The sequence below is a fragment of the Macaca thibetana genome, chromosome 8 (assembly GCF_024542745.1).
Source record: "Macaca thibetana thibetana isolate TM-01 chromosome 8, ASM2454274v1, whole genome shotgun sequence".
Taxonomy (NCBI): Eukaryota; Metazoa; Chordata; class Mammalia; order Primates; family Cercopithecidae; genus Macaca; species Macaca thibetana.
In genome coordinates, this window is record NC_065585.1 from 127,919,941 (window position 1) to 128,204,294 (window position 284,354).

At 36.7% G+C, this 284,354-nt stretch overlaps 1 protein-coding gene and 1 pseudogene across 9 annotated transcripts; one reads left to right on the plus strand and one right to left on the minus strand.

Annotated features, from left to right (window-relative positions):
- Positions 1-8,818: 8,818 nt before the first annotated feature.
- Positions 8,819-240,291, minus strand: TUSC3 (tumor suppressor candidate 3). Of its 9 annotated transcripts, XM_050802175.1 has the most exons (12): positions 218,376-218,854; positions 217,751-217,938; positions 158,965-159,134; positions 137,292-137,409; positions 128,139-128,279; positions 124,047-124,187; positions 110,398-110,487; positions 51,900-51,963; positions 39,087-39,161; positions 34,319-34,409; positions 25,622-25,686; positions 8,819-19,250 (listed from the first exon to the last, which is right to left on the minus strand). In XM_050802175.1, exons 3-11 carry the CDS (start codon positions 159,102-159,104, stop codon positions 25,668-25,670), a joined length of 879 nt encoding a protein of 292 aa, XP_050658132.1. In that variant the 5' UTR covers positions 159,105-159,134; positions 217,751-217,938; positions 218,376-218,854; the 3' UTR covers positions 8,819-19,250; positions 25,622-25,667. The 9 variants fall into 9 exon arrangements, 8 of the variants coding, with proteins under 8 accessions (XP_050658132.1, XP_050658133.1, XP_050658128.1 ...); XM_050802176.1 differs by lacking the exons at positions 217,751-217,938; positions 218,376-218,854 and adding an exon at positions 240,139-240,291; XM_050802171.1 differs by lacking the exons at positions 217,751-217,938; positions 218,376-218,854 and adding an exon at positions 230,986-231,673.
- On the plus strand, positions 98,782-99,442 carry LOC126961631 (clathrin light chain A-like; annotated as a pseudogene).
- Positions 240,292-284,354: the final 44,063 nt, after the last annotated feature.

Consider the following 284,354-nt stretch of genomic DNA (forward strand, 5'->3'; position numbering starts at 1 on the left):
GTTGGATTCCTAGGTATTTTATTCTCTTTGAAGCTATTGTGAATGGGAGTTCATTCATGATTTGGCTCTCTGTTTTGTTACTGGATGCTTGTGAGTTTTGCACATTGATTTTGTATCCTGAGACTTGGCTGAAGTTGCTTATCAGCTTAAGGAGATTTTGGGCTGAGACAATGGGGTTTTCTAAATATACAGTCATGTCATCTGCAAACAGGGACATTTTGACTTCCTCGTTTCCTAATTGAATACCCTTTATTTCTTTCTCTGCCTGATTGCCCTGGCCAGCACTTCCAACACTATGTTGAATAGGAGTGGTGAGGGAGGGCATCCCTGTCTTGTGCCAGTTTTCAAAGGGAATGCTTCCAGTTTTTGCCCATTCAGTATGATATTGGCTGTGGCTTTGTCATAAATAGCGCTTATTATTTTAAGATACGCCCATCAATACCGAATTTATTGAGAGTTTTCAGCATGAAGGGCTGTTGAATTTTGTCAAAGGCCTTTTCTGCATCTATTGAGATAATCATGTGGTTTCTGTCTTTAGTTCTGTTTATATGCTGGATTAGGTTCATTTATTTGCATATGTTGACAGGGGGGGGGGGGGGGGGGGGGGGGGGGGGGGGGGGGGGGGGGGGGGGGGGGGGGGGGGGGGGGGGGGGGGGGGGGGGGGGGGGGGGGGGGGGGGGGGGGGGGGGGGGGGGGGTCAACCTTGCTTCCCAGGGATGAAGCCCACTTGATCATGGTGGATAAGCTTTTTGATGTGCAGCTGGATTCGGTTTGCCAGTATTTTACTGAGAATTTTTGCATTGATGTTCATCAGGGATATTGGTCTAAAATTCTCTTTTTCTTGTTGTCTCTCTGCCAGGCTTTGGTATCAGGATAATGTTGGCCTCATAAAATGAGTTAGGGAGGATTCCCTCTTTTTGTATTGATTAGAGCAGTTTCAGAAGGAATGGTACCATCTCCTTCTTGTACCTCTGGTAGAATTCGGCTGTGAATCCGTCTGGTCCTGGACTTTTTTTGGTTGGTAGGCTATTAATTATTGCCTCAATTTCAGAGCCTGCTATTGGTCTATTCAGAGACTCAACTTCTTCCTGGTTTAGTCTTGGGAGAGTGTATGTGTCCAGGAATTTATCCATTTCTTCTAGGTTTTCTAGTTTATTTGCATGTAGGTGTTTATAGTATTCTCTGATGGTAGTTTGTATTTCTGTGGGGTCGGTGTTGACATTCCCCTTATTATTTTTTATTGCATCTATTCTTCTCTCTTTTCTTCTTTATTAGTCTTGCTAGCGGTCTATGAATTTTGTTGATCTTTTCAAAAAACCAGCTCCTGGATTGATTTTTTGGAGGGTTTTTGTGTCTCTAGCTACTTCAGTTATTTCTTGCTCTGATCTTAGTTATTTCTTGCCTTCTGCTAGCTTTTGAATGTATTTGTTCTCGCTTCTCTAGTCCTTTTAATTGTGATGTTAGGGTGTCAATTTGAGATCTTTCCAGCTTTCTCTTGTGGGCATTTAGTGCTATAAATTTCCCTCTACACACTGCTTTAAATATGTCCGAGAGATTCTGGTATGTTGTATCTTTGTTCTCATTGGTTTCAAAGAACATCTTTATTTCTGCCTTCATTTTGTTATGTATCCAGTAGTCATTCAGGAGCAGGTTGTTCGGTTTCCATGTAGTTGACTGGTTTTAAGTGAGTTTCTTAATCCTGAGTTCTAGTTTGATTGCACTGTGGTCTGAGAGACAGTTTGTTATAATTTCTTTTCTTTTACATTTGCTGAGGAGTGCTTTACTTCCAACTATGTGGTCAATTTTGGAATACGTGGGATGTGGTGCTGAGAAGAATATATATTCTGTTGATTTGGGGTGGAAAGTTCTGTAGATGTCTATTAGGTCTACTTGGTGCAGAGTTGAGTTCAATTCCTGGATATCCTTGTTAACTTTTGTCTCGTTGATGTGTCTAATGTTGACAGTGGGGTGTTAAAGTCTCCCATTATTACTGTGTGGGAGTCTAAGTCTCTTTGTATGTCTCTAATGACTTGCTTTATGAATCTGGGTGTTCCTCTGCTGGGTGTATACATATTTAGGATTGTTAGTTCTTCTTGTTCAATTGATCCCTTTACCATTATGTAGTGGCCTTCTTTGTCTCTCTTGATCTTTGTTGGTTTAAAGTCTGTTTTATCAGAGACTAGGATTGCAACCCCTGCCTTTTTTTGTTTTCCATTTGCTTGGTAGATCTTCCTCCATCTCTTTATCTTGAGCCTATGTGTGCCTCTGCACATGATATGGGTCTCCTGAAAACAGTACATGGATGAGTCTTGACTCTTTATCCAATTTGCCAGTTTGTGTCTTGTAATTGGAGCATTTAGCCCATTTATACTTAAGGTTAATATTGTTATGTTTATTTGATCCTATGAATTTGATCCTGTCATTATGATGTTAGCTGGTTATTTTGCTCATTAGTTTATGCAATTTCTTCCTAGCATCAATGGTCTTTACCATTTAGCATGTTTTTGCAGTGGCTGGTACTGGTTGTTCGTTTCTCTCTTTAGCGCTTCCATCAGGAGCTCTTGTAGGGCAGACCTGGTGGTGACAAAATATCTAAGAATTTGCTTGTGTGTAAAGGATTTTATTTCTCCTTCACTTATGAAACTTAGTTTGGCTGGATATGAAATTTTGGTTTGAAAATTCTTTTAAGAATGTTGAATATTGGCCCCCATTCTCTTCTGGCTTGTGGAGATTCTGCCAAGAGATCCACCGTTAGTCTAATGGGCTTCCCTTTGTGGGTAACCCGACCTTTCTCTCTGGCCACCCTTAATATTTTTTCCTTCATTTCAACTTTGGTAAATCTGACAATTATGTGTCTTGAAGTTGCTCTTCTCGAGGAGTATCTTTGTGGTGCTCTCTGTATTTCCTGAATTTGAATGTTGGCCTGCCTTGCTAGGTTGGGGAAGTTTTCCTGGATAATATCCTGCAGAGTGTTTTCTGACTTGATTGCATTCTCCCCGTCACTTTCAGGCACAGCAGTCAGACGTAGATGTGGTCTTTTCACATAATCCCATATTTCTTGGAAGCTTTGTTCATTTCTTTTTCATCTTTTTTCTCTAGACTTCTCTTCTCGCTTCATTTCATTCATTTGATCTTCAGTCACTGATACCCTTTCTTCCAATTGATCAAATTGGTTACTGAGGCTTGTGCGTTTGTCACGTATTTCTGGTGCCATGGTTTTCAGCTCCATCAGGTCATTTAAGGACTTCTCTACATTGATTATTTTAGTTAACCATTGGTCTAATCTTTTTTCAAGGTTTTTAGGTTCTTTGTGATGGGTTTGAACTTCCTCCTCTAGCTCAGAGAAGTTTGATTGTCTGAAGCCTTCTTCTCTGAACTCGTCAAAGTCATTCTGTGTCCAACTTTGTTCTGTTGCTGGCGAGGAGCTGCCCTCTTTGGAGGGGGAGAGGCGCTCTGATTTTTAGAATTTTCAACTTTTCTGCTGTTTTTTTTTTTTTTTTTTTTTTTTTTTTGCCATCTTTGTGGTTTTATCTACCTTTGTTCTTTGATGATGGTGACATACAGATGGGGTTTTGGTGCGGAGGTCCTTTCTGTTAGTTTTGTTTCTAACAGTCAGGACCCTCAGCTGCAGGTCTGTTGGAGTTTGCTGGAGGTCCACTCCAGACCTTGTTTGCCTGGGTATCAGCAGCAGAGGCTGTAGAAGAGTGAATATTGCTGAACAGCAAATGTTGCTGCCTGATCGTTCCTCTGGAAGCTTCATCTCAGAGGGGTACCTGACCGTGTGAGGTGTCAGTCGTGCCTCTCAGGCTGCTCGGGGGTCAGGGACCTACTTGAGGAGGCAGTCTCCTGTTCTCAGATCTCAAACTCCATGCTGGGAGAACCACTACTCTCTTCAAAGCTGTCAGACAGGTACATTTACATATGCAGATGTTTCTGCTGCCTTTTGTTTGGCTATGCCCTGTCCCCAGAGGTGGAGTCTACAGAGGCAGGCCGGCCTCCTTGAGCTGCGGTGGGTTCCACCCAGTTCAAGCTTCTAGGCCACTTTACCTACTCAAGTCTCAGCAAGGGCAGGTGCCCCTCCCCCAGCCTTGCTGCCACCTTGCAGTTAGATCTCAGACTGCTGTGCTAGCAATGAGGGAGGCTCTGTGAGCGTGGGACCCTCTGAGCCAGGTGTGGGATATAATCTCCTGATGCTCCGTTTTCTAAGACCCTTGGAAATGCGCAATATTAGGGTGGGAGTGACCCATTGTTCCAGGTGCTGTGTGTCACGGTTTCCCTTGTCTAGGAAAGGGAATTCCCTTCCCCCTTGTGCTTCCCAGGTGACGCGATGCCTTGCCCTGCTTCAGCTCTTGATCGGTGGGCTGCACTCACTGTCCTGCAACCATTGTTCAGCACACCCCAATGATATGAACCCGGTACCTCAGTTGGTAATGCAGAAATCACCCTCCTCTGCATTGCTTATGCTGGGAGCTGTAGCCTGAAGCTGTTCCTATTCGGCCGTATTGGAACCGCCCCCCAATCATATAGTTTCTATCCAAGGTCCTGGTTTCCCTTGTTGTAGATACATGGGGTTTCCCCCTGATACTACTGGCCACAGTATTTCTCTCTGGATAACCTAAACTTGTATACAGTTACTCTGTTACTAGAAGTAATGTGAAAAAAAAAATCAGTGGGTGGCCTGCTTCTGGTACTTAGCCAGGATGAATGTGAACGTAACTGAAATAGAGTATTCCAACTGTAGTCCTAGCACTGAGGAATTTCTAAAGCTTATGTAGAGGTGATATTATTGTGAACTAAATAGCCTTTTGGGTTTCATATTCAAATATAATTAATGTAAACTCAGAAGGACAGAAAAGTATAAGTGTCTCATCTGTATTCATTGTTTTGTATCTAACTCAAGTCTGAATGATTTGCATGAAGAGTTTCTTGATGTTTCATTCCCAGATAGTCACAGTAGCCTAACCATGTTAATTTTGGAGGAAATTCCTTTTGTGGCCAGTTATATGGCCCTTTCTCTAAGGAAAAGGTATGTTTTGGGAAAAGCAGATTTGGAAATTTACACTTTCCCTATTTAGCGTAAAATCTAGGTAAATAAGGATTCTAAATGATATATAAAGAATCATGAATTATGGCCCTGTCAACTACTTGGAACAGAAAGGGGTGAGACAAGTTATTCTTTTAGCTAATAATAGTGGCTCCTTTTATATTATGTTCACACGATGGTGATGAAAGTGGGAAGCAGGTAAAAGAGGAAGGATGCTTGTATTTAAAAAAAAAAAATCACTAACTTTTCTTCCGTGGGTCAGGCTTGATTTTAGTCCGTCCCCCCACCCGCCCCAATTAGCAGATGCTGATTAGTCAATAACATCTAATACGAGAGCCCAGACATTTCTGCTTTGTCTCCTCATCTGTTTTTCCAGGACCCTAAAAGTAAACTGTAATTGGGAAAATGTTTTCCAGTACTGGTAACACTCTCACCTCATCAGGTCAGATTACCTTTAGTAATGAATTACAGTTTTCAGAATAAGTGTAGTAAATCAGGTCTTGATGGAAATCAGGTGGGAGAGGCAGCTTTGGTACTTAGGAAGTAATTCCTAATTAGTTGGAAACAGGGGTGGTATTAGCCAGTGTTTTTTTTTTTTTTTTTTTTTTTCCGCCTTAAAGTGTGGGCTCTGAGTCTGATGTCACGCAGAATGAAAGCACAGTCTCGGATTGAAAGCACAGTCCTACTAGGATTGGCAGGGGGCAAGAAGAGGGAAATCAAGATGTTTTTCAATGCTCTTTTTATTTAAAAAATTTAGGAATAGATTTTTTGTTGATCATTTCTAATCTGGTCCAGTTACAATGAAATTATACCAATTCCTCCAAGGGACTGACAAACTTCTCATTGATAGCCTTAATTTTTAAGAATGTTTATGAATATATACTTTATGTGTGTGTCTGTATATATCTGTATATAATATTTTAAAAGAGAATTCCTGAAAAGGAGATAATTCAAGAAGTTAGCTAATTGCCATTGTAGTCTTCAGTTAACCTTTAAGCATTTACCTTGGTCTGTCTGTGTCTTAGACATTTATAAAGCTTATACTTGTCTTACCAAGTATGTAAAGTTGTCAGGATCAAATAAAATTACTTATGTGCAAAAATTTCAAAAAGTACAGGCACTATATAAAAAGGAAGTACTATCATTTATATACTTCCTATCTGCTTCAATTCAGGGATTCTGACTTTCCAGTTTTACCTACTTAAATATAGCACAGTGAAAACCTGAATTATATTTTCATGTGTATATTTAAGCAGCATACATGGGGATGTATATATTTTACCCAGTAATTTTTGAGCTTTGGCACCAAGATATGATAAATCCCCTTTTATGGGTAATAGAAACTGCATTCAAGGAAATATGGAGCTCAGGAAATCTGCTGAGGCACACTATGCCTTCCTTTCCTTCAACTTTGGGTACAGCTTGGAAACCCCTCCCAGCCCCCGAAAGGGGGGTGAAAGTTACACAATACCTTGAATTTTCATTAGTATGCTTTCTTTGAAATATTATTCTTGATATGATTGGAAGCAGGAAATTTTAAGAAGTAGTTGACTTATCTTTTAGTTACCCAATTCCAGACTCTAAGATGAGGCCAGGAAAAGTCTTCTCTGTTTCCTGTTCTTCAAAGAAGATTCTAGCTGGAAAAGAACTTTGTAAGACTTAAAAAACCAAGAACATGTAAAATATATTTTTTGGATTTCACAACCTGTCTACATTAGATATGGTACCACTACTATATTTTAAAGGCAGAGATAGCAACACACAGAAGTTAAATGATTTCTTTTTCAATAAACATGTGACAGTGTTACACTTAAAATTTCAGTCTCAATTTTTTTTTGTCCATCACGTTACCCTGTTTTTTTCACATAACAGTAAAAGGCTCATCTTACAGAGTTTCATAGAATCATTCTGGAAGACACCAATTAAAATGATAGTATCTGAAGAGTGCCTTAAAAGAATATTTTGTGATGGTAGAATACAGCACAATTGGTAATAAAGTTACTTAAGTCATGATATAGCTCACTGCCAATTGAGTATAGGGATGAGGCAAAAATATTACTATAAGTTACAAAAGAATGTAAAAATTGATTTGAGGATCTAGCACAGAAATGCTGGATTTTAAAACGTAAATATCAGTAACACAATGAAGCCTTTAAAAGATGGCTGTGTTGAAACTTGCCAATATGAATAGATACACATGGGCAGATGAGAAACTTGTGCAGGCTAACAACTGAAAACATAACTGACATGTCAAGTACTGCAAAGGTGTTTAAAAAATAGTATTCCCTAGTTATCAAGCAACAGCCTTCTCTCCCAAGACGAGTGGTAAGACGTGTGTTCCTTTTTTAAGGATATTTGCCCATTCATAAAATAAATAAAAACGTGTTAAAGATAGAATTATTTCTTCCCTGAGAGGCCACAGGAAAAAAAAAAAGCACCTTTACATTATATGTTTGTAGGTAAAACTGAGGCCTCAGGTAACTTTAATTTTAGTTTTAAAATTAGGCTGAATGTTGTTCATAATCAACTGAAAAGTGTTTGATACAGAAGCAATCACCAGTTAAAACGTCATTCAAGGCTACTACCCTCTCTGCAGTGATAAAGTACCAGTGCTTTACCACAGAGAAACTATTCTGTATTTGGGGAATAGTGAATTAGATGAACACATCTTTTCTATAGTCAAACTATACAGTAAAATTTAAGAATTGAGAAATCATTAACCTCATCCCATTATTTAAATATTATATATTTCATTTTTCTGCATCTGTTTGACTATCTTGTTCTCTGTCCATTTTCTCTTGCTTTCCACAAATAAACATCTTACTCCTACATAAAGGCACAAATACAACAGGAAAAGGAATCCATTCAGGTACAATGACTCCTTCCCTTAAAAGAATTAAATGGTGCTTTTTCATTATTATGGAAGATATATATAGATATAGATATGTATATATAGTGTAATATATAGTTATATGTGTGTATATATATGTACATATATGTAAATCTTTTTGGTTATGACAAGGCTAACTGGGACACTGAAGTTCGGATAAGAGAACCATGTCTTCTTGAACAGCATCAGCAGGATGTTAAAAACCTTTATATAGCTATATGCATAATTTGTGTTGCGATGGTGGTAAAATGCATGTAACACAAAAGTAATCATTTTAAACTTTTTAATACGTATAAATGACTAGCATGAAATACATTTACAATATTATGCAATCATCACCTCTCTCCAGAATATTTTCATCACCCCCTAAAAAAACCCTCAAACTACTAAATAGTCACTCCCCATCCTACCCCTCATCCAACCCCTGGCAACCATGCATCTGCTTTTTGTGTATGAATTTCTCTGTTCTGGACATTTCATATAAAAGGAATGATATACTGTGTGGCTTTTTGTGTCTGGCATCTTTCACTTGTTTTCAAAGTTCACTCATGCTGCAGGATGTATCAGTACTTTGTAACTTTTTAATGGCTAAATAACATTCTAATGCATGGATTTATCAATTTTGTTCATCCATTCCTCAGCTGATGAACATTTGGGTTGTTCTCCCTGTTGGCAATTGTGAATAGTGCTATGAACAGTTGTGCAAGTTTTGTTTAAACACCTACTTTCAATTCTTTTGGATATATACCTAAGTGGAATTGCTGTGTCATATGGTAAGTCTGTTTCATTCATAAAAGAACTAATAATTTGTTTCCAAAGTGGCCAATTCATTTTAAATTCCCACAATGTATGAGAGCTTCATTTTCTTCACATCTGCACCAATATTTTCCTTTTTTTTTTTTTAACAGACATTCTGGTGGGTGTGAAGTGATATCTCATTTTGATTTTGATTTGCATTTCTGGAGTAACTAATGACACTGAGTGCCTCATGTGATTGTTAACATTTGTATATGTTACTCTAATGTTTACTCAAGACCTTTGCTCACTGTATTAGTTTCCTAGAGCTGCTGTTAACAAAGTACCACAAAATGGATGGGTTAAAAGAAAAGAAATTTACGGTCTTAATGTTCTGGAGACTAAAAGTGAAAAATCAAGGTGTTGGCAAAGCCAGGCTAACTCTGAGACCTTCATGGGAATCCTTCCTTGCCTCTTCCTAGCTACTGGTTTGCTGGCAATCTGTGGCATTTACTGGCTTGTAGATGCATCAGGCCAATCATCCATCTTTGTATGGTTTTCTCCCTGTGTCTATCCATGCATGGTTTCCTTCTTACAAGGGCACCAGTAATACTGGATTAGGAGCCTTATTCCAGTATGAGCTCATCTTAAGTAATTGCATTTGTAGTGACTCGATTTCCAAGTAAAGATGTACTCTGAAGTACTCGGATCAGGACTTCAACTTATCTTTTTTGAGGAGACAAAATTTGACCCTTAAACTCCATTTTTAATTGAGATTTTGTCTTTTGGCTATTGATTTGTAAGAATTATTTATATATTTTGGATACTAAATCCTTATCAGATACATGATTTGCAAATATTCTATTACCATGGGTTGAATTTTCACTCTCCATAGTGTTTTTAATGTGCAAAAGTTTTTAATTTTGAGGTCTAATTTATATTTTTATTTATTGCTTGTGCTTTTGATGTCATATCCGAGAAACTATTGCCAAACCCTAGGTCAAAAAAGTTCACACCTATGTTTCTAAAAGTGTTACCGTTTTAGCTCTTAAATTTACATTGTTGATCCATTTTGAGTTACTTTTATGTATACAGTGTGAGGTAAGGGTCCAACTTGATCCTACTTTTGCACGTGGAAATTCAGCTGATGGTTTTGGCACTCTTGTTGAAAATCAGTAGAGAGGTTATGGGTATATTTTTGGATTCCCACTTCCATTCTATTGATCTATTATGTTTATCCTTATATTAGTGCCTATGTTTGGTACCTGGTAGTTGTGTTTCTACTATTGTAGAATTGTATTAAGTTTTGAAAGTGTGAGTCTTTCAACTTGGTTCTTTTTCAATATTTGGCTATTCATGACCCCATGCATCTCCATACGAATCAGTTTTCTTATTTTTGCAAAAAGGCCAGGCCATTAGATTATAATAGGAAATTGAATTTGTAGATCATTTTGAGGAGTATTTCCATCTTAACAGTATTAGGTTTTTCAATGTATGAACTTGATGTATTTATTTAGGTCTTCTTTTAACTTCTTTCAGCAATGTTTTGTATTTTTAGTTCCTTGGTTAAATCTGCCCCAAAGTATTTTATTATTTGGTTCTGCTATAAATGAGATTCTTAATTTCCTTTTTCAGACTGTTCTTTGCTAGTATATAGAAATTCAATTGTATTTTGCATGTTAACCATGTATCCTGCAAGTCTGGTGAATTTATTTTTAATCATTTAAAAAATTCTTCGTTTTACTTTATATATATCATGCCATCTGTGAAAGGAAATAAGTATTATGTCTTCCTTTCCAATTTGGTTGTCTTTTTGTGTCCTTACCTAATTGTCCTGCCTAGAACATACAATATCATGCTGAATAGAGGTGGTGAATGTGGGCATTCTTGCCATGTCCCTGATTTCAGGTGTAAAGTTTTGTTTTTAGCCATTCAATGTTATGTTAGCTGCTGGTTTTTCACAAATCTCAACCTGATAATATTGAGAAAGTCCTCTTTTTATTCCTATTTTGTTCAGTGTTTGTGTTCACTTTTAAATGATAGATGGGTATTAGATCTGGTTAAATGCTTTTTCTGCATCAACTATATGATTAGGTAGCTTTCCCCCTTCATTCTGTTAATGTGGTGTGTTACACTGATTTTCTTTTTCATATGTTGAACCACCTTTGCATTTCTGGAATAATTCCCACTTGGTCATGCTGTATAAAACTTTTAATATCCTGCTGGATTGTTTGCTAGTATTTTGTTGGATTTTTACATGTACTGTCGTAAGAGATACTTAATTACATAGGAGATGGTTTTCTTAGTTTATTTGGTTTGGTGTCAAGGTAATAGTTGCCTCAGAATTAGGAAGTGTTACTTTCTCTTCTATTTTTTGAAATAGTTGAGAATGATTGTGTTTATTCTTTAAATATTTGGTGTAACTCACCAGTGAAGTCATCTGGTCTTGGGTTTTCCTTTATTGGGAGGTTTTTTATAACCAGTTCAATCTCTTGTTAAGAAGTCTGTCCAGATTTTCTGTTTTTGTTGAGTACATTTTTGTAGTTTGGTTGTTTCTAGGAATATATCCATATCATTTAGGTTGTTTAACTTTTGGTATACAATTGTTCTCTTATAATCATTTTTACTTCTGCAAGGTGGGTATTAATCTTCCCACTTCCATTTCTGATATTAGTAATTTGAATCTTCTTAGCATAGCTTAAGGTTGGCCAATTTTGTTTGCATTTCAAAGAACCAACTTTTGGTTTCATTGACTTTATGGTTTTTCTATTTTCTATTTTGTTTAGCTCTGCTCTGATCTTTATTTCTATACATCTGCTTGTTTTGGGTTTTTCTTTTTCCAGTTCTTTAAGGTGTAGTTCAAATATTAATTCAAGATCTTTCTTCTTTTTATTTTTTGAGACGGAGTCTTGCTCTGTGGCCCAGGCTAGAGTGCAGTGGTGCAATTTCGGCTCATTGTAAGCTCTGCCTCCTGGATTCATGCCATTCTCCTGTCTCAGCCTCCCAAGTAGCTGGGACTACAGGGACCTGCCACCACGCCTGGCTGATTTTTAAAAAAATTTTTTTAGTAGAGACAAGGTTTCCCTGTGTTAGCCAGTCTCCATCTCCTGACCTCATGATCTGCCTGCACTGACCTCCCAAAGTGCCAGGATTACAGGTGTGAGCCACTGCACCTGGCCTTTCTTCTTCTTTTTTTAATACAGACATTTCCAGCTACAAATCCCCCTCTGATCATTGCTTTTTCTGCATCTCATACATTTTGGTATGTAGAATTTTTGTTTTCATTTGTCTTAAAGTGTTTTCTAATTTCTTTTGTGACTTCTGTGATCCACTGGTTGTTTTACATTATTTATTTTCCACATATTTGTTAGTTTTTCAGTTCATTTATATATTGTAGAGTTTTTAATTTATGGGTTCACAAGATTTACAGTTACTGTATTATGCAATCATCTTTTAAATTACATGAAACAAAGTTACAAACCAAAAATAATGCTGTCTTTTATATTCCATGCACTTATTTCTTTTAATAATATTTTTCATTTCTTTGTATGGCTCTTGAGTTGTCCTTTCAGCTTGAAGGACTCTCTTTAGCATGTTTTATAGGGTGCGTCTACGTAGAAGAGACCCCTTTGCCTGGGAAGGTACTATTATATTCTTCATTTTAAAAGGATAACTTTGCCAGGTACAGAATTCTTGGCCGGTGGTTTCTTTTAGCACTGTAAAATGCCTTTCTGCCTCAATGGCCTCTAAAAAGCAACTGGCTATTAATCTTGCTGAGGATTTCTTCTACATGTTGAGTCACGTCTCTCTTGCTGCTTTCAAGATTCTTTCTTGATCTCTTGACAGTTTGATTTTAATGTGTCTTGGTATAAATCTCTTTCAGTTTGTATACTACGTGGAATTTGTTGAAGTTCTTGGATATTGGCTTCATGTCTTTTTTCAGATTTGGTAAGTTTGAACATTATTTCTTCAAATACTCTTTTCTGTCCTTTCTGCTCTCTTCTGGGACTCCTGTTCATACTTAATATGCTTGATGGTGTTTAACAGGTCTTTTAGTCTGTGTTCATTTTTCTTCATTTGTCTCCTCAGACTGGATCATTTCAACAACTAACCTAGCTTCAAGTTCACTGATTCTTTTTTCTGCCTGTTCTCCTGTCAAGCCTCTGTAGTGACTTTTCCAATTATTATTATATTATTATAATTTCAATGGATTCATTTTAAGATCATTATATTTTTCAACATCAAAATTTATATTTGACTCCATTTCATAATTTTTTAAAGTTATACTTTAAGTTGTGGCATACATGTGCAAAACGTGCAGGTTTGGTACAGAGGTATACATGTGCCATGGTGGTTTGCTGCATCCATCAACCCGTCATCTACACTGGGTATTTTTCCTAACGCTATCCCTCCCTTAGTCTCTCATCCCGACAGGCCCCGGTGTGTGATGTTCCCCTCCCTGTGTCCATGGGTTCTCATTGTCCAGCTCCCAGTTATGAGAGAGAAAATACGGTGTTTGGTTTTCTGTTCCTGTGTTAGTTAGCTGAGAATGATGGTTTCCAGCTTCATCCATGTCCCTGCAAAGGACATGAACTCATCCTTTTTTATGGCTGCATAGCATTCCATGGTGTATGTGTCACATTTCCTTTATCCAGTCTATCATTGATGGGCATTTGGGTTGGTTCCAAGTCTTTGCTATTATGAACAGTGCTGCAATAAACATACCTGTGCATGTGTCTTTATAGTAGATTGATTTATAATCCTTTGGGTATATACCCAGTAATGGGATTGGTGGGTCAAATGGTATTTCTGATTCTAGATCCTTGAGGAATCACCACACTGTCTTCCACAGTGGTTGAACTAATTTACACTCCCACCAACAGTGTAAAAGCATTCCTATTTCTCCACATCCTCTCTAGCATCTGTTTCCTTTTCAATGATTGCCATTCTAACTGGCGAGAGATGGTATCTCATTGTGGTTTTAATTTGCATCTCTCTAATGCCCAGTGATGATGAGCTTTCTTGAATGTTTACTGGCCGCATAAATGTCTTCTTTTGAAATGTCTGTTCATTTCTTTTGCCCACTTTTTGATGGGGTTTTCTCTTGTAAATTTAAGTTCTTTGTAGATTCTGGATTATTAGCCCTTTGTCAGATGGATAGATTGCACATATTTTTTTTCCCATTCTGTAGGTTGCCTTTTCACTCTGAGGATAGTTTCTTTTGCTGTGCAGAAGCTCTTTAGTTTAGATCCCCTTTGTCAATTTTGGCATTGGTTGCCATTGATTTTGGTGTTTTAGTCATGAAGGTTTTGCCCATGCCTGTGTCCTGAATGGTACTGCCTAGGTTTTCTTCTAGGGTTTTTATGGTTTCAGGTCTTACATTTAAGTCTTTAATCCACCTTCAGGTAATTTTTGTGTAAGGTGTAAGGAAGGGGCCCAGTTTCAGTCTTCTGCATATAGCTAGCCAGTTTTCCCAACACCATTTATTAAATAGGGAATCCTTTCCCCATTGTTTTTGTCAAGTTTGTCAAAGATCAGATGGTTGCTGACATGTGGCATTATTTTTGAGGTCTCTGTTCTGTTCCATTGGTCTGTATATCTGTTTTAGTACCAGTACCATGCTGTTTTTGGTTACTGTAGCTTTGTAGTATAGTTTGAAGTCAGGTAGAGTGATGCCTCCAGCTTTGTTCTTTTTTGCTTAAGATTGTCTTGGCTATGCAGGCTCCTTTTTGGTTCCACATAAAATTTAAAGTAGTTTCTTTCTAATTCTGTAAAGAAAGTCAGTGGTAGTATGATGGGGATAGCACTGAATCTATAAGTTACTTTAGGCAGTATGGCCATTTTCACAATACTAATTCATCCTATCCATGAGCATGGAATGTTTTTCCATTTGTGTCCTCTTATTTCCTTGAGCAGTGGTTTGTAGTTCTCCTTGAAGAGGTCCTTTACATCCCTTGTTAAGTTGTACTCCTAGGTATTTTATTCTCTTTGTGGCAATTGTGAATGGGAGTTCACTCATGATTTGGCTGTTTGTCACTGGTGTATACAAATGCTTGTGATTTTTGCACATTGAATTTGTATCCTGAGACTTTGAAGTTGCTTATCAGCTTAAGGGGATTTGAGGCTGAGACGGTGGGGTATTCTAAATATACAACCATGTCATCTGCAAACAGACAATGTGACTTCCTCTGTTCCTATCCTTTTTATAATTTTTATCTCTTTATTGATATTCTTTAATGATATATCATTGTTTCCTTTAGTTGTTTGTCCATGGTTTCTGTTAGCTCTTTGAATATGCTGAAGACATTAATGTCCTTGTCTAGCAAGTCCAGTGCCAGTGCTGCCTCAGGGTCAGTTTCTATTAATTTCTTTATTGTGAATAAGATGACTTTCTTGTATCTTTATATGCCTCAGTTTTTAAATTTTTATAAACTGGATAGCCTGAACATTATAATGTGGCAACTCTGGAAACTAGATTCTGCCCTCTCCCCAAGTTTTGCCATCATGGCTTGTTGTGAATTGCAGTTTGTGCAGTAGTGATTTGTTTAGTGACTTTTCTAAACTGTCACGTGTTGTCTGTGTAGTATCTATTCCATTAGCTTAGTGGTCAGCCAGTAGTTTGACAGAACTTTCCTTAAATACCTGGAGACAAAAGAAAAAAAAAGGATAAAAAGAAAACATACTCTCCCCACCTTTACAGACAGGTTCTCTATTGAGGAACTCCTTCAACACTTATCCAGGCTGTTTACAACTCTGTTTTAGTCTTCACTTCCTGTTTGGTCTGGGTGTAAATACTCGTATCAGCAAGAGGTGAAAGCTTAGAATCTTCTCAGGACTTTTCTGAACATGGATCCTGCCCTGGGTATGGGTACATCCTTCCAGAGTCCCTGTTATATGTAGGATTGTTTCCAAGTCCTTATTTTCCAAATTATTTCACTACCCAGCTTCTCTTTTCCAGGCTTTCAGTGTGTGGCTATTTGTCCCAACTGCAATCTCTTCTCCAGGCAGCAGTGGCTTGTTCATTTACTTTCAAGAAATCATTCTCAGCACAGTCAGTTTTTCACCTGGAGAGACTTCTGAGTTACAGGAACCAAAGGCAAGCCCCTAGATAGGTCAAAGCGAACACCATTTCTTAAGAATGGGGTCTATTCTCGTCCCTCCAAAACCAGGAGCCCACATAAGGAATGCAGGCTGCACTCTTCAAGACCATTCCTGACTGGGGAGGAAAGAGGGCAAATCAAGATAAAATGCCATTAAGCTATCCAGCTGAGTTTCAGCTGCCTTTTTAATTTAAGCAGTTGTTTGGTAAATTTTTTTTTTTTTAACCAAATTTCCAATAAGTTGGAGTCTGACAGGTTTTTTTCCCAGTTTTTCTAAGGATGGGTATGCACCTGGAGTTCCTTGTTGTCATTTTTCCTCACATCTATGCATAATATTTAATGGAAATAGATAGACGTTATCAACATTTGGGTAAATGTGACATGATTTTCCTATTAGGGCCAGAAGGTGAGATGCTTTGTTAAAACTTTATATAGTACTTGGGCCCTTGGTATGTGATATAAATATATGCATGTATTTCAGACATAGAGGAATATGGAAAATTCATCAATGGCAGATGCTCATGAATTATATCAGGGAATTTAGGAGCTAATGAATGCATACTTGTACCCTTTGAGTGTGAGTAGCTACAATGTTCATCCTCTACAATGTTCATAATGAGAGAAAACATTATTACATATATTGGTCTGATCCAATATAGTATATTGCTGGAGTATGAAGAAGACCTTGTTTTACTATTTTAAACTTAATGAGCTTTGTGGACTCTGAGAACATTGAGTCTTCAAGCGTCAATTCAAATATTTTGTCCCTAGATACTCCAGCTAATGTGTTTGCCCCAGTGACCAGTCCTTTTTAAAACACAATTTTTAATGTCATTGGTTGAAAAATATGTCATGCCTTATTTAGAATAACCACTCCCTTCATGTACCCTTAGGGAGGTTCTTGTGATAGCAAGAAAGGGAATACTTGTCAAACTCTATGGTTACAGCAACATCTAATCTCCCCAAATCACCATGCTTACTGAATTGTAATTGACAAGGGATGTTACTTCATGTGTAAAAGAAAACCGCAGTAAGCACAAAATGCTACTGGGCTTACTCATGTGAATATCTAATGCCAGGAACAGTATATTGAGCAAAACGCAACAAGTTATTAATCAGATGTTATTATAAAATGAAACTCCTTTAGGTGGAATTTTATAATTAGGATTTTTCTCTCCACTGTAGTAGAAAAATAATTGTTAAACATATAATCAATTTTTATGACAGCCTGGAACACACAGTGAGTCTGGTTAAAAAATGACACTGGAGGATATAACATACCAGGTACAAATCAATTATTCAATTCTCATTGTTTAGCAAAGGTAAACACATCATAGGTATGTAATTTTGTGCATGTTACATTCTGTAAGCAAACTATGTGTTTGAGCCACTCTTCGCAATTCTGCCTAGAGCATTTTCCATTCAGTAATGACTTATACTGAGGCAGTATATTTTGCTCTAGAATCACTTCCCTAATGTAACAGTTGTCTATAGAGAAGCCACAGCTTTTTAAACCATGAAATTTTAATTTTAATTGCTCAATTAATTTTAAATGCTCAGAGGAAATTTTAAATGCTCATAGGAAATTACAAAACAGGAGCTAGAAAACGTTTACTAATATGGTATAGGAAAGTACTACTTATCTTAGTTATAGTGTCTGAGAATGACCTGACTTTGATATGATTAAAAGATTTACAGTGAGATTAGAGATAATTTGTAGTATCATTTAATCAGCTGCATATTAACTGCAAGATAATTCTGAGATTTAAGGATACAAACAAAAGTGATTATAATTAACACATGTTTAATACTTGTAAAATTTGACCTGAGATTCTCTGTGTAATCTCCAAAGTTTTGAGTAAAATGTAAAAAATCTGCAATGAATTAAGAATTACAGGTCAAGTTTTGGCTAGGGATAGGCAGTGAACAAATGACTAAGGTCATCTATTGCTTTTGCATAAATGTTATTCCAAAACTAAATTTATTCATCTTAGTACAAGAACTGGGAAAATTAATGTTATTTTTAGTAACAGATTTGGGATTATGACTATAAACTTAAAATTATGTGATTTTCACTGAATATTATGTTTTGAAAAGATGATACCATTCATCCTGCTAACATACTCACTGCCCTGGGATATAACTTGATAAACATGCCCCAGTAGGCCTCTGTATTTTCCATTCTTCATTGAAATTCATAGATTTAAATAAGTAAACTCAGTGGTTGTATACCTGTTTCTTGTTTGAGGCTATACAGCTGGAACTTGCAATGAAAACAATCCTCCATGGTCTATTATTCAAATGTTAATGAAAATTAGATAACAAACCTTAAAAAGAGAAAGCAAACACTGAACTGACTGAAGAACTGCTTTCTTAAAACCATAATTTGGGTAACTCCACAGAATATAAAAATCCCTATTTGAGAGTTCTAAGGCCTGGCTATAAACTTTATTTTCGGCTTTCAGCTTCCATCACTTCTATAAGTCAGACAAAATTTACATTTCCTGACTAATTTACAAGGTTATTGTGAGGAAGAAATACCATAATTATGTGTAAGTGCTTTATAAACTAAAACAGGATGCAAACATAATAGTACGTTACACTCCTACATTTGTTTTCAAGAAAACTTCACTGAATCATTCACTAATCCTAGGATAATTCACCTTTTGTCTGGATTCGAGGATTGAGGCTTTGATGGAAAGCTGGTTCCATAAAACACATGAGGAAAATGGACATAGTGGGTTGTGACCTCGAAAATGGACATAGCGTGTTAAGTTTGCTCTTACTTGTAAGTCTGTATTCCCAGATGACATCTAAAGTTTGAGAATTAACTCCTAGTTGTGGTATGTTGCTTTTGTTGTCTGATGCCTTTGAAGCACACTGATCTAATGCATACTTACTTTAGATTCAGATCTCAAGAAGAAGCTCTAGGCCTTGGTTAGGCATCCAAATTATAGGTACCACTCATCCAGTTCCCTGTCCTATATACCTTTATCTAGTTAATAATAACAAAAGACTATTTATAACAGTGCACGTCCTTTATAACTGAAACTGCAGTAAGTTTAATTTTCAGTACATATTTTCATGCATTTGCTTTATCCCTGTACAATACTAAGAATCTTTAACATACATGCCATAGGTTTTCTTTACTAACATTGCAGTCCTTTACTAATGAGTAAACAGTTCTAAAACATGAATTCATAATTACATTGTCATTTATTTCAATCCTGTGGCACACACTGAATATAATAGGCTTGAAAAACACTTTGATATTTCCTTTGTAGAACACTAAATGCTACCATTGATTTCTATAAATTAAATTTACTAGGAAAACCCACAGTTTTAAAAAAGTACACAAGAATAAGCTAGCTGATCACAATCAAATGAATGAATTCAAAATAGTATAAAGTCAGGAACAGTTTATCTTCATGGTAAACATTCACTTTATGCAAATCCCACTTGGCTTCATTTAATTAAAAAGCTGAAAAAGAAAGAAAATTATTATGTGCTGAACATAAGGAAAATACAGTATGCTTTTTATTCCATTCTAAATTAGCACATGTAAATATAACATTAAAATGTCATAATTGTATTAATTCAGCTAATTGTAATTTTTACATCAGGGCAATTTTTCTGAACTCTAGTGCCTTTAACCAGATCGGGCTTAGGGTGGGAACAGGGTCAGGTGAGAGACGATGCTGAAAACTTTAATTTGTGGTTTAAATTTACATAAACATTCTTCTCACTGCTGGCTGGAGCAATAGTTAAATCAGCATTTTAAATGGTAATGTAGAAGAAATACAAGGGAATGGAGTGAAACAAACATGTGAAGTGGGTCATTTGAATGTCCTAAAAATATTTTTTCTCTAAATGTATAATTTAATCACTTGGTCTTTTGTTAATATAATTTACAATTTCATCATATTGAACAACCAAAAAGAGTATACATAAATCATAAAACTTCTGATGAAATATCAGCAGAGATACTTGTACATATAAAAGATAACTATTTTTTTTTAAACTTCCCTAAGCAAAGCTTTATGAAACAAAATTTAATTTTGTAAGATGGTAAATCAATTTAAGTAACATTTATGAAGTTTTTGTTTATATCTGTATCTTTCTGCTACCATGTGGCATGTTCTTTTTGAGTCTTGACAACACAGGACAACTTTGCAAGGCAACCAGAGACAAACCAATTTTTAATTAAATATGAAAGCAAAAATGAAATCAATAGTTCCTGTAGTTAAAAACAAAAAACAAAAAACAACAACAATAACAAAAAACATGTAGCTGGAAAAATGTCCAAAGTTGGTAAGTTTTATTATCTGGATGTTTAAATCATAATATCCTAGGCATAAATTGTTTTGTCTTTCTGAACCTCGGTTTCCTCATTAGTGAAAAGAACGTTTGTTTTGGATGATTCCCAAAGTTCTTTTCGGTGCTAATATTTTAGGATTCTGGTGATACTATGTGCAAAAATAAATACATATTTTAAAATACAACACTTTAGTATAAAACAAATATATATAATATATATTTAAATTATATAATATACAGTGTATATTATATAGCATCAATTAAAATGTAAATAACGTCATAGCACAGTACAAACCAGAAAAATTACTCTTCTTAGCTGTTTCTGAGAAATTGTTAAATTAGAAGATAAAAATGATATGATGCTATCAGGACGCAATGAGACATCACCTCTACTTTCAAGATAAGAAGTAATGAATAAAGCGTACTATAAGGGTGACCATCTCCATGAAGAAGAATGTCAGCAGTAAACCTCGTCAGGGTCTTAAGCTGTAGTTGCTGTTCAATACACATGATCCTTAAAAACACTGCTGGTAAAGCAGATAGATGTGCCAGCTGTAGATTAATTGTGGCATTATGTTTTGAAAAGATAGCATTCATCCTGCTAGCGCACGCAAGCTATCATCAGCTTGCTCTGAAGATGAAGCTAACTGAATAATGAGGGTTAATGAAAAAAGAAACCTTAATCATAAAATAAACTGATACTTAAAAGTAAGGATTTGTAGCTTTTTGTTGTTTAGTTTTTAAAGGATCTGCAATTTTCGAGTTATGGAGCACTAAAGATAATATTTATTATTGCTAACGATATTACCCCTGTGAAAGCAAAAATACTAATTTGATCCGTAATGGTAATTTTATACCTTTTAACTTTTTAGGAGTTTTATGATACTTAAGTATAATCAGAGTAAAAGGATCTCTGTGAGTACTTTATTAATATAATCTTTAGTTATGCTGTTTTTTTCATTTTATGGTTTTCAAAACTGAAATAGTAATTTTAAGCTGTTATAACAATCAGTTGTTTATATCATGAAATGACAAGTATATATTTAATCTGAAACTGATTAATTGTCCTACAATAGAGGATATATCTAACAAGTAGAGTACTTTCTATGGTTTTATTTTCAAAGCTATCATTTTCATTTTAAAATGTTATAAAAATGTCTTTATTTGTTCAAGACACTGGAAACACTTGAAGCACAAAAATGTCAAAAATGTTTGGCTGGTTCAAACGTTTCTGAGAAAAGTATGGACTGCTGTTCTCTAATCAGTATTTTAGGTTTCATTTTATTTTCATTATATAAACAATGTCCAAGGTATGTTCCAGTATGAATGTTTTATATTGATTATTATCACTCGAGAAATTAGTCTCTCATTTCTAATCAAGATCGGACGTGTATTTTTTCCCTTTTCACATTTATCTGTCTAATAATTTTGCTGCATAATCTAACAGTGTAATAGTTCTTACAGATTTATGGTTCAATAGTGCTTGGATATTGTTTTTTCTAATAATGCTTATCACAAAAATGTATAAATGCCTTTGTATCATACTTTTTAAAAAAAACTGTCAAGAATACTGAAAACAATGTATTCCCCTTATGTGTGCTTTTCAGTTTTGCGGTCTGCTTCCAGAGTGAGTGAGAAGCAGCCTTGGGTACCACCATTAACTTCTGTATGGAGTCCGCTCCACTCTCAGTCATGAATGAATCGCACTGTAGTTATTCACAGTAGTAGTCAGCATGTGCATAGCACTGATTGCTGTGACTGGCTTATTTGCTTATTCTGAAGTGAATATATGCATGGTCAACTGTAACTCAGGTGGTAACAGATAATGGAAGCTAGTTGGCAAGAGTAGCAAGTTGCACACAAGGGATAAGATAGAAGGCTAGGACTAGCACAAATGTGACCTCAGAAGCTCCCACTTCCCCTAGCCTAAGGGAAGCAACCATTCCTTTCTAGTCTGTGTCACTTTATTGTTGCTTAAAGTCCATCAGGGATGCAGAGAGAGACTGTCTACACAAAGAAGGAATGGGATGACAACTTCAAACCATTTCTCTCTTTGAGGCTGGCTCTCTCCTCAACACTCCCTCATGGTAGAAAACCACGATTTAGATGAAAATATTGTCTTTGATGTGCTGAGGAGTCATATTCCATAGGTTTATTAGCAAGTTTATTACTTGAAATTCAAAATATTTTTCTAGAGAAACATGCAAGTGTTAAACTCGGGGCCCCCAGAAGTCTGTTTCAGTCAGCATTTAACAAGTATTGTGTACTAGAATTCTGTGCATAGAAGCGTGTTGCAGAAAATGAAATGATTGAAAGTCGTGGCCCTTATGTTTCTTTTAGCTAAAGGAGAGAAAGACCTGGGTATGATTAAGTATGATACAGTGACATGTTTGATATGATGATGATGTTACAAGAATTGAAAAAGCAAAACTCTGAGAACAAGTAAGATAAAGGGACAGCAGCGTAGACCAAAGAAGCTGGATGGAGACAGGTATCAAAGTATGAGAACATACTCAGTGTTGTGTTCAGCATGGCTAGGCTAGGAGTTAGCACATTTTCTGTAAAGAGCCAGAAGGTCAATATTTTAAACTTTGGTGGGCAACGGGTCTTTGCTGAAACCACTGAACTGAGCTGTTGTACAAAAGCAGCCACAGACAACACATAAAACAAACCTGGCTGCGTTTCCATGGAACTTTATTCATAGGCACTGAAATTTGTATTTCATAATTTTCATGTCACAAAATATTCTTTGTTGACTTCCCACCCCCCGATGATTTAAAACTGTAGAAGCCATTCTTAGTTTGTAGGATAAACGAACACAGACAGCAGTTACTGAGTCTTGTATTAAACCAGAGGGTGTACTGAAGGATATACCATAAAAAGCTGAATGGCATGAAAGTTAAAATAGTTGTGGCAATTCATACAATGGTATTACTATATAGCTAGTAAAATCATATATACTGTAGAATGTAGTTAACTGCATTGGAATATGCTCATGATGTATAAAAGAAAAATAAGCAGCTTACAAAATATGTACAGGCTAAACTGATGATAGTTGATGACCTGAGTGTTGGGATTTATGAATATATTTTCTTCATTTTGCTTATCTATCTGTATCTTCTAGAAGGAACATGTATTAGCTTTCCCCTCCTCCTTTTTATTAGGTATTAAGGAATTTTAATGAAGCAACATAATCAGTGCGTATCTTAAAACAATTCTGACACTACCGTACAATAACTGATGGATTATGGGGGATAATGACTAGACATTGGGAGACAATTTAGGAGGTTCGGTGATAGTCAGAAAAAGATACAACGTACTTAAGACAGCAACTGTGGGAAGAGAAAAGTAATGTAGACCAAATAACACAAAGCAGGATGAGGATGTGGGATGAGGACAAAATGACTCCAAGATTTCCGTCTTGCATGACTGTGAGAATGACAGTGTCAGGGAAAATGGGGAAAAGGAACAGAGAAACAGATTTGGAGGCAGATAATGATTTTTGAACATATTGAGGTGAACTGTTAATGTGATATTCAGGTCTGGTTCTGGATCTCAGGACAAAGGTCAGGAATTGATAATGTATATTTAGGACTGAGAAATAATCTCAAAGAAAAAAGGAAGGTGTAAGAAAGTCATGTTACAAAATCTAGGGTATAAACTTTCCAAGAGGGGCTTGTCAACTAAAATGCTAGAAAGGTCACATGAAGAGAACTTTGGATTTGGTCACTGGTGGTTACTGGAGACTGAGGATATATCAAAAGCTTGTTTGTTGCTTTTCCCTTTCTGTGAAATATCTGAACAGGTAGCAAATAATGGCTTGCTGTTGGGTTTTTTTTTTTTTTTTATGTTGAATTAATGACTCCATCTGTTTCTCATATTTGGAAAAACCAGAATGTACACAGTGTTCCGGAACAAATGTACTGTGTCCAAGCGGGAGTTGGTTAGATTCTAATATCTTCAGCTCAACAGAATTTTTCGGGGCACTGCTCTTCCTGTTCTCAAACTGGGGAGGAAGTCAGGGAGACCCAGTGGTTACACAGTGTCATCTGTCTCACAGAAATCACTTATGTGGGTAAGGGGCAGTTGCTCAGATTTCATTTGGGATCCAAAAAAGTGCAAAGGGGAAAAAAGGTTTGGGTTGTACACCAAACAGACAAGCCAGTGGCTGAATTTTCATTCCTATCCATTGACCTTGTGGATATTGCAACTCACTGACTTATTCCTTTTAATCTTTACATTCACATGTGTTCTATGAGAATGCTAGAGAGAAGGACATTGTAGCCCTTAGCTAGAATTCTTTAGCTGAAAGTCCTGGGGCTCTCTTCTCTGTAACACAAGATTACTAAACCCAGAAAAGTCTTCGAGTCTGAAACAAGTTGTCTTCCAAAAAGGCCTGAAGAAATCTAGGCCTGTCCGGGCGTGGTGGCTCACGCCTGTAATCCTCCTGCCCTGCTTTCAGTGGGTTGCTGAATGGTATGGAGTTTCTGCCAGAGTAAGAAAGTTGTATTACCACAATGGAACTAAGTCTCTAGAGCTGCTTTTGATGTGTGTGTTAGCCTAGACCCTTGGTTTTCTGGGCTTGAGGGGGTGGGATGTGTAGTGTGGGATCCAAAAACTGGACTGTGAATTTTCTGCAAAAAATTACCGTAAATTTATATTTTACATATATATATATATGTGTGTGTGTGTGTGTGTGTGTGTGTGTGTGTGTGTATATATATATGAACCTACTATCTGTTTCTGAATTTAGCAAATGTTGATTTTAAAGTATTCAGCAAGTTAACTGTTTGGAACACTTGTATTTTTTTTTTTTTTTTTTTTTTTTTTGAGACGGAGTCTTGCTCTGCCACCCAGGCTGGAGTGCAGTGGCCGGATCTCAGCTCACTGCAAGCTCCGCCTCCCGGGTTCACGCCATTCTCCTGCCTCAGCCTCCCAAGTAGCTGGGACTACAGGCGCCCGCCACCTCGCCCGGCTAGTTTTTTGTATTTTTTAGTAGAGACGGGGTTTCACCGTGTCAGCCAGGATGGTCTCGATCTCCTGACCTCGTGATCCGCCCGTCTCGGCCTCCCAAAGTGCTGGGATTACAGGCTTGAGCCACCGCGCCCGGCCTGGAACACTTGTATTTTTTATTAACCTTGGATATTAAGACTTACATTATTTGTTAATGGGAAAAAAGATTTGGCTACATTTTTCTTAGGCAGAATTAAACATATTTGTTGACTGCCTTTTTCCCCTAAGTGATAACAAACATAAGTTAAGAAAGTATATTTGTTGGGAGTGGAAGGATTGCATCTGTCAAATGATTAACTTCACGTGTCAGTCTTTTGGTAGAAATTTTTATCTGAGGACTTTTTCCTAGAGCAGATAAACATAATAATGTAAGACTGGAATATGGAATCTCACAGTTAAAAGTTAAGTTACCTTACATTTGTAAAACAGTAATTTACTAAACTTGTCTTATGAGATAAATGTTATAGTCTCTATATTTGAAAATGAGGAAAACTGAGGCTCAGAGAAGATTAAAAGACTTGCCTGAGGTTATAGAGTTTTTAAGTGCCATGGTCCAAATCACATCTTCTCACTCAAAGTCCAGATCACTTTCCAATACACCACAATGAAATACAACAATATGGAAAAAATAATCCTTAAGATTGAATTTCCATTTGTACAATATTATTACAAGATTTAGCACTACATTCTTTATCTAGATAAGACAGGGGATAGACAATGGTGCCTTTACAGAATGCCAGCTTATCTCTTAATCATCTCTAAATCCTTGGACCTTTATAAGTCATTCTACAAAGCTAGGACTCAGTATGAGAAAGGTTAATACCAGTGAAATTCTCATCAATGATGTGTACTATGGGCTGATCACACCATTTAGATATTATTGTTCTATTTGTACAGCTTAAGGTTGTTAAGATGTACAAATGAATGCAGTATTGCTATACACTCTACATTCTGGAATTTTTGTCTTGCTGTGCTTGTTCATTATCATACTTTCTTCAAAATTGTTATGAATGCCTTTCATTTTTAGCTGTTATTCTGTACATTTCCTTACTGAGTACCATTCCATTTTTGTTCATCTCAAGGTAACCAAGGACATTAGGAACTATCAGTTTTGTTTTAATACAATGGAAGGCACTTTGTGTCCACTATAAGCTTAATTTATATATTCTGTTTTTCACTTGATATCACCCAGCTCAGAACTGGAACGGCAATACCTCTTTTTTAAAAAGATTTTTTAGAGACAGGGTCTCACTCTGTGGCACAGGCTGGAGTGTAGTGGCACACTCATAGCTCACTTGCAGCCTCAAACTCCTGGGGTCGAGCGATCTTTCCACCTCAGTTTACCCAGCAGCTGGGACTACAAGCATGTGCCACCATGCCAGGCTAATTTTTAAAATTATTTTGTAGAGACTCATCTTGCTGTGTTGCTCAGACTGGTCTCAAATTCTTGGCCTCAGGCAATCCTCCTGCCTCAGCCTCCCAAAGTGCTAGGCATGAGGCCTGAGGTTACCACTCCCAGCCACGATAGTTATCTTTAGAGCTCAAGTTTGGGGAAAAACTAATTTTTCCACACACCTTCAGCTATGAAGAACAACCTGACAACTCCAGGGGGTGTCATCTGATATGAACTGCATCTTCTGGAGCTGAGGCAAGCCAGTAATCTTCACTATATTTCTATTTTAATGGTTCCGATTGCATTTAATGGAAGTAGACAAGGAATAAAGTTTTCAAGTAAACAGATTCAACTAACAAGTATATGATGAGCACCTACTATGTGCATAGCACTTTGGAGATATATAAAAGGTATTTATCAAAGACACAAATACCTTATAATCTAGAAGAAAAAAAGACAAACACATGAAACAACTGTAAATGAATACTTAATGAAAAACATAATGCAATAAAGTACGACTGAATAGTCAATTGCTGACGTGGCTAGTACAGTTGAAGAGGAGGTAGGTGAAAGTGAGCACTTTTTATTGAGAACCCATTACATTTCAGGGACTACAAATTGATTATATAATTTATCCCCATAAAATTGAGGTAGGTTTTATCATACCAAGTTTCCAGATCCAGAAACAGGCTTAACCAAGTTCAATATAGATAGATAGAGAAGTAACTAGAGCTGCAGAAAAATGAGACTTGGAAGTTAAGTAACTAACTTTAAGCCCCAAAGTTAAGAGGAACCAAAATTCAAACCTAGATTTGTCTAAATGCAGAGCTAGAGCTCTAGCTAATACACAGAATGAAACCCCAACCTTGAACTCGGGACCTCTCCTAATTACTGTTATTTTTCTGTTAGATTATACTACCTGTCTAAGACAGAGTCTAATGAACAGTTAGGAAGCAAAGTGACAGAATTACTAGAAATGTCTCATGTTATTTTCCTAACAGAGAAAACAGACTTGATGTACCTTAGATGTTACTACAGACATCTTCTAAAGGAAACTTTTGTGAACACAGAGTGCCAGTGAAAAATATTGATAAGGTAGTTAACCATATGTGAAGAATATGATGTCCTTGCTAGCACTTTGCTCTTCTTAGAAAATGGGGCAAGCACCAAAGTTCATGTAATATATAAAATGAATTCCGTGCTACTACTGAAGTAGTATTTCCTCCTTTCTGAACTATGGCTCAGATGGTAATTAGATCAAATTCATAGTAACCCTCCTATTTCACTGACAGCTTCAAGAGACTCAGGAGCCCGATTACATTCATCAAAAATAAGACAAAACTACTTAATCTTTAGCATAAAGGAAAACTTTATAGCAAAAGATTAAATAAAAATGAATTTAAATAATTAGTACTGTGTACCAGGCAATGTGCTAAGTGATTTGCAAGCATTCTCTCATGGAATCTTTGTAATAGTTGAACGACATATGACAAATCATCTCCATTTATAAATGAGAACTTAGGTTGACAAAAGTTAACCTGCCCAAGGTCACACAGTCAGTAACCAGCACACTGGGGATTCCAATCGGGAAAGTTTGCGTATTAAATTTAGAAGACAATCTGAGAGAATTTAGTGATGGCATGAAACAGATTCATGCTGTAAAGTGTTAATGGTAAACTTTAGGGAAGATTTAAGAATATAGGATAAATATTTAAAAAAGTAGATATTTATCCCTTTAGCAGGTACATGTATCAGCAAAGAAAACAGCAATTTTGAAAGTACTATGAAGTACTGAAAAAATATGAAGGGCATAGATGTTTAAGGTTTTATAAGGCTTAAGATTAAAATAAAAATGAATAAACAGAACAGGATCACTTCATACAGAAGAAATTAAGGACTGTATTTTAAATAAAATTAAAAATTGTGAGGACAGAATGTAAAAAAATTAGTTCAAAGACAATTATGATCATGGTTCTGTACATAAAGATAATTATGGATATAGTCCTGTGTATCAGTGCCACAACAGTTTATAATTTAGAAAAATTCAAAATGAAGACATTGAGGGCTAAAAGGCGGATGCATAACACCCAAGCAACTACTTTGGCATTGGAGGCTAAAGGCCATTAAGAAAGGTGAGTTTCTTAAAAAAAAAAAAAAAAAAAAGTAGAAGGTGTTATGTTCAAATGTGCATTTTCACTGAAGGGTAACTCAAGTGTCTTATCCCAAGTACAGGTATGATCTAAAGTAGAAGTAGGAAGCTTCCCAAGAGTTACTGTGAAGAACAACGTGCATCTGTATTAGTAATTGATCTCTGCAACATGTATTCTTGTTAAAACTGGGAAAGCCAAGGATACAGTCTTGGTTGAGAAACTATTTTTCTCCTCTTGTCAGCCTACTTCAATGTATTTCTGTCTTGGATGGCTGGAGTGGTTCAGGTCTGGGTTCCTAGGGTTTACGATTTACTATTTTACAGTCTAATGCTCTTAGAAAATGGACATCTACAAATGTCTTTGCAGAAGTACCAAAGGCCAGGAAATACCTTCTGGAATATGTGTTGTGGATTTTCCTCTTCCTAGAATACTTCTTTTCTGCATCTCATTCTCTCATTTTCTACAAACTGCCTTTATCTGATGTGAGCAGTTTTTAAAACATATAATGCTGGTGCCACAGGTAAATGCTTCCAGGAATACAAAAATATTTTTGAACAATGTGGTACTATGTTCATCACAGGATAATTCTATGGGAAAAGGTCTTTCTGTTCTTTATCAGCATGTCACCTTTCAACTAGTATCAGAATTATTTCTTCTTCTCCTTCATTTGTTCCCTCTTTGACACTTGCTTTTGCCATCACCTTTGCTCTTTCTTTAGTTAACTAATTGAATAGATATATATTTGCTTTCCCTGTACTGTCACCTTTTTGTAATTTGGCTCAGGGTGTACCCAAATGTCTGGTATATACTCTCTGCAGTCTTTTAGTAACATTTGTTTTTGCTGTTTGTCAGGGAATTATCATAATCATTCACAAGAGAATGGATAAAACAACTGAGAAGGAAACGAAAGCTTATTTAAAAGGAAAATAATGCCATGGAATAAAAAGATGACTCAAAGTAAAATATATTATTACTAAGTTGACTTTAGCATATATACATGTGCTAGACTAACAAAAGGGATTAAAACTTTTTAAATGGAAAACTTGTTTTTGTTCATAATTCTCCCCTGTCCACTGTATTTTGTTGGTTTGGAAGGATACTGTAAATGTCATGAAGGGAAAAATTATACTATGTAAACCTGAGAGCAAAATAATTCAAATATGAATGATCATAAGAAGGGTTATCTATGAGCACCATAAGGATTTATGGAAGTTAGCTAAACAATTTCCCAGTATATCAATAGAATGTAGGAAAATAGATAAATGACAGTTTTCAAAAGAGCTGAAGGGACATATTAGAAGGCTTTAATGTGCTCTGGGAAGCTATAATTACAGGGATTATTTAAATTGGACAGTACAATAGCTCGATAACAAAGTCATGAAATTCATAAGAACAATCTCAGATATGATCTGAGGATACATGAAGAGAGAGTATTATAAAGATTAAAAAATATAAAAAGGGCATCACATCTATGTAAACTATAGCAGCTTTCACTAGTAAATAATGAGATATAAAAATTACTTAAATTTGTTTAATAAGTAGATTTTGTCAGTGTCCCTTAGTTTTTCTGTAGAATTCCTTTTGAGTAAAATCGTCATCTCTCGAACTAATTCCAGAGGCCAAAGTAAGTTATTATCTTGGTGCTGAACATTTATCTAATTGTCAACATTTTTCTTAGAGGCTTTGGCTATCACATTATTTTCAACTTTGATTCTGGGATAATTTTCCACTTATATGAATATACAAATCATATTTTTCTACACAAAATATGGCATAGGAGAGACAAGTGAGCTAAGAGTCAGATTTTCTGCTTCTGTCTTTAAATAGAGACACTCTCTTTGTCGCATCTGTAAAATGAATAACGATATGATCTCTATGATCCTGTGCAGTACTAAAATCCCAGAACACTATGATGTTCCAGAAAAAAAAAATCCCAAAAACTCACCTGGAAAAATAATTATTAGTTTTGCAAATTTCTAGAATCTGAATTAGAGAACTGTCGTAAAATTCACCCAAATTGCTTAGGAATATTTCCTTTTGTGTATATATCTATCTTCCTTTTCATATACTTCTTTATCTAATTAATGCATTTTAAGCCAGAAACATGTTCACTATTTAGTATACTCATAATCCTCAGAAGATACCATGAACATATTTCTCTTCCCATTCCTCTGTATACAAATTATGACTTTCTGTCCATGAAATATCTTGAGCCCCTCTTCTTTGTCTAAATGCTTTGTTGAATTTTAGCCTAATTCAAGCCTTTTTCTGGAGCCTTCCTTTCTCAAACCCACAGTGATCTTTCTCAATTATTTCCATACAACAGATCTGCCACTTAGCTTTTGACACTTTACACTGTTATTCCCTGGTTCACGGTTGTATGTACTTTCTCCAAACAAATGACTTCACAGTAAACATCATGGCATGTCTATAAAGCATTTGTTTAACAACTCAAATTTAAAACTGAGAGGCAATTGGGAAATCCTTTATCACTTAGTTCCCTAAGACAGGCTCATAAAATGGTTATATGATTCACCTGGGTAACTATTCACCTGATTCTTAAAACCCACACTTGCAGATTCTGACTCAGTTGCACATGGTGTAGGAATAAGAAGCCACAGAGTTTTGAGAACCATCTCTTAGGATCAAAGATCTATCTTGACCACCTTCTTCCCAAATACATGAGCTGAATTAAATACTACTCTGTTCACATATTTGGTGTTTTTCTTTCATAGGTGTTTGTCATTGTATTTGGCTTCTGTTGGATGTGCTTAGAAAACAGAAAATTAATGTAATTCATTGGGCTCTTTGAATAGCTCCAACAAAAGGTGGTAAAGGAGACACCTTCAAGGACTCCAGAGGATAGACTATGGCATAGGAGGTAGACTGGGGTGAAAGTTCTACTTACATCAGATGCCCAATACTGGGGAGTGAAAAACTTAGCCAATCATTCCCTTCCTCTTAGAAAAGAAAATGCACAAAATCATGTTGAGAGAATGAGAACCGGTAGCATAGGTGGGAGTCTAAGGGACAGAGAAGGCTCTAATCAGCTGAAGAGAATGGTATACAGACATTACTCAGTAATAATAGTGGAAGAATTGGAGCAAGAGATTAGTCACTGAGTTACTTCTGAAGCAATGGATTTCTGTTGTTGAATGACCTATTTTCTGAACCTTTTCCAACATCTGTGAGATCTAGCTATGTGGCAACTACGTTTTTAATTGTCTTCCTTGCTTCTCCGTATCTCTCTCCGATAAACCTCCCATTATCTAACATACTCCGATTGCCTTTTGGCTTCTTGAATCTAAAATTGCCTAACAGAGTAACCAAACTCTATTTAGCTTGTCTAGGTCAATCTGGTAAATCCACACAATAGCACAGCAAATGATGGAGCACTCTGAAGAGCTGTTACAGCAGTCAGAGGCCTGCCTGCCATTTCTCCACACAGCATGGCACACTGTTTAGCACACCTGGTGTCCCAAGCTTCTTTGATAGGCTCTCTTCTGATTCTGTTTCTTGGCAGCTCCTTGTTAGGGTTTTCATCTAAACTATGTCAAATTTCACATTCACAAACCACTGTAAGGCATAATTTCCATCTCTGACTTCTTACAAGAGTTTCATCTATATTTCTAGCATTATGAGGCCTGCTGAAGGCAAATCCATCTCCTGTTAGGTTGGTGGGGAGCTGACAGGAGTGTGGGATTGGTTACATAAGAAGAATGTTCAAATGACACATTTACACAGAAATAATGTAAGTGGCATATATGCTGGTTCAGATGTGCTTACTATTCCTATCTATGGAGAGGCCAAGGATATGTATTTTGAAAAGCTCCCCAGGTAATTTCTATGTCCAACCTCAGTTAAAAAACAGCCACAAAACCCCAGAGCACTGGAGAGTTATTACACTAAATGACAACTACTACTTGAAAAAAAAGTACAAACTTAAACTCTTCATATCGTAACAAAAATAGTACTGTCAAATGCAACATTATTAAAAAATGAGTAAAATATTTTTTTTCTGCACTTTTCCTAATTATATTGCTGTGTCAGATAATAATCTAGATAGGGAATGATATTTTGGTATCATTACATGCTCTGATATATGAGGAAAGTTAGAATTTGCCCTTTACCCTTCCCTACTTCCTGTCAACTAATTAGGGCTTAAGAATCTCACAGTATCACTTACTGTATAGTTTATCTTTTCACAAAAAGGTATGTATTTCCTTTGAAACTAAGTACTAGAGATGAAAATGGATTAATTTTCAAGTGTTTTTGGCATCATAGATAAAATAGAGTATTTCTATTTTTGTTACTTTACATCTTCCATTATAGAACACATGTCAAACTAAGTACCAATCATACAGAAACATGATTCTCAATCCTAGAGCAGGGTGAAAGAAAAAAGAAAACTTCATCTTTCTTGGGTATTACTTAATCTTAGATTTGATTATTTCACATTATCAACACCAAAATTGGCTGGCTATCTAAAGTCAAGAATAAAATGAAAAACCTGAAGACTCTGCTTGCCTCTCTCATAACTCTTGCTGTCCTCAGAACTGGTATTTTTAAAAATTTACATGGCAAGCAGGGTGTCAGGAAATCTGATACCCATATTTCCTTCCATTCCCTTAGTATATTTATTTTTAATGGCTATGGGAAGAAGAGAACTGGAAATGTACCTCTGGCCATCTATGAAAATAGAGGGGGTGGGGCTGAAGACTCATATTCTTGTGTTATAATCCCATGGTTAGATCTCCCTTTTATGGGATTAGTTTTCTCCCTGATAAGGCTATATATTGTTACTATGATCTGTGTAGAAATGTTCTAAAAATGTCCACTGTTCACAGGCAGGAGAAATGTAGGCTTTGAGAGGCTTTTATTTTCTATCAACATATCACTGGTTCTATTACCTAAACAGAATCTTCAAAATCTCTGAAAAAGGAAATACTGAGCTTTTACTCATTTAGAGAGATGAGCTAAACTAAAAGAAGGACTGCCTAGAGAAAATGAAAGTTATTTAAGAAAACTTGGAGGAAAAAGCTCAAGAATGAATACAGGCCTAATTCATAAAGTGAACAACTGTAATCTGGCACATCTACTACAGTGTGCTTTAGTGAAAGTATAGTTTGCTAATAATAATGTGGTCTTTGAATTTTCAATATCTTTCCATCTCCAATTATGACAATTTGTAGAAAATTTTACGAGATACTCATTATGATTTATAATGACCAGAGATTATTTTATCACTTAATTTTTCCCTTTCATGTTGGCTCTTATTTTGAAAAGTGAAAATTTTGTAGAATTCCAAAGATAATACAAAGTTTATTAGACAATGAACAGTGAATTATATGAGAAAACCATCTTGCGAATGAAGTCAAAATCATGACAAACTAAGGGAAGATAAAATTTTGAAGTCATCAAAATGAGCTTCAACCTCATTTGTTATATAAAAATATGTATGTCTAAAAATAAACTATATGCTGTCAGGGAACAAGAAGTATGTCGTATATCTCCTTTGTGTACTTTACTATGCTGAACACATGGCAGGTGCTCAAACACTTGCTTAACTGAATTTAAAAATTACACAGCAACTTTATATTCATCCTTAATTATATATTAACCACTGAAATTCTGTTCTATTAGTTAAAAACATTCATGTTAGTATAAAGATATTACCTATAAGGATAGCCGTGGTACTTGGAACGAAATATTGAAAGTAGAAAACTGAAGAAGAAGACCACCAGGCCCAATCCCACTAGGCAAATTACTAGAAATAGACAGAAAATACCATTAGTGTCTAAAAATATGCAAATGAAACCCCAATTGTTTATATTTTTAAATGCATTCAATTACAGTATACTTACATTTAATAGTTCATGGCACATACAGGTACAACAAACCAGATTATCCACAATACAATGTGTTCAATATTTTCCACATTCTTCTCAATGAAAATGTACTATTTGGGGTATGAAAACAACAAGATTGACTGATCTAAGTCTTCTGGAGGTTTTCTTCTCGTATAGAGTTCTTACAAGTACTAACATGCCCCAGAGTGATCAAAACAAACCATGTTATAAACCACAAACAAGATTATTGGCTCTTGCATTATTAAGCATTGGCTATATTAGCAGGAACATTTGCATTGTTAAAATGCTTAATATAATTTTAATCTTTTCAGATGCTAAGCAGTAACTTTAGGTATTCGTTAGTATCGCCTCAGTGAGAGCATGTTATAGAAAGCAAGGAATAAAAGCTCGGAGAGAGAAAATACGGTCTAAGTGAGAACCAGAGGGGAGGAAACTCCCTCCATGGCAGGTAATAGTGTCAAAATGTTGTCTGTCTTACAAACAAACTGAGGGCACATGTTAAAGTCAAATGTGCTGTGGTCTAGGTTTGCAATATTCCTCTGTCCCAGGAAAGCTAACAATAGGAAAAGTACTTTATTTTCTCATTTCCTTTTTATTATGATTGAGAAGATTTTACTCTAAAGCAGATGAATAATAAAATGTTTCTTTTGCACATATATTTTGGATATTTAATTAAACAAGATTCATTGCAGTTATTAGTACAATCTAAACATGTTTATAAAATTTAAATACTTAAATATGTTCTGTAAGTAGAAATTAGTGTTAATCTCAAGAAATATCTGAACATCTTTTAAGAACAAATATTTGCACAATACACCTTTTATTTCAGAGAATTCTAAACAAATATTTGAAATTATTTGTAAAATAAAAAAGATTTAAAAAGATTAAAAACACTAAAGCAGAATAAGGAAAATCAAACAGATCTATATGATTCTATAAGGAACTATGATTTTTAAAATTTTTTCCAATATATAAATGAAACCAAGTTTAACTGCAATTCTGGCAATCATGGAGTACACAAGGTACAGCTTTGTCAAAATATGGTCTGCAAATGTGTCCGTTTTTATGCAACTCTGCAGGAATATCTTCTAAGTTTTCAATATGAATTGTGAAACATCACAAGCATTTAATAGCATCCAAGTGTAGCCTCTGACATTTCATTTCAGACAACACTCATGCAGCTGAACTTCAAATGAATATTAGGAGAAAATAAACCAAAAAATGAGTTTGTGAATATCATAAAATAAGTTTTTGAAAATTATAGAATATCCCCATATGACAGACACCAGGACCCAGATACAGCATAACAACTTTGCGAAGAACAATCTTACTAAACCCATCATGAATTACAAAATGATTTACTCTATACTTTCCCAAATCTGGCATTTTATCTAACACTTCTTTCTTTTCCTTCCATCTCCTTTTTTATTTTTCAAAAGAAGAATAAAGCACTCTTTTCATTCCCTTTGCTCTTTTTAGTAGCTCCCCTGGGTTGTGCTCTATGGGAAATGAGGCTCGAAATATGTGATCAAGTAAGACAGAAGAAAATTACTTGATCCTCTGCAGTGGAACAAAATAATGCTACTCAAGTACTTGTATATGGGAAGGGAGAGGAACTGAGGGTAGTGAGGGGTTAGTAACTATTAAAGGAACCATGGTAGTCACATGAGATACTCCACCTTTTGAAAGAAAATGCTGTGGTGAGGCAGATGCATTCTGACCTGGGAAACACTAATCATAGTAGTTGTGCCACATCAAAAACAAAAATCACATCAAAAAGGAGTAATTTAAAAGTTTTAAAATGTTTTCCAGCTCACGCTCATACACACACATAACATGAATAAACAATTTAGGTGTGGGTGGGAGCTGGAGTTAAAGAAACATCTACAAAGAGGGAAGCTGGAAATGGTGATTTAATAAATTCAGTATCATATTATAATAAATGTTCTAAGATTTAAAAATTTACTACACATTTCTTACTATTATTTACCTTAAGACAGGATATACAACAAACACATAATTAAGAGGATGTCCTCCACATAGACCCATGGAACAGAATAGAAAACCCAGAAATAAAGCTGCACATTCACAACCATCCAATCTTCAACAAAGCTGACAAAAACAAGCAATGGGGAAAGGACTCCCTATTCAAAAAATGTTGCTGCGATAACTGGCTAGCCATATGCACAAGAATGAAACTTGGCCCCTACCATTCACCATATATGTGAAAATTAACTCAAATGTAAGACCTAAAACTTTAAAAATCCTAGAATAAAACCTAGGAAATGCCCTTCTCAACATTGGCTCGAGCAAAGAATTTTTTTTTACTAAGTCTCCAAAAGCAGTTGCAAATAAAAGTTGGCAAGTGGGACTGATTAATGAGCCTCAGCAAAACAACAAGACAGAGTAAACAGACAACCTACAGAATGGGAGAAAATTTTTGGTAGCGACGCATCTGACAAACATCTAGTATCCAGAATCTACAGGGAACTTAAATCCATGAGCAAAAACCCACCCCATCCTTTTTTTTCTATTAAAAAGCAGAAAAAGGACATGAACAGGTATTTCTTAAAAGACATACAAGTGGCCAGTAACCATATGAAAAAATGTTCATTATCACTACTCAGCAGAGAAATGCAAATCAAAACCACAATGAGATACCATCTCACACCAGTCAGAACGACTATGATTAAAAAGTCAAAAAGCAGATACTGGTGAGGTTGTAGGGAAAAGGGAATGCTTACGTACCGTTGGCGGGAATATAAATTAGAGCAGCTACTGTGGAAAGCAGTTTCGAGATTTTTCAAAAAACTTAATGTAGTGCTACCATTCGCCCAGCAATCCCCTTACGGGGTATACACCGAAAGGAAAATAAATCATTCCACCACAAAGGCACATGAACTCTTATGTTTACTGCAGCCCTATGCACAATAGCAAAAAAAAAAAAAAAAAAAAAAAATCAACCCACGTCGATTCCATGGTGCCTATATACCACATCCATGATGGACTAGATAAAGAAGATGTGGTATATATGCACCACGGAATACTATGCAGCTATAAAGAACAAAATCATGTCCTTTACATCAACATGAATGCAACTGGAGGCTATTATCCTAAGTAAATTTACACAGAAACAGAAAACCAAATACCACATGTTCTCACTTGAAAGTGGGAGCTAAACATTGCATACATATGAACATAAAGATGAGAACAGACACGACTAGAGTGGGGATGGAGGGAGGCGCGTGTAGGATGAAAAATCACCTGTTGCATTCTACGCTCATTATTGGGTGATGGGATCCGTACTTAAACTTCAGTATCAACCAAAATACCCATGGAACAAACCTGTACATATACTCCCAAATCTAAAATAAAAGTTGAAATTATTAAAAAAAAAATAGTATGTCCTCATAGGGATAATGTCAATCCTCAGGACATGATGTTTATTCAAAAGATACATAAATAAAATTATATTCAACCTGATAATGTGCTCATTTCTTTTGTAGTTTCTTTAATAGATGATACCATAGGAAAAGAGGGCAGTCTAAACTGTGTATTACATCAAAAACATTTCAACCCCTAAGACTTTTAAGTATTTAGAAAGCACTATGATTTGTTTATACACATGTCACCCTAGCTAAAAACCCACGAAGTCCGGATTTCTATTTTAAATTTCCTAATAAATACTCTTTCAGATACCTATGCTGCTCATACACAAATTTTGGTTTTTAAAGAGTTCAGAAATGCAAAGAATAATAGAAAAACTGATAGGTTTGTGGACATATCAAATCATATAGGGACTTGATATTAATTATAAAAAGGTCTGTGGCAGGAAACACGCGACTGTCCTTTGCTCCTCAGAGCACATTTTCCCTGTGTGTTCTTCTCTTTTTGCTAGAAAATTCTTCACTTCTCAATAACCTCATATTTTTTCTACAACTCAGAGAGAAATGGTCCCATCAAAGAAAAACCACAGAATTAACTTGCTTAAAAACATAATGCTGGAAAACTTGATGGAGCTGTAAATCTTGGTGTATCAATGGAAAAGGCAAAGACCCTGGAAGAGACAGTATCAACAGATGCCCTTTAAAAAATGTTAAAGGAAGCTTTGGAACGAATGGAAAGGTAATATATGTCAGTGTACAATACCTATGCAGAAGTTTCATCTAAGTCAGGCTTTGAGTGCACCCCTGATTCTTGTAGCAGAGAGAGTATGTTATATGACAATAAAATATCTGAAGACTCTGTCCCCAGAATTTTCCATCTCTCTCTGCCGCGTGGAATTACAACAAACTCTATGGCTTCGCAGGGATGGATTAGAGCACCCTGACAAGGGTGAAGGACAGCTCCACTTTATATGCAATTCCACAGAAAACTACCCCGTCCGCTTTTGGAAGAAATATATTTGCAAGTATACAAACACATCCCAGAAACAGAAAAAAGTTAAAATCTTCTTCAAACCAGAACATTTCTTTAGAAGTTTGTTTACAAAGGGCTTTTATGTATTTCCCATTTGACTTAAATGAATCTTAAGACTAAAACGAAATTACAAAAATGGCAACACAGAGACTTACTCCGTCTTTTTCCAACATCTCCTTTCGAAGTTGCTGCTTCATTTAGAAGAACCATCCCCATGGTGATAGCGGCATCTGCAGTAGTTGTCAAGGAAGCCATAGACAATAGATGTGAATAAAATCTGTTAATTTTTCTGGCTCTGAACACAATGTTCCAGAATGGTTAAATTATAAGTGCACAAAGAGGTAAATAAAATCAATTATCTTTATAATAAAGATAAAATTACCATTCTTTGCGTGAGCAAATATGCCATAATTTAAAAAAAATTTATAACATGAAAGTTCAATTTGTGATATATTGAGAAGCTAATGCTAAAGGTTCTTAAATTCCAGGGTTTTCATAGCACATATAAACTATATGGACTCTCAAAACCAGTTACAACATTTCACATTATACATAAAGATATGTACTGCTTATAGACATGATGACTCATGTCATTGACACATTTCATTTTCATTGTGTGCACACAGCTTTTTCTTCTCAATGTGTTTTTTCATAGATTTTGTTTAGCTGAAATCTTTATGAAGCTCAGGTGTCATGTTACTTGAAAATCTGGGGCTATAAAATTAAAAATCTTACAAAAGCAAATGAGCACATTATAATAAAACAATTTAATGACTCTAGCAGGACCCTGAGGCTAGTCAGCTAACTGATACCTTAAGAATGAGATCACAAAATTACTTTTGTATTTAATACCTGCTTCCAACAGGATGGATATATTCATGCTATGTTGAATAATGCCAGAATTAAGAAAATGATGGGAAATTTTCACCTTCATAAAAACATTCTTTGCCATGTTATTACAACATTTTTGACATCATCGACTCTTAAGTTTTTAGAACTCATCAATTCTGAAAATATATTTATTACGTATTTTGCCCAAGCGATTAATGGATTAAAAATTGAAGAGAAAAATAAAACAATTCAGGCCAGAACTTCCTCAATTTGCTTAATTTCATTATGATTCCATTGTATTTGTTTCTACTGCTATTTGTGTATAAACAGCATCAATAAATCTCCTGTGCTGGATCTATCAACAAAAGCTCAAAGGATAATATTGGGCAATATACGATCAAGTGGAGGAGGTGTGAGAAAATTCTGCAGAGAACATTTCCTCTGAGTCTTTGAAATTCTGATTATTTATAATGCTCATATTTGAGTCCGTCTTCATGACCGTATTATCCAACTTCTGGATAATGATAAATGCCTGACTTCTCTATTAAGGCATTTATGCTTCCATGACCTCTCTATACAAATGGTTTTCAAACTATTGTATTTGTTTTATCATTGGAACTCTTTCTAGGAAAAAGGAAAATGAAAACCTGTTTGGAAGCCTAACATATACAAGCGAAAAAGCCCCTGCCACCCCTGCACAGTGTCACCCTCCCCACCACACACATACATACCATAGACTAGCACTAAACTTCTAGAGATCCCTGCTACACAGCTTGAAAAACACGGAAACTTTTATGAAATTCCTGCCTTTCAATCATGTAGCAGTAGCCTGAAAAGAATATTTTAAGAGAATGACTGTTTTGTATTCTTGAAGTATTTTGGACCATCTACTTGTATACATTACCCTGAATCCATAGACATTGGACATTATTAACAACATGATAAAAATTAAAAACTTGTTTCACTAAAACTGTTCATATCAGTTTTCTGGAACAGATAGATGTGACTGATATGGATCCTTAACAAGGAGTTATTGAGTTTCCCCTTTAATCATTTTTTCTGTAATACCTTTTATATTCATGCATAAATTTTTATCTACACATTTAAATACACATATTTAATAATTCAAATAGAACTGCAGATTATTTTACTATGACTTTTTAAATTTTTAAAAAAATTTTTAGAGACAGAGTTTCACTTTGTAGCCCAGGCTGCAGTGCAGTGGCAGGATCTTGACTCACTGCAATCTCTGCCTCCCAGGTTCAAGCAGTTCTCATGCCTCAGCGTCCCAAGTGGCTGGGATCACAGGAGTGCACCACCATGCCTGGATAGATTTACTACTTTAGTAGAGATGGGGTTTCACCATGTTGGCCAGGCTGGTCTTGAACTCCTGGCCTCAAATGATCTGCCTGCCTCGGTCTCACAAAGTGCTAGGATTATAGTTGTGGGCCACCGTGCCCAGCTGCTATGACATTTTTAACTATTCAAAACATAAATGGCATTTAAGGTGAATTTATGTAGACATTAAAAGGAAAACATACATTCATCTTATGATTCCATTTGCTAAGCAGCTTCCTCTATTCCATTAATGAATCATGGGGGAAATGGCAGTATTTCTATTACTGGGGAAAATAAAGCCTACAAAATAAAATGCATGACAATTTTAATGGGAGTAAAGCCATATGTTAACATGTTCTTACGGTCCAATTTTATACACACAAATGCACATGTACACAAATATATGTATCGGTTCATACACAAAGACATGAACTCAGGGAAAAGTATATTTTACTGGGCATTAACTATGGTCACCCAAGTATAACATGTCCCTATAAATGTATCTTCCTAACATTTTTACTACTCTCTCTCCGTATTATTACAATGTTGAAAACTATCAGTAACATGTTTCTCATTTCAATCGCTTACATTAAATCAATGTGGTAACAGAAAATTATGTATATTTTCGTAAGAGTATAGCATATTTTATTGCTTTATCTTACTGATGGCATTTGTTTCCAAATGCTTGCTACTACAAATATTCCTGCAAAGAATATATTTTCACAGGTCTCCTAGTGTATATGCGCGATATATTCTCTATGGTCCACAACCAGAAGTGGAATTTTTCAGAGGTTCAGTAAGTGTATTTTCAAATTTGTTAGGTATAATCATACTGTTCTCTAAAAAGAGCAATGTTCAGGTTTTCTTACATTTCACTAACACAATACTACCCAATTATTGGTTTTATCAAACTGGTAAGGAAAGAGTTGTATCAATAGCTTCTGACTTGGTTCTGAGCATTTTTTGATATGTTCATTCCTCTTTTTTTGGTTTAGTCTTTGGTACACTGCTTTTTTTTTTTTTTGCCCATTTTTCCAAAAGCATAGTTGCTTTTTCTTATTAACTTGGAGGACAATATTTTTTTTTTCTAGATAGCAATTGACTGAAGTATTGCATTCCGATTCTCCTTTATAGTTTGTATTTTAAATTAATTTGTCATGTAGGAAGCTTTAATTTTAATGTGGCCAAATTTATTCATCTTTTCCTTTATGAGTTTTGGTGCTTGTTTCCTGCTTTAGAAATTAAATCTTCCTCCTAGGTTTCTAGCCTTTTTTCCTCATACCTTCAAAGCAAGTCAGGTAATAAGGAGATCTTTGAACCTGTTATTCCCACTGCCTGAGGTACTTTTCCCTGGGATGGCCATGTAATTTACTCCCTCACTTCCACCGGGTCTCTGTTCAAATGCAGTCTTGTTAGAGAAGCCTCTTCTCACCTTTATTCTGATTTTTTTTCTTTAACACTGTTTTTTAAAGAAATTTCAGATTGTATACATTTTACAGTTCACTGTCTTTGTTCTAGCACTACAATTTTAGCTCCAAAAGGGCAAGAACTTTGTTTCATCCACTGTCCTACCCAGTACCAACAATTCTTTGATGTAGATATTATCATCTGTTTACAAATAAGGAAACTGAAGCCCAGAGAAGTTTAAACAACTTGCTCAAAGTCACAAAACTAAAGAGTGAAAGATGCAAAGCAAAAAAGCACAAAAGTAATGAAGTAAGATGTCAGGATTAAATGAAAATGATAACAAGCATTAGGCAAAGAACAGAATTGCTAGCCCAGTTTCAGCATGAAACATCTTTATGCTGAGCATAAAAATCTTTTTCATAAAGCACAGAGCATTCAAATACATTTTACTACTCCATAAATATATTCTAGATTTTACAAATAAGTTTGCAATAACTTACAAAATTGCCATTTCAAACATGTCTATGATTTTACCTTTATATCACTTATGTTTCACACTGCTTTAAATCACATTTTTATAATTTACTATTTTTGTTGGGAGCAAATGCAGTAACAATATAGTATTTTTCAAATTATACAACTTAAAAAAATACGCAAACTCCCTATCAACAGGGCAGAAAGGGACCAGAAACACCAAGTCTAACATCAAAATTTTAAGATTTCAGCATGTCAAAAACCTCAGCAAATCATCATTTATCATTAATTATATGTGCCAGAAGTATGCCCATGAACTCCACTCCTATAAAGCTATTCCCAAATAAGACAAAATACAAAATACTAAAAAACTTAATATACATACAAAAATCTATTTTAGAACAATTTACATAGTAAAAAATTAAAATGTAAATGTCTATAACATATGGGACATTTTTGTAATAGGTTAACTAGCCATATAAAAAATTCACAAAAATTCTTAATAACAAAGCAAGATATATTAATAGTAATTTTGTCACCATACCAAATGAAAAGATGTATATGTATGTATAATACGTAGAAAACTATGTATAAAACCTTGACTCCTTTGAAACAAATACAAAGAAATGATTGCAGGGAATGAAAGATAAAAACAGTAACTGTTCATGGGTGAGTTAATAAAATTGTGGATTTTTGTTTTCTTTATTGACCACAGCCTACAGAGCAGAAACTGGCAAACTTTTTCAGTAAAGGGTCACAAAGTAAATATTTTCCAGCTATGCAAGTCATATGGAGTTTGTTGCTATTACTCAACTCTGTTGTTGTAGTGCAAAAGTAGTCACAGGCAATATATAAATGAATGGCTGTTTCTGTGTCCCAATAAAACTTTATTTACAAAAATAGCAGGCAGGATGGATTGGGCCTGAACTGGTCCTAGTTTGCCAACCCCTGCTGTAAAGGTTTTAAGGTGGTATCAAAAACACTGTATACCATTATGTCTCACTGGAATTTAGCTTTCTTCTTACTTCACAATTTTTAAAAATGCAAGAATTTAGTAAACATTTGTGCACACAACCTTAAAGTGGGAATTTTAAAGCAAAGGGATTACCAGACATAGGTTATATACAACCTCAAGGTAAAATGTTTTGTTAGAAATCAGCAGGGTCAGTAAATAACTATGATCTCTTCCTCATAATGTTTCTTGCAAAAGTGAGTTTTCTAAGCTTTAACAAGAAAAGAGCAGTGAGCCGTTTAAAAACCTGATGGCTGAAATTAAGACATATGAATTATACTAAAATGGCTTTAAGCTTGCTAACCCTCCCTCTCTATTACTTAAAGATGTATGTTTTAACTCAAGGCCTTTAAGAGTTGAGAATCATTTGGCTTAAATTTCATTGTATTAACTCAAACATTTTCGGCTGAAAAAGAGACTGCATAATACTTACCATTTGGGGAAAATTACATTTGTAATGTAAAAATCTTCCTTTTTATACAGAGGAAGAAGCTAGATGATCATCTCTCAGTGTTCTTACGTGGCATTGAGTGGAAGGCCGAATGATTAATGAAAGACCCTCCAAATCTGACAAGATTCTACTTCTGACGAAAAAGAATGTTATTCTTTTTGGTCATTAAATTGATGGGTGTAGCCATCTAGCTGTGCCTCAGTGAAATATCCCAACATTAAAAGAATATAACAGACGGACCTCTACCCTTTATCCTATACACACATACTTTGGCCTAGTTTTTGTATTACTTTGCACATTTTTATTAATATCATAGCAATATATATTTAAACTACTGTGCACACTAGTTTCTTTGCTGATCCTGTTGATCATTTTCCTACGCTTAGTCAAAATATTGACATGATTCCACATAAAAAAGCTGCTATTTGTGGAAATTACATACAATACCCAGAGGCACTAAGCATTCTACGGAGATAGTAACAAATACATTTACAAAACATTATAATCCCTTCTCAAATGCATATGATAAGTTTTCTGTTGCTCCTAGGAATGGACTCAAGATGTTTTCAATTTAAAGATAAATGTAAATAGACGTTGAAAAAACTGTTAGCACATTATAGAAGACTTAAAGGAATCTAAATCTAAAATTTTCAACTTGCATCTATCATTAATTTTTTTCTATAGTATGTTTCTCCTTGGATATAACATATTAAAAGCAATGTTTTCACTATATGATAGACTAGAAACATGCCAAATGAAATCATATTATTTCATAATAAATGGAAAAAATGTTTTGCTCATAGAAAATGCAATGTGATCTTTATAAGAATAAACATTTTAAATTGCTGGTATAACGTTTTATATAAATAATTTTACTTCCAACTAATATTTATTTCATGTCATTTTCTTGAGATCCTCTAACTTAAAAAACATGTGGAGAATTAAGGGGCAGTGGCAGGTCAGAGATTAGGTAGTTGACACTAAAGCTGATCCTAGAACTCAGGTGTTCTGGATCCACTCATACAGACAGACCATATCTTGGTGAATTCAGTGGGAACATTACTGTCTATGGAAACTAATTTGATCTGATTGAAATTTTAAATAAATTTTTAAATGACATTAGTTCTGCCCCTCCAGGACTGCCTACTGATAGAAAAAAAAGGCAGATTAGTTAGGACAATAAAATCATACATTTCTGCAAACGTTTCTCTAAATATGAAACGAAGGTGCCTTTTTATTTTGGAAAACTACTACTTGTAATTACAGGTCTGCTTTATTGTGCCATATTTATAGGTGTAGTAAGAAAAGCAGATTTCAGGTTATCTCATTAAAATCATACCTGAGGTTTTGAATTTTAAGAACATTCTATAATCAAAACCATATCCGACCTTAATTTTATCACTGGATCACCACAGCAGAAACTCTCTACTCTGGGAAATTATATAAAGAGTTTTAGGCCGGGCACGGTGGCTCACGCTTGTAATCCCAGCACTTTGGGAGGCCAAGGCAGGTGGATCACAAGATCAGGAGATCGAGACCATCCTGGCTAACATGGTGAAACCCTGTCTCTATTTAAAAAATAAATTAGCTGGGCATGGTGGCGGGCGCTTATAGTCCCAGCTATCCAGGAGGCTGAGGCAGGAGAATGGCGTGAACCCGGGAGGTGGAGCTTGCAGTAAGCCAAGATCACGCCACTGCACTCCAGCCTGGGCGACAGAGACTCCGTCTAAAAAAAAAAAAAAAAAAAAAAAAAGTTTTAAACATAATTTCATATACATACTAATTCTTCCAACTATGGTTTCAAAAACTGCATATTTGCACTTCATGATATTCCACTTAAGATCCATGTGCCTCAAGCCTGAGTCTTACTGAATTGTGGACATTTGAAAACTTTTAAGAACATAATTGTAACTTAAGAATTACTGGCACTTTCATTTGTTGTGTGTCTTCCTCTACCTTTAGACTGTAAATGCCACACCATCAGACATCTTGTGGGGTTTTGTGACTTTTGTACCTCAGCACCTGGCACATATGCCTCCGTGTATGTGTGTATTTATATTTACATATGCCCCACACATATTTGTTTTTACACTGCTAGACGATGTTTTATTCTATACAAAAATATGATAGAGTAACTCAAGGAATATGGGCGGGCGCGGTGGCTCACGCCTGTAATCCTAGCGGATCACGAGGTCAGGAGATCGAGACCATCCTGGCTAACATGGTGAAACCCCGTCTCTACTAAAAACCCAACAACAACAACAAAAAATTAGCCGGGCGTGGTGGCGGGTGCCTGTAGTCCCAGCAACTTGGGGGGCTGAGGCAGGAGAATGGAGTGAACCCGGGAGGTGGAGCTTACAGTGAGCCCAGATCGCTGCCACCGCACTCCAACCTGGGAGACAGCGAGACTTCATCTCAAAAAATAAAAATAAAAATAAAAAATAAAATCAACATAGCCACTGTATCTTTATTAAAATGATCTTTTCAGATGTATACAACAAATACACACAATATACAGTTTGGTTAGAATATTATTGGTCTAGTCACAGAGGTTTTGATTTATTGGCAAAGTATTACTAAGTAGAAAAACAATGCATTTACAGTTTTAAGCTCTTGACTCTTCAACTGATTGGCTTTATCATCTTAAGCAATTTAAACAAACTAATCTCTTTCTCATCAACCAATAATGAGGCCTAATCAATCTTAGGAACTTTTCTGGGCTAAACATTCCCCTCCAAACCTTGTCTTCCTCCATATTTCTATCCTACAACACATAGCTGAACTTCAGAATCATCTCTGATTTCTGTTCTTGAATCTTACTTGTGACATTTATTATCAATTTTGATTCTTCTTCCTCTCAAACAGCAGCTGAGTCACTCATCCATTCCTTTACTTAGGTTCATCCTTGAGGATAAACCATTGCCAGCAGCCAGAACGACTGCCAGCGATTCCTGCTTCCTTTGCTCTGCCTTCTCTACCCTATCCTTAATATTGTTACTGGAGCAAACCTCCATTGGCTTTCTGTTCCCTAAACAGGCATGACGCCACTATTTCCCTTTCCACAGCCAAATTTATCAAGAAGACATGTGGGGCTCAACCTCGTAATACTTCAGAAAGAATTCATAGGTTACCCAATGCCAAATATGTAAAATTGGCATATTAATTGCACTGCATCTACCACCTGTAGCTAAGATTCAAATTTCTCAGCAAGGTTTTCATTGTTCAGCCTAATCAAATTTTCACCAATCTCTTCAAAATGTGTATTCCAGCTTTGATGTATTTATCTTCCTGAAATAAAGAGTATTCACTCTCATTTTATGATTGTGTACCTGCTGTATCTTCTACCAAAATAGCTTCCTCACTCATTTCTCTGTCTCTGAAACTCCTTTTTTTACTTCCACATCCAGCTGAAAAGTCAGTGCCAATTCTCTAGATAAGGAGTTAGCTACTCTCTTGCTACTTCCTTTGCATATTTGTCTCACTGTATTTTAAGTATTTTTCTGTCATCCTACCTTTCTGTAAACAGCAAATATCTCATTCACATTTGCATTAGGTGGTGAAAATATTAAAAAAGGAAAAATAAGTGAAATAAAAATGAATTTACTTGCAAAAACATAAAGTCCTATGTAAGTTACTTTTAGATGATTTACATATATTCCATATGAAAATATAATGTTTCTTATTTTTTCATATAGTTTTCTCTCAAAGACGACTTAAGATTGTTCTTTATTTAAATAAGGTACTGAAAAAATAAAACACTACTGATATGGAGACAATTTTATTCTTAGTAAATATCAATCTGTAACCTATGATACAAAATAACTCCATCTGTTTTCTCCTAGGTTTTTTCAGCAAATCTTTCTATATAGCAACTGCATCTAATAATCTGACTTACTAAATTAGGACGAGAAATCCAAAAGATAGAAATGTTCTCCCTACAGATAAATGAAAAGTAATCATCTGGTATTTGTAACTTTTTGCTTGAAGAAAAAAAAATACACAAATGACAAAAAAAAAAAAAATAGATTGTTCAAAAAGCAGCAGTAGACTGTCAAATGAAACTAGAATCAGAAATTTTTTTTTTTTTTTTTTTTTTTTTTTTTTTGAGACCAGGTCTCACTCTGTCACCCAGATTGGAGTGTAGTGTGTGATCACAGCTCACTAAAGCCTTGATCTCCCGGGTTCAAGTGATCCTCCTGCCTCCGCCTCCCAAGTATCTAGAACCATAGGTGTATGCCATCACATCTGGCTAATTTTGTAATTTTTTGTAGAGACAGCATTCCCCCTAATGTTGCCCAGGCTGGTCTCAAACTCCTCAGCTACAGTGACTGGCCAGCGAAAGTGCTGGGATTGCAGGCATGAACCACTGTGCCTGGACTTCTTTTAATGTTTTACTGATAATGAGTCCAGCATTTTAAAAGAATTTTTCTCTTTCTTAGTACCAGATATGTCTAAAATAAAAAAACACAGGAAAAATGAAGCAACAAATAATGACTATTAGCAAAAAGAGAATGGGGCTTTTCTTTTATGTATCACTGTTAAGATCTATATGAAAAAATTCATACTGCTTGTGAAATTTCTTTGAATCCTAAATCTCGGCTTGATGCCAATGATCCATGAAATGAAACCTTGGAGAATTCCTGCCATACAATAAAATTATGATCTCAACACAGCTTTTCATCCTTCCGTTCAGTATTCCTGATGTGTTTCAATAAACTCATCACTTTATCTAGATAAAGTATACTGCTGAAATGCTACATCATGGATTGAAACAAGTTAGGAAAAAAAAAAAAAAAACTACAATAATTCAATAAATGAGAGTTAAAAACTTACCTACAACAAATGCTTTATGTTTCTATCAATTTGCTTTAATGTTAACATATTTTGCTTCCTGAATATCTTTAAATAATAAGTTGAGAGTAAATACAGCTTTGCCCTTATTTTTTAATAGGGAGGAGTGGGTATGTCTACAAACATATACAGATACTTCCTTTTCTCACCGAAGGCCCCTCTGATGTGCAGAAAGCATTACTCTCTTACCGTATTAAAGCTGGTGTGCAGAAATTCGGTATTTGTTGAAAAATATAGCAAAATTTGTATTTCCGATTCCAGTCTGTGAGACAAACTAGAGCCAAACAAGTACTCCTCATAGTAGTTTCTTAATTTTGAAACCATAAAGCATACAGGCAAGTAAACAAATGTAAGCAAGAAATGGGCTGCAGATATGCCCAATTTCATGTATGTATCCAAACATGCATAATCAAGGGTGGAAGAAATAAAAATGTTGAGAATTGAGACATAGGAAGAAGACGGTCAGTGTTGTTCAGTGAGTTTTAGAAAGGTATCTTTTAGTTCTCCTGCAATATAAAGGAGATTTATAATCATTTTCTTCTCAACTTCATGTCCTTCATTTTCATTAAACCTTGAAAAACTGCATTTTTATTACAAGTTATATGATTTAATGGGTTCAAAAATTTTGCTCTAGAAAAATTAAGTCATTTCACTGTTTACAGTTCAAGTTTTAGAATTTTGATAAGTTTTATTAGAAGATGATTTTTTTTTTCGGTCATCTACACCTTTGTCAAAAGCTAGGTGTATTCGTTCTCATGCTGCTAATACATACATACATGAGCCTGGGTAATTTATAAGGAAACAAAGGGTTAATGGACTCACAGTTCCACATGGCTGCGGAGGCCTCACAATCATGGTGAAAGGCCCATTGTACATGGCAGCAGGCAAGAGAGAGCACGTGCAGGGGAACGACCCTTTATGATACCATCAGATCTCATGAGACTTACTATCATGAGAACAGCATGGGAAAACCCACCCCCATAATTCAGTTACCTCCCAATGGGTCCCTTCCATGACATGTGGGTATTATTACAATTCAAGGTCAGATTTAGGTGGGGACACACAGCCAAACAATATCACTAGGAATCAACCCACATATATATATGTGTTTATGCATATTATCTGTGGCCACCAAAGTTCCGAGTAAGAAAGAAGGAAAAACAGAGAGAGGAATAAACCAACTAGCCTTTTGTGATTATTGGATGCTTAATGTGTGCTAGCTCATTTTCTTCACACAAAAATGCCGTGTGGTTAGTATTGCTAATCCTGATTTTACAAACAAGGAAGACTTTCAGTTTCTCGAGAATTCCAAGCGCTTTAAACATTTTCCATCCCTCTTTCCCCACCATACAGTAATCACTGTATACCACCACTTCATGCAGTGCCTAAAACACAGTAAGCAAATAAAACAGGTTGCTTGAATAAACTGAAGTGGTCAGTCTTTGCTGGTAGATTTTTAAAAATGGATTGTTATGACACAACAAAGTAATAAAATCCAAAAACTTCAGTGTTGTTAAAAAGATTTTTCATCCAGATTAAAAAGAGTAGGCATGACTAACATTCATTCATGAAATTATACATCACACACCATAATAAAGTATTGTACATAAAACTTAAGTACTTGCACAACCAATAGACCATGAAAAAGAAAACTGAATTCTAATTCTAGCTCACGTAGGCTTCCCTAACACAAGCCCTTTGTGGGCTCTAGTTCTCCTACATATAAAATGAGGTTTGGCCTGGACAAATTCTAAGATACTTAAAAGTTTACAGCTTTAGTTATATATAGTACTGGAGAATTTGGTCTAGACTACTTCATTTGAATATGAATCTTAGTAACCAGGATATTAGTAATCAAATTTTATAAAGGATACTAGAGGCACACGTTAAATTCTCATAATGGCTCAATATGTTCAAGCAACACTATGAATTTAAATTTCAAACATTTTCATAAGACTCACACAAACATCAATGTTCCCCCAAAACAGTGTCCAAACTAATTTTATTTCATTCTAAGAATATTCAGATTAGATGCTTAACCTTACCTTTTTCTTATCCTGCTACTATTTCTTATCGTGCTACATTCTTTACCCTTCTAAATCTAAATCATAAATTACATTGTATGATCTGATTCACAACACTTAGTCTGACTCAGTCTGGTATGTTCCAAAAAGGCATGTTGAACCACTCAAAATCTCCTTCTTCTGACATACCATATATTTAAGGGAAGCAGTATGATGATAATCCCTTTTTTAAGCTGCTATTTATACCATAAGGCACTTTTTTTCTCACCATTAAGATGCCATAGGGAAAAGCCATATAAATTTCACAAAAAAAATCTAGCCAGAGATCATCAATGCAGAGTAATACTTTGAAATTCAACAGTCAGTAAAAAATAAATTATGATCTGTTAATGATACTGAATAGTAACAAATTACTCTGTAGTAGGAAATAATTAACAAAAAAATAAAATTACTCATACAGAACAGCTTAAAATTTAATGTATTTTAAAAATCTTGATATTTACTGCCAGGAAAAATGTCAATTTAATAACATGTAGCTCTGGTTTGCCCTTTTCAATTCATCAATATTTTAAAAGGATACTCAGTACCAGAATAATGTGTGATTCTGCCACAAACTGAGCCTGACTGCTCCCATGAATGTAGCTCTATAAAAGAAGACAAAGAAACAGAAATTACAGTTTGAGAAAGCCTCATAATTATTTTGTAGTTTTAAGTCATGAAAATAAACAATGGAAAAATCCAATTAGATTTTTACTAATTAAATTTTTATTACTTCCTACTAGGTTCCACTTATTTTAAATAATTATTAGTTAAATGCAATTAGATGACAATGTTGGTTGATGATACTACTGTAAACTGTAGGTGGCATCTTAGTATCAAAAGCAAACAATATAACGTGTTAAGGGATTTATCACAAACATACACACATTAAATATAATTCCTGTAGAATTACTGCAAAAGTACAAAGTAGAACAAAACATTTTTATGATTTTTCATCCTTTAAAATAAGTTAGAAGTGACCAAATGTCTAATCACTACTTCCCACATTATCAAAGTTTTTAAAATAAGGAGTCAGCTTTATAAATGCACATAATTCATTATAGCATTTACATTTTTTCAAAACAAAATTATTAAAATTATTTTACCCTATTGAGTAGCATACAGTTGATTATAGAAAATCCAACACAAATCTCCATCTAGATTATCTGGTTTCTAAATTGATTCCCATGATTATTTCTGTTGTTAATCTCTCTTATATCAGTTGCTATGCAGTTGTTTTAAATAAACGTCCTTGTCTAGGTATTCTATTTATATTAAAAAATACTGGAGAAAAAATATAGCAGCTTACAGTACAAATCAATGACTCAACTTTTACATCATTTATGATGTATAATTGTATCATATGCTTCAGATAGTATGCTCACAGTATCTTGTTTTTTCTTCTTTTTCAAACTTTTTCGGGGGTACATGTGCAGATTTGTTACATGGGTAAATGGCATGTTGCCAGGATTTGATGTACAAATGATTTTGTCTCCCAAGTAGTGAGCAAAGTACCTGATAGGTAGTGTTTCAATCCTCACTTTCCTCCCACCCTCCAACCTTAAGTAAACCCCAGGGTCTACTGTTCCGCTCTCTGTCCATGTGTACTCAATGTTTAGCTACTACTTGCAAGTGAGAAGATGTGGTAGTTGGTTTTCTGTTACTGCATTAATTTGCTTAAGATAATGCCTTCCAAGTGCATTCATGTTGCTACAAAGGACATAATTTCATTTGCATGGCTGTGTAGTATTCCATGGTGTATATGTACCACTTTTTTTAAATCCAGTCCACTGTTAATTGACAGTCATATAAAGTAGTTATTACCTGTCAACTTCCAAATGAGGAAACTGAGACTTAGAAAAATTTACCTAACTTGTTCAAGACTGCACAACTACTAATCGGTGAAGTTTGGACTGAAACCCAGGACTGTTTGTATAGGTATGTATGCCCTTCCCACCATATAGTAACTTACCAAAACACAGGAGGAACCTCAAGTAAAACTTTGTAAAAACTTTAATTAAATGTTGACAGTTAAAGTAATTAAAATCAGTATTTAAATAACTGACGAACATATCTGAGTTTAACAGTACAGGATAATATGACCAAATTTACATAACAACTGCAAAGTAGTTTGCCTCTATGAGGATCGCAAACTTAAGGAATAACTTCAGACGTCTTCTAGGTGAGTGGTTTATAATCCTTTCTGTTTATTTTCAGTAACAGAATCTTCTTTGATCAATCTTTTGTCAAGGTCATCAATGGACTCCCCCATTACTAAATCCTATGGTCATATCTAAGTCTTACTGGACTTAATCTACCTGAAAACTCTGCTGCATCTAACCACTTGTTCTCTTTAATATTTTCTTCATTTGACTTCCAGAACCCCAGTCTTGCAGATGATTCTGCCTCACTGGCTCTTCCTCCTCCGGAAGGAGGAGGCTCTTCCCTTCCTACATTCTAGACTCTGGAGTATCTCAGAGCTCAAAAGGCTTAGGCCTCTTCTCTCTACTCAGCCTTCCCAGGTGTTCTCATCCAATTTCATGGCTTTAATTATGTCTATATTGATGATTCTCACATTGGTGTCTAGTCTGATATACTGAAAGTCTGAAAACAGCTAAAATGCAACTCCTGATCTGCCTCTCTTTCTGTCCCAGCATCTTGCTTCTCTCCCATTCTCCCCTAACTCAGGAGAATAACTTAATTTTTCCAGTTGTTTAGGTAAAAATCCTGGAATCACCTTTGTGTCTCTGTCCTTACCTTTCTTTCACTCTTTTCCTTGACTTTATTCCCTCCTTCCTCCTCCCTCCCTCCCTCTCCACATATCCAGTCATTCAAAAAATACTGTTGGCTCTACTTTCAAAATTCATTCCAAATTCAACCACTTTTCACCCCTCCCAGGAAGAACTAGCAAAGGAGGCTAAAAAATAAGGCCCCAAGATCTGTCTGATCCAACCAGTCATCATCTCTTGCCTAGACAATTGCAACAGCCTCCTTTATTCTCTCTGCCTCTACCCTGGAGTTGATTTGTCATTAAGATGAATACTGCTGAAACTATCCTATCATTACTTTGCTCAAAACACTTCAATGCTTTCTCAAATGTGTGAGAAAAGCATCATATCATGCAATGCATTTTGTGCTTCCAGTCACAATAACCAGAAACCTATGTATTTCTTTTCAATTTAAAAATGCAGCTAGGTTAAAATAAATCACACTTTGTCCTTAGAGACTTGGTTCATGAAACTGATCTATAACCGTTGTAGCTTATTTCTTGTATACATAAGGCAGGAGAGAGGAACGGCTTTGGAGACAGTCCGGAATTTGCCACCTACTAACTGTTATTGTGAACAAACTACTTAGCCTCAATTATCTTTAAAATAGGATTAAGAGGATATTCCTCAAGATACTTTCCTAAAAATCATATAAGATAGTATGATATACAATAGTGTAATTGATCAAATAGAAATCATTTCATAGTCTCCACTTCAACAAACTTTGTATCTTTTTCACTTGATCTTAGCCAAAAGGCCGAAAAGCTGTTTTTATCTTCTCAACAAACAGCATTCAGAAATTCATTTCCTTTTAGTAAGTGAATTTAGTGTGTTGAACTGATAGTTTTAAAAGATAATATTCAGGAATGTATACTAACATTCTATAAAATACATTCAGGAATGTATACTAACATACTATAAAAACATTGATTTTTGTACATCTTTTTATTTTTGTCTTCAAAATCATATCAAAAGTAGATACCCTAAGAGCCTTCAGGATTTACTTAGCTTGAATTTGTTTGCAAATTTTTAATTCATCAATTAGTATGTATCAGGCACCACCTCAGGCAACAGAAATCCAGCAGTTATAGGAAAAAATACCTATGTTCTCAAGCAGCTTACACACACAAATTACAAGATTACATTTTATCTACTAATGTGCAACAAAGAGATTACTGGCATACACCAAAAGCTATAAGAGTAAGCACAAGAATAAGAATGAGTAAGTATTGCAAAAGTCTTAAATATTGAACTTAGATAGTTAGCTTTCATTTATGGGGCCCTTAAAGCAATGATTTAATTCACTTAAAATTAACCTTAGGTCTGCGATTTTAACCTGGTCTTAAAAATTTGTCTCTAACAGATGTATATACTTTCAAAATCCTTTGAAAGAGGGAATATTGAATAATGAATTCCCTGAAAGCTAAAGCATGGTGTTCATTTATTTATTTTCCTCTCTGATTTTTTACTAATTCTCATGAGTGAGGGAAATAGCAGTAACTCAGGATAATTTATTCCAAAATATATATTTAACTTGTATTAATAAGGGCAATGCATTTTCAGATCAGGTGAATAGTCAAGAAAAAAATGTGTGCAGGCTTTGATAATGAATACATATCAATTCTTCCACAGGAACAAATGTTTCAACAAACCATTAATATCAATGTTTTTTATTTGTGTAGGCCATTGAATATTTCTCTTCTTTTTCTTTTGTTTTTGAGACAGTTTCACACTTTTTGCCCAGGCTGGATTGCAGTGGCGTGATCTCGGCTCACTGCAACCTCCGCCTCCTGGGTTCAAGCGATTCTCCTGCTTCGGCCTCCTGAGTAGCTGGGATTACAGGTATACACCACCATGCCTGGCTAATTTTTTTATTTTTAGTAGAGATAGGGTTTCACCCTGTTGGCCAGGCTGGCCTCAAACTCCTGACCTCAAGTGATCCGCCCACTTTGGCCTCCCAAAGTGTTGGGATTATAGGCGTGAGTCACCGCACCTGGCCTCATTGAATATTTCATAGAGCATATGAACCAACATAAAATAAAAAGTGGTTCAATAAAAAAAATGGTTCATAAAAATAAGGTTGTAAGAAAATTCATTGCCATGACTCATGACTTAAAGCCCAATTTTATGTAGAAGAAAAACAGTATAGCATAATATGAGAAAACAATATATATAAATGATATGTTCTTAATTTCAACTAACATACTTGAAAATAAAAAATTGTATATTTTGTTTAATATAGTTTCTATACCTCTTATATGGCAATATCAAGAATGAGTAAACATAAAATGGAAATGAAGCTAAATATACTCTATATCAGTATGTGAAATAAACCTGATTCCACTTATTACTAAATTCTTGGGAACATGACACCAGTCAGCATGTTCTGCTTTTTCAACATTTTTAAATTCTGCTGGTAGAATTTAAACACATGTTCTGAAAATAAGAATGGCTACGGTGGACCAATAGGTTGTTACTTGAGAAGGTAGCTATGGCAACAAAAAGCAAACTGAACTTAGAAGTCAGTTTCCAGTGCTAATAATGGCCATTCAATTTAAAGAAGTAGTGGTTACTTAATGAGTTCAGTAGTTTGGGCCTCAGTTTCCTAATCTGCAAATTGGAAACTGACAGCACGAAGGAAACAGTGCAGTGCAGTAGTTTATAAAATAGATTTTAGTCAAATTCCCTGAAGTCAAGTTTCACAAGAAAGACCTTGAGCAAATTACTCTAAACTTCAAATTGTTAAGCTCTTTGACCGAAATAGTAAAGTGTGACAAGTGAATTGATAATACATGTAAAATAGCCTAATGCCTGAAACACAGTAAGAAGTCAATAAATATAATCTATCACCACCACCACCACCACCACCACCATCATCACCAATCATCTAAGATTCAAATGAGATTCCAAATTTTAATGTCTTAGGACATATGATTCATAGATAAAATTAGTCTCCACTGGTTTATGCCCATTGTTAATTCAGTAATAGCAAACTATATCTGAGTTAATTCTCTTGCCAGTGAGTAATTTGTTTTTGTAAATTTATGCAAATCCCTTATATACCAACCTGATATTATTAGCCTTGAGAGTAAAACATATTAACAACCAGCCTGTTTAACCCTAACAATGACTGCTTTAGTTAAATGGGCTTTGGATCAAAACCAAATTCTAATATAAGCAGAGTGCAAAAAGTTGTTCAGTAATACATATTTGCCAGAAAATAGCTATTTTGAAGACAATAATACACAGTGTTAAAATTAATTATTTCTCTTATTCACTGATAAAGCAGTGCTGGTATCGCTTTGCTTTGGCGTATAATCCCTACTAAAAAAAAAAAATTAAAATGCTTAAATCAATCCCATGAAATTTCCGAATTTTGATCATTTTTTAAATTATAACTTATTTTTAAAAGGCCCATTTATAACATTAAGTAAATGACAAATGAAACTAAGATTTGACAGTGTTGGATGATACCCAAATGGTGATTTGTCTCAGTTTGGGTCAAATCCACAAAAACACTTTTTGGTCCTTTCTTCTTGCATTTTAAAATAATACATGATTGCAAAATAAACCAAGAGCTTGTCCGCAGCTAGAGGAAACAAGGCTGATTATCTCTGACTAACTATATGAATTCTTTCAGTCCAATCTTGTCATGCAGTTTTACGCAAATCAGTATGAAATGATATGCAAATTTTTTTCCATCTATTTTCTTTCATCCTCCTTGAAAACATCATGAAAAAGTACTAGTGTAAATCCTTTCCGTCTGTTTCAGTCCTTTATTCACTACCTGCCAGAACAAGGGCAATGGACACGCAAAATCTGAGAAAATCTTCTAAGTGATAATCTCTCAATTGTTTAGCATCTGATTCAGTAATCTTTATGAATACAGAAATTATTGCAATAGCAAAAAAAAGGAAGAAAATATGATAATTTACTGTCAACCTAAAAACAAGAGGGAAAAAACCTTGTATTATCCTTGACAACACTTCTCAGAAGTCAGAGGGTTGCCTTACTGTTTTTAAATGAACCTAACTATCCCTGAAATTCATCTTAACTACTTAAGATTTTCCAGTAGAAAAGTCCTAGTTTTCCTGATCAATGTCTATATAAAATGAGAGATCTGCTTTTCTGTGCATGACAGAATCAGTTTATTTTTGCTGAGTGTCTTAGTCTGCTTGGTTGCCCTAACAAAATACCATAGACTGGATGGCTTAAACAACAGAAATAATTTTCTCACAGTTCAAGAGATTCAGAGTCCAAGATGAAGGTGCCAATGGGATTGGTGTCTGGTGAGGACTCCCCCTGGGCAGAAGAGAGCCAGCTCCTCACTGTGTGCTCACATGACCTCTTCTTTGTGAGGGATAGAGACAGGTAGGCGTCTCGATACTTTCCTCTACTTCTAAGGCCAACAATCCAATCAGATTAGGGACCTTCTCTCATGACCGTATTTAAACTTAATTGCCTCCTAAACGCCCATGTCCAAACAGTCACATCTGGGGAGTTAAGACTTCGACATCTGAATTTTAGAGGAACAAAATTCAGTTCATACCTCTCAGTAATTCTAAGTGAATAAGATAGCATTTCAAAACCTATCAACTAGTGGGAATGTAGTCATGATACTAGTCCCAAGTCTCCTTTGTGTGCTAAAATACTATGAATTATTTTCTTTTCAGTTTCGTTTTTAGGATACTAATGTCCAGGAAAGGATACTTTTGAACTCTTAAGACAGGAAGTATCTTGGTTCATCACTGTAACTGCACAAAGTAAGCTTAAATCCCACTCTAACATTCTAATAAAAGATTCCTGTTTCTTACTAGTTACATGTTTGTAGTCCTATCCTTGGGGTCTTCTTTGAGGCAGCATTAGTTCTTACTAGGCTCTACACCAAATGGCAGATGTGATATAGATGATAAAATACTCAGGCCAAGTCCTTCTGGATTTGCTGGAAAGAAGAGATATAAATGGGTATCATCTCCATCCAGGTGACAAAGAATGCCACTTGTTTGATTTCCCAGACGCTGCACGTAACTTCTGCTGGAAATTCCTAAGCACTTCATTAAATATTTGGCTTCCACTAAAAAATGATTACAACAGAGAAATAAAACAGTTCTTCATGAAAACAGTGACAAATCTTGATTACTTGTCACTCAAAGAATTTTTTTTCTGTGAGGTGTCAGCAATAAGCCACCATTCTCTTTTCATCTGAAGCTGCAGGACATTGTTTAGCAATGTCTCAGCTGAATTTACTGCAACTCTGTTATAGAATACGAAATCCTTACCTGGCCCAACCATACTCCAAAAAGTCATCTTGGAATTTTATTTTCCTATTTGAGGATCAAAAGGGTTGATACTTAACCTAAGTTAGTGGTTCTCAAAAGAATTTCAAAATAATGTGTGCATGAAATTGACCAGAGATATTTGTTTAAGAAACAGATTTTCAGGCTCTATATATGGAAATTCCAATGTATCAGGTCTGTGGTAGGACGAGAAATATGTACTACTTAAGAGCTATAAGCCATGACTAAATAACACTAAATAACTACATTTTGTGGGAGGCTGTATGGGAAGGTGCAATGTATAATACTGTAAAAGCTTTCAGAAAGGCTATATATTCAGGGAAGACTTCTCACTAGTAAGAAGAAGAAGAAACTTCTCACTAGTATTTTAAAAGTTTTTTAAAATAATAAATGAACTGCTACACATCCAGATAAAATATCTTAATAGTGTAAGATGATTTGTTTTTTAATAAAAAAATTTCCACTGGAACAGTGGGAGTTGAGAGCTCTACAGACAGAAGCCATATAGAGAGCTTGTGGCAAATTGCGCCTAAGCAATAGAAGATTCTACATACATGAAGTTAATCAGGCAGGTAAGCAACACCACATAACAACTAACATATTTCTGAAAATTCAGATTGCAGTCATCCTGTCTAGTATTTTCAGAGCATCTCTAGAATACTATAAGAGGCATGGTAAATATTACAGGAAGAGAGAAACTGAGCCTTTTGGAGATGGAAGAACCAAATGGTGGGTTAGTAGCTTCTAACCAGAGACTGGATTAAGTCCACGGATTTTTGGTTAACTGTGGCCCCATGCTTGGTCTTATTCAGTCCCTTCTTCATAAAAAGTTATCTGTCCTGATAGTAAAATGGAGAAATAGCTCTCTTGGTGAGCTTTACCTTTATTACACTGTCAGTAAGACTGGTAGTCTAGGTGTTAAAGATAAAAGAAAAAAAAAAGAGAGACAAAACAAAACCCATCAATAGTAAGGAAACCCTAAGCAGAATATACTGAAATAATTAACGATAACTGGCCCTCCGTAGAAAGTCAGTCAACAAAAACACAGACTGCAAGTATGGAAAACTCCTAGGATCCTAGGATAACACAAAACAACCCTAAGCCCCAGACACTAGTGAGACAGCTAATGGGAATCAACTGTGTTTCAGGAAACACTTTATACTGTTTGATCAAAACTGTTAATAGGACCAATTAGAGAGCTTCTCATTCTACTGTATTTTCCAAATAAATGTTGAGAGAACAAAAATACAACAACACAATAAGATGAAGTTTCTTCTAAATACAAACTTTAAAAGTCTGTCCCATGAACTGCTTAAGTAATTTTAGTAATTTGTGTTTTGTTGATAATACATTTCTAGACTTATGGATTTCATTTTGTTCACTAACAAAGAAAAATGGAAATATATAATTGCATAGAATTTTCTTGTGCAAGTAAATGAAATTAAAAGTTCAAAATGAAAAAGTATTACATCCTTCAGCATTTTAAAATTCAACTGAATAGCTTTTAATGTAAGATACAGAAAATATGTATATCTATGCTAGAATTGCTTTTGTAGCTGTCACATTGGGTATACATGAAAAGTATAATATAATCTCTGTGTATGTGTGTGTGTGTATTTTACTTTTTATCCTGGGGGGGAAAAAAGCAACTATATCAAGGAACATTAATATTCTCATATCATTATTATAAATGTAAATACAAAATACAAAACCAAAAAAAACTTAAATAACTTAAAATTTTCATAATTCTGCATTAAGGATGAAGTTACTCGTTTCATATCACCAAATATTTTGTACTGTGATTGTCTAAGAAATGAATTAGGAACAGGTTCTCTGTGCCCTAATCTAGATTTGCCAATAAATTGAATGATTTCCCCCAGGAAAGCTATGTAACCACTGTGTAATTCATTTTCTAAGTACAAAACATTTTTTCTTACTTAGGGGTGATTAGGAGATAAAAAAAGATGTTATTAGCAAGCAAAGTCTATAAAATGTGTTTAAACAAAAAATAAGAATCATTGTCTTCTTTAAAGCAGTCTGTCTCTTACATTTTCCTTTGATGTACCTATGAATATGAATGTCCATAATACTCTCAGTATTCACATGAAAATGCTTTGACAATTCTATAAGCACATGAACATGGATGACAAGAACCCTGGGTGGCCAGGGAATTACTCTTTAATAACGAACCTTTTCACATGTCTGTTATATTGCCCTTTGATCATTATCTGGATTTGTATTTATTTGTGGTCACTGCCTCAATTGCAATATAATCAAAATCTCTCTCTCAGTGCCATTATATCATCCTAAACTACTATGTCCAGTACTTCAGATAGCTTTACTTTACATTCTTGAAACTTCTCTTATATGGTCTCAAGAATGACATTTCCCCTAAAGCTCACCTAATGCCAGCAGCTTTGGAACTCTAATGTCATCCATTTGCTCTGTATGTCCAGGACCACTGCATTGTGATGAGCAAATCTAGAAAGTCACTGCTTCTAAATCTTTGACATCAGAGACTTTATCTTGACATCTGATATGAAATACAGTACAACAGTATGATAAATGAAACGTGTCTAAGAAATAAAAATGGCCCTAAGGATTCAGATATTAGGCCTATATAACATGGTTGACAGTACCATGGCTTTGCAGGCCTTCAGACTGAGTTTAATAATGAGTGTTACTTGTTGAGGCTGCCTAATGAGACTTAAATTTAGAGGTAATTTTATATTTCTTTAAGCTTGCTATTTGAAGGCTACAGATGAACAAAATTCATTTTTATATTTAATCAGTAAACTATCAGTGTGAATCAAGGTATATAAGAAATGTTCTGTGTATATATATACCATATTTAACAATGATATATCACTTCTGCTTCTGCTACAAATACTTTATAGCACTCAGCCTGGGCAACACTGTGAGACACTATCTCTACAAAAAATAATTAGCTGAGTGTGGTGGCAAGTGCCTCTAGTCCCAGCTACTCAGGATGCTGAAGCAGGAGGATCACTTGAGCCCAGGAGTTTGATGTTACAGTGAGCGATGATCATGCCATTGCATTCCAGCTTGGGCAACAGAGTAAGAGCTTGTCTGTACAGAAACAAACACACACAAAACTTTATAGCACTAAACACAATAATCACGTTTAACAGAAATCCCATACTCTAATGGTTTGGATCTCTGGTTCCATGCGAGACTTCTAGGCTTGAATTCTGTGTGCAATTGAGCATTTTATTTAGCCAACATATGGTGCAGTTTCCTGGCATGTGAAATGGGGATAAAAGGATCTGTACTTCATTAAGGTCGTTATAGTAAGTTAAAGTTTTTAGAAAAGTGTGATGTAAGCTTTCAGTGTTAGCTATTGTGGTTGTATGTTATCATGTTTATTTATTCTACAAATATGTATTGAGTGTCTAATACATGACAGGTTACATTCCTAGGCATGTGAGATAAAATAGTGAACAAAGCAATTATCTCCGGCCTCATGGGGCTGTGTGTGTATGTGTTTGGGAGATGACAGACAAAAAACAGTGATTCTAAAAATATGTATGTGTACAATATAAAACGAACTGTACACTGTAAGTGCAAAGTGCTGTAAGAAAAGGAAAACCAGAAAAAAGTAAGGGAGTCAGAAGTATTGACAATGGGGAGCAGGTTGCAATTTAAATGGGAAGAGAGTCAGGATAAACACCACAGAGACTGTCTTTGGCATCTGAACACAGTTGTGAACAAGGGAAGGCAGTTCGTCATATGGATTCTGGGGGAAGCACATACAAGAAAGATGGAATAATGGTCAGCACGAAGGCCTTAAGATAGACATATGTTCAAGGAACAGTAAGAGGGTTAATGTGCTGGTGAAGACTTAGATGTTATGCTGAATTATATGGTGAGTCATAAAAGGAAGACTGTGAGAAGAGTGACATGAACTATGTCAAGAACAGACTATAATGAAGCAAGAATAGAAGCATGGAGACTAGGGAACGTTTACTACAGTAATCCAGACCAAAGATGCTGATGACGTAAGGCAGTTCGACAGCAGGTAGTAAGAAGTGATCTGATCCTGCAGCAGGTGGTAAGAAGTGATCTGATCCTGGATATATTTTAAAAGAAAAAATACATACATATATATATATGTATATATTTGAAGGAAGAATGACAAGATTTGTTTACTGTGTGTTTTTATACAAAAAGCAACAACATTATAACTGATAGGATGTAAAGATTTAGTTATTTTAACGTCCAAATTCACAGTAAACACATATTTGAGTATTTGTAATATAAATATAGACCATTTAATATTTAAGTTCAATTGAGGATATATGAATTTCAAATAAAATCAACATAAGTTATATATTTAAGTTTATGAAAATTAAAGAGGTCACCAAAATGGTAAATTGTACTTTAATTACAAGAGAGATACATTATTTGTCCATGAAGTTCTATTCTCTTTTTATATTTCTCTCCTTTGGAAGATGTGTATCCTTAAATTCAACAGCTCTTTTACATGAAAGACTCCATCCCAGACAGGTCTATATTTTCACAATTTATGAAGTAAGTACCGGTTTCTGACTTGATATCCCACTTGAATGTCCTAACACTCTAAAATCAAAACCGTACAAATAAATGTCAATATTCTCCACACAAACAAATTTATCTTCCCAGCACGCCAAGAACCTATCAGTATTACAACCATTCTTCTAATGACCTAAGCTTCAACTCTGACATCTCTGCCCTACAATCAATCACAAAGCTAATGGGCATTTCCTATTTTCTACTGCCACTTTTCTATTACTTTGACCCAAATGATTCTGTCTGAATGTTTAACGTATCATGCTTGGATTATCACTCATCTTTACTTTCCAATTCCTCACTTCTAGTTAAATTTTCCAAAATCACTACTTTCATCAATCTATTACTCACAAACATTTGAAAACTTAAAATTGATTAGAGGTAATTCAAATCCCTTGGCAATCTATGCCAAACATCTTTGAATCAATCAATAAATAAATATTCAGTATTTAGATATTGTTTCATAAAATACAAAATGCAAGTAAATATAAAACATAGTGTCTTGGCTCAAAAGGAAATATAGTATATATACTTAAAAATGTCTAATCATGCAAGGCAAAATAGAATCTTCATTCTCTTTTAAGTATTTTGTTTAACACTCAAGATTTAGTAGAGTAAGATGTAAATCTGTGCTTGAGTTAACCTCCTTCGTAACTGGGGATAAAAGTGTTTCTCTTCTTGAGAGCTGCTATAGGACTCAGCAGATCACAAATTAATAAAATTGGCAATTAAGTTGTATGGTACAAAATGAAGAATAGAATTTTGGTGGTCAATTTAACTATATGTCCAAATGAGTGCTAGAGAAACACAAAAGTTGAAATTACAGTAGGCTGACATGGAAAGACTCCAGATATGGTTAACTATAAACAGAATATTTTAATGTAGATTATACTGAGGTAAGTAAGGAATATTGAGACAGGATTTCAAACAGGTACAATGTGACAAGGAAATTAATAGAGGATGGAAAGCAAAATTGTTTCTCTGGTCTTACTGGGAAGGAGTTTGGAGGCAGACATGATTGGGATACCAGATTATGTACAATTTTCTTCACATCTCTATAAACAAAATCACATATTTCAGTAAAAGCAGTCTCTTCATTATTCTCAAACACTCCTATCCCCATTTTGACCTCTATACAGGTTCTTAAGGCTGTTCCATCTCTTTTCCTGATTCATCTCAAAAAATGATGTTTCCTCTTATTGACAGACCAAAATTCACATTGATTTTAAGGCTAATTCAAATTCCACCTCCTTTAATGAAGATTTTTTCCTAAAATTTTGCCTCAGGATAATATTTATTGCTATTAAACTATTCCAATACTTACTATCTATAACATTTGACCTGTATTTTAAACATATATGGATTTATAATGTCATAGTGTTGTTTTCAAGCCGTAAATCCAGAATTCTGTCTATTGCAGGGAAAATGATATTATTTACAGAAGACAATAAAGGAGAACAGGCTTCAAATACATCCTTCAATATATTTTAAAACAATTAAATAATACAATACATTTAAACCTTACAGTAAAATATTCAGGGATTTTTAAAATTCAGAGCATCTAATTATAATTCTCTATTTTTTTGATTTCTCAAATGAAGCTATTATTAAAGTCTTCAAAAGGGTATGAAGAACAGTTAAACTCAAAAAATCGCATAAACAGTAGAGAAAAAGAGTGATGATTTAAATAATTATGTAGTAAATGTTCTTCAAAATTAATAAAACCAGAGTTACTCATTTCATATTTACACTGAGCTCATTAAATAATTATTTTCATTTTTGGTAAGGAGTTTTTTGCCAGTGAAGTTTCTTAACAAATAAATATTGATATTTGATACTTAGTATATACTATTAGTATATAATTAAAATATTTCTCCAGAGATTTCAAAGTCTATTTCATCATTAGTAATTAATGTATCACAAGTCTATCAGTGTATTACAACACAGCACTTATACACACTTATTCAATTTTTTACCCATAAATTGGTTGTATCAAATATACTTCTATTTTTGACAACTTTTTCTTTATAGATTTCAAAAAGGTTACATTGACTTGCAAATATCAAAATCATACTTACTTATAAGAGTGTGTGACACTGTAAATATGCTTAATTTAAAAATGAAGAACAACTTTTCCTTAAACTGGTCTTTTTTTAAGCTGGTTAATTTATATGAAATCCCTCAGATTCGTCCTTAATGAGAAATACGTATTAATGAAAACAAGAACATTCACAAAACTTCAATTAGAATTTTTGTTTTTTTCTTCTGGAGACAGAGTCTCGCTCTGTCACCCAGGTTGGAGTGTAGTAGCACAATCTTGGCTTGCTGCAACCTCTACCTCCTGGGCTCAAGTGATTCTCCCGCCTTAGCCTCCCGAGTAACTGGGACTACAGATGTGTACCATCACATCAAGCTAATTTTTGTATTTTTAGTAGAGACGGGGTTTCACCATATTGGCCAGGCTGGTCTTGAACTCCTGACCTCAAGTGAACTGCCTGCCTTGGCCTCCAAAAGTGCTGGGATACAGGCGTGTGCCACCACGCCCACCCCTTCCATTAGAATATTTAAGCACAGTCAACACTCATTTTACATTGCATATTTAAGATCTTTGCTTTTTTTTTGTATATAAATCATACCTCAATACTAAAAAGAGATACGTTTTCATGGAAATATTATTTGGAAAACGTTAGGAGAACCAAATGAGAATTGTTTCATCATATCCACAGAAAAGTATGCCCATGGGTTTTACATTTATAATCTGGAAGCATTTTTTTTTTTTCTAAAACAGACTACTGCTAGAAAAATGTGAAATAATTTTTTATTTTTTACATCAGGAAATGTACAGTAGTCCCTCCTTATCTTTGGTTTTACTTTCTGTGGTATCAGCTACCTGCTGTCAACTACAGTCCGAAAATATTCTGTGGAAAATTCCAGAAGCAAACAATTCATATGCTTTAAGTTGCAGGCTGTTCTCAGTAGTGTGATGAAATCTCACACCATCCTGTTGTGTCCTCCCTGGGGTGTGAATCGTGCCTTTGTACAGCATATCCACACTGTACATGCTACCCTCCCATTAGTCACTTAGTGGGCCACTCAGTTATCAGGTTGACAGATCACAGGAAGAAGAAGAATGGGTATAGTACAATTAGGTATTTTAAAGGAGAGACAGACCACAGACCACATCCACATAACATAATTTATTACAGAATATTGTTATAATTGTTCTATTTTACTATTAATTATTGCTGTTCATCTCTTACTGTCCCTAATTTATAAATTAAACTTCATCCTGGTATGCATGTTTAGGAAAAAACACAATATATATAGAGTTTGCTACTATCTGAGATTTCAAGCACTCAGGGATTGTCCTGGATTAGGGTGGACTGTATAAAGATTATTTAATTTAATAATCAAAACAGAAAAAAAAGAAACCTTGAGGTGTACAGGTTCTTCCATTTTACAGAAAAGGTTAAGTAACTTGCTTAATCAAGAAGTGTCAAGGGGCACCTGCATTCAAATGCAGAGTTGTATAATGTGCAATTCCATGCTCTTATTGTTGTATCATAGTTTCCAAAATAATCCAGTTTAAAATTATAAAGAGGTACAAAGAGGAAGAAATCCTACCAAGAGAGCTATTAACAATAAAATGCAAAATTCAGTTCTGAGTATCTGAAAATAGAAAACCAGTATCTACTAGAATTGGTTATATAGCTCTCACTTTAGACATTCTCTGGGTTTAATATACATCTTTCTTTTGAACATTCATCTTCTCAATTAAGTTTACTGATTCTTTATCAAACTGAACAAACTGAAAGAAACCTTAAACTAGCAGAGAGAGGACAAGAAATTATATATTTAGCATTCCTACTAAGAAAAAAGTATAACCTTGGAAATTATGTAGTACTGAAACATCTGGATTAATACCAGATGTTTTAAGATAGCTCACAATTCTTCATTAGTACAATTATTTCAGAACCATGTTAGTATTACCTCTAAAGTTTCTCTTTAATAACCACTTCCAGCAGTTACAAACTACCAAATATAACTACTATATAAAATGTAGTGCCTGTATTGTAATGTAGAAATTTCTGATAATTAAAACACTTTCTGGCTGGAAATAGCGATGAGATGTCATTTTTTACAACCCTCTATCTTTAGATGATGGCATAATAACTTCAATAAAATTGGGGTTCAAAAATCAAAATTTAAAAACAACAAATATACTGGTACACTTGTTATTTACACAAATTTACTTTATGGATTAATCATTCAAATCCTTTATAAGTGTGTTTGAGGTAAAGAACTACACAATTCTATCCTCATATTCCAATAATAGAGCATTTTAAGTTGTACAATGCAATTTATACAGGCTGTCTTCAAAATGCTCTGTACCACCAATAACGTATCTCATGCTGAGTACATGAAGTAGACGTTACTGAAAGTTGTTCTTAATTGTGTAAGACGTCTGTAGCTTCAATGAAGAGGTAATATCCTTCAAGGTGCACTTTCACTAAAATAAAACTTAAATCAGTAAGCCATTAACATGCAACTGGTATTTGCTTAAGTACTTTTCAAACGAGACCAAGGGTGTGAATAAGTGACCAATTATTTTCATGAGAAATATGTTGAACAAGTGTCAACTGAATATTAATGCTCTGTTAGAGGCTGATTGAGTCCCTCCCAAAAATTCTTAAGTCCTAAACCCCCAGTACCTCAGGATATGACTATTTGGTGAGAGAGTCTTTAAAAAGGTAGAGTCTTTAAAGAGGTCATTAAATGAGGTCACTAGGATGGGCCCTAATCCGATATGACTGGTAAAAAGATATCAAGACACAGACGTGCAGTGAGTAAAGACCATGGGAAGAAGCAGGGAGGAGAAGGCAGCCATCTACAATCCAAGAAGAAAGACCACAGAACAAACTCGCCCTGTTGACTCGTGGGTCCTGTAGGCTTCATAATCTTGAGCAAATACATTTTCTGTTGTTGGAACCATCCAGTCAGTGGTACTTGTTACGGCAGCTCTAACAAACTAATACATCTATTACAACTGACAAAATTATGCTAGTTTTCTTAAAATCTTTTAATCGATGCCACTAATGCCTTATGTTTATTGTCAGCATTCTTTTGAACAATAATAGCAACAGTATGCTTAGATTTTACTTTTAAAAATGTTAATTTTAACTGGAAATGCTTACACGCATGTAAATTAAACACATGTATTATATATACTTGCAAGTGTAAATATGTGTGGAAAAGCATAGAAAAGAAATGAGAAGAGACCACATTAAACTGTAAACCAGTGTTACCTTTGGAATGAGTATGATAAATTGGGAAGAGAACAACGAAAGGGAGGCTTTTATGTTTTCTTTTATATAGTTGCGTATTCTTTGAATCTTCTACGACTTTTACAAAAAAGCATTTGTGGATTATTTGGGATCAACATGTTCTTTAAAGAAAAGCAAAAATATTTACTGTTGCCATCAAGTTTGCAATATACTAGAAAAATAAGAATTACTTATAAATGCTGTGGACATCCATCTGATTTAATGACATGGAAATACCTGGTGACCTTAGAGAGTGTAATTATCAATGGAGCTACAAATAAAGGAGCCAGACTGAACTGTGCTGTGGAGTGAACCAGAAATGAAGAAACTTAATGGACACAGATAACTCTTCTAGCAGTTCACACAGGAAACAAGGTCATCTAAAGTGATCTTTACTGTGACCTGTGAAGACGAGAATAAAGGTGTGCAGTTGAGAAACTTTAGGAACAAATACTGTGGAATGTATTAAATCAAAACGTTATTTCTGACTTTCTACAGTATTTTACAAGTAGCAACAAAGCAGACAGTAAAGCTTAAAAGGATTGGGGATTGGCAAGGAAGATACGGTTGAAAAGAAAGAGGATTGAGATTCTGGAGCAGGAAATCTTAGTGTCCTTTGGAGACCACGTAAATCCTTTTAAAAGGCGTGATGGAAATGGGAACATAAAAGAGATCTAAGAAAACGGCTAAGGAATAAAGATCAAAATAAGCAGGAATAAGAGAAGGTGAGAAACTGAAGTTAAACTCAATGATGTGAATTTCAAGTTGAAGATCTTGGTTTTGGAACTGTTACATGTTTTTATGAGGTTTCAAATGGTTCTGAAAAGAGCAGGTTAAGTGGAATGAACAGGTAGTGACAGAAGTTAAAGAGAAAAACGATAATACAAAGATAGTTTGCTAAAAGAATCAACAGCATGAGTACTCTGAACAAAAGCATTAAAACAAGGATTATGTCTGAAGATGAGGAATGAATTACATAACCTTTAAAAGTCCCTTAAGAGCCTCTAATCTTATTTTTCAAATAAGCTATTATTTGAAATATTTTTCAATATTTGTAAAGTAAGACTGTATTTTCTAAAAATACTATTAATAAGATATATTCAATCCTAGAAAATAAAAATTATGTGAAGAAACTGTGCACAGCAACTTAATATTTTTTCTTCTTGGAAGGAAAACATTAAAAATCAAGGTCTGAACAAATCACAAAAATAATACTTATCAAGTTCATAAAGTTAGTGTCTTGTTTATTATTTCCTTTCAGTTCCTAAAACTATAGTAAAAACCTGACAATCAAACTGGGGATGGCAGGGAGGAGGAAGCTATATATTTTAAAATATACTCTGAAATTGTAGAATAACTCTAATTGTCAACTAAAATTCTCAAATGGAAAGCTTAAATATACAGGTAAAATATATTTGCAATTAGCATTATCTTTATGGATATAAATAAGATACTATTGTTCACGAAAAGTTATTTTCTTGAGCAGATCAGACAAAACAGGTTATATCTTTAATATGCTTAGTAAACCATGTCTACACAGTGCAATGGTAAATTCTCTAAGTATGATGCTGAACTATCACAAATTCCAAAGTTAAGAATCTTAATGCTTAATGCATTAATGCGATTTATACAAATATATATACATACAACAAATACACACACACACACATACCTTCTTGTTTCTCTAAAACCTAGTAACTAACCTCTTTTCCGAGATAAGCTTTTGGTTTAGAAAAAGTAAACTAAATTATCAATGGCATAGATCCTTTGAAATTATGTTCATCCTTTCAGTCTTCTAAATAATATTTGAAAAAAAGAGCAGAATCTTCTATGCCTAATGAAGAAATTCTAGGAATCCTACAAAAGAAGGGAGAGAACCCTTAAGATATTGCCTCAGCTTAAGTAGGTCAACATCGAGGAAAATCTTATAGGAATTTTTCAGGAGAAATGTTTCATTACTTTTCATTGCCAAGGAAAATGCTGGTAGTGAGAGGGGAGGACAAGAACAAGGGAAAGTGAAGAAAATGGAGGTAGTAGTTTGGGGACTACTGTTTTAATCTCTACATTATCAGAGAGAAGCCTGAATTTAGATCAGAAGTTCTTACTTTACTATACGTAAAAGTCAGGAGACCCTTGAGGGGTGACTTGGGTGGAAGATATGTTAACTGCAAAGGAAAGAGAAATTCTGGAATGCAGACAAAATTCCATTTCTTGCTTTGGTGCTAGTTTATATATATATATAGATTCACTTCATGCAAATTACCAAGCTGCACATTTATGATTTGTGCATTTTTATGCCTATATATAAGGATTCTGTAGAAATTTCACTCAAATAACCTGGGAATCTTGCTACAAAGGTGTATTTCTGGATCCCGTTTTCTGGAATCTGCATTTTAATAAGTAGCCTGGGGGTTTGCTCAGCCAACCTCTGGAACATAACTGGAAAAATGACAGTGGAGAGGTAAACAACTATTTCCTTTTTCATGTCAGCTATATATTTTCCTGCCATAGGAATTTCTGGACCATTCAATGAATCTGCTGATTTTAAGCCGCAGATTGATTACTCATTGTAGAATGAAGGCCCTTGTTGGGTCCGAACTCATTTCCACCCCCACTCTTCATTTTATCTATTGGGTCCGAACTCATTTCCACCCCCACTCTTCATTTTATCTAGGCTGAAACAGCACGAGGCCCTATACTAAGAAAACACAAAAATGAGGAAATAATTATTTCTGACTTCACAAAGTTTAAGTTTACACTCCAGCTTAAATAACTGTATATTATCTAAACTACAAGCCAAGCAAAAAATTAGGTAGCATAAGTGGTAGCAAATAAAGCATTATTCAATGAAGAGGAAGGGTGGAGAAACAGACAAAGTTTCTTGGGAGAGATCATCACAGGATGATTCTAGCCTCCAGATAAAACCTAAAGTAAGATTTCAGTAAACAGAAGAAAAAGGAGGCAGGACTTTGAAAAGGGCAGGGAGGAAAGCACTAAGGTAAAAAACAGTATAGACTGTAGGAAGTCCACCAGGAGGGAAGAGGCTGTCAGTACATTTGGAGGGACCCTGGAATAGGAGAGAAATAACGAATTTTGTTAAGTATAAGGAAGGCACGGAAGACTTTTGAACAGAAAGGAGATGTGATAACTGGAAAAATGTCGTTTTAGGAAGCTGAATCTGAATGCCATAATTTAATGGATTGCAACAAGGAAAAGATGTAGGTGAGCCAGTCTGCTATATTAAAGTGATTAGGAATCTGGACTATGCAGTTAGATAGGTCTAGTTCCAGTGGAACCCTATTTAAATTAAGCTACCTAACCTCTCTAAGCCATATTTTCCTTACCTAATTGGGAGATAATAGTGGCAATTTCATATAAGGACTGAAGGAGACAACACACAAAGCTCCTAACACTTTAGAGGTATTTATCATCATCATCATCATCATCGTCCACATTTTCACATCATTCAGGCTTTCCCCATGCTCTTAGATATGGAGTATATAAATGTCTCAATGGGAGTTTCGTCTGGAGCTCAATTCTGGCTGGGAATAATGAGGAAGTCAGGGGGAAAAAATGAAGAAGGCATAAAATACATGTAAGAATATGGATTAACCAGAGCTAGTTCAATCAGCCAAAGAAGAGCGAGGAAATATGTGAAATAGTCAAAATATACAAAATCTAATTTCTCTAGCAGGACTCATCTCATACTTGGATTGGGATAAAAGCTTTCAAATTGGCACTCCTCCAGTCTTTTATTTTCTAAAAAGTACAAGAACTACATATTACTGTTGAGCTAACATTACTAACAAAAAACTTTTTTCCAATAGTAACTAATTAGCTGTGCAGTGAATACAAATTTACCTACCCGATCTTCCAAGACAGGTTATGTTGGATGCAGGATACCTTCCCAAACATAATACAATCTAACATTTGGCTATCCTCTCTCTTCTAGTCAGGCTCTTTCCTGTATAAAAACACCATTTTTACATCTGCCTTCCAGTCGTAATGATAACTGTTAGTTGGAGTTCTATCTTCTTTTGAACCAATTCAAATATAATTTATCAAATCTAAATTAAGTACTACTTTGTCAATTTAGATCAGAAGTTGTTAATTTACTATACATAAGACTCAGGAAACCCTTTTTATAGCACCTAACTCCACACAGATCTTTTTCTAATCTGAAATTCTGATGTATTTATCAGTCAGAATCATCAAGTTTACACACTGATTTGGATTGTTTTCTGTTTCACTTTTATCAGTATCATGACTCCAGGAATCTCATAAAGATCTTGAAATAGAAGCCATGATTATAATCTCCAAAGTATCTAGACTAATGCTAGACAGAAAGCATTATTAAATAAACACTGATTGACTGTTTAACCCAATTCTTTATTTAAAAATCTTTCTTCCCCACCAAAATTGTTAGTTATGGCATATGTTATCAACTTGCTTCCAAAAGCTTTCTCAAAATCATTTCAACCCTCTCTTAACACTGCTCACTGAACCACAGATGAGGCTTAATAATCATCACTCTTAAATCACTACCACACTTTCATTTAGGAAGCCATTATATGTTACTTCTGTCTTCAAACTAGTCCTTTAAGTCTTTCAGTCTTGTGTCACTTTTCTAAAATACATATCTGCTCATGCACCTCAAAGGTTTACAGGCTTCTGGTACCCAAATGCCTACAGCAGAGTCTAAACATCTTCTGTGGCACACAAGGTTTTTCTCAATCTATTCCCAATCAACTTTCTCAGTATTTCCTCCAATTGCACTTCATTTATTCCATTTCCTCTAAATTTACTACCCTGAATCTACCAATAACTTTACATGCCTCTAGGCCTTTGGGTATTTTCTTTACTTTCTTATGCTACTCTGCCCCGTGTAATGAGATTGAATCATGTCCGCCTCCAAAAATTAACTTGGAGTGTGACCTTATTTGGAAACAGATTTAATTAGTTAAGGATTTAGGTGGGCCCAAAATCCAATGAAAGTATCTTTACAAGAGACAGAAAAGGACACACAGAGAAGCACAGAAGAAGGGAATGTGAAGATGGAGGCAAAGACTGGAGTGGGGCATCTATTAATACAAGCCAAGGAACGCTTGGCTTCCTTCCTCAGAACCTCCAAAAAAACCAACCCTGATAATCTCTTGATTTTGTACTTCAGCCTCCTGAACTGTGAGAGAACAAATTTGTGTTGTTTTAAAGTTACCCAGTTTGTGGCATTTTGTTGTGGCAGCTGTAGAAAATTCATACACCCAGTGATGCACATGTCAAATTCTCACTTAAATGTAAACATCTAAGCTTTTCCATTTCCCTTTCCACATCTCCTATAGAGTCATCTAGGCAATAAGCTGCTGCTCCATCTCTGTTCCCACAGAAGTACATTCAACATTATATTTGATTGTCACCAAGCTGCATGGCTGTTGTCTACTTACATATCATTTCCCCTACAGGCCTGGGAAAATATCAAGAGAGAAAAATGACTTGTGCTTTGATTTCTGGTATTTAGTGGTGGTGTTTGTCCTAACAGATGGTCAAAAATGACTTGCTAAAATATAAAAAATATAGGTTTAAAAAACATAAGGCCCAAAACTTACACATTCTTCTCCTGTACTCAATCGATGAAAAGACATGATGGGACTCTTTACTACAATGCTTATTGCAGAAGTACAGGACAGGAAACAAAAGTCCAACATAACCAAATTTCAGATTTCTTAAATGTAAATTTTAACGCTTATTGAGAATAGCTTCGCATAAGCATTTTCAGCTGTATATGCATTGACATTACCAGTTCAATTACTTTATGTAGGCATTATGAAAGTGGCTGCATCTCAAAAAATACTATCTGACATAAAATTAGGTTAGTTTCACAGACTTTTAGTATACTACTAACCAATGGTGATAAAGCTTTGAGACATAGTAACTCAAAAAAAGTTAGCACTCAGAAAAAAATATAGAGCCCAAAACCCATAAAGTATACTCCTTTTATAGCAACAAATGATAACTTATGACTCAGTGATCAGAAGTAGCATTTCTCTAATTATCAGTTCTTTATGTTGCTCTGGATGGCTGAATCAACTTCATGTGCCCTACAACTTAACTTCCCAAATTTAAAAGGACAAAATAGTAAAAGAATAAAGTTGATAGCTGAAATACATGCTTCTCTAGAAGTACTTTAATTTTCTAAAATGTCATTGTACAATGGAAGAGTGCTTAGAAAATGCTCATGATCATATTTGTACAATCAAGAGTTCAATGTAGTTTGTTTCATCCATACAGAAGGCATAATTATTTTCAAGTTATGAAATATTTATTAGTATATTAACATCTTGTATTAAAATCCACATTTCAGTATGAGCAACACGAAATTGATAATACTGTTATCTTTTCTCCACTCCTGCAAATAGAATTTCAGAGTGGAAGCTTCTTCTATTGACATTTCAAACCCTTTTTAAGTATTCATATTATGACTCCGACATCTGTTTGATAACAGCAAAGTCATGAAAAAAGTTTGAAGGGTACTTTCTTAATTGGCTTACTTAAAACCAATATTTTAATATCTAATTGGATGTTCTTGTTAGATTATGAAAAATCTTTCTTTCATTTCCTGAGGAAAGCACTGCAAAAGAGAATGCTGCTCATGAAAAATAACACTTTATTTTCCTTTGCTTCCTTAATTGACTTATTGACAACATAAATGCAGAGAACACTATTAGGCTCTCAAATGAAAATACACAGTAAACACACAAATATATACCAAAATATACCATATATATGCAATAATAGTAATTTATTATTTACTGAAAATTTAGGGAAACATTATGCAATATTCTACTACATCAGAAGTACTGAGACAATAGGAATTAACACTCCTGTCTCTAGATTACAATCTGGTTTAATTAGGTACAAAGGGTAACTATTTTTGTTAGACTCACAGCTAAAATTTGAGAGATCCAATCATGTATAATATGAGTATCTTTAAAGAGTACTTAACTGGAATCTAAAATCCAAACTTCCAAAATATAAGAAAACAAGTAGTGAAAAATGGATGCCTCTGTTACGTCACAGCACAGAGATTCAAAATACGCTAGCAAGAAAGGCAGCAGAGTTTTACCTGATAATATGTAAGTCGTAAAGCATGAAGGAGGGGATAAGAACCAAAAGAAAAGCTATTTCTGTCATACCTAGAAACTCTGACGGACTGAAGATGGCCCACCTGCCATCATCATTGGGCTGAAGCAGTATTACACAGGATAGATGCACAAAAACCCACTAAATATCGAAGAGATGCACAAAGACCTTGTTTCTTCCACTCTATCACACAGAGTCATGCTCAAGGATGTTCGAATTCAGCCTTCTGAGAAACTTGTATGAGAGCAAGCTATCAGCACTTTGTGAAGAATCATTTTAAAGGTAAGTCTGGTAGCTCTGACATATTACCCACCAAAATTGGTTACATACAAGAAAATATTTTACTCAGTTTATAAAAAAATTTATTTATATACACTACACATTACTGTTAGGTCATCAATCTAATTTAATGGAATACTATAGTCATTCTGATTTCTACAAATGGTTTCATAAAAATGAATAGATTTTGGATTGGTTTTCCATAACAAAAATTTGAGCAGTCTTCTTGTTTAATTAGTTTTTGTTCCAAGTAAATCTGTTTTATTTTAAACAAATATACCACTGTGAAACTCCACTCATCCTAAGAAGCTAAGAAAACATTCCAGCAGTGCTTCCTTTCATCATCAAATCAATGTCTCTGTACTCTTTCTTTAATATAACTGTTTTGGTAACTATGGCTCTAATTCCTGTTGTTAAGAAGGTCCAAGAAAAAAAAAAAATCATGCCCCCAGGGCATTTTAAATTATCTTTCAAGAAATGGGTCATGAAAATACAAAGATGTAAATAATAATAATACACTAATAAAATAAAGGTATAAAATATAAGATGCCATAGAGAAACCTAATAAGTTATATAATAAGTGATCCAAATAATAAGGGCTATTTTTTTTTAAAGAATATAGGATTAACAAAGGATTCTAACTGCTTTGTGATTAACTTGTTATGTGCTTTTGGGCAAATTACTCAACCCTTTTGATTCCCAATTTATCTACAAATTCAAACGTAAGAAGTAATGATCCTTCCTATTGTAAAACTCTCTGATAGCAAAGTTAGGTCAATACAGGAGGAAACAAAGCTCATTCTATTTACATCCCAAGCATCATGTATCTGCTGCTAAAAGGAAAAAGAGGGGAAGGATTGGATGTACAGACAGACACAGGGGCGGTGGGTTAGGAAAGAGAAAAGAAAAGAAGAAGAAAGTTTCCTTTAGTTGGTATTTATGTGTTCTGTGGAGAAGCAGCGTTACAGTCTAGTTTAGCAGTTGCCATAAACTGAATGAGAATAACCAATAAAGCTATGTAGCTATCTTTCTCAAAAGCAAGTGATTTTTAAAATGTCGGATTCTCTCTCTCTTTGGCTTGATATCCTTCAAATGGCTTCCACATCACTAAGATTAAAATTCAAGGTCCCTAACAGAGTTTACAAGACCTTACATAGAACACATGTCAACCTATGCTCTTGCCCCTGCCCCACAGCACAGCACCCTGTCACTGTCACCATATCTACCACTGTCTTCCTCACTCTCATTACTACAATCATACTGGCTTCCTTGCTATTCCAAAAAATAATCCAAAAAACCATTAAGAATGTTTCCACTTTGGGGCCTCTGCACTTGCTGTTCCATCTTCCAGATACTATATAAATCACTCTCTCATTTCCTTCAGGTCTCTGCCTACATGACTTCTTTTCAGAAAGGCCTTCTCAGAACACTATAAAAAAGCATTCTCCTCAACCTTCTATCAGTCTGCTTTACTTTTCTCAAAGTATTTACTACCACCTCACATATTTGCTTTTTCACTGTGTGTCCCCTGGCTAAAATAAAAGCTTTTTGAGGTTATAACTTTATCTATTTTGTTCATCACTTGTTTTGCAGTGCCAAGCCAGACTGCTTAAGGCAGCATACAGCAGACACTCTGTAAACTTCTGCTGAGCGACTGAGCTAATGAATACAGTGCTATGGCTTGTATGTTTGTTTGTCCCCTCCAAATCTCATGTTGAAGTTGGAGGTGGGGCTTGACAGCAGGTGTTTGGGTCATGGAGGACTTGGTGCCACCCTCCCAGTAATGAATGAGTTCCGCTATTAGTTCCCATGATTTAAGAGACTCCGGCACTTCCTCCTCTCACTCGCCATGTGATTGCTACACATGCCGGCTTCCCGTAACTTCCGCTATGAGTGGAAGCAGCTCGAGGCCCTCACCAGAAGCAGATGCTGGTGCCATGCTTCTTGTACCGCCTGCAGAATGGTGACCCAAATAAAACTCTTTTCTTTAAAAATCACCTAGTCTCGGTATTCCTTTATAGCAACCCAAATAGCCAAAGACAGCAAGGCTGCCCAAAGCTGTTATTTTCAATATCACTAATGAATATTTTTAAAATGTTAAAAACAAGACCAGCTTCAAATTCTCCAACTCAACTGCAACCCAAAGTACATTAAATTTGAAGAAAAAATTCCCACTTAGAAGGGTTCAGAAAAGGAAATTAGAAGTATAGAGTAGCTGGAATATGTTATTTGTTTTACCTCTATTTCTGTAATATTGAAATCTATAATTAATTAGGCTCAAGTCACAAATCTCTTTAAAGTTTATAGCTATACTAATGTCCCCTGATACTTCCTCTACAACATTCTTGAATTCATAAAGAGTTTAGAAAGACACTTTCTTCCCTAATAATAGCAAGCTATGCAACTAAAATGAGATTCTATAATCATTTGGGGAATCAACATGAAAGAATCTCAGCAGTTCTTCCCTATACTACGGTTTAAGTTAAACAAACAGTAAGACAGCCTCACTGCTACCTCCATTGCATGGCTGTTGTTTGTTTGTTTAATTAGTAAACAGGGACAGTATATTTCTTGGCATCATGCACAGAAACAATTTCACCTCATCTTCTGAAACTCTCAATCACTATAAACTATGCCTAGCAATGCTGAAACCAAGTGAACCATGATGAAGCTATTAGAAAAGCTAAAAAGAAGTTATGTTTTTTGTTGTTGTTGTTGCTTGTTTGTTTCAATTTGTTACTTTAAGTAATATAAGTCTGGTACACAGAAAGAAAGGTAATACTTTCACTCCTCCCTGTTCAGAATGCATCTGGAGAATAATATTCAACTTGAACACTGCAGGTATTAATGGTGACACCGACAAACTGGAGGGCAAAGCAGAGAACAGAAATCAGGATAGTGAGACTCTACCAATCTGTGGCATGATGACTGCTGAAAGAGCTGGAAATAGATTGCCTAGAGAGTCCAGTGTGAACGCCCACCTCAAATATTTGTTCAGCTGATATGCGAAACCTGGAAGGTATTTATACCATGAGATTCCAGAGGGAGGAAAGCAAGCACTATTAAGCATTTCAAAGGAACGGTTTTCAGCTCCATATATGAAACATTTTCTCAACAAATAAAGCATTCTAAAGCTACAATTGGCTGTCTCCCGAGAAAGCAAGTTCCCTATCTAAATTGTTTAAGAAGAGGCTCAAAACTATTATTTAATACTGACGTTTATAAAAAGGGTTCTTACTCAAACAGAAGATTCTGGCTGTGGTAACATTAGAGTCTTTTCCATCTGAAATATCTATGAAAAGTCTTTTAAGAGTACATGCCAGAGTAAACAAAAAGAGTCTACAGAAGGAAGCCCCATCAGGCCGAGAAAACAGGCTCTCTTGATTTTGTTCTCCACACAGCCCTGATTGGTCCCTTATATAATAGCTCTTCCATTCTCATCCCATTTCCATTACCTTGGAGTGGCCTTAAAAATCTCAAATTCATCAACAACCTCTTATCTCTGAGAACTGAGACCATCTGTGTCAACATGACTTACTAGTTTGTTAACGGAAATCTTTGCCTGGCAAAGATAAGACTATAAACCAAAAAAATAACCTACTGTTTGCTTCAAGAAATTCTCACAGATCAATTTATCAGAGACAACAGTCCATACACCTGGATAAACAGCTTACTTTAAGACTCTTGCCTTAGTGTCCAACAAACCTAAACTGTTCCGTCACAGAATTTGCCTAATCCACATAAGCTGCCTGTCTTAAAAAGCCCACCTTAAACCATTTAAGCGCAGATCCCAAAGCCCTATAAATATCCTTCTTCTACTTCTTCCTTCTGAAACACTGCAAAGTTTTTCTTACTGCAGTTACATTCTAATACATATGGCTTTGCTTTATTAACAGATCGATGACAACTGTGGGGAATTCAGCATCTCCATGCACCTACTTCTGTACTGAACCATCAAACAACCCCCAAACCCAAAACGGCTACTATATCGACTACAAAATTAACTTCCTTCCTGCAGCACTATTCTTATATTATTCTATGGCAACATTTTAAAAATAAAACACACACACACACGGTATTTTACAAATCATCTTCAATTTCAAAAGTACGTTAAGTAGAACTGTCCAGACACATACTATGTGATTCACTTTATGGTAACTTCAAGCAAAGGCAAGGCAATCTATGGTGATAAAAATCCTAACAGTGGCTTCCTATGAGGAATGGCAGGTGTACATGCAAGAGGCCCTGAGGAAATTATGTGGGGGAATAAAAAGGCTTTATATTGATTATTACAGAGAAATATACACTTATTAAAATAGGCATTTAAGATCCATGTATTACACTAGTTGTACATTTTACTTCTATAACATTTTTTAAAGTCCATTTAAGATTTCTAATTCCAGACAAGATGAATGGAGGTACTTGTGTCTGTCTCTCTGGTTAAATACTGCCAAGCACCCTGGATATCACATACAAAACAAACATAAGATTCTGAAAGGCAGAGAGAAGAAAGCATACAGAATAGGGATCTCCGGACTAACACTATGATTCTTACTTAATATATCCTGGACTGGATGTTACTGGAGAAGCGGGCAACCCAGAAACACCAACAGGCAAAGTCAAAAAAAAAAAAAAAAAAGCTCCAGCCATTCTCTCTAGCCAAAGGACCAGAAAAGGGACAACAAACATTCTCTTCAGACAAACACTGAAAGAGACATCTGTCTCTGTCAGACAAACAGTTTCTTAGGTAACTGCCCAACACCACTCTTTCTTCACATCATTCCATGATTTCCTACTGCTCAGATGATTAGGAGCAAATTACCACAAAGCTTTCAAGGTCCTTCATAATCTAGTAACAAATTATCTTTCTAGTCTCATTTCTTAACACTCACAGGCACTAACCACATCAAATTACTCTCTGTTCCCTCAACAAGGCATATGGCCTTTGTTCATTCTGTCCTCTCTATCTTTCCACTTGTCCATTAACTGAAGAAATTTAATTTTTTTCCTATATCCAGCCTAAGGAAAAAGCTCTTTCACTCCTACTTACTCTATTCACACAGCACTTTGCTTATATTATGATTATAGCTAGTCTCATATTCTATCAGAAATTATCTGTAGAATCACCTACAGCCCTGAATAAATTGTGAACTTCACAAATACAGGAATTGAAACCAGAATATTATTACATCCCCAGAGCTACAAAGAGGGAAAAGCACACAGCAGTTATTCATTGAATTGAATTAAATAAATGACTCGAAGTGTGAGTATGTCTGGTGGAAGAGCATGACAAACTTTTTCCTGAGTCAGTGCAACTGCCTTTCTGGACCCAGAGATTATTTGGAGTTGAAATGTATTTGGATTTAGAATTTCATACCCTAAGCTGCTGCTTTCACTGTAATCTTGTCCTGTTTTCAAACTAAGGAATACGCAAAGGACAGGGTATTTAATCTCTACAACTAATAATAGATTCTATTCAAAAGTAGATAATAAAAAGATTATAAAAAGATTCTCATATTGCAGTATTGGAATGCCCTTTCTGCTGACTCAAGTCCTGTTTATTAAAAAATGGGCTAGGGAGACATAATATAGAGGCTTTTGCAGATGCTTATATAATTCTTGCTTCTATAGCACTTGTTGAAAGCCTAACCACTTGGCCAAAAAAATCTATTTCAAAAGTTCTATTTAACCTCTAAGTGCTTTATAAAACATTGAATTAGACTTTTCCTGTACACTGCCCTAAACAAAGTCCATACTCTTTGTAAACTGCACTAAATCTAACAAGCAACGAAGTATTCCAGTGGCTTCTCGCTCTTGTCAACTTCCTCATCTTTCAAACTCATATTGAAGGGAAAATGTCATGTGCTATCAGGATCTAAAGTTGATTTGAAAATACAACTATTAATAAGGAAATTACTTGCTGCATATAATCTTATTACTGGAGCAAACAGCATTTTTTAAAAGTCACATCAATTATATCAGATCATATGACCATTGTTAATGCTAGGTTTTATGGTAGATTCTGAATACTGACAGATGGAGACTAAAATCCAAGTCGTCTGTTTTACTACCATCAATGAAATAGTACAGAGAGAGCAAGAGGAGTTGTGAGAGAGTGAAGTCTAAAAGTTTCAAGAACTACAGTGAATGAAAGCTCTAGGAGAAAATGAAAAACAATGAGAATGCCTTCAGCAATGACTTAATAACCAGTAATGAAATATACATTACAATTCACTGAATAGTTGTTACAGTTAAATGACTGCTAGTTATATTTACAATGTATTTTAATAAAATTGCTAACTTAAAATAGGCTGAAGATGGCTGCCCATGGTTGGCTCACCCCTGTAATCAGGGCACTTTGGCAGGCCAGTATTGGAGTATCACTTGAGGCTAGGAATTCAAGACCAGCCTAGATGATACAGCAAGACCCTGTCTCTACAAAAAAAAAAAAATTTTTTTAATTAGTTAGGCATAGTGGCATGCACCTGCAGTCTCAGCTACTAAGGAGGCTGAGGTGGGAGGATGGTTTGAGCCTAGGATTTTGGAGTTATAGTGAGCTGTGATCATGCCACTGAACTCCAGCCTGGGCCACAGAAGGAGACCCTGTCTCAAACAAAAGAAAAGAAAAGAAGAGAATGGTCCATGCTTTTAGAACTTAATATGTTAACTGATAAGCAAACTGGAGAACAATAAAGGTTTCTATTTGTAAGCAACAGAAGAGCATAATGAAGATGTATCACAGTCAAACATATAAAAAAATTTCATTTTCACCTAGTAATGAGAGAATGGCATAGAAAAAATATCTTAAATATCTAATATTGTCAGATACTCTAATTAACTAATAGCAAATATTCTGAGATGTAATAGTATAAACAATTTAGGTGCCGTAGAGATTACCTTGATAACATAATAAAGACATTTCTAAACCATAAATGAGGTTTGAGGCAGTCTCATATAATGGGAAAAGCATTCCTGAAGTTGAAGTTGAGTTTACATTTTGAACCTAAAACTACAACTTAAGGATTTAGTAAGTATATAAACAGAAAATCAAGTCTCAGACGCAATATACAGTTACTACTTATTTCATAATTGATTGTTTTCATACATTTAGTGAAAGAAATTGTAAAGTCACCTAACTTACAGAGTTTTTAACAGATTTTTGCAGAATTTGATGTAGAACACAATAATTTTATTCCTTGGCAGAAATAAAATGTTGCTTTTCACAGTAATTGCTAATTTGGGAGAAAATTACAGCATTTTTGCATTATTAACATAGCAGCTTTGCTAGACATCTATTATAAAATTCATTTTAGGAACAAGGCTTACTTTGAATATTATAATCTTCAATAGTATTTTTTAAGTTTCATTTTTAGGGATAAAATAAAAGAGTATAAGTTATAGTAAAGAAATATTTTAAATTGTTTTTAAATTTGTATGGTATATATTAACTTTGTATTTCAACACACAGTTTGGGGTAAACCAAATTAAATATATTTTGGATAAGTCCAAAACTTTTCAAAGATATTAAGCTCTGGTATACCCTGTATAAGGTAATTTATTAACTAGACTAAACATTGATATTGTTAGATAGCTAGAAATAATTTCACAAATAATAATCTTTGCATTGTATATAGTAAAGTCTCCTAGTTACTACATAAATAAAAATAAATGTAAAACAATTTCTCAAGTTACTCCAAAAACAGGCAAACAAAAACAAAGTCCTTTACATTTTATAAATACATAGGAAAACACAGGCAGCATTATGACCTAAACAGATAATAAACATAACCCACTAGGTCTGGTCGTTTTACATGCACTTTCTTTGGCTCATTCATTCATTCATTCAACAGATATGTGCAGCCTTACAGAGAGAATTATAAAGATGAGTAAAATTCTGATTCTGTGGTCAAGATATTTGCATTTGAGAACGTTGTAGCAATACAGCCAACTAGACCCCCAGCACTTGGCTCCCTCACAAAGACAGCCAAAACCTATGAAAACCTCTGGTATATAGCAAAGGCTGTGCAAGGAGGAAAGTTCATAGCCCTAAATGCCTACATCAAAAAGTCTGAACGAGCACAAACAGACCATCTAAGGTCACAGCTCAAGGAACTAGAGAAACAAGAATAAACCAAACCCAAACTCAGCAGAAGAAAGGAAATAACCATGATCAGAGCAGAACTAAATGAAATTGAAAGAAAAAAATACAAAAGATAAATGAAACAAAAAGCTGGTTCTTTGAAAATATAAATAAAACTGATAGATCATTAGCAAGATTAACCAAGAAAAATAGAGACAAAATCCAAACAAGCTCAATAAGAAATAAAACGGGAGATATCACAGCTGACACAATTGAAATACAAAAGATCATTCAAGGTTACTATGAACACCTTTACATACCTAAACTAGAAAATCTACAGAGATGGCTAAATTCCTGGCAAGCTGCAACCCTCCTAGCTTATTTGATACCCTGAACAGCAGCAAGATTGAAATGGTAATTTAAAAATTACCAACAAAAAAAAGTCCAGGACCAGATAGATTCACAGCAGAATTCTACCAGACATTCAAAGAAGAATTGGTACCAATTCTACTGACACTATTCCACAAGACAGAGAAAGAAGGAACCCTCCCTAAATCATTCTATGAAGCCAGTATCACCCTAATACCAAAACCAGGAAAAGATATAACCAAAAAAGAAAACTACAGACCGATATCCCTGATGAGCACAGGTGCTAAAATTCCTAACAAGATGCTAGCTAACTGAACCCAACAACCTATCAAACAGATAATCCACCTGAACAGATGATCAAGTGGGTTTCATACTAGGGATGCAGGGATCCAGGCACACAGTGTAAACTGTCAGTGAATCTACCATTCTGGGGTCTGGAGAATGGTGGCCCTCTTCTTACAACTCCACGAGGCAATGTCCCAGTAGAGACTCTGTGTGAGGGCTCTGACCCCACATTTCTCTTCCACACTGCACTAACAGAAGTTCTTCATGAGTGCCCCACCCCTGCAGCAAACTTCTGCCTTGACATCCAGGTGTTTCCATACATCCTCTGAAATCTATGCAGAGGTTCCAAAACCTCCATTCTTGACTGCTGTGTACTCACATGCTCAACACCACATGGAAGCTGCTGAGGCTTGGAGCTTGTGCCCTCGGAATCCACATCCTGAGCTGTACCTTGGCCCCTTTTAGTCACAGCTGGAGCAAAAAGGACACAAGGCACCAAGTCCCTAGGCTGCACATGACACAAGAACCCTGAGCCCAGCCCTTGAAACCATTTTTGCCTCCTAGGCCTCTGGGCCTGTGATGGGAGGGGCTGCCGTGAAGACCTTTAACATGCCCTGGAAAAATTTTCCCCATTGTCTGGGGGATTAACATTCAGCTCCTCATTATTTATGCAAATTTCTACAGCTGGCTTGAATGTCTCCTCAGAAAATGGGTTTTTCTTTTCTATCTCATTGTCAGGCTGTAAATTTTGTGAACTTTTATGCTGTGCCTCCCTTATAAAACTGAATGTGTTTAACAGCACCCACCTCACTTCTTGAATGCTTTGCTGCTTAGAAATTTCTTCCACCAGATACCATAAATCATCTCTCTTGAGTTCAAAGTTGTGCAAATCTCTAGGGCAGGGGCAACATGCCACCAGTCTCTTTGCTAAAACATAACAAGAGTCACCTTTGCTCCAGTTCCCAACATGTTCCTCATCTCCATCTGAGACCACGTTAGTCTGGATTTCTTTTTTTTTTTTTTTTTTTTTTTTTAATTATTTATTATTATTATACTTTAAGTTGTAGGGTACATGGGCATAACGTGCAGGTTTGTTACATATGTATACTTGTGCCATGTTGCTGTGCTGCACCCATCAACTCGTCATTTACATCAGGTATAACTCCCAATGCAATCCCTCCCCCCTCCCCCCTCCCCATGATAGGCCCCAGTGTGTGATGTTCCCCTTCCTGAGTCCGAGTGATCTCATTGTTCAGTTCCCACCTATGAGTGAGAACATGCGGTGTTTGGTTTTCTGTTCTTGTGATAGTTTGCTAAGAATGATGGATTCCAGCTGCATCCAAGTCCCTACAAAGGACTCAAACTCATCCTTTTTTATGGCTGCATAGTATTCCATGGTGTATATGTGCCACATTTTCTTAATCCAATCTGTCACTGATGGACATTTGGGTTGATTCCAAGTCTTTGCTATTGTGAATAGTGCTGCAATAAACATACGTGTGCATGTGTCTTTATAGCAGCATAATTTATAATCCTTTGGGTATATACCCAGTAATGGGATGGCTGGGTCATATGGTACATCTAGTTCTAGATCCTTGAGGAATCGCCATACTGTTTTCCATAATGGTTGAACTAGTTTACAATCCCACCAACAGTGTAAAAGTGTTCCTATTTCTCCACATCCTCTCCAGCACCTGTTGTTTCCTGACTTTTTAATGATTGCCATTCTAACTGGTGTGAGATGGTATCTCATGGTGGTTTTGATTTGCATTTCTCTGATGGCCAGTGATGATGAGCATTTTTTCATGTGTCTGTTGGCTGTATGAATGTCTTCTTTTGAGAAATGTCTGTTCATGTCCTTTGCCCACTTTTTGATGGGGTTGTTTGTTTTTTTCTTGTAAATTTGTTTGAGTTCTTTGTAGGTTCTGGATATTAGCCCTTTGTCAGATGAGTAGATTGCAAAAATTTTCTCCCATTCTGTAGGTTGCCTGTTCACTCTGATAGTAGTGTCTTTTGCTGTGCAGAAGCTCTTTAGTTTAATGAGATCCCATTTGTCAATTTTGGCTTTTGCTGCCATTGCTTTTGGTGTTTTACACATGAAATCTTTGCCCATGCCTATGTCCTGAATGGTACTACCTAGGTTTTCCTCTAGGATTTTTTATGGTATTAGGTCTAACATTTAAGTCTCTAATCCATCTTGAATTAATTTTCGTATAAGGAGTAAGGAAAGGATCCAGTTTCAGCTTTCTACTTATGGCTAGCCAATTTTCCCAGCACCATTTATTAAATAGGGAATCCTTTCCCCATTTCTTGTTTCTCTCAGGTTTGTCAAAGATCAAATGGCTGTAGATGTGTGGTATTATTTCTGAGGACTCTGTTCTGTTCCATTGGTCTATATCTCTGTTTTGGTACCAGTACCATGCTGTTTTGGTTACTGTAGCCTTGTAGTATAGTTTGAAGTCAGGTAGCGTGATGCCTCCAGCTTTGTTCTTTTGACTTAGGATTGTCTTGGAGATGCGGGCTCTTTTTTGGTTCCATATGAACTTTAAAGCAGTTTTTTCCAATTCTGTGAAGAAACTCATTGGTAGCTTGATGGGGATGGCATTGAATCTATAAATTACCTTGGGCAGTATGGCCATTTTCACAATATTGATTCTTCCTATCCATGAGCATGGTATGTTCTTCCATTTGTTTGTGTCCTCTTTGATTTCACTGAGCAGTGGTTTGTAGTTCTCCTTGAAGAGGTCCTTTACATCCCTTGTAAGTTGGATTCCTAGGTATTTGATTCTCTTTGAAGCAATTGTGAATGGAAGTTCATTCCTGATTTGGCTCTCTGTTTGTCTGTTACTGGTGTATAAGAATGCTTGTGATTTTTGCACATTAATTTTGTATCCTGAGACTTTGCTGAAGTTGCTTATCAGCTTAAGGAGATTTTGGGCTGAGACAATGGGGTTTTCTAAATATACAATCATGTCATCTGCAAACAGGGACAATTTGACTTCTTCTTTTCCTAACTGAATACCCTTGATTTCTTTCTCTTGCCTGATTGCCCTAGCCAGAACTTCCAACACTATGTTGAATAGGAGTGGTGAGAGAGGGCATCCCTGTCTTGTGCCAGTTTTCAAAGGGAATTTTTCCAGTTTTTGCCCATTCAGTATGATATTGGCTGTGGGTTTGTCATAAATAGCTCTTATTATTTTGAGGTACGTTCCATCAATACCGAATTTATTGAGCGTTTTTAGCATGAAGGGCTGTTGAATTTTGTCAAAAGCCTTTTCTGCATCAATTGAGATAATCATGTGGTTCTTGTCTTTGGTTCTGTTTATATCCTGGATTATGTTTATTGATTTGCGAATGTTGAACCAGCCTTGCATCCCAGGGATGAAGCCCACTTGATCATGGTGGATAAGCTTTTTGATGTGTTGCTGAATCCGGTTTGCCAGTATTTTATTGAGGATTTTTGCATCGATGTTCATCAGGGATATTGGTCTAAAATTCTCTTTTTTTGTTGTGTCTCTGCCAGGCTTTGGTATCAGGATGATGTTGGCCTCATAAAATGAGTTAGGGAGGATTCCCTCTTTTTCTATTGATTGGAATAGTTTCAGAAGGAATGGTACCAACTCCTCCTTGTATCTCTGGTAGAATTCAGCTGTGAATCCATCTGGTCCCGGACTTTTTTTGGTTGGTAGGCTATTAATTATTGCCTCAATTTCAGAGCCTGCTATTGGTCTATTCAGGGATTCAACTTCTTCCTGGTTTAGTCTTGGAAGAGTGTAAGTGTCCAGGAAATTATCCATTTCTTCTAGATTTTCCAGTTTATTTGCGTAGAGGTGTTTATAGTATTCTCTGATGGTAGTTTGTATTTCTGTGGGGTCGGTGGTGATATCCCCTTTATCATTTTTAATTGCGTCGATTTGATTCTTCTCTCTTTTCTTCTTTATTAGTCTTGCTAGTGGTCTGTCAATTTTGTTGATCTTTTCAAAAAACCAACTCCTGGATTCATTGATTTTTTGGAGAGTTTTTTGTGTCTCTATCTCCTTCAGTTCTGCTCTGATCTTAGTTATTTCTAGCCTTCTGCTAGCTTTCGAATGTGTTTGCTCTTGCTTCTCTAGTTCTTTTAATTGCGATGTTAGAGTGTCAATTTTAGATCTTTCCTGCTTTCTCTTGTGGACATTTAGTGCTATCAATTTCCCTCTACACACTGCTTTAAATGTGTCCCAGAGATTCTGGTATGTTGTATCTTTGTTCTCATTGGTTTCAAAGAACATCTTTATTTCTGCCTTCATTTCGTTATGTACCCAGTAGTCATTCAGGAGCAGGTTGTTCAGTTTCCATGTAGTTGAGCGGTTTTGATTGAGTTTCTTAGTCCTGAGTTCTAGTTTGATTGCACTGTGGTCTGAGAGACAGTTTGTTACAATTTCTGTTCTTGTACATTTGCTGAGGAGTGCTTTACTTCCAATTACGTGGTCGATTTTGGAGTAAGTATGATGTGGTGCTGAGAAGAATGTATATTCTGTTGATTTGGGGTGGAGAGTTCTATAGATGTCTATTAGGTCTGCTTGCTGCAGAGATGAGTTCAATTCCTGGATATCCTTGTTAACTTTCTGTCTCGTTGATCTGTCTAATGTTGACAGTGGAGTGTTGAAGTCTCCCATTATTATTGTATGGGAGTCTAAGTCTCTTTGTAAGTCTCTAAGGACTTGCTTTATGAATCTGGGTGCTCCTGTATTGGGTGCATATATATTTAGGATAGTTAGCTCTTCCTGTTGAATTGATCCCTTAACCATTATGTAATGGCCTTCTTTGTCTCTTTTGATCTTTGATGGTTTAAAGTCTGTTTTATCAGAGACTAGTATTGCAACCCCTGCTGTTTTTTGTTCTCCATTTGCTTGGTAAATCTTCCTCCATCCCTTTATTTTGAGCCTATGTATGTCTCTACGTGTGAGATGGGTCTCCTGAATACAGCAGACTGATGGGTCTTGACTCTTTATCCAGTTTGCCAGTCTGTGTCTTTTAATTGGAGCATTTAGTCCATTTACATTTAAGGTTAAGATTGTTATGTGTGAACTTGATCCTGTCATTATGATATTAACTGGTTATTTTGCTCATTAGTTGATGCAGTTTCTTCCTAGCCTCAATGGTCTTTACATTTTGGCATGTTTTTGCAATGGCTGGTACCGGTTGTTCCTTTCCATGTTTAGTGCTTCCTTCAGGATCTCTTGTAAGGCAGGCCTAGTGGTGACAAAATCTCTAAGCATTTGCTTATCTGTAAAGGATTTTATTTCTCCTTCACTTATGAAACTTAGTTTGGCTGGATATGAAATTCTGGGTTTAAAATTCTTTTCTTTAAGAATGTTGAATATTGGCCCCCACTCTCTTCTGGCTTGTAGAGTTTCTGCTGAGAGATCTGCTGTTAGTCTGATGGGCTTCCCTTTGTGGGTAACCCGACCTTTCTCTCTGGCTGCCCTTAAGATTTTTTCCTTCATTTCAACTTTGGTGAATCTGGCAATTATGTGTCTTGGAGTTGCTCTTCTCGAGGAGTATCTTTGTGGCGTTCTCTGTATTTCCTGGATTTGAATGTTGGCCTGCCCTACTAGGTTGGGGAAGTTCTCCTGGATGATATCCTGAAGAGTGTTTTCCAACTTGGTTCCATTTTCCCCCTCACTTTCAGGCACCCCAATCAGACGTAGATTTGGTCTTTTTACATAATCCCATACTTCTTGCAGGCTTTGTTCGTTTCTTTTTCTTCTTTTTTCTTTTGGTTTCTCTTCTCGCTTCATTTCATTCATTTGATCCTCAATCGCTGATACTCTTTCTTCCAGTTGATCGAGTCGGTTACTGAAGCTTGTGCATTTGTCACGTATTTCTCGTGTCATGGTTTTCATCTCTTTCATTTCGTTTAGGACCTTCTCTGCATTAATTACTCTAGCCATCAATTCTTCCACTTTTTTTTCAAGATTTTTAGTTTCTTTGCGCTGGGTACGTAATTCCTCCTTTAGCTCTGAGAAATTTGATGGACTGAAGCCTTCTTCTCTCATCTCGTCAAAGTCATTCTCCGTCCAGCTTTGATCCGTTGCTGGCGATGAGCTGCGCTCCTTTGCCGGGGGAGATGCGCTCTTATTTTTTGAATTTCCAGCTTTTCTGCCCTGCTTTTTTTCCCATCTTTGTGGTTTTATCTGCCTCTGGTCTTTGATGATGGTGATGTACTGATGGGGTTTTGGTGTAGGTGTCCTTCCTGTTTGATAGTTTTTCCTTCTAACAGTCAGGACCCTCAGCTGTAGGTCTGTTGGAGATTGCTTGAGGTCCACTCCAGACCCTGTTTGCCTGGGTATCAGCAGCAGAGGCTGCAGAAGATAGAATATTTCTGAACAGCGAGTGTACCTGTCTGATTCTTGCTTTGGAAGCTTCCTCTCAGGGGTGTACTCCTCCCTGTGAGGTGTGGGGTGTCAGACTGCCCCTAGTGGGGGATGTCTCCCAGTTAGGCTACTCAGGGGTCAGGGACCCACTTGAGCAGGGAGTCTGTCCCTTCTCAGATCTCAACCTCCGTGTTGGGAGATCCACTGCTCTCTTCAAAGCTGTCAGACAGAGTCGTTTGCGTCTGTGCAGAGGTGTCTGTGTGTCTTAGTTTACTGTGCCCTGTCCCCAGAGGTGGAGTCTACAGAGACAGGCAGGTTTCCTTGAGCTGCTGTGAGCTCCACCCAGTTCGAGCTTCCCAGCAGCTTTGTTTACCTACTTAAGCCTCAGCAATGGCGGGCGCCCCTCCCCCAGCCTCGCTGCTGCCTTGCCGGTAGATCACAGACTGCTGCGCTAGCAACGAGGGAGGCTCCGTGGGTGTGGGACCCTCCCAGCCAGGTGTGGGATATGATCTCCTGGTGTGCCTGTTTCCTAAAGCGCGGTATTGGGGTGGGAGTTACCCGATTTTCCAGGTGTTGTGTGTCTCAGTTCCCCTGGCTAGGAAAAGGGATTCCCTTCCCCCTTGCGCTTCCCAGGTGAGGCAATGCCTCGCCCTGCTTCAGCTCTCGCTGGTCGGGCTGCAGCAGCTGACCAGCTCCGATCGTCCGGCACTCCCCAGTGAGATGAACCCAGTACCTCAGTTGAAAATGCAGAAATCACCGGTCTTCTGTGTCGCTGGCGCTGGGAGTTGGAGACTGGAGCTGCTCCTATTCGGCCATCTTGCTCCGCCCCCCCGTTAGTCTGGATTTCATTGTTCATATCACTATCAGCATTTTGGTCAAAGCCATTCAACAAGTCTCTAGGGAGTTCCAAACTTTCCCACATTTTCCTGTCTTCTTCTAAAGCCCCCAAACTTTTCCAACCTCTCCCTCTTACCAAGTTTCAAAGTCACTTCCACATTTTTGGGTAGCTTTTCAGCAACGCCCCAATCTACTGGTACCAATTTACTGTATTTGTCCATTTTCACACTGCTGATAAAGACACAAGAAGAAGAAGAGGTTTAATGAACTTAAGTCCCACTTGGCTTGGGAGGCCTCACAATCATGGCAGAAGACAAGGAGGAACAAGTCACGTTTTAATGGATGGTGGCAAGAGAGAGTTAATGCAGGGGAACTCCTCTTTATAAAACCACCAGATCTCGTAAGACTTATTCTATCATGAGAACAGCATGATAAAGACCTGCCCCCATGATTCAATTATGTCTCACTGGGTCCCCCCCATGACATGTGGGAACCATGGGAGTTAAATTCAAGATGAGATTTAGGTGGGGACACAACCAAACCACATCAGAGGGTGCTAACTGCGTGCCCTCCTGTGCCCAATCTTTCTTTCCACTGACACCACCGCTGCGCTGACACTAGTGGCCTTGCCCCCAATGCTGCACTGCTACTGCTGCCTGTGTGAATGGAGGGCACCAGTCCCATGCCCAAAAGATCTCTGCCCCTGCTCTGGCACTGGCAATGGTGCAAACACATGCTTGGATGCCAGCACACCCAACACCTCAGCTTGGCCAAGGAGCACGCACCCCGCCAGGCTGCTGCTGCTGCTGCCATGAGTAAACCAGCACAAATCTCACTGCCATCTTCCCATCAAGCACTTTGGCTGACACCACTCATGGGAGTGTTGTGACCAGCTATCTGGGAACAACTCACCCCCTCTAGTAATCAGGAGGAACCAGAGAACAAAGCTAGAGCCTGAAACCAGCGCCCCAGAGTTAGGGCATGCAGCTCGGGAGACTTCAGCTAAGCCATGGTCCCCCAAAATCTTCCAGCAACAAAGCCAGTCAACCAAACCCACCTTATACCATAATCAAGGCCCCAAGGATATCACAGAGGATAAAAGAACAAAAAACTCATCCAAAGGATGGTAACTTGCAAGACTGAAAGGACATCAGCCCGCAAAGATAAAAAGAAACCAGCGCAAGAACTCTGGCAATTCAAAAAGCCAGAGTGTCTTCTTACCTCCAAATGACCACACTAGTTACCCGACAATCATTTTTTTTTTTTTTTTTTTTTGTATAGAGCTTCTCTCTTGTTGCCCATGCTGGAGAGAAATGGCATGATCTCGGCTTACTGCAGCCTCCCAGGTTCAAGTGATTTTCCTGAATCAGCCTCCTGAGTGGCTGGGATTACAGGCGCACGCCACCACGCTTGGCTAATTTTGTATTTCCAGTAGAGACAGGATTTCACCATGTTGGCCAGTCTGGTCTCAAACTCCTGACATCAGGTGATCCACCCGCCTCGTCCTCCCAAAGTGCTAGAATTACAGGCATGAGCCACTGCGCCTGGCCAACATGGTTCTTAACCAGGCTAAAATAACAGAAATACAATTCAGAATATGGATAGAAACGAAGATCACCAGGATTAAAGAGAAAGTTGAAACCCAGTCCAAGGATTCTAAGGAATACAATAAAATTATACAGGAGATGAAAGACAAAATGGCTATTTCAACAAAGAACTAAACTGAGGTAATAGAGCTAAAAAACTCAAAGAATTTCAGAATACAATCACAAGTATCAACAGCAGAATGGAGCAACCTGAGGAAGGAATCTCAGAGGTCAAAGACTGGCTCTTTGAAACTCATTCAGAAATGAAGAACAAACAATAAAGAAGAATGAACAAAACCTATGTAAAAAATGGGACTATGTAAAGCGACCCAAATCTACGACTCATTGGTGTCCCTGAAAGGGAGAGAAAGCAAGCAACTTTGAAAGTGTATTTCAGGATATCTATCATCCATGAAAATTTCCCCTAGCCTGCTAGAGGGGCCAACAGCCAACATTTAGAGTCAGGAAATGAAGAGAACCCCTGTGAAATGCTATACACGATGACCATCCCAAGACACACAATCATGAGATTCTCTAAGGTCAAAATGAAAGGAAAAAAGTTAAGGCAGCTAGAGAGAAGGGCCAGATCACCTATAAAGGGAACCCCTAATAAGGCTTAAAATAGCAGAAACCCTACAAGCCAGGAGAGACTGGGGACCTGTATTCAGCATTCTTAAAAAAAAAAAAAAAAAGAAAAAAAAGAACTAACTAACTTCCAACCAAGAGTTTTATATCCAGCCAAATTCAGCTTCATAAGCAAAGAAGTAAAATCCTTTTTGGAAAGAAAATGCTAAGGGAATTCGTGACCACCAGCACCACCTTAAAAGAGGTTCTGAAGGGAGTACTAAATGTGGAAAGAAAATATCATTACTGGCCACTACAAAAATATACTTAAATACATACACCAGCGACACTGTAAAGCAACCACACAAACAAGTTTACATAATAACCAGCTAACAGTACGATGACAGGACCAAATCCACACATATCAATATCAACCTTGAATATAAACAGGCTAAATGCCCCAATTAAAAGGCACAAAGTGGCCAGTTGAATAAAGAATCAAGAGCCAATGGTAAGTTGTCTTCAACAGATCCATCTCACACGCAATCACATCTGCAGGCTCAATGTGAAGAGATGGAGGAAAATCTACCAAGCAAATGGAAAACAGAAGAAAGCAGAGGTTGATATTCTAATTTCAGACAAAACAGTCTTTAAAGCAACAAAGACCAAGAAAGACAAGCCCTTTACATAGTGGCAAACGGCCCAATTTAACAGGAGGACCTAACTATCTTAAACATATATGCACCCAACAGAGGAACACACAGATTCATAAAACATGTTCTTAGAGACCTATGAAGAGACTGACATAACCACACAGTCCAATAGTGGAAAACTAGTAAGTTAAATTGACCACTAGCTAAAGTACTAAAGTAAGAGACAACATCCAAATAAACTCAATCAGAAATGACAAAGGGGGTGCTACCACTGACTCCACGGAAATATTAAAAAAAGCCCTCAGAAACTACTACAAATACCTCTATGCACACAAGCTAGAAAACCTAGAAGAAACAGATAAATTCCTGGAAACATACAACCTCCCATGATTGAACCAGGAAGAAGCTGAATCCCTGAACTGACCAACAGTAAGTTCTGAAACTGAGTAAGTAATAAAAAGCCTAACAACAAGAAAAAGCCCAGGACCAGATGGATTCAAAGTGAAATTCTACCAGATGTATAAAGAAGAGCTGCTACCATTCCCACTGAAACTACACCAAAAAATAAATACATAAATAAATAAATAAATAAAAAAGAGGGGTCTCCTCCAGAACCCATTCTATGAGGCTAGCATCATCCTGATACCAAAAACTGACAGAGTTACAACTAAACCAGAAAACATTAGGCCAACATTTTTTATGAACATGGACCAAAAAATCCTCAACAAATACTAGCAAACTAAATCCAGCAGTATATCAAAAAGTTAATCCACCATGATCAAGAAGTCTTTATCTCTGGGATGCAATGTTGGTTCAACATACACAAATCAATAAATGTGATGTACAACATAACAGAACTAATAAAACAAACCACATGTGCCAGGTGCGGTGGCTCACGCCTGTAATCCCAGCACTTTGGGAAGCCATGGCGGATGGATTACTTCAGGCCAAGAGTTCTAGACCAGCCTGGCCAACATGGTGAAACCCTGTCTCTACTAAAAATACAAAAATTAGCCAGGCATGGTGGCAAGCACCTGTAATCCCAGTTACTTGGGAGGCTGAGGCATGAGAATTGTTTGAACCCAAGAGGCAGAGGTTGCAGTGAATTAACATCATACCACTGCACTCCAGCCTAGGCAAGAGAGCGAGACTCTGTCTCAAAACAAAAACCAGAACCACCTGATCATCTGCATACATGAACGGCTTTCAAAAAAATTCAATATTCCTTCATGTTAAAAACCCTCAACAAACTAGACATTGAAGGAACATATTTCAAGAGCCCTCTAAGAAAAACCCACTGCCAACATCATAGTGAATGGGCAAAGCTGGAAACATTCCCCTTGAAAGGTGGAACAAGATGAAGATGCCTTCTCTTACCACTCCAATGTAACATGGTACTGTTAACTCCTAGCAAGAGAAATCCAGCAAGAAAACGAAATAAAAGGCATCAAAATAAAAAGAAAGGAAGCCAAATTATCTATGTTTGCGGACAATATAGCTCTATACCTAGAAAACCCCATAGTCTCTGTCCAAAAGCTCCTTGATCTGCTAAACAATTTCAGCAAAGTTTCAGGATAGTAAATCATGTAGAAAAATCAATAGCATTCCTATACACCAACAACATCCAAGGTGAAAGCCAAATTTAAGAATGCAATCCCATTCATAATTGCCACAAAAAGAATAAAATACTTAAGAATACAGATAACCAAGGAAGTAAAAGATCTCTGAAATATTTCATAATTGTAAAACACTGTTCAAAGAAATGAGAGATGATAGAAACAAATGGAAAAACATTCCATGTTCATGATTATGAAGAATCACTATAGTTAAAATGACCACATTGCCCAAAGCAATCCACAAATTCATTGATATTCCTATAAAACTACCAAGGACATTCTTCACAGAATTAGGAAAAAAAACTATTTTAAAATTCATATGGAACCAAAAATGGGCAAAGCTGGAAGCATTTGGCATTACCAGACTTCAAACTATACTGCAATGCTACAGTAACCATAACACCATTGTACTGGTACAAATATAGACACACAGACCAATGGAACAGAATGAGGAGCCTGGAAGTAATGCTGCAAACCTACAACTATCTGATCTTTGACAAACCTGACAAAAACAAACAATGGCGAAACGATTCCCTATTCAGTAAATGGTGCTGGGATAACTTGCTAGCCATATGCTGAGGATTGAAATTGGATCCCTTCCTTACACCCTACACAAAAATCAACTCAAGATGGATGAAATACTTAAACGTAAAACCAAAACTATAAAACCCCAGAAGATAACCCAGGAAATACCGTTCTGGAGATAGGATCTGGCAAAGATTTCACGATGAAGACGCTCAAAGCAACTGCAAGAAAGAGAAAAACTGACGAATGGGACATAATTAAACTAAAGAGTTTCTGCACACCAGAACAAGTTATCAACAGCATAAACAGACAACCTACAGGATAGGAGAAAGTGGTGGCAAATTATGCATCTGACAAAGGTCTAATATCCAGAATTTGTAAGAAAAATAAGCAAAAAAAACCTTCCCTTTAAAAGTGGGCAAAGGACATGAACTGACACTTTTCAAAAGCAGACAAACACCTGGCCCACAAGCATAAGAAGAAATGCTCAACATCGTTAATCATTACAGAAATGCAAATCAAAACCACAATGAGATGCTACCTCACACCAATCAGAATGGCTACTAAAAAGACAGACAATAATAGATTTTGGCGAGATGGTGGAAAAGAAGAAAGCTTATACACTGCTGGTGGGAGTGTAAATTAGTTCTGCCAATGTGGAAGGCAGTCTGGCGATTTCTCAAAGAACTTAAAACAGAATTAATTACCATTTGACCCAGCAATCCCATTATTGTGTATACACCCCAAAAAATGTAAGTTGTTCTACCATAAAGACACATAGACGTGTATGTGCATCACAACACTATTCATAGGAGCAAAGAAATGGAATTAACCTAAATGTTCATCAATGGTAGAACAGATAAAGACAATGTGGTGCATATACACATATATATATATACACGACTATTAAGCGGCCATAAAAAAGAATGAGATCATGTGCTTTGCAGAACATGAATGGAGTTGGATGCCATTATCCTAAGTGAACTAACACAGGAACAGAAAACCAAATAGAGCATGTTCTCACTTATAAGTGGATGGTAAACACTGAGTACATATAGACATAAAGAAAGGAACAACCTCTCCCAATTGGTACCACAACCCCGATTGCCAGGCATGGTGTCGGTGGATTGGTTACTTTGTCTCTTACCATTGGTGTCTGTGCCATTAAACTGCAAAACATGGCTGAGCAAGATCCATTCGGTGTCCCTGTTGGCACCCCTGGGGATCCTGTCCTGGGGAATGGAGTGGCCGGCACCAGTGAAGAAGACCCAGCAGTGGCCTTCTTGGCACAGCAAGAGAGCAAGACTACGGGTAGCAAGAACAACAAGGCCACCTTCGACATCCTGGATGGTGTCGCCCCCTGGCCCCAGCCACAAGGCAAACAGCTAGGGGTCCAGATGCTGTTGACGGAGTGATGATGGTGACTACCACCAGGAAATTAATGGTCCAAGAGACAATTATGCAGCTATTTCACAAGTGGATCGATTCTAATCACAGCCTGAAAATATTTGCAAATGGAAAGAAGAGAAAATGGAACGCTTAGAAGCACTTGCTGGCTATTCTCAGAAGCAAGAAGCAGAGTGGAAAGAAAACATGAAAAAGGAGCTGGAAGAGTGGTGTGCAAGACAAGACGAGCAGCTACAGAAAACAAAGGCAAACAACAAAGGGCAAAGGGCAGAAGATTTTGTAAATGACGTTGATGAGTCATCCCCCAGCACTGAGTGGCATCAAGTGGCCTGGCTGTGTGACTGTAACCCCAGGTCCAGCAAGCAGGCCGAAGAGGTCCCCCGCACACACTCAGTCCTCAGCTCCCTCGGGCAGGCACCCCTGGTGCACTGATGAACCGCCCTTGGAAACACTACATCTGCAGTATCTTCATCCTACCCAGTGAAGTTCTACAAAGTAACTGGATTAATTATGCTGAGTTCTTTTGGACCAAACTTTTTTGTGTTTAGAGCTGATTGTTGTTTGTGATTGCATGTTTCCTTCAACTGTGTTCTCCCTGGCATACAGAGAGGAGGGGGAAGGAGGAAATGGAAGGGAGGGAAGCCTCCTAACAGTAGCTTCAACCTGTGCTTTTGTGTATTATTCTGAGAATAAATTTCTATTTCCAACAAAAACAAAAAACAAAAGACAGAAACAACAGACACTAGGACCTACTTGAGGGTGAGGATCATAAAACTACCCATCAGGTACTATACTGATTACCTGGGCAGTGAAATAATCTGTACATCAAACCCCTGTGACATACAGTTTAGCTATATAACAGCACGTGTACCCTTGAACCTAAAAGTTAAAAACAAAGAATACTAAGTGTTAGTTTTTGAATGTTCATCTCATGTAAGGCTACGAAAAACTTACTAAAATCATAGACTAGCATGATATGGAATCAAAACCTAATGACGCTTGATAAACATGCATTGAAAAGAATTTTTCTGAGTTATTGAAATGTACATCTTGTTTTGAAATTGTAGAGTTATAAATGAAAAATGTTTTTTTAATCCTGAATGTACATAATTATGAATTATCTTTAATATAATTATACTTAACTTCATTGATGTGAAAATAATTTCTTTTTTTTTTTAAGACCATAGGACTCTTTCCAATGTACTACACAATTTACCTAACAGGAAAAAATTTAAAGAATATGAAAAAGTTAACAAGTAGTTTATCCCTTTCTCTGTGGGAGCACTGATTCTGTCTTTTTGTTCTTACACTTTCTCCTCTGATGTAGTATTTCTTCTTGATACTCAGAGAATAATGAACTATATGAGATGAAGTTTGACATATTAAGACACATTCGCATTATGTAGTTCTATAATCCTACTGTGCATGTGGTTTTAATTACAAACAAATGTTAGCAGAGAAAACAATTTTTTTCTGATCCACTTAACATTTTGAAAGGCTAAAGATATAATTTGAGATCCTATTTGCAAAGAAAGATTTATTTATCTATGCAATATCGTTAATTTAGTATCTACCATGTGTGAATGCTTTGTTATGAAGTAAGGGTACAATTCACATGGTTCTTCATTGTAATTAATTGCCAGGATCATAGGTAGGTAGCAACAATTGAAGGGAGGTAATAAGAGCAGTCTGGGCTGGCAATCAAGATGCAGTCAGATGTTAGGATAAAGAATGCATATAGTTTAGTTTAAATGGTGACACTAAAAATTAAAACCAGGTGGAAAGAAGGAATGAAGAGGCAGACACAAATATGAAAAAATAAAAAGGAATATAAAGATAAGGCAGAGTTTGTAAGAGATCAGATGCAGTGTCACAGCCATAAAATGACCATGGTGCTGAGGCAAAATTCTAAAACAATTCCAGTCTCAAATATCATGCAACTCAATAAGAAGTGAAGCTCTGAAGACTGAGACTTTAGGCTAACCGATATCATATTATGTATCCCCACTAGAAAATGAGCTGCATGATACATCTGTACTACTAGTGCAAACAGAGTACATAACAGATACGTTAGGTGGATAGAAAAATAAAGGCATAAATAAATAAAAGGGAAGAATCTCAATTCCAAATACTACCACCAAGATTTCTGTATATCCTTAACGTGTGTCAATTACTCTTGCTGGGCTTTTTGGTTTAGGATAATGTTAACATTCTCTTTCCTGGTGATATGAAGACTGTAATAAAGCTACTGAATGCCCTTTGTAAATATTTCTGTTGAAAGCATTACATTTAATCTAAATCAGTCTATATGATTTTTAACTTTTTAAAAAAATGGGATGATAGCATCCTTAATGGCTCTCAAAAACCTAGCATATACAAAATCCCTGAGGCATGAAAGTGAAAAAAGTTGGATAAAGTATAATATGGTTGCCTAAGAAATAGGAAAAAAATGCCTCAATGATAAATTTTAGACTACATCAGCAGGTCATTTTGCAATAAAATGTTCTGCATGTGCATGTAGAATATAACACTCAGTTTTACTCACAACTGAATTATAATGCAGTCAAAATTTTTGGACTATATCTGGCAAACCCAGAGAAATTCTTGTCAAGCAGTAGCTAAAATCCCAATCTTGAAAGTAACGCATTTGTTCATGGTGGGAGTTACAGCCTACGCATAAGCTTTATTTCGTCAAGTGCATATTGTTAAAAGATTATTGCTTTTTTAACAACAGAAATTGTTTCTATGCCCTATGTAACCATACGTTTGTATAGTCTCCCTTTAGTTACACAATAATGACTGCTTTTGTGTTGACTTTCATGCTGTTCAGTGGACCATTAGTACTTGACTTGTGCCATTACATAGTATCTTAATAGTGACAAACAAATAAACTTGCAAATCAGCACAGCACCACACTGCCTGCACTATTAATTTTCTTTATATTCTCTGTGTTCATTTACATTTAAGTTCAATGAAGAAACACTTTGTCAATGATCTTCAGGTTTTCCTAGACATGTTTGATTTCACAATTAACATGAAAATGTGAGCGGAGTCACTAGCCTTACAAATACCACTAATTTTTCAAAAAAAAACAAAGAACTAAAAGAACACCCAGCAAAATACTCCTGTCTTTTATTAAGCTTGTCAGGCCCAATTTGCTCACTGCAGTTGGAAAATTCAGCTATTAAAGATAGAATCAGAATATCAGAGCTGATACAGGTCTGTTATACACTGATTCTGTTGATTGCCACAAACTATGTGCCATTCTAAACAGTGTTTTCCCCAAATGTACACTGTTGATGTTGAGGTCAATGTGCAGTAGAAATAAATGGCTCAGAGGACTGCAGTGAACACCACTTCTGAAAAATACAATTCAAAACAAAGGCCCTGTTGACATAGCATCAATAATAAACTTTCTGATAAGGGAACAAATTATCTATCCATCTGTTTAAGAATTTTTTAAATCTTCAAGATGTCTAACTAGAAACAGCTGGGAACTGTCTATTCCACCAAGCGGAACCAAAATATCAAATAAACCATCACACTCTGAATAAAGATTTTGTGAGAAAGCATCAGGTCAACAGAGAGGAGATGGACATTGTGATTAAAGAGGGAGGAAGCTAGGAGGCCACTCAGAGTCGCTGGGCACTAGGACCGGCCCCCTGTACTGAACCAGACCTGAAGAAGCAGTGAGTGAAGGAACTTCGGCACCACACTCCCACCACATACCTCTGGGATCCCAGCTACAGGTTTCCCAAGACCCCCAAAGACCTCTGAACTGGCAGGGAAGCCACCCAGAGAACAGGCAGAAGCACAGCTCAAACTTGCATACATCCCCAAATGTTTCACTGTGCAGTGCAGCTGCAGCAAAATGTGGGACCATAGGTGTCCATGCCCCAAGGCTTGCCATGCTGTACTGAGTGGCTGCAGCTCCTGCTGTCTGCTAGGCTGGAAGAGAGCAGAGCCACCATTGCTACAGGGCTGGGGGGCATCTGATCCATGTAACCCCGTGGCCTCTCCTAAGCCTGCCTGCCTGAGTGATCTTGCAGAAGTGTGCCCACAGCACAGCCTCCATTGCCCCATCTGAGTGTTTTGCTGCAGGCCTAGGAGCAGTCTGCTCTCCTGCAGCACAGCTGGTGCCTGACATCCAGGGGCTAGAGAACAAACCCCTGAATCTGGTCCCAACTCCCCAGGACTTGACGACACCACCCAGGGATACCAAGCTGAGATCTGTGGCCTTAGCTTGAGTGGGGAAGCAGCCCTCAGTCTCAGAACACAGAGAAGACTGTGGCATGGGCTCATGTGCTGACATCAGAGCTGGGCATCCTCCCTTCCATAAGACCAGTCCGGGATGAATGCAGCCTGACAGCCAGCTGCAGCTTCTTCCCCAAGGAGTCCCAAGGCATCAAATGTCTAGAACAGTTATCTGGGTGCAGAAGGCTTAGGACAAGCTTAGCCGGTTGGGCCTGCTCCTGGTGCAGACACTGGAGGGAGACCCACCAGGTCAGGAGAACTCAAGCTTGTTGGGCTGCCAGGTTGAAAATATACCAGTTGTACATATGGTTCCACTGCTGCCCTGGTCAGGATCCTCTGCCCTTCATCTGCTGCATCACCAGACCACCAGTGAACACACTCCACAACTCGCTCTGACTCACGCAAATACAGAGAAGAGTGGGTTTCCAACGAGTTGTGACTCTCCTGGACTGCTCTACAGGAGGCAGAAGCATAGCCCATTAGAGCCCACCCCCTACCCACCCCCAGGGCAAGGAAAACATTGGAAAGGCACCAGTAGTTGAATGGGTTACCGCCAAAGCTCAGAAAGCAGAGAGGCAGTCATATCTCGCCCCCGCCTTCCCTCCCCAGAGCACTACTGTGGATGCAATGAAATACAATAGTGGAGAGCACAACTAAGATCCTATTTGCGTGCCCTTACCTCTTAAGTGTCATCCAGTGGACTGCACTCTGAATTACACCACCAAACAAAACCACATTGCTTCAACACTCAGAGCATGTGAAACCCACCACAGGAACCTATTTACAACCAAGGAAACCGTACAAAGTCTTGGCCCTATGAAAGCACTCAGAGACAAAGCCAACTGACTATACACACCATACACCATAGTCAAACTTTCAAGGAAAAAAGAATATAAAAATAAAAAGCCCCAACCAAACAACAGCAAATTCAAAAAGAAAAAGCAGCACCAGTTCTTTCTGAGAAGGAATCAGTGCAGGAAGTACAAGAATTGAAAAAGTTCGTCTTTTGTAATGTCCAAAGGATTGCACTAGCTCCCTAACAATCGATCCTAACCAGGATGAAATGTGTGAAATTAAAGATATAAATTCAGAAGCTGGATGGCAAAGAAGCTCAATGAGATCCAACAGGAAGTTGAAATCCCCTCCAAGCACGTCAGAAAAGCAATTCAAAATTTGAAAGACAACAAAGATATAGTAAGAAAGAAACAAACTAAACCTCTGGAATTGAGAAATCCACTACAGGAATTTCAAATTACAGTTGGAAGTCTTAACAATAGACTAGATCAAGCAGAAGAAACAATTTCAGAGCCTGAAGATCACTCCTTCAAATCAACCCAGTCAGATAAAGAAAAAATAATTTTAAAAAATGAACAAAGCCTCTGAGAAATAAGAGATTATGTAAAATAACCAAATCTATGACTCATTTTGCATTCTTAAGAGAAAGCAGAAAACTTGGAAAACATATTTGAGGATATAACCCACAAATATTTCCCCAATCTCGTTAGAGAAATGAATGTGCAAATAAAAAGAAATGCAGAGATTCCCTGCAAGAAACTACACAAGGTGACTGTCCCCAAGGCAAATAGTCATCAGCCTTTCCAAGGACAATGCAAAAGAAAAATCTTAAGGCAGCTAGAGAAAAGGGTCATATCACCTATGAAGGGAACTCCATCAGGCTAACATAGGAATTCCTGTCAGAAAACATACAAGCCAGAAGAGAGCGGGGCCAACTTTTAGAATTCTTAAAGAAACAAAATTCCAACCAAGAATTTCATCTCATGCCAAATAAGCTGATAAGTGAAAAAATAAAATCTTTCCCAGAGAATCAATCACTACGAGAATTCATTACCACAAGACTGGCTTTACAAGAGCTACTTAAGAAAGTTCTAAACATGGAAACAAAAGAATAATAGCTGCCACCACAGAAACACACATAAGCACATGGCCCAGAGACCCTATAACGCAACTACACAATCAAGACTAAAGGTTAACCAGCTAACACCACCACAACAGGAAGAAAACTTCGCATATCAGTATTAACGTTGAATGTAAACAGTCTACATGCTCCACTTAATAGACAGTGGAAAACTGCATTAAAATATGTTCCATCTCCAATAGATCCATTTCACATGTAACAATACTCATAGGCTCAAAGTAATGGATAAAGATCTAACACTCAAAAGAAAAACAAAACACAGCAGAGACTGTACTTATATGAGATAAAACTGACTTTAAATCAACAACAGTTAAAAAAGGACAAAGAAGGTAATTACATAATGATAAAGAGTTCATTCAGAAGACTTAAGTATCTTAAATATATATGCATCCAAAATTGGAGCACCTAGATTCATAAAACATTCATAAAAAATTTCTAGACTTACAAAAAGACTTGGATAGGCACACAACAATAGTGGGGGAATGTCGAGACCTCAATCACAGCATTAGACAGATAACTGAGGCAGAAAATTAACAAAGAAATTCTGAACTTAAATTAAATGCAATGGACTTAACTGACATCTACAGAATACTCTGCAAAACAACCACAGAAAAAACATTCTTCTTATCTTATCTGAACATGAAACATACTCAAAGATCAATCACATCCTTGGTCACAAAGTATTCAAAACAATCAAAATCATACCGAGCATATTCTCAGATCACAGTGGAATAAAAATAGAAATTAATTTCAAGAGGAAATCTCAAAAACACAAAATTACACAGTAACTAAACAACTTGCTCCTGAATGATTTTTGGGTAAATAACAAATTAAGGCAGAAAATAAAAAATTCTTTGAATCAAATGACAGCAAAGATACAACATACCAAAATCTTTAGGATACAGTAAAAGCAATGTTAAGAGAAATGTTTATAGTGTTTAAATACCTATATCAAGAAGACAGAAAAATCTCAACGATGTAACATCACATCTAGAGAAATTAGAAAAACAAGAAAAAACTAGCCCAAAAGGTAGCAGACAAAAATAAATAACTAAATTCAGAGCATAACTGAATGAAATTGAAGCCCAGAAATCTACATAAAGAATCAATGAAACCAAAAGTTGGTTCTTTGAAAGGATAAACAAGATCAAAAGACTATTGGCTAGATTAACAAAGAAGAAAAAGAAAAGATCCAAATAAGCACAATCAGAAATGACAAAGGTGACGTTACAACTGATGCCACAGAAATAAAAAAGATACTATATTGATACCTCATTGTACAAAAACTAGAAAATCTAGAGTAAATAGATAAATTCCTGGAAACATACACTCTTCCAAGACTGAACCAGGAACAAACCGAAACCCTGAACAGACAAATACTGACTTCCGAAATTGAATCAGTAATAAAAAACCTACTAACCAAAAAAAGCCCTGGACCAGATGTATTCAGATGAATTCTGTAAAATATATAAAGAAGAACTGGTACCAACCCTACTGAAACTACTCAGAAAAAAAAAAAAAACAAAGGAGGAATCCTCCCTAACACATTCTATGTAGCCAGCAGCACTGATACCAAAACCTGGCAAAGACACAACAACAAAAAATTATACACCAATATCACTAATGAACATAGATGTAAAAATCCTCAACAAAATATTATTATAGCAAACTGAATCCAACAGCACATTCAAAAGTTAACTCACTATAATCAAGGAGGTTTCATTTCTGGAATGCCAAGTTGGTTCAACATACACAAATCAATAAATGTAATATGCCACATAAACATATTTAAAAACAAAACCATACCATCATCACAATAGGCACAGAAAAAGCTTTCAATAATGTCCAGCATCTATTCGTGATAAAAATCCTCAAATGCATCAAAGGAATATACTTCAAAATCATAAGAGCCATCTAAGACAAACCCACAGGCAACATCATACCGAACAAGAGACAACAGCTGTAACCATTCTCCCTGAGAACTGGAACAAGACAAGTATGTCCACTCTCTGCTCCTATTCAGCATAGTACTGGAAGTCTTCATGAGAGCAATAAGGCAAGAAAAAGAAACAGAAGACATCCGTTTAGGAAAAGAATAAGTCAAAGTATCTCTTTTTGCAGACCATATGATTCTATATCTAGAAAACCCTAAAGACTCTAGCAAAAGGCTTGATAAACGATTTCAGTAAAGTTTCGGGATACAAAATCAATCTACAAAAATTAGTAGCATTTCTAAATAATGCTTGAGTTATTGAGATAACGTTCAAGCTGAGAATCAAATCAAGAACACATTCTTATTCACAACTGCCACACACACACACACATTACCTAGGCGTACATGTAACCAAAGAGGTGAAAGATCTCTATAAGGAGAGCTACAAAACATTGCTGAAAGAAATCACGGATGACACAAATAAAGGGAAAAACATCCCATGCTCATGGATTGGAAGGCTCACTATCATTAAAATGGCCATTCTGCCCAAAGCAATGTACAGGTTAAGTACCATTCCTCTCCATTTACCATGATTTTTCACAGAATTGGGAAAAAAAAAAAGCTATTCTAAAATTCATATGGAACCCAAACATAGCATAAATAGTCAAAGTAATCCTAAGCAAAAATGACAAAGCTAGAGGGATATTACCTAACATCAAACTATACTACAAAGCAACAGTAACCAAAACAGCATAGTATTGGTACAAAAATAGACATGCAGACCAATGCAACAAAACAGACAACCCAGAAGTAAAGTTACACATCTACAACCACCTGATCTTTGACAAAGTCTACACAAACAATGGGGAATAAACACCTATTCAATAAATGGTGCTGGGGTAAGTGGCTAGTCATATGCAAAAGAATGAAACTTGACTCCTAGCTTTCCATATATACAAAATTAACTCAAAATGGATTAAAGACTTAAAAATACCTAAAACTATAAAAATCCCAGATGAAAACCTAAGAAATATCCTTTTGTACACTGGTCTAGTCAAACATTTCATGACTAAGTCTTCAAGAGCAATCCAAATAAAACAAAAATTGACAAGTAGAACCTAATTATACTGAAGAGCTTCTACACAGCAAAAGAAACTATCAACAGAGTAAATTGACAACCTGCATAGGAGAAAATACAAACTATGCATCTGATGAAGGACTAATATCCAGAATCTATAAGGAACTTAAAAAACTTAAGTAAAAAATAAAGAACCCCATTAAAAAGTGGGCAAAGGATATGAACTGATACTTCTCAAAAGAAAACATACAAGTGGTCAATAAACATGAAAAAAAGGCTCATCAACACTAATCATCAGAGAAACGCAAATCAAAACTACAATGAGACACCACACAAGTCAGAATGGCTATTATAGAAAAGTCAAAAAAACACAGATGTTTGCAAGGCTGTGGAGAAAAGGGAATGCTTATACGCCACTGCTGGGAATGTAAATTAGTTCAGCCACTGTGGAAAGCAGTTTGGAGATCTTTCAAGGAACTAAAATGAGAACTGCCATTCTACCTAGCAATCTCATTACTGGGTATATACATAAAAGAAAATAAACAGTTCTACCAAAAAGACACAAGTACTTGTATGTTCACTGTAGCAGTATTCACAATAGCGAAGACATTAAATCAACCTAGGTGCTCATCCACAGTGAATTAAATAAAGAAAATATGGTACATATACACCAGGGAATACTATGCAGCCATTACAAACAACAAAATCACGTCCTCTGAATCAACATGAATGCAGCTGGAGTTGCAAATTCATGCAGAAACAGGAAAACAAATATTGTATGTTCTCACAAGTGGGAGCTAAACCTTGGGTGCATATGGACATATACATTAGAACAGATGCTAGGGACTCCAAAAAGAGGGAGTGAGGGAAGGAGGCCAAAATCTGAAAAACTTCCTATCTGTGTGATGGCCTCAGCAATGCCCAATCCTCAGCACCACACAATATACTCTTGTAACAACCTGCGCATGTACTCCATCAATCTAAAATTTTTAAAAAGACCTGTTAAAATGTGAAATAAAGATAAAATTTCTTATAGAGATAGATGTTCTTAAATATGCATATATTTTTATACTTTTTTCTGAAGGACTGTTTACAAGACATATGATACTGGCTTATAAATAAAACTATATTTAATTGATGAGACTTTTGTTGCTTTGTTTTCCAGAGCACAGCTTGAAATAAAACCAATACCAAATGTGTTTTTTTTCATGATTTTTGTCCTCTCCGTTGGAATCTACTAAAACAGAATAAACTAACCTAAGTTGTAGTAAATACAGTCTATGAGTAGTACACTGCCCATGTTTCTTTGCCCTTAATGCCTTAGTGTGTTCCAGCCTGACTTCCACCACCAGCACCTGCATTTCTTTGACTGGCTGGCTTTCTTTGACAGATGAAGTCCACCAGTGCTGGAGAAGTAATAACTCTGCCAAGAGAATAGCACTCAGCAAATGACTGATGAGATCTGGTGTATAAATACCTCAGCTCCCTCACCACTGTAGTAGGAAAATACGTACCTTTTCCAAAAGAAAAAGTAGAAAAAGTCAGAGAGAAAATGAAAAACTGTTCATCTTCACCACCCTAATACTGTCTCAAAGACAGTATGTTTCTATGTTGATTTATCACAGTATTTCCTACTCATGGAATGTAAGGAGAAGGCAACAAACTCAGTTATGTGAATTCAGTGGCAGTCACTAATGTGAACTCTGCTACTAATGTAACAGCACATCAATTTCACTTTTACTTCTGTGGCAAAGAGCTCCTAACATTCTAATACAATGACCACTAGGGTTTTTGACAATGTCGTAATTAATCTCTTCTGAAGAAAATTAAATTTACCATGGATGGGAGGGACACTGACTACAAACTGTTCCAATTTCCTCTAGTGCGGTTATATATTATTGCCATAGCAGTAGATAAACTTGAAAAAATAGTGTATGCACGTATATTTGATACGGTAGATACTAATTTTTAAAATCAACATTAAAGCGAACTTCATCCTTAAAAAAAGTAATATTGTGTGTGTGTGTGTGCGTATGTGTATATCTGACACAGGTAATAAATTAGAAAGAATATATATTTTGAATTACAAACAGCATATTTTCCTACTAAATACTAAACATAATTTCTTATTCCTGAATTAAGCTGGATTAAACTTCAGAATATTCATGCTTACAAATTATACTTACCACTTGTCCATTGTGTGGGTTCTTATGAGCATATGGAGGTCCACGGATATGGTTCCACATCTGGCCAGAAGTCATAGCAAAGACTATACACTGAAAAACAGGGTGCAATATATCAATATGTAAACCAAAGAATACCAGAATAATGCATTTCTAAAAGACAATGGTCATCAAGAAACTACCTTTTAAAAATCATATATCAGCTCACCCATTTAAAAAATTTTCACTTATTAACTATGTGACTTTGAGTAAGTTACTTATTCTCCCTACATCTCAGATTCCATATCTATAAAATTGGGATGCCAGCTCTGTTAAAGAAATATGTTAATGATTGCATCGGGTAACATATGTAAAGCATCTGACCTGGTGACAGGCAATCTGATATTATGTGCTCACCTGAGCCAGTGAGAAGCACAGATGACACGCTTGATGTTTTAGTGATATTTTAAAGGATATGATAATCATCTTCTATATCCTCTAAACATCATTCTTCTATTAGTTTGGATAACCAAAAGCCTACATTCTTGGATTATGGTACTTAAATCTCTGTTAAGTACCTAAATACTTTCAGCAAAGTGTACGACATAGTAAATTCAGAAGATGTTAAGAGATAGAAGATATCACAAAAAGACACAGCCAGGAATAACTCACAGAGATTATATACCTGCTGGACGTATCAGAAAAAACTGTATTTGGAAAACTAATATTGAAGATCAAGGCATTGCAGGGAGGGTGGGCAGAGAATGTATAAACCAGAAGTCACAGTTCAATCAGTGTAACTGAGATGTCAGAATGTTTTGTTTAAATCATAAAATATTTTTAAGTTAATGAAATGGGACTCCTTTAGACCAAATATGTTCTCTAGGTCAAAATGGTACCTGGACTTCCTGATGTCCTGTATCTTGCCCAATCACTCCTTACTTCAGCTTCCTGGCTCTGATAGGCATTTGTACCAAAAACAGTACCACCACCACCACTACCACAAACACCAAAGACAAGAATGAGCAACATATGACTGGGAGTCTAAATGTTCTAGGTTAGCACAATTTTTAAAGAAGAAAAGGATACAAAAGGGAAGAAGTAAAGTGGGGCAAATAAGAAACAATATCTAAACCCAGAAAATACATTTGGATTGTGTTTTCTGCTTGGCAGCCAAAGTGTTGCAACAGATAATGACACAGCTTTAGAGGGGTTAATCTGAAGCCCTTTCTGACTTTCTTGAGAATAACTCTGAAATTAACTCAGACTTGTTAAAAGCCAGATTTGTCTTACAGACTAAGCCTAGGTTGGAATATTTTCTGAGTCAGGATTTTATAAAATATTTTCACTTAAACTTGGTAAACAGACTAGATAGACTATTAAGCCCAGGGTGAGCACAGAGAGTGATTCCCCATCTAAAAACATCAATTAAAAATTTGAAATTGTTATATGAGAGAAATAAATTCTATATTTAATGTATAAGAGTATCATATCAGTAAATTTGGAGTATACATTAAAGTTGATTATTTATGCTATAAATATAACATAGTGTTTTAGGCAGACTATATTTTAAAATCCAGAAAAAGGAGCCAGACATGGTGGCATGTGCTTATAATCTCAACTACTCAGAAGACTGAGATGGGAGGATCCCTTGAGCTCAGGGTTTCAAACCCAGCCTGGGCAACAGAATGAGCCCTTAAAAAAAACTGCAGGCCAGGGACAGTGGCTCACACCTGTAATCCCAGCACTTTGGGAGGCTGAGGCAGGTGGATCATTTGAGCTCAAGAGTTTGAGACCAGTCTGGGCAACATGGCAAAACCATCTCTACAAAAAAAATAAATAAATAAAAATAAAAATAAAAAATTAGCCAGGCATGGTGGCGTGCACCTGTAGTCCCAGCTACTCAGGAGGCTGAGGTGAGAGGATCATCTGAGCTGGGAGGTCGAGACTGCAGTGAGCCATGATCATGTGACTGCATTCCAGCCTGGGCAACAGAGCAAGACCCTATCTTAAAAAAAAAAAAATCCAGGAAAAGATACATCTTGTGAGCAAAAACATTTATAGTATAAACAAATTACCTTTTGTTTTTAATAAACACTTGGTAATACTACAGTTTTATCTTTTTATGCCCTAACCCTTGTCACTAAAACAGCAACGGTAACTATGGTATATACCTTTGGTTTTGCTTTTATGTATATGTTCACTCCTTCTCTCCCTCCATTTACTGATTCCATAATATTCCAATACTGAATTACAAAAGCACATGGTGAAGTATGTATTTTAGAAAGGAGGCACTAATCACAGTTTGGAGAATAGACTGGAGACATCAGTTTGGAGGCTGATGCATAAATACGAGAGACTACTGTGGTCTACTTCATGATACAGGTAACAATTGAGAGAAGCAGACATACAGGGCAAATATTTAATAGGTGGAGTCAGTAAGTTTTGGTGATTGAGTGATGTGATAGAAAATAAGAGAATCAAAACTAACCCCACTGTTTCTGATATGACTGGAGCAGCAGAGTAGTATGGCCCAGTGAGATACAGAGTGACAGAAGCATGTAAGTGAAAGGGAAGCAGGTTACAAAGATCTGGAGTTCAGTTTTAAAATGACTGATTCTAATGTGCTTTCAAAACATTCACTTCAAAAAACCACTGAGATGTCTACGAGACACTTGCATATACTGTTTAATAACAGTCATCTAGGAAAAAGCTATAGATTTGGGGATTGTGAGCACATAGTTGGTTACTATAGTCATAGGAATGGATGAAGTTGTTCTAGGACAGTAGGTAGGGTGGGAGAAGAAAAGCAGGCATAGAAAATAATCCCATAAGCTGGTTCATGAACAGCTGCCCAGGAAACTGGGACGCACAAGTCAGAGAGTTAGAAAGAAAATGAAGAAAGCAGGTAAACTGGCTGAGCGTGGTGGCTCATACCTGTAATTCCAGCACTTTGGGAGAGTGAGGCAAGAGGATCGCTTGAGCCCAGGGGTGAGACCAGCTGGGCTAACATGGCAAAACCCTGTCTCTATAAAAAAAAAAACACAAAAATTTGTTGGGCATGGTGGCGTGCACCTGTAGTCTCAGCTACTCAGGAGGTTGAGGCAGGAGAATGACTTGAGCCCAGGAAGTGAAGGTTGCAGTGAGCCAAGATCATGTCACTGCACTCCAGCCTGGACATCTCCTAAAGGCAGGGGGAGGGGAAGGAAGGGGGGAGAGGCAGAGACAGAGAAAGAGAGAGAAACAGAGAGAAAGAGGAGGGAGAGAGAGGAGGGAGATGGAGGAGAGAGAGAGAGAGAGGTGGGGGGAGAGGGGAAGAAGGAGAGAGAGAGAATGAGAATATAAAAAGTCTTTCTTTGGCTATAAAAATATTTAACCAACTAAGATATTCACAAACAGGAGTATCTACCCAAGAACCTTCTATGCTCTTAAGACCTACCACTGGTATGTTTAAAGTACCTTGCCTAGAACTTTATTATAATAGTTGGGAATGGAGGCTTGTAAATTGTAATACTCAAGTTGCAGACGTATCTTCAGCACCTGTGCAACCTTGAGCAAGTCCATTGCTTTGGGCCTCAGTTTCCTATCTAAAACATTAGGATAATACTGGTATCAATCTTCCTAAACTGCAGGGGTTTTAAGTAGGTTAATCCATGTAGAGTACTTAAAAATTGCACATAATACACAACACATGCTCAATAAATATTATTATTATTCCAAAGCCCTCCACAATTTGCTCCCATACTCCTAAATGGCTCTATGTGCTAGCACGCCTTAACTGGCACTGCACTCTCCATTCAGGCCACTCTTCCTGCTTCCCCCTGCATCCATGATGGTAATGCCTGCATCCACATCTTGTTAATGCTATGTCAACCCAGTCAATCTTCTACTAAAACAGGGTTAACTCATGGCCCATAGATGGTTCTCCACAGAACCCTTCCAGTTTGTTTTATTTATTTAACAATTACTTACTGGAGTACTACTGTATACCAGACACTAGAGATGTAAGAATTAAGTAAAATCAAGAGGCTTCCCATCCTCAGCTAGAAATCTTGAATAAGTAGCATGTGCCCTGATATTTAAAAAAGATTCATTTATTCACTCAAGATACTATATATTTAAGAACTGATTTAGAAGCAGAGAATAAAGCGATGAACAAAAATATAAGATAGAAAACTGTCATCAAGAAGCTTACATTCTACACGGAGGAAAAGAGACAACAGCAGTAGCAATACTAGTTATGGTATGTCACAAGTTTAAAAAATCATCTTAATACATGATTTATTCAAGATGCCAGGAAATGGTTTAATAAAACAAAACCAGGTTCAAACCTGGAATAACATGCAGAATCATTTGAAGTAGTGACAAATGTATTTATTCATACAGCTCTGGCACTTTTCATAAGAAACAAGAAAACAGTAAGTAACATGCACTTCTAAAATGCAAAACAGCCTAGGTTTCAGTTTATCAAAATTCTTATAACTGATGCATCCTTTTTTGGTTGTGACAACTGACATGTCACCATTTCACTACTTTTAGCAATCTGGAAGTTTTAGTTTTGCAATTAATCTGACTAAAATATTTTTATTTAACTATATTCATACAAAAAAGGCATGATTCATAGTTATAGCTAGATTAATTTTCACAAAACAAACACATCCTTGCGACTAGCTTTGAAATCAAGCAAAGGAACGCTATCAGAAAGTCAGGAGCTCTCCCGTGTCTCTTCCTAATCATCATCTACATAACCTGCCCAAGGTAAGGAACATTTTCTGGAAAATTCTGTATCACAGAGTATGTAAGTACTCAGCTTTAATAGATATAACCAAATACATTTCTCAGGAGGTTGAATGAAATTTATATTCCACATAGCGGTACATGAGATATCCAGTTGATATCCATCTTCACCAATTATTGGTACTAGCTGTGTGCCTCTGTGTGTTTATTCTAGTTTTTCTGGTAGAGGCATGATAGTGTCACGTTGTCATTTTATTTGCATTTCCCTGATTAATAAGGTTGAATACCTTTTCACATGTTTACTGAAATTTGGACATTTTTGTAAAGTACCCAGCACGCCATTTACCTCTTTTAAAACTTGGTTGTCTTTTTCTTCTCGTTTTGTCAAGCTTTTTATATTTCTTGATACAAGTTCTTTGTTAAATGTATACATGGCAAATAGTCCTCACCAAAACATGAGGCCTGTCTTTCTTTTCATCTTATTAATCGTGTTTTTGACAAACAGAAGTTCTTAATTTTAATGTAGTTCAGTTTATCAATTACTGCTTCTATTATGGTTACCACTTCTTATGTTCTAAGAAATCTTTGCCCCCCCCACCAATTATGGAGATACATATCCATACTTTCTTCTAAAACTGCTAAATGTTCACATTTTACTTTTAGATTCATGATTCCTCTTGTGTATGGTGGGAAGTAAAAGCTGAAATTCATCTTTTTCCCATATGGATATCCAGTTGGCCCAGCAATATTTATCAAAAGTGCTATACTTACTCATTGCACTGTAAGGCCACTTTCGTTACAAATCAAGTGATTTTATAGTGTGAGTATGTTTCTGGACTATAGATTCTGTTCCAGATGGCTTTTTGTGAAATAAATACCATAAGGCTTAAATATTAAAGATCTATAATAATTGTTGATACCCGTAAGTGTAAGTTCTCCAGCATTATTCTTCTTTAATATTGTCTAAACTACTCTATTCATTACCCGCTGCTAAAATCTCACTGTCAATTTCCACACCAAAAAATCTGCAGAAATTCTGCTCAAGATCAAGTTGGGTATCTTTACAATGTTTAGTCTACCAATCCATTAACAGATTAACCTGCCATTTAAGTTTTTAAAAAATTTATTTGAATAAATTTTTCAGTTTTCAGTGTGCATATCTTTTATTAGATTGATTCAAGATTTTTTTTGATGCTATGACAAAAGATTTTTTAAAAACTTCTTTTATGATTCATTGTATGAATTATGATTTACTATGTATTCATTAACCTTACTGAATTTATGAATTAGATCTAATTTTTTTTCTATATACAAAATCAAATCATCTGCGAACAAGGGCAATTTTATTTTTACTGGGATGTGTGTAGGTTTTTTGTTTTGGTCTCAATGCACTGCTCAGGGTCCCAGTAAAATACTCAAGAACAGGCATCTTGTATTATTCCTTATCTCAGGAATTTCAATAAGTTGCCAAATACGACGTTTACTGTATTTTTTTTAAGTCAAAATAAGGAAATTTCCTTCTATTTTGCTTTTTCTCTTATTCCCACATAAGCACTGAACCTATTAAGTGCTGATATGCATATATCGAAGATGGTATTTTTTTCTGTTTAACTATTAGCGTAGAGAACTACACTGATAATTTTCATATAGTAAACCATCCTTGTATTAGTGAAATAACTTGACAACGTACTACCATTCTTATTTATTACTGTCTGTAATTTCTTTGTTTAGAATAAATGCATCTATATCCATGAGAAAGACTTGCCTATCAGTTTTCTATTTGTATATGTCCCTGTCAGATTTTAGAATCAAAGTTAGTCTTGCTTCAGAGAATAGAGGCATTTCCTCTTTATTTTATTCACAGAAAAGTTTACCTAAGATTAGTATTATTTCTTCTCAATTGTTTAGAAGAGTCATCATGGAATGAAAGTTTTCGCAATGGATTCAACTGCTTTAGCAATGGATTCAACTGTTTCAACAATGGATCTGATCCATACTGGAGTACGCAGACTTTCTCACTCTTCTCATGTTGGATTTGTTTACTGGTTTAAAGTTCAACTTCTTGACATTGTCAACCTTAATAGTGATGTGTAATCACCCTAATCTAATTGGGGAATGTACTGAGCCATGGCTGGATTATGGCCCCAACAAAGTTCTGTCTACATTTGATCTCAGCCAGTAAAGGTTTTCCAGCAAGAGACCAGTGGGTCCCAAATTGTAATTTCTAATTCACAAGACTGCAAAATACTCTAAGCTTTCCACTTGGGCATTTTATCCATTTACCACCAGCACACATCCTGAGACTTGAGACTTGTGAAGTTTCTACCAAAAACTCTGCTTATTTTTTTGCTTCTCCACAGAATCAGACACTCAGGTATCTAGTTTCATACAGCCTCGGAAATGGTTCTTTTTGAACTCTGGCTTCAGGACAAATGTGACACTAGACAATAATCCTGAAAGGAGCAAGAATAAAACAGCTACTCAGATATTTGTTGCAGTTAATTCAAAGAACACCTTCAAAGGTAGTGCTTTTGGAAGTATTTTGTTTTGTACAGTTGGGTTTTCTTTGAGAGTCACAAATACCACCACCTTGGGACACCAAGATTTTGGACATATGTTCATCAAAGCATTTGTATGTTACTGATGTACATATCTGATTGACCTTCCCCACTACACATGTAAGGTCCCTGTGGGCAGGGCTCATGTGCTAGTCTTTTTAACTTGTCTTATCTTTGTATCTCCACATGGTTCTTCACAGATTTTGATACATCGTAGCTTTCAAACTCTTGTTGAATGGTCAATAAATGAATAAACATGAAAAACATAGAAAAGGTAAATGCACTGAAACAAAGAATCACTATTCTAAGACTGATCAATATGTGAATATATAAGATTTCTAGAAGATAAATGTACTAGTCCCAGCCATGACCTACAATGCTCTAAGTAACAGTGAAAAAAAAACCATGTTTTACAACGTCCTTAAACCTATTTATTCATGTAACTTTCACTCACTCAACAAATAACACTTTCTACATGCGAGGTACAATTCAAAATGCTGTGGCTCCATGTGCAAAACAGATACCAATCCTTACACCTCACTGTAGTCGGAGAACACTTACTTTCATATAAGTCGGAGAACACTACATTTATATAACAGGCAAGCATTCAATAAACACAACTGAACACAACCATGTGTTATCTTTCTCACATCTAGAGGTTTCCACAGCCCTGTGGTGAGCTGAGAACACCACCGGCTCAAGGGACCCACCTTTAAGCGTCTATTGTCCTTGTTTTTCAAAACAAACTGCTCAGATCCCACAGTTCTCCAAAGGCTCAAGATGTTCACACTCACTTCAACTACAGCAACTTTGCTTTTAACTATTCTATACAGTGAACTTTCATAAGGGATTTGGTTTGGGGAAAACATTTCACATTGTATTTTAAAAAGAAAAATAATCATTATATGCTTTCAACACGTTGGGTTCATAATTATTTCACAGATTTCCACTATGCAGTTGATATAGCTTTACAAATCAAAAGTTTTCATTTTCTTCTGCAAAATACAAAATTTAAATAAGACCCCGAGCTAATCTGAAGGTATCTTCATCAGCTGAATATTAAAATAAACTGCTAGTGAAAGTGAAATTTTTAATGCTAACTATGCAGAAAATATGTAATATCTTATACACATTTTATACAATCCTTTGTGTATTCCATGTTTTTAAAAATATAAAAATGTTTTTAAGTAATTTAATGACATTATTTAATAAACAGGTGGTATAAATCAGCAGAGTAACAGCAGACATGCAAATCAGTGAATTTATACACTATGCATTTCTACTGTTCACAAGTGAATTATTTACTGTTGATTTTTTATAACTTGGTTTCAGTGTTAAACAGAAATACTATCATTATTTCTTTCATTTAAACTCAATCGATATACTGCATTCGTTACAGAAAAAAAAAATAAGGTGGGAAGTATCTTTACAGTCATTTCAGCAACAGCAACAAAAAAAAAGCTTAAGTCTTTAATTCCATGGAAAGGAAATTATGCATTGAGGATAACAATTTCAACAAGTATTTATAACCCCTATTCAGCTGGATTAAGGAGATGAGCCGTGCACGAAGTGTAGTAGATCCATGCATGGAACTTCGCAGTGAGGCTTATTCAATTGTGACTTTATATTAAGATAAGCAAAGACTCAGCCAACAACATTCAAATGCTAAAATCTATCCATATATGAGTAATTTTAAAATGTACTTTGAGTTACTGAGGCCAATGCTTCCTCTTACTACAGAAAATTAAGAATTAGATATATTAAGTATATCCTAAAAATATACAAATTCATTTAATTTTCTGTTTTCCTAACTCTACACAAATGGCTACACATAGAAATACCTGTTTGCAAAAACCATAACCAACTCCAAATGGCCAAATGACATAGTCGCCTGATGAGCAAAACTGTCTGGGGCCATCCAAAAACAACATTACTTTATTGAAAAAAATATTATCAGAAATTATTTGCTTCTCATTTTTAAAGAGAACAATATAAAGATCATATGTATATAATAAAAGTTATGTAATTTTATTCAAATAAATTTGGATGAAAAAAGACCCTTTTCTATCCCCATCTGAACTCAAAGTCATCTGTAGCTTTGAATGGTCACAAGAAATAAATTTCTACTGATAAATCACAATGAGTACATGCCAAAGTACCTTTCATGAATGTAAATATTGTATAATGCTGTATAGTAATCTCCAATGCTAAAGATTTCAAAAAAATTAATTAAAATGACATAATTTATTTGGGGCAACAGAAACATGAGGGTATATGAATCATCCTACAATACACAGTATTAAAAGGTAGAAAACAGCTTCTATCCTACGATGATTTACTGTGATAATGAGGTTGTGTTATTAGATTATTTTAATGATGCTTTATCTTTCATGCTTTTAGAAGCACATCCTTAGGATATTTTCCTGGGTTCAAAATGAATGTTACTACTTATCCTACTAATATTTTCTGGCTTAAAATGACAGTAACCTATGAAGACCTTTAGGTTGCCATGAAGATCTTCATTATGGGCTACAAAACATACTATTTTAACTCATTTTGGTTCCAAGTCAATATTGTTTTCCCAAGACCATAAACTACGTATCTATGCTACAATCTTTGAAATTATGTACTAGTATATTTCAATATTTTACTCAATAATTCTACCTTAAATTTATCATAAAGCCAGTAATGTATATGCTTATTGTCCATCATCCTCCATGTTTAGGGGGTGAGGGAAGGCAGAAGGGAGTGAAAGCAGAACCAATCAATGATACATATTCTGTTCCACAAACAATCATCAGGATCTATAAACAGTAGTTAATAAAAATTTTTCCCCCTTAGAAAGCATGAGACCAGGAAGATTTAGTTATGAATACCTGTAGCTCTTTTTTAAAACTCAGAACCAGGAAATTCTAACATATATGTATGTTTTAATATTTGCACATATTGCTTTGCAATATATTGCAATATACTGCAAATTTAATCTCATTGTTTAAATATATTGCAAAATAATATATTTGTACATATTACTTCCATATATTAATATTTACATATATTAATTTCCTATTTCAGAAAATTGCAAACTTTCTGTCTCCATCCTGCACCCTAAAGCATATGATAACTTCCTCTGCCTCAGCATACACTTCATTCTTATCCTACCTTTAAGTCACATACAATAAAATAACACAGTAAAAAAAGAAAAAAAAAATACCAGCCTTAGAATACAGTCTACCCAGGACTAAGTGTTCGTAATAGTAAATAATTTTCCTTGGAAGTACTTTTGTATAGGTTAAATGATTAAAAGACACCACTGCTAACTGTACCTAGACTTGTTCTTTACTAAAAAGTTAGCATGGGGCTAGAGATTCTGTAGCAGACATTTCTCTCATTCATTTCCCTTCCTTTGAACACATTTTTTTTGTTGTTCTATGGAAGTTATCTACTCTTATATGGTTCATTACTGTTTCCTTTTAAGAGCTGTCCTTTTACTGTCCAGTCAAAGGCTTTCATCAGAGTTTGTGTAAGTCAGATGACAATATTTTGGCAAATTTAAAAATATATATATTTTTTCCTTACTTTCAAGGAAAAATGAGATATTAGTTATTTTAAATAGGCAAATGTTTGAGAATCTGAATGAATAGGGCAGCATTTTGGACAGTCTCTTAACTTTCTAAGGAAACCTCAAAAGTAGGATAAGAAAAATTGCATATGAACAAATTCAGTTTTTCAATTTATAAGCAACAATCAAGTTTGGTGGTGATGGTAATGGTGGTGGTATCAGGCAGAAATGGTAAAGAAGACCCAAATTACATATTTATATATACATATATGTAATATAAATTATATAATATAAATTATATACATAAAATATATAATGTAATTTATATATTATATATTTAATCTCATTGTTTAAATAATTTAAAGAGTTTCCAAAGACTATCAAACAGAAGTATTTCTGTATTAATGAGAAAAACTGGAAGAGATGCAGAAAAGTATTACAAAAGTTGTTTAACATTGTATTATCAGGGTAGTGTTTTAAGACACATTGTTTGAAAACATGTCTGTTCTTGCAGCCTGTTATTGATTTCTAAAAGGCTGTGACTGGGGAGCAGGCACACCTGCCAAGATATCTTGGAATTTATCTTCTTCCATGCCAAGTTAATTCACTTTCCAAGATTCACAGTAAAACAGCAAAATAATAATAATAATAAATATGTATAACATAGCAGAGGTTTTCAAGAAAATTGATCAACTGAAGTATTTAACATCTATATATCATATAAATGTTCCTCTATGAATTTATTTGCAGTCATAATGGCTCGTTGTATCTACTGAGTAGAATGACCAACATATAAGATACATGTCCAGATTTAAAGAAGCCCAGCTTCGTGTAAACAATACTTGCAATCAGATGAGTAAGATCAAATCCCAGTTCAATCGCTTTCTAGCTATGTAAGCTTTTGCAAGTTGAGATTACTGAATCTTTGTTTCCTTTCTTATAAATGAGGCCAATATAAATTCCTCTGCGCAGTTATGAAGCATACCCCAAAGAAGAAAGAGATCCGTAAAGAGTAATGCCAATTATTACTAGCTTACAATGCAATAGCTCTCGGCCTCTTCTTGAGGAATAAGAATAATGTAAGTATGTTAATGTTATTTGAATGTAATTCAGAGATGAGACTATATCAATTTTTGGTAGACTAAAGCAGTGACAAGATTTGATGTGACATTAACTCTTAAATACCAAAGAAGTTTTAATTTTCCAGCGACACAGTGAAAGTACTGCATTTTTACCAAGAAACCTGGGAGGCTTTACTGAGTGAAGCAACTTGAAAACTAGCATGGAAAAAAGCCAAAACATTTTTTAATTTAATGACTAAGGTAATTAAGGTCACCTGTAGTGTCCAATAACTTTAAATACAGTACAATTAATTAATCCGTTTTAACTCATTCATCAAAAATGAGAAAACAACATTAAGACATTTTCCTTTAAAAAAATCTTATCTTCCTTGCTCTGAAAAGGCCAAACATCTAATTTGTATTTTGACTATCTACTAGAAAGCCACAGAGGTTCTGTCTGAATTTCTAAGCTCTAGGTATTACTGCAGAAAATGAAATTGCTTCAAGGTGACTCTTGCCTGGGCGGCTTCTCAGTCTGTCCTATCACTTCCAACTTAGTCATTAAGACCCCTAATTTTTTGGTAAAAATAAAATAGGAACGATGAAGAGCTACTGCCAGAAAGCAAAAGAAACAAACTGACAATTAGCTGTAAAAAATCTATTATGTTATTATAGATATAATACATTGTATGTAGTTATAATACATTATATCTTTAATATAATAACATTTTTATTATTATATTACAGATAATACTTATCTATAATAGATATACATTGACATAATATATAACATATTTATCTACATATATTTATCTAGTCTCAATTTCAACATTCTTTTCATAAATATTTCATACATTTTCTGTTAGATTTATTTTTAAGTACCTTACATTTTTCCTTCCTATTGTGAAAGAGATTTTATTTTCAATTATACCTGAACTGTTTTGTGTATAAAATCCTAATGATTTTTGTCTAGTGGCTGTGAGCTGGGAACTGCTGAACTCTAATGTCATCCCTTCCTCCTCCTACCTTGCCATCACTGCTGTAGCCCCACACAACTGTAGTTCTCCGAATATCCCAGGCTTCACTTATGTTGAACACTTGGCCTTAACGACTTTAGAATTTCATTTTGTTCTACAGAATTCAGCTCTTGTCACAGTCTGGGAAGCCTGTCATGATTCCCTTTACTCTAGGTTAGGTTTCTTTCCTGTGTGTTCCTACAATACTTTGTTACTTACTGCCATGATAGCACACATAACCTTATACTCCATTTGTTGATTACTCTGTATCCCCAGAATGCATTTTTCATACGCAGAGTGTATTTCTCAACTTTATATCCCCAGTATCTAACAAATATCAGTCACATAGAAGATACACAAGAAACAGTTGTCAGAAAAGGAACAGCTGAATAAGAAATTCAGAAATAGCTGAATTTCCAAACCACTTGCAAATTACTCTGAGCTATTAATTCTGATCAAGTCTTACCATATCTCTAGATGTATTCAACATGTATTTATTTAGCACTTGTGCAAAGCACAGAGGGACAGTACATTTTAGCAGTGAAAAGTTGAAGGAAGATAGCATAGTTTTGGCTGACAGAAAACTCAAACTACATTATCCAAGTTCTAAAAAGTTACTTCTCTTTCAGACTTGAGTTCTATTATAGTTATAATCTGGCTCGTTTTGTTAATATTATACAACTTATACTATTATACAAAGAATAGGAAACAAACAAAAAAAAAGCACAATGTATTAACATACCAGAGACACCATGGCCCAACCAGTCTTGTTATAGATGAACTCCAAGTTGTTCCTTCTCAAATAAAGCAAACCTCCAACAAGCGACACTAACAGGGCCAAAGCAATGGTACCAGAGTAGTTGGGTGGTCTGAAAACCCGAATCTGCAAAAATGCAATGAAAATTTTAAAAGTGAAAGAAAAATAAAATTCTTCTCTTGATCATATTCCAGTCCTCGTAACTTTCAACACAGAGAACTCAGAAACATGCCATCCAAATTTTCACATGTGGCACTAGCACTACTTACATTCTGAGTCGAAGATATATGCCTTAAAACATAATGGCTATATAAAATGACTTTGCACTTCCCTGTTGACTAACAATGCTGAGCATCTTTTCATGTACTTATTGGCTATTTGTATCTTTTCCATGAAGAAATGCCCATTCAGATCCTTTGCCCATTTTTAATTGGGTTTTCTCTTTTTAAGTTGTAAGAGTCATATATATATATATATGTATATATATATATATATATGCATACAGATAGACATAGCAGCTATAAGTATTTTATAGAAAAATTATTTGCAAATATTTTCCCCCATTCTGTGGGCTACTTTTTTGATGGTATCCTTTAAAACATGAAGACTATCTTTAGAAATAGGTCTAATTGGTCTGAACTCATGACTTCTAATGTGTATACCTATCTTGGTTCCAATAACATTCCCTACTAAAAGAAAGCAGGACTCCTAGAAGAGATGACTGAGTGCTGGGCAAAATAGATAGGTAGATACAAAATGAGCCTGGAATAAATTGTTATGTCATAAAATAAGAAAATACTTAAAAGAAAAATGATGGAAAGATGTCACAAGAGCATAGGGGCCAGCATGAAGAGGCTCTCACTAGTCAAATCTAGAACAATTTTAGTACCAAAATAGTTCAGAATAGCAGTAAATTACAAACCACCAGAGGAAAAACATGTCTTGTATTCTTTTACAAGACATCAATTAGGTGCAGCCAGGACAGATGACATAGGAGATCAGATGAAAACAAGGCTGATTATACTCACAGGTCTCCTGGAAACAAGAGGCATGCTACGCCATACAGGGTCACATGGGAGAGACACCAGAGTGGTCAGGTGGCAGAAGATACAACTGAAGGGAAGTTAAGCCACCCTCGTTTTTGGAGTTTGCATAGGAAAGGCAAGGCAGGGCAGAGTAAACACTTTAGGATTTACTAGTTTAAATAATTTTGGTGGGCTGTGGGCTATAGGAGTGGTCTCTAGTTGTCTGGTACCTGGCCCTGAGATGATTAAGGCAGAGGAATATTGTGTCCTAGGGTGTACGGACCAGAGACAGGAAGTGTGGCTATGGACTGGTTAGTAGTATATCAAAGACTTATTCCTGGCTGGGCTTGTTATCTTTAGGAACTGGCTAGCCCCAAGAGAGGTACACTCTCCCCAGCCGGAAAGATTTTTTAGAATGTCAAATCCAAAATACTCAGAAAACACAATTCATAAGTTCATACCAATGACAGATAAATTAGATGATGGATGGATGGATGGATGGATGGATGGATGGATGGATGGATAGATGGAGTGGGACTCTTACAGTAGAATGCTGAGGGCCAAATACAAATATGAAGAAAGAGCTAGAATTGGAATCATCATTTTGTAACCATAATGGTAAAAACTGTGTCACGCAAGAATCATCAATGTATGCTCAATCGAAAAGAAAATTTTGAAGGAAGAGGATATCTGCATGATCTTAAGGTATCTCCACATAGATAACTTATTATTACCAAGAAAAACAGTAATTATACCATGAAAAAATGAGAAACATCTTGATATTTGAAATTCATATCACCAGTGAAGGACAGATGGACATTACGTGCTTATTGAGGTGATTAAAACAAAACAGGACCTATATAGTATTATACTCAAGGATGCATGAGCAGAAGTCAATCATGAACAAACATGAGGCAGAACAAATAAGGATCACTCTATTTAAAAAGTAGCAAAGGACTATATTCTTCAAAGTGTCAATGTTTTTTTTTTGGTTTTTTTTGTTTCTTTTTGAGACAGTCTCGCTCTGTCGCCCAGGCTGGAGTGCAGTGGCCGGATCTCAGCTCACTGCAAGCTCCGCCTCCCGGGTTTACGCCATTCTCCTGCCTCAGCCTCCAGAGTAGCTGGGACTACAGGCGCCCGCCATCTCGCCCGCCTAGTTTTTTGTATTTTTTAGTAGAGACGGGTTTCACCGTGTTAGCCAAGATGGTCTCGATCTCCTGACCTCATGATCCGCCCGTCTCGGCCTCCCAAAGTGCTGGGATTACAGGCTTGAGCCACCACGCCCGGCCAAAGTGTCAATGTTTTTAAAGAGAAAAGATAGGCTGTAGAAATATTCCAGATTTAAAGAAGCTTAAAAGACATGACAATTAAACAAAATATCTCACTCTAGATCAAATCTTGTACTGAAGGGCAAAAATGTAAAGGATATTACTAGGTCGCTTGACAAAATTGTAATATGGGTAGTGGTAGCTCAAATAAAAGTAATATGTAAATGTAAACCTATGAAGTTGATAACTGCTTTGCTTATTTCTTTCAAAATGCAATTCACCCTAATTTTTTTCAGAAAGAAAAAACTGTGTATATGTGTCTGCATGTGTGGAGAGGTAAAGAGACAATGGGGGTAGCAGGGATAATGACAATCACAAAGCAGATGGAATAAAATGTTAACAATCACTGAACCTAAATAAAGGATATACATTGGCGTTATTTGTACTGTTTTCATTTCTAAAACATTTTAGAAATTATTTCCACATATAGTTTTTTGGGTTGTTTTTTTTTTTATTTTTTAACAAACGTTTATCGACTAAATGTTTAAGTCTGCTAGGGAGACAGGTTTGAATAATTTCTGATTAAAATTTAGTATTTCTTATAAGGAAACAATAGTACCCTTCAAATATTACTCAATGTCTTGCACCAACTAAATGATACATTGCACAACAAAATATTTGCCAAATCATTTAAAAAATGACAGAATTAGGAAATAAGTTTAGTCACCAAAATGTCATTAAAACCAATGATATAATTTTACAATGACTGTGGTACCATATGGGCGATTACCACCTTGACTCAGAATAAATGTGTTTCTACCTTATAGTAAAAATTAATGCTTCTGTATTACTGCCTGCATGAACATACTTTTAAAATAACTGGCTCCAATTGTTTACTGTCAAAAACAGTTGTGAGAGTAGGGAAAACATGGTCATAAAACCTCCAAGTAAGTATCAACTATCATCAACATTTAGGTTCATTTCCTTCCATAATAAATTGTATATGTCTATCTATACTCATATTTACCCTTTACAACAAACTAATAGATCATACTATTAACTAATACTATTTTTCTAACCTACTTTGAAGCTTTCTACACCTTGAACTTCATTCTAGGTAAAATATTCTTGTAAATCATTTTTTGGCTATGCCATAGTATATTTACTTATTCTTATTTTTAGACATTTGATTCATATCCAATTTTTCCCAATAAAATGAGTATTATTTTCAAAATTTCTATGGATAAAAATTGAAATCATCCTTGATAGCATCCTTAGGTTAAATTTGTAGAGGTGGAATTGTTAAGCTATATTATATAAAGACATGACACATGCTATTAGTATGGTTACACCAATTTATAGTCTCAAAAGCAGTAAATCTGAGTAGATATTTTCCCATATAGCTTTAAGGTGGCTATTAACCTTTTCTCTTTGCCCAAAAGATAGATAAAAATTATATATCTTGCTTTTTAATTAGAATTTCCTTGATTACTACCACTGAAACGTTTCAAATATGTTTTTTAGCCTCTGAAATTACCTTGTGCTTAACTCCTGTACTTTTTAATGGCTTTTAAAAGATCAATGAACCATTATTTTAAAAACCATCTGAATACACCTAACAGTCCATGTTCAACTTATCATTTGCAGTGATTGAACAGAGTTTTCTCTATGCAAGGAGAAATAATGATAGAGAAATTCAAAAATATTAGTGTAGCCTTATTAAAATGTTCCAAACAAACAAACCAACCAGCCAATTATTAAAACTGCGGGGAATAAAAACATACATGAACATCCGTTCTGTCAGCAATCCACTTTGCTAGTTGTTCAGCTGCAAATCCAATTCTTTGGAGGTCAAAAGTATCAGCTCTCTTGGGTCTGCCTTTTGGAGGAAAATGCATGAATGTAGGAGCAGAGTTCATGTTGAGCTGTAAAACATGAGGAAAAAAATACTAAATATAGTATCATCCCCACATTATAGATCATTAATCCAACATTTTATGCTTTTTCTGTAGAAATTTGGGGAAAACAGCATTTATTATGAAAATCCAAGTGGTTTTCCAGAGGTAAATTTCTGTTTTTATTTATCTTAATTCACTACTGGATGAAAAAGAACTTGTAAATTTGACTAAGTTATCTGAATCCTCACATTTAACATACATCATTCATACCATGCATTATATTCTCTATATTTTATAAGTCATTTCATTCTTTTTCCTTTCTTGAATTCTATAATTAGGGTAAAAAAAGTGTCTGAAAGTGCAAAGTAGAAATATAGCAATTTGGTATTACATGAATTATTTCACTTCCTAAGCAGTTATTTTTAAAAAGTACTGGAATTCGTTTTAAAAAAATAAGCATATTATGGAATTAATTTTCAACAAACTACAAGTAGATTGAATTCCCTATTAGAAATGTAAAAGACTTTATTTTTTGTGTAATGATGATGACTATGAAAGAGAAACCAACATTTCTGCTCTAAACAAGTTAAATTTACCAGAGAATGAAAAAGAAATCCTCAATAACACTCTTCTTCCGCTCAATTTGTCTATTAACTCAACTGTCTTAAATTGGTTATATTTCAGAAATATTTTCTACAAGTAATTTCTATTCGAAAAGTATACTAAACAGAACACTACCCTAATATAAATGGTGCTTATTTAACAATATAATATCTAAAAACATGTATCAGGTTAATTTGCAGTAAGGAATAAACTACAAATATATATATATACGAATAAAATTTCTGTTGCCCAGGAATTACCAAGAAAAGGTTTTAAAATGAAAGGCCAAGAGATTTTTCAGCCCTTGACTTGCAACATAGTTCAGTATTTTCTAATAATGAAAACAAAAATCAATATATATATATTAGATCACAGTTGACATCAAGCAAACGATACAACAGTAAAAGCTTAGCTCCCCATAACAACGAAGTTTAATAACCAAGGATATACTCAAGACCAAAACAGGTCTTGCCCTATAAATGAACTGTGGCTACAGCAGTCATATTTACAAGACAGCTCCAAATCATTTTATAGAGCTTCACACAACTTAGCACAAACAAGCTGAATACCCAAAATAAATGGCTCTATATCAAAAATTTCTCATTTTTACTACTGCAAATGCAATCAAATTTCCATTACTTACCTCCATGTTATATACATTAGTACTCTTCAAACACTACTGCTAAAGATTAATAGTTGGTCCATGTTTGCTATGGTTTGAATGTTTGTCCCCGCCAAAACTCATGTTGAAGTCTAATTGCCATTGTAGCAATATTAAGATGTGGGAACTTTAAGAGGTGATTAAGCTATGAGGGCTCCACTCTCATGGGTGGGATTAGTGCTACTATAAAAGTGCAAGTTGAGCGTCCTCTTGACTCTGTCTCACACTTTCACCTCCTGCCATGTGATGATGCAGCAAGAAGTGCCTTGCAAGATGCTGGTAGTTAAATATTGGACTTTCAGCCTCTAGCATTATGGGAAATAAATTTCTGTTCATTACAATTATCCAGTCTCAGGTATTCCGTTATAGCAGCCCAAAATGGACTAGGACAAACGCTGGTCTCAGAGGCAATGGATGCTGCTACAACAAATACTTGAATAGGTGAAAATGGTTTTGGAACCGGATAATGGGTAGAGACTGAAAGAATCTGGAGAAGCATACTAGAAAAAGCCTAGGTTGCTATAAATGGATCACTAAGGGTGATTCTGGAGTGGGCTCAGAAGAAGAGGGAAGCTGCAGAGAAAGTCTAAACATCTCAGATATTTAAGTGGTTACAATCAGAATGCTGGTAAGAAATATGGACAGTAAAAGACATTCTGATGAGGTCTCAGATGGAAATGAGAAACAGGTATTGAAATCTGGAAAAGAAGACCATACTTGTTACAAACTGCAAAGAACTGAGCTGAAGTGTGTCTGTGTCCTAGGACTTTATGGAATGCAGAACTTAAAAACAATGAATGAGGATATTTGGCAGAAGAGATATCTAAGCAGCAAAACATTCTGGATGCAGTATGGCTTATTTCAAATGCATATAAAATACAAGAAGACAAAAACTATTTAAAGACATACTTTATAATTAAAAGGGAAGCAAAACATAAAGATTTGGAAAACTCCCAGTCTGGGTATGTAAACAATAAAAAACATGTTCAGGAGAGAGTATCAAGAATGCGGCCTAGGGACTATTTATAAGGAGATTAGCAGTAATGGAAAGGAAGCCAGGTATTACTCATCAAGACAATGGGACAAAGACCCTGAAGGCATTTCAGAGCTCTTCAGGGGAAGACCTAGGGTATCTACGGGGCCTCAAAGCTCACTGTTCAGAGCCACTTGGGGTGTCCACTCCCTGCATTCTAGTGTAGTTCTCCTCAGCTGCCCTCACCATGGATCAAGTAGGCCCAAGTGTTGCTCAACCCACTACTCTGGAGGGTGCAAGCCATGAACCTTGGCAGCATCCATAAAGGGCTAGCTCTGCAGGTGCCCAGAATGTAAGAGCTGAGGAAGTATGTCTTCCTTCACCTAGATTTCAAAGGACTTTGCGGAGAGCCCAAGAGCCCTGGTAGAGACCTGTTGCAGAGGCAGAGCCATTGTAAAAAATCCCCCTTAGTGGATCTACGGCAGCAGGGCCTCTGCTGAAACCCCAAACTATAGAGCCAAGAGCATGCAACACCAGCCTGGGAGAACTGCTGTGTGGGCTTGGGCCTCGCAAAGCTATAGGGGTGGGGCTTCCCAAGGCCTTGAGGGCTCAACCTTTGCCCCAGTGTGCCCAGATGATGGCAGGTGGAATGAAAAAAAATTAATCTCCAGCTTTAAGATTTAATAGCGTTTTCCCAATCGGGTTTTGGGCTTATTTGGAGCCAGTTACCCCTTTTTTTTTTCTTGCCTATTTCTCCCTTTAGGAAGGGAATGTCTATTCGATGCCTGCTCTACCATTTTGTTTTAGAAGTAGATAATTTGTTTGATTTCAGATACACAGCTGGAGGGGAATTTGCCTCAGGATGAATCATGTCCTGAATCTCATCTGTATCCGATTTTGTTAAGACTTGGGACTTTGGAATTTTGAGTTGCTGCTAGAATGAGTTCAGACTTTTGACAGTATTGGGACAAAATCAATGTATTTTGAGTGTGAGAAAGACATGAGTTTGGTGGGGCTAGGGGCAGAATATGATGGTTTGAATGTTGTTTACTCATTGTTTGAATGCAAAACATTCAAACCATCATATTCTGCCTCTGCCCTCCCCACAAACTCCTGCTGAATAAATTAGCCAGTCTAAGGTATTCTGTTGTAGCAGAACAAAATGAACTAAGACAATGCTCAAGCAGTTAACCCTTCCAAAGGGATTCCGAGGTAATCTTTTCATCGCTTCTTTCCTTTCTCTTCATTCCTTTACCACAACTTTTAATTATTTCTATAGAATTTAGATTTAACCAACTTATGCAAAAATAAGGTGGTTTTAGGAAGGGGGAACGCTACACACCAGTATTATTGCTAATGTTATGTAATAGTAATAAGAACTATTTAGCATATACTTATGCATCAGGCACAGAGCTAAACAGCTACATATATTAGTGTTAGCAGCGGTGAATCCGTAGGGGTCTGCAGCAACTTAATTCTTGCCTCCTCAAAGGAATCCGAGGGTTATAAAGCAGAGTGAGAGGCTGAGGCAAGTTTTAGAGCAGGAGTGAATGTTTATTTAAAAGTTTTGGTGCAGGAATAGAAAGAAGCGCACTTGGAAGAAGATCAGGTGGGCAACTTCAAGACATCAAAGTGCACTGTTTGGCCTTTGACTTGGGGTTTCATACACTGGCATAACCCCAGGGTTTGTCTCTTCTCCCTTGACTTTTCCTTTTGGGTGGGCTATGTGCCTGCACAGTGGCTTGCCAGCACTTGGGAGGGGCCGTATGCAGTGTGTTTACTGAAGTTGTGCGCATGCTCGTTTGAGGCATTTTTCCCTTACTAGTCGAGTGCTCCCAGAGGCAGGTCATATAACAGTTAAACGCCACCATTTTGTCTTAGTGCGCATGCTTGAGCCTGCTTAAGTCCTAAGATCTCATCAAGAAGCGGCTGATCACCATCTTCAGGTGTTTTCTATCTACTGGGAGATTGCCTTTCCTAGCAGCCAGCTGCAACCAATTATTATTTTAGCAAGACAGTTTAACAATCACCTGATCATCAAATGATGGTCACCTGACATCCTAGGGTGAGGGACCCTCTCCTGCCCTGCTCATGTCTGCGTAGCTACCTACTCTAACGCTAACATCTTATTTTCATCTTCCCAATAGTCTTATGAGAAAGGTAATATTATTTTCCCTCTCTTATAGATGAGTAGAGGCATATAAAAATAAAGTGATTTACCAAAGGTCATACAGCAATGAAGAAGTAAAGCTGGAAGATGAACTCAGGTTTTCTGACTCTAGACACTTCATTACCAGGATATCATAATACCTTCTGAACTCTACCTCCATTTAATGAAAACTTTTTTTTGAGATGGAGTCTTGCTGTGTCACCCAGCCTGGAGTGCAATGGCACGATCTCGGCTCACTGCAACCTCCACCTCCTGGGTTCAAGCCACTCTCCTGCCTCAACCTCCCCAATAGCTGGGATTACAGACATGCACCACCACGCCTGGATAATTTTTGTATTTTTAGTAAAGACGGGGCTCTCACCATGTTTGCCAGGCTTTAACAATATTTTTTTCATAAACCTTTTTTAATAAGTTCATTAGAAGACTGATTTGAAAACACAAGCTCCTGCAATACAGTATAAACATCATACAGATTATAACATATAACATGCATATATAACATATATAAAAATATGTCTCTAATGTATATAGGGGCCGGGTGCGGTGGCTCACGCCTGTAATCCCAGCACTTTGGGAGGCCGAGGAGCCTATTATATATAAATTATATATAAAAATTATATCATATATAAATCATATATAAATTATATCATACATAAATTATATATAAATTATATCATATAAAAATATGATTTAATAGTCAGTTGGAAAAAAATAAGGTCTGGAGATCGAGACTATCCTGGCTAACATGGTGAAACCCCATCTCTATTAAATATACAAAAAATTAGCCGGGCGTGGTGGCAGGCACCTGTAGTCCCAGCTACTCAGGAGGCTGAGGCAGCAGAATGGCATGAACCCGGGAGGCAGAGCTTGCAGTGAGCCGAGATCGCGCCACTGCACTCCAGCATGGGTGACAGAGCAAGACTCCGTCTCAAAAATAAATAAGTAAATAAAAATAATATGTCTCTAATGTATATAATAAGTGTTACATGGCCCTGTACATCAGGAGTCTATCTTACTCCATTCTCCCAGCAGTGGGCTTCCATGTAATGGACGTTCATTAAACTGAACAAAGCACACAGTTACCAGTTCCTTCTTTCTTCCCGGTGCTTCTCCCATTCCATACTTTGTTCATGTCCGTTTCTCTCATGGATACATAAGAGACATCTACAGAAACCACGTCAATACAAAATTATAAAGCTGAGCGCCCCCATCTTCCTCACTCCCCACATGAAAACTATCAGAAAATCCATACGAAGGCCTCATGTGGTAAAACTTCAGAGGTTCTTAAAAATTCATACAATTCAGTCCTTTTTCTTAATTAAAATACCCAATTCCCCAAGGCTACCCACAGCAGAGCACAACATAGACCTATTTCCTAGCTGAGCGCTCCTTCCAACACACCATGTTCATTAACCCACTGGCCTGTCATCAGACACCTAGCCTCAGCCATTCCTATGGGAATCACATATAATTGAAGCTACTTTCCCAGTAAGTCCCCAAAGAGCTAGAAATTACCAAGTTTCTGCACTTGTTATTAATATTATCTTCAGACACCACATTACTGCTGACAGTGCTTTAAAACATCAATTCAGAGACAGTACTTCAGCAAAATATGATTTAATAGTCAGTTGGAAAAAAATAAGCATTAAAAATATTTTAGTGTTTCTCAACTGAAGCAAAACGTATACTTCTCCATTGTTGTAGATTAAAATTCCTCATAAAACTCATTAACTGCTATAACTTTTACTCATTTCTGCATTTTAAAATGAGAACTCTTGTTGCTAACCCAAGGGCTAGATTTTGGGAAAGACAAGGCAGTTCTATAGCAGGATTCCTGCTGAATCAAAATTAACCTGAGGAAATGATTAAAAACAACTGACTTCAACTCTTATAGATCAAACTTTAGAATAATTATGTCTGAAGCAAACAAAAGAATTTAATGATTATATATAACCATTTATTTATATTATTATATACCAGCAGCCTACATTCAGTACTCAACACAAAGATAACAATATCCCATAAAGTTTTTTTAAAAAAAATATGAATTAACTGCCAACATTTTAAAGAGAGAAATTTCATATAAAAATTATTATTTAGGTCTTTTCTTGAAAGAGATCTAGCTACATGTGGCCTACATACATGTGACCTACATTTCTTCTACAAAGCTGATGCTGAGCTGCACCTCTCCCACTGAGGTCAAGCACATCCCCTCTCCAATCTGCTGTAGTCCCCACCCACACCATACTGCTTCCTCAACAATGATACCAAGGATCAGATACATGGTGTTTTGGCAGTTTGGTTTCTTACAGTAGTTAAGAAATAAAAGTACTTTTAAAAAGCGAAAAATGAGTGTTTCTGTTAAGGATTTTTAAAAAGACATACCAATAAAGGCATTGTTTTAATAAAAGCAGGAGAAAGCATATTTGTAAAAGTAAATAAGATGTTTAATATGCTAAGTATGTACTTAGTATATTAGGTATCACAACAAAACAAAGATAACATAGTATCAACAAAAATAGCACAACAAAGATACAACGAAACTAAACTAACCCAACTCACTGTCTTCATTTAGTCCACAGGTCTAGTCATGGGCTTCAAGACCGTGCTCTAGCAGTCTTGTTGGACCTAGAAGACTGTTTGCCAATATGACAGAGAGGATTCAAGTATATACTGAATAGCACTTCTATCTGATGAGCTCTAAGGCCAATTATCCTGAGATTCTATAGAGATCTATCATTTACATGAAATAATATTTGGTTCTTATAGTATTGTAATTATTCTTTATAAGGTTATTTGAAATTACATATTTATATGTTTTATTATGATACTATTATTATTATTAGCTTCCTAATCTGTAAGCTGCTCATAGAGGAGAACTATGTATGTTTTTCTTGCCAAATTTATTGCTCCTATAGAATAGGCACTATAGGAGCAAAACTATTTGCTGAAGGGATGAATATAAAGAAACAACCTAAAAAGGCAAAATAAATTTGGAGGAAATAAGTGAAGAATACTAACAGAAGAAGTGCTGAAGGCAAAAAGAGAGAATTTATTTTATTTAACTAGAAACTGGCAAGAACAAATGATCTGGATGCAAATAAGTATAAATGTTCACTAATGGTGATTTACAATTAGTAAGAGAGATTCTTCACAGAACTGCATGCTTTTCCATGACCTGGTAAGCATTATGCCAAAGAGTATCACATGTGAGAAAAATTAAATAGGCCAAGATACCCGAAAAGATTAACCCCGGGATGGCAGTAAGTTTTGCATTTTAAATGTATTGATCGCACAGTAAAAACATGTTAAAAAATAAATAATAAACTGCAGGGTAATAGCATGATTAAGGACTAGGGCTCTGGAAGCCAGACAGTTGAGTTCAAATTCTAGTTACACATTACACTAACTTGGTGACCTTGGACAAGCAACAGTCTCTTCACTCCTTATTTCCTCACCTATGAAATGGAGCCAGTAACAACACTTCTCTCACTGTGAAGCTACATGAAATAATACGTAAGAGGCCCTTAGAACGGTGCCTGGACATAAGCTCTCGATGTCAACAATGATGATGTTACAAGCATGACAACATTGATGATAATGAGAATTCCGGTCTCAAGTCCAACACCTTGCTCTAGCGAGAAGACTGGGTCAGTACGCTGATTAGTTTGCTTGGGCTGCTATAACAGAAAATTCCAGAGTAGGCGACTTAACAGAAATTTATTTTTCACAGTTCTGAAGACTCAAAGTCCAAGAGGAAAGTGCCAGCAGAGTTGGTTTTGGGTGAGGCTCCTCCTCCTGGCCTGTGGCCATCTTCTCACTGTGTTCTAACATGGCCCTTTTCTCTGTGCACATGCACTCCTGCTCCTGATTCCTCATCTCATATGGACACCAGTCCCTTTGGACTAGGGTTCCACCTTTATGATTTCATTTAACCTTAATTACTTCCTTCAAGGCCCTATCTTCAAATACAGTCACGCCAGGAGCTATGGCTTCAACTTATGAATTTGGGGGTATACAATTCAATCCATAACAGAGAGAAAATACTTGTAAATAAATATCTAACCCTCTATATGTAAAATTCTGCCCCATTGGAAAAAATAACAGTTAAGTAAAATTTGCAATGAATTTTATATAAAATGTCACAAATCTGTGCAAAATACTATCTATAATATACTACCACCTATAATTAAATGCCAAAATAAGACTACTGCATGTAAACTGCCACTGCATGCTGAAAAAACACATTTCCTGTATGATGCAAAAGTTAAAATGAATTTATCATAATGGCAAAGACCTGTACAATCATAAAAATCAGTTTAGCCATAATTGTTAATCACATCACAAAATTTATTATAAATACTTATTGTATTTATTAACGTATTGAATGAATTGTATTTTTGTGTGTGTGTGTGTGTGTGTGTGTGTGTGTGTGTGTGTGTGAGAGAGAGAGAGAGAGAGAAAAAGTCTTGCTCTATCCCCCACAGGAATGCAGTGGCACAATCTCGGCTCACTGCAACCTCCGCCTCCTGAGTTCAGGCGATGGATGAATTTTATTTTTATGTGCCAAACAAAAATGTATCGACCACAAACAACTATGTTAAATATATGAATAAGATATAACTCTTTTACCTGCTGAAAAACGTCTGTCCCCTCATCATAGTCCACCATACTGAAGAAGAGCTTGTTACAAAAAGCAGATGAATAGCGCCAGGAGTTTGCCAGTATTTGATATTCTTCATTAGCTTGCCTGATAAGAACAATGGGTCATAGTAGAAACACATCAGTACTGAAGCATCTACAAAGCAGTTATTAAAACAGACAAGCCGAGGACAAGCACTGGCCAGTTTTTGTATAGACTGCAATCAAAGCATAGTTTTTAAAATGTATTTTTTTAAAAAAGTATTCTGACATGAAAATTACATAAAATTCAAATTCTGATGTTCATACATACAGTTTTATTGCAACATAGCCACATTTATTCATTTACATATTGCTTATGTACTATAAGGGCAAAGTTGTAACAACACCACAGCAAATACATGTACCACAAAGCCTAGCCCTTGAAATAAAAATTTTGCCAACTCTTACTCTAGGGAATAAAAACATTTTGCAGCATTCCCTATACACATATATCTGCCAATAATGTTTGGTAAAATGCAAAGACCAATTTTTAAGAATATTTGCAACTTAGTTTAACAGAAAAACAAAATTCATAAGTAGTTTTAAAATTGAAAATAGTTATACTCCACCTTATTCATTCCATTTATCTAAAAATGCATTTACATTCAAACCAACAGGAAGCAAAGATTTCTCTTTGTAGCTAAACCAGCTGCCACAAACATTCCTTCTCTAAGATGATATTTGCTTCTATTTTGAACACATTTTTATTAGATATTTTCCTAATTTTCCAGATGAAAACATTTTTAAAAAATAAAATTGCTTCTTCAGTATGGTTGACTATTCTCTGGAGTTTACCTCCTTCCCCTCCCCAAAATGAAAGTAAATAAAAAGGTACAATGTAACAATAACAAAAGGACTTGGAGCAGAGTCAGCAGCAGAAAGATTTCCACAAACAGCTGAAAAACAGAAAGCTGGTGAAAAGTTTTGAGAGGAAGTTAGACTCTCAAAGGAGATTACAGTGCAATAAGAAGCTAGAAAAACATTAGATTCAGAAGCAGCAGAGTCTGGAGATTAAAAAAAAAAAAAAAAAAAAGCTAAAAACAGATGTCTTAATTAAACTTCTTCATACTCAGTAGTAGACCAAACTTCTGCACCCTCCCCAACCAGTCCCAATGTTAGCCTTCACCCACTGCCCCCCAAAAAATCATGTATTTGAGGAAAACCTTATGCGATTTCTTAAAAACTTCTCAAAACAAACGGACTCTAAAAGAACAATCAGAAAACATTATAAAGAAAGCGGAACTGTAACTAACATACTTAGAAAAATTCTGTCAAAAAATGTATTTGTCAGGAACTGTGCAGGGTCTGAGATTTTACCACATATATAATGCAAGCTAACAAGCTAGCCTGTTACTATTTCATGGATGCTTGCAGAAGACATGAGACTCCTGGGTCAGAGACAAGGGACTTTATTAGTTCATTTTCATTTGCATCAGTTCCCTATCCCCCAAGTCTCAAAGGGTAACACAAAGAGTTCTTCATGGACTCCTGTACATACAGGTGACTGTTACAGGAGAGAAACACTAGGTTTAAGGAAATTACTGTTTTTATGGTAAGTGATAACAAGATGATGCTTTGTTCAGTGGGAGTCATCTTATTCTTTAAGGCTTGTCCCTGCACACACAACCCCTAGAATCTGCCCAGGTCTAGTCAGGCCTTTGTATTGTCGACATACCCAGTGAAAACATGCAGACTGCTTTATTCAGTGGTATTCACAGAAGAAAAAAAAAAAAAAAATATATATATATATATATATATATCTATCTCATATAAAAAAGGAACAAAGATAGTAAAAGAGAGAGCACTTATGCAGATTTCAAATATGACTGCTCAAATAAAACACCAATATTAGACGACAGAGTCGAATAAAATTCACAGAACAAAAACAAAAATGACATATGAGGGAAGGAGAAAGACCTAGAGACATAATCCAATAAGTCCTTTTTCAAACAGGTGTCACAGAAATAGAAGAGAGATGAAACAGAGAAAATGGTATTTCTGTAAACAATACAATTAAAGGAGATTAAATCTTCAAATTAAAATCATTTCCCAGTTCTGAACAAGAGAAATGAGAAAACAACAACCTGGAGAGATAACAGGGTATACCAAAACGCATGGATAAAAAAGAAGATCCTAAAAGTTTTCAGAGAAAAAAATTTCCTCAACAAGGGCAAGCAATGAGATTGGGAATGGATTGATCATTAGCAACACTAGATACCGGCAAATAGAAGAATTTCTTCAGAATATTATTTTCTATTTAGAATTGCACGTTGAGACAAATAAATAAGTGAAATAAACATGTTCATGGAAATGTAAGCAATCTGAAATTTACCCCCACATTCTTAGAAAATTTACTTAAAATATAATTGATAGAAAAGGTAGTATGAATGAAAAACTAAGAAAACTTAATACTATGATAGAACACTGTAAGAGAGGAAAAAGGGCAACTAGAAATGCAGTGAGGTAGCACGGGGAGAAGATATAAAGAAGCTGTAGTCTGTGAAGCTATGATGCAACCAATACAAACTAGAACAGGAATTTTAGACTTCAAGATGAAAAGAATAGATTCTAAGGATAATCATTAGAATCAGAAAGAACTAGAACATATTAAATCTATAGTAAGAAAACCGTATTTATTCCCACAACAGGAAAAATTAAAAAAAAAAAACAAAAACATGAGATAAGGTCCAAATATGCAGCTTACTAAAATGTATCATAATTTTGATAAACTGATTAGAAAGATTATTTAAATATAATATTTTGTGCAGGTCAGGGGTTATAAACAATGGTGCTATAGAAAGGAATCATAATAACCTACTACTTTGCCATTGATGCTGTTTATGCAGAAATAATAATGTAAGTGCTGTTTATTCCCTTTTAACTTTCTAAATCAACCTATACACAGAACACAGATGTAATAATTATGGTTACCGTATGGAATGTACATAATATAAACTATGACAGTATAGAAGGATAGCCAACAGAATTTGGTAGGTAAAAGAGAAGAAGAAGAGGTGATGGGGAAGAATATGCGTGCTAATCTTCATATCACAAATGAGGGAATCAAAAAACATTATCTATAGATAATGAACAACAAAACAAAGATGTTATTTAGTGTTACAATGATAAACAAAAGAAGAAAAAAAAAGCAATGAAAGGTGAGATTAGTTAAATCTTCATCTATCATAATAAGAATGTAAAGATAACTTTACTGTACAAAATGTTGTTATAAGAATAACATTTAGAGCTATTTTTAAAAAACAACAGAAGAAAAAAATCACAAAGCAGTAACAGTGATCATCTCTGGCCTAGCCTACCTGTGTGCAAATCAGATGAGTGCAAGGTCCTCTTTGGCAGTTCTGTTTTATAAACAAGAAGCACATAACACTGTTTTCATTAAAATATTATGTTTTAAGAGGGTTAAATTTGAACAGTACTACAATCTGAAAACTTTTAACATAATACAAGTATTAAATACTAAAATGTAATTAAGAAAAAATTTAAAAATAAAATGTGATAAAGTAATGGGGAGTCAAAGAGCATGAATTCAATTTGCCTTCGAACTCTGTACTCCACATTACTCTACTTTTTCAGATTTCATTTCCCAATAACCAATTTGTAGATTCCAGCCTCTGCTCTAAAATCCAAAAATGTTCCCCACTACCTACATGATGAAGACAACAGGAAGAATAAAAGTCAAAATCCTCCATACCTTAGCCACAACTTACATAATCTATGTCTTTATAAAAAAAATACCACACTCAAAGAGTCTGTTTCATGAACATACTATGTCCATTCTTAACCACGTGCATGAAATACTTCACTTAGAATGTCCTCCCTTCTTTCAGAAGTTTGCTCAAAAACTGCCTCTCCTTTGGAAGTCACTTCAAATCTCTACACCTACAATACTTGTTGATGCAACTATCTGAAACAGAAATTCTCAGCGACTGTGTAGCACTACTGATTTTATGCATAGCTGTTCTTATTACATATTGTCCAATGGCTAGGATCTAGTACAGAAGCTGCATTTAATAAAAGCATAATGATACTGATGATGAACAATACAGTTTCATAACCAGTCACTATATCATAAATACCCTAAAGCTAAGTTTACCACATTAGAATTTCTGAATTCTAGAGAGTCTACTACAACTCATTTAGTCAGATTTATGTCACTGGATAATGTCTCTTTTAAGGCAGATTTCTTTTACTCTAGTTATGGTGTTGAGGGGAAGAAAAAATGAAATTTTAAATCTGTACTATCACAAACATATGTTGTTTGTCAAAGGAATAGTGTTCATGATTCAAAGGTTACAGTGACTACATCATCATGTGATATCTTGTTAGTAATGACAATTTCACAACAAATGTAGAATCCAGATCTTAGTCATCAGTGAAACTGATACTCAACATTTTCATATGTGCTGCAATAATAAAGAAGTATACCTCACAGTCTCCACCTTTAAGAGGTTAGAGGAAAGAATAGATATGCACTCTAGTACATCAATAAGGTATATATATTTCAAAGACGAATGCATATTGTAGGTGCTATACAGCATACAGAGGAGGATGAGATCATAGTGAGCTGGAACAGTTCAACAAAGTATGAATGTAAAAAAAAAAAAACTGGAAAATAATGGTGGTATGTCTGGAAGGACTACACTTAGAACAAGCAAGAAAGGCAGGGAGAGAAAAGCAAGGTAACAGACACAGCATAAACAAAGACTGCCCTGTCTGGAATGCGTCTTCTGTGTTCAAGTAATAGAATGTAAGTTTCAGGTTAGACAATAAAGACTGGAAGTGGTAGAAAGATAAATAGGACACTGCTTTTACTCTGTAAATAGCAAACAAGTGTTTCTGAAAGAAGACTATGCAAAATATATTTCAGAATGCTGTATCTCACAACATTACGTATGATACATTGGAGGAGAAGAAAATGAAGGTTTGGAAACCACTTTCAATGTTACTATAATGGCCTGGCTGGGAAAACATATAAGGCTATTAAAATATTATGTAAATGAAGATGTAAACTATTTCACATAAATTCTCCATTGCAACCTAGCAGGCCACAGCATCCAGCAACATTTTCTAGACAATATACTTAGGAATAGCTCTGGCTAGAATAAAGAATTCCACAGGAGCCAAAACAAATTACATTTTCTTGACTCAAGTACAATGCTTACAGAAAATTTAACACTGACAAGGCAAATGGGGGCTCTTTTCTGCTGTGTGTAATTCAGTAGAAATAGGATCACTAAACAGATGTGTATGTCATTTAAAATAAATAAATGAGTCCAAGGAACATGTATTTTAATATTAACGATATCTCTTCAGAGTACAAAAGATTCATTAGGAAAAAAAAAATGAGCCCCAATAACAAAGACCCGGTGCTTACCCCATTCCCTTATGTGCCCTCCATATCCCAACTTCTTAACGTTTAATAGGGGACAGAGAAAACCTAACTAATGACAGATAAAGACATTCAGAGGATCCTTGCATATGTTTCTGTCAGCCTGAACTGATGAGCGAAATGAGACATTACATGCGCTAACAATAAGCACACTTCTGACCTCACTACCATCTGAAATTGGAAGTTAAAAACCACAAATACTCCAAGCACTTAACTAAAATAACCACATTTCCAACACTATTATCTAAAAAATATTTTGTTGTGGTAGTTATAGTAATAGTAAAGGCCTAACTTCACGAATGTAGGGAATGCCATAAATTCTAATATATACTTATGCAACCTGAAGAGGGCAGTCACGCTGCGTCAAAAGGATACAGGAAGGCTTAAGCAATAGCTGCAGGGTACTGTTCTATTAAATGTGTGATATTAAATCTTCTCCGTATTTTATTATGAGGGAAAAAAATCACTTAATCTAAATGCTACAATTTTTTATGTTATAATGCTTTTTAAAAGGTTATGTAAAACTAAAAAGAATTATCTCATCTACAGTTATACATATTTAATATATTTCCCATGATGAATATAATTTTTAAAGAGCTGTTTTAAGAAGCCTAGCTTCTCTTTTTAATGTTAATCAAACTTCTTATAGCAGATTCATATGAAAATACCATTGTATGTCTGTATAGTTATATATGTAAAATGAATTGCACTTATGCCATAATAAAACCCCAAATAAAAAAAAATTCTACAGACAGTGATATACATAGATCTGGAGTGAGCAAACTCACCTATTACTTAAGGTTCTGGTACCCTGAGAAGAAAAATAAAGTGATAACACCCTGCACAAAGATTTCTAACACAGCTGCTCCTCTGGTTGTGCTATACATACCAGGGCCCAGCTGAATATACTGAAATATATTAAATAGACCCAAGGCCTCTGAAGAGCTGAGAAATCAACAGTTCACTACCATATTGTAACTGACTGAATAATTCACTAGATATAAGATAAAGAGGTTGTGTTTCTTAAAGCTGTTTCCTGTGCATCCATTTTCTTCATCAGACCTAAGTAGATCTTTCCCTGGAAAATAGTAACTTATGTGATCCAAATACATATTTTAAAGCAAAAGTGTATATGAACATAAAATATGTTGCAGTGTATACAATATGCATAGTTAGCACTCAGCTTTTGAAAGTCAAGGGAATTTTAGTTCTCCTTACAAAAAAAAAAGAAACTAACAGTAGCATATAAATGCTTAAATGTGGTATGCCAAGAAGAATGTCATACAATAGTAAGGAAATCAATTAACACATTGTTCCTTTAACAAGTTTTCTTACTCTATTAGTCTGTTCTCATGCTGCTACTAAACACATACCCCAGACAGGGTAATTTATAAAGAAAGAGGTTTAAGTGACTCACAGTTCAGCATGGCTGGAGAGGCCTCAGTAAACATGATCATGGCAGAAGGCAAAGGGAAAGCAAGGCACCTTCTTCACATGGCGGCAGGAAGAAGGAGTGCCAAAGAAAGGGGGAAAAGCCCCTTATAAAGCCATCAGGTCATGTGAGAACTCACTCACTATCACGAGAACAACATGGGGGTAACAGCCCCCAGGATTCAATTACCTTCCACTGTGTCCCTCCCACAACACATGGGGAATATGGGAACAATTCAAGGTGACATTTGTGTGGGAACACAGCCAAACCATACCATTTATCTAGTACATATGATCATAATATGTATTTAATATTTGTGCAACTAATGACAGAGAATTAACAAATGAATGAATAAATGGGCGAATTAATTCAATGTTTGGAAGAGGTAAGACATACAGGCCACTGCCTCAAGATACTTCAATCCATTATGGTAACACTTATAATCTTAAATAATAATATAAACCTTGTTTATGATAACATGCCCAGGAACTATCATGATACTGAAAAAATATCTGTTAAATAAATTCATATATATATATTGTAAAACCTGAGAAGTCAAAATGAGGAAAGCATTAACTCATACCTTAAATCCTGCAGGACTTCCCAGTAAGTCTATTCTTTAGTTTCATGTGGTAAAGAACAGAATATATGCTGACTTTAAAGACCTTTATTGTAATGAATCAAAAAGGCAGACATAAGATTATAGAAACTGTGTCACAAGAGATGGAGATTATGTCTTTTCTGGTCAACTGAAAGTACTGCCATCACAAGAAACATTCATGGAGGTTTAGTGTGTGCCAGGAATCCTTTCGTGTATTTATACATACTTATCTTCATTTTTTTAACTTTTCTCTCATCAAACTTATTTTTAATAGATTATTTTTAGAGGAGTTTTAGATTCTCAGCAAAACTGAATAAAAGGCATAGAGATTTCACATACTTTTTTTAAATAATTGGACTACTATTACTTGGACGACTGATTAACCAGTTAACTGAGTATATGAATTATATATTATATAGAGAGAGATCTATCTTCTGATACTACAAAATTCCATTACAAGCAACTTTTCTACCCAGTGATACCGTTCCAGACATCTCTAATTTTATTAATGAACTGCCAGCCCACCATAGGAATGTCTTAAGCTAAACACTGAAGGGAATGCTCTTGGACTATTCTTTTCCCCTAGCTTCACTAAGGTATAACTGGTATATGAAAAAACCCACACGGTTAATGTATACAATGGGTACAATTTGGTGAGTGTAGACATAAGTATACACTCATGTTACCACCACCACAGTCAAGTTCATAAACAGTTCCATCACTTCCAAAAATTTCCTTGTGTCTCTTTCTGTCTGGGTTTGATTTTTGTTAAGGCCTTTAGATACACATAAAAAAACCGTAACACTTTTCACGTGACTTCCAAACAATGTAATACTACACTTATTATTATGATGTGGCCAAGTAGAAAGAACACAGATAACACATGAATTCTGAAAATCGGGACTTGTGGACTGGCTTTCCACTTTATAATGTATAAACTTGAGAAAGTCACAAATACTTTATTTCCCCCTTTTTAGCATGACAATACTAGTAATCTCTCTCAAGAGTTCTCATGAGGTTAAAAACATGAGGCATAACAAAGACTCTAGTAAATGGCAAATGGGTATGCAAACCTTGGGGTGTTCAGCATCTAGCTTAAAATTCATTGACTATTTGCATTCGCAGACCTTACTTCTAGTTTCTTCCCCTCTCACTCTCTGCACCAGACCCAAATTTTGTTTAATTTCCTTTCATAAACTAGACTTACTCTTGATACAGGATTTCTGTGAAATTCCTTCCTTCTTCTCAATGCAGCTTTTCTTTTCTTTCCTTTTCTTCTTTTTTTTTTTTTTTTTTTTTTTTTTTTTTTTTTTTTTGAGAGAGAGAGTCTTGCTCTGTCACCAGGCTAGAGTGCAGTGGCACGATCTTGGCTCACTGCAACCTCCACCTCCTGGGTTCAAGCGATTCTCGTGCCTCAGCCTCCCGAGTAGCTGGGACTACAGGTGCATGCCACCACACCCAGCTAATTTTCTGTATTTTTAGTAGAGACAGGAGTTTCACCATGTTGGCCAGGATGGTCTCAATCTCTTGACCTTATGATCCACCCACCTCGGACTCCCAAAGTGCTGGGATTACAGGTGTGAGCCACTGCGCCCAGCCTCAACCCAACTTTTCTATAGCTACAGAGCACACATGGCACACTCTGTACACATAGCAAAGAGTTATGTCTAGTAAACGGGAGCAGATAAACATGCCTTATGAATTCCTCGTCTTTCTGTATAACTTAACACTTCAATTATCACTCCCTTAACTAAACCTTTTTGAACACACAAATTAACAGGAAAAACCAGGATCCTCTCATAAATCTCTGTGATTTCCCTTCATGACATTTACGAACTAGACTCTGACATAATGAGAGCAGCAGCTAGGTCAGTTTGTTTGCCATCATCTCCCCTAGGATCCAGGAGAGTATTTATACATAGTGGCTATTCAATAAAAATGGTTCAAAAATATATGCCAGCATCGATATAATATTACCATACTAGTATCCAGTTCCACAGTAAAAAGCCACAAGTTTATAAAATAAGGTTTCTTTTTATTTCTAGTTCTACTCAAGATTCTTAAGGGATGGGGGAGGCTTATTCTACAGATCTGAAAAAGTAAATAAAAACTAAAATGAGTATTAAATATATAACTTCTTGCCAAGACCAGGAGAAAACATTTCAGAATTATTAAATGGTTCTGCGTTGGGGGTCCCCAATACCATCACCAGGTTTGGTGATTCACTAAGGGGACTCAGAGGAATCAGTACATGGTCACATTCATGGTTGAGATTTGTTACAGTGAAAGGACACAAAGCAAAATCAGCAGAGGGAAAAGGTACATGGTATAGTCTGAAGTGAACTAGGTAAATTTCCAACAGTGACTCCCTGTCAGGTCACGCAGGATCAATTCTGTTGTGGCACGTGTAAAGTGTTGTCTACCAGGGAAGTTCATTACAGATTCAGTGCCCAAGAAGGTTGGTCATATGGATGCCCTCTGTAGAGCAGATGGCAAAATTCCAGACCCACACAAAAAAAGCAGGTGTTCAGCATTAACCACAATGTTTGTAAACAGTTCAGGGACAGTGAACCACCCTTCTCAGCTAAGGAGTGGTAGAAAATGTCCCAAAATCCATGTTCCCATGACAGGCAAGGGCCAAATGTGGGAGCTCCCCTTTCTAAGGATAACAATCTCAGGCCTGCTATGTTAACTCTCTTCTGCATGGGCTCATGATAATCACTATCTTCTGATAAATAAAAAGAATAGTATTTTGTTCATTGTATTACGGTGACAAAGACAACAACCTATCACAAGAAAGGGGCATATCTGAAGTGGTTTTACTTGTATTGACTGGATTGTACTAAGTCATCCTCATGAGTCCAAAAAAACCCAAAATGATTCTTATGCATCTAAGAGAAATTATTTGAGGACTAAGGTCTGAGACCATGAAAACTAGTAAATCTCATTTAATATGTTAATGACTAATATAAACTGAAATCATGGAAACCAAGGACAAATGCTTAAAAATAATACAAAGACTAATTGTAATTTATGACTTTATTATATATAATTGTTGCGGCTCTAGATATAAAAATGCAGAAAGTTTTATCTTTAATTTAAATGGTTAAGTGCAGCTATCAAGATTATACTTTTAAAAGTCATTTTTTTCATTTATTTCAGTTATAACCTATATAAATAAAGCATTTTTAGATAAATAAAGCACTGTTTTATATATTTACTCCTGTATCTGTATATCAAGAAACTTTTCAATGAGTTTTTCATCAATATCAAAAAATTCTCATTCATTTCATTCAATAAAATCCTACTAAGCACATAGAAAGTCCAAAGCCCTGAATATCACGTGATCTAGCATCAACACATCATCAATGAAGCCCTGAACATCACGTGATCTAGCATCAACACATCATCAATGAAGCCCTGAACATCACGTGATCTAGTATCTACACATGATCATCATCATCACTGTAATGCTAGTATTTGTCCTTAGCCGGGCACCGTGGCTCACACCCGTAATCCCAGCACTTTGGGAGGCAGAGATGGGTGGATCACTTGAGGTCAGGAGGTCAAGACCAGCCTGGTCAACATGGTGAAACCCTGTCTTTACTAAAAATACAAAAATTAGCCAGGTGTGGTAGCACATGTCTGTAATCCCAGCTACTCAGGAGGCTGAGGCAGGGGAATCACTTGAAACCAGGTGGCGGAGAGGTTGCAGTGAGCTGAGATCACGCCACTGCACTCCAGCATGGGCAACAGAGTGAGACTCTTGTCTCCAAAAAAAAAAAAAGAAAAAAGAAAACAAATAGTTTGTCCTCAAAGAACTTTCTTATTTATGGTCAGATTCCAATTTCTCCTACTAAGATTAAAACTGTATGTGAAAATTACTGAGTTCCTGTAGGATAATGATAACAAAGAACTCCAAAAACCATGTAGTTCTCCAAAAAGCATAATCAAAACTACTAATGCCAATACAGTAACTGGGATAAAAAGAATCCTACAGAATATAAATTTAAACGGAAGTGAGGAAATGAACACCTGTAACTTCAGTAATCCATGCAAGAATAGGAAGGTGGAGACTATCTGGGGAAAAACGGGTAAGAGGGATCCTAGCAGAGGCAAAATATGGGGGGTTGGGTGGGGTGGGAATCACCCCAAGAAAGAGAGAATCTCATCTGAATTGGAAAACACTGAGAACAGGTCTATATGGTGGGGAAGAACAGTGGCTACTGCGAAACATAAAGGGGCTTGGAAGTATACAGAAACAAACGTGGCAGTCTTAAGAATGCACCGCTTTGTGAGAGTGGGGGACACCTTAGAAGAAGATGACATGCATTAGTAGCTTGGCAATACAGTGAAACAGAGAAGTCATGGAAATTAAGGGACCGATGGAAACATACATCATCTCAGAATCAGAATACGCCACTGCAAGGAGGAGGAGAGAGGAAGAAAAAGAGAAGGGAGGAAGAAGTGAGCAGGGGAGCAAAATAAGCCTGCTGAACTCAACCTATTTCACGTTATGAGGAGAAGGCATATTTGAATTCAGAAATCAGTAGGCCACCCAAAAGTCTAGCCATCACCACCCACATGTAAACTATGGTTTCTAGTCTGGTATAAGAAAGAAAAAATTTTTTTTAAGAAGCAGCAAATGATCAATAGCATCTACACAAGGCTACTACAAAAAGAAATCAGAAAGAATCAAAATTCTTCAACTCATAAAAAATTTCCCTGAAAACAAAATTATGAAGAGAAAACTGAAACAAAATACTCCAAACTAAATATCATTAAACAAGCAGTTGAAGACAGAAAATCTCAAATCAGAAATTAAACAACTAGAAATAGAAGGAAATAAAAAAACAGAAAGATGTTACATCACAGTTAGTAAGACTCAGGAAACCAGTATGTTTCAAAAAAGCAAAACAGAATCCATGTAGAAATGATGTCTGCATTACAAAGTCTTCAAAGAAAAATAGAGTTGACTGAAAATAAATAAAGGACATTAAGAATAGGATTAAAAGCAGGTAAGAGAACAAAAACAAAATAAAAGTTTAAGAGGGAATGGGGTAGATTTTAAAAGATTAAACATGGAGAATTAGAGTCCCTGAGGTAGAAAAAACAATGAAAGAGAACTGGTATTGTAAACTACGATACAATAACATTTCTAAAAATAAAGTCCCTATATACATATTGAAGAGTTATTCGCGTTCCTGAAAAAGGCAACCCAGAATAGTCAAATGTAAGACGTAGTATAGCAAAATTACCAGCCTTTAGTGAAAAAATTTAAAATATACTTTGGCCAGCAAGGCAAAAAAACAAATCACATTCAAAGTAAGAAAACTGGATTGGCATCAATATCTCAACAGCACCAAATAAAATTTCTTGGGACTATGTGAACAGACTACAAACACTCAATTTCTCAAGCAGTGAAAGAAAAACTGTTATCTCTTCAGATTTGACCCCAAAAAGAAGGCCCAACACCTTACTGAACTCTTTAGGTACTGAAATAAGTTAATCTCCCACTGGAGCATTCTTCTTCATCATTTATATAGACCAGCCCACAAATCAGTGTCCTCTGAAAACGAAACAATCCAACAGGCTACACTGCAAATGTCCAATAAACCACACCCTGTATCTTTGGGGACAGACAAACCTAATGACTGCTTCAAACTACAGTCTCCATGACTGATAACTGTGCTGACTAATGCCTATGGCAACATGAGTTGTCTTCCACGTACCAACCCCAATTTGATTTCTGGACAGCACCAGCCTGACATGACCACCAAGTACAAATAAATGCCTAATATCTCTATTTTGGGGTTGGTCTACTGGGATCTGATGACTAAAGTATGAAGTGTCCACCAGTCTTTGCTTGTGGAAATGGTATATTTCAGAGTGCAGCTGACCTGACTATCCTTTTTTTTTTTTTTTTTTTTTTTTTTTTTTTTTTTTTGAGACAGAGTTTCGCTCTGTCGCCCAGGCTGGAGTGCAGTGGCACGATCTCGGCTCACTGTAAGCTTCGCCTCCCGGGTTCACGCTATTCTCCCACCTCAGCCTCCCGAGTTGCTGGGACTACAGGCGCCCGCCACCATGCCCGGCTAATTTTTTGTATTTTTAGTAGAGACGGGGTTTCACTGTGTTAGCCAGATGGTCTTGATCTCCTGACCTCGTGATCTGCCCGCGTCGGCCTCCCAAAGTGCAACCATCAGTTTTACATTAAAAAACAGCAGCCATCTCTTGTGGGAAACTTTATCCCTAACTCTGCCACCCAACTCAAAGTCAATGGCCCAGTGGAGCCCTCAGTTCACAGAAGTTCCCTAAATGCCTGGGCCTGGGTTACTGATGATTCTGCTAAGTTGAAGAAACAGCTGCGTAACACCAACAGCAGGTGTGGTTGTTCTGCTCAGTGGCAGAACTCAAGGCAGTCAAGTCCTCACAGTCCTGACCAAGACCCACTTTGACAAATCTTCCTACATTTGCACTGACGACTGCCACTGGCCTAACGATATGGTCTGCTGCTTGGAAGACTACAGACTAAGAGATAAAGATACCTCTCTTTGAAACATCAATCTTCCGGACAACAAATCACACAGGCCGAGCTGTCACCAAGAGGTCACTTAACGAAGATGCCCACAGTGAGGACCCGTAATCTGATAAGCCATAGGGAATCAAGCTGCTGATTAAACGTACACTTACCAGATCACCACCAGCGCTACCTGGCTCCATTAGTGGAACTTTATGCAGAAGCTGCAATGAATACCAGACTTGAGACTCTTATCAAACAACGGCCTGTTTACCTTGCAGGGCAGGAGCCATGCTAGTGAAGGCATCATACCCAACTGTTTTTAGCAAACTGACTTTAATGAGCCTTTGTCCTTTCCTTGGGGCCACCACTGGCACCTTGCTACTATTAAGACTCTCACTGTGAGAGTACAGTGTGTTGGAGTACATTGTGCTAGTTAACTCTAGTCATTCCATTATGAATTTTTAAATTAAAATATGTCACACTTCTGGCTTTCTAGACTATTTTACAGTCTAATAATACCGTGCCTTTTGCCACAAAAGCCACCAAAACATAAGCCAACAGGTAAAGTATTCAGCAGTCATTCCACATGCCCTAACATCTGCTAGCATCCAGCATTGCGACATGCATTTGAGCCACCTCAAAAATTACCATGAAAACATGTGTGACTCGACTTCCTCTCCTCTTTTTGTCCACACACCTTAACAAGGCAGTTTGGTGACTCAACACATCTATCCCAAGAAAGAGGTCATCTCTTCTTGGCTGCTTCCTAAGAAATAATCAATACAAGAGACATGGGCATTATTCAGATCTATTTTGGAAATTCAAGATTCTGTCCTGACCATTCCCGGGATAATGCTTCCTTTCCCCACTTGACAGCTACCTTGAGGAAACTCAACCAGTATATCCCCTGGGTGGCAGCCTAGCTTTGAAAAAAAAAAAAAGACTTAGGAAATTCAAATTTAATCTGGGTTCAGTCACTGGGTTCTCTTCTTTTACTGACATGGTCTTAGTTAATAAGGATAATGACCACTTGGCTGAGTGTATTACACACTAAGCCCTCCTGCAGTGGCCTACGGAGGCCAAAGTGAAGGATGTAATCAGTCTCTATAAATTTCACTGAAAGGCCCTTGTATCTTTCATACTAAAACTCTCCAGATGAACATCTAATAATGTGGGTGTGAGCAGGGGATAACTGGAGAAAAGATGAAGTTACAGATACTCAGATGGAGACCCTGATTTTATGACGGCAAGCAAAAATTCTAGTATGTGAAGATGAAAATTCAGATCCTAGGAGGTAAAGGAGAGGGAGGGATAGTAAAATCTTCTGTCTTTGAGATCCACCTTTGAAGACTTCCTCACATGAAAAAACATAGTGGTGCAGCTCTCTGAAACCATCAACTGCTGGATCTGCCATCTTCCACCAGTGGGGTCTGAACTAACTTTGTCATTCTTCTTAATCTTAAGAAGGAATTTATGGAAGTGTTAATGGAAGACCCCGGCTTCCACGCAAAATATCAATTACCCTTTCTCTCATGTTCCTCTCAGCCGCACTCCCATGGCGATAGCTCAGTCTTTCTCAGGAGGGAATAACGGATGGCCTGTTAGTGCCATAGCAATAAGACAGGTTGGACTAACTACTCCCTGCCAGTCTGTCTAGGATTGTGGACACAATGTCTTCATCAAACTGAGCTGGAGGAACCAAAGTCTACCAGCCAGCCAAGAGGCTACACTGAAGGCACTGCCAACCTGCGTTTCTTATGATGAAGCTCCCGTTTGTGAGACCTCAATGATTGTAAGCAAAACTTCACAAGGGCACTACATACATTCCCAGGGCTGGACTTCTCATGCAAAAGTTTAATACTATCTTGTCTTTGCTCCAATACCACACTAGGTATGATGAACTATACCTAGGAACGGGTTATAAGAGACCTTCAAGTGTTTATGGAAGCATATAGCCCTCAGATCACTGTAGAGATCTCTCTAAAATGAGGCTGGCCTTCAGATACCTGGGGGAGCTGTCCCAGAGGGATAACTGACTTGTGTTTATGCATCCCCTGTGGGATGTTTTGTCTATGGTGAAAATCATCCAATAGGTAAAAGGTGGTGTATTAGTTTCTCAGGGTGGCCGTAACAAAGTATCACAAACTGAATGGCTAAAACAAAACAAAACCCATAGTTCTGGAGGCTAGAAGACCAAAATCAAGGTATCAGTAGGGCCATGCTCCCTCTTAAAACTGAAGGGGAGAATCTTTCCTTGCCTCTTCCTAGCTTCTGGTGATGGCTGTCAATACTTCACATTCCCTGGCTTCCAGCTAAATTATTCCATTTTCCCACCTCTGCCATCACAAAGCATTCTCCCTGTGTGTCTATAACAATGTAATAAAATAGAATTTAGTAAAAAAAAAAAAAAAAAGCGCTCTTTCACTGATATAGCATCAGTCATATTGGATTAAAGGCCTGCCCTGCCTGAGTATCACCTCATCTTAACTAATTACATCTACAACTACCCTATTTTCAAATGAGGCCGCATTCTGGGATACTTGGGGGTTAAGACTTCAGCATATCTTTTTAGAAAGAAACAATTCCATCTATAACAGGTGGTAAGAAATTTATCACTAAGTTTCACTGAAGTCATCAATAATACCACTTCAGCCTCAACTCACTGAAGCATTCACATCAGCTTCAACTCACTGAGTTGTTATGGATGAGAGAACTACCCTAGACGACTTCTTTATGGACCAGGACAGATTCTGCTACACCTGTATTAATGTCTCAGGCCAAGGAGATAAAAGTATGGAATGAGGGAAAGAGAGAAGAAAACATGTAATGTCCTGCTACAGTAATACGTTTCTAATTGAAGTCGTAATTTTAAAATACATATCTACATCTACATACACAAGCACATCCCCACAGAACCATATCTCTTAGCTTTGTCCACTAAAAAGGCCTCAAAGCAATGACACTACCTCAGCAGTAAAGTGTACATGTAGCTAAGCTTTTGCTTTCTAAATATCATTTTCTACTAAGAGGAACCAGGGCTCCTTGAAAACACTGCTGATTACATTTCCATGGCAGAGAACATACAAAGTAAGCTTAGAATATCTTGTGCTAGAAAGCAGACTAAAGGAGATATGCCATGATATAGGAGTTGGTTCCCACTGGTCAAATTTAGGACAATTTGAACCTGAAGAATAATCCTAGTAATGGATTAGGGAATGAAAGGAATCTTTCGGTTGGAATACTCAAAACAAAAGGTAAGTGAGGTTGGCAAAGCTTACCTTTACAGAAGAATGACAACTAATGAATGTAGAAGAAATGACAGAATTTGAAAATCTCCATTTCACGATCACTAATGTAATATCAAGTTCAGGCAAAGATTATCAATGAATGCTACAAGTGCTGGGTAAAACATTACTTCTGAGAAACAGGATATTCACATGATCACCCTGAATCCTTCCTCCCAAGCCACTTATCTCCCCAAATACTTAATACAAGTGAAAACAATATCCTTGTACAGTGGAGAGATCTGACAACCATCACCCTAATCAAGTGATCAATCTCAGCACTGGTATATGAACAAGCTAATATTATGGGCCTCCTAATAATATACCATAAGAGGTATTCCAACTAACCAATATCGTACTCTTCCCTTGAATATAATCATGAAGAAACAATCAGACAAATCCAGAGCAAGGGACACCATAAAAGGCAAGTAACTTGGACTCCTCAGGGAAAAAAAGAAAAGTCAACATCATTAAAACACAGACTTTTTTTTTAAGTGTGGAAATGTTATAGATTAAAAGAAAGAGGTGCAACAATCAAATGTAACAGATGAACCTCGAATGGATCTCACATGGCATGTGGGTAGGGGAAGGAAATAAAAGACATTTTGGAGACAAATGTAAAATTTAAATATAAACTACATAGTAAGATTTTATCATTGAACTAATACTAATTTACTTAAAAGTTATAATGGTGTTCTAATTATAGAAGAATAGCTTTAGTCGGGCACGGTGGCTCACACCTGTAATCCCAGCACTTTGGGAGGCTAAGGCAGGCAGATCACGAGGTCAGGAGTTCAAGACAAGCTGGCCAACATGGTAAAACCCCATCTCTACTAAAAATACAAAAAAAAATTAGTGGGGTATGGTGGCAGGTGCCTGTACTCCCAGCTACTTGGGAGGCTGAGGCAGAAGAATCACCTGAACCAGGGAGGCGGAGGTAGCAGTGAGCCATGATCGCGCCACTGCACTCCAGCCTGGGTGACACAGCAAGACTGTCTCTTTAAAACACACACACACACACACACACACACACACACACACACACACACAAAACAGTCTTAAACTCAAGAGATGTATTACTGAAGTATTTAGGGACAATATTCCATGATGTATGTAACTCATAGGTAGTTTTTTGCTAATATTTGACTGAATTTTTTTTACCTATACTTAGAGCAAAACGCAAAGTGGCAAAACATTAATAATTAGTGAATCTTTGTAAAGGCTAGCACAGGTGTCCACTGTACTACTTCCAATTTTCTATAAGCTTGAAATTAAAAAGAAGAAGAGACTACAGCTGGACTTTAAATGGAAAAAATATAGAACATAGAAAAGAATTCAAGGAATGCTACAATGTCACATACATAATGAATGTTTGTTGTAAACAGTAAAAAAAATGTTGGGATTATCCTGTCTGAAGAAGAGAAACATAGAAAGTTAACACAGTGAAGTTACATCATATGCCTTCAATATAAAATATAAGAAAATTAAACTACATAGCTCAGCAGTAACTTGAGGGCATCATTTATACCAAACTGGTCATGATTCACTCAAGAACGAAACATGTCTCATGTTAGCCAAACCAGAAAAAGAACATGTGAACGGCATGACAGTTCCCCAGTCTTGACAAAGAGGTGAAATACCTTGTTCACATAGTCAAGTAAATAAAGGAAACTTAAAAATGAAGGGCCATGAAGAAATATTATCAAAGGTAACAGGAAATTATAAGGGTTGTAGTACCAAACCCAAATAAAGTAATATACTTACAAGCGCTTTAAGTGATATACAAGGGTAATTTTATCTATACCCAAGTTTCACCTTGTCTGTTAATTTCACACTCTAAACCCCTGAGAGGTGTGACCTCTCTGTAATGAAACAAAAGGGTGATACGCTCTTCTCCACATGATTTTAGCCAGCTGTATTCAATTCACCAGTCCCCATCATGAGACACACCCCTGAATGAAAGCTTTTCATGTTCATACGAGTTTAGGATATGCTGGCAGAGGGATCACTGCCGTAAAACACTAACAATCTTGGTTAGGAACACAAAAACAAGATACAATTACAGTTTACAGAATAGGGACAATAAGGAACATGTGCACTTAAGAAAAGCATTAAATTCTAATAGCTCTGGAGTCACAAATCCCAACCCTGAACAGCTATTAGCTGTGTGACTTTAGAAAAATTATAACCTCTCAGCTTTAACATTCTCATCTATAAAACGAGTTTTGTTCATATCTAACTCTCACAATGAGAATCACATAAGATTATATATATATATCTATATATATACTGTATGTATAAATGACTTAACATAGTGTCCCCAATAGTTCACACAAAATAAACAATAATTTTATTTTGTTGGGGCAGAATGGATGTTGGTTAATATCTAATATATCAATATAATAAGTTATCATTCTTCTCAAAATATTTTTTAATTTACCAATTTTTCATTTAACTGGAGTCCAGTTATATATTAATCTTCAACACATCACCAAAACTTTTGTTATACAAGCAACTTGCTTGATTCTACACCAGTTTTTTTATTTCCCTTCCACTGAATTTTCTTCTTAAGCCTCCTGATCCATAGTAATATCCTTCGATGAGGATATTTCGTTCTGAGAATTTGTAATAAACCCTGGAAGAGATGAGCAATTTTGTAGAAGAATACATCTAAAAGAGATAGCAATTATGAAGAATATTCCCTACAGTATAATTTGATTTTTAAAAAAGTTTGGAGTTAACACTTAAGGGAGGTGAGAATTATATCGAGTAGTCTTAATTAACAACTTTATTTGGCCGAGGAGTTTGATGTTAGCACTGAGGGAGGTGAGAATTGAATTCCAAAATTTGTGAATAAACTGACTGTGTGAAGGAAGAGCAGAATTATCTGCTAAAAGGGCTTACAAGGAAGCCAACAGCTCATTCACCAGCCTTTAAGCAAGGAAAATCAACTGAAGAATCTAAATGCAAGCTAACTCTAGAAGAAAATTTCACTTTTTTTTTAAAAGAAAAGAAAAAAGCAAGGAAGTCTCACAAAGGAAAGTCCTATGATTTTTAAATTGTAACTATGAACTCTTCAAAGATCCTATACAATTATAAAGATTACGGCAGTGTTACAGAAGAAGTACACGACACAGAAGGACTCAGGAGGAGTAATTCAGGTGAGGAAAAAAAAAAAAAAAAAAGATGGCCGCAAATGACAGGGTGCCTTTCTCAGTGCATCTACAACTCCCTCTGAGGCTTCATTTATTACTCAGAAATATAATTTGAATAGTTTTTCTTGAAAAATATTTGTGGAAACTCCTCTTTGCCTTTTCATCTTAGTTGTCACCCTGAGATCTCTTTGGTCCACTCTGCCCACTATCATATGGATTACAGAGCTCTCCTGGCTCAGTAACAATAGATCTCAAGACCACTTCTCTACCACAGTTACTTAACAGATGCCCCTTTGAAATTCACATCATTCTATAACACAACCCAGATGTCCTTTAACAAATGAATAGTTAAATAAACTGCAGTACATCCATATAATGGAATATTATTCAGTAATTTGAAAAATTAATTATTGAGAAATATAACAACTTGGACTTTTTTTTAGGGAATTACGGCAAATTTTTAAAAGCCAAACCCAAAAGGTCACATACTATATAATTCCATTTACATAAGATTCTTGAAATGACAAAATTATAGAAATGGAGAACAGATTAGTGATTGCCAGAGGTCAGAGGTCAAATTCGACAGGTAAGAAGTACAACGGAGGGTGGGTGTGACTTTAAATGGCAAGAAGTATTCCTGCAGTAATAGAGCTGTTCCGCATTGTCTGTATCAACGCCAATACCCTACTTGTGAATTTGTACTATAGTTTTATAACAGGTTACCACTGGAGGAAACTGGGTAAAAGATGTGTACCTACAATTATCTCAAAATAAAAATTTCCATTTAAAAAAGTGTTTGTTGCATACTTTTGGACAAGTATTTATACTTTACTTATGCTATACTTATGCTAGGTAAAAGTGAGTGCTATTAAAAATTAAAAATTGATTATATTTAAGGGGGCTACTTCATTAAGCATAGCTATAACTGAATGACCTACAAGGTAACCTGCAGGATATAAACATGATAAAGCAGTTTTATGACTATATGTGCAACTGGTCAATGAATATTTTACATGCCCACAATAAAAGAATATTAGCCTATCCATATCATTTTCTAAAATACAATGATTTTTCAGCTTATTTTTAAATGCACATAGTTATATTTGACTATTAAACAACTGTTTAATTATCTTACATACATTTATCTTCAAATGAACATTAAAAATACATATGTAAACCATGGATAATAGTTTTTAATATTTTTTAAAGACATAAATTACCTGCACACAGAACACTGCCGCTGAGGCTGAAGAGCAGTGAACATAACAATCATGGAATAGTTTCGAGGTGGTGCCTTTATAAATTTTCGGAATTTATCACCATTCATTCGGAAGATTGAGCGTCTGGAACTCCATTCCATCAGCTGCTCTACTTTTTCAGCTAAAAGATTCTGCAATTAAACACAGAAATTTACATTTACAAAGAGTTAAAGTCCTTTTGTTTGAATTTCATATAAATGCATAAAATGTTTTTTCTTTTTCCTAATGATATCCAAGTTTATAGAAAAGTAAGACCATATTTCTGCTCCCAGAAAGATAGAAAAAACATTTATTTTTCTAATGTTGGGTTTTCTTTTGGCCTTATATATCCCACACCAGTTGACAGAGAAGTCAGCAATCCAAGAATGCCAATAGGGGCAGACATTAAAAAAAAAAAAAAAAAAAAAAGGCTCAAGAAAAGTTAGCTCTTGCTATCCAAAAGCCAAAGAAAGGGGAAGCCCAGTAAAACAAAATAATAACTGCTCTACTCTTCTCCAGCCAAACATCACAGCAAAAGGAAAACAAAACAACAAAAACTACCATCTCACAACCACCCCCACAAATACAAAGCTGAAACTATACACAAAAGAGTGTTGTATGATTCTACTTAAAGTCAAAAATAGGAAAAACCGATCCACTCTGGTAAAAGTCAGTATGGCGGCTAGTCTGGGAGGCACAGTAACTGGGAGACGGCACAGGTGGAGCTGGGCTACTAGTAATATTCTGTTCCTAGGGAAGTTTGGGAGGAGATAGCACTGTAGCTTCTGTATAAAAGGCTCTTATAGGCTGGGAATGGTGGCTCACACCTCTAATCCTAGCACTTTGGAAGACCAAGGTGGGAAGATCACTTGAGCCCAAGGAGTTCAAGATAAGCTTGGGCAACATAGCAAGACCCTGTCTCTACCAAAAAAAAAAAAAAAAAAAAAAAAAAAAAGGCTCTTATCTTTAGATCATTCATTTTACCTGAACAAGTCTGAAAAGTTAACAACTCTACAACATTGTGTTCCTGCAAGAAAAAGAAATTCCCTGCCATTTTAAAACCAAGCTAGTACCAGTGGTCAGGAGAGAAAGGCTTGAACTGTGCCATTTAACCAAGCTCTCCTCTAGAAATCAGAGAGAAAAGCAATCTCTTTCCCCTCTCCTCTCAAGTGAAAAAGGAAAAGTGGCTCACAGAGACTGGGCAGATACACACCAAGGAGAGAGAAGGCAAGGTAGACATCTTACCCTGAGTTAAGGTAAAAGACTTGTTGCAGTGCTCTGCACCCACCTGAACAGGAAAGAAGATAAATGGAAAGAAATGGAAGGGAGGAAGGAAACGAAAGTAACTTGGCCAAAGAGCATAGTAACCGGCAGAGACAGAACATTCAGATATGCATGCATGCTAACTGTATGAAAAAGAAAAATAAGTTAATGACTCGGCTGTGTTTGTTTTTCTAAAAGACACAATTTTGCCACAACCAAAGGGCATCAACTGAAATTGATCTTAACCTCAAAACAGATTACTTGCATTTAGATTTATATATAAATATATATATTTATATATAACTTATATAGATAAATCTATATATATATTTGCAGTCTGGGTTAAATATATATATATAGCTTTGGAAATGTACTTTATATATATTACATATTTTTACATATATTTATATTTTATATATATATATTTCCAAAGTAAAATAATAACCTTATTAAACTGAAAATGAAAACTTACTTCTCTGCCTCATCAATATACCTAAAACAGTAGAAAATGACACAGAAGGACTTCTCCTAATTGTTCTTAGTTTTAATTTTGAGAAGCAAAGTAAGGTTGTTTTCCATGTTAAGGATAATTTAATAGTGTTTGCTTTACAGAAAACTGTTATATATTTAATAAGATTTAAAGCCTCCAATATTTACCAATACATGCAAATGAACTAACTCACTATATAAATTCTTTTGAGCCTTGAAAACATTTTAAAGTAATAAGATAAAAACTATATGAATATTTGTTTTTTAAATATTTAGAGACTGTGACCCTCTATGAAAAGAGTGGAAATCAAGCAGGGTAATCCACTAATGAGTGTAGAAGAGAATTGGTCTAAGAAAGTTACTTACCTATGAGTTACCTCAGTATTTTATACTTTTCTCATTAAATACATGCACAACACACTCTCACACACAGACATACACCACACACACTCTTTTAATACTCTTTGAATTTCTACAATAATCTTACTGTTTTTCTTATTTAAAAATCCCATTTATACCAAATATCTATCTATGAAAACAGTAAATAACTGTAAAGGGTCAAAGATTTCACTTTACTTTTAAGTAATCAAAGAAGCCAGCCCCAGTTTCATGGATGCTGAAAGGAATGAGATTTCTGAGTCTGGTACTCCTGTTTCCCATGCTTCCCACCTTCAATGTAGTATGAAACTCATTTACGAGGCTGATCACAAATGAAAATTCCTCACAGAGGAGTATTTCTTATTTAAGCAACAAAGGACTAGGTAAGTTACAAGTGCCTTTAAAAAACAAACAAAACACAAGAATGCATACTCTTAACTTGGCTTAACTGAACTCCTTTTTGTACTACACTTCTAGTTATCATACTATATTCCTTCAGAATTAGGCAAATATAAATATGTCATTTTTCTAAATATTAAGAACCACTGTGCTACAGATTTCAGGGCACACAGTCATGTTTAATATTAAAAAATCAATGTAAAATATAACTTTTACACAATCACATGTTGAAAAATGTAGAATTCCAACTATATGTAATTTTCCCATTACAAATATTCTGGAAAAAAACTTTTAAAGAAAATGCCTATTAGTCTCATCATTTTGCATCAATCTTGACAAATTGGTACTTTTCCATTATCGTGACTACACTTCCTTAGAAACACTGTATCAGTGTGAAATTCTAACACTATCTGCAATCTATTAATATATTACAGTGTGAGATTCACTATACCCTCACCAGATTAGGATATTCATTCTTATTTTCTATATCTCTTTATGGTATACACATATGCACACACACTTCCAAATTAATCAAAAATGGTATCCTATTTTAATTTGCAGTTTGTTTGTTTCTTTGTTTCTGAAACAGTCTCCCTCTGTTACCCAGGCTGGAGTGCAATGGTGCAATCTCAGCAAACTGCAACCTCCACCTCCAGGGTTCAAGGGATTCTCATGCCTGAGCCTTGCACTGTTATTTCTGGCAAAATTCAGCCATTTTTTCACAATTCTGAATGCTCTAATTTTCTTTGTTACTAATTTTTTCTCCTCCTTTATCCTTGATCTATTCATAAATATAATCTGTCCTATATAAGAGATTAAAAAGTATACAGAATAGGCCAGGCACGGTGGCTCACGCCTGTAATCCCAACACTTTGGGAGGCTGAGGCAGGCAGATCACGAGGTCAGGAGATCAAGACCATCCTGGCTAACGTCTCTACTGAAAAAACAAACAAACAAAAAATACAAAAAGTTAGCCGGACGTGGTGGCAGGTGCCTGTAGTCTCAGCTACTTGATAGGCTGAGGCAGGAGAATGGCGTGAACCTGGGAGGCGGAGCTTGCAGTGAGCCAAGATCGCGCCACTGCACTCCAGCATGGGCGACAGAGCCAGACTCTGTCTCAAAAAAAAAAAAAAAAGTACATGGAATAAAACTCTTTCCAGACTAATCAATGTTAAAACTAGCATAAAATTTTGTCACTTCTAAATTGTTTTCTTTTTGCTTATAGGGTAAACTAGGAAAAGCAGAGAGCAATTATAACCGAGAAAAGTAGCATTTTAAGAGCATATACTATATTTGATTACATTTTGTGAATTATTTTTCTTTTAAAAGTCTCAATCTATTACATGAAAAATATCAATTATTTAAAAGCTAGAAAAACAAATCCATGCTCTGGAACAGCAATAAATTTCAAATCATAGTGAAAGGAAGAACTGAAATCTCTCTCCTATTCTTAGTATCCCAACTGCCTGATTATTCAAACACATTTCTCCCTTAAACTAGACTAGAATATCCGTAAAATTCACGAAAAGATTTTTCTTTGAATTTTAAGTATCAAACAACTTGTAATAATTTCTTCCAAAACACAGCATATAGGATAATGGAAGCGTTCCGACTCGTGACTAGTGGTAGAGCCATGGCTGCATTTGCCAAAACCCACAGAAATACAGTCATGTATCGCATAGTGACATTAATCACTTAACAACAGACTCCATACACAAAGATGGTCCCAGAAGATTAGAATGGGGCTGAAAAATTCTTACCGTTTAACAATGATGGGTAGCCATGGTAACACTGCAGCACACTGCATTACTCCTGTGTTTGTGGTGATGCTGGTGTAAACAAACCTACTGGCTACCCAACATACGAAAACATAGCACATGCAATTACGTAGAGTATATAATACTTGATAATGACAAACAACTTTGCTACTGGTTTTATGTATTTACTATACTTTTTATCTTTAGACTGTACTTCTTCTCATTTGTTTTCTAAAATTAACTGTAAAACAGCCTCAGGCAGGTCCTTTATGAGGTGTCCAGAAAAGAATGTTATCCTAGGAAATGACAGTTCCATAACTGTTATTGCAACTGAAGGCCCCCCAGTGGGACAAGATGTGGAGGTGGAAGATAGTGATATTGATAATCCTGACCCTGCATAGGCCTAGGCTAATGTATGTGTTTGTGTCTTAGTTTTCAACAATAAAGTATAAAGAAAAAAGTTTTAATCAGAAAAAAAGCTTATAGAATAAGGATATAAAGAAAATATTTTTGTACAGCTATAAAATGTGTTTGTATTTTAAGCTAACAGTTATTAGAAGAGTCACAAAGTTAAAAAAATTAAAAACTTTTAAAAAAAGTGATATAGGGTAAAGTTAATTGATTACTGAAGAAAAATTTTTCAATACAGCCTAAGCATGCAGTGTTTAGAGAGTTTACAGTAGTGTACAGTAACATCCCAGGCCTTCACACTCACTCACCACTCACTGACTGATTCACCCAGAGCAACCTCCAAGCCTGAAAGTTCCATTCATGGACAGTGTGCTAGACAGGTGGACCATTTTTTATCTTTTATACTGTATTTTTACTGTACTATTTCTAAATTTAGACGTAGTCAGATACACAAATACATCTTATTGTGTTACAACTGCCTACAATATTTAGTAGAGTACTACTGTGCACAGCTTTGCACCCTAGGAGCTACACCATACAGCCTAGGTGTGTAGTAAACTATACCATCTAGGTTTTTGTAAGCATACTCTACGATGTTTGCACATGACACATTTCTCAGAACATATCCCTGTCTTTAAACAACACAACAGTAAACACCACAAAAATGACTTCTGCCTTACACATTTTTAAATGATCAGCCAGGGTTGGGAGGATGGTTCCAAAATGAAAACCAAACTTCAACAACTGAACTTGACTGCATTACTAACATAAACATAACTTTGGAAAACAGTATTTAGCTGGATAGTCTTAAAGCCAAAGAGAAAAAGAAACTGTAGACAAATAACATACTCGATTTATTTTTGTTTCTCAGGAAGGTATGTATTATCACTTCTGTTACTCTGTGAGTACACCACAGCTGAAGAAATAAATATACATCTGGTTTGGTATCACTGTCAGAAAAGAACTCACAAGTAAGGAAAGGGGGAGGGCCAGAATGAATCTTGTGACACTGGATAGGAGCTGGAGGCATCCATATTAATCTGTGGCTTTTAAAACAGGAATATAGGCCAGAAGCGGTGGCTCATGCCTGTGATCCTAGCACTTTGGGAGGCCCACGCAGGTGGATCACGAGGTCAGGAGTTAGACCACCGTGGCCAATATGGTGAAACCCTGTCTCAACTAAAAATACAAAAATAAGCCGGGAGTGGTTGCATGAACCTGCAGTCCCAGCTACTCAAGAGGGTGAAGCAAGAGAATCACTTGAACCTGGGAGGCGGCTGTTGCAGTGAGCCGAGATCACGCCACTGCACTCCAGCCTGGGTGACACAGCGAGACTCTGTCTCAAAATATATATATATATATGTGTGTGTGTGTGTATCTATATTACATACATACATATATACATACATATATTTTTTACAGATAGATACAGAAACAAATGTAGACTTGTATGAGTGAGTGGATTATTGTACATGTATTTCCTCCCTCTGCCTGCTGATTACACAGGATTCTTTCCATGACCCTTTGCTAGCCGGAAATCTCTGTGGCCAGCGGCGCCTCTGCTCAGGCTTCGGTGGGCTCATTCTGCCCACTCTGCCTAGCAGGCTGTGCTGGCCCCGTGCTACTGGCCCAGATTCCATGTCCCCTGCAGCTCTATGCTTGGCCTGTGGCTGGGCCAGGCATGCACCGACCTGCTTCTGACTTGGAAATCGACATCTGGATGAGGGGAACGCAGCGGCACCTAAAAACTCAGAGATGCCAGCAACGGCAGAGCCCCAAGGGGTGTTACGGGTCTTGCTCAGGGAGTCTCAAGGTCAGAGCCCCCAAGCACTGTTGCAGCGCTCTCTCCTTCCTGCCACCCACGGCACAGCCAGAATGAATGAAAAATATTTCCAATTGACCTGGATAGTGTTAACATATTTGAATTTATTTTAAAATCAATAAAACAGATTGGTTTTTTTTTAAGATGAACTCTCACTCTGTCACACAGCCTGGAGTGTAGTGGCGCCATCTCCGCTCACTGCAACCTCTGTCTCCCAGGTTCAAATGATTCTCCTGCCTCAGCTTCCAGAGTAGATGGGATTACAGGCATGCGCCACCATGCCTGGCTAATTTTTGCATTTTTAGTACAGACAGAGTTTCACCATGTTGGCCAGGCTGGTCTCCAACTCCTGACCTCAGGTGATCCACCTGCCTTGGCCTCCCAAAGTGCTGGGATTACAGGCGTGAGCCACCGCACCTGGCCTGATATTCTGGAAGACATATATAATATGCAAATTTCTAGGAGTAAATTTTGTATAAAAATACATGTCACTATAAACTTCTATAATAGAAATTAGTCACTACTGAAACAAAGCAAAAAAAAAATCAAGATCTCTACTTTTATTCTTTAAGAGTCTTCATTTCTGAACCTATTCCTATACCACACTAAATTATCTACTTTTATTCTACCTTCCTACTCTGTTACCTACCAGTAGAACTTATTCCTTCACCAGCCTGGACTGCAGCAGTGAGACCCCAACTCTACAAAAATTTTTTAAAAAATGAGTCGACCTTCATGGTGTGTGAATATGGTCCTAGCTATTCAAGAGGCTGAGACCACAGGATCACTTGAGTCCACAAGTTCAAGTGACTGAACTGTGGAACTTATTCCTTCTAACTACATGTTTATATCCATTAACCAGCCTCTCTTCATTTTTTCATTTCAGTACTTATGGGTTTAACTCATTTTTGTAGTATTTTATAATATTTTAGTGTATAAATGTCCTGTATTTTCTTTTTTCCTTTTCAGTTGACACATAATAATTATACATATTTATGGGTATGGAGGGATATTTCTATATACAATATGTAATGATTTAAATCAGGGTGATTAGAATATGTATCACCTCAAACACTTATCATTTCCTCGTGCTGTGAATATGTGAAATTCTCTCTTAGCTTTTTGAACATATGTAACATATTAGTGAAAACTACATTCACTCTACACTGCTTACAGAACATCAGAACTTATTCCTCTTATCTATAATTTTGTGGCTAAATAACCTCTTCCTATCCTCCCTTCCCGCCTACTTTTCCCATCCTCTAATAAGCGTAATTCTACTCTCTACTTCTGTGAGCTCAATCTGGTTTTTGGTTTCTTTTTCACTCCCATATGCATGAGAACATGTGATGTTTGTCTTTTTGTGCCTGACTTACTTCATTTAACACAATGTCCTCTGGACTCATCCATGTTGCTGTGAATGGCAAGACTTCACTTCTTCTTATAGCTGAATAACATTCCATTGTATATTTACGACACTTTTGTTATCCATTCACCTGTTGGTGGACATTTAGGTTGATTCCACATCGGGCGTATTGTGAATAATGCTTCAATAAACATGAGAGTACAGATATCTCTCTGATATACTGATTTCCTTTCCTTTGGATAAATGACCATCATTGAGACTGCTGAATATTATGAGACTGCTGAATATAAATAAACTATATTATATACTAGTTTTTTATTTCTAGTTTTTTAAGAAATCTCTATACTGTTTTCCATCATGGCTGTACTAATTCAAATTGCCACCAAGAGTGTACAAGAGTTCCCGTTACTACGCATCCTTTTCAGAATTTGGGGGTGGTTTTCGTTTTTTTTTTTTTTCTTTGGTCTTTTTAATAATGGCCTGAATAGCTGTATTTCTATACTTTCAATACATATGAAGAGTAAATCGAAATTTCAATTCTAATCCAAAGAGTCTGTTTCATGTATAAATTATTATGTAATTATATCCTTAACAAAAAATAATAATAATCTGGCATTTCACAAATTACTATGTCCAAAGCAATTTACAAATTTGTACAAGCATGACTTCAAATTTAAATATCATGAAAACCTAAATGTTCATCAACTGTTGAATGAACAGACAAACTGTGGTAGGTCCACACAATGGAATACTGCTGGGAAACAAAAAGAAGCAAAGTTGTAACTGCCACGACATGGATAAGCCTCCGGAACATTACACTCACTGAAAGAAGCCAGACACGAGAGACCACACATTTTGTTCTTTCGTTTATATAAAATGTCTAGAAAGGCAAATTTATAAAGACAAGAAGTACATAAGCAGTTGTCTAAGCCTGGAGGTAAGAATAGGGATTAACTGTAAACAGGCACAAATATCTTACTGAAGAGATAAAATGTTCTAAAGCTGATTTCTACTGATGGTTGTACCACTCACTAAAGTTAACGAAAGTCATTTAATTGTACACTTAAAAGGGTGCTTTTTTTTTTTTTTTTTTTTTTTTGAGATGGAGTCTCACTCTGTCATCCAGCCACAACACCTGGCTAATTTTTTGTATTTTTAGTAGAGACGGGGTTTCACCGTGTTACCCAGCATGGTCTCCATCTCCTGGCCTTGTGATCCGCCCACCTCGGCCTCCCAAGGTGCTGGGATTACAGGCATGAGCCACCGCGCCTGGTCACTGAGTGCATGTTAAAAAATGTTAAATAAACTTACGCAAAGGCTAGTGGGCATAAGTGAGCCTCATCCAACGCTAAAGACCCCCATCTCAGCCTAGATTAACTGTTCTCTGCTTGTCCTTATAGACTCAGTGCTTCCATGAGGTGATTAAAAAAACAGAAACCTTAATTAAAATAATATGTGTTATGAGCTAATGCAGAGACAATACTTAATTCTCTCAGAAACAAAATTTTGGTACTAAATAATCTGAGAATTCTCAGGTCTTTAGGGGAGAAAAGAATAATTTTCTCTTCTATCCTTCATAGAGTTCTTAACACAGACCCCCACCAAAAATAAATAAATAAATAAATCACAAAACAGTAGAAGCTTTAACACGTGGGAGATAACACAGGGAAAGTGAGTGAGTCTCTAAAATAGATCTCAAAGGCCTAATTCAAACTTCTCTGTTCAGGTGTCCCTTTCAGTCTTCTGAAGAGAATTATGCGCATGGATCTCAGCTCCTTATTCCCAGTGAAAAATGAAAGTTGGGTCAAAAAGTTCATGGTTAAAAGGAATGTTCTGTAGTTAAAGGAGGACAGAAATATCTATAAGATGGAATATAATACAACGCTTACAAAAACTGAGATAATGCTATACGTATTTGTATTAGTCTGTTTTCACACTGTTAATAAAGACATACCTGAGACTGGGTAATTTGTAATGGAAAGAGGTTCAATGGACTCACAGTTCCACGTGGCTGGGGAGGCCGCACAATCATGACAGAAGATGAAGGAACAGCGAAGGGACGGCTTGCATGGCAGCAGGCAAGAGACAGCATGTACAGGGAACCTCCCCTTTACAAAAGCATCAGATCTCATGAGACTTGATGTTTGTAAAATTGCATAGGCCAATGTGTGGAAAACTCCTAGCACAGCATCTTACAAATGATAAGACACTCAAATTTCTTTTCCTTTTCTTCAGGTCATGATCTATCAACAACACAGATCACATTGCTAAAAGAATTATCTGCAGTGGGAATTTTTAAAAATCTCATTAATATCTTAAATCTCAGAGTTACCTAATGTTTCTGAGTATTACAAGAGAAGAATTGTGCTAAATTTACTTTAAAAAAAAAAACACACACACATTACATGAAAAGATAGATTATCTCATGGTCCTCAAATTTGGCACAAGTAAGACAGATCCCATTCTCAAGGCCTTAAGGCAAACTCTAGCACTAAAAAGTGTCCATGTGTATACACACACATATATATCATATATATGTATATATAAAATACAGCTTATATTGATGTGTGATGGCTGTAGTTTTGCTGTAAAGTAAATGCCTTAGTGCCAACTCAGGAAGGGATGGTAAAGAATGTATTGTTTCTGTGAACATTAACTGATATTGTGGCTCCTTTAAATTCAGCGAAGAAGATTCTGAAGCCTAGATTGTTCCTATCAGTAAAGAGTGGGTAACAGTTGGCTTTGTCTGTTACTGGTACAAGGATGGGACATAGAGACAAAGATGCCATAAACCTATCACATCAGAAAAGGAAAAAGAAATCTGTAACTTAGAATCTTCAAAAACAAAACAAACCCATCCTTGTTACTTTATAAAAAACAAAGGTTTGCAGGTCACATCTATTAATGAAGTTAACAGAATCAGTCATAGTAAATTCAGATGCCCATTCCTCTTTCTTATATTTTTTCTTTCTTATATTTTTATCTTAATATTTTACGAAGGCTTAACTTTACAGCAACTCACTATAATAAACAAGCTGGCATAATCTATATGCCAATCTCCAAATTATGACATCACTCCATTGTTTCTCAATTAATATTTTACAATAACCAATTTATAACCAAAAATACAAGAAATAGTACATTACATTAAACAATACATAATAAAATGGTTCATTCCAAAGTGAAGCTTAAATAGAGTAAGAGTTCATTCATTTAATATTTTTAACTTATTTTTTGTTTCTTTCAACATTTTCTCCCTAGAAACATTCAGATAGCAGGTAATCATCAAAATAGCCATAATATAAGTTGCTTATAGTAATTCACAGCATGCGGATCAGGAATGAGAACAAGAGGTCCATGTTGAAGGTATCAACTGGTAACACACAGAAACAATTTCATGACCCCTTCTGTTCTTCTCATATTTTTAAAGCAGTCTCTGAGCGGAAAAGAAGCCTTTACTTTTCAAGACTCTAATATTTAAGGAGTTCAATCAAAACCCAATGATACACCAAACACGAGCAGCCAGATGCATTTAGTAGAAAAGTTATCTTCCATGTCGGAAATTCGATCTTAAAAATCCACATTCATATCTCTTTTCTTTTTTTTTTTTTTTTTGGAGACAGAGTCTTGCTCTGTCGGCCAGGCTGGAGTGCAGTGGTGCGATCTCGGCTCACTGCAAGCTCCGCCTCCCGGGTTCACGCCATTCTCCTGCCTCAGCCTCCCGAGTAGCTGGGACTACAGGCGCCCATCGTGACGCCTGGCTGATTTTCTGTATTTTTAGTAGAGACGGGGTTTCACCGTGTTCGCCAGGATGGTCTCAATCTCCAGACCTTGTGATCCGCCCACCTCAGCCTCCCCATATTCATATTTAATATTGTCATACTTATCAGATTTAAAAATATATAAAGGGCAATTAATGCTTCCAGGAACCAAAAAATCAGAGGTTAAGCACTATACCACCTTATCTACATTACAAACTGATAGTTCAGTAAAGACCACCAATACCTTTAAAGGCACTCAGAAAAGCACAATAAGCTATACAATAAATAAAACAAATACACCATTTGTATCAGAAATATAAAATGCATAGAGCACACATGCCATAAAGAAAGCAAAAATTCCAAGAGGTTAATCAGTTAAGAACTCAGCAAATCATGGTATCTCCAGAGAAAATGTAATCAGCATTCCATCAGAAAACAATTTTCATTACATTCAAAAGTAGAAAGGTAGCCAGGCACGATGGCTCACGCCTGTAATCCCAGCACTTTGGGAGGCCAAGGCGGGCAGAACACGACATCAGGAGTTTGAGACCAGCCTAGCCAACACGGTGAAATCTCGTCTCTACTAAAAATACAAAAATTAGCTGGGCGTGGTGGCAGGTGCCTGTAGTCTCAGCTACTTGGGAGGCTGAGGCAGGAGAATCGTTTGAACCCGGGAGGCAGGGGTTGCAGTGAGCCAAGATCGCACCATTGCCCTCCAGCCTGAGTGACAGGGTAAGACTCTCGCAAAAAAAACAAAAAACAAAAAACAAAACAAAACAAAAAACTTATTTAAAATATTTGATAGAGAGCACTATAAAATTAAAGAAAGAAATACTATAAAATTCCAAACCAATTTCACCTCTGGGAAGATCCTAAAGATCTTTTGTGTAAAGTTATCTAACGAGAAATGGAGAAATTAAGTTATTCTGACATCACACTTTTTTTGAAAAAGAAGCTGTCAGTGGATGGTACTACAATATTCAATTAAGTAAACTTTTTCTCAAGACACATTAAAAATAATTCCAGTAACACTCTTTTGGTTGTGTGTTCATCAACCGGAACTCTTCTCAGAAAGTTTCCCTGAGGAGAGATCCACATTTTGACCATGTTTATACCCCGCAGAGTGTCCTGAACACTGGTGGCTCCTGAGAGGTCCTCTAGCCCTCCCTATACCTCTACTAAATGAATGGAAAATTTGTAAAACTTTTACGCTCTAATATAGGAATTGGTAATATAGTAGCCGTATTCAGATGTCACTTTTTTAAAGGGGTTTACTTCAATTTGCCAGTCTCTTTGCTCTGTTTATTCTCTAGTTTAAAGGTAGAAAAGGGTACTTTGAAGTAACAACTGTTTCTGAAACTTGCATATGTATCTCACTTATATATAAAATCAGTATAACAAGAACTTAAGAATTACTGTTGCCAAATGTTAAATTAATATTCCAAAGATTTAATATGAATTTTAAGTTTGCTAGGATTTCCTTATTCATAAAAATTAATAAAGGAAGCAGTGAATTCACATAAACACATCAACATTAAATTCTACATTGAAAATACCAGAACTGTTTCTCCATAAGAAACTTAACTATCCCCTTGCAGTAATAATTTTAAGAATTCTAATGTTAGATGTTGCTATACCTTAATTTTATCAGAGCAAACATCATGCAGTATATTGAAATATTTTGCATTTGATACTTGTGGTAAGAACAAAATTGGATCAGAGAAGGTATGGAATTTTATGAATTTCAAAGTATACTATGAAATAAATTCCATGCCTAAAATGTAAAGCCCCTCATAAAAACAATGATACTAAATACATTAAACTGATTATAACTTATTCAACACATCTTAATATACCTTAAAATTTTTCAAAAGAAAAATAGTTAAATCATATAAACATAGTTGTGTGTTTAACAGCAACAAAAATAAAAACAGCTAGGAAATAAAGAGCATAATAATGCAATAAAATATTAGAGACTAAAATGAAACATGGTCAGTGACTAGTAAGAAAATTCTATCACAACGGTAAGTGGAATGATAGAAGGTAATAGATTCATAGTAATATATTATCACAAAAGCATATCTGTTTGTTCATAAAGAGAAGTCATGAAGTCATGTAAATAGCTGAAAATGGTCTTTTTGTTTTGGGAGTTACTCTGTTTTATTTTTAATAGACAGTGAAAACATGTTTTTTTTTAATGTTTGTTGTCCCCCTGACAATTTTTCACTATAAAATTGCTTAAGTACAATACCCTACTGTCAAAAGACAGTATCATTATAATGGGAACCATGATAATTTCTCTGAAAGAGTCAAAATACGAAGTCATTTTAATCAGGGACAGTCATAAAATGGGTCAAATGAGCATCCCATTTTTTTTTTCACCACTGCATTAGCTTCTGTCACCATTTTTCTTGAACTCTTTCATATCCTTCTGTTGGACATTCATTTATAAATAAATATCTCATTTTAAAACAAGTACCAGATATAAGAAATGAGGGCAGCTGTTAAAAGCTGAGAGGAAAATCTACTTCCAGCTATACACAGCCATCTGGCCTGCCTCTCTTGGGAACACAGATCCAAGCAAGATGGCTATTACCAGTGTAAATGAGTATAGCAAGTACTCTATTGTAATAATATATTATATCATAAAATTATCTTGCACTGCTTTAGAAGCCATTGTGTATAACTCTTCACTATCAATGGCAATATATTATGTGTCACAGCTGAAAAAAATTTTACTAACAGAATGTGGGAAAACAAAACCACATAACTATACTCATAAATTATACTCATAAATTGCAAAACTGAGTTAATTTTTTCAGACTTTATTCTTGATTCACACAAATCAGTCAGTAAAATATATAATGCTTACATTGTTAAAACTAAGAAAAATTCAATAGAATCCAACAGAAAATCAGCCAAGAACAAAGCTTTAAATGCACTTAAAAAAATTTCCAATGCTTGTTTTTCATCAACTTAAATAGTGTTTAGTTCTACCAAGTTTCTTCCAAATGGCAAGAGCAAGTCAAGTTTTTTGGGGTAGAATCAAAGATTTCTTTCGGTTATTTTGTATAAAGGTATATGTATTAGCCAGTTTTTGCACTGCTATAAAGAAATACTCACGACTGGGTAATTTATAAAGGAAAGAGGTTTAATTGACTGACAGTTATGCATGGCTGGAGAGGCCTCAGGAAACTTACAATCATGATGGAAGGGGAAGATGGCACATCTGACATGATGGCAGGCAAGAGAAGTGAAGTGCAAGCACAGGAGAAACTGCCACTTTTAAAACCATCAGATCTCACGAGACTCACGCACTATCACAAGAACAACATCGGGGAAACCATCCCCATAATCCAATCACCCCCCATCAGGTTCCTCCTGTGACACATGGGAATTACAAATGAAGATGAGATTTGGATGGGGACACAGAACCAAACCATATCAATATACAAAGGTGAAAATCTCTGAAGACACTTCTTACATTGCACGCACTTCATGTGGAAGACTGAGTAATATTAGAGATAAGATTCTAGGCTCACCCCTAGCCCTAGGATGTCCCTACTATTGTTCAATTTATCCCTGTAAGATAAACAACTATTTTATATTGGAATTTACTGTTTACAAAAAGCACCAATAAAATGTACCAAAGCAAGCAAAAAAATTAAGGAATTCAGCACACATTAGACCGTCATGGAAAAGAGAGGAACCTCTTGAAGGTAAAATATAATCAAAAACTGAATCAAAATAAGGAACTCAGGAAAAGAGAAGCTATGGATAAAATTCGGCCAACAGATGAATCAAAAATCAAGAACTCAGGAAATAAGCTATGGTAAAAGACTAAATATTGAATATAGTGCTAATTAAAAGGAATACATTTAAATGTAAAACCAAGAATAAACAACTCTAGCATTGATTGTTATAGACATTCTCACCATTCTGGTTTGCCAAGGAAACCCCAAACTGCACTTGCTGTATCGCTGCACAGCTATCAAAAATATTCCAGTTCAGATAAATTATATGGGCATTCAAGATATGACACTTACATCACGTTCCATAACTAGACAAAGTAATTTAACAAATATCTGCTGACAGGGGAGACAACGAGGGAGGAAATGTCAAAGTCCAAAATTTCTACATTTTTAAGAGCATATAGTCTATCAATATAGGTTTCACTGAAACACAGTGCTGTTTAAAATAACAATTCACGTTATGCATATTGAAGGAAGGACACTTGTCTCCAGCTTACTTTAAAATGCATTTAAAAAGAAAGAATGGTTGCTGATATGTAAGATGGAGTTGCGATAAAGCAAGCACAGTCCACTGTTAATTGTAGTCCACACCTGGGTATTCACTATAAATTCTCTCAACTTACCTTTATGTTTGAAAAGTTCATAACAAAATGTTAGAGGAGAAGTAAATTTTACTTAGTGACAGTTGTTTCTAGGGGGTGAAATGTTTCAATAAAATTCTTTGTCATCTTTATTTCTATTTTGCTTTGTTATAATAAATTATTTTACAAATGTATGTAAACTGTACACACACTTTACAAATGTATAACCATAGTTTGTAAATGAGTTGCCTGTTTTGATCCACTTATAAGTTTCTATCACTAAATTATAAATTCTTGAGAGCCCAGAACTGCCTTTATCATCACTGTATGCCCAGTGACCAGGCCAGTGCCTGCCTCATTAAATAAGCATCTGTATATAACTAATTAAGTAATGAAACAAATGTATTGAAAATACAGAAATAGAATTAACACAGCTCTCTCCTGGTCCACACATTTCCTTGGTTCAGACACCCTCCCCCAACCATTTGTGGCAGGAGAAATATCCTTTTTAAAACATTTGGGATTATGATCAGAGAGAACAGCCCAGGGTAAAAGCTTACTACTGAAACTAGCGGGTAGTCTGCACATGAGATACCATGTTTAATGCTAATATTAACTGGAAAAATATACTATAAAACATTGTGCTATGTTTTATAAATATACACACACAAACACATAATGTTTTATTAAAAATACCACTGGAAAACGCACTGTATCAAGGAATACAATATGGCTATGCACTGTTAACATCTTTCAAGAAGTCACATTTATAATACATATGAAGTTTTAAATGTGTGTTTCCTTTAGTTCAGCAATGTCCTTTCTAGGAATTTACCCTAAAAAAACAATCAGACAAAGTACACATGTATATATATAATGATATTCACTGAAGCACCGTTTATAATTCCAAGTATTTGGATATAATATTTACGCCTACAGAGAGGAATCTGATTACATCATAATATGGTATGAAACAAGACAGTATTACAGTTATTTAACAAGATGAAACAGACTTACCTACAAGAATATCCACAATTTGTGTGTACCTATTCACTCATTAACTTTTTTACATACATGCTGAATATTTGAAATAATATAGAACAATGGGAAGGTTAGGGGCACCCACATAGTCAAAAATCATGTGTAAGTTTTGACCTCCCAAAAACTGACTACTAAAAGCTTACCGTTGACCAGAAGCCTTACCAATAACATACTCAATTAACACCTATTTTGTACATGTATTATAAACAATATTCTTACAATAAATTAAGCTAAAGTTATTTAAAAATCATAAAACAAAATACATTTATAGTACTGTACTGTATTTACTCATACTGTTAAGTTTCTGTCACCTACTTACAAGATGAATCATCTGTTCAAAATGGGCGCAACCAAAGGTACAGATTGCAATCTATGCTATCTATCAAGCAATTCAACTTTTTCTTGTAGTATCTTGACTTTTGTCTGCTGCTTGGGAGCACTTCCAGCATCACTAGTGGCATTTTGTATGGGTCCCATGGTGTTACTCAAGCTTTACACTATTACACTAAACAGAATGAAAAATACAGGGGAACCTCGGGTGATCACTGTTTAATGCAATATGCAACTCACTGGAGAGATGAAATGCCCACATGGAGATGATCCGTGTCATAAGGCATGTTAAGTGGCTACTGCAACACTTAAGCTCACCCCAGTAGCAACAGAACGTGGCTACAAAGTCATGACAGTAGCCTATTATGTACCACAGTTAATTTTAGGCAGGTGTGATTTAACATGGCAACCTTATGTTTACATTTCTCTCAACTGCAAGTGGTGCCATGTGTGATTTGTAACTGTGTGTCTACGTTTTGATAAGTTTTGACCTTTTTATAATAGACTTGCGTATATTTTATAGTAATAAATGATGAAAATAGACTAGTATGTACATACATTTTATGCCCTCTTGACATACTTTTTTCTCCATTTTTTTGGTATTTGTAGGCAATGCACTCCATCTGAGAATGTTTCTGAATTGTCACAGATCTTCATAAAATTTTCCAATATATTGATTTCAAAAAAATATATGTATAAATAGACCCACGCAGTTCATACCCATATTATTCAAGGGTCAACTGTGTAGCAAATTGATAATGGTTTCCTTCTAGAGGAGAAGATATATGGTTATATTTTTACTTTAAAATAATGTGATTTGAAATTTTTACCTGTATTGCTTTACAAACAATAGAACAACAGTTATTGCCAGTTCGAGACAGTTTAAGAGACATCCAAAAAAAAGAGTAGCTAAAAGACAAGTAATTTTGATTCCTCTAGAAGAAGATATGAAACAAAGCCAGACAGCGGCATTAGTTACCCTGTGCTTCTTTGCTGTTCCTATACTAATCTTCCCATCTATTGATTGATTCTACTCTTTTGGAAGCTATGTTCACTTCACGCTTGGAGTCAGGCTGCTATGTGAGAAAATGAGGATGTTCCATTATATTCTAACTTCCACAGTCACTACTACATTCATCTTTATTGACTAACACCTTAGCTCATTTCAGTAAAAATGACCTGGAGTATCAGAACTTCTCTACAATAACCAGAGTTTTATGTATCTCTCTACCAAAAAACTGAAGAAAGCAATCCCAGATATTTCAAAACTAATTTAGTGAACCATTAAAGAAAGAGAGATACAAGAAACCAATATAAGCCCAAGAAATAAAACCATTTTCCTGGGTCTTGTAAGATAAAGTTTTGAGATTCTCTGGTGATAAAAATGCCAAATATAGAAAAATTTAGGGCTATTAAGTTACTGTAGAGTACCACAGTCCTAACCATATTCAGGGAGTTTACATTCTGCTACCATAAATATCAACCACTGTTCAAAGGCTTACTTTGACATTCTAAATAGAAGATCAAAATGCAACAAAGACTTGGCATTAACTAGAAAACAATCAATTCAGTAATTATTGAGTAACCCACATGTACCTGAAGCGAATGACAAAAGTTAATCCCCTTTGCAACTGATAATCTATCTTGGTGCCACTTGTATTTTTATTAAAATATTTATTTACAATAATTAGAAGAAAATATTTTCTTGTTAATAACTATTATTTTGAGAATTTTGGGAACCATTTTAGTGCAGAAAAGTACAAATAATAATAAAACAAACACCCATGTACTCATCAATGACAATTATCATTGAATAAGGTCTGTTTATTTGCAATCTATTTGGTTTATTTCTTAACATAAATAATTAAAATACTACAGGTACATCTGAATTCCTTTATCCCATCTTACTCTCCCTCTCTTCTACTAAACTAAAAACATTATTTTTCTCAAACCTGTCTTTATGTGTATATAAAGACACACACATAAACAGGTACATAAAATCACAAACCATACAATAAAATGTGACATATGGCTTTAATTTGCATAATACTCTGTCTCAATATCATATTAAAACTTCTAATTCAAACTTTTGTTTTAGAAACCTCTGCATATTGACGCTTATAGGTAAGTCATTTATTTCCATTGCTGTAGGGCACCCCATCATATTAATATATTACATGTTTCCATTTCTCTTAATAATGGTCACGTAAGATTTCTCACTTTTCTTATAATCAATAATAGAATCATTATCACTGTTCATGAGTGAAAGTCACTCTAAAAGGGTTCTTAAAATGGCATTTTAGTTGAGTTAGTTCTATGATTCTAACTCAAGGAGCTGATAAAAGGGGGAAAAAACATCTTCATTTACATAAGCCTCTAAAATTTAACATTTCAATTATAAGTGGAGGCAAAAAAAAAAAATTAGAATTAGCAGTCCCTGTGACTTGGTAAACCAAAGGCATCACAGGTATTTTCCTATTCCATTCCATTTGTTGCTGATATCTCAAGATATAGTTCATGTTCATCATTTTGAAATTGTAACAGTTATCAGACCTGTCACTAAATTCTTGTTATAAAATTTCTTCATAAAAATATTACTATATATTTTTATACTGTGATGATATTTCAATATGACTATCTTTTATAATCCTATATATTGTATGTATTTAAAAAATTTTTCTGCAAAGAAGTACACTGGCTTCATTCACCAGACTGTCAAATATGCCCATGGAATACAAAAACTTACTAACCAATTACAAGATATTGCCAAACTGTTTTTCCAAACTAACTCCTACCAGCAACATGTGGGTTCCCATTTTCCCACATACTTATCAACACTAATACTGTCAGACATTTTGCATTCTGTTGCCAGGGTGATAAGTAACAAATAGCATCTCAATATTCTTCTAATTTTCATATCCATGATTAATGATATTATACATATATTGTTTATTAACAACTCAAGTTCTGGTAATAAACTCTGATCGGATTATCTATTTTTCAACTGGGTTCTCATTTCTTATTAATTTGTTCCTTATTGGTAATTAACTAGTAATGTATTAGTAATTAACTACATGTGCGGCAACTATGATATCGTCTGTCTAGGACTTGACATATCAATTTACTTATGGTCTCCTTTGTCACAAAGACTTTTGTTTTTTACTGTGGTCCAACTGAATCCATTTAGTTGTAACTTGTACTCCTCTGAGTCTTATTTCAAAAGATCTTCCCTACCTTGATATTATAAAATATTCCCCTAATTTACTAACATTAAAGTTTTATTAACAGTTAGGTTTTTATTTTTTATTTATGTTATATGGTAATAATCTACTTTTACTTTTCCATGGATCACTTTCAGTTCCACTTTTCTTTGTATAAAATGAATGCAATTAATAACAAGTTATAATAAAAATTGCCAATATAAGTTAAACTCACACTCCTTATTAGGTTCCATACAACCCACATTTTGTGTGTATGTATACACACATATACATACACATATATATATACACATACACACATAATATTTTAATTTTCACAGCCCAAAAAGAGAGCAACTATTACAACTCCATTCAACAAGATTAGGCAATTTGCACAATATCACAAAGATAGGTACTTGTGACTGTCTGACTGCAAACCCCATGTTACTTATCTCAGACCTGCATTACTTCCTCCTTCCACCAAGAGAAATCCCCTCTAAATAAACACAATACTTTTCACAAGTAGATGTAAAATGTAAGATGTAAAAAAGTGAAACCCATTTGATAAACTGTGGAGAAATAAAACCTATTTAGTATTTTTCCTTATAACTGTATTAAAATTCATGATGGAAATTTTGTCCAGACAAATCAAACTTTAATCATATATTCTCTGCTAGAATCCACAAAAACTAAATAGTTCTGCACGAACAACAGGCAATAAGAAAACAGATTTATTCATAAGAGAAGTCCTATATATAGGCTAAGTATCCCTCATCCAAAATGCTCAAGAACAGAAGCATTTTGGATTTCAGACTTTTTTCAGACTTTGGAATATTTTCAGGATGGCTACTGACTGAGCATCCCGATTCTTAAAATCCGAAATCCAAAATGCTTCAATTAGCATTTCCTTTGGGCATCATGTCAGTGCTCAAAAAGTTTTGGGCTTAGGGTCAGATTTCAGACAGACATCATATTTTTAGATCAGGGATGCTCAATTGATACAAATTATAATGTACAAATAAATGCTAGTTCTGCGTGTCAGTTAATTCTGGAAACTAAAAAAATACAATATAAATAACCACAATATTATATGAATATATTCTCATAATATACACACACAACACAAATATACCCATAAAAACTGATAGAAAGCAAGTCACAAAGTCTCAAAACCCATAAATACTTCAGAAACTCACGCAAGCTCTTAATCAGTACCATTCATTACATTAGAACCAACATTACTATACATACTACCACTGCACATTTCTTTACTTCCTTCCCAGTCTCCTAAGATTTGCCTTGAACCTAATAATAAAGCAATGCCCCTACTGCTACAGAATAGATTTTATAAATATACAATAAACTTAAGAAAAAGGTATCAAATTTAAATATAAATAATTATGGAAGTAACCCAGTTTCTACCCCTGATCAGCTGTGTGGACTCCAGCTTATTAACTTGTAAAACCACCAAAAATTCTCCAAAGAAAGCATCTGAGTTTTGCTGTAATGTTTTGGGTTGCCAGGTTCTGCCACTAGAAGCGAGTCACTACTAAATTATTTCTTGTTCATTGTGCCTGGATCTCTCCCTGGATTCATTCAAACTATAAACCTGCTGCTTTAGATACTTAGGCCTTGCATCTCTACTACAGGTGCATACAGATCCAAGAACGATTTGAGGAAATGTTTTTTTATAGGTAAGGGGGAGGAGACAACAGATTTTATAGACTGACAAATACAAATATAAATTACCCAGCCATGATAATAAATTCAAACACTGCCTGTTAAAATAACAGTCTTTGGAAATGAGTTAAGAACTCCTCCTCCTAAGAATCTTTTAGGTAACAGACTAACCTTAATCTTGCTACCCACAGATACTATAACAAATCTGCTGACCTTTATCAAAGTTAATTCATATTTCACAGTTCTCTAGTGTTACAGCTTGCACTCTGAATTACTTCTCTCGATTTCAGTGAACTTGTGTATTTCCTCTGAGAAAAAAATATTATTTCCACTAAATACAAAGTATTTAGTACAGTATCTGTACACACTGGCTCTCAATATGTAATATTATTATTCTGTAATTTGGGTTCATCATTTCTAATGTTATTAAACAATTTTACACTGATAGCACATTCAACTAATCTACAAAGAATAAAATTCCTTTATAAGCAAGATCAATAATGCTAACAAAATAAACATTAAAAAGTTTAGAATCTATAGCTAGTAGCTGAGCTATTTGTTGAGAGGGTGCAAGAAGACAGAGTGAGTTTAATTCTTAACTTACATGGCAAAACAGTATCTCATACTTCGTATCTTATAACCATTACTGAGTCACCTCCTCAAATGTTCATGTATATTTATCCCTCTCCCCTATCTCCCATCCAATTTATTTTAATCTGTAACCCACTAAGACAAAGCAAATAAGAATAAAACAGTATCTTCTACTTGCCTAACAAACTTAACAGTCACAATAATGATAAAAATGTAATGAAGAGAAATTTACGCACAAAATAACTAAGAATCACTACCCAATTCTAATTTTCCTTTCAGTGGGTTAGGATTATGTTCATATTCTCTAAGCCTACTGACATCCTTATCAAACCTGTTTGTCCTTAGATGAAGCATCTCTATTTTTTATTCTAATTCAGTATTCAACGTTTTTCTTAATTACTATTACTACCACAATATTATTTTATTTTGCCGTCATTACAAAGGCCATTATTCTCCCTATTGTCAAATGGTCTTCCATAGAGTATAGCTTTCAAAAGAAAATATATTTAGAAAATGAATTAGAATTTTATAGGACAAAAGCTTACAAAACAATTGTTTTGTTTTAAAAAGCATTGTTCATATCCCCACTATCACTTGTTTTCAACATCATACTGGGAGTCCCAGCTAATGCAGTAAGACAAGATAATGAAATATAAGGTACACAGATTACCAAAGAAGACATAAAACTGTCTTTGTTTGCAGATGGCATGACTGTCTTGCAGAAAATTCAAAAGAATCAACAAGAAACCTCTTGGAACTAGTAACTGATGACAAAGTTTATGTGGAGAAGTAAAAAAGCCATTATAGCCAACCAACATTTAAAGAGAAGAACAAACTTGGAGGATACTTCCCAACTCCAACCTCAAGATACACTACAAAGTTACAATAATAAAGACAGTGGGATACTGGCAAAATAACAAACAGATCAATAGTACAGAATAGAGGGCCAAGAAACAGACTGGCATAATCAACTGATCTTTGACCAAAAAAAAAAAAAAAATCCACAGGCAATACAATGGAACAAAGATAATCTCAACAAATGATGCTAGAACAGCTGGATATCTACATGCAAAAAAATGAATGTAGACTTTACATCCTTCACAAAAGTTAATTCTGTATGAATCAGACCTAAATGTGAAATGCAAAACTATAAAACCACCAGAACATAGCATAAAAGAAAACCTAGATAACTGGGTATAGCGATGACTTTTTAGATATACCAAAGGCAGGATCCATGAAATAAATAATAAACTAGACTTCATTAAAATTCATTAAAATTTAAAACTTCATTAAAATTTAAAATCCAAAAGAAATGGTCAAAGAAATAAGAAGACAACCCACAAACGGGGGGAAAATATTTGCCAAAGATACATCTGATAAAGAACTGTTACAAAAATATACAAAGACCTCTTAAAACTCATCAATAAGAGCAAACAACCCAATTTTAAAATGGCCAGGAGACCTTAAGAGACATCTCACCAAAGAGGATACACAAATGGCAACCAGCACATAAAAAGATGCTCCACATTACATGTCATTAGGGAAATGCAAATTAAGACAATTATAAACCTATTAGAATGACCAAAATCCAGAGCACTGACATCAACTGCCAGAGAGGATGTGTAGCAGCAGGAACTCTCATTCACTGCTGGTAGGAATACAGCACGGTACAGAGAGTTTGGCAATTTCTTACAAAATTACCATAATTTTAACCACTTGATCCAGCAAACGCATTCCTTGGGATCTATTCAAAAGGAATTTACCACTTATGTCTACATAAAAACCTGTAAATTGGTGTTGATAGCACCTTTATTCATAACTGCCAAAACTCAGAAGCAACCAAGACATCCTCTGGTAAATGAATGGGTAAACAAACTGGTACACCCAGACAATAGATTATTCAGTGCTATAAAGAAATGAGCTATCAAACCATGAAAAAACATAGAGAAAACTTAAATGTACATTATTAAATGAAAAAGGCCAATCTGAAAAGGCTATGTACTGTATGATTCCAACTTTATGACATTCTGAAAAAGGCAAAACTATGAAGACAGTAAAAAGATCAGTGGTTGCCAGAGGTTGGAGACTGGAGAAGGAAGAGGTATTAACAGGTGAGAGACAGAGAAGTTTTAGGGCATTATTCATTATAATGATGGATACACTTCATTATACATTTATCCAAACCCATGGAATATACAACACCAAGAATGAACCCAAATACACTACAGACTTCGGGTAATTATGATGTATCAATGTAGGTTCATGAATTTTAACAAATGTACCACATTGGTAGGAATATTGATAATGATGGAGATGATGCATGCGTGGAGGCAAGAGATATACAAAAAAATCTCTGTACCTTCATCTCAACTTTGCTATGAATATAAATCTACTGCAAACAAAAAGGTATTTTATTTTTAATGGTAAAGTATCATGCAAAAATATGTATTGAAAAAGAAAAAAGCCAGAAGAAAAACTTTCAATGTATTAATTAATAAACATTTGGATGGAGTGCGAGGACATGGAAGAGATAAGGTTCTAGATAACGACAAAGATCACATAAAACCCCAATTGATATTATGCTCTCCAAACTCTTGCCTCCAACCAGATTTACTCAACCAGAAACTCTTGAAGTAACTTGATGCTCAAAGCAATTATTTACGTTGAATCTAGAAACAACACACTAACGTGAAAAACAATTTGAAAATATCAATCTTAGGACACAGAATAAGTGTTATGTGTACATGTGTATAAATATACACATATAAATGCTGATCAATAAACATTTACTATATACTATTATCTAAAATTAAGGGACAATATTAACTAATGCTTTTTCCCCATTACCAATTGAGAATTCCAAATGCCTTAAAAATGTGGGCCATACTCATTTCTGACGAATGATAAAGTACGAAATCATTAGAGGTCAAGAAATTAAGACTTAGCCGTATGCTTTCAAGTGTATGTCTTAATTCTAATGTCAGATATCTGGTCATTTTCAAAGAACAAATTCATGAAGGTTTTGTTTTTCTAACTACTGTCAATCTAATATCAATGTGTATTTAGCTTACTATACATATCCAATGCTCAAAGCTTATACAAGCAGTATTTTAGATGTATTTTATAGGCTTGATTCTTTTAAAAAATGATTTGCAAGGAATTTTATTTAACTTAAAGTTCATTGTGCCAAACAGAATAATTTAAAGAAAAAGAAAAAATGTGTGAATGTTCTCAATAAATTAGCAAAGCATAACTGAAAAACATACACATACTAGCAACTAGTATTTAGGAATGCAGTGTCCAATTGGCTCAAGAAGAATATGAAGTTTACCTTGAGGAAAAGCTTCCCAGATTATACTCTGCTGAACCAAATGATATTAATTTAGATCTCTTAAGATCTAAGGGCCACAGGCTTCAAAATCAGTGTAGACAGATCCTGGGTTGGACTGAGAGAAACTTAAATCACCTCCATTAAAATCTGCAGCAAATCTCTATTATCAAATTAGCCTCTCTTTCTACTGTCATGATTCTGACCTTGGACAAGGTGCTACCTCATCTCCATATTCTATTTATCACTGTATCTCTGACCTCTTCCTATTGTACTACCCCTGCTGACATTCTCAGACAAGTCGGAATTCTGCTGAACTGACCCAGTTTTTCTTTAGCCTTCCACAACTATGTACTAACTTTCAATTGGTGCCACCTAACCGAGCTTTAAATTGGACTATTAACCTTGTTACCTACCACACAGTATCTATCACAACCTCCAGTCAACTATGTTAAATCAAGAAAGATCTTCTATTATTTGAAGTAATAATTAAGTAAAATTAGAAGATTTTTATTTCATTTAACATTTAGGGAAGGGAGAAAAAGAGTTACCAGTAACACAACTATATTCAACCCCAACCAAAACATTATATCCAATCAGTTAAGAAATAAACTCTCCGAGTACTCACACCACATCTCCCACTCTCAACACCTCTTTATAAATCAATTAAATAAAATCAACTAAAGAAAAATATAACTGTAAATAACGTATGAAGACATCCACATAACAATGTTAAAATTAACGTTACAACTTACAGTGTGTCCCACAGTATCTTAAAATTATAGTCATTCCTCAGTATACACAGGGTATTGGTTCTAGGATACCCCACATGCCAAAATGTGCATATACTCCAGCCCTGCAGTTGGTCTTGCAGAACTTGCATATAAGAAAAGTCGGCCCTCTGTACCCACAGGCGTTGCATCCAGGAACACAGGGTCTTTAGCTGCATTTGGTTGAGAAAAATTCTGTGTAAAAATGGATGTGTGCAGTTCAAACCCATACACTGTACTACTCTTACATGGCATGTTAAATGAAGTTCCAAATAATTTTTTACTAAAACACCCCTAAAACCATGGCATATTTTTCTTTCTCTGAGCAATTATCCAAATGAAGTAAACTTTTAAAAATACAAACATTTCAAAAACTCGATTTGATTATTATAGATGGATATATGTTTCCAATTAGAACGTGTGACTATAAACTAGGAAAGAATACTTAGATTTTTTAATGCCTCTTGTAAACTCATTCTGAGAAAATAAATGTTGTATTACTTTAGATGAGAGACTAGACAACTTTCTAACTACATGTAAGAATACTGGCTATAACCTTGGACCTATTTTACCCATAACCTTAATTCTAAAGTCCTGAAGAAATATGTTAAAGATACACCTTTGGGACCGTTACTATTCAACTGGTCAAATCACTAAGTTCCTATGGCATACCTGGACCTTATCAAGATTGTCATTTTAATTCTCACAGTAAAGATAGCAGAAGTACAACTTGTAAGACTAAAAAAATTATCTTATGTCTATTTTTTTTCCATACACATACTAGAAAAGAATTTTACTTCTTGAATTTTTGAGAAAATCTTACAGAAGTAGAAAGCTAAAATAAGTATTACATTGTATTACATTAGGCTTAGAAATGACTTCCTCCCATTTCCCTTATCAATCTCTGGATGCTTTTGAAACAGCAACAGTAAATATACTCCTTCCACTTCTGGCCAAGATACAAAAAAAGGGACTGATTTGCCTACCTGCCTGAAACAAACAAACAAACAAACAAAAGGAAACAAAATATATGTAACACTTTTCAGGACTCCAGTCATCAGGATATAAAAGACACTGATGCTTAAGAGACAGGGAGCAAAGTGAGCCCTATGACTGTTCCACCCTACTCCCTTGAGAGAGATTCAAGCCTACAGCACAGAGAGGGAGAGTACAGGCAGAGATCAGCTGACTCCTGAGCTATGGAAACACAGCAGAAAGTCCAGGTAACCAAGGAACCTAGAATTACAGGGCAGAGTACTAGAGAGGAAAGATTTACACAAAGAGAAGCCTGGAAATCTAGAGATTCCCCGTGAGTATTCAGCGGAGAGCTGATCAAATCCTATATGTAAAGAAATTACCAGAGGCTGGGAAAAGTATCTATCTGAAAGTAAAAACTACAGGACAGTTCTCCAAATGGCCTTCAGAGCCCAGCTTTCCATATTTTTCTCACTTGCAGTTTGAGAAGAATAATCTGATGGGAATGCAAGATTCTGAACTAGGGAGGGACTGGTGGGAGTAGCCCAAGTTCTGTTCCAGTCCGTCTTAGAAACAGGATGTCCTTCAGAGCTTTAGCCCAGAGTATCATATTGCCCCAAAGTATAAAACCTAGGGTAGACAACTTTCCAGGGTCCCTCAATTGCAGTGCAGATGATGCACACACAGTCAAAACTCCATCTGTTCCATGAAGTGTCCCTGAGCCGTGGGCAACCAGCAATGCATACTAGGGTTCTGTGGTCCGTTGCTGCCTGTCCGTAAGTAATAAATCGGTTTCATGTAACTTGTTGCATAAAAAGATATTCCATCTCCCCAAACTCAAGTTGATAACTAGTGCACAGCGAACCTGCTTCATAACAGTAGTATCCAGCACTCACACAGCCAGTAACAGTGCCTGTTCCCACCAGCCAGGCTGAAAAATCTCATTCATAAGACATTAGTAGAGTATTCAGATGCTCCTGCAATAGTAGGGAATAATTATCCCTACACTGAATGTTGCTCCAATCCTGCCTAACAAATCTTATAATCAAGAACTTAAAGGATCAAAATACTTGCTTGCATCACAGCCAGAACAAACCTCAATGATAGTCAAAGGAAGACAAAATTATCCAGCATCCAACAAAATGCACAATGCCTATCATCCAATTAAACATTTTGAGGCATGCAAAAAAGCAGGAAAATACATTTCATCATAAGGAAAAAGAACAATCAATCGTAACCAACCCAGAACTGACACTGATGTTAAAAATTACCAGAGAAGCACATTAAGCTGTAATCCACATGCTCAAGATATTAAGTATAGAGATATAAAAAAGAGCTAAACTTCTAAAGATGAAAACTACAACATCTGAAATAAAAAATACAGTGGAAGGAATTAACAACAGATGAAAAGATTAAACTGAAACCATTCCAAAAAAAAAGGAATCTAAAAAAAGAAGGCAAATTAAAAATTGCACACAGAACTGTGGGACAACTTTAAGTGGCCTATTAAACGTGTAATTACAGTAATATACAAGTCAGGGAGAAAGGGTATACAAGTCAAGGAGAAAGGGTATACAAATAGTATACAAGTTGGGGAAAAAAGATATATAAAATATCTCATAATATAGTATCGTTAGTACATGCCAAAGTTAGTTATACAGAAATAGTTAACAGGGAGATATACTGATTTTAATGATAACGAACAACTTTATAGTGTAGATTAATGCTTATAGTAGATCCTCACAATTAACATTCTGATTGGTGAAGAAGGAAAAAAAGAGATGGCAGCCGTTAAATTGCAAGGAAGAGAATAAGAAAGGAGGGACTGGACAATGGTAAACAATAGTGCACAGAGCATAAAGAATCAAAGGAAAGGATTGTGGATGTAGAAAGGGAAAAACTGAAAATTACAAAATAATTTCAATATAATGGCAGAAATGAGGAAAGACTACAAGAAATGAAGGCACAGATAACAGACCTATGAGGAAAAAATTATGGCTGTGTGGATTACAATTGTATTATTAAATTAATCTTTGGGACAACACATGGCAAATAACTCAAATGGTTTCAACTTTAAAAGTTTAAAAAACAACAATGAACTCGGAATGTAGATGATGTATACACAACTATTAATGGCTTACTTGGATATCTCAGTGGAAGTATAATAATGCTCTAATGCTACTCGCATGGTAAAAATATAGTTCACATTATTTTAGTAGTGATAAACATTGTTTAAAAGCACACTAATATACTGACCGGGCGTGGTGGTTCACGCCTGCAATCCCAGCACTTTGGCAGGCGGAAGCAGGCAGACCACCTGAGTAAGGTCAGGAGTTCGAGACCAACCTGGTAAACATGGTGAAATCCCATCTCTACTGAAACTACCAAAATTAGCCGGACGTGGTGACATGTGCCTATAATCCCTGCTACTCAGGAGGCTAAGGCAGGAGAATCACTTGAACCCAGGAGGCTGAGGCTGCAGTGAGCCAAGATCTCACCACTGCACTCCAGCCTGGGCAACAGAGTGAGACTCTGTTGCAAAAAAAAAATTTTTTTTTAAAAGCACATTACTATATAATAAAGAGCTTATGTTAAATATTAACTTTAGGCTAATGGATCAAAAAATGTTCATACTCCCAATCCTGACCTTTCCTCACACTCAAAATTCATAAGCACTACAGCTAAGTGGTTTTAAGTGCATGGGCTCAAGAACCAAAAAGCCTGAGTTTGAATCCTGATGACAACACTACTGACTGACTAGCTTAAGTAAAATAATTCATCTTGCCTCATTTTCCTAATCTTTAAAATGAGGATTAAGAGTAGCACCTACATCACATGTTTGTTGTAAGGCTTGATAATACATTTACAAGAACTCACAACAGTGCTGTGTTAGTCCATTTTGCATTGCTACAAAGGAATATCTAAAATTTGGTAATTCATAAAGAAAATAAGTTTATTTGGCCAGCAGTTCTGCAAGCTGTAGGAGCATGGTGTGAGCATCTGCTTGGCCTCTGATGAGGCCTCAGGAAGCTCAGAATCATGGTAGAAGACAAAGGGGAAGCCAATGTATCACATGGTGAGAGGGAGCAAGAGAGTGAGGAGGAGGTGGCAGACTCCTTTAAACAATCAGCTCTCACATGAACCAACAATGAGAACTCACTTATTACCACGAGGAGGGCACTATGCCATTCACGAGAAATCCACCACCATGACCCAAACACCTCCCACCACGTCCCACCTGTAACACTGGGGATCACATTTTGACATGAGATTTGGAGAGGACAAATATCCACACCGTATCAAGTGCTATTTACAGAGAAAAAGCTTAATAAGCATTAGTTGTTACTGCTATTATAATATGCAATTGTCTGCCTTGAGAGCTACACTGTTAAATGAATAGGAAAATTTACAGATCCAAACTGAACTTCTGACTTCTTTTCAAAACCTATTCTTCCTCCACTTTTTCCCATTTTACTAAGTGGAAAACAACTACTCAAGTCAAGAATCTACTAAGTATCTGCCATTACCTTCCTTCCTCAGCTCCTTCATCTCCAAGTCCAACGACTAACTTTCCTTCTCTTCTTTCCATCTACACTATTAGCTGCCTAGTCAAGCCGTCAATATCTCTTAAGACTACTATAGCTGCCTCCTGAAGGCTTTCCCCATTTTCACTCGTTTTCTCCCGTTCTTCCTCTGCATTACTGGAAGAGTAATTACTTTAAAATGTAAAAGAGATCATGTCACCTCCTTGATTTAAACTTTTGACCATCTACTCTTAGCACTTAAAAAGTAAACTTCTTAACATTTCTAAGAAGGCGCTACAATGTTGTAGCCTCTGCCTATCACTCCAATCTTCTTATAACCACTTTCCCCTTGGCTCATTCTGCATTGTAACTAACATATATTCCTCCCCTACACAGAACTTTTCTGTCTGGAAGATTCTTACTTAAAAGTCAGATCTCCATTGAAATGTGGATTCCCCAAGTCAAAAGTAAAGCTTTTCCCAATTATTCTCTCACAACAATCTATTATTTTCCTTTAACGGCACTTTATGACAGTATTTATACATTTAACTGTATCTTTACTTGCTTGACATGTCTGTCTTCTACCAGAACTAACATTGACAGGAAGTATTCACATCCTGTTCATAATATTTCTCCAGAGTTTTGTACACTGCCTGTTGCACAGTAACTACCCAACAGATACTTTGGTACAGAAATTAATAAACAAAGAGATAAAACTTTGTCCAAAAACCTATTCTACATGACATGTTTCATAGGAGAAAGCCTTTCTAAGCGAGGATAACTTTTTAAATACATAAATGTAGACATAATAAACCCTCAATTTATCCAAACCTTTAAAAATTGATAAACTATTTTTAATAAAAAGTTATTTAAAAAAAAAACTAATTTAATTAAAACCTAAACGATTAAGCTGAAAAACTCCGAGGAATGACCCGTTCATTTTTGGCAACTTTTAAATCTTCAAATACTTTTTCTGAAATAACCAAATAAAGGACCTAATGATGCCAAAAATAAAAACAACCACCATTTGTTCACCACCTCCTATATGCCAAGCCTCATACTTTTTTAAAGTACTTTAAAGGTAATGAGTCCGGAATTGGTGGGTTCTTGGTATCACTGACTTCAAGAATGAGGCCGGGGACCCTCGCAGTGAGTGTTACATTTCTTAAGATGGTGTGTCCGGAGTTTGTTCCTTCGGATGTTCAGACGTGTCCAAAGTTTCTTCCTTCTGGTGGGTTCCTGGTCTTACTGGCTGCAGGAGTGAGGCTGCAGACCTTCGCAGTGACTGCTACAGCTCTTAAAGGTGGCACATCTGGAATTGTTCCTTCCTTCCGGTGGGTTCGTGGTCTCACTGGCCTCAGGAGTGAAGCTGCAGACCTTCTCAGTGAGTGTTACAGCTCATAAATGCAGTGCAGACGAAGAGTGACAGCAAGATTTATTGCAAAGAGTGAAAGAACAAAGCTTCCACCTTGCAGAAAGTGATCCCAGCAGGTTGCGGCTGCTGGCTGGGCTCTGGCTGCCTGCTTTTATTCCCTTATCTGACCCCACCCACATCCTGCTGATTGGTCCATTTTACAGAGTGCTGATTGGTGCGTCCACAAACCCTGGGCTAGACATAGAGTGCTCACTGATGCATATACAATCCTCCAGCTGGACATATTCCAAGTCCCCACCCGACTCAGGAGCCCAGCTGGCTTAGCCAAGTGGATCCCGCACCAGGGCCGCAGGCTGAGCTGCCCGCCAGTCCCGCACTGCGCACCCGCACTCCTTAGCCCTTGGACGGTCGACGGGACTGGTGCTGTGGAGCACGGGGCGGTGCCCATGGAGGCGGCTCTGGCCGCCCGGGCGGCCAGCAGTGCTGGGGGACCCTGCGCACCCTCCGCAGCTGCTGACACGGGTGCTAAGCCACTCACCGCCTGGAGCCAGTGGCGATGGCCAGCTGCTCTGAATGCGGGGCCAGCCGAGCCCGCACCCACTCCAGTCAGCCCGCAAACGCCTCGCGCAGCCCCAGTTCCTGCCAGCGCCTTTCCCTCCACACTTCCCCGCAAGCAGAGGGAGCCAGCTCCGGCCTTGGTCAGCCCAGAGAGGGGGTCCGCAGTGCAGCGGCGGGTTGAAGGGCTCAAGCGTCGCCAGACAGCACGCCGAGGCCGAGGAGGTGCGGAGAGCGAGTGACAGCTGCTAGCACGTTGTCACCTCTCAGCAAGAACTCAGCATGGCAAAGATTTCTCCTACTTGTTTATATCAGGTCTTCCAAAACAAATCATAGGCTAGTTGCAGTGCCCCAAGCCTATAATTCCAGCACTCTGGGAGGCCAAGGCACACAGATTGGTTCAGTCCAGGAGTTTGAGACCAGCCTGGGCAACATGGCAAAACTCCGTCTCCTCAAAAAATACAAAAAAATTAGCCGGGCACGGTGGCACGCACCTGTTGTTCCAGCTACTCGGGTGGCTGTGGTAAGAGGATTGCTTGAGCCCAGGAGGTAGAGGTTACAGTGAGCCAAGACTGCACCGGAGCACTCCAGCCTGGGCAACAGAGCAAAACCCTGTCTCAGAAAAGCAACAAACAACAAAAACCAATAATAATAATAAATAAATAATTATAAATACTTTGAAGAAGCTCCCACATAGAACAACATGGCAGACTGGTGTTCAGGGAAATTCCTTCTATTTTAGAACCTCTAAAAATAGTAAATAAAATTCAAAAGAAAAATTAAATGTTAATGGGGGAATTGGCAAGAAAGAATTTATTTTCTTACATGCTGGGAAAGAGAAGAAAGAATCCAGGGGAGAAAGAAAACAAAAGCTAATGTTCACCCATGACGCCTCTCACTAGGCCTGACGGCCTAAAGCTTGGGTTTGGTATAAGCAGCAGCTTGGGTTTGACTTTGCCATAAACTGTCTTTGCCACTGGCTATGCAACTTCTCTGGAGATCCTCTGGAATTCCTCATCTGCAAAATTAAAGACTTAAAGAGATAAAAGCCTGAAACCAGAGCAGAGTGAAAAGTCCAATCAGAAACTCCTGTGTAAAGCATTGGCAAGCTGTACACTGGAATTATCTAAGATAATTTTAAAATATCCATAAATGTCATCTATTGTCTCTTTTACTATACAATTTGTGACCTCCTAAATACTAAGTCAGATGCTTTTAACAGAACATTAATAGAGTGGGGCATAACTCAAAATTTAAATGGAATTTTCAGAGAAGCATTATGAAATTACAGACAAACATTATGAAGTGAAATCTACCCAAACCAAAAATTTGGTCAAGTCTATATTAAGTTAAGCTGAAGTTGATCCGTTCTTTCCTATTCTATCCTCACTAGGGACAGCAAGATTTTATACTTATTTCGAACTTTTCCAAAAGAAGTCCTAGAATCAGAATTTCGTTCATGGCTTGGCTCAACCACTAACTCACTTTTGGTAGGACACTGATTATGTTACTTAAGTTGTCTAAGGCTAAATGCTTATTTGTAAGATTATAATGATTATGATTATGATAAGAGATGTAAAAAGAACAAATAGATACGCATTTTTTCCTTAGACTGTAAAGATATTTTAAAAACTTTACGAACCTAATTAATATAGGTTATAACATTAGCTTATAGATCTAGTACATTACTTATAAATTCCAATGTGGTAGCAAGTTAATTGTCTATCTCGAGGCAAATTTAACATTAGTTTAAAATTTAAATTGTAATTAGCCTCTGTAACCTCATGTTAAACCCCTCTTTATACTATACTTTTCCTTCCTAAAACTTCATCTTTATGTTTCTAATTGATCCGTTTACCAAAATTGATCCACATGCTAAACTTAACCTATGCCATTCTCTAAAATAGTGCTTCTCCAACTTTAACATGCATATGGATTATTCCAGGATCTTGTTAAAATGTAGAGTCTGAATCAAAATGTAAAACAGTTTTAAATTCCCCAATTAAAAGTTACAGACTGGATAAATGGATTAAAAACACAAGATCTAGCTGTATGCTGCCTACAAGAAACTTGTGTCATCTGTAAAGACACATACAGGCTCAAAGTAAAGGTATATGCAAAAATATATTCCACCTAAATGGAAACCAGAAGGGTGTAGGAGCAGCTATACTCGTATCTCACAAACACCCTTTAAATTTAGTAAGAAAATAAGAAGAGTCATAGAAAGTCATTATATAATTATAAACTACACTCTGAATAGCCAAAGCAATTCTAAGCAAAAAGAACAAAGCTGGAAGCATCACATTACCCAACTTCAAACAATGCAATAAGGCTACAATAACCAAAACAGCATGGTGCTAGTACAAAGACAGACACAAAGGCCAATGGAACAGAATAGACAATCCAAAAATAAATCCACATATTCACAGCCAACTGATTTGCAACAAAAGTGCCAAAGACAAACACTGGGGAAAGGACACCCTCTTCAATAAACACTGCTGGGAAAACTGAATGTCTGTCCATTTGCAGAAACTGAAACTGGACCCTGTCTCTCACCATATGCAAAAATTAAGTCAAAATATAATGACTTAAGTGTAAGACCCAAAACTATAAAACTACTAGAAGAAAACATTGAAAAAATGTTTCAGGACATTGGTCTGAGCAAAGATTTTACTGATAAGACTTCAAAAGCACAGACAACAAAAACAAAAATAGACAAATGGGACTATATAAAACTAAAAAACTTCTGAACAGCAAAGGAAACAATAAACAGAGTGAAGAGACAGCCCATAGAATGGGAGAAAATACTTGCAAACTACTCATCCAACAAGGAACGAATATCCAGAATACACAAGAACTCAAACACCTCAAGAGCAAATAAACAAAAAATCTACTATTAAAACGAGCAAAAGATCTGAATAGACATTTCTAAAAAGAATACACAAATGGCCAACAAGTATCTGAAAAAACGTGCAGTATCACTAATCATCAGGGAAAAGCAAATCAAAACCACTGTGAGATAACATCTAATCCCAGAATGACAAGTATCAAATGACAAAAAATAAATATTGATGAAGATGTGGAGAAAACAGAACTCTTATACACTGTTGGTGGAAATATAAATTATTACCCCCATTAAGGATAACAGTATGGAGGTCCCTCAAAAAACTAAAAACAAGAACTACCAAATGATCCAGCAATCAATCCCACTGCTGAGTATTTATCCAAAGGAAAGGAAATCAGTATAGTAAAAAGATACCTGCAGCCCCATGTTTACTGCAACGCTATTCACAATAGCCAAGATATGATATCAATTTAAATGTCTACCGACGGATAAATGGATAAGGAAAATGTGGCATATATATATAATGGAATATTATTTAGCTATTAAAAAGATGAAATCCTGTCATTAGAAGCAATATGGATGAGCCCAGAGAACATTATCTTAAATTTTAAAAACTAAAGCACAGAAAGATAAATACTGTATGTTCTCAATCATGTGAAAAGAATTAGTTCATACAAATAGAGAGTAGAATTATGGTTATGAAAGGTTGTGAAATGTAGGGGGAAGGAGAGGACAGAGCGAGATTGGTTAATACACACAAAATGACAGCCAGAAAGGAGGAGTAAGTTCTAGTGTTCTATAGCACTGTAAGGTAAATACAGTTAACAGTAAGTTACTGTATATGTTCAAAGACCTAGAAGAGAGGATTCTGGATGCTCCCAATACAAAGAAATGATAAATATCTGGGGTGATGGATTTGCTAATTACCCTGATTTGATCATTACACATTGGATACATACATGGACATAGCACTCTGTACTCCATAAATATATATAATTATTACATGTCAACTAAAAGATTTAAAAATATGAAGGGAGTGAAAAGACTGTGGATGCTTTTTTAAGGTAAAAGATGGAAGCAGTAACAAAACAATGTTACAATGCTACCTTAAGTGATAAAGGTACCTTTCTGGAATGCTAGCATATCTAGAGAGAAGTTTCTTAAAAAAATAAAGTCAAGATCAGGATGGATACAGGGAGAGCAGTGTAAGGAATAAGGTCCACTAACCATTAGTTTCAGTTCTGTGCCATATTTAGAGGAAACCCAACTCATAAGTAGTATAATCCAATTAACACAGCAAGCTAATTATGAAATTACTATTAAATAATTTATTTCAGGACAAAATAAAACAGAGCTTCTTTAATAGAAGAAAACATGTCAGGCATATCGAAGGGAGTAAGAAAAATTGGCTGTTAACATATTAAGAAAAACAGTGAGTTTCAAAGTGTGATCCCCCAATCAGCAGTTCTCAAACTTTAGCATCCATCACAATCACTAGGATGGCTTATTTTTTCCAAATTAAGAATTTCAAAATCAGGAGGTCAGTGGGCCCAAGAATTTTAATTCCAGGAAGTTCCCAATAATGCTGAATGTGGGAGTTTAAGAATTACAATGAAATCACTGCCTTAAACTAATGCTGTTATCACTTAAACACCTACTGATCCTGCTCCCCAAATGCTCGTCCGTATCAGCCCTGGCCCCACAGCAACAGGTATGCTCAGCTTTGAGCGACAGATACTTGAACGGCATTCGTTCTCCTGACTCCTACTGCATAGAGAAAATTGAAACCATGTTGCATTAATCTCCTAAGTTTCTCACTCCAAATGACCTGCATCCACACCACTGACCTCTAGCCTTCCTGATCTAGATAGAAGTGTGTGTCCTGCCTGGGCCTGAGGTAATGCAACCCTCTTTACTCATGTTCCAGGAAACCAATTCATTCCCAGACTTTGATCAACCATTTAGCCCTCTTCTATCCCACCCTCGGATCTTACTTTAGTAGCTCCTTCTGATGTTCTCCTATAAAAGCGAAGCAGTCTCTCCATCCCACCCCACCCAAGAACCAACTCCTCTTTTGAACCTGCATTGACTCCAAGTTAACGGTGTGGTTCCCCTACCCACTACTTATACGAGCTGCTCTGACACGTAAGCTGTTTGTTTTCACCTTGAATTCACTTCTTAACTCACAACATTCAGTCCTTCGCAGTCACTACTGACTTAAATTGTTTTTGACCAACTAAAAATGACCTTTTAACAAGCAAATATAAGGATACTTTTCTGACTTGACCTTATATGAACATAGTATTTAGCACCGTTAATCATTCCATCTTTAAAATATTTTTCCTGGTTTCTGACATACCATACACTCCTAGTTCCCCTCGTAACTCCCTGACCACTTCTCAACCTTCTTCACTGATTTTCTTCAGAATTCCATTTCCTTCAGCCATCATCTTTCTTTACTCTGTATGAATTCTATGGGTGATCCCATCTACTTTCATGGCTTTAAGTATCCGCTTAGCATTATGGCAGCTATTATTGAGAGAGGAGAAGGGAAAAAACCCGGTCACGGTCACGTGGGCAGTTAGAGTGGGTCCTCAGTTGAATCTTTTCAAACAAAAGAACAGTCTGCAGGCACAGACACTGACCGGCTTGACTAAGACACTCCCACAGTCGAAGAGATAAGAAAGGCTACACGGGTGACTTGCCCAGATATTCCCACAATGGAAAATTCCATCTCCTAAAACATCCACTATAAGGGGAACAAACCAATAGGGAGTGAGTCAAGCTAAGGGCCCATGGGCACATGAGGAGGACAGGGTGGAGCTACAAGAAATTCACACCTTATGCAAATGAGATGCCCAGCCCTCATCAGTTTCCTATAAAAGCCTTTGCATTCAACTTAAAAAAGGACAACCCTCTTCCAGGTCCCCTCTTCACAGCGGAGAGCTTTTTATTTTTCGCTTATTAAACTTTCACTCCAACCTCACCCTTTGTGTCCACGTTTCTTACTTCTCCAGGTGGTGAGAAAAAGAACTCCAGGTGATAACTCACAATAAGAAATTGCTACATTGTGGTGCACTGGCGAGACTGCTAACATTATTAATCTCAAATCTGTACCTCTCTCTTGAAACTTTATTAAATGAAATTGCCAAGGACTTCAAATGCCATGGATCTAAAAGTGAACTAATGTGCCCCCCTATATAGCTCCCACATCTGTATTCCTACTGCCACTCTATTCCTAATGCCAGTTAGGCAACTGATGAATTGTTTACTCTATCCCCTTCTCTTCATTTCTAACATAGTAGCAGCAGCCTTTCATTATCTCTTCCAATGTAATACTTTCATAACCTTGATTTCAAGAACCTTATTTTAGAGTATTTCTTTTTTTTTTTTTTGAGACGGAGTCTCGCTCTGTCGCCCAGGCTGGAGTGCAGTGGCCAGATCTCAGCTCACTGCAAGCTCCGTCTCCCGGGTTCATGCCATTCTCCAGCCTCAGCCTCCCGAGTAGCTGGGACTACAGGCGCCCGCCACCTCGCCCAGCTAGTTTTTTGTATTTCTTAATAGAGACGGGGTTTCACCGTGTTAGCCAGGATGGTCTCGATCTCCTGACCTCGTGCTAACACAAAATACCTTCCACACTACTGTAAAAGTTATCTTTTTAATACACAGATACATAATATCTCATATATCTGTATATTATCATTCAATGTCTTTATGTCTCCTACAATATAAACTTCAAACACTTCAAATAGTATTTCAGATCTTTCAAGGCTTTGCCTCCAATTATATCTTTCCAGACTCACTTCATGAATCCCAACAGAACCCTGTACATGTAAAAGATCCCACTATTTGAAATTCCCTCAACTCACCATACTTTCAGACTGCCTTACGTCAATGAATCGTATCCTCACTACCTGGGATTTTACATCCACCGTCCTCCTTCACCAACCCCACCCATACACACATATTCCAGATCCAACGGGCGGCCTCCATCATGTCATACTCTTCCTCATTGGTCAAAACTATATTGAGTAAATTACCTAGGAAGCCTTTCCATTTCTTACCATTCAGAGATACAGACTTCTCATTAGGTTATAAAGCGGCTCTATCATAGCATTTACATTGCTGCTGTTAGTTTTCCTGTCTGTCTCCCTCACTAAAGAGTCTCTGAATAGGATGTACTTTCTTTACCTTTAGATTCCCCTGAACATGTAAGAGGGCTAGCACTCATTTAATGCATGATCAATGACCAAATTAATCAAAACAGATACGAGAATTATAAGCCAATTCCTACAGGTAAGCAGAATCTTTTCTTGTTTTTATAACACAAAAAAAGGAGGGGGGAAATGACAAACACCCCTATCCTTCTGGATCACTCTGCCTTTAAGTCAATGTTCTGCTGAGACTGATAGTTTTATAACTAACTACACACCAACACATTTATTCTCTAATTACTCAAATTAACCATAAAAATAATTTTATGAGGTTGACAATTAAGAATGTTAAGGAAATATTAAATAAGTATAATATCAATTAAACATCTAAATATTTTAAATTCCCACAGAAATATTAAAACAGTTAAGCCGCTGTGTTTGATTACACTTCCTTTAAGTACCTGTTTAAACAACATATTCCCAGAAAATACTGCCCCTGCAATAGAGGACAAACTAGTGACACTATCATGAGATTTAATTCAGCACATCTGCTTACTAAGGTGATACTCCTCTTCCTTATTTCCTTTCCTGATTTTTCCTTCCAAAAACTCCATCCTCATTTTAAGAAAGATCTCTTCTCTAACAAAATAAGGGTTTCTGGGTTTTTTTTTTCTGGTTTTAGGATATACATAAATGGCTTACACTTCTCATAATGTACTCTTCCAATAGTTGCTTAAGAAACGAAAATCCATTAAATCTAATTAAACCTCCCACACAATACGGCATGTACAACCTTGACAGTTGATCACCAAAAGTGAACACTTGCAGTACAAATTAGCTTGCTATCCTGCTATCCCACTAAGCACCCGATTCCATTTCAAAATAATGACATTACAAAATTCTTCTTTCTTACATTGAATGCATATATTTACCATCCATGGGACCTAGTTTTGCCCTCTGGAGCTACAAAGAATAAGCCTTAACTACAGAACACACTATTATAATTCAAAGGGAACAATGATAAGCCTATTATTTTTCATGTTCCAAGCTAAACTTAGCAAATTACTTCCAGTAATCCTCATGTAGCATGACTTTCACTTTTTACCATCACTGTCTATCTTCTCTGCACTAGCTCCAGCTTTCAAATCTAAAGTGAGTTTTATTAGTTCTGCATTTTATTACAAAATGACTATGAACTTAAACCAAAAAGCATAGAAAAGAATTGAAAATAATTCTGAATTCTATAATCACCATGATCAAATATTAAATGTTTAATGTCTTACATTGCTTTTAAAAGATTGCTAAAGTATACTATTTAATTTCGTTTTTACGACATAAAGTCGCACCCTGTTTGCATTAGATTTGTTTAGAACAGTTCTAGTTTATTCTTATTGCCATGGGGTAATTTTTACTAGCATCTCCTTTCATTCTCAAATGTATTCCAGTTGTAGTGATCAATTTTGTGGTCACCTAGCTATATGTATCTTTACATGTTGTTGAAATCAAAATAAAAACGTACAGACAAATCTCTAAATATAACATTTGATTTGGGAAGCAAGAATTGCAATTTGGGGTATATATAGACTGAGTGGTCTTCCATATGTCTGAAGAACAAAGAGAAGGTTATAGGTTTTCTAAAAAGGAGAAGTGTTACATATCATATTTAAAGAAAGGTCACTGCCTCTAGTGAAGTTCTGGGGAGCTGGTGAGTGACTATAAGGGATAAGACTAATCGAGTTGCAGCAGGTTGTTCCAGCAGCTATTAGATAAAACTGGTTTCAGGTTACAGCAGGCAGTTTGAGCAGCAGGCTTGCAGAGCAATGTTATGTGACCAGGACTTTATCCCCCTAGCCTCCTGACTCTGTTTTAGTTGGGTGTGCCAAGATTGACCCAATTTGTATGATCAACTTTCACAATGTTATTTATAGCATCTTTAATGTTTAGTGTCTTTGAGCTTTAATTTTTAATTGCCATTTAAAATGTAAATATAAATGTTTAGAAACGTATTAAGTGTAGATATTCAGAGTGGTCAAAATGTCCTTCATTATAGCATAAAGGTATGTAATCTTCAACACATTTCCAAATAACAGTAAAAAGCAAATTCATAAAAGACTGGTTTAAGTCTCATCCCTCAAGTAGCTCCGTGTTTACACCTTCATAGAAAAAGCAGTGGATTCTTAATTACCCACCAAAAGAAAACTAGTTCATCAACTAATGAACTAATAATCCAGTGTCTCATAAGCAAGCAAGAATTCTGCACACATAATTCAAAAACTGATTCATTATTTAACAGGATATTTTTAATTAGAAAAATTAAAATGGAAACTTTAGTAACAGGTAGGTTCAAATAAAGAAATTTCATCATAACTTCTAAATTTCAAGAGGTAAAAGCTGAGATCAGTTTCAAAACCTGAAACAGTAATATTATTCAGTTATGATGTCAATTCACAATATATTACTGAATATATACATCATAAATTTGATTATCCCTTTATAACACTTTCCCCAATGTAAAATTCATTTCAATCTTAGGCAAGGAAGCAATTTTTAAAGCCTGAACATGTGTAATTTCCACAAAAAATGATATAAACTATGTATAATATTGGCAAAAGTACCTTCCAGAAGAATTTATTTATTTGAAGGCAGAGTCTCGCTCTGTCACCCAAGCTGGAGTGCAGTCGGACAATCTCAGCTCACTGCAGCCTCCACCTCCTGGTTCAAGTGATTCTCCGGCCTCAGCTTCCAGAGTAGCTGGGATTACAGATGCCCGCCACCATGCCCAGTTAATGTTTATGTTTTAAATAGAGATGGGTTTTCACCATGTTAGCCAAACTGATCTCAAACTTCTGACCTCAAGTGATCTGCCTAACCTCAGCCTCCCAATGTGCTGGGATTACAGGCGTGAGTCACCACACCCGGGCCTCAGAAGAATTTTTGAAATAAAATATATATTATCCTCTTACAATGAAACAATGAATGTACACACATATATTAGATATTTAGCTTAATATTTAAATTAGTTGCCACATAAAAATTCCAGTTGACTTGAAAAATAAGTTTGAATACCACTGCAAAATAAAATCAAATAGTTCTCACTGAGGAATCTTAATACAACACATTGGCTACGTGACAAAGCAGCCTTAGTCCTTTTAAAACGTGTTAAAAATCAAGTACACAAAATCCACTTTAATTCCTTTTAATTCCAAACATAAAGTAGTATAGGTTTATATACAAAAAAGTATACATCTATCCCAAAATTATTCAGTTCATAATGTCACATAAAATGTGCGTTTTAAATGACAATCTAATATTTTTAAACCATTAATTGCTATGCATGTTTAAAGTATAAAAATTTTCTAAATAATTCAAGAAATATTTACATAAAAATGAAGCACAGCAGAAAAAGAACCATCCCAAAGTTAAACTCTCTTTTCTCCTTCACAATAACCTTAAAATGTAGTAACACTAGAATAGTTTCACAGCAGGAGACATTCCTTATAATTGAAAGTATAAAGTTGAATATGTTTATTAGGTTCTAATTGGCTGATTGCTCTAAATGTTTTTCAAGTTATTTACACCTAGATAAAAACCCATTTGAACACAAAGTGTAACATGTAGCTTAAAATAATGTTTCATTGATCCATTTCTCTGTAGTATAAACTCTCTCAAATTCTCAAGAGAAAATGAAAAAATGTTAGCTATCAAATAAAAGCTAGCTCTCATGGAAGCAACTATGGGTCAAAACCCTAAAAGTAAGCTTTGTGAGACAGTTATCAGAAAAATTACCAACTTATAAATTACTCTCAAGGGGTGAAGAGGCAGCTAAATGCTTTACTAAATAATCCCTATTGTCCAGACCCACCCTAACCTAATAGGTAAAAATAGAAAACAATCTTCCTGTTACAGGAAAGGGCCTACGCAACAGAGAGAGTCTGAGGAACACTGTTTTAGGGAATAAATAAGAGCAGGATGACAACAAAACATGTAAGAATGTAAGCTGACCACTAAAATATAATGCCTCTTGAGAACTCCATAATCTATACAACTTACCCATACTCATCATATTTATTTATAATTGTATACTTTTGGTAGCAACAATGAAGAATGCAAAAAGTGGAATCTCTATAGATTGAGAGAGAGAGAGAGAGAAGGAGAAACCCAAGAGGAAGCGTGGGAGGAAGGAATTAGGGAGCCACTATAAATTACTAAGGGCACTCACTGTGCACAAAACACTAACAGGTGACTGTGAAATGGATTAACAATTGAATGCCAGTAAGCTTCCCTTGAGGGTGAATGCTGAACTTCTCTTGTTAGGTCCATCCAAGACAATAAAGGATTCAAACAAAAAAGTCTGGAATATCTTCCAGGAACAAAACATCACCAAAAAATGGCATGGAAATGCCTAAAATTACCAAAAAGAGGACTGGCTTAGCCAGCTTCTTCATTCTCTACCTTCTACTGTGAAGAAGATAATATGCTTTCCCCATCCTATCACCCCCCATATTTGGAATGTCAGGAAAGTTGCAAGATGAAATGTTCTGGCGAAACAATTCTCCATGACATTTCTGCAGTCTTCTTCCAAAATACGTTTAGATGATGTTGGCAAAAAACAAAAACAAAAAAAACAAACAAACAAACAAAAAAAAACAGGCTTCAGAGGGAGGGCTTCCCTGAGTCAGAAGACAGATTTGTTTTGTTTCCTCACCAGCATAATAAAGCTGTATCTCCTGCATGGCAAAATTAGAGGTTTGCTAGCAGCCCCTTTAAAAGTCTGAGGGTTCATAAACAACTTCCTCAGCTGTGACACAGACTCACTGAGTTAAAGCATCCAACAGCGGCTCCCTCTGCATTGCCCTCAGGGGATGAGGGGGGAAGAATAGACCATCTGAACCTGAGCCAGCTAGGTTCAGGTTCAGCTAACTACTGTGCTCTGAATTACAAACCCATTGGGCTCCTTCTATCTTTAGCAGCAGAATCTATGGAAGTGTGGCAAGCCAACCTAGCCGTTCCCACCACACTCTTGTGTAGGAACGGCTTAACTGCCTGACACAAACAAGCCCAGTAAGGTTAAAGCTGGTAATTACCCTGGATGTGGATTCCACTGGAAGGCAGCTCTGACTCCCTTTCTCAAACAGAAGAATCCTAGGCCTCCCAGGAGTGACTTGACAGAACACCAAAAAAAAAAAAAAAAAACTATATATATATATATAGATCTATAGATAGATCTATATATATAGCTCGATCTATATATATGTAGAGTTTATAAACTATATAGAGTTTATATATAGATCTATAGACTCTCTCTAGATATATATAATCTCTATATATAGATATATATATCTATATATATATACACTATCCTGAAGCAATAGTTAATATATCTATATATATACACACACACATATATATATAGAGAGAGAGAGACAGACAGACAGAGAGAGAGAGCGCGCGCACTATCCTGAAGCAATAGTTAAGCAAACATACTTCCTTTTATTGTGCTTTGCTTAACTGGGCCTCACAGACACCACATTTTTTACAAATTGAAGGGTGATGGCAACTCTCCATTAAGCAAGTCTATGGGTGTCATTTTTCCCACAGTATGTGCTCAGTCAGTGTCTATGTCACATCTTGGTAATTCTCCCATTATTTCAAACTTTTTCCTTGTTATTATTATTATTTCTGTTATGTTAATCTGTAACCAGTAATCTTTGATGTTACTTTTGTGATTGTTTTGGGGCACCACAAATGGTGCCTGTAAAACATGGCAAACTTAATCGATAAATGTCATGTGTGTTCAGACTGCTCCACCAACCACCCATTCCCCACCTCCACTCTTCTCAGGCCTTCCTATTGCCTAAAGTATAAAAACATTGAAATTAGGCCAGTGAATAACCCCACAATGACCTTTAGGTGTTCAAGTGAAATGCAGAGTCACATGTCTCTCACTTTAGATCAAAAGCTAAACATGATTAAACTTAGTGAGGAAGTCATGTGGAAAGCCCAGGCAGGCCAAAAGCTAGACCTCTTGCATCAAACAGTTAGACAAGCTGTGAATGCAAAGGCAATGTTTTCAAGGAAATTTAAAGTGCTACTCCAGTGAACACATCAATGGTAAGAAAGCAAAACAGCCTTATGGCTGATACAGAGAAAGTTTAAATAGCTTGGATAGATCAGATCAATATTAATATTCCCCTAAACCAAAGCCTAATTCAGAGTAAGGCCCTAACTCTCTTCAATTCAATGAAGGCTGAAACAGGTAAGGAAGCTACAGAAGAAAAATTTAAAGCTGGCAGATGTTGCTTCATGAGGTTTAAAGAAAGAAGCCATTTCTGTAACATAAAAGTCCAAGAAGCAGCAGCAAGTGTTTATGCAGCAAGAAGCTGCAGCAAATTACCCAGATTTAGCTAGCATAATTGACGGAGATGGCTATACTCAACAACAGATGTTCAGAGTAGACTAAACATCCTCCTTCTGGAAGGCGATGCCACGGCTAGAGAGAAGTCGATGTCCGGTTTCAAAGGACAGGCTAAATCTCTTGGTAAGGGCTAATGCAGCTGGTGACTTGAAGTTGAAGCCAACGTTCATTTACCATTCGGAAAAGCCTAGGGTCCAGTGCAATTAAGCTAAATCTATTGTGCCTGTGCTCTATAAAAGGAACAAAAAAGCCTGGGTGAAAAACAGCACATCTGTTTAAAGCATAGTTTACTGAATATTTGAAGCCCAGTATTAAGACCTACTGCTCAGAAAAAAAGATTTCCTCTCAATATATTACAGTTCACAGCCAAAGCACCTGGTCACTCAAAAGCTCTGATGGAGAAAGAACACTGCATAAACTTAGTTGATAAAGCAGTGGCAGGGTTTGAGAGGACAGACTCCAATTTTGCAAAAAGTCAGACTACGGGTAACATTCTGTCAAACAGCATTCCATGCGACAGAGGAATCTTTCATGAAATAAAGAGGGAGTCAATGTGGCCAACTTAATTTGCTTTCTTATTTTAAGAAATTGCCAGTTGCTCTCCCCTTCAGCAGCCAGTACCCTTATTGGTCAGTAGTCATCAACAAGAAGCAAAACCCTCCACCAGCAAAAGGATTATGACTCACTGAAGGCTCAGAAGATCATATTTTTTAAGCATTATAGCATTTTTAAATTAAGGTATATATACTTTTTAGACAGAGTGCTATTGCACATTTAACAGACAACAATACAGTTTAAACATAACTTTGATATGCACTGAAAAACCCAAAAGCGTGGTCTCTTTATTATACTATTTGCTTTACTATAGTGCTCTGGCACCAAACCCATGTCTCAAAGTTATACCTGTATTCAACTGAAAGTATAAAAATAAGCAATTTCATTAAAAAACAAAATTAATAGCTATGGGGCGCAGTGGCTCACGCCTGTAATCCCAACACTTTGGGAGGCCGAGGTGGGTGCATGACTTGAGGACAAGAGTTCGAGACCAGCGTGGCCAATATGGTGAAACCCCATCTCTACTAAAAATACAAAAATTAGCCAGGTGTGGTGGTGGGTGCCTATAATCCCAGCTACTCAGGAGGCTGAGGCAGGAGAATCCCTTGAACCTAGGAGGTAGAGGTTGCACTGTGCCAAGATCATGCCACTGCACTCCAGCCTGGGCGACAGAGCAAGACTCCATCTCAAAAAAAAAAAAAAAAAAAAAAATACTAATAGGCAATGGAATAAAAAGCAAAGTTTGCAAAATGTTTTATTATATATAAGATCAAACATATATTTTGAACAATCAGGCAGCTTCATGCTGCACCTCCACATTCCCAGAGGTATGCATTCACTCTCTTCTTTCTTCAGTATGGGAAGCACAGATAAAAGGGTACTTAAATCAGAAGAACAGCTTTGAAGTCAATTCTGCATTTGAATACTGGCCCAATTACAAGTTTCATGATTCCAGGCAAATTACTTCAACTCCTGAACTTCATCTATACAATAAAATCATGCTAAGGTTGTGATGATGCTTAAATGAAATAATACATGCAAAACAGTTAGCAAATATTAAATTGTGGTTATCATTAGTTCAACTACGTTAAAATGTAACAACAAAATATAAATCGTTGCAGCCACTCAATTAAATCTAAACAATTACAAGTTTTAAAAGTCATTTCCAATTTCTTCTTCCAAGCTCTTTTGATTCACACGGGAGAAAAAATGACATAGGCCTCTATCTGAATTTATGTAGCTTCACATGCTATAAATATAGTTGCAGCTTATTTCAAACCAAAGAATACAATCTTTCAACCAATTTCCAGCAAGCATCATTAGGAAAATTAGTCAACATTCAATTAGATGTGTTTCAGTAAGAATGTGTGCGTGTGTTTGTGTAAAATACATTACAAAACAATACTACTTTAACATTGGAAAAAGATGTGGAGTGTTTTGTGAAATAAATCACTCTACACAGATGACACATGACATGCAAAATCAGAACTTCCCTACAATGAGAAAGTAGCCAAGAATTGATAATGCGACAGACAAGCTATAACCAAGAGTAATGATAATGTGGGAATCTTTTATAAACCTGAAGTTTCTATTTGAGCAAAATTTTCCATCAATATATATAGGATCCAAAATTATTTATAACGGATACAATACACCTATTTATTTTTAAAGAAAATGAATTGCCTCTTAAGCAATGAAATGACTAAAGTAGTATGACAAAATTTTAAATGCTGAATTTAAAAATCAGAGAAATAAGCAGCACTAAAGCAACCAAAGCAACATGTTAAACCCTTGGTCCGCACTAAATGGATTACAAATCATACACAAGAGTGTAACATGGTATTTGAATACAAAAAGACAAGAAAGAAAAATTTTCAACTGACATTCCTAAAAATTATCCTAATCAACAAAAATGCATCAAACACTATGTATCCATTTTCAAACCCTCTACCCCACCTCTAACTCAGGTGACCAGATGTCCCCGTTAGTCCAGGGAGAGCCCCAGTTTGCTCCTAACATCTCAGTAAAATTATTACTTGCACTTTATTTCTCTCCCACGTGTCCTGGTTTGAATGATAAATTATTTAGTCACCCTCCTTCTAAATACCTGGCTTCTTCTGACCACAAGCTATTATCTTTGCCCGGGTCCAGATGTCAGGATAATTATACATATATTCTAAGACAAGTTAAATAAACTTTGTGTGTGTCTATAATAATGTAGTTTCATTATCATGATGCTGTAATTTTTTATCTCAAATTCACAAGGAAATTCTCTGACTCTCACCTCAATTCATCTACATTTATGGAGTATATTTTTTCTATGAAAATAAACTGCCCATGTATTTTCCAGCAAGTAGCAAGAAAAACTACATAGAGCTATAACAGTGCAATGGAAGAATGACTAAAAGAATTTAGTAGCTTCTCTATCTTACAGTACTAGGTATGCCAAATGTAGAAGCAGATGGGACAAAAAATGTCAACAATTATAAGACTATAAACATTTCGCATGATACTCTTAATCCTACAGTAATAAAGGAAACTTACTGATTTTTCATAATTTTTAAAATTTGATCATTTAATATGTAACAAGTCACACAATGACTTACCAAAACTATCTACTGTAAACCAGGTCTACTTGGCAATATTTACTAAACAAAATAGTTATTTCCTCCTGAATGACTAAAGAAAGTAGTAAACCCATGTGCCTTGAGGTTAAAGCTTAGAATGAAATATGAGGAAACCATGAGGTTAAAGCTTAGAATGAAATGAGGAAAAAAAAATAAAGGATAATGTAATCTCCAAGTACCAAAAATGGAAAAAAGTGTGAAAAGACATGACAACGTTTTACACAAATATATCAATAAGAATTTACATTTTTTTTTTTTTTTTTTTTTACAAAAATTAGCCATGTGTGGTGGCATGCACCAATCCCAGCTACTTGTGGGGCTGAGGCAGGAGAATCACTTGAACCTGGGAGATGGATGTTGCAGTGTGCTGAGATTATACCACTGCACTCCAGCCTAGGCGATAAAGCGAGACTCCACCAAAAAAAAAAAAAAAAAAAGAATTTATGTATTTTTAAATTCTGTATTATCTTCTTAATGAAAGCAGAAAGAAGTTATGTCTTTCATGTTTATCAAAACATCCTAAATTACAAATGACATAAGCCTAGTTCATCTAGTTTAGGCAAAATGGACTTTATAAGTTCATATAATAAGAAGGTATGAAGATAAATTTGGTTTCAGGAATGACCAGATACAAGAACTTAACTGGTATTGTTAGTACTCCCTCTAGCTATAGAAGCTCCATGAGGGCAACGATTTTTATACGTTTTGTTTATTTCTGCACTGATGGCACCCAGAACAAGGAAGGACTGGCACAGAGTTAGTGCTTAAATATTTATGAAATAAATGAATACCTCTTCTCTTTGTGTTTTTGCTTAGCGTCTGCACACCAGAGTTTTTCATGCCAGAAGTGAGAAACAAACTAAAAACACATTCTTCCAATTTCATAAGCCAATTAGCAAGGTAATCATTCTGCTAGTTCCATTTGGACACATTTCAGAGAATGGCTCTAGTCACTTTCCCAACCTTGTGCCAACCATGACAAGAGGAATGAGTAATATGTGTAGCCTTGCCTGATAATATGCTACCAATGTGGTCATTAAAAGGGGGTTGTTAATATGAAAACGAAGAGGAGAAAAAGGAGTGGAGGCCTACAGAGGACAAAAATAAGGGGTACCACACATTACTCAATGTGTCTTTCATTGCCAGCAACCCAAATGCAAACATGGCATTCATCTTAGTAATTTCTTAGTGCTTTCTAGTCTGGCATATGCCACAGGAGATGTGCACACAATAACCACAAAATTTTGTAGAGAGGCAAAAACCATTTGTTACATTGCAAACACTTACAAAAGTTGTCCCTATGTATACATCCATTCTCATTTCACCCTATCATCTATCCCAACCCATCATGTCACATTATTTTTTGGTCACTCTCATGCTTGACTGCAATCTTATATATGACAAAGGATTTCATCAAGTTGATATTTAAAAAGTGATACAAGAGAGCTAGTCATGTTTATATGCAAAGCCATTGACAACTGAGGACCTGTTAGGATTATAATACTTAACTACTGAAAAGGAATCTTAAGTACTTGAAAATGTTTGCTACTATTTTAAATTTTAAGTAAGTATCTACTCTGGGCAAGGTTCCACGGGTGATTTGAAGATATATAATGCAAAGGACCTTATGCTAATATTTGATAGGAAAACTTTTTAAATTACTGTGCTAGAAATAAGACAGTGATTAATGTTTGGTGGCTAAGTAAAGAAACAGTAAGTTAGGAAGAACTTTTTTTTAATTGAAAAAATATTAACTTCAGTGTTCTTCTGAAAATAATGCTTCCCCTTCCCCATTGCCCTGAAATGTTTTCCAGTTCCTTCATTAAAAGGAATGATAAAATGTGAGCGTTCAAAGAATCTTTGATCTGGCTCAAGTCTAATTCTTAACTGCTGAAAGTACTGTGACTCAGAAAGATACGGTGCCTTAACCAAGATCACTGAGTTAAGAGAGCTATGACTAGAATTTGTTGCAGATTCCCAATATGCCATTGTCTTAGCCAAGAGCACATGCAATAAAAGCCCCTCCTGGTGGTTATCACTAAGTAAAAACCAAAATACAACTCATGTTACAACTTTTAAGAGTATGTGTTGACCGGGCACACCTGCAATCCCAATGGTTTGGGAGGCCAAAGCTGGAGGATCACTGGATCCCAGGAATTTAAGAGTAGCCTGGGCAACATGGTACAATCCTATCTCTACAAACACACACACACACACACACACACACACACACACACACACACAATTAGCCAGTCATGGTGACACATGCCTATAATCCCAGCTACTCAGGAGGCTAAGGTGGGAGGACTGCTTGAGCCTAGGAGGTTGGTTGTGGCTGCAGTGAGCTATGATTGTGCCAGTGTACTCCAGTCTGAGGAACAGAGCATGACCCTGACTCAAAAAAAAAAAAAAGAAAAAAAAAAGAGTATGTGTCTTCCGTGAAGCCAGATAAACAAGTACATATACCTCCTATGAGGAATATATGATGAAAAAAGTAACTTTTTTCATGATCACTTGTTGTGGTCCAGCTCTTTCCTTTAGCAGTTGTGTTACCACGTGACAAAAATCTTTGAACTCAGGTCTCCTCATCTTCAAATGGTAACAATAGCACATGTTCAAAATAATCCTACGAGGAATAATAAAGTGATTTAAAGTTGTTTTCCTCAAAACACCAACCACTAAAATCTGTTTTTGAGCTCCAGTAAAAAATTAAAGCTGATGACAGACACACATTGGCAATAAAGCTGCTGCATCTCATATAAGAGGGGGCATACTATCAAAGAATGGCTTCTGAATGCAACGTTTTAGTCTAGTCATGGCAAGAAAATCTATCACATGAATCACTGCTCTAAATACGCAAACTGTAGCATCTTCTGATAATGCTGTCTAGAGAAGACACTGAGAATGCATATACCAGTAAGTTAGTTCCGGGGCTGAGTGGCTTTATTAACAAATGATGGACACAAAATACAAGGAAAATGTACTACTCTAAATCAGGTGTGTTTAAATACATCATAAGCGATGAAAGTTGTTTCGGTATTCAGTTTTCAATAAGCCATCTTCATTAGTAAGAATGAATTCAGCTATACAAAGTTTTGTAGTACCAGACAGACCCCAAAATTTTAGTGGCTTACATCCATATAACAGTCCAGGGCCAAATTCAGGAAAGCAAGAAGACTGTACCACACAGTCACCCACACCTAGGCTGATGGCTGCTCTGCCATCCGCAACACATGGCTTTCCAGGTCCCTCTTTACATTCCCAGCCTAGGTATAGGGAAAGAGCTTTGTATCAGACTTCAGTCAGAAAAACAATAACCAATGCATGTGTTCCAAGCATTAAAGTATTTAATACAGAGAATCAGTTGCAGCTTAGACCACCACTGGAGGGCAAAAGAAACAAAGCTAAAGAAAACAGATACAATCTCTGCCTATAGCTCCAAAGCAGGTGATTCTCAAAAGCCCACCTGGAGTGTGTGAATTTCTTAAAAGCTTCCACCAACTACCTTGGTCTGCAACAGCTAGGAGGTAGTTGTGGTAGTCTGAAAAGTGGGACCTCCCCCACCCCACCAAAGATGTCCATGTTCTAATTCCAAGAAACTGGTTATGTGTTACCTTACCTGACACAAGATGTGACTAAACAAACGATCCTGAAATGGTAAGAGATAAACCTATATTAGTCAGATAGTTCCAAAATAATAAGGGTCTCTGTAAGAGGAAGGCAAGAAAATCAGAGTCAGTTTTTCAGATGTGGGAATGGAAGTCAGACACTGGAATGATGCCAAGTAAGAAATCAAGAGGAATGCAGGCAGCCTCCAGAAGCTGCAAAAGATTAAAAAAAAAAAAAAACAGGGCTCTCCCCTCAGCGCTTCCAGCAGGAAACAAACCTGCAGACACCTTGACTTTAGCCCAGTGAGACTGACTCGGACATCCCGCCTCCAGAACTGTAAGATAATACACTGCTGTTGTTTTAAGCCTCTAAATTTGTGATAATGTGTTACAGCAACCATATGAAATGCATACAATGGTCATCCTGGACTTCCCTCAACAACGCTTCAAACCTCGTATCTGCCCATGAATGAGCCTCAGCTCTCTATGAAGAACAGTGGCCTCTCCCCTTCTCTTCTATCTTCCACGTCTCAGAGACACACTAACAGAACCACACAGGGAAGCTTGTGATGCAAACAAACTGAGTCCTCAGAAACAGGCTGGGAGTGGACACTGCAGCACTAGCGTGGGGAAATCCTGACGGGCCAGGCTGCGGATGACACAGATCACTTCTGTTTACACTCCATCGCCTAGAACTCTGTCCCACTGTCCCATGTAAACACGGGCGACACTGCGAAATGTCATCTCGCTTGTGTCCGTGAGGAAGAGAAGACTCATATGGTAAACAGCTCTGGCACACCAGACACCAGCGGATGTAAAACATAATAAAACCTGATAAAAGAATGAAAGCCACAGAAGGAAAATGACATAACAAGTAGCTCTAAAGCTGTTGAAAAATGTGTTCAAATAGACACTGCATATTCACAAACAAAAGGGGGTATTAAAAAGATGTAAATATCTTTCAACACAGTAGAGGATAATACTACATAAATTGTTAATTTTATTAAGGCATTATCTTCATATTTGACACTATTCAGACTTAGTAATAACATGGTAGATAGTGGATTCCATAATTTTCTTTTGTATCCTACTACTCTGTTGGCAGCTGGATGACATTAAGATTTTTATATGAATATTTCAAATGAGACAATAAATCACTTTTTTATCTTTATTTTTTGTTTTAGCTGATAGAGAAATGTTAACTCAAAAACAACACGGCTGCCCAAACTTAGTTATCTACTATTCTCCATAATATTCATAACCTCGATTTGAAAATTCCCTCCCCATTGTTACGAGGTTTCTAACATTCGACGTGCCAGTCACAAAAATTAGAAAAAAAAAAAATCTAAACTAAAATCTAAACACTTTTTAAAAATTTTGAAACTTCAAGTAAATGACAGAATAATAATGGTTTATCCTATAATGGAGAGGAAGAGGAAAACATTTCTTTAAAGCATTTAATATATGAAAATCTATTTTAAAAGTATGTCCCACCAAACAATTGTTTCAGACTCAATGAAAATTTGTAAATTTTAATTTTGAATTTTAATTGTTCATATCCCCGTGAAAAGGAAATTATCTATTAATCTTCCAAACTTCTGGACCAGTTTAATAGGTATTCTGAGACTACAAGATACGTGAACTACTTGAAATAATTCTTATTTACAACTGCTTACTTTTGTGAACAACTATTTTGTCAGTGCCATGCAACTTAACTTTAACTATAAGCGTTAAAACTACTCTGAGGATGGTTTCAGTCCACCCTTGTAAGTTCCACCTTGTTTTTCTTTTTTGTTTTTTTGGTTTCTTTTTCCCCCACCGAGATGGAGTCTGGCTCTGTCACCCAGGCTAGAGTGCTGTGGTGCAATCTCCGCTCACTGAATCCTCTGCCTCCCAGGTTCAAGCAATTCTTCTGCCTCAGCCTCCTGCGTAGCTGGAATTACAGGTGCCCGCCACCACCACCAGCTAATTTTTGTATTTTTAGTAGAGATAGGGTTTCACCATATTGGCCAGGCTGGTCTCAAACTCCTGACCTCGTGATCCGCCCGCCTCAGCCTCCCAAAATGCTGGGATTCCAGCTTGTTCTTGAATCTTCCTTATGTTACAGCAATCTTCCATCCCAACCGCCTGCCCTCAGACCACAATCTCCAACATCACCATGCAAACAGTAGCCTCTCGGAGACTACTTAACAGGTTCACCCCATTGCAAATTAATCGAGAGAAGAGAGATTCACCTTCTTGTGGTCCTGCGTCTGTGATTGAACCCTGACTGACACACATAAAGTTATTTAAGAAGCAAAGTGATGATAAAGTTATCATGAATTTAATTTTATAGTCATCGGTAAATGTCTTACATTAAATAATGCTGTCCTATACATTGACTATCATGCCTGTTTGTGGATTTTATAAGCCACCATTTAAAACTACATAAAATCTAAAACTATAAGCTTGCCCACGTTAGCAGACATAAATAAAATAATCCCCAATGAACCATACTAATGTAACTGCCTCCCCTTGGGTATGAACAGGACCTGTGATATAGCAGAATAGCGCTCCCACAATTATGTTACCTTCTATGGCAAATATTTGCAAACATAAGGTCCCTAATCTATTAACTCTGAGTTATTTAAATGAGAGATTTTCCTGGATTCGCCTCACCTACTCAGGTACACATTTTAAAAGAAGTGTCAAGAAAGTCATCCTAGTGACCTGGAATAAAGCAAACAGCCATGCTGTGAACGGCCTACAGATGCTGCTCCATGGCTAGAACCTGGTGTTGGCTGCAAAGAACTGAGAGCAACACAAGCAGGAAGAAAACAGGAAACTCTCTCCTACAACTACAAAAAGCTGAATTCTGCCTATAACTTGAATGAGTTGTGAAGAGGACCCAGAGATGCAGATGAGAACGCAACCTGACGTTACCTTATTTTTAGCCTCCTAAGACCCTTAACAGAGACAGAATCCAGCTACACCATACCCAGACTTCTGACATCTAGAAACTAGGAGATAAGAAATGGGTGCTATTTTAAGCCACTAAATTGTGGCAATTTTTTATGCATCAATATAAAACTAATATACCCACAAACCACCCTTGCACTTTATATCCTATTTCTCAATGCTTAAAGTGGATTATTCATCTTAAGGGAGAGGAGATAAGAGGGATGGGAAGATAAATTGCAAAGCGGTTTTATTAGCTACGCCACACTAAAAGATAGGATTTTTTAGAACAGGATATCTTATATACAATCCATGAATGATAACATCTCAGAAGAAAACCATAAGATAACAGTGTTGGTAAATCACTACAGTACTTAACCTCATGCAGTAATTGTGTAGTGATACCCCTCCAGGTTATAAGAAAATGCTGGGAAGTTCTTATCTCCAAGATCTCTGAAGCTACACTTCTGCTTAGCTGTTCTTATGGCTGCTGTTTTTCCATTTCCATCTTAGGTATGAAGGCCTACTTAAAAATTGATTTCTACCTCTATTTGCTAATGGTTTTGATCATTTATAACCAGAAAGCATACATTATTGATATATGTTATCAGAGAACTATAAATTATTATAAATCAACATTGGCTTATATTTCATAAAATGACCCACAGCTGAAAAAGTCCATAAGAAATTTAGCTAAAGTTAATACTTCTAAACAAAAGGCTCCTCAGAACAAATAATCAAAAGTAGCTAAACTTCTACAAGATTCTTCAGACAGATGCAATATCCCAACAGTTATGAAATATTACAAACATGAAAAGGTTTATCTGATTCATAAAAATATCAAAACATCAGGAAATGGGTTTGAGACCTTCGAAGTAAAACATGAGAGAAACGAAGGTTACCATTAACTGCCTAACAATTTCTCATTTTAAGACCGTAATACTGTAATCCCAGCACCCTGGGAGGTCAAGGCAGGGGGATCACTTGAGCCCAGGAATTCAAGGCCATCCTGGACAACACAGGGAGACTTCGTCTCTACAATACAAAAAAATTAGCTAGGCATGGTGGCACGTGCCTGTGGTCCCAGCTACTGGGGAGGCTGAGGTGGGAGGATCACTTAAACCTGGGAGGTAAAGGTTGCAGTGAGCTGTGATCCCCCACCACTGCATTCCAGCCTGGGCAACAGGGCAAGACCATGTCTTTTTAAAAAAAAAAAAAAAAATTAGCCTGGCATGGTAGTACATAAGCCAAGGAGGCAAGAGGTTGTAGTAAGCCAAGATCACACCACTATACTCCAGCCTGGGCAACAGAGTGAGACACCGTTCCAAAAAAAAAAAAAAAAGACTGCAATGCTGTCAATACTGTCACCTACTTACCTAATCAAGGAGAAATCTTACGTAAATTTTTCAAAATCACCTTCCATCCTGTTTATCTATGTGTGTTCCTTTAATCTCTTTGCCAAAACTCCAAACTTAAATGGCCCCTAACATGATTTAGCAGCGCTTCACTGCTTTCTGAGTCAATTTACCTGTTTCCACAGTAGCTATTTAAAATTATAATAAAATGTTGGCCGGGCGCAGTGGCTCACACCTGTAATCCCAGCACTTTGGGAGGCTGAGGCGGGTGGATCACAAGGTCAGAAGATCGAGACCATCCTAGCTAACACGGTGAAACCCTGTCTCTATTAAAAATACAAAAAAAAAATTAGCCGGGCATGGTGATGAGTGCCTGTGGTCCCAGCTACTCGGGATGCTGAGGCAGAAGAATGGCATGAACCCGGGAGGCGGAGTTTGCAGTGAGCCAAGACTGCGCCACTGCACTCCAGCCCGGGTGACAGAGCAAGACTCCATCTCAAAAAAAAAAAAAAAAAATTATAGTAAAATGTAAAAGTCAACAGTCCTTGAAACAATCCAAATAGGTTAGACTTTAGTGCACTAAGAGCTCCATATCTTAGTATTTAAAAATAAGTAAATAAAAGGATATTTCTTCATTGTGAGTTGTCAGGGAGGCTGCTCACCCTGGTCACTCAGGGACCCAGGCTGATACAAAATACACCATCTCAAACATTCCCAGTCAGCATGAGACAGGAAAAGAGAATACGGCATGCAATGATGCTGCAAGCTTCTGCCTAGCAATGACACACAACACATCGCCTTGCATTTCACAGGGTAAAGTAAGTCATGTGGCCATGCTGAGTTCAAAATATTAGGAAAGTTAAATCCTACGTGCTAGGGTCTGAATGTTTGTATCCCCACAAAATTCTTATGTTGAAACCTTACCACCACTGTGATGATACGAGGAAGGTGGGGCTTTGAAGAGATGACAAAACAAAAAATCCATATGTTCGAGGGAGCTCGTTCGTCCTTTCAATCATGTGAAGACAGGGAAGGGGCCATCTCTGAGAAGGTGGGCCTCACCAGACACCGATCTGAGGTCACCTTGATCTTGGACTTCCCAGGCCCCAGAACTGTGAGAAAAAAATTTGTATTGTGTATATGCTGCCCAGTTGATGGTTACGGCAGTCTGAATGGCCTAAGACACTACCATATGTATGGGGAAAACCGAAGTATCTACAAACAACCCTAAAAACCACCACATTCCCATATAAGGGTAATGCTACCAGCTGTTCTCCAATTCCCATTCCTTCCCCCTACCTTCTCAGTCACCTGACATTAGATTCTTTATTTTCATTTCAGCTTCTTCTCCAGCTACCACCACTTAACTCTCTCTTCCCATTCACAGCAAATTGTTTAAGAAGTGTTGGCTGCCCCCAATTCCTCACAACCCACTCATTAATCAACCTACCACATTCTAGTTCCCACTGTAACACTGCAGTGAAGCTGTTCTTGCTAAATCCAAAGAACTGTTCAGTTGTTATTTAACCTCTCAGTAGTCACCACTTACCACTGTTGAACTCTGCTTGGAACATTCTCCTCCTGTGACATCCAAACTTCTCCTGTGTTTCCTTGTAAGCTCCTCCAGCAGCAAAGTCCAAAGTTATCACTGTTGACCTCTCCTTGGAACATTCTCTTCCTGTGACATCCAAAATTTTGCTGCATTTCCTTCTAAGCTCCTCCACCAACAAAGTCCAAGGATCTTTTGCAAGCATCCCTTTTGCAGCACACTGAAATATTGGTATCCTTGAGGCGTTTGCATTAGGTCCTCTATTTTTCACTGTATGTGCTCTGGCTGGGTGATTTTTATCCACCACCATGAATTCAATTCCCATTTAGGCTAATGATTTTCAAGTCTATTTTATCTTCAGCCCAGATCAAAGCTTCATCTCCACATATTCCGCTTTTCAAACATCTCAATTTAGATTTCACACAGGCATCTCATACATTCTCAAAGGTGAACATGTTATCTTCCTTCCAAAATCTCCTTCTCTTGTTTCCTATTTCAATAATAGAATTTCCCTTTTATCAAGAAATGTAGTCATCACCCTTGTCTCATTCGCTCTCATTCCACACACAACCAATTACCAAGTACTATCTAGTCTGGCTCCTAAACAGCTCTGAAATCCAGGTATTTTTCTTCATTCTCGCTGCCACAACTAATTTCAAGTCATCATTACCTTTCACCTTGACATCTGCAGAAGCCTCTTCTCCAGTCTTGCATCCCCCCCTAAGCTATTCTCCACAGCACAGCCAAAGCAATCCTTCTCAGTATAAACCTCACCTTGTCACTCCCAAGATAAAACCCTGCAATTCTCCCCACTGATTTCAGGATCAAGTTCAGATCCAGATTCCTTAACATGGCTTAAGAAGAGTCTTCAAGATTTGACCCTCACTTCCACCCTGGCCTCAACCACTATTCCCCCACCCTAAGTTTAGTGTATTCTAAACTTAGCCATATCAAGTTCTGAGTTCTCTGAACTTGCTGGACCTTTACCAGTGCTGTTTTTCTTGGCCTAGAGCACTCGCCCTCTTCACTGGGTTATTTCCTATGATTAGCTCTTTAGTTTTCAGCTCACACCAATATGCTAGTATAGCACCCATTATTTCCCAGTTTATTCTCCTCTCGTATTACATTATAACTGCCTGATTTTCTGTCTGAATCTCCCACTGAGCTATGAGCAGTAGGATACATCAGGGATAATGGCCGCCTTGTTCATCACTCTACCTTCAAAATCCAGCACAGTACCTACCTAACATGTAGTATTCACCAATAAATATTTGTTGAAAAAAAAATGACAGCTCACATATTGGAGAAACTTCAATAACTTGGCACTGTGTTCAATAACATGTGCCATATTTTAGGAAAATGATATTCAAATATATTTATTTTGTACTGCTTACATCAATAACAGTATTTCTATGTAAAAATCACCAAAAGATACATAATATGAAAAACACTTACAATATGCTTAAGAAATCAACAGCCAAACAGCAATCAAACATAAAAGGTGTGTCTACTTTGGGGTTCTGCCATAACTATAATGGCATAGACATCAAATCAAAGAAGTCTCAAGAAGTTTCTACTTTAGTAAGAATCAGTAAAACACAGTATACAGTTCCCTGGGATCATCTATTTACTGTGTCATGATGGAACCCCTGTGAAAATCCAAAAACAGGGAAACGCTATGAGGCTAACTCAACTTAACAGAAGTAACTTTTCAAGGAAAAGGAATACAGAGAAAGGGGAAGTAATACAACAAGTACCCTCCCATTCCTTTTTAAAAGCTTGCAGAATATTTTGTTTATTACTCTTATAACACGTACCTTGAACACAAGAGTCTGCCAGTAATGACTATACTTAGACCAATAACTTCTTATGTTGTTTCTCATGAGTTACTGTGGTTGTAACACCTATGAAGTCTTTGAAAACTACAGCACTGTACAAAAGTAGCTTACTGATTTAATTTATGGCTTTGGAGATTAGGTATTTGAAACAGACAAAAATAATGAGAGTGTAAATTTAATTGCTATTTGATAGTCAAATAAAAGAACTTACACAGCTCAGCCACAATTAGTTTTTGTTATTCCCTACGGATCATATAACTCAATTAAATTGCTGAAAATTAATGTTATTTAGGCTTCTTTATGATAAGAAAGTTGTAATCAAATCAAAGCAGGACTGTTACCATGAGTCAACTTCTAAAACATAAAAGTAGCTTTGATATATAGAGAAACTACCTAAATCATTCTATTACCATATTTTATATAATCTTAAAAATCTAGAAAGGATCTAAAAAAGTCTATTCTAGCAGTTTCTAGGCATTTTTAGAATCTGATAAAAATTATAGCTATGCCAGAAAAACACATTTATTCCATAAATGAAAAACGTATGTAATTTCAGAGAACCAATGGGAAACTTTTCCTGTGTTTACCAGGTTCAGAAATCCTGATCTTGTTCAACCCTCTCATTTTACATTTGAGGAAAACTGCCGCTCCAAACTGTTAAGTGACTTTACCAAGAACACAGAATTTAAATCAAAGGAACTAGAATCCACATTTCTTTTTCTAGAAACTGTATAAGGTCCTTAACACTTTGTAAGTCACCATTTTATTTCACCCCTGTAATCTCAGCAATGGGAGGCCGAGGTGGGCGGGTCACCTGAGGTCAGGAATTTGAAGCCAGCGTGGCCAACATGATGAAACCCAGTCTCTACTAAAAATACAAAAATTAGCCAAGTGTGGTGGTACACACTTGTAATCCCAGCTACTTGGGAGGCTGAGGCACGAGAATCACTTGAACCCAGGAGGCAGAGGTTGCAGTGAGATGAGATCGTGCCACTGCACTCCAGCCTGGGTGACACAGTGAGACTCCGTCTTTAAAAAAAAATAAATAATAATTAATTAATTAAAAAAAGATCAGCTACAAAAAGACAGAGGAAAGAATCATGATAGTCATCAAACAGTATGAAAGTGGTGAAAGAACAGGGGATGGGCGCAGGGTAGGAGGGTAAGACCCTGACAGCATAAATTCTTGTAATGAAGCATGAGAACATAGTAACATAAACTCTGGTATGAGGAAACCTTGTTTTTAGTCCCACCTTTGTTATTCAGCCTGAAACCTGACTTTCCTGCTCTAACATTCTATAATGCAGTATTTTTTAAAATCATATTCTACAGTTACTACTCTCTTATGATTTACACTATGCTCCAACATCTAAGCATGCGACTCATGTGGCTGTCAATGGAAACCCAAGCTGAATTAGAGGGCCATTAAGGGAGGAGACCAACCCTCATATTGTCTTATGCCCAATTTCTGCCTCCAAAGAAAAAAGAAGTAAAAACTAAAAGGCAGAAATGAAATCCACAGGCAGACAGCCTGGCGTCACACCCTGGGCCTGGTAGGTAAAGACCGACCCCTGACCTAATCCCTGTCCTGTTCTGTTCCGTTCTAATTCCTGGTGCTGGTGCATGCAGCCCCCAGTCACGAACCCCCTGCTTACTCAATCGATCATGACCCTCTCACACGGACCCCTTTAGAGTTGTAAGCCCTTAAAGCGGACAAGAATTGCTCACTCGGGGAGCTTGGTTTTTGGAGACGTGAGTCTGCCGATGCTCCCAGCTGAATAAAGCCCTTTCCTTGTACAATTCGGTGTCTGAGGGGTTCTTGTCTGCAGCTCGTCCTGCTACACCTAATTATGATAGTACTCAACCTTGATTCAGTCATCCTTCCTCCTCACAAATGCTCCAAGAGGAAAAATGTACAGCAAACCATGGCAAGAAACAGCACAACTACTTCATTTTTATAAGTATGAGAAAAACTTTTATTCCCCTTGAAAATTCTAAAAACGTGGACCAATCAGCATTCTCTCTTCCTTAAGGGAGGTCCCATTTTCTTTTCCTTAATCTTAACTCACAGTCCAAGGAATGGGTAGAGTGCAGCCTGGGTGACACAGCAAAACCGCGTCTCAAAAAATAAAATAAGAAATAAGTACTTTAAAAGCATTCATATTGAAAACACATTGTATGCAGCAAATATATCTGAGGTATAAATTACTCTTCCACCCATTCCTTGGACTAACAATTTTTAAGGTACATATTAAATTTTTTTCCAATCTTTTTCCTACAATTTTTTGATTCATACATTATTTAACAGAGAGCTTCAATTCACTCAATAAAAATACTTATTTCAATAAAAGGAACACATGGAAAATTCTCTTCCAAACACACACAGATATTTTTTAATACTAATCACTGAGATTCAGGGATCAGGGAGGGCTACATCTACCTCAACAAGCTCCTACTGATATTTAATGTCTAACTGACAAATAGGGTTATATAGCTATTTATTAAAACACAGTGTAGAAGGAGAATTCTGGAGTAAAATTGCAAACATACAAGTTGTACAATCATGCGCAACACTCTTAATTCAACAACACCTCCCTTAGTAGAGTGATATTAGATAAAAAAAATCAGAAATCCAATCTGAAATGTCCTAAACAATAAGGAAAGTTATTAACTCACAAAGCAAGAAGTTGAGAGAGCAATTACAAGGCTAAGACATGTCATCAACTACCCAGTTCTTCCCATTTTTCAATGCCAGTTTTTGCCCTCAGGCTTGTACTTTTGAGATAATAAGACGGTTTCAGCAGCCCAAGCGTCACATTCTCATACACACAGTCCAAAGACAGGTTAAGAAAATTTCCCTTCCTTGTGTGTCCTCCGTAAAGAAGAAGGAAACTTCCCCAATGTACAACTGTATCATATACTCACGTCTAAAACAATAATTTGCAAGATGCTGAAACAATGATGATCTTTAATACGAATTATTGCTTGGGGCTGCTAAGTGTCCCAGCTTCTCTCAATACTTAAGCCAAACCAACCTACTGTGAACAAAGACAAAAGTTAGACAAATACTTTGTCACAACCATCATGCAAAGATACTGTGAAAATTATATGTGATTGTCTTAGTTCCTTTGGGCTGCTATAACAAATTACCATAAACTAGAGAGCAACGGAAAATTTCTCACAGTTCTGGGTACTGGAAGTCCAAGATCAGAGTTACAGCATGGTCGGGTTCTGGTGAAAGCTCCCCTCTTAACTGCAGATTGCTCACACAGCTATCTTCTCACCACTGTATCCTCACTTGGTGGAACGAGGACCAGAGAGCTCTGGGGTCCCATTTATAAGGGCACTAATCTAATTCATGAGGGCTCCACCCTCAGGACCTAATCACTTCCCAAAGGCCCCACCTCCTAATACTTTCTCAAAGTTAGGATTTCAACCTATAAATTTTGTGGGAACATAAACATTCAATCTATGACAATAATCCAACTAAGTCAAATGCCTAGCATCCTGTGCGCTTATAGCTTGTTTTATTTTTATTTTTCTGATATAATTTAAGCCTTATTATCAACCACCAAGTTCATTAAACTCAGTAAGTTATCCTGAGGTATTTCATTCAATTTAATACTTAATATGAATAGCAAAAAGATTTCACAATGTATGACCTTTACTTTTACTGCAAAACTCCTAGAAACTAACTTGCCAATGGTTTATCTGTTTCCAAGCAGAGAAAACTCTGTACCAAAATATTTCCAAAAGTTGAATCAAATCACAATGACAACAATGTTATGCCGTCCCTAAAAATTATACTGCTAAAATAACAAGTATTTCCACTAAATAAAATCAATGTTACAACTTACCTAACCTAGACTAAAGTGCACTTTCCATTACATTATAGGTACTTGAGTTCTCATGGTAACATGAAGTGGAAAGAAAATTTATTTTTCACCTTCAAATATCAAACTTGGTAGGCATCTTTACATGATTAACCAAAATTTTAATAATAATAAATACACCAGTAAATAATTCACTTTATTTTTAACTTTTTTCTGTTCATTAACTAACAGGATGCTATCATATCTTAAGACTTTTATAACAGATTTCAAAACACTCTCTAAACTTCTTGTTGACCTTGTGCCTTTCAACATTAAAAAGAAATAAGAGACAGGCCAACTGGGAGGCAGGCAGGCAGGCAAACAGATACCAATTACCATGAAAAATTATTCTTCTGGGCCAGGTGCAGTGGCTCATGCCTGTAATCCCCACACTTTAGGGAGGCTGAGGTGGACGGATCACCTGAGGTCGGGAGTTCGAGAGCAGCCTGACCAACATGGAGAAACCCCATCACTACTAAAAATACAAAATTAGCTGGGCATGGTGGCATATGACTATAATCCCAGCTACTTGGGAAGTTGAGGCAGGAGGACCGCTTGAACCCGGGAGGCAGAGGTTGAGGTGAGCCACGTTCGCACCATTGCACTCCAACCTGGGCAACAAGAGCAAAACTCCACGTCCCGAAAAAAAAAGAAAAAATTATTCTTCTGAATAACATTTTTGAAGCCTTAACATTCAATCTATTTATATATGCCTTACTTATCTATGTAAAAAAAAAAAAAAACAGTAATATTTGTTGTAAAATAGAAAGTCTATGCACAACTCCCCAAGAAATTATATGAAGCCAGCATCCCTGTGTACTATCTGCAAAATACAGGGCAAGAACTACAAAGATATATTATACTGGCAAGTGATTAGATAAAAAATGATGTGCTAGAATGTTAAAATTTGTTTTCCATAAAACAGCACTGTTAACAGCAATGGGAAAACAGATGGGCCAGATGGGCAGAGGGAAGGATCAAGAGTTCCCTTTCAGATATGCTCAGTTTGAGAAGCTGCAGAAATCTTGCCCAACAGATAGAAACAAAGACTGGATACAGACCAGGAGAAATATCCATTTGTTACACACATACACACATGTTATGTAACAAATAAACCTTTGTTCATGTACTTGTTTTCCAGCTGGGGAACACAATATTCCTACGCTTAAGGAAAAGTCCATTTTCTATCCTGGTGGGATTAGCATGATACTCCAGGAGGGATTCTTAGGGAGATGAGCAATCTATAGTCTGATATGCCAAATATCAGAGATATTTGATAGTCTGAGATAGTCTGATATGCCAAATAAACACTGAAGATCACTGAAACAATCCACGGCAGTCACAGGCATAACAGATCACACTCACATCTAAAGTCAATGAGTATTTAGGCCTAAAGAGGGAGAGAACAAAAAAGTAAATGCAGCAAAGGTTAAGAGTTGATCACTCTTTAGCTCGAGTTATGTTTCCACTCTTTCCCCTTCTCTGTGCCTTATGTGTGGAACAGGGCACATATATGGGACTAAACGTGCTGGTGGTGTATGTGGAGAAAAATATCCTGAAAATGCTGTCTTTTGACCAAGCTCCTACTTCTTCCATAGACAGACAATTCCTCATGGATTTCTAACACAACTTACTGGTGTAGGGACTGACTGACTTGTTCTGGACCATCTTTTCAAGGATATCTGCATATAGCACACAGTCAAAGAAGACAGAGTCCTCCTCCAGAAAAATGAGTGTTTACTTTTGAGTATAATAAAGACAACATCTCCCTTTAGGGAAGAGGTCAAATAAGCGTACAGCCCATTTTCACAGACCTCGGTTTCTTAAATGGAAGGAAGGTTCCTCTCCCGCAGTGTAATTCACTACACGAGTGGGCATCACCTAGCCCCTTTCATGTTGTTCAATGTGAACTGAAGCTCAAAGAACCAGTACAAATGCTGAGTAATAAACCATCTATTGCTGTGGACATTAGTTGCTTTCAAGGAAGTAATATTTGATAGTTATGACAGCAATATTAAGCACCAAGGATTTTTAAGTCAGACAGATAGATGGTCCAGTTACAACTCAGCCTCTAATTGTATGACATCAGGTATATGACAAACTCTGAATTTTAGTTTGCTTGTTTTAAAATATGAAACCTATATCTTGCGTATTATGTATACGTGGGTGTAACATATAATACGTATATAACATATAAAATATATAACTATACGTACATAGAGACTATTCTATTGCTATAATAAACTCTCCATCATCTGTGACACAAGAATCCCATGTCTTCTGCCGTCATCCATGACATTGTGGCATTCCTGACATTGGAAATAGCTTTGGCTATTTCCAATCATGCTTCAAGGGGTAGTCATACATATAATCTAACCTAAGTGAAATAACTGCCTGCACTGATATATTCTGTGCATATATGCATACATATCAATGCATAACTACCATGATTTCCTGTGTGATGACTGCCAACTTTTTCTTCCACTTAAGTTCTCTGCTTAAAGGTAACATCCACTGCTTACCTCCCTCCTCTCCCCTTTTATCATTCACTAAGATACGAAAGTCTCCCTTTCACAAATGTGCCATGAAAACTAACTGGATATTACACATCTCAATATAAAATGCACTTAAAAACATTAATGACATATAGAAGTTATGTCAAAGGCAATTGAAATATGTTTTATTTAGTCCATTTATCGCTTAGAAAATATAAGCTGTTCAATTGTTCATATTGCATATTCATCAGGGCCTATCAGCTACTCATATTCTTTGCAGATAAGATAAATTATTATAAGAGCTGCTTTTGATGATGGCAAAGTCAATAAGTGTACTGGAAATAATTACAGAATTGGAGCTCTTTTCACATTATCAGAGGAGGTCATTATAAATTAAAACAATTCTAAGTGAAGCTGATTAACTGGTAAGTGTTAATGATGTAAGAAAGAGAGAAACTGTCAAAATAAAAGAAACACAAGATGCACTAGATAGGCAAATGATACACTACTAAAAAGCCAAAGTCTCCCAGAAACTCACATCACTTAACATCAGTGAGGATTCAGAAATTAGTTTTTAATGACTATATTCAACGTAATTAAGAAAAGCGACTATAAAAATCTCCAGTCTTCTTTGCCTATTCACTTAACTCTCTCAACCACATTCTCAAATAGGGAATATAACAAAACATTGCTTTTAATGAATGAAAATGTCTTCATGAAGAAGCATATGTGGATGTGTATAAACATAAACATAATACATATATACACACACACACAGAAATCCATGGGATATCACCAAATCTTCTATGATACAAAATCTCTTCCTGGGAAATTTTCAAACAACATAAGAGAATTTGGAATTCTCAGTGCTTCATAATAAGCAACAGACTATTCCAGAGAACATATAATTTATTATTATAAAGTTAGTTTCTTTAGCAAAAAAAAAATTTTAAAAACCCTTACCACATTTCAGAATCTCATTATACTAACGCTTTCATTTAAATGAGGAATATATAGTAATAGCGACCACTTAGTGACCATTTGTTATATCCTAGGCATTGCACTAAGCATTTTATATACAGTCTTTATATACATATGGTTATATATTTTACGTTATATACATGTATACATAATACCTGAGATATGGGTATTATATTTACATTTTAAAACAAGCAAACTAAAATTCAGAGAGTTCGTCGTTTGCCTGTCATAAAATTAGAGGCTGACTTGTAACTCGACCATCTATCTGTATGAGTTAAAAATCCATCCATGGTGGTATTACTGTCATAACCGTTAAATATTACTTCCTTTAAATCAACTAATGTCCATTCCTGATTCCAGGCTCAACTTTAAGACTTCAATTTGGCTTCCTCTCTAGAAGGAAGAAAAACACTCTTCATGCTAAATCAACTACTTTGGTATAGATGTCAATAATATTATATTAATAGTAAATTAAGCTTTAACTGCTATACTTTCAGGTTTCATAGTGTCAAATCTTATCATAGGCATCAGGTTTTAAAGTCAGCAAGAGAGAAAGAGACCACATACTGTCAAAACAACCCAGGGCTATCACTAGCAAAATACCACAGGGGTGACCAACCGCTTAATGTTTCCAATATAAGAGTGTTTCCCTTCCAATACTGGAAGAGATCACAGTTTGTGAACTTAGTGACTACCAGATACGGAATGGCCTATATTTCAGAAATACGCATGCTTATTGAGTAAAGTACCAGAACACCAACTATTTTATAGAAACGATCCCTGAAAGTATAGTCTTGAAAACATCAACTATTTAAGCTCTTATTTTGTTCTTCTTTTCCTTCAGTAAAATATATATACACTGTAATACCGTCATAAATTGAAATCAAGCACTCCTGCTTAGGAGAAATAAAACTAATTTTGCAAAAAAAACTTTTTTAATCTTCAACAATGTTCTCCCTGGTTTTTCATTTTAAAAATATATTTCATGAAAATATTTTAACAGAAACAGATGTCACTGTAATTTAGATTTAATTATACTAAATCAACAAACGTTTTCATATATTAAAGTCATCTTATCATTGGAGATACTCACATGCTGTAAACATGTACACTTTTTATTTTCCCCCCTTGCAAACCAAAAACAAAAATGTAAGCACCCTCCGACCTCTGCCCCAACCATCTGAAAGGGCCCCTCTTCTCCACCAAGGGCATATTCCCAAGATTACTAGAAAAACCACCTCAGGCTACCATGGGAAAAGTGAGCCAGACATGCTCATTATACCCTCCTTCTTTTTGGAATTCGGGAAAAGCCAACCAGCATTAACAACAACACAGACCTTAGGTCTGATAAGAAACATTTACAATCTACTCTCTCTGAAGCCTGCCACCTGGAGGCTCCATCTGGCTAATAAAACCTTGGTCTCCACATTCCTTTCTATTAGTAACAATTCTTTCAACCAACTGCCAATCAGAAAATTTGTAAACCTACCAATGACCTGGAAGCCCCTCCCCCTTTGAGTTGTCCCACCCTTACAGATCAAACCGATGTAGATCTTACATGTATTGATCAGTGTATTATGTCTCTCTAAAATGTATAAAAGCCAGCTATACCTTGACCACCTTGGGAACATGCCATCAGGACCCCCGGAGGCTGTGTCACCAGTGCATCCTTAACCTTGACCAAAAAAAAAAAAAATTGAGGCCCGTCTTAAATACTTTGGGGTTCACACCCTTCAAATGAAAACTGGCGTGGTCCTAGGGATCTTCCTAGGAGATAAAACATCACAATTTCTATGGAGTTCATCATCTTTTATTGCCCTTTGCTTTGGTAATCCAGAAAAAGCTGTCTACAGGCCGGGCGTGGTGGCTCACGCCTGTAATCCCAGCACTTTGGGAGGCCGAGGTGGGCGGATCACAAGGTCAGGAGATCGAGACCATGGTGAAACCCCGTCTCTACTAAAAATAGAAAAAATTAGCCGGGCGCAGGGGCGGGCGCCTGTAGTCCCAGCTACTCGGGAGGCTGAGGCAGGAGAATGGCGTGAACCCGGGAGGCGGAGCTTGCAGTGAGCCGAGATTGCGCCACTGCACTCCAGCCTGGGCGACAGAGCGAGACTCCGTCTCAAAAAAAAAAAAAAAAAAAAAAAAAAAGCTGTCTACTTTTTCTTCACTTTTCTACCTTTCTCGTGAACTACTAAATCTAAAACCCTTGGAATATGGTATACAAATACCAAGTGCTAAAAAATATATCATTAATTTATATTTGTAAATACAATTTCAATTTAACAGTGGTTATCTAAATCCCTTAGCAGAACTTCACCAGTAATTTCATATGGCCTACTTTCATGTTAAAATTTAAAAGCTGAAGAGAGGTACATTAGTTAATATTGAACGCACAATATTTGTTTCAAAGAATAAAGAGAAAGGGAAACAGAATTACTCAGCATATGATATTTTTTCACTGTCTCAACACAGCTATCAAAATTTTGTTAATATCTTAAACCCAATTCAGATTTTGAGCCCTGTAAGGGTGTACAACTTAACCAGAAAAAACTATCTTCAATTGTATAAGCAGAGCACTCTTACCAAAATGGTCCACAATTAGAAACCTTAGTCACATTCCCGAAATAACTATTTTTGCTGAAGCAGCTAGATCAACTATCCATTACGGATAACTGGAACTTGCAAACACTACAACTACTTTAAATACAAACAGTCACTTCAAACCTCATCCTCTTCAAGGTTAATGCTGGATTAAGACTGAAATCAGATTGAATGAACTTCAGAAATAAATCCGCATAAAATAAATGTCAGGTTATTTTCACAAGTATACACTGAGTTCAACATAAAGAAAAATAAACATACAGGACAACTTAAAACACACTCTCAATATGTTCTGTTGTACTTGCATAAAATAATGTAAGCTTATTCTCACAAGTACACACCGAGTTCAACATAAAGAAAAACAAACATACAGAGTAACTTAAAACACACTCTGGACAGGTTCTGTTGCTTCTTGAAACGGGTAATGAAGAGAACAGAGTAAGAAAACAAGGAACAAATAGTCCCTGCAGGCTTATAAATACTTCTAAAGGGTATTTTCACATCCAACACACCCCTTTTAGTGACACAATTGCTCCAAGCTGGGTTTCCAGCTGGGAATAAAAGCGTCCAGGATCTGAAAGGTGTGAGATGCTCAGAAGCAGAGTCAAGTGCACGCTTTGCCGTGGTTTTTCAAGTCAGAACCCTGCTAACTCCACGTCCCGGAAAGGCCCCAGGGCCTCCCACCCACGCGGCTCCCGCCCCAGCGCCGGCACCGCCCACGCCGGCGGCCAGGCTGCCTAGCAACACGGCAGGGCTGCCTGGCAACGCGGCCCACCCCGGCCCGCCCCCGCCCACAGGGGAAGGCCAAGGGGATCCATTCTACCTCCTTTTTCTTCTGTCCTCCCCCGAGCTGGATGCAGAGCAGCAGCAGCAGCAGAAGGAAGGGAAAGCTCCCGGTGGGCAGGTACCGCAGCCGCCGCCCCGCTTGCCTACGGCGTGAAGGAGCGCCCCGGGCCCCCATCGCGGCAGGGCAGTGTCTCCTCCACGCACGGTAGCCGTGGGCGCCCAGCTCCTACCGCGCACCACGCCTGCCCGGCCAGCCTCCGGGAGCCCACTGGCTGGGCCCTCCGGGGTGGCAGCGGCTTTGCTAGGGACACGGGCCGCGGCCGAGGACGCAGAGGAGGAGACTGACAGAGCATCCGGTTCACCGGGAGAAGACCTGGAAAGGCGCGGGATGGGGGCAGGAAGTGGGCGTGGCGAGGGAGCCGGGCTCCAGGGGCGCGGCGTGTGCTCCCGCCTGGAGCCTGTCTTTCCTGAACCCACGTTGGGGAGAGGGGCGGTCCTTTGGCCCTGGGACCTCAATCTGAGGCCATCCTGCTACCGAACCCAATTACTGGGTAGCCCAGCACTTTACCTGGGGCCTTGCACAGACAGACCTGAGTGCCTTCTTGGATGATGAAGGGGAAGCTTTGGGGAATGAGAACCTGGCCCCTGCAGTCACCTGCAATCTCCATTCCCATTGTGATCGTGATTAGGAACACAGCTCTTCTCCTCCAGAGCCCTGCGAAACCTTCTAACATACTCCAGAGCCCCCCGATGCACAGAAGCCGTCTCAGAACTTCACAACTCTTCCAGCCCCAACTGGAAGGCCTGAGGCACAGCCTAGACTCCATTCATTTAGTGACTCATTCAGCATCCAGGGAATGCATAAGTACAGAACACTGTACTAGGTACTTTTAATATAAAAACGAATAGCCTTACTTAAATTTTTATTCTCGGAATATTTTAAGAACCATAGCAGACTGGGCATGGTGGTTCATGCCTGTAATCCCAGCACTTTGGGAGGCTAAGGCAGGTGGATCACCTGAGGTCAGGAGGTCGAGACCAGCCTGGCGAACATGGGGAAACCCCATTACTACTAAAAATACAAAAATAGCCAGGCATGGTGGAGCGCCTGTAGTTCCATCTACTTGGGAGGCTGAGGCAGGAGAATGGCATAAACCCGGGAGGCAGAGGTTGCAGTGAGCCGAGATCACGCCACTGCACTCCAGCTTGGGAGACAGAGTGAGACTCCCTCTCAAAAAAAAAAAAAAAAAAAAAAAAAAAGGAACCACAGCAGCAGACTGTATGTTGAACGTTTGATACCGGGCCTGATCTGTTCTAATGCATCATGGTTTTTATTACTCTCCTAAAGATTTCTTCACTTGTGCCATGAACACCTTTGGTAATGTAATAAAACCTGTACATGCAGTCTTAAAATAGCACATATTTCTAAATGCATGAAATTAAATATATAGGATTAGCCAGGCACAGTGGCTTACACCTGTAAACCCAATGCTTTGGGAGACCTATGCAGGAGACTTGCTTGTGTTCAACAGTTGGAGAGCAGCCTGGGCACCATAGACCTTGTCTTTAGGAAAAAAAAGAAAAAAAATTAACAGCTGGATATGGTGGGGAGTACCTGTAGTCCTAGCTATTCCAAGACTGAGTCTGGAAGGATCATTGGAGACCAGGAGTTTCAGGTTACAGTGAGTTCTGATCATGCCACCGCACTCCAGCCCGGGAGACAGCAAAACACTGTCTCCAAAAATATATGTAGAATATAAAAATATTATATATATATAAAACTTAAGGAATATATACATATAATGGTTCGAGATATCTGCAACAACTTACTGAGTATGACAATATCTTTAATTTCTATAGGAAACAAAGCTGTAGGTACTGTTAATACTACTGTGGTTTGTTGCCTGCCTTTATAATTGAAAACTGAAACTGTTGAGGTTAATAGACATACAGTTACAATTTTTTCAATACAAAGTTCACAGATGCTGAAATTGTGTGGACTCCAGATTAAGAACGCTTGCTCCACAACAACCCTATCACCTAGGTTCATTGTAACGATTTTCAGATAAAGAAATTAAGGCCCAGAAAGAATTCGAACATTGACAGTCTGGCTCTACAGCCATGCTTATGCTAGGATGCCTTTGTTAAAGAAGTTTACAAATACATCTCACTTTTCTATATTGCAGGCTTTTCATTTCTCACTATTATGTGAACATTTTGCCCGAATTATCACTCCTGTTAAAAGAAAAACCTTTAGACAAAATAAACTTTACACCTTATTTCAGCAAAGAACAATTCATAAACCTCTAGCACTCTGAACCAGAAGCGTTCAGAAAGCTCAGCTCCGGTGGCCTGAGAATAAGCTTCAACAGACTAAACATAGAAACAAAGTAAGGAAATTACCTGATTGGCTACAGCTACGTTTCCCTTACTTGGTCACGGTGTAATAAGGCATTTACCTATATGACTGGGGTCTGATGGGAGGTCCCTAGTTGTATAAGCAGTCATCCTGTTGGCTGTTTGTGATTCCCTGATGCTCGTGAGTTTTTTAATAAGTCAGTTACAAGAACCGTTTCCAAGATAAGTTCCTATGTGCTTACATAAGAGCTCCAGGTACACAACCACCCCAAGCTAATTACCTCTTGTGTATTTTTGCTTTAATACTCCTAAAAGAATGGCTCCTCACTTTTTCCTTGAGACATAAAACTGGCGTCAACTTCTGTCTGTTTGGAGACAAGTAAATTTATGATCTTTATGAGTAAAATACTGACATTTAGATATACTCAACATAATCACAACTCATCATCTTTCTCTCCTTTCTCTCCCCAACTTGTCGCAATTTCTTTATTGTAAACAATGGTACTTCCATCCTTCTAATTACCAATTTTCAGAGCTTCGGAGCTGTCTTCCATTTTCCCATTCTCCCCAAACATGCTGCCTTTATATTGTTTCCAAGTTACGCTCCCTCTACAAGGTCCTGGGAATTTGTTTTCTATTTCCCATTTTGTAACTCTAGCATTCATTAGAAACACATGAGATGTCATTGTTAGTTGACCCTCCTTCCCTGACTTATGTTGATGACAAGAGTCAAACTCTGTAAAATATTTGAAGAGATTTATTCTGAGCCAAATATGAGTGACCATGACCAGTGACACAGCCTCAGGAGGTCCTGAGAACATGTGCCCGAGGTGGTCGGGGTACAGCTTGGTTTTATGTATTTTAGAGAGGCATGAGACATCAATCAAATACATTTAAGAAATGCATTGGTTTGGTTCAGAAAGGCAGGACAACTTAAAGCACGGTGGAGTGTGGCTTGCAGGCTATAGATAAAATTAAACATTTTCTGACTGACAATTGGTTGAGTTTATCTGAAAACCCGGGACCAATGGAAAGGAACGTTTAGGTTAAGGTAGAGGATTGTGGAGACCAAGGTTTATTGTGCAGAGGAATCTCAGATAGCAGACTTCAGAGAGAGACAGCAGGTTGTAACATGTTTCTTATCAGACCTGAAAGGGTGCCTGGCTCTTAGCTGATTATCTTACTGGATCTGCAAAGGAAGAAAAACAAAGGGAGAAGGGGATTCTGTGTAGAATGTGGATTTTTCCCACAAGAGACTTTGCAGGGCAATTTCAAGTTATGGCAAGGAAATACTTTCTTTTTCCTTGTCTCATACTATTATGCCATAGTCAGACTGAAAAGTCAGTCATGATATATAGGGTCAAATAAAATCCATCTGATGAGAATTTATGGTTTGTAGGGCATGACTCCCCAGATCCCTTAGAAGAAATTTGGGCAAGATAGAAAATCAGAGCTTAGTCCTCACTTACAACCTCACCATCCTCCCATACAGGCATAATCCAAGACTCCTTAATCCTGCCTTCATGCATTCCTCTTTTTTTTTTTTTTTTTTTTTTTGTGAGACGGAGTCTTGCTCTATCACCCAGGCTGGAGTGCAATGGCACAATCTCGGCTTATGGCAACCTCCACCTCCCGGGTTCAAGCTATTCTCCTGCCTCAGCCTTCCAAGTAGCTGGGACTATAGGCGCCCACCACCACACCCAGCTAATTTTTGGATTTTTACTAGAGATGGGGTGTCACAATGTTGGCCAGGCTGGTCTCGAACTCCTGACCTCAGGTGATCCACCCACCTCGGCCTCCCAAAGTGCTGGAATTACAGGCGTGAGCCACTGTGCCCAGCCCCCTTGCATTCTTTTCTTGGTAAAGTGTCTGGTGTGATCCTTTTAATACATAAATCAGTGTAAAGTATCATCTCTTTCCTCACCAGCAAATGCAAAATCTTCCATGCCCTCAGGACTTTACATCACCTTCTACCAGGCTACCTCTCCCAACATCATTTCCTATTTTTCTTCTGCTTTCTCATACTGCTCCAGCAAGGCTAGCTGTCTTGCTTTCCCAAATATGCCGTGCATACGCTTTCTCTATACTTTGTACTGCTGTTCCCTTTGTTGGAACCCTTTTCACCTAGATCAGTAATGTCCAATCTTTTGGCTTCCCTGGGGCACAATGGAAGAAGAACTGTTGTGGGCCACATATAAAATACACTTATTAACACTAATGTTAGCTGATGAACTTTAACAAAATTGCAAAAAAACTCATGTTTTCAAACAGTTTATGAATTTGTGTTGGGCCACATTCAAGACTGTCCTGGGTTGCATGCAGCTCACAGACCATGAGTTGGACAAGTTTGACCAAGATAGATGTTCCCATGGTGTATTTCATCACTTTATTCAGGTCAAGGCTCTGATCTCCCAACATGTCATCTCCTAGTTTCCCAAACCTCCCTGTCTTAAAAATGAACTCCTTACCCTTGACATACACACTCCTTAACTTTTCATTGTATTGCTATTATCATTTCCTGACATTATCCTACTGTTTCATTTATTTCTAGTCTTTCCCCGTTAGGATGTAAACTCCATGGGACACGGGGTATGTATTCATTCTGTCAAGAATAGTGCCTGCTTTATGTTTTCAATAGCATCCATCACTAGCTGACTCAAAGTCATCCCTCTGTTCACCTGAGACAAATGTATATCTGATTGCTTCCTCTGCCCTATAATTGTTTGTCTTTTCTCATTAGAACGTAAGCTCTAGGATGGTAGAGACCCTGTTTTCTACACCTTTTGGTCCACACTACCCAGAGTACAGCACTTGTTGAATGAATGGATGATTCCACCCATTCTCTGTTTATTCCCTAAAGCACAGCAGTAATCATGTCACTCTCCTTATTCCAAAGATCGTCAGTGACACTCTACTAGGTTCAAAAGGAGGTCCAAACTCTTGAAAGTGATTTACAGCTAACCCAAATTCCTGATCCTTGCTTTAAAACATAAGCCTTCAAACTGGAGTGCACAAAGATTTTCCAAGACCCATACAGTCTCAATGGTTTTACAAGAATTATTTTCCAGAATGTGACCTGCTATATGTCATTCTATTTATTTGAATATGTTTTTATATTTTTAAAAAGTTATCATAGAAAGAGTGATAATTTACTTAACACATGACACCAATTTCAGAAATGTTAAAGCAAACTAAATATGGCCTGAGAAGGACTCCATACTCCTATATTTGAGTCCTTGTGGATGAACTGTAACCTAGCTTAATAGACAAAATTGAAACCTCACTTAATATGCACATGTAACAACAGCTGAGTGTTGGCCAATCCCAGCAGCCATACTTCAACCACTCATAGACTGCTGAATGTTCAAACTGCACTCAAATAACCTCCCGTCTGGCGGGAGACATTCCAACCCCGCAACAAACTTCTCCACACAGAAACATTCCGAGCCTTCTCTCACCATGAACCCTTAAATACTCTTAGCCTGTAGGAGACAGTGCTCCTGACTGAAGCTGGCCAGAAGCCCCTCTCAGGTTTATTTTCCAAAATAAACCTACCTTTGACTGTTGAGCTGCTTTTTGTGTTTCTCCCTTCTTTAACTCTTATAGTTCCTAAATAAGACAGCAACAAAGGTAAAATACCTCCCTCACAAGCTGTCCACAAGGAAATTCCTTGTAGGCCTTAAGATCTTTACCCTAAAACCATTCTATTGAATTTCACCCTAACAATGTAAATTGATAGTTTATCTTCGCAGGTACTGAACAAGGGACAGAACTCAAAGTCATCCCTCTGTTCCCCTGAGACAAATGGATATCTGATTGCTTCTTCTGCCCTGTATTAAGGTTATGTAAAAATGCAGATTCACTGAGCTAGACAAAAGCATAAGTGACTATTCCTCTACCCCTCTCTGTTAATCAATTTTCATGCTGCTGATAAAGATATACCCAAGACTAGGAAGAAAAATGGACTTACACTTCCATGTGGCTGGGAGGCCTCACAATTATGGCAGAAGGAGGAGGAAGTCACATCTTACGTGGATGGTGGCACACGAAGAAAGAGAACTTGTACAGAGAAACTCCCATTTTTAAAACTATCAGATTGGTCTGGGCGTGGTGGCTCATGCCTGTAATCCCAGCACTTTGGGAGGCCAAGGCAGGGGATTACTATAGGTCAGGAGTTCAAGACTAGCCTGGGCAACATGGCAATACCCTGTCTCTACTAAAAATACAAAAATTAGCTGGGCCTGGTGACAGGCACCTGTAATCCCAGCTACTCAAGAGGTGGAGGCAGGAGAATCGCGAGAACCCAGGAGGCAGAGGTTGCAGTCAGTGGAGATCACACCATTGCACTCCAGCCTGTGCAACAAGAGCGAAACTCTGTCCCTAAAAACCATCAGATCTCACAAGACTTATTCACTATCACAATAACAGCACAAAAAAGACCTGCCCCCATGATTCAACTTTCTCCCACTGGGTCCCTCCCATGACATGTGGGAATTACGGGAGCTACAAGATGAGGGTTAGGTGGGGACACAGAACCAAACCGTATCACCCCATCACATGCAAATTGTGAAAAGCTAATCAAAGACTCAAAAAATGCAAACTTTTATCTCATATCTGCCCACACCCTTTTTAAATTTCTTACTCTCTCCCCAATACCTGCCCTTCTTCCTTTAAATATTGAGGTTCCCAGACCCTCTTCAGAAAAACATGGACCACAGTTTTTCCTGTGGATCTATGGTCTTTCCTGGGCTCATCCTTAACTTTGGCAAATAAACCTCCTAAAATGATTGACACTTGCCTCATTTTCTTTGATTTACATAATGTACTTCTCAGCTTCCGCAATTACAAAGTAAATGAAACACACTATTTTTCTTTTTTTAAGCAATTTGAATGTTTATGCTAGTTATTCCCAGAGTTCGTGTATACCAAGAAAATGAATTTTTTGATCTGTTATTCTTTAAAATTTCCCAAGTCCCAGAAAAAGAGGGGCAGAGGAACAGAAACAGAAAAAATAAGTAAAAAGGAGCCAAGTTCAGATAAATATTAAATTGGCTGGGCGCGGTGGCTCACGCCTGTAATTCCAGCACTTTGGGAGGCCGAGGCAGGCAGATCATGAGGTCAGGAGGGCGAGACCATCCTGGCTAACACGGTGAAACCCTGTTTCTATTAAAAAAAAATACAAAAAATTAGACGGGCGTGGTGGCGAGTGCCTGTAGTCCCAGCTACTCCGGAGGCTGAGGCAGGAGAATGGCATGAACCCGGGAGGCAAAGCTTGCAGTGAGCCAAGATGGCACCATTGAACTTCAGCCTAGGCGACAGAGAGAGACTCTGTCTCAAAAAAAAAAGATAAAAAAAAATAAAAAAAAATAAAATCACTATACTAAGCTAGTTATCTCCTATCTGCAATGAAAAGAAAGAAAATTTAGGTGCATTTGACATATACACACACAAAAAAGAGGAAGTCATTGACAATTTTATCAAGCCATATAATTAAAAAGTCAGGGATTATTGGACCCTGAAGCAAAATGGAAATGGCATCTTCTACCTGAAATAAAATAAAATAATTTCTTTTATAGACAGCACAGTTTCATGACAGTTTCTTTCCTTTTTCTTTGATGGTAACTATCAAATGAACATCTTGCTAATGTCAAAGGTTCCGCAAGTAGTCAGTACAATTCCAAATTATCTCTAGGAAATTTCACCAGTCAGAAAGTATACCTTACATTTCAGAAAACATAGAGGAAATGTTACAGGCAGAAGGTATCCAAGTTACATGGCACCAAAATACATTAATAGTGGAGGTTAACTGAGTTACCTGCGGCAAATTCATACAGGTCTGCAACAACCTCAATTCTTGCCTTCTCAGAAGAGAGCATGAGGGGCATTCAACTGAGGGACATAAGGCAGAAGAAAAGACCAAGGCAAGTTTTAAGGGAGGAGCGAACGTTTATTAAAAAGCTTTAGGCCGGGCACCGTGGATCATGCCTGTAATCCTAGAACTTTGGGAGGCCAAGGAGGGTGGATCACCTGAGGTCAGGAGTTCGAGACCAAACTGGCCAACATGGCAAAACCCTGTCTCTACTAAAAACACGAAAATTAGCCAGGCACTGTGGCGGGTGCCTGTAATCCCAGCTACGTGGGAAGCTGAGGCACGTGAATTGCTTTAACCCAGGAGATGCAGGTTGCAATGAGTGCCATTGTACTCCAGCCTGGGGGAAAGAGCAAGACTCTGTCTCTAAATAAATAAATAGGCCGGGCGCGGTGGCTCAAGCCTGTAATCCCAGCACTTTGGGAGGCCAAGACGGGCGGATCACGAGTTCAGGAGATCGAGACCATCCTGGCTAACACGGTGAAACCCCGTCTCTACTAAAATACAAAAAGAACTAGCCGGGCGAGGTGGCGGGCGCCTGTACTCCCAGCTACTCAGGAGGCTGAGGCAGGAGAATGGCGTGAATCCGGGAGGCGGGGCTTGCAGTGAGCCGAGATCCGGCCACTGCACTCCAGCCTGGGCAACAGAGCTAGACTCCGTCTCACAAAAATAAATAAATAAATAAATAAATAAATAAATAAATAAATAAACAAACAAACAGGTTTAGAGCAGGAGTGAAAGGAAAGGAAAGTAGACCTGGGAGAGGCCCAGGCAGGCATCTTGGAGGTCTAATGCCCCTTTGACTTTGAACCTAGGATTTTATTTGCTGGCCTGCTTCTGGCAACTTAACCTTCTTTCCCTTGATTCTTCCCTTAGGGTAAGCTGCCCACATGCACAGTGGCCTACTAGCACCCAGGAGGTAAGCAAACACAGTGTGTTTACCGGAGTTATACACATGCTCACCTAAGGCTTTCTTCCCTCTTCCAGTGGAATGTCCCCAGAAGGTCACACTGAAGCAACGTTTTCCTGAGTGACACCCAAGGTTCGTCATCACACGCCAAGAAGATTAAGGACACAGACGTACACAAGGAGTGAGTTTACGGTCAGGAGCTGATCAGTTCTTCCTCACGTTGGGTAAAATTATCTTTATTTCCTAATTTTAAAAAGTCAGAAGACTCTTGTGAGGATGAAATTAAACCATACATATAAAAAACTTATTACAAACCTCAGAGTAGATACACTCTTAATATGTACTAGTATTATTATGAGCATTTACTATTACATTGAAAATATGTTTGTTTCCCTCCTGATGAATGATAAACACTTTGAAGAGAGGAACCATGATTGATTTGTCTGTTTAGCCCCTGCTCTAATCATTAGAGTGTTTGGAAGCATGAGCCCTGGAGCTGCACTCCTTGCTGTGTCTCTTACCAGCTGTGTGACCTCGGGCAGATTATTTCATGTCTCTGTGCCTCAGTTTCTTTATTTGTAAAATGAGGATACTAATGGTACCATGAAGATGAAACACGCGAATACACGCAAAGTCTTCAGCATCTAACACATTGTAAATGCTACATATCAACTCCCATTATTTTTTTTTTTTTTTTTTTTTTTTTTTTTTTTTTTTTGAGACGGAGTCTCGCTCTGTCGCCAGGGCTGGAGTGCAGTGGCCGGATCTCAGCTCACTGCAAGCTCTGCCTCCCGGGTTTACGCCATTCTCCTGCCTCAGCCTCCTGTGTAGCTGGGACTACAGGCGCCTGCCACCTCGCCCGGCTAGTTTTTTTTTTTTTGTATTTTTTTAGTAGAGACGGGGTTTCACCGTGTTCGCCAGGATGGTCTCGATCTCCTGACCTCGTGATCCGCCCGTCTCGGCCTCCCAAAGTGCTGGGATTACAGGCTTGAGCCACCGCGCCCGGCCTATCAACTCCCATTATAAGATAGTACCTGTTCTACAAATATTTAACCAAATTTCAGACATGAACTTATCCACTACGCCAGACGTTAGGGTAAATACAGGAGTAGGGGCAAGAAAGAAATGATAAGCCAAGTCCTCATCTGAGAAAATGCACAGATATTCAGCGTGTTTCCTTTAGAGAAGCAAGCAGATCAGTGACTTGTCAAAGTGTCCTTATAGCTGCTCTGTGGAGAGCAAAGATGTAAGCGGAGACTTCAGCCCCATATTCCAAGTACCCTATAAGATGTAATACAGGAATGTAGAAAACTTTTTCACAGAACTACTATATATATGGCAACCTGTATTCTACAGAGGACATTATAAAAGGAAAATCCCGAAGGCTCCAAAAACACAGAAAACCAATGCCTAGAAATATTATGCATTTATATTTAATCCTAGTCATTTTTCTAAACATATTGATATGTTAGATAGTACATCTGTCTAAGTAATGTTAGTATTTTTCAAACAGTTGGCTATTTAAAGCAAATTTTCTATAATGACTGTTTTCTAGAAATATTCTAAAGCGAAACTGATTTTGTATATTACAATAAATTTCATTCAATTATTTTTAAACTGTATCTTAAGTGAAATTTCAAATAGCTATGTCTATGTAATCAACAGTAATTAAAGTACTGTAATAATATTGTTAAATCTCAACTTAATGCCATTTTCCATATTACATTAACTTTGCCCTTTTTTCATATAATTTAGTAGCATTTATCAAAAGCCTTGCATATGATCTTTTCATTATTGTTTGATTTCTGCCCTAGAATTTCTATCAAAGTCAATGTAAATTTACATTTGAAACACAGTATTAAGGAATCGCTTAGTAAAAGATTTACTAAATGGAATTATGGTACTGAAAAGCATGCACCTGTGTGATTGCATTTTAGAACTTGTGTTTGTGCTTTGCATATTTTCAGAAAGAAAAAACAGCATGTGATTTGGTTATATTGATCATTTGGTTATCTCAAACAAACAGTATGTCACTTACTTGTTTAGCACGTTCTATGTATCAGGAAAGGTCAGTGGAGTAGGTGGTAGGGCTAAGAAATGTAATTTCAAAGAACTGTTCATTGGCTATTAACTGGGGTGAGAGAGGAGTAATGAAAGAGTAAGGTAGAGGATATTATTGTCTTAAATTCTGTTATATCAGATGCTCTCAGGTCAAAGTTCAAAGTCTGACTGCTTTTTGGCATAATGCATCCAGAGTTTTCCTAGACTCACTAAGAAAATTCACCTTATCTTAATGAAATTATATAGAGGGAAGGTAGGGATATGGACAAATGATTGAAGCTATTTAATTCAAGCAATCTGTAGCAATTTTAAAAAAATAAAAAAAGAATCCAAGAGGGTCACAGGAGTATGCAGGGAGTATCTCTGAGATTCTGGAAATAATTGAAGACGTGTTCTACAGAAGCCAGGAAAACACTGGAAAGGTAGCTGTGAAGCCAGGTGAACAGCAGAGATAATCTTGCTAGCCTTATTAGGTCAAATAAATTGTGTGAACTTGGACAGATAGCAGTTTGCTGCAGAATACTTCACAGTGTATTTGAAGTTGTGCTTCTCAAGGTTTAAAAATGCTGTAATTTGTTAGGGTACCATTGACCGATTCAACTTACTTGGCTTCCTTTCAATTATTCTCTTTTGAATTATATAAAAAGTTTAAATCGAACTTTTAAAATTAATGAGTAAACTATATACTGAATCTTCAAATACACAGCTTTCTTAATTCATTTCCTGAACTCACCAAATGAGGTAATAACTTGCATGCCAATAATTTTGTTTCACTGAATAAATGCTCATTTTAATTTTAACCTTGTCATTTCCAAGGAAATAAATGGATAGTTTTTTTCAAACATCACAAATGCTGAGCTAAGAATGTGTATTTTTTATAGTAACAAAATTGTGTTTAATTGAAATTATAATTAATCATTATGTTTTATTGGTAAAGAATTACAACAAATCCAGCTGGTTTCCTGTAACAGTTCATCATCTATTTCAGGGACTAAATTCTTTATAAGGAAATATGTCAAAGAATATTTATCTGTGCTAAAATCAGGACTTACCAAAAAGCTCTATTTAAAGTACACCAAATTATTAGCTAATGGGATTTCATCTATATTGGTTTTATTACTAAAAAATTGTTTTACTCATTACAAAGTGTATACAAGTGAATATGGCTAGAGGAAGAGGAAAATGTACATAGAATGTTTAAAAATGACAGAAAAAGCATTTTAAGTGAAGAATTTATTTTGTCTAATGATAATCAGTAACTAGTGCTCAGTTCCTGTATACAGTGCCTTTCCCACTGAGAATAAAGTGAGCTCCAGAAGTATTCAAGCTGTAGGCCGGGTGCAGTTGCTCGCTCCTATAATCCTAGCACTTTGGGAGGCCAACAGGGGAGGTTCCTTTGAGGCCAGGCATTTGAGAACAGCCTAATCAACATAGTGAGACTCTATCTCTCCAAAAAATAAAAATCAAAGTTTAAATTAATTTTATAAATACAAAAATGTTTTTTAAAAAGAAATATTCAAGGCCGGGCACAGTGACTCACACCTGTAATCCCAGCACTTTGGGAGGCCGGGGCAGGTGGATCATGTAACGTCAGGAGTTTGAGACCAGCCTGGACAGCATGGCAAAACCCCATCTCTACTAAAAATAGAAAAATTAGCTGGGTGTGGTGCCAGGCACCTGTAATCCCAGCTACTAGGGAGGTGGAGGAAGAAGAATTGCTTAAACCTGGGAGATGGAGGTTGTAGTGAGCCAAGATTATTCCACTGTACTCCAGCCTGGGTGACAGAGTGAGACTTTGTCTCTAAATAAATCAATAAGTATTCAAGCTGCACATAGAAAAGAATTCATAATGTGTGAAGTAACAATTTAAGTCAACAAGACCTATTATTTTAAGTGTGACAGCTAAGCAGTGCATGCCAATGTGCAAATTATAGTAAACTTTTTGTTAACTAGCATGGTTGAAAATGAAGAATTCTGATTAATCAATTATTCAAACGTTTCTATTTTTCATGCACTTTGCCATGAATTTACGACAAAATTTGAATATGACAAAAATGCACTTAATACTTTAAAATGTCCTTCAGTATTTATGATCTAGAAACCTCTTCAACATCAAATGGTGATTTCTAATCATTATGGGTTTATCTTTTCTTCTCATCCTTGCAGAGGGTTGTTTTTCTGAATAATACCCCCAGTCTCCCTCATCATTCAGACTTCAAACCCAGAAACTTTCGTGCTGGTCCTTATCATTTTATATATGGACTCTGTATCAGTCTATTCTCATGCTGCTGATGAAGACATACCTGAGACTGGGTAACTCATAAAGAAAAAGAGGTTTAATGGACTCACATTTCCAAGTAACTGGAGAGGCCTCACAATCATGGCAGAAAGTGAAAGGCACATCTTACATGGCGGCAGACAAGAGAGAATGAGAGCCAAGTAAAAGGGGAAGCCCATCATAAAATGATCAGATCTCCTGAGACTTATTCACTACCAGGAGAACAGCACGGGGGAAACTGCCCCCATGATTAAATTACCTCCCACTGGGTGCCTCCCACAACATGGGGGTATTATGGGAGCTATAATTCAAGATGGGATTTGGGTGAGGACACAGCCAAACCATATCACATGCCTATGAGAAAATCTTTACTAGTTTCCCTCTGTATAGGATGTCATCATTATCAAGATGAATTTCCCACAAGCGGAATTACATTTATTTCACCCTACTACCACCTGCTTGAAAACCTTCACTGTCTCCCTACAGCCAAAATAATTATATCTAAACACCAGTTCTGCTTTCCAGTTTTTCTCTTCCCAGCCTGTCTCTTGTTTCTTTTCTTACATACTTTGTGACTACTTTTTCCCCCATTATGGCCAAACTGATCCAAGCTCTTTACCCCAGCCCACACTTTCTCACCTGTGTCTCTGCTCTTGCTGGCTTCCTGACTTAGAGGTCTTTTCCATTCTACATTGCTAACATCCTCCTTATCACTGAAGACCCAGCGTGAGTGTCTGTTTCTCCACAAGTCTTCACAGAATCCTCCAACCACCATGAGCTCTCTTTCTGGATTTTTTGCCTAGCCCTGTCACGGGAAAATCAGTGATCTACTCCAGCAGTTCTCAAACTTTTTTGTTCTCAGGACCACTTTACACTCTTGAAAATTAATGAGGACCCAAAGAGCTTTTGTTTATGTGAGATATATCTATCAATATTTGCCATATTACACATTAAAACTGAGAACAATTAAGCAACTTATTTAAAAATAATAATAGGCCTATTGCTTGTTAACATAAATAACATTTTTATTTGAAACAAACTTGTAAGAATTTAACAGAAATCCAAACTTGTTCTGCTCACCTTACCACAGCCAATAAAGTCAAGAAACAAGGAGCTGAAGCAAGGAAAACAACTTTATCTCAGAGAGACAGCAAACCAGGAAGATGTCACTAGCATCCTGAAGTATTATCATAGTGTTTGTATGCTTTGTACAGTTTTACTTAGGTGTAGAGGAAAAGAAGGGTCAAAGATCAAGAAGTGGCCAAGAAAGGCATACATATCTGGGCACCAGCAGGGAGTGTAGGAAAAGTTGTGAAATCTCTTTGTTTCTGGCTAATGGTCTCCTTGTTCCTTCACATCTTTAACAAACTCTAGTATACATACTTCATCTTTTATCTTGAAAGTTAGTTTCAACAGTTTCAGGCTTTTGTTCCTATGTCATCTTTCAATGTTCTAAAATTATTCTAATGTCTGGGCAAGCATGAGCAGAGGCCAGAGGCCCCCCCTTTGAGTCTAAAATTTAGTTAACTGTGTTAGTCTTTTACCATTTCACTGTTACAGAAGAGTGACATTGTTTTACATTTTTGCCAGTGTCTCGCTTAATAAAAGACAACTGTATTCTGGGATCTCTTTCTATATTTAATCTGTTGTAATAGCACATATTATAGCATGTCTGCAAAACTTCACTATGCACTCATGAGAGAATGACAGTGAAAAAAGTTTTACCATAGCATCAACTTTAGGTTTGGGTGTGTAAAAATAGGTTCTCCATTGGGTCTATTTTTATCTTTAGCTACCTGCAAAATATAAAAGGAACAAGGAAGTCACACATGGTCACAATTATCCAAGCACCAATTATCCTCTTTGAGACTTTAAATCTCAAATAAACTTCCTCTAAATATTAATATTGGATATCACTTCCACGTGGTCTACTATTTATTTAAGAAAAAATATGTAGGCTTTAATATGAGTTTACGCAAACCCTCTGAATTTATGGAAATGTAAGACATTATTATTGTTATAAGTTCACACTATTCCAAACTCAAAGGTAAATGAATATAGGAATTATTTATAGCACAACTCCTTTCCATTAGACATGGTAAGTGAAAATTAAGTCTATGAATTATCCCAAATTATTCACTGCTATTATGGTGGGTTGGTTTGTAGATTTATTGAAATATATTGTGTAAATAGACCTATTACTTTTAAAAACTGCAAATTAACTCCTATTTAATATTTGTATTTTTAAGAATTCAAAACAAAGTATGCAGTATGATCACAGCAGTTAACATATGCAAAGAAAACAGTATTAGGATTGTGCGCTGGTTTAGTATTAAAAAAAGCATCTAAATCAAATGCAAACCAAACAAATTCTGATTTTTCTTTGTTTTGAGATGGAGTCTCTCTCTGTTGCCAGGCTGGAGTGCTGTAGCGCAATCTCAGCTCACTGAAACCTTCACCTTCTGGGTTCAAGCAATTCTCTTGCCTCAGCCTCCCAAGTAGATGGGACCACAGGTGTGCGCCACCACGCCCAGCTAATTTTTGTATTGTTAGTAGAGACAGGGTTTCACCATATTGGCGAGGATGATTTCAATCTCTTTACCTTATGATCCACCCGCCTCAGCCTTTGAAAGTGCTGGGATTATAGGCTTGAGCCTCCGTGCCCTGCCTCTATTTTTACTTTCTAATTTATCTCATTTCCTCTTCTAACAACTATATATATATTTTAAGGATTTTTAAGCCAATTATTTGGGAAGTGAAATATTTGGAAAGTTGGTAAGGCATTTATTATTTAACCAAAAGTTAAATTTAACATGCTATACTATTAGAAAACAGAATACACTGATGGGTGATCTTAGAATTTGAAATAAGCAGAATAAATAGTGTTGGTCCTCAAAGAGGTTGCGTATATTTGGAAGACAAATGAAACTCCTATGAAAACCACATAAGGAGAAAGTAAAAACACAAAGGATACTGCAAAATATATATCACATAGTGGGAAATGGTAATCTGAGTATATACCTCCATTACAGCACTCTCAGAGATCCCTGTGTGCCACTTCTCATCTTACACCCTCACTCCCCTGCCTTTCTTCAGCCATCTTTTTGGTGACCACTTCCTTCAGGCTTTACACAGGTGCATTGGGCAATACCTCAACTCAAACGATCTCACTCACTGGTGCAGTGGATTCATGCCATGGTATAACCGTTGACCATTAGGAGAGGAGAACAAATGGAAAGAAACTTTCCTATGTCATCATGCTGGCAGATGCTTTATTGACTTAGTAGCACTTACCCACGACTTGTGATAGAACAGCCTGGAAAAGGTACCTGGAACCTTCTCTGAGTTCCAGGAGTCTTACAGGATTGAGCATCAGTCTCCTGTGATAGATTACTTAACGATGCATCTTTGCAGTGATTTTAACTTCTCCCTTTTTACTCTCACTGCCCCTCTCTCTGCTCCCTGAAATCACTTCTTAAATAAACCATCTGCATTTAAGCACTGACACAGCGCATCTGTGTGGACAAGCTTGAGAATTTTTATCATCAGAATTCTTGAGTCTGTCAGAGGTAAATTCCTCACTAGAAAAAAGGAGCTTCCTTTTGCCTAGAGATGTCACAAAAGCCCTGAGTGAAGCCAGAGCTTCAAAACATGATGCTCTTCCTCCTCACTGCATCCAATCCTGTATCCTGGATTGGATTTCTATAGAGATGGAGTAGGGAAACAGCCCCTCCTTTGGGAGGAATAGCTTACCCACCAAAGTATTCTCAATCTGGCCAGTGGAACACATGTGGAGTGGATCGTGACTACTGTCTCAAGGTGAGAAAAAAAAAAAAGGCTGAATAGGCTGGGCATGGTGGCTCACACCTGTAATCTCAACACTTTGGGAGGCCAAGGTGGATGGATCACCTGAGTTCAGGAGTTCAAGACCAACCTGGCCCACATGGCGAAACCCTGTCTCTACAAAAAATACAAAATTTAGATGGGTGTGCTGGCGTAGGCCTGTAATTCCAGCTACTTGGGAGGCTTAGGCACAAGAATTGCTTGAACCCGGGAGGCAGAGGTTGCAGTGAGCCAAGATAGCACCACTGCACTCCAGCATGGGCAATAGAGCAAGACTGTCTCAAAGGGGGGAAAAAAGGGGGACTTACTAGCACTTACCCACGACTTGTGGTGGAACAGCTTGGTAAAAATACCTGATTCCTTGAAGCTTGGACACAACAACAGTCCACTGTAAATGAGGTGAAGACTTCAGAAATGCCTTACCATAGTACTGAGGAAAGAATCAGAAGCAAGGGAGGTTGGAATATTGTAACACGCTTCTAATTTCTAATCCCAGTAGCTTGAGTTACCTAGAAGATCAGCTATTTGAATGGTGCAAAAGTAATTGCGGTTTTTGCCATTACTTTAATTGCAAAAACCACAATAACTTTTGCACGAACCTAATTGCTACTCACTCTACCATGTACAACCTTAAAGAGCAGAGCAGTTAAGACCTTGGGTCTACCCTTGACCAATAGTTAAAAGGACCAATAAGAAAGAGGAGTCAATGGCCAAATGGAGGTGTCAGTTCTGAGACACATTTCATAAAGTGCCTCAGAAGTCCTAACGCAAGCTTGTTTAACCAGTGACCTGCGGGCTGCATCAATTTTGAATGCAGCGCAACATAAATTCGTAAACTTTCTTAAAACATAATGAGATTTATGCATGGACCTTTTTTTTTTTTTTTTGGCTAATTAGCTATCATTGTGTTAGTGTACTTTATGTGTGGCTCAAGAGAATTCTTTCAATGTGGTGCAGGGAAGGCAAAAGATTGGACATCCTGGATGGGATCATGTGCCAGTCTCCAATAGTTGAGGCCAACTGAATGAAACTGCTATTATGGCCGGTTGATTGCAGATTTACAGCCATCCTTGTAAAGGATTTCCCTTTTCTCTGTTTCATTCCTGTTGCCCCTCACTCCTTCCCTATAATCACTCTGGTAGTGTGACAGGTCCCCTACCAGGTTAGTTAAGGGTGTACTGTCACCGCATGAACCCTGAAGGCCAGTGGTAAGCCAAAACCATGGTACCCAGCCGAGGAGCAAGCATGCCTAAGAACCCAAGCGTCCCAGAGGCTATATGGAAACATACCAAGGAAAACAGTTCCATTATACATATACCATAGGCAAAGAGCCAGAAAATTAGCTTAAAATTAGCTTAGAAATGAGAGGTGGCATGGATCTCTAGCACTGTCCTGCTGCCAGCCAGGAGTGCCCTGTATGTAAGTCTTAATAAACTCATCTACTCGTCAAGCCAGACTCAATCTGGTCCCTTGGCACTTTCCCAGTTTGGCGAGGGAGTGGTACACTTCCAAGCTTTTCTTATAACAATTCCCAAGTAAAATAACTGTACATAGCCTTTGTTTCAGGCTCTGCTTCGGCTGTCAGTTTTGTCATTTCGTTGTTAAGAGTAGTTTACTTTTATTTTCTCCCAATGAGACTATAAGGACAGGAACTTCAATTTATTCATTTCTGCATCCCCTAGAACTAGAACACAGAAAAACCTTACTGTATGTTTGTTGAATACTTCATGGTGTTTGTAGGAAATTTCTTGTGGGTAAAGGCAAAAACAAGGTGCAGGTTGGAATTGCATAGGTAGAGAGAAATATGAATGCATGAGGAAAACTATGGAGGAGTTAAACCTGTATCTCCTCCATAGTATCTGTCTCCTTTATCTCCATAGGAGATAAACCGATAAATCTCCTCTATGATTTATATGTTTCTATATTTCCAGGTACATTCAATACAAATTTTGGTTATCATACAATGCAGAGGTTTAATATAACACGGAAGCAGGAATGTTTCAAGGCATGTTATACAACTTTTTTGATTTCACAGAAATATAGATAAATGCCATTTAAATAACAGAAGCTAACCATGGCCAACAATTTGTAGAATTGTATCAAGCCCTGGACTAAGTTGTTTGCATAATAAATTATCCCATTTACAAATGAAGAGATGAAGGCTTTCAGAGGCTGGATATCTTACTCAAGGTTACAATCTCATTAAGTAGCACAACTGGAAGGAAAATCCAATTGTATGGTAGCATTCATTTGTCTTCATGATGTTAAAGATATTTAAACATATCTAGATCCTTACAAAATCAGGAATCCCTATTGACGGAGACCATGTCTCACTCTTTTTTCCTCTTTCTCAGTGTTTCATAACGCCTTTCAGAAAAGGGGTGCTTATTGAATTTGGGTGACAAAGAAATTGTGTGACTACAGAAGAATTAGGACAGGAAAGGATAGCAGGATCAAAGGGGAATTGGAAGAATAAAATCTCAGAGTCTGAATCTTATTAGGTATACACTGGGGGGCTCCAAGGACAGTATCAGTGAAGCAGTAGTTTTTAAGAGCCGACAGTGAGCAAAGACATTGTTAATTCTTCTATCCATGGGACCCTCCAATCTCTCCATCCAGATATACTGAGAATTATAGTATCTATGACAATATGGCAAGACTATTATTCCATATGAATAGCCCACTCATTAAGCTCAAGAATTTTCATGCATATAAGTATTTTAACATAGAACAGGCATCCACTTGCCTTTGATAGTAAATATATACCTTTCTATAATTATATAATTATTTAATCCAGTGGTCCGCTTAATCCAGTGCTTTTTGGCACCATGGGACTGGTTCCATGGAAGACAATTTTCCCATGGATGGTGAGGATGCAGAAGGATGGCTTCAAGATAAAACTGTTCTACCTCAGATCATCAGGCATTAGATTCTCATAAGGAGTGCACAACCTAGATCCCTCAGGTGCACAGTTCACAATAGGGTTCCTGCTCCTATGAGAAGCTGTGAGGCAGAGCCCAGGCTGTAATGCTAGCTTGTTACTCATCTCCCGCTGTGTGGCCTGGTTCCTAATAAGCCATGGACTGGGACTGGTATGTGGCTCAGGGACTGGGGACCCCTGACTTAAATCTATTACAGCTAAAAGTTACTGTAATTTAAGAGTAATAAGCTTAGTTGAAAGCCTACATAGCTTGAACAAATAAAAACTGTAAAAAATGCTGATTATATGAAATACACTTCTGGGATTAATACAAAAAGATATAAATGTCTTTACAACTTTAATAAGTTTCAATTAGGATTTTATCTCTAAAAAATTTTTAAAACTATCCTAAAATTAGCCAAAAAGAGAATATAACATGATCATTATTCTCGAAATCATGACTTCTCCATCATGCTTCAACAATTTAATTAAAAAATAAGTAATAAAGCTTAATGTCAGCAGATGTGTATATCAGAATGAGCAGGAAGCCAAATCAATGAGCCAAAATCCAGGACCACACAACACTGTTGTCATAATGTTTTGTTATATAAGCAGATGTTATTTCATGTTTTATTTGCATACAGAGATTTAATATACTGATTTGATTTTAGGTTAGACTTGTAGAATCATGGGCAAAGTTCAATGAACATTTCCAAATAGAGAAGAAAGAACAGTATAACTTAGATTGATTCCACTTTTATTTTAAATGGGATATTTTTATATTTAGATGGAAATTTGAGCATACAATTTATGTTTAATTCTATAAAAAGAAGAGGGATTATTAACAGTGCTAACATTAAATACTCCTTTAAGTACATACTACATTTACCCCTACATAAATCATTAATGACATTAAGCAGCTTTAACCCTATGTTTTTCACTGAAAGTTCAAATTTGCTGCTAAGACTGGTAACCATTCCTACAAATATGCAGTTCATTTAATGTCTATAATCCTATGGAAAAAAAGGAAAGGATATAAATATTTTAAAAGCTGAGATTCTATTTTCATAAGGAGAAGTGACTTGATACACTAATCCAACCCAACTAGTTAAAATAAACACTTTTGTTTTAATAAATATAATATTTCATATATAGTTCCTTTAATACAGAGAAGAAATACAGATTTGAGAAGGCCTTGATAACATTTCCTATTTTTCCTACTATTTTTCTATTTTCCATTTAATATTCAACTTTTTTCCCAATATCACACACGATACAAATAAAACTGTAACATGTATAATTTGAGATTTTAGCAAATAAAAGAGCCAGCAAATTAAAAACATATGGTATTTTGATGAAAAAATACTATATTTTACATGATAAAAGGTAATACAACAAAAAAGCACTAAGCAGATCATAAAGCTAGAAAGGAGGATTTCAAGAGATAAGCCCAAACACTGTGCTAAATGAAAGAAGCCAGGTACAAAAGCCCATATGGTATTATGTAGATTTATATGAAATCTACAGACGAAGTAAATATACAGAGACTGAAAGTGGCACAGTGGTTACCAGAGGTTGGCAAAAAGGGGAAGGGTGAATTAGGAACAGGTGCTAATATGTATGGTTTTTTTTGTTTTTGAGGGTTGTAAGGATGTTTTCAAATGTAAATAGTTGTGATAGTACCAAAGCTTTAGGAACATAGTAAAACCCACTGAATTGTACAATTTAAAAGGGAAATTTTATGGTATGTGAATTATATTAGAACAAAAAGTGATAATAAATTTAAAAACACGTATTCATTATGTATGATAACACCGGTAGAAACTTGCAAATTTCTTAGGTAAAGAAATTGAAAAAGCATGACGCCCAGAAATATACAATTGAAGCAAACTATTTATATAATACAGCTGATGATTAACAATTGTTTTGTGCGCAGTGTAACTTGAAATACAAGAAAAGTCTCCTTTTGAGGTATACATCCTTTAATTTGGTAATTTTTCCAGGAAGTACACTCATCCAACAGCTGTGTAAATCTTAAGTGTGAATGTTGTGCACTTTTTTTTTTTTTTGCCTCATGCTAAATATTAGGAAGCTCTCACAAGTAGATTTTCAGTTATTACTTACCTTCTCCCTAGTAGGTGCACAGATGTAGGTAAATATATCCATGTTCCTTGTCTGACTTTGTAAGTCTGTGTGTGTAATTGGGATTGGCAATACAATAGCAAAGATAGGGGTGTAATTCTGTGTGATGAGGTATGAAGAATAGAGCACTGCTAGAAAGGAGACTTGAGTTTTCATTTTAGCTATGGAAGTAACGTTTTACAACATTACACACATCAATTATTTGTTCTTCAGTTTCTCCATCTATAAAAATTTTTAAAAACTGGATCAAGATAAATTATGGCAAATTGATGTAATCTCAAGTGACAACTTAGCTATTGGTGAGAATCCCTGGAGTTCTTTGTTCAGAAACTTTGCCAAGCTCCCAATGAAAATGCAGCTATTGGTTAGTGACGTCAGTCATGGGTATAAGGGAAGAAAAGGATCTAAGCCCTGGTACCGTGAACTGGATGATCTCTAAGGAACTTATTATTTCTAAAATTCTATCAAATTTAATTAAAATTTTTATACAGTATTTGATTCAACTAATTTCAAGAGCATGAAATTATTAATCTCACTCCTTAAAATGATACTTAAATAAGATGAACATTCTAATATTTGTACTACTGTGAAAATCATAGACTTATTTGGAAATGTAATCTTTGTAATGGATAGTCCCCATTTTTATATTTTGTTTGAATATCTATTACTCATCTTTTTTATTCTTAAACAAACATTACGGGAATGACCTTTTATATTTCATAGGATTAATTCAACAAACATTAGTGAATGACCTTTTATATTTCATAGGATTAATTTGTCTAAACATGGCCTGCCAAAAGGGAAAGATTTTTGCCCTCTGGTTAATAGTAGTGCAAATGTGAGAGAGAACATTTCAAGTAAAGAATGGCAAAACAAGCACTTCAAGGAGGAGCCAAATGCTTTCAGCTCCAATTTATAAACCCACCTACTCTAATTAAGAAGAGTAATCTGAACGGTAAAGGAAACTCAAACCATTTTCTGGGGGAAAAATACCACCTGCCATAGCATCAAGAACCTATGTATATATCAAGAGAAATACAGACAGCCCAAGTGTAATGCTTTGCAATTGAATAACGCCCTGAAGTAATCTAAGTGAGAAGTGGTCTGTAAGAATCCAGCTAGTACTTAAAATGAAATTATCAGTGATTAAGGTAAATGAGAACATTTAAATAACTTGCTTTAAAAAGTTGAAATAAACCACAAATTCTGTATACTGATTGTCAATGTATTCCTCTGTAATTGTTTTAATACTAACTACATGCTGAATATATCAAGGACAGAATATAAAATATGTCAATTCTAAGATCAGTGAAGTATCTCTGATATAATAGATGAAGGTGAGTCAAATTCGGTTGACTCAACCATGGAAGTCTTTAACAATGAGTAACTATAAAAATCTAGACTAATCTTACCTCTTTATACATTCTTCTGAAGTCCTCTAAAACTTGTTTAAGATAATTTCACACAATAGAAAATTCGGCGAACAGCAACGGATCAAAGCTTGACAGAGAATGACTTTGACGAGATGAGAGAAGAAGGCTTCAGTCCATCAAATTTCTCAGAGCTAAAGGAGGAATTACGTACCCAGCGCAAAGAAACTAAAAATCTTGAAAAAAAAGTGGAAGAATTGATGGCTAGAGTAATTAATGCAGAGAAGGTCATAAACGAAATGAAAGAGATGAAAACCATGACACGAGAAATACGTGACAAATGCACAAGCTTCAGTAACTGACTCGATCAACTGGAAGAAAGAGTATCAGCGACTGAGGATCAAATGAACGAAATGAAGCGAGAAGAGAAAAGAAAAGAAAAATGAAGAAAAAGAAACGAACAAAGCCTGCAAGAAGTATGGGATTATGTAAAAAGACCAAATCTACGTCTGATTGGGGTGCCTGAAAGTGAGGGGGAAAACGGAACCAAGTTGGAAAACACTCTTCAGGATATCATCCAGGAGAACTTCCCCAACCTAGTAGGGCAGGCCAACATTCAAATCCAGGAAATACAGAGAACGCCACAAAGATATTCCTCGAGAAGAGCAACTCCAAGACACATAATTGCCAGATTCACCAAAGTTGAAATGAAGGAAAAAATCTTAAGGGCAGCCAGAGAGAAAGGTCGGGTTACCCACAAAGGGAAGCCCATCAGACTAACAGCAGATCTCTCGGCAGAAAACGCTACAAGCCAGAAGAGAGTGGGGGCCAATATTCAACATTCTTAAAGAAAAGAATTTTCAACCCAGAATTTCATATCCAGCCAAACTAAGTTTCATAAGTGAAGGAGAAATAAAATCCTTTACAGATAAGCAAATGCTTAGAGATTTTGTCACCACTAGGCCTGCCTTACAAGAGACCCTGAAGGAAGCACTAAACATGGAAAGGAACAACCAGTACCAGCCATTGCAAAACTATGCCAGAATGTAAAGACCATTTAGGCTAGGAAGAAACTGCATCAACTAACGAACAAAATAACCAGTTAATATCATAATGGCAGGATCAAGTTCACACATAACAATATTAACCTTAAATGTAAATGGACTAAATGCTCCAATTAAAAAACACAGACTGGCAAACTGGATAAAGAGTCAAGACCCATCAGTCTGCTGTATTCAGGAGACCCATCTGACATGCAGAGACATACATAGGCTCAAAATAAAGGGATGGAGGAAGATTTACCAAGCAAATGGAGAACAAAAAAAAAAGCAGGGGTTGCAATCCTAGTCTCTGATAAAACAGACTTTAAACCATCAAAGATCAAAAGAGACAAAGAAGGCCATTACATAATGGTAAAGGGATCAATTCAACAGGAAGAGCTAACTATCCTAAATATATATGCACCCAATACAGGAGCACCCAGATTCATAAAGCAAGTCCTTAGAGACTTACAAAGAGACTTAGACTCCCATACAATAATAATGGGAGGCTTCAACACTCCACTGTCAACATTAGACAGATCAACGAGACAGAAAGTTAACAAGGATATCCAGGAATTGAACTCATCTCTGCAGCAAGCAGACCTAATAGACATCTATAGAACTCTCCACCCCAAATCAACAGAATATACATTTTTCTCAGCACCACATTGCACTCATTCCAAAATTGACCACATAATTGGAAGTAAAGCACTCCTCAGCAAATGTACAAGAACACAAATTGTAACAAACTGTCTCTCAGACCACAGTGCAATCAAACTAGAACTCAGGACTAAGAAACTCAATCAAAACCGCTCAACTACATGGAAACTGAACAACCTGCTCCTAAATGACTACTGGGTACATAACGAAATGAAGGCAGAAATAAAGATGTTCTTTGAAACCAATGAGAAAAAAGATACAACATACCAGAATATCTGGGACACATTTAAAGCAGTGTGTAGAGGGAAATTTATAGCACTAAATGCCCACAAGAGAAAGCAGGAAAGATCTAAAATTGACACTCTAACATCACAATTAAAAGAACTAGAGAAGCAAGAGCAAACGCATTCAAAAGCTAGCAGAAGGCAAGAAATAACTAAGATCAGAACAGAACTGAAGGAGATAGAGACACAAAAAACCCTCCCAAAAATCAATGAATGAGTTGGTTTTTTGAAAAGATCAACAAAATTGACAGACCGCTAGCAAGACTAATACAGAAGAAAAGAGAGAAGAATCAAATCGACGCAATAAAAAATGATAAAGGGGATATCACCACCGACCCCACAGAAATACAAACTACCATCAGAGAATACTATAAACACCTACATGCAAATAAACTAGAAAATCTAGAAGAAATGGATAATTTCCTGGACACTTACACTCTTCCAAGACTAAACCAGGAAGAAGCTGAATCCCTGAATAGACCAATAGCAGGCTCTGAAATTGAGGCAATAATTAATAGCCTACCAACCAAAAAAAGTCCAGGACCAGATGGATTCATAGCTGAATTCTACCAGAGGTACAAGGAGGAGCTGGTACCATTCCTTCTGAAACTATTCCAATCAATAGAAAAAGAGGGAATCCTCCCTAACTCATTTTATAGGCCAACATCATCCTGATACCAAAGCCTGGCAGAGACACAAGACAAAAAGAGAATTTTAGACCAATATCCCTGATGAACATCGATGCAAAAATCCTCAATAAAATACTGGCAAACCGGATTCAGCAGCACATCAAAAAGCTTATCCACCATGATCAAGTGGGCTTCATCCCTGGGATGCAAGGCTGGTTCAACATTTGCAAATCAATAAACATAATCCAGCATATAAACAGAACCAAAGACAAGAACCACATGATTATCTCAATAGATGCAGAAAAGGCTTTTGACAAAATTCAACAGCCCTTCATGCTAAAAATGCTCAATAAATTTGGTATTGATGGAACGTACCTCAAAATAATAAGAGCTATTTATGACAAACCCACAGCCAATATCATACTGAATGGGCAAAAACTGGAAAAATTCCCTTTGAAAACTGGCACAAGACAGGGATGCCCTGTCTCACCACTCCTATTCAACATAGTGTTGGAAGTTCTGGCTAGGGCAATCAGGCAAGAGAAAGAAATCAAGGGTATTCAGTTAGGAAAAGAAGAAGTCAAATTGTCCCTCTTTGCAGATGACATGATTGTATATTTAGAAAACCCCATTGTCTTAGCCCAAAATCTCCTTAAGCTGATAAGCAACTTCAGCAAAGTCTCAGGATACAAAATTAATGTGCAAAAATAGCAAGCATTCTTATACACCAGTAACAGACAAACAGAGAGCCCAATCAGGAATGAACTTCCATTCACAATTGCTTCAAAGAGAATAAAATACCTAGGAGTCCAACTTACAAGGGATGTAAAGGACCTCTTCAAGGAGAACTACAAACCACTGCTCAGTGAAATAAAAGAAGACAGAAACAAATGGAAGAACATACCATGCTCATGGATAGGAAGAATCAATATCGTGAAAATGGCCATACTGCCCAAGGTTATTTATAGATTTAATGCCATCCCCATCAAGCTACCAATGAGTTTCTTCACAGAATTGGAAAAAACTGCTTTAAAGTTCATATGGAACCAAAAAAGAGCCTGCATCTCCAAGACAATCCTAAGTCAAAAGAACAAAGCTGGAGGCATCACGCTACCTGACTTCAAACTATACTACAAGGCTACAGTAACCAAAACAGCATGGTACTGCTACCAAAACAGAGATATAGACCAATGGAACAGAACAGAGTCCTCAGAAATAATACCACACATCTACAGCCATCTGATCTTTGACAAACCTGAGAGAAACAAGAAATGGGGAAAGGATTCCCTATTTAATAAATGGTGCTGGGAAAATTGGCTAGCCATAAGTAGAAAGCTGAAACTGAATCCTTTCCTTACTCCTTATACGAAAATTAATTCAAGATGGATTAGAGACTTAAATGTTAGACCTAATACCATAAAAACCCTAGAGGAAAACGTAGGTAGTACCATTCAGGACATAGGCATGGGCAAAGACTTCATGTCTAAAACACCAAAAGCAACGGCAGCAAAAGCCAAAATTGACAAATGGGATCTAATTAAACTAAAGAGCTTCTGCACAGCAAAAGAAACTACCATCAGAGTGAACAGGCAACCTACAGAATGGGAGAAAATTTTTGCAATCTCCTCATCTGACAAAGGGCTAATATCCAGAACCTACAAAGAACTCAAACAAATTTACAAGAAAAAAAAACAAACAACCCCATCAAAAAGTGGGCAAAGGATATGAACAGACATTTCTCAAAAGACGACATTCATACAGCCAACAGACACATGAAAAAATGCTCATCATCACTGGCCATCAGAGAAATGCAAATCAAAACCACAATGAGATACCATCTCACACCAGTTAGAATGGCGATCATTAAAAAGTCAGGAAACAACAGGTGCTGGAGAGGATGTGAAGAAATAGGAACACTTTTACATTGTTGGTGGGACTGTAAACTAGTTCAACCATTATGGAAAACAGTATGGCGATTCCTCAAGGATCTAGAACTAGATGTACCATATGACCCAGCCATCCCATTACTGGGTATATACCCAAAGGATGATAAATCATGCTGCTATAAAGACACATGCACACGTATGTTTATTGCGGCACTATTCACAATAGCAAAGACTTGGAATCAACCCAAATGTCCATCAGTGACAGACTGGATTAAGAAAATGTGGCACATATACACCATGGAATACTATGCAGCCATCAAAAAGGATGAGTTTGTGTCCTTTGTAGGGACATGGATGCAGCTGGAAACCATCATTCTTAGCAAACTATCACAAGAACAGAAAACCAAACACTGCATGTTCTCACTCATAGGTGGGAACTGAACAATGAGATCACTTGGACTCGGGAAGGGGGACATCACACACCGGGGCCTATCATGGGGAGGGGGGAGGGGGGAGGGATTGCATTGGGAGTTATACCTGAGGTAAATGACGAGTTGATGGGTGCTGACGAGTTGATGGGTGCAGCACAGCAACATGACACAAGTATACATATGTAACAAACCTGCACGTTATGCACATGTACCCTAGAACTTAAAGTATAATAATAATAATAATAAATTAAAAAAAAAAAAGAAAATTCGGGGAAAATGCTAAGGACATAGTAAACAATTTTTAGAGAATATAATTTTTGGGCTGGGCATGGTGGCTCACGCCTGTAATCCCAGCACTTTGGGAGGCCAAGGTGGGTGGATCACAAGGTCAGGAGTTCGAGACCAGCCTGGCCAATATGGTGAAACTCCATTTCTACCAAAAATGTAAAAAAAAAATTAGCCGGGCGTGGTGGTGGGAGCCTTAGTCCCAGCTACTCGGGAAGCTGAGGCAGGAGAGTTACCTGAACCTGGGAGGCAGAGGTTGCAGTGGGCCGAGATTGCGCAACTGCACTCCAGGCCGGGTGACAGAGTGAGACTCCATCTCAAGAAATATGCATATATATATTATTTTTACATTATACAATATACTGTATAAATGTTTCTATCAGAAAAAAACTTGATTAATAAAAACTTCGCTGACAGTTGGCTCTAGGCTGGTATTAATTTGAGAGTCTTCAAATCTGGTTTCTAATCTATACCTATTAATGAACCAAGGAAAATTTGCTACAGTCAGTCATTTGTTAGAGTCAGAAAGATGCTGAATGACTGTTCCTACTATGAACAAAGGAGAAAAATGTGAGTAAAATGCACAGTTAGATTTTCAGGGAGTCTTCTGTAAGTTCATTTAATATTCTTGTCTTCATTCTTCAGTGGACCATGTTAGTAAAAACTCTGAGTATATTTCACTTTGGTAATATTGTTGTCTCACTGAATATTGGCAGCGGACAGAGCTAGATGTTCATTTTTTTAGTTGTCCTTGGAAAAACATCAAAGTAGAAATCGACAAACTTATCCCAAAATTCATCCCCCAATCAGCCAAAACAACCTTGAAAAAGGAGAGTCAGAAGACTCCAATTTTCTGATTTCAACTTTTCACAAAATTAAGACAGTGTGGTCTTGGCTTAAAGACAGCCAATTCTTTTCCATCAATGGAAAAGAACCGAGAATCCAGAAAAAAAAAAAAAAAAAAAACCATGTATTGATAGATTCTCCAAACAAAATTAACAACATTATCATTTATGGAGTATTCACTATATGTCAGGCATTGAACCTAGAGTATTTGTATATTTTCTTCCAGTCTTAACCACAACTATGAAACATAGTTTTTATTATACCCATTTTATTGATTAGGAATCTGAGGCTGACAGAGTTGAAATCAATCAACCTAGCGAGTGGCTGAGTCATAATTCTGAACCCAGGTCCACCTGATGCCAGAGCCCAATTCCAAAGGGCTCATGAGCACCATCTTATGTGATTACTTTGACATCTCTTCATAAAATAAATAAGTGAATATTAAAAAATACTAACACTAAAACATAATTGTAAAGATAGTTTCATAAACTCCAAATGTAGTAGGCTATACCATATCAAAAGCCAAAGCAAACCAAAATAAAACGTTGCAATTACATATCTAGAATATGCACGACGCATGAAGCTCTGCATTGTGAAGAAATGGAGTTCCACTTTCAGCATGATTGTAAGGTGAGTCTACAGTTCAGATTTCACAACCTTCTACTTTTGGTTTTTATGCTTCAAATATTTTAAAGTATTACAGCATCCAAAGAAATATATTTTATTTTATATGCTTTGTAATGATGAGCAAGTTTCTGTATCCCTGTTAATTTTCTTGCTCAACTTCATTCTTTGCACAATGTTATGAAAAGATATCTAAAATGTAAAAATGAATTACTACCACAAATCTAAGTTCTATTTTGAAATAAAACATCTATTTTGTCAGCTTACACCTGATACTTTCATCATTCACTCATAATACACACAAACCAACCAGATCTGAGTATCTACATAATTACTAGAACAAAACACTCCCTTAAGTAATGCTACATAATGTAAAACATCTAAATGACATGACATTAAATCCAACTAGACTTTACACCAACAGAAAACACCTCTCTTTGTTAACGCATATTTGGGAAGTGGTGGCACATAGAATGGAGCATGACCCTGCTGGGATGAAAAGTACTGGTTATGTTCCTCTAGGCCATAAGAGGAGCTTTACCGCATGTAAAGGAGAAGGGGAAGGGAGCTGAGAGCACAAAGGTGGAAAGAGGAAGAAGAGAGAGGAAGAGAAGCTGAGGCATCAAAGGAGATGGAGAAGAGACAAGGTGGGAAAAGTTGGGAGCAAGTAAAAGGCAGATTGAAGAGAGAAAGAGCTTGCTCATTGGCTCTGGTGAGATGCACGTGTAGTTGGCTCCTATGAGTTTTGTTACATACCTGAGATGCCTCCTCTGTCCCCAGAGCCAACCTGCTGCTTATGAGTGGAAGAGAAAATGTGTGCAGACCCAGGGACACACCAGACTTTACCCAGAACGATTGTAACTCATTTATCGAAAATGTTTTTCTAAAACAAGGCACTTGACCACCATTAAATCTAATGTCACTAAGACAGCATCAAGATTATCAGTTACATTCTTGAGTCTAAAAATGACCTAAGTTTGGTTATATTTTTTCTTTGCCTCTTGACTCAGTTTTACAAGCAGTTCCTGAAAACTTTGAATATAATCTTGTATTAGATTAGATTTTGCCTTCATGTTTTTAAATTATAGTCTGCAGTTCTCAATTTATATCCAGCAAATATCCCTAGGAAAGATAAAATGAAAAATTTACTTCCAACCAGCAACTTCCATCTCCTCATTAATGGTCATTTAAAAAATTATTTTTTTCTGAGTTTTTTTTTTTACCCATTACTATAATCAAGTTGCTCATCTACTGTGTAGTTTCTTTTATGAATTACTACAATTATATTTGTAGCTACCAAGTTGGTTAGCTTTAATCCCTGTTTTAGAGATATTTATCATAATCCATTTTTTGTATATTATGTCACACTCATTTGTGAGTTCCTTATTTTCATTCACTATTTAAGTGACTAGATTAATTTTTCGAGTAATAATTTTAGTAATGTTATAATTGTAATTCCTAACTTCTTGAATATATGGGGTTAAACTTACAGCATGCAATCTGGGAAAAAAATTTTGACTTATGTATGAGTGACAATTTTCCAGAGAAAAAGAATCATATATATATACACACATATATACATATATAGATACATATATATGATTATAGATATATATACAGCAAGAGAATTGTGTATATATATACACTTATACACACACGTACACACACACACCACAAGAGAGTATGAGACTGATTGATTGATTGATTGAGACAGAGTCTTGCTGTGTTGCCCAGGCTGTAGTGCAGTGGTGCAATCTTGGCTCACTGCAACCTCTACCTCCTGGGTTCAAGTGACTCTCCTGCCTCAGCCTCCCGAGTAGTTGCAATTACAGGCGTGTACAACCACACCCAGCTAATTTTTGTATTTTTAGTAGAGATGGGGTTTCACCATGTTGCCCAGGCTGGTCTCAAACTCCTGATCTCAAGTGATCTGCCCACGTTGGCCTCCCAAAGTGCTGGGATTACAGGTATGAGCCACTGTGCCCAGCCAGACAGAGGTCTATTTTTAAAGAATTAATTCACATGATTGTGGAGGGTTGGGCAGTCCAAAATCTGAAGGAGAAGATTGGCAAACGGGAGACTCAGTGAAGAGTAGCAGTTCTGGCCCAAAGGCAGTGAGCTAGCAAAATTCCTTCTTGTTCAGAGGAGGTCGGTTTTTCTTCTGTTAAAACCTTCAATGGATTGGTCAAGGCCCACCCTCATTATGGAGAGCAACTTGCTTTACTCAAAGTCCACCAATTTAATGTTAATCTCATCTAAAAAAACACCTTCATATAAATATCCAGAGTATCTCTCTCCTGTTTCATTCATCTATTTCTCTATCTTTTTATAAATATCACGCAGTTTCAATTACTGTAGCTTTATGGTAAGTTTTGAAATTATGTAGAGCAAGTCTTCCAACATTGTTCCTCTTTTTCAAAAGTGTTCTGGATCTTCTAGGTTCTTTGCATTTTCATATGAATTTTAGAATCAGCTGGTCAATTTCTAAACATGTTTACTGGAACTTTGATGGGGATTGTATTCAATCTACAGATAAATTTAGGATCAATTGATATCTTTGTAATATTGACTCTACTGATCCATGGACGCAGTACATATCGCCATTCATTTAGTTCTTCTTTAATTTCTCTTAGTACTGTCTTGTAGTTTTCAGAGAACATGTCTCTCTTATACATTTTTCTTTTTTTTTTTTTTTGAGACAGGCTTTCTCTATCGCCCAGGCTGGACTGCAGTGGCGTGATCTTGGCTCACTGCAACCTCTACCTCCCAGGTTCAAGCAATTCCTCCTAAGTAGCTGGGATTACAGGTACCTGCCACCACACCCAGCTAATTTTTGTATTTTTAGTAGAGTCAGGGTTTCACCATGTTGGCCAGGCTGGTCTAGAACTCTTGACCTCAAGCAATCCACCCACCTTGGCCACTCAAAGTGCTGGAATTACAGGCATAAGTCACCGCACCCAGCCCTTTCTTATATACCTTTTATCAACTTTATCTGTATTTAATATTTTTGCTGCTATTATAATTGGTGGTCTTGTTTTTAAAATTTCTCTTTCTGACCGTTCATTGCTAATATATAGAAACACAATCCATTTTTGTATATTGACTTTGGTTTCTTCGACTTGCTAAATTCACATAATTCTAGTAACTATTTCGTATACTCCATTGCATTTTCTATTTATATAATCATCATATCACTTACCAGAACTAGTTGCTTTCTGTTTCTTCTATTCCAATCTGAATTTCCTTTCCTCACCTCCCTCCCCTTCCTCCCTCCTTCTACTAGATAGAAATTCATTCCAGCACTATATTGAATAGAAGTGGTAAGAGTGAACATTCTTGTCCTGTATTTGAATTTACAGGAGAAAGCATTCATGTTTTCACCATTAAGTTTGCTGTTTTGGGTTGTAAGTTTTGGATTTTGTTTTTTAGGGGGTGTTCTTCATCAGGTAGAGGAAGTTATCTTCTATTCCTAGCTTGCCAAATGTTTTATCCACAATGGATCATGTATTTTTCAAAATATTTTTCTGCTTCTATGGAAATGATTAAATGGTTTTCCTTTTTAGCTTGCTAATAAGGTAAATAGCATTCATTGATTTTTCAACTATTAAACAAATCTTGCATTCTACACATGAGCTCTCTGCCAATTTTATAGCGATTCCATACATTGTTAAATTTGCTAACATTTTGTTTCAAATGTTTCTGTCCATAGTCGAGGGATATTTGTCTTTTTGTTTTTGTAAAATATTATCTTGGTTTTGTAATGAGAATAACACTGACTTCATGGAATAGATTAGAAAGCATTCCCTCCTCTTAAATTTTCAGGAACAGTTTGTGTAAAATCAGTGTCATCTCCTCCTCAAATGTTTGATCAAATTTACCAAGAGAGCCATCTGGGCCTGGAGTTTTCTGTGTGGGAAGGCTTTTAACTACAAATTGATTTTTTGAAAAGTATATATAGTGTTATAGGTTATCTGATTCTTCCTAAGTGAGCTTTTGTAGTTATCTCTTAAGTATCTGTATATTTCACATAAGTTGTGAACTTGTTGCATACATTTATATATGATATTTCCTCATTATCACTTTAGTACCTGTAATTTCTGTAGTGATGTCATTGTTCTCATTTCTGATATTGGTAATTGCACCCTCTCTTCTTTCCCTGAGCAGTCTTTTTAGAACTTTATCAATTTTATTGATCTCATGAAGAACTGTTTCTGGTTTCAATTCTTTTCTTTTTCTCTTCTTTTAGGTTTTCTATTGCATTGGTTCCAACTTTCATCTTTATTGTATATATTTTTCTCCTTTTGGCTTTAATTTGCACTTCATTTTCTAGATTTGCAAATGTATTCACCTAAAGGCCTTGATTTTAGATCTTTCTTCAGTGATGCCATCATAGCTCACTATAACTTTGAACTATTGGGCTCAAGCAATCATTCCCCCTCAGCCTCCCAAAGAGTGAGGACTACAGTTGTGCACCTCCATGTCTGGCTATTTTATTTTTATTTTTTGTAAAGAGGAGGTCTTGCTATGTGGTTCAGGCTGTTCTCAAACTCTTGGCCTCAAGCAATCCTCCTGCCTAGGCCAACCAAAGCTTTCTGGATTCTCCTAGTATTAGGTAATTAAGGAAATAACTTAATTTTTTTTTTTTTTTTTTTGAGATGGAGTCTTGCTCTATCACCCAGGCTGGAGTGCAGTGGCGTGATCTTGGCTCACTGCAAGCTCCGCCTCCTGGGTTCACGCCATTCTCCTGCTTCAGCCTCCAGAGTAGCTGAGACTACAGGCGCCCACCACCACGCCTGGCTAATTTTTTGTATTTTTTAGTAGAGACGGAGTTTCACCATGTTAGCCGGGATGGTCTTGATCTCCTGACCTCATGATCCACCCGCCTCAGCCTCCCAAAGTGCTGGGAATACAGACATGAGCCACCGTGCCCGGCCTAAAATTTTGAAAATACATATTTTGGTCAACTAATATGCAAGAAAATAGTCTCCTCATAGATTCACATCATCTCACTTACAGATTATTATATTAGGCCACTTAATGGATAGGGATGGAATATGAGCTTCAAAATAATCTGCGTTTAGAGATGAATAGGTAAAGTCCAAAGTATTAAGAAGTACAAAGCTACAGTTAAGACTACAAATTTGTCACGCTAATACTTAAAAAAAAAAAAAAAAAGCACAGAAACATTGGATTAATTTTTATTATTTTTTAATTTATTTTCTTTTTTGAGATGGAATCTTACTCTGTCTCCCAGGTTTGAGTGCAGTGGCACAATCTCAGCTCACTGCAACCTCCACCTCTGGGGTTCAAGTGATTCTCTTGCCTCAGCCTCCCAAGTAACTGGGATTACAGGTGCCCACTACTACACTTGGCTAATTTTTGTATTTTAGTAGAGATGGGGTTTCACCATGTTGGTCAGGCTGGTTTCAAACTCCTGACCTCAAGCAATTTGCCCACCTCGGCCTCCCAAAGTGCTGGTATTACAGACGTGAGCCATCGCTCCTGGCCTTTATTATGATTTTGAATTTCACGTGGTATTCAGTCAAAAAATAAAAGGAAGCTAACTTAGAGAGTTGTGGCTTATTTATTGGCAAAAGCATTAAGAAAGAGAAAAGACTATCATCTTCGATTCTCCAATATTTGCTCTTCTGTACTCTGTCATTGGAAAAGAATGTGGATTCTTAGCAGAGGAAAGGATTGCATCCTTACCTGGGCCCATACTGTTCTTCAACTATTCTTTTTCTCTGTCCCCCTCAGCTTCTTCTCCCATTCCCCAAAGCAGTTCATTCACACGCTTCAACACTTCCCTGTCATTCTGAGCTGATGATCTTATCTTGAATTACAACTCTACCAGGCACAAATTCTGGAACCTGAGACAGTTACATAACTTCCCAAATTTTCAAATTCCTATTTGGCAAACTGGTGACAGTAACAATGCCAACTCTACATGGAAGAATTAAGGTAATATATTAAAAGCTCTTGATACAGTGAATAGCAGAGTAAGCTAAATATACTTTGGTTTTTATTGTCTTTATTAATGCCTACTTTTTTTTCCTATTCCACTTAAAAAGGAAGCTTCAGGTTCCTAAACTACCTCAAAGTTTTGCTTGTGAACCTAGACATTTATCTATACTCTCTCTAAATCCAATGCCCTTTCTCCCTCCCTGAAATCTTGTCAATTATTCATTTCTCTTGTTCTCCATAAAGTCCTTCACGTCAGTTAATAAAACATCCCATCTAGCAAAAATTTTTATTACCCATAATTTGTCCAGAGCAAGTTTTGTTTTTTTTTGTTTTTTGTTTTTGTTAGACAGAGTCCCACCCCATCGCCCAGGCTGGAATGCAGTGGCGTGAAATCGGCTCACTGCAACCTCTGCCTCCCAGGTTCAAGCAGATACTCCTGCCTCAGGTTCCTGAGTAGCTGTGATTATAGGCGTACCACCACACCTAGCTAATTCTTGTATTTTTAGTAGAGACGGGTTTTCACCATGTTAACCAGGCTGGTCTTGAACTCCTGGCCTCAAGTGATCCACCTGCCTTGGCCTCCCAAAGTGCTGGGATTACAGGCACAAGCTACTGCATCTGGCTTCAGAGCAAGCTTTGACTCATCTTTTGTTATTTTGGTTCAAGTTTTACCTCCTCTATTTAAATGTGCCCAACTCCACTCCTTTCCATCTGGCTGTACCTCTTGGTGAGGCCATTACTCCTTCTTGTTCCTTTTGCATGTTTTTTATTTAACTATAATTTTTTCCTTACATCTCTCTCTCTCTTTTCCCAAGTAGACTGTTAAACAGTACAAAGACTTTTATTTCTTGAATTTCCAATACCAATCAAGTTCTCAATACTTAGTGCTCATAACATATTTTTGTATTAGGATATGGGAGGTTTCCAAAATCATCCTGATTTACATGTTCATAGATTCTTTTGACTTTAAAAGACCTTTAATTAACATTTAAGAATTGATAAAACTCAAAAAAGGCAGAGACTCCTGATTTTCTTTAATTATAGAAATTAGCTAGAATCTGAAAAATACAAAGAAAAGATGCTTTCCCATTTATTTTTCCACTTAACTATCTACCTGACTTTTAGCTAATATTCCACTTTCAACTGTACAGTTCTTAAGAGGATTTTGATAAGGCATGAACTATAAAGGGATCAAAGTTGTATATATGAGAGATAGCTGAAAAAAAAAAAATTAAGTACCTTTCCTCCTCCTCCTAATTAAAAAGGACCCTGAGGCCAAGGCATTAAAATATGCAATAGGACAAACCATGTTTTTAAATGTAAGCTACAGTAACAATGTCATTTTTTTTTTGCTTTTAATGAATGCGGAACCCAAGTTCCTCTATAGTTTGGACTGCAGAGGCCAAGGGTAAGCTCCCCTTGGCTCTCTGCAGGCTGGCCACAAAATCAACTTGCAGAAGGCAAGTTAATTGGAGAAAAGGCAAACAAATTTATTTAATATGTGTACATGGGAGCCTTCAAAATGAAGACCCAAAGATACAGAGGAAATTGTCCATTTTCATGTTTAAGTTCAACAAAGCATAAACAGACATCTAGAAATATGACTGGACAAAAAGGGTATGATCTAAGCCTAGCAGACCAAGTCAGGAAATGCAGCAAGGCCTGTCTGTCTAGATTCTTCCTGGCTTCTCTGAGCATGCATTCCTTCCTTCTGGGTAAGGGACAGGGCCCTTTCTGGAATGATGGTGATTTGCTTTGGCCCACCAAAATCTCATCTTGAACTGTAGCTCCTATAATCCTCACATGTTGTGGGAGGTAAATGAATCATGGGGACAGGTTTTTCCTGTGCTGTTCTCATGATAGGGAATAAGTCTCACAAGATCTGATGATTTTATAAAGGGCCCTTCCCCTGCACAAACTCTGTTTCCTGCCACCATGTATGACATGCCTTTGCTCCTCCCTCGACTTCTCACACGATTGTGAGGCCTCCCCAGCCATATGGAAATATGAGTCCATTAAACCTCTTTTTCTTTATAAATTACCCAGTCTTGGTATTTCTTCTTAGCAGTGTGAAAATGAACTAATACAAGAAGTCTTACGACATACAGTCAAACAAGGTAGGTCAGATAATTTCTTTAGAAGGTCAGTTTTTACACAGAAACGTGGAGCGAAAATTGGAGTAATATTTTCAGGTTTTATGGTTGGCTGTGGGGAAAACGGATTCTGGTTTCTATGATCCACCTTGGTAAAGAGGGATTTAGTTTCTAGAACTAGCCTCAGAGGAGAGTGGGACTGAGAGACAGGACGGCAGGGGAAGCTCAGAGTAAAACGTTTGCTTCAGAGGCTGCTTTGGAGGCCTTTATTTTGGGGTATTGTTTTCTAAGCCCCAGCAGATAATACACTGTGTGTTCTGGTATGACGTGGAAGTTACTCTTTTTCACCCTCTCTTATAATAGTCTCCAGTCAAGGCAGGTTTACAAACACTGATGCAGAATCTCTCATCTAGAAGCTACAGCAAACACTAGCACAGCAGGGTGCTATGAACAGGGATCAAGAGTCGGTAAAATGGATTTTTAAAAATTGCTTTTAGCCTCATCACTGTATCCTATTGTATGTCTGTATGACCAGATTGGGGAAGAATACGTCCCTTAGGATTTTATAGGAATTCTGTATCCAAGTACAGGGAAAGAAATGTTCTCTCAACTATGGAAGCCTATTGAATCTTTTCATGTATTCACTAGGAACTGTTGTTTACCCTGTAGGGTTTAAAAAAAAAAAAATCAAATTTTAACTTTACAAATATAAAGTAGTGCTCTCAATCTGTCTGATTATAGTGTTCATCAGTTAAAAATGCAGTTTCTGTGACCCCATTTCAGACCTGCTAAATCAGATTACCCAGGGAGAAGCTTGGGTATTTCTATTTTCAGTTGGTGATTCTTAGGACAGACAAGCTTGGGATATACTGTAGTAAAGGAAACTATGGAATCGGAAGATTCAACTAGTGTGGCAATGGAAAACACAGTAAAAAAATGTACAGATGTTCCCTGCTGGAGATTTTACCAACAGGAATAAAAATGGTGCTAAGATTATGCAACAGCAATTAATACTCAAACTGACTGACAAAGGAATAGACATAGTACATTAAGTACAAACCTGAAAATAACTAGACTTGGCACAATGCCATTATATCAGATGAGACGTCTGGCCATCAGAACAGCATTCTAGGTTTCTTTTTGACAACTGACAGTGCAGCTTAACTTATTGACATAGCGTTCTTGTTGGGAAGGAGCATCCCTAAAATATTTTATCATCCAAAAGTAGCTGTGGCAAATAACCTGAGTCATCTGGGAAAACAGTCATGAAGTAAAGCCAGTTCTCATATGAATAACAGATGATTTATTCCAAGTGGTAGATGGAGGGCAATCTGTCATATTTTCACAATGTGGGAGGCGGAATTTCTAGACTCCTGCCATTTGGCAGCAATATTTATATTATTTTGGTTAATGTTTAATAGATGTTGATACAGTATTGTTTAGGAAGCCTGCACCTCCTTTGAAATAGAAAATACATGAATTACAAAAAGAAAGTAGCAGAACTGCCCGTAATCCCAGCACTTTGGGAGGCTGAGGTGGGCGGATCACGATGTTAGGAGATCGAGACCATCCTGGCTAACACAGTGAAACCCTGTCTCTACTGAAAACACAAAAAATTAGCCGGGCGTGGTGGCAGGCACCTGTAGTCCAGCTACTTAGGTAGGCTGAGGCAGGAGAATCACTTGAACCCAGGAGGCGGAGGGTGCAGTGAGCCAAGAATGCACCACTGCCCTCCAGCCTGGGGATAGAGCGAGACTCCGTCTCAAAACAAATAAAAAAACCATAAAAAATAAAAATAACATAAAATAAAATATAACCTGAATGTTGCCTTTAATAGGACTAAAATAGAACAAAATAGGAATTCTGTTTGGCAACCTAAAGCAAGGGCAGTAACTAATATGGCAGTAGTAGAAATATGTTTCCTTTGGAATAATTTAATGAACTGATGTTAATGATAATGATGGTAACTAACACTAACAACAACTTGCCCTTGTTGGGTGTTTACACCTATTTTGTACTAGGCATTATGCTCAGTAGTTTAACGGATTTATTAAAATATCACAAAACCTCCACGAGGTTTTAGAAGTCTATATCAATAAGTTAAACTGCACTGTCAATTGTCTATGAGGTAGGATCTCTAACGATCTTTATTTTGTAACTGAGAAAACTGATGCTCTCAAAATTACTCAGCCAGCAATTGGTAGAACCAGCATGTGAACCCAGGCAGTCTGGCTCTGAGGCCTATACTACTAACCTCTACCCTATTGTATTTATGGCTTTCTTTTGCTGGAAGCATGTGTGCTTCATTTGACTCTAGTGTGAAGTGAGCAGTGGATAGGATCAATAAATGGTGTGTTCTTTTCTACAGAATTGGTTTATTTTCTTGAGACAGAATCTCACTCTGTTGCCCAGGCTGGAGTGCGGTGGTGCAATCTCTACTCACTGCAACCTCCACCTCCCCTGTTCAAGCGATTCTCATGCCTCAGTCTCCCAGGTAGCTAGGATTACAGGTGTGTGCCACCACACCCAGCTGGGAAACCATTACCACTTTTGTATTTTTAGTAGAGACAGGTTTTGCCATGCTGCCCAGGCTAGTCTCAAACTCCTGGCCTCAAGGGATTTGTCTGCATCAACCTCCCAAAGCACTGGAATTACAGGCATGAGCCATCGTGGTCGACCAAATTTTTCCTGTTTGCTTAAGACACAAGATTTCACTCTGTTACCCAGGCTGGAGTGGAGTGGTACGAACATAGCTTACCACAACCTGGAATTCCTGGCCTCAAGCAATCCTCCCTTCTTAGCCTCGTGAGTAGCTGGGGCTATAGGTGTGAGCCACCATGTCTGGGTAATTTTTCATTTTTTCTACAGATAGGGTCTCATTAAGTTGAAGGAAGCAAAGCCCAGTTAAATTGAAAAGACATATTATTAAGAAATTTCAGATCATAGGGCATACAAAGAAGATCCTAGAAGTATCCAGAAAAAAAAATATGTCTAGTATTAGTTTTCCAGGGCTGCCATAGCAAAGTGCCACAGACAGGGTGGCTCAAACAAAAATTTATTTTCTCACAGTTCTGAAGCCTAGAAGTCTAAAATACAGGAGGCAGCAGGGCTGGTTTCTTCCGAGGTCTCTCTCCTTGGCTTGTAGATGACCATATTCTCCTTGTATCTTCCCACAGTCTTTCTTCTGTATATATTTGTGTCCACATCAGTCATGTTAGATTAAGGCCCACCATAACAATCTCCATTTAATTACCCCTTTAAATACCCAACCTCCAAATAGACTCATATTCTGGGGTCCTGGGGATTTAAGACTTCAGCATATAAATGGCGGGGAAGTGGACATAAACCCATAATTGGTTTCACACAAGGATGGGTCTCAGAATCTCACGATAAGTAAAATAACTTTAAAATCATAAGGTTAAGTTCAGCCAAATTACTGATCAAATAAAAAACAGAATAAAGACTTCTTCAAACATGTAAGGAGTAAAATGAATAACTCGCTGGCATTCTTTTTGGGAAGGCACTGAAAGATAAGCTTCTGTAAAATGTGGGATAAACAAAAGATAGATAAAAATATGGGATCAAGGAAATGATGATTCAACACAGGAGCTCTAATAAAAAGAAGTGTCAATCCAGTCCTGATGGTTGCAGAAGGATGGCATTCTGAAAAGCAGTCTCAGGGCTGAAGAAGGTGAATATCATAGAACAGATGGATTATGATATATTTGAATTTCAAAAAAATATTGCTTAGATATTTAATAAATTAATTGGGCATTTTGGAAAAAATAAGAATGTATATACAAAACTAAGCAAGTGAAGAAATAAGCACTTTGTAGACTTCAGCAAAAACTTGTGCAAAGGAAGACAAAATCATAGTTTGCAATTGGACTTACATGTGAACAATGTTTACACTGTCAACACAATCTAAACTCTGCTGCTTCAACTAAAAGTTATAGCATAACTATATTGTAAAGATAGATGGTGGTAACACATAAGTGATGGTTGTATAAATGAAACTAATAGATGATTAAAATATACAAAGGTAAACATCAGAAGCAATAGATTAAAAGTTATCAGTAGTTACTTCCAGAGATCAAGACTGAACTAAGGTGGAAATAGGTAGGATAAGAGACTGTGTTATTAAATACTTTTTCAAATACAATTTGATTTTTAACTTTGTACCAGTATGACTTTGGTAAAAATAACTTTCTGAAAGAGCACTGAAAACAAACAAATAAAGCCATCAGTATCCTGTTAGATATATGTTAAGCACTCAGTAAGTGTTATCTATCACTATTACAATTGCTATTTGTTGATGAAGAAACATGGAAGGACAGAAAGACACTAATATACAGACTCTGATGAAAATGCTTGAGTACCTGTGGAAGTCAAGTTAAGCCCATTGCCATAAACCAATGTGGCTTCTTCTTTCCCGTTCCCAAAACATCATCACCAACTTGAAAAGATGAAAAGAAAACCTACCATGATTCCAGATTCAATAAACATTTACTATGCAGCTACAGTAGTTAAGGCACCAGTGATTCAAGATGAATATGACACTGTCCTATTTTCCTGTAACTTAAGACTTCCTGGTGTAATCAACATGTGTCAAGTTTTGCTCATTGCCAAAGTGAAGTAGAGCGAAAGTACCACACGTGCACCAAAGAGAGGACAACTGCTCCAAACTCTGGGTCCCAAGAAGGATTCATGGAAAAGGGATGCATTTTACTTAAGCCTAGAGAGTGTGGTCATAGATATAATTATGAAGTAAAGAGAAAGAAAGTCCAGAGAGAAAAAATTGGTTACCAGATCCTCAAAAAGGAAAAACATGTTAGAGAAACCTTGTAGTCTTTTGCGGCTGAAGGTCAGGGTGAAGGAATGTAGAAATACCAAAAGTGATGTAAGTAGATGCTAGGGGCAAAATGTTTACAGTGTCCTAAGTTTTTATAAACTGTCTATCTTAGACTTGGGTGAGTCAAGGAAGATAGCAAGAATACATAGGAAAACTGTTATTTGGAATTACAGCTATATACAAAGAGTTACTTGTTGTACCTCCTAAGAATTTAAAGTTATTATGTTTGGTTGCTCTTGAAAAAGGTTAACAAGAACAAGGCTAGTGACCAGTTGAAAGAAAGAAAACTGAGATTCTTTCATTTTGACAGTTGCTGAAGGCTTAATATTCATGAACAGAAAATAAATCATGGGACTTTTCAAGTTCCAAAAGTTTGTAAAAATAATTTATCTACTGATGTTTCCTGTCACATTCTCTCTTTGTAGATTAATAACTTAAAAATGATTCAATGTTTTTACTGAGTGTTTTAGGGTTTGTTTTAAAAGGGGAATTTTAGAAAGATTTGATTAATCTACCAGGTTCAACTGGTGCCTACATCATTTTCAGTATTTTTAAAAGCTAAGCAAATAAAAGACAATCATTCTTTGTGAACTTAGATCAACTAAGACGTTGGTTTCCTTTTTTTGTGTGATAAAAGTGACCACTTCTTAATGATCTAAAATTATGATTGGCAGTTAGATCGCTGATTGACTAAAAAATCCCAATGTTGATTTTTTAAAAATGTGATGACAATAGAGGGAAAATAGTCTATGGGACCTTTGGTGGTAATTTAGGTTGAAAACAAATAATGTAAAAATAATGGGTTTTGAAAAAAAATAAACTTGCATTAGATATGGAACAAAACAAAACTGATTTCCTTTGATGTGCTAACTTCTATCAAGATTCTTCATAGAATACCCAGTTGACATACAGGGCTTTCAGCCACCACCAGAGGCCACCACCAGATACTTATACAGCTCCGTAGACAAAGACTCTAACAGCTTTTGCAGGTCACCTGCTTTGTCAATGTTGGAAACAATGAAAGAGGGTCAAAGTAATAGAGGGTATATGAAAAGGGATGGTCGTAATGATGGCCAGACAATTTAACAGAATGAATGGCTAAGATGGGGTAGAAAACAAAATTATTGAAGGAATGGAGTTTAAAATGTAGACTGCTGGAAATATGATCCACATTGGTATTGAAATCGCCAAGTGTATTCATCTGGGTTCTACAGAGAAACAGAATACAGAATATGTGTGTGTGTGTCTGTGTGTGTGTGTGCGCGCGCGCGTGCGTATGTAAAATGAAGATTTGGCTCATACAGTTATGGAAGCTGAGAAGTTCTAGAATCTACAGTTGACAAGCTGCAGGGAGGCAAAAGAACATCAGTGGTGTAGTGAGAAGACTGATGTCTCAGCTCAAAGACAGGCAGAAAGCTCAGTCTACGAATTCAAATGCTAATTTCATCCGGAAACACCCTCACAGACATACCCAGAATAATGTTTAACCAAATATCTCAGCACCCCATGGACCAGTTGACACATCAAATTAACCATCATACCAAGCATGAGCATTGGATTATAAATTATGTTGAATGATAGAATGCAGACACAAAAGAGATGCCATTTATCTCCTTATTCTTATAAGTTCATTGACATGAACTTCAAATATAGGCAAAGCTGCTCTGTAGTGATAGATATCAGAATTATTACCTGATTGCAGGGGTCAGAGGCATAGAGTGTGACTGGAAATGGATATGATAGAATTTTCCGAGATAATGCAAAAGTTCTAGATTTGATTTGATGATGTTAACATGGGTGTATACATATGACAAAACTGACTTAAAAGCACACTTTGACCTGTGCCTTTTATGGTTTGGAAAGTAAATGTCGATAAGGAAAATAGAGAAATGCAAATGAAATGTTTAAATAATTTCAGGTAAGAGAGAGACAGAAGGAGACAGAGTAAAACAGAGAGAGAGGGGCTAGTGGGCTTGGCATTAACAAGAGTCACGGTGAACCAGAAATTAAAGCCTCAAGATGACAGTAACCGTGAAAAGTAGTGGGTGATGAAGTCTGATGGCACGAGTTGGGTCAAGTTAGAGAAGAATGGAGAAAATAATTTGGAACCCACAGGATAAAATAGAGAAAAAAATAACTACCTACTCTCAGGACCAGTTCCATAAGATCTGTGGGAAAAAATAAAAGGCACCTATATCAGTTGAGAATTCAAACAGAACAGGAACACTATAAGTAATATGAGATATAAGAATTTACTGTAGGGATTAGACTATACACAATTGTAGGAATTGGTGAAGGAGCTCGGGAAGGTTATCTTTCTGCCTCTGGTGGTGGCTGAAAGTCTCTATATGTCAACTGAGTCAGCAGGAAGGAGGAAAACCCTTATTTCAAGGAAAGGAAACCAAACAAAACTGGAATGCATTAGAACAAACCAGAAGCAGCATCATTTTCATTGTTTCTGACCTTGACTAAGAAGGCGATTGGCGGAAGAGGGGAAAATCTAAAACAGGTTATTTCCAACTCTCCACCTAATTCACATATGTACTCATGCAATTAATCAAGGTTAGAAATAGACAAAACCATGTAGAGCGATTCCACTTCAAATTCATGGCTAGGATCCTCAGGTGGATTCCTTGGCAAGTCACCTGAAGGCCACCTGAAGGTCATTTTCATGGCTCTTAAATATTAACTGTAGTTTTCTGGTGCTTCCCTGCTCCCATTCTCCTACAGTACTATTTTATTAATACATCTATTCTTCTATTCAGATCTCCCACACCCTCTCTCTTATTTTCACTTTCAGCTTTTGCTCCTGCTTCCTACATCACTGAGCAAACTGAAGCAATCAAATGAGAACTTCCAGAAATTCCACTGCATCTATTACTCTACTTAATCTGTGTTCTTATGATCTTTATCCACTGGAAGGAGCAATCTTAAGGTGAAAACCTACATTCCTAAATAAACTCATCCGTTTTTCTCCACTCAAAGGTAACTATCCCAGCAATTTTGCATCTCTCATCCTAAATTATCAAGTTTTCCTTTTTGATAGGTGATCATCAGCATACAAACCTTCCATCTTAGAAAACAGAGCCGGGCACAGTGGCTCATGCCTGTAATCCCAGCACTTTGGAAGGCCAAGAGGGGGGCGGATAATTTGAGTTCAGGAGTTCGAGACCAATCTGGCAAAAATGGTGAAACCCGTCTCTACTAAAAATACAAAAATTAGCTAGGCATGGTGGCAGGTGCCTGCAGTTCCAACTACTCAGGAGGCTGAGGCAGGAGAATGGCGTGAACCCAGGAGGCAGAGGTTGCAGTGAGCTGAGATCCCGTCACTGCACTCCAGACTGGGAGACAGAGCGAGACTCCATCTCAAAAAAAGGAAAAGAAAGAAAACAGAAAACTTCTCTCGCATGCATTTTCCTTCCAGCTATTACACAATCTACCTGTCCCCCTTCATAGCAAAACTCCACAAAATAATTGTCTATATTCATATTCTCTAAATCCTCTCCTCTCATTCCCTCCAAAACTCACTTCAATTAGGCTTTAAATGCCATCCCTCCAAAGAATTGCTCTTGTCAAGGTCCATTTGCTGGGAGACAATTCTTTATGGGTCTATAGTGTTTGTGTAAGTTTTGTAAGAAAAGGCACTAGCTCCCTTAGTTCTGGAATATATTTTTAAAATGTTTGTTTAGCAAACATCCTTGGATAGTGTCTCTTTCAGGACAAGAGTGAGGCAGGCTTACTGCTCATTATAAAAGATGCGGGTACCCTAAGCTTGAGGGGATGTCTCTTCCAATATGACCCACTGCTTTCTAGATATCACTGGGTCCTCTTTAAATCACCCTGTGGGAATTGGAGCTTAGAAGTAGATGCTAACACTCTAAATGCCCGTGGTTCATTTATCTACCAAGTCCCTGCTCAAACTCGAACTTCTCAGAGACGCTTACCATGAATACCCCATTAATTTGAAACAACCACCACCATACTTTCTATCCCTCTTACTTTGCTCCATTTTTTCCTGATAGCACTTACCGTATTTTCCATATTTTGTCATTTCCTTATTTAGTATGTTTATTTCTCATCATCTGCTACCCCCATCTTTTTAGAGATAGAGTTTTTTTTTTTTTTTCTGGTTTGTTCACTGATGTATTCCTAATATCTAAAACTGGATCTGGCATGTAGAAAGTTATCAATAAATATTTGTGGAATAAATGAGTAAATTCATCTTTTATTCTTCCTAAATTTCTACTACCAGCTTCTTCTAATTCTATTAAGGTATGCCAATGGAAAGGAATGAATTAGTTGATGTGATGTATCAGAGTCTGACAAATATGGGGGAAACAGTAAGTATAATGACAGTGCTAAAATGACCCAGCTCTCCCTGTTAAAATGACCCACACTCCTTTGCTTAGAGGTAATGTAGATGCTTTTTCCATCCAAGACAGCATATGCGTTTCTCAGGATCTGTTCCTATTCCCTACTTAACCAATGGGCCTGTATCGAGGGTCAAGGCACAGAACAGCCTAGCTGGAAATGTCCTGAGCCTGGTAAGGGAGACAAACGACTCTCTCCCAAAAGTAAGACTTTGTGAGCATGTATCAGAAGCTAGGAAAGTATACATGGGGTTGAACTCAGAGGTTCTTTGATCAAGATGGCCAATATTTAAGGTTGGATAAGTGAAAATGACTAATTTGAGATCATTCTTCCAGAATGTTGGAATGTACACTCTGGCAAGGACCCTAGGAGATAGTACAAATTCATGTTAGGATGGCCCCTAGAATTGTGGAATAATGAATGGCCTATACTAAGTGAAATTGGAGTGCCAGATATTGCTTTAGCAGAGGGAAGAACATATGTTAAAAGGCACAGAGAAATGAACATGCCGGAGTGGACATGCTATGTAAAGCTAGAAAATGCAGCCAATGATTTTGTGCCACGGTGAGACACAGAGGGTACACCATTTATCAAGGATGTATAGAATATGCTATTGAGAGGGGCATGAGCATCACTAATTTTACTGGTTGTGGCTTTAAAGCCTCTACAGGACAAAGTTGATCATAAGAGAATGTATTGGATAATTAGGCTCATGAATAACAATAAAGGTGATGGGATTCTGGAACAGTAGAGGCCATTTGGTTGGATTCACTGTCATAAATCAGGTAGGTGCAATTTTTATATTAAACGCAAGGTAGAAGGATCAGCTAGGGGCCTGCAAATTTAAATAGAAAATGGTGATCCCAGAGGCAAAATAAATGAGTAGTAAACAAGGATACTACTCCATTTGTACTATTAAAAGAAACTAAAAGTGGACAGTTATAAGTCTGAGGGCAGTTTCTCCAGTATAAGGCTATGATCTCTTTCCCAGTTTCTGTACCTTTGCTAGTTTTTGGACATGGAACCCACTGACTCCAAGAAGAGTCCATTTTCCTTGGAAGAGTAACCCAGCAAGATCATGGCACGTATACTTGCTGGAGGATCCTACACTGCCCCAAAGGGACCTGTGCTTATTTTCTTGGGTAGAATTGGGCACTAGGGGAGGGGAACACACAAACATTTCATGGGCTGCTAGACAAAGAATATGAAACCAAAAGCATCATCTTGGGGTCTTGCTAGAGGTAGGACATACGTAGAACAGATAATAAATGAAGTCCCACTTGAGGTTCAGGCACAGAGGGTCCACTAGGTATGTGAACTTACCTGAAGGTCATTTTCATGGTTTTAAAGTATATACTAGGAATATAAATAATCGGTGTTCGGCAAAACACCAACATTGGGTTCTTTGTCTGGTGAGATCTATCACATTTGGGTATACAAAGTAGAAGCCTTTGAAACTGCCCCTTTCTACTCCAGCCAAGACTGAAATCAAAACAAATATTTTATCCCAGAGAGGGATGGTAATTTTGAGGTCACTCTTTAATATCTAAAGGGTGGGAGATAAGTAAATCAATCCAGATGCTCACCAGTGGTTGAGTGGATGAAGAAAATATGGTACATATACACCTTGGAATACTATGCCGTCATAAAAAAGAATGAGATCATGTCTTTTCCAGCATCACAGATAGAGCTGGAGGCTATTGTCCTAAAAAAACTTATGCAGAAACAGAAAACCAAATACTGCATGTTCTCACTTATAAGTGGGAGCTAAACATTGAGTACACATGGACACAAAGAAGGGAACAACAGATATCAGGGCCTACTCGAGGGTGGAGAGTGGGAGGAGGGTGACGACTGAAAAACTACCTACAGGGTACTGTGCATATTACCTGAGTGATGGAAGAATTTGTACACCATACCCCTGCAACACGCAATTTACCTATATAGCAAACCTGCACATGTACCCCTGGACCTAAAAGAAAAGTTAAAATAACATCACGATTCACATGAATAAAGAAAAAAATAAATAAAGGGTGCAAACAAGGGTGCTAGTTGCTACTATACCTCCATTTAATTTTCCAGTTTGGTGCTCATGCAAAAACTACAAGGACCCAAGGAAAATGACTGCCATCAACTCAACCAAAATGAATTTCCAAATGTATCTGCTATGCCATACAGGATCTGTTTTTGCTATTAGTAGGAAAGTTTAAAATGGCCCCAGGTAGATAATATGCAGCTGTAGATTTAGTGAATGAGTTCTTTATCATTCCTATCAAAATGGAGAAACAAAGAGTTTCCAGTTACACAATAAAAGAAAACGCCCTATTTCCAGTTTTTGCTGCAGGGCTGCATTATCTGTTTTACCCTTTGTCATAATACAGTCCAAAAACGTCCGTTCTGTCTGGATATTCTGTGTGATGCCACACTGTTCCATTACAGGTATTACACAATGTTGTTCAAATAGGACATGCAAAGGTGGTTAGTGTGCTGGAAATCTTTATAAGAAAATGAGAGGCCGGGTGCGGTGGCTCACGCCTGTAATCCCAGCACTTTGGGAGGCGGGGGCGGGTGGATCACGAGGTCAGGAGATAGAGACCATCCTGGCTAACACGGTGAAACCCCGTCTCTAATACAAAAAATTGGCCGGGCATGGTGGTTCACACCTGTAACCCCAGCACTTTGGGAGGCTGAGGCAGGCAGATCAGGAGGTTAGGAGATCAAGACCATCCTGGCTAACATGGTGAAACCCCATCTCTACTAAAAATAGAAAATTAGCCGGGTGTGGTGGCGCCCGCCTGTAGTCCCAGCTACTCGGGAGGCTGAGGCAGGAGAACCACTTGAACCCGGGAGGCGGAGGCTGCAGTGAGCCGAGATCACACCACTGCACTCCAGCCTGGGCAACAGAGCGAGACTCTGTCTCAAAAAAAAAAAAAAAAAAAAATGAGAGATAAGCCCTATGGAGATTCAGGGGCCTGAGACATCAGTAAAATATATTGCTCCATGTCACTCACACCATTTAGATAATAAACGCCGTATGACATCCACGGACTATGAAGGAATTCAGATCCATATTTCATTGACTGTATCTGATAATGGAAAGACAACTTGAAAGAGCACAGCCAAATAAAGACTGTGAGGACAATAGCGGCAGCAGAGAGCAGAGCAGCTGGTATAGCAGCAGGCTGGCATGGTGGGCTTATTTTTGAACAAAGATCTCAAGCGTGCCATGAGTATAAGAGAAAGAAGTGCAAATAATACCATGTTATGTAAATAGCAGCTGGCCTTGTAAATCAAAGGGCAAACTGTATGTCCAGAAGTCACTGAACAGGTTAAAGCATATTTATTGGTCTCTTTAGTGAAAATCATCAAGATAGTCCTTCAGCTATGAAGAAGGGTGATATTTAGACATTTTGATATTTCAATTTCCAAACTCAATCGGAAAGGTTATAATCGTCTACTTGGTTATTCCAGATGTACACTTAATGTAAGTATTATTTTGGGGGCTATTTTTTGAACTTGAGTCTTAAGTTAGCTTTTCAATATGCAGTGTTTTCTTTTTCTAAGTGGATAGTTCATTCCCTGAGGGCAGCAACTATGTTTTATGTTTATTTGTGAATTTCATTGCACCTCCCTAGTATAGTTCCAGTACCAGGTGTTTGGCACATATTAGGTAATTCTTTTTATTAAGTTGATGTCTGTGCTGGGCTCAGTGGCTCACACTTATAATCCCAGCACTTTGGGAGGCAGAGATGGGAGAATCGCTTAAGGCCAGGAGTTCGAGACCAGCTTGAGCAACATGAAGATCTTGTCTATGCAAAAAATACAAACAGTAGCCAGGCATGATGGGGCATGTCTGTGTAACCCCAACTACTCAAGAGGCTGTGGCAAGAGGCTCACTTGAGCCCAGGAGTTCGACCCTGCTGTGAGCTATGACTGAGCCACTGCATTGTAGCCTGGGCAACAGAGACAGACCCTGTCTCCAGTCACTAAACAAAAAAAAAGTTGATGTCTGAAAGTTGGACTCATACAATATAGTCAAATAATACAGAAACATCAGAGACTAGGGTGGAATTTTCGGTTCTTTCATTCACTTTGTCACTTTGGGTAAGTCACATAATAACGCTCATTCTTATTCTCTTAATAATATCTACCTTGCAGGATTTTTTTGCATATTACAGATTATAATACCTAGCACTGTTCATAGAACACAGTAGAGGTTTAATAAATGGTAGCCACTATTATCAGTTTTGTCTATTTGTTGAGACAGGGTCTTTCTCTGTTGTACAGGAGTGCAGTGACACCAGTTTTGTCTTTTTTTCATGATGTCGTAGGACTTGAAGAGATAATTATCAGTAGATATCAACTATCTAATTTTAATATTTGTTGCATATTCTATATATGCAAAGATAAAAACTCATATGGATATTGTTAAATGACATTACGCTTTTTTTTTTTTTTTTTTTGCCTTTTTGTGGAAAACGGGGTCTTGCCATATTACCCAGGCAGGTCTCAAACTCCTGGGCTCAAGCTATTCTCCCACCTCTGCCTCTCTAAGAGCTGGGATTACAGGTGTGAGCCACTGTGCCCAGCCTGTTAGTGACATTTTAAAAATTATTTAATTTGTGTCTGAAGTCACCAAGTTGAATCTCCCATTCCTTCCAGTTTTTGTTTAAACGTTTCCAGAAACAGGGCTCTTACTAACTCAAGTTGTCAGTCTTGGGGCAGTCTTAAAGTCAGAATATTTCATCCTTAGGATGAAAACAAATTAGGATGCTGTGACTTTCCCCTTGCTGACTTTAATCTTGCCTTCTAGAACTGTGTAGGCAAGTCTGTATTGCATAGAAGCTCTTTAAATAATAAAGTGGGAATGATATTAATACCAACAGGTTAATGTTAACTGTCACTTTAATATTAAATGTTATTGATCTGAGGGTGGTCAGTCAAGAAAGACTTGAGAGAAGAGGCTCTTCTTGAGTTCGTGCTAACTCCCATTGCCCTTCGTATTATCAGTGTACCCACGCAGGATTCAGGTTCTTCTCTGTGCTCCACAACCCCCTGTACATATCTATGGTCTGGTCAAGTAACTCCAAGATGGCAGCCAAAAAGACTGCCATATGGTAATTACTCAATAAATGGTTTACAAATAAGTCAGTGAGTAAGATATAGCCGGGAATATGAGGAGCAAGGCATTTCAGGAAGCAAGAGCCACATGCAAAAACCTGGAAGTGTGAGACTGCTCAGGGATTTGAGGTAACTATAAGTAGTGAGACAGAAGTAGCCACAGTAAAGAGTATTAAAGTTGTAAATATATAAAGTAAATGTAAATTATTTGGAACAGCTAATGCATTAAAAACTACTTAGGAGAGAGTCTAACATATGGAATGCTGTCACCAAATGTTAGCTATTAACTTATTTTTAGTGATAGAACTTGTTGAGGAATGCAGGCTGTGTTCAGCCTGTTGTCTTCAGCAAATGTCTCTGCATTGGCCGGTAGTAACCAAAAAATGTGCAAGGTTCCCAGATGGTGCTTAGCCTTAGTTTTTCCACCCTCTTCCTTGTAAATCAGCTGGAGAAAGAATATTGCACAGAAAGGTTAGAGAATCACTTCCCAAAACTATTAGCCCTATTTGTCACAGTGTATGTAAGCAGAAAGACAAAAATTCAGTGATTAAAGAATAGGTCTGGGCTAG

What these genes read in the sequence shown, in the direction of transcription:
- TUSC3 (XM_050802171.1), bottom strand. Translation starts at nt 231,123, where the DNA reads ATGGGGGCCCGGGGCGCTCCTTCACGCCGTAGGCAAGCGGGGCGGCGG. An exon ending in CTGACAGAACGGATGTTCAT is followed by an intron (nt 124,188 to 128,138) that starts GTATGTTTTTAT and finishes GCATTTTTGCAG; the next exon opens with ATTCGGGTTTTCAGACCACC. An exon ending in AGATGTTGGAAAAAGACGGA is followed by an intron (nt 34,410 to 39,086) that starts GTAAGTCTCTGT and finishes GTCTATTTCTAG; the next exon opens with TAATTTGCCTAGTGGGATTG.